Source organism: Phyllostomus hastatus, unplaced genomic scaffold (genome assembly GCF_019186645.2).
Source record: "Phyllostomus hastatus isolate PE091 unplaced genomic scaffold, TTU_PhHast_1.1 phas_contig_80, whole genome shotgun sequence".
Lineage (NCBI taxonomy): Eukaryota > Metazoa > Chordata > Mammalia > Chiroptera > Phyllostomidae > Phyllostomus > Phyllostomus hastatus.
This window is the reverse complement of record NW_025333960.1, coordinates 11,210,776-11,463,479: the sequence shown is the minus strand read 5'-3', so window position 1 is coordinate 11,463,479 and position 252,704 is coordinate 11,210,776. Positions and strand designations below refer to the sequence as shown.

Here is a 252,704-nt window from a genome sequence, read left to right as displayed (position 1 = left end):
CTTACCTGCTATTTGTACAGGTTTAAAATGACTACGAGGCCTAGCTAGGTCCTTGGTCAATTAAAAATTTATTTCTCACACTCCATAGACAGTAAATTGGAAAAATCTGAAACACATAAAAATTTCTCATTAACACCAGCATAAACAGAAATTTCAATTACCTCAGCAGCACCAATCACAGAATACTTTGCTTAATGGAGCGCTGGTCCCTGGTCAATCATGCCATTTTCCCTGAAAGAATGGCCTCACACTGTTCCACATAATTTTATCAGCATGCTTTGAGGTATCAAGTTCAAATGCCTATGAGGAATTTAAGTTGGTTCTGCTATTAACAGCTACAGGACCAAAGAGAGGATTTGGGGAAGTCACATTTCCTAATTAATTTTTAATAACTTTATTGAGGTATATTAACTGTAATTAATTATCAGCTATGTAAAGTAATTGATTTTGAAATATGTATACACCTGTGAAGCCATCACCACAGACAAGATAGTTCTGTCACAACGAGAGTTGCCTAATGCCCTTTGTAATCTATTCCTCTCTCCATCCTGGCCCTTGGCATCTTCTAAAATTTTACGTAAGTGATATCATACAATCTATATTTTTGTGTAAGGCTTTTTTCATTCAAAATATTTCTGAGGTTCATCCATGTTGTAGATGTATCAATAGTTTATTCCTTGTTATTTCTAAGTAATATTATTTTATTTTTATTTTTTAAAGAGAGAGAGAAACATCAGTGTGTGGTTGCCTCTCACATGCTCCCCTGGCCCCGCCCTGAGGACCTGGCCCACAACCCAGGCATGTGCCCTGACTGGGAATCCAACCCATGACCCTTTGGTTAGCAGGCCGGTGCTCAGTCCACTGAGCCACACCGTCCAGGGTCTAAGTAATATTCTATTATATGAATATACTACAGTTTATTCTTTTATTGATGAGTATCTAGGATGTTTCAAGTTTATAGCTACTACAAATGAAGTTCCTAAAAACAACTATACATTTTTGTGTAAATCGACATATGCTTGTATTTCTCTTTGATAAACACCAAGAATAGAATAGTTGGGATGTATGATGGGTGTATATTTAACTTTTTGAAGAAATTACAAAACTGTTTTCCAAAGTGGTTGTACCATTTTACATTCCCACCATCAATGTACAAAGCTCCAGTTGCTCGATGTCCTTGCCAACACCTTTAGCCATTCTCAAGAGTATGTAGTTGGATCTCATTTTAGTTTTAATTTGCATTTCTCTAATGGTTAATGATGCTGAGCATCTTTTCTTTTTTTTAAAGATTTTATTTATTTATTTTTAGAGAAGGAAGGGAGGGAGAGAGAGAGAGAGAGAAACATCAATGTGCAGTTGCTGGGGGTTATGTCCTGCAACCCAGGCATGTACTCTGACTAGGAATCGAACCTGGGGCACTTTGGTTCCCAGCCCGCACTCAATCCACTGAGCTATGCCAGCCAGGGCGCATCTTTTCTTCTGTGTGTTGGCCATCATATTTCTTCTTTTGTGAAAAATCTGTTCAAATCTTTTGCTCATTCTTAATGGGTTGCTTATGTTATGTTGAGCTATGATCTCTTTTTTAAAAATTTCTATTGATTAATTTTAGAGATAGAGAGGAAGGGAGGGAGATAAAGAGAAAAAGAGAAAGAGAGAGAGTAATGTTGATTTGTTGTTCCACTTATTTATGCATTCATTTGTGGTTTCTTGTATGTGCCCTGACCAGAGATTGAACCTGCAAACTTGGCATACTGGGATGCCCTGGCCAACTGAGCTATCTGGCCAGGGCTGAGAGTTCTTCATACCTATATTCTGAACATAACAGCAGGACTATTCTTTTTTTTTAAGATTTTATTTATTTATTTTGAGGGGGAGAGAGAGAGACATCAATGTGCGGTTGCTGGGGGCCATGGCCTGCAACCTAGGCGTGTGCTCTGACTGGGAATCGAACCTGAGTTGCGTGGTTTGCAGCCTGCGCTCAATCCACTGAGCTACACCAGCCAGGGCAGCAGGACTATTCTTGATGAATTATATTTTTCTTTTACCTTAGGATGTCTTTATTTCACTTTTATTACTGAAAGATATTTTCACTGGATGTAGAATGCTGGGTTGATAAGTTCTTTTAGTACTTTAAAGATGTGGTTCTGTTGTCCTGTGGCCTCCATGATTTCTCTTAATAAATTCATGGATATTTGCATCGTTCTCCAGCATGTAATGTGCTTTTTTTTTCTCCAGCTGCTTTTAAGAATCTTTAGTCATTTTTAGACTTTGAAAGTCTGATTATTGAGGGGTTTTTCCCTTGAGTTTATTCTTTATTTAGTTTATTCATCATACTGAATCTGTAAATGTTTGTCTTCCATTAAATGTGAGGCATTTTTGGTCATTTTTGCCAAAAATATTTTTTTCTGTTCCAATCTCTCCTTTCCTTATGGGAATCTAAAAATTATACTATGTTAGATATTTAGATGTTATCCAAAGGTATCTACCACTCAGAGTTTATTTATTTTTTCAGTCTTTTGTCTTTTTACTTGATAGGTTGGATAATTGTCATTGTTCTATCTCCAATTTTACTGACCTTTATTATCTCCATTCTCACAGTGAGTCCATCTAGTGAATTTTTCCCCTTCAGATATTGTACTTTGCAGTTCAGTAACTTTCAGTTGGTTCCTTTTTCTGTTTTCTATCTCTCTCTTAAGAATTTGTATCATTTCATTCATTTCAAATGTTTTCCCTGACCTTATGAAGCATAGATATAAGTGCTTTAAGGTCTTTGTCTGATAGTTCTGTCTTGGGACTGGCATTTGATGAACTGTTTTTTTCCCCTTAAGAATTAGTCCTATTTTCCTGGTCGTGTGTATGTTGAAAGATTTTCAATTATATCCTGGACATGGTGAATGTTACATATTATAGACTCTGGGTCCTTTTGTAAGCCTTTGAAGAATTTAAGTCCCATCCCATTTTCCATTGTTATATCAATTAAACACACACATGCATACATTTCTACTTGACTTTTGGAATTGCAACAAGAGTCAGCAATAATTCACTGATTTGCCTAATCGCTTTATCAGTTTAGAAATCCTCTCCCCTCTCCCCCCTACCCCTCAATTTAGTCAATTCCACTTAATGAAAGGAAGAAAAAGTATTCCTTTTTAGGTTGCCTACTAAGCAGTGCTTTCTTCAGTTCACTTCTGATCTCACCCAGAAGATCAAAAGCTTTCCTCAGAGTCACGTTTGAACATTTCTCTTCCAGGCAGACTTAACCAGGTAGCCTGCTAGATCATTTTCTACTTTTTCTTTTGCCTTTCTCACTCTTATTTCTTTTTAAATTCCATGTTCAATTTAATTAAACTTCAAGTGTACAGAATTACACTTAACCCACACAATATTAATCAGACTCACTGACTTCTTAGCCACACCTAAATCCTGCTTACCTTTCCAGTTTGCTTCAGGAGCCCCTGCTGCAACCTCTGGAGCGTCTGTTGCTCACAAGCTCCCATTAGCGCCCTCCACTGATGTTCTTCCCTAATTATTTTCTTCTGACTGCCTAATAGGGAGAAACTCAGCATTCTTCAATTTTTATCAAAGCTATTACCATTTTTTATTATAACAGAATCATATTTGGGTTTTGAACATGTGCTAAAATTAAATTATTGATGAAATCCTTGATGCTTATAATGGTTCTTGGTAAAAACTGCCGTAAATTTTTTCATAGTTATGCAATTATTTTAATATGTAAACAGAGACCACAGCTCTTTAATATTTACACTACAGTTTGTGTTTTAATACTTTATAATTAAGTATTACACACTAAATATACTCTGAGAAGGAAGTATCATCTCTAAATTGTGTTACTCAGAGAGAAAAAAATGATTTCTATTGGGGTTCTTGCTTCAGACAGCTCCTCTGGGCCCCCGGGCTGGACACTGGAAGAGTCTGAGAGGAATGTGAGCTGTTGTCTTGGTCACCCTGTGAAAAAGTTCTGATAGTTTTGGCATTTCCAAATATATTCAGCTGAAAATTCCACTCCACATTATGAAAACTGGTAAGCCTACAGAACTTCTTTTAGGAATATCTTGCAAAAGAGGCTCGTTCCACAATTTGTTTTATCTTTATTGGATGGCTCAGAGGAGCCATTTCGAAAGAGCTTTTGAAATTCATAGGAAGAACTGTGTTGCTGAGGTATTTTTAGAAAAGAGTGATAAACTAATATTCAATTCAACAATTACTTACTAATAATGTCCCACAGGTCCTAATGATGGTAGCTCTGAAATGCCCATGACATATCTAACACAACACAGCCCTGAAAGGAGCTGAGAGGCAGCTAGAGGACCGCTAAGGAGTGCTCACGGTCTGCGAGGAGAACTGAGGGACTCAGGTGCTCCCTGGGGCTGTGGGTGCTGCCTGCCGACTCAGGTGCTCCCTGGGGCTGTGGGTGCTGCCTGCCGCAGGGGCTGCCCAGGAGACTTACTAAACACAACGGAAATGACAAATGTAACTGCACACAGTGAAACAGACATGAACTACACACACTTGAAATGTATGTGGTATTTTGAAACTTTGAAAATTATATGAAATATATTAGTCTGACAAAGAAATGTTAAGGCTTCAAAATACACTTAAGAGGAAACAGTTATCACAAGCTGCTAGCAAAATGTGCTCATGTTCATTTTGCTTTTCAATACAGTATAAGCTAAGAAAATGACCTAATACTTCTACTCAGGCTATTGCCTTCTCTTAGACCTTCTGGAACATGCAGGAGTGGCTGTGCCATTAGCAACTAGTGAACCTTAGGCTGGAATAGAAATAATAGTTTGTAGGTGTGAGGGGAGTCCTGGGTGGAACATGGGGACAACTGTCTTCAGTCACAGTTCCAAGCAAAAGAGAAAAGCAAATAGTGCTGTGCGGGGGGAGTTTGTTATGGCTAAGGAGGAAACACACAGGCTACCATGAGATTTTAAAGCATACAATCAGCTACTAAACAGTTTCTGCTACTGGTGAAGAAAGGAGTGTCATCGTTACCAAGTACACTGTCAGAAGACATCTAGTGAGACGTCCTTACTGATGCATCAGTAATTTCCTGGTCTTTTTTTAAAAAAAATTATGACCTATAGAAAGTAAAACATATAGTAAGAGAAACCATTTGCAAATCCAAAAGACTGAGAATTCATTGAGACTGAACCCTTGTTTTATGGAAGAATCCTCACCAAAACCTAGCAGTGCTCAGAAAACATACATGTATGTTAATATACAGTGAGAGTTTCTTAAACAGTTCACCTTAATTGTAGTTCTAATGCCTATATTGATGTTTTGTCAACCAGTATTCAGGCCTGATCTTCACAGGCCTCAGAGGCGACAGTGCCTCAGCCCTGCGCCCATTAAATGCCAGCTGTTCTGCTCATCGGGCCCCGTCCTTCTCCAGCCAACCAGCTCAGATATCTCCCATCATGTGGTCTCATCAGGCTCGCCAACTCAATACATTCAAAATTTAGGTTCTTAGTTTTTTCAATTTATCTTCTATTCATGGAATTCTCATTGCTCCAAGGCCCCTGCTGTACTTCATAATCCTTTACTGCCTGCAGCCGACATATTGCTGGAGCCTCTAGCGTTCCTGTACCCTGCCCTTTTCACGGTCACTTCTTACTACGCCTTGCTCAGGTGGCCAACCCACTACACTCTTCAGCCACTTGTTGATCTCAGGTGCACTGTTCTGTCACAGCACTCCACTGGTGGGGACCCTGATGCTTCACAAGGCATCGGGTCCCATCCCCTTACTATCTGCTTGACTTTGGGGCTCTCCATGATCAGGCCCCATCCACTCTGTTCTCTCTACCATCCCCTCCCCCACCCCCTGCCAGCATTACTTCTAACAGTTCCCTTTCTTTTAGCTTGGTGGCTTAGACTCACACCCCCATCTCCAGACCCAAATACTACCATGCATGTGAAAGCACTTCATAAATTGGAGCTCATCTCACAAATGTCGCTGTTGTGCATTCTGCAAAGCCTAGTTACAGCTACCTCTTTAAGCCTTCCCAGACTCATTTATCTCATGGAACCACGATTTAGCCCATTTATAGTGTTCTATGGTAAAAATAAATACACCTCCTGACCCCAGAAATTTTAATGGAGCATTTTACCTATTTTCATCTCAAGATCTGATGTGGACACTAAATTAGCACTTAATTCATGAGCCTGTGCTGATACATATGGTTGTTTCATATTCAGCCATGTTGTGTATTGTCCCTGATTATGATCCATCACTTCAGAGATGGTTGTACAGACAGACATCACAGGAAAATCAACGATGGATTACATAAATTGGACTTTAGAGTTCGGGTCAAAAATAAAAGCAGCCTTTGTTTTCAGAGCCTCTGCTACATAAAAAAAAAATTGTTCTGGATCCTCTGAGATATTTTTTCTGGGCTCAAAAACTTCATTCATGGAGCTGACAGATATTAGTGGAAAGGAAATTGAGTAGAATCTGGCATTGTTCTGCTCCTTTTTACTTTGAAATTTGTGTGACTGTCAGCCTTCCAGCATCCCTTCTTTATCCCGTACAAGTTCTAGGTCCAGTAACTTATTTGAGAATAGCTAGCCTGGCTGCATGTCAGGATAAAGTGAGAATATCAACCTAAGTTACAACTGCAGAGAAAATGGAATTGAAACTGGAAAGATAGACAAAAAGTCAGTTAAAAATTTGCCATATGCTGCACAGCAAAGGAAACAACAGAATGAAAAGGCAACCTATGGAATGGAATACGATTTTGCAAACCATGTATGTATCTCATAAGGGTTAATAATCCAAGTTATATAAGGAGCTCCTGACACTCAATAGCAAACAACTAAAAAACATGGTTTAAAAATGGAAAAAGGACTAGAAAAGACATTTTTCTAAAGAAAACATATAAGCCCTGGCTGGTTTAGCTCAGTGGATTGAGCATGGGCCTGAGAACCAGAGAATTGCTGGTTCAATTCCAAGTCAGGGTACATGCCTAGGTTGCAGACCAGGTCCCCAGTAGGGGGTACATGAGAGGCAGCCACGCATTGATGTTTCTCTCCCTCTCTTTCCCCCTCCCTTCCTCTCTCTCTAAAAATAAATAAAATCTTTTAAAAAACGTACAAATGGCCAACAAGTATATGAAAAGATATCCAACATCATTCATCATCAGGAAAATATAAATCAAAACCACAATGAGGTGTCACTTCAACTTGTTGGGACAGCTGTTAATAAAACAAGATAATTGTTGGTGAGGATGTGGAGAAATCAGAACCCTTGTGGACTGTTGGTAGGAATGTAAAATGGTGCTACCACTATGGAAAATAATATGGAGGTCCTTCAAAAATTCAAAAAAAATCATTGAAATCAAGATCTTAAAGAGTGCCCTGGCTGGCGTAGCTCAGTGGATTGAGCGCGGGCTGCGAACCAAAGCACCGCAGGTTCGATTCCCAGTCAGGTCACATGCCTGGGTTGCAGGCCATGGCTCCCAGCAACCGCACATTGATGTTTATCTCTCTCTTTCTCCCTCTCTTCCCTCTCTAAAAATAAATAAGTAAAATCTTTTAAAAAAAGATCTTAAAGAGTTATTTGTTCTTCTATGTTCATCACAGCATTGTTCTCAGTAGCTAAGATATGAAACAATCTAAACATCTATCAATGGATAAATAGATACATAAAATACACATAATATAATATTATTCAGCCTTAAAAAATAACAAAACCCCGCTCTGGCTGGTGTGGCTCAGTGCATTGAGTGCCAGCCTGTGAACCAAAGTGTTGCTAGTTCAATTCCCAGTCAGGGCACAGGCCTGGGTTGTGGGATAGGTCCCCAGTACAGGGCGCTCAAGAGGCAACCACACATTGATGTTTCTTTCCCTCTCTTTCTCTCTCCCTTCCCCTCTCTAAAAATAAATAATTAAAATCCAAAAAAAAAACCCCAAAAACAAAATCCTGCCATATGCAACAACATGGATGAATCTGCAAGAATATTATATTAGATTAAATAAGCCAGTCACAGAGCAAGATTCCATTTATTTGAAGTATCTAAAATAGTCAAACTCATAGAAGCAGAAAGTAGAATGGTAATTGCCAGGAAGTGGGAGATAGGTAGGGACAGAGTTGCTTTTCAATGGGTATAAAGTTTCAGTTACATAAGATGGATGCATTTTTGAGATTTACTGGGCCCATAGTTAACACTGTGCCTCTAGTTAACAATACTGTATAATGCACTTAAAATTTTGCTAAGAGGATACATCTCATGTTATGTGTTCTTACCACATGTGATTTTTCAATGGACTTTGTTGTATGTCTTTTAAGTTGTGGATTGTTTTTATTTTGAATCATTTGGCAGTGAGGGAAGGGGTGTCATAACCTTTTTATGTCTTTGCGAGCCTCTCAAGTGGGGTTGCCAGATTTAGCAAAAAAATATGTGCTATACATGTGCTATACATGTAATATACATATGTATTAGAACATATGCTGAAAACATGGTGGTTGTTTAGGTGAAATTCAAGTTTAACTGGGTCCTGTATTTTACCTGGCAACCTTACTCTAAGGGTCTGAATCCAGCCTTGCTGAGAGAAGTTAAGGAATACTAAGAGGCCCAGTAGTGAGAGCAAAAGCCAGGCATTTGACCGGGAGCCCAGGCTCTCTACCCTCAAGGGAAGACATCTAAACCCAGGTTGCTCTTTTCTGAAAAAGGTCAAAGACAGGAGAAGTGCATGTTCCCTTGAGGGGATCTTTTAAGAGAGGCCTCATAAATAGGAATAACCATGAAAGGCCTGAACTCTGTTTTAGCTCTATTAATAAATGGGCAGGGACAGTAGGAGAGAAGGAGGGGGGAAGAGGGAGGGAGGAGCACAAAGTCCATGGCATCGCTACAGTTTGCTCTCTGTCCTGGTTTGAATCACTTCCTCTCCCAACATGGTGGACCAAGGTCTGGCATGTCATCTCCTGCTGTACATGGTTCCTGTGGAAAAATGAACAGCAAGGCCACCCACAGTCCAGTGAGGTCCTCTTTGTGCATTTTCACTGCTGAGATACTAATGCTCCTTTCCTAACCCAGCTGCCGAAGTGGCCACCTTTAGACTGCAGGAGTCCGCATTCTTTTTTTTTTTTAAGATTTTATTTATTTATTTATTTTTAGAGAGGGAAGAGAGAGAGAAAGAGAGAGAGAGAGAGAGAGAAACATCAATGTGCAGTTGCTGGGGGCCGTGGCCTGCAACCCAGGCATGTGCCCTGACTGGGAATCGAACCTGCGACACTTTGGCTCGCAGCCCGCGCTCAATCCACTGAGCTATGCCAGCCAGGGCCAGAGTCCGCATTCTTAAACTGCTGGGTGCTATAGAGCTCAGACTCCAACAGCTGGCTGCTCCCTTCCTCGAACATCTTCATGCCGATATTGAACCAGGAAGTAGACGCAGATCACCACAAGAGTTCAGAGACATGAACAAGGCACAGAAGAAGGGCAGGGAATATGACCGCAGTTGCCTTCCTTGTTTATCAAATTAAAATCTCTCACAGAAATAGAAATTGAATTTACTACCTTCCATATCGGAAAAGCAGGTCACTGCTAAGACAGGTAGTGACCTCTCTGCAAGTAAGCAGTTGAAAAATGGAATTATTTTTTCCAAAGATTATGGAATAACAGCCATTTTGACTCTAGCCATGGCCACAGAACAGAGCTAAATATATTTGGAGGGAACCAAATAAGACTTCAGCAATCTGGGTTTAAAACTGCTTAGTTCATTAAAACAATGTACAAGTACCTGTGGCTTTTAAAGTTTCTTTCTTTTGAAATTATATACATTCTCCCAGGACAGGTAGCTGATCAGGTGGAAAAAAAAATTGACTATGAAAGAAGAGCTAGTTGCAAAGTTGCAATGCCTTTTTTTTTTTTTGTCCCGAAAAATGCTGTTATGTCCTGACTCAACAGCGATATATCCAAAGGGGGTTCTGGCTCCTTCCTCTGCTCCCTTTACTCCCCCATGACTCACCGGAGCCTTACGTGGTCTACAGCTGGTGCCCTCGGCCAGAGCATAACCAACAGCATTGCTTTCCTCTCGTAGAAATCAGAACTTAAAGTTTTGGTAAAGAAAGGAAAGAAAAGTATTCATTTACTGCTCTAATCTATTATAGTCTATAGTAATATTTTATTTTCTAAAAGTTTAAAAAGTAAACTGTGAAATACTGTCAAGTAATTAACGGAACATTCAGTGTTTACAAAGATTCATTGAAAGAACAAAGAAAGCCAATGAATTCAATTTACATTTTAAACTATTTAATAGAGGTATTGGTTTGAGTTTAACATAAACACAAAATTTCTCTCTGAAAACACTTAACCTGAGTAGAAACAGAACCCAAACTGAAGAAATTTAATTCAAAAAAATAATTCTCTTCAGAACATTAGCAATGACTGATTCCCAGTTGAGGAAGTTTCCCTGTGAGTCAGGGCTCAGCCCCAGGACAGGAATGAGGGAAAACTCCCTGTAGGTCAAAAGCTCTGCTGAAGTCGCAAGGCTGCACCTGCGGGCCCTTAGTCAGAGTGAGCTTCCTCAGACACCCCCGGAAGGAGGTCTGGCTGCTCAGGCAGTTTTGCTTTACATCCGCTGTTAAGGAAAGAAGAGAAGTTTTGCTTGATGTTGTTAAATGAAATAAACAGAACAGTAAGTACAAAAATAAACTCGACTGGTTTCTATATCAAAATTAGAATAATATTCTTCCACATATGTGGCTTCTGTGATAAGTCAAAACCATTAATATGTAATAATTTTAAGGCATAGTTGTGACTTAAAAAGGCATAAGGGGTGTTTATTTTATCATTTGTAATAGTTACTTGGGACATCTGAAAATGCATAAGTCTAGCCCAAAACCAGTATGAGAGTGCATTTGTCCTCTAACATGATCACCCACCCCAAAGTGACTCCTCATGGTGGGAGTCATCCAGTTTACTCTACATCATCTCCAAAGTCCTCAGAGTCCTACCTAATGATCAATTTACAAGTGTAGATTATTTTAATTTTCTAAAAATTCCCTGGTATTTGAATAGAGCCATTCTAAGTGGTAAAGATTTGTCACCCAAAACGTGTATTTTTCTTCATCCTTATTCTGTAACCTGAGACTGTCCCCAGTGACAATGCCCCTTGAAAGTGAATGGGCAGGGCAGACACCCGAACGTACCAGGGTAGCCACCAACATAGATGGGATTGTTGGTGTCCACCGAGGTGGACTGCACGTGTGGACTTTCCGCACGAACAGCGTCACCGTCGACGATCAGCACCACACGGTGTTTGCTTTTGTTGGCTTGCAGAGAGTGCCACTTCCCGTCACAGAGACTGTTGGTAGCTCTGGGCTCGTACGTGGCTGTTATCCTACCGGCACCGTTGTTAACATGGAACAGGAGCTGAGCAAACAACAGGCACAAGCAAATATCTTAGTGAATGTTCCCGTATTTAAGAAATTCAGTCCGTTTATATAACGTGCCTGAGATGGATAAAATCCCAGCATTTTGCTAAAAAGGAGAGGGAACTATAAAAAACAAACATAAAAAAAAAACCTGTTTTTGAAAATAGCCTCTTAAATGATTCAGATGCTATGTTATCCCCAAAATTTCAGACAGGGCAAGTGGCCACCTCCATGGGAGCGAGACTGAGCCACTATCTCAGCATTGCACCCCCAAATCAATTCCCTCTTTTCAGGACAGCAGGAGCTGATGGGTTTACTGAGGGTGTCAATTCATAGCAGTTGCTAGCACCCATGAGGGAACACTGACTGACTCCCTTCTGCCATGATGCTATAGCACAGTGCATGAGAACACAACAGATCCAAGACGCGCAAGGGATGGCAGGGAAGAACAGTAAGTAGACTGTTGTAAGGTTCTTATATGTGAAGCTACTCAGTACTATTTTAAAATAGACCATGAAAAATTAAAGATGTATATTATAAACCCTGGGCAACCACTAAAAATGGTTTAAAAGAACAATAAATAATAAGCCATAGTAGTGATAAAATACACAGCATGTCAGACACTGCATGTTTTGCAACTATTACACTTCTGATAACATGTTTCAGATTCCACATAAAAATGTGTAAGTGGACACACAATTTTTCAAAATTCTTTGGAAATACATATGAGGAAAAAAGTTGGCTATAAGCCACAGTAAGAGAGGCAGCAATATGATGTAGAGGCAGTTTCGTTTCGACATGGAGATGAAGTAAGCAGGGAGAAGAGCTGAAGGGCGAGAGATCAATGAGTTTCTTATGTTCTCCTCACCCTCATTCTAGGGTCCTCTAAGGACCAAAACACATGGGTGGAGTAAGCAGGAAATAGTAGAAACAAGCTATAAGTTTGGGGAAATCTAGAACTTAGAGGCTTGTTCCTTGCCTTCCATGGGGCAGTAGCTTAAGAAAATCAAGTGTCTTAGTCACATAGCTGCATGAGTTGACCACAGTACAACAGAAATGGTGGCAGAGAGCGGTCAGAGAGAGGGAGAACTCGAGAGACCACTGTCTTGCCACCCCATGTCTTACAAATGTCGTGGTAGAAATTCCCAAGTTCTCACATGACCCTCTGGGATATGGAAGGTGGCTGAAGAAGAGGCAGCAATGCCCATGACAGCTGGGGTGGGAAGCCTGATCTCTCGAGGGCGTTGGCCAAATCTCCAGGAGCAGTCCCAACACTGGCAATGTGGGAACCTCAGACTGCTCTCTACAACCAGCCAGGGGCAGCTGGCCACGTGCACAAAAGACAGTGGCTGAACCAGAGGATCAGGCAAGTTGGGCTATACCTCATCTGCTATCAGGGCACAGCCCACAGAGAAGAAAAAGGGCAATTAAGACTTGTTCCCCCAAATCTTGTGAACAGGGTGCACTCAGATGCACCCAAAGAGCAGAGGAAGAATGAGAACCAACTGAAACTCTGAAGGAAAAAGTTTTAAAGCAGAAGAGACTAAATACTGTTAATCGTTGAGTTCATTTAGTTCCCAGCACAAGGACTGGAGCCTGAAAAGCAACAGTAGAATAGTTATAGAAAAAGTTGTTTTATGCTTTAAAAAAATTAAACTGTGGTACATCCATCCCATGGAATACGCTGTGGTGGAAAGAAATGAACTATTCATACACATAACCACCAGGAAATGATCTCAGAAGGACACATACCGCATGATTTCATTTGTGTAATACTCCCGACATGACTAACAACTAGAGAGGTGGAGAACATATCAGTGATTGCCAGGGGTTGGGCTGCAGATGGAGGAAGTCAGAAGGAGTGGCTCTGGGGAGACTTCTATTAGCGGTAGAATTAAGTGTCTTGACTGTGATGGGGGTTACATGAAGCTACACACAGGGTAAAACTGTGTAGAGCCTATACACGTGTACATGTACAAAAGGCATAACTTAAACTCAGGGGATGGTGCCAATGTCAGTTTCATGGACTTGATGTTGTACTGGAATTATGTAAGATGCTGCCACTGGAGGAGCCTCGGTGAAGTGTGCAAGAGGACCACTCTGTACATTCCATTGAGACTTTCTATGAATCTATAATTATTTCCAAATACATTTAGAAAATATAGTACATCGGTTTAGCAACTTAGTTTCAGACTGTTCAGGAAACGAAGTTCTTTGTATTGTGGTTGCAGTTTTGCTTTCAATTCAATTTCAAAATTATAAAAGAAGTTATTTAAAAGCATTTTAGGATTATCTATTTTTTAATGTTAACTGAATCTTTTCTCCCTTCCATTAAAATTGATAATTGGAAGTGTGGGTCTATGCATTTCTGCTGCTTTCATCTGCTTTGTTCTGACACTGAGGTGAGGGGGAGCCTCATAGAGATAAAACACCTACCTTGCCATTCACAATCTCTAACCCAATGGCATCCACTTTGGCACTGCTGATCCCCAGGAGGACGCCATTCTCTGAGGAGGTACGAAACTCAAGTGTGATGTTTACATCCGATCGGACTTTGTAGCCTTCTTTGACTGAAAAACACAAAGAGCTCGCAGTTATGGGTGAGTTCTGTCTGGCCCAAGAAGGCTCGGGCTTGGAGAGACATGCCCCGCCCCCGCAGTGGGCTGGACTGGCTATACATCTGGACCCCTGACTGAGGTTCAGGAGATGCAGCTCCAGCTGCAGCTCCTTCTCTGGATCCAGCTCCACCATCAGCAGGTCACCTTCAGTCTCTGGGTCTCAGTTTGCACATCTGTAAGATGAAGTGATGCTTCTAAAGAAGACACACAGTCAGAAGGGCTAAGCCAGGCTTGAGCCAAGGCAGGCCCATCCTGTCATCTAGAGCCAGGTAGGGAAAAAGCAAAAGGGATTTGATCCAATAAAATCCCTCATCTTCTATACAAGAATAGTCTGTTTTATTTCCACCTACCAGGCATGTCATCATTTACTGAGTGTATTAGTCAGAATCTACACTAGGGTTTTTAAAAAGTGGAGATTTCATTGAATATTTTTTATTGAGGTGAATAAAAGAGCTGAGATAAATTGAGGACATTAGCAATAGAAGATAGTGTTGCCACACCCAGAGCTGATGGAAAAATGTGAGAAGGTGGTGGTGTTACCAGAGCTTGCAAGAGGAGTGAAGGAGAGTAGTATGCTAGCTTTTCTCCTTCTCCCTCCTGCCCCAGTCTTCCACCAGAACCTCCCTGGAAGCCAGAGGGCAAGCTGGAAAAATTAGTTCCCTGAGACAGCAAGGAGAACAGGGTAGAGAGGAGCATGGCTCCAAGTGTGGACAGGGAGTGAACCAGCACATGAAGTATCTACAGTAAAAGGTGGAGGCAACATCAGATGCATCTGAAGGGCCAGTTCTAAGGTTTGAGGAATTTACGTTCTAAGGCAATTTAGAGATTTAAATTATTTCACTTCTAATTGATTAATATTTTCAACAATCTAAATGGAGTTAATTTCCTCATCAAATCTGACTTGTACTTGGCTGCCTGGTTTAAATACTTTATGCTGCTTATTTTTAATTCAAAGGCCTTTATTAACTTGGACAGTGAGAGCATGCCTTTCATAAATTTGGGGAGGGTACAGATGACACAGGGACCACGTGTTGCCAGGAGATGCACTGCCCCAGGGGCTGGGAGCCTTTGTCTGGCCATCTGGATGGCACAGAGTGAGAAGGCTTGTACCTTAGAAGTTGAGAAATCAAAATAAATTGTAACATTTAACTAAATGTGGTCTTGCTGCAGTCTTGTACAGTGGGTCCTGCTCTGTCACAGAATTCTTGGGTCCATATCATCTTAGAGGGCAGGTGAGTCCCAAAGATTTCTTTTGAGATTGTCGATAATACATACCAAGAGCCGCATATCCACTTCCTTCAAAGAAAGTTCCTTCTTGGGCCTCTGCGTAGCACCTGGCTACTGCAGATGCCGACACCGGGCTGTCCTTGTCCAGCTGCCTGCCATTCAAAGTCACCGCCCCAATGCAAGCAGGGATGGTGTGGGTGATCTAAGCCAAATGACACGAGGGTGGGTGGTGGTGAATACAAGGAGGAGGGCAAGGGCAACTTTTCCCTGTACTTCAACATTACCCTTTGGTTTTTAAAATCGAATTGCCACAATACTTCACATGAATGTCTAACTTAAAACTACTGTGAAGTATCTGCTAATAATGCAGTAAATGTGTGTTCTATTATCTTGATTAAATAATGTAGAAGTCAAGAACGGGGAGTATTCTAATCTGCAAATACAAATTCCCTGGACTTTCCTGAATTTCTCTGGGGCTAAGTAGCTGGGGCAAGAAATCTGCTCATTAACTAACAGGAGGGCTGGCTGGACTCCAAGGGGAAGCCCCAGCACAAAATCCAGGGATGTGGTTTGAAAGGATTGCATCTTGCCACCAAACCCCAGGTTGAAAAATGAGACAATTTAAACATGAAAATGTTCCTTTAAAAACAAGCACAATGGTGGTAAAGGCAAAATGGGCCCCATACAGAAAATGCTGCTTACAACTGCAGTGTTCCTGGACCTGTAATCAGAGGGAAGGCCTCCCAGGTACAACTTCCCTTCCACGTCCAAGGCAGTGCCGTCCCCCACGGTGGTCACCATGAGGGACTCCTGGCCATCGACCGTCACAAAGCCCTTTCTTTTGAAGTACTCTGTCTTGACCTAGAGCAAAATGAAAAAAAAAACACATAATTTTTAAGGAATCTGAGATAGCTTTAACAGGGTGTGCTTGCTGCTCTGTTCATTACAGCTATAATAACCCAAATGGCATCCTGAAGGATGGCTCTGAGTTTCACACAGCTGGTGCTGCAAAGGGACTGAGCCTGCTGGATGGAAGCAGGGACAAGTAGCACATGCTTTAGAAAACAAGTGTCCCAGAGTCCTACTGATGAGGCAGTAGATGGCATGCTCTCAGAGTTGGCCCACTCAGACCACAGGTGGGCTCAGTGCACTTCTCATCACGGTTAGAACATTTCTGGTAGCTTTCATTCATTCCAGCAATGTTTGCTGAGTGCCTGTGAGGTGTCAGGCACTGGGCTAGGAAGCAGAAAAGGTCCCTGCCTGCAAGGTGCTTACATTCTGTTGGAGAGCTAGCAAACCCAAGGCAAGCTAGGGACCCAAGAGAATGCTTCCACTGCAGTGAAATGGAGGGGGCACGAGGAACAAGTGGAATGAGACTTGGAAGGAGTGATCAGAAGCTTCCTGAGAGCATACCGTGTGCCACTGGCCATCACTGAGCAGCGCAGGGTGAGAGACCTTGGTTCTTCCTTTCCCGAGATCAAACATGAAGTGGAGGTGGCCCCCGTGCAGCTGCAGTGCAGCATAATCCACTTGGTTCTGGTGTGCCATGTAGTAGATCAGGCCACTGGAGGCAAATGTTCGGATCCTTAGCTGAACCGAGAGCCTGGAGGAAAACAAGAGCTCAGCCCTCAGAAAGGAATAAGCTTTCACATTTACATTTTAAAATAACTTCAAAGAGATAACCCAGTAATTATTCTAATATTTATATAATCAGCATCTCAGGAGAGTCACTCATCTACCCACCCATTCATTCAACTAGTGGTTACTGCATGCCTGTACCTGCCATGCACTAATTCTGGGAGCTGAGGCTAAGGTGGTGAACAAAGAGAAGTTCCCTTCTCCCATGAAACTAATACCAGAAATGTACCAGAGTTAAGAGTAAGCTGTGGTGGGAACAATGCTGGTTACATTAGGTTGTGAGGTAGGCAACTCTGGAAGATGGTATTTCAGCTGAGATCTGAATGACAGACTGGAGGAAGCCCCACAAAGCTCAGCAGGAACCCTCAACCAGGGCCGCATGGGAGATGGCACCACACAGGGGTAGAGGGAAAGGTTGTGTCCAGGGCCCTCCCACATGAGGAAGCGTGATGCCGCTAAAGCACGCTGGGGTAGGAGAGGGGGCCTGGCTCCATCCTCGTGGGTGAGGGGCTCCAGGAGGCCATATTTAGATTTTAAGCACATTGGGAAGTCACAGGAGGGCTTTAAAAGGGGAGTGAGCATGATCTGATTTATATCTTAAAAGAAAATTCCGATGTGAAGAACGAATCGAATGGGGCCAGGTGACAGCAGGCATGGGATAGGCATCTGTTAGTCCACAGAAGCCTGGAGGTGGCGTACACCAGGGAGGTGGCTGGGGATGCAGGGAGGTGAATGAGTGCATGAGATATTCTGGAAGGAGAAGCAATAGGACTTGCAGACGGACTGAATTTGGAGAGTGAAGAAAATAACGGCTAGGTTTGGGCCTTGGGTAACCGTGTAAAGGGGGATGATGCCTATAGGACATGGCAGAGACCGGAACAGGTTTGGGGGAGACTGTGAATTTCCGTTTGGTGTATGTATTAAGGTTGAGGAACCTGTCCCAGTCCCTGGAGATGTGAAGCAGCCAGTTGCATATACAACTCCTGACTTTTAAGCAAAAGTCAGGGCTAGAGATGTAGATATTAGCAAATAGAAGGTATTCCCAAGCTGCCCGGGGAGAGTTTGTGGAAGGGGCCTTGGCCTTCACTGACGGAAGAAGACCCAGCAAAGCAGACTGAGCAGGGACGGGCAGGGAGAGAGCGGGAAATTAAGAGTATGTGGGCCAAGGGTGTCGAGTGGCCAGGTGTGTAGGACATTGCTGAGGGCCCAGCAGAGGAGGCACAGCAGGATGTGGCCATAGCAGGTCTGGGGACAGCTCTGGCCAGAGCAACAGAGGAGTGAGGGGAGGCTGACTGGGTGGGTAGGGGAGGGATTGAGGGGTGAGAAAAGGCAGACAGACACATAAGACAACTCCTTCAAGAAATCTTACTGTGCAGTAGAGCCAGGATACCACATGTGAGGGAGCAGGGAGAGGTGTGAAGACTTCTGGAGAGTTTCTGTTTTAAAATTTGGAAACTACTAGAGAAAGAATAGTACAGGAATAGCCTCTGGGGCCACAGTGCCCGGGGTTGAATCCTAGCTCTGCTGTGTGACCCTGAGCTGATGACTGACCTTCCCTGTGCCTCATTTTCCTTGCCTATGAAATGAAGATAACAGTAATACCTTCATCACAGGTAACTATGAGGACTAAGTCAGGGTTTGCATGTGAAATACTGAGAAAGGCTCTGCCACAGCGTTGGCTCCTCTTGTTATCACCGATGATAAGGGGGATGACGATTCTGTCTCTGTGTCAATGGGAATCACCAATGAAGGAGGGGGACTTGGATGCTGCTGTTGTCTCCAAGAGAAGAGAGGGGATGTGCTCTGGAGGACAAGCAAGAGGGAGAACAAGTACGGTCCCTCCATGGTGTCAGGGAAAGAACTGGAGGGATGGGGATGAGGGCAGTGGACTGCTTTTTTGGGAGGTAGACAGATGAAGGAGTTCTCTCTTCTCAATGAGGCAAGTCATCAGCTAGGGCATAAAGAGGGATGTATGAATTTTGAGATAAGAGAAGCTATGAAAAAATTTAAAAAATGTATTAGAGAAATGTAATGACTCTCCATATAGCCTGGAGGTTCTCTCTGAAGTTTGTGGCCCTAACTGTAACATCATGGCAGGATGGAGACTTGCATTTCTGTTGCCCTGGCCACCCGCTTGGGTTCTGGCATGAATTAGGCCAAGTGTGCGTTTTATCTGTGGTCCCAGTACAAGAGATGAAAGTGTTAAGGGAGCCTGAAAAGGAACATGAGAAATAATGGGATCCATCCTCTGGGTAGAGGGTAAATTGTGCTGTGGAGCTAGAGACGGAGGTGATGGTTAAGAGAAAACATGAGGGCTCGGTGGTCTTCATACAGGCGAGGAGCTTCTAGGAGTAACAGAGTAGCAATGAGGAAGAGGTTGGTTACATAAGATGCTTAAAGCAAAGGGTTTGGAGGTGGAATAAATACTTATGACGTAGGCAAGGGTATGACCACAGGGAGAGGGTGGCTGAGGGAGAAGGAGGAAAAGACCTCTGACAGACTGGAGCCAGAGGACTCAAAAGCACAGGTGTTGGTTGGGTGGCTGTGAATTCATGGAGAATGATGGCAGGAGTGGTAGGAAAGAGACACTAAGCTACGGTCTGAAGCTGATGGGGGATTAAGGGCAAGAACAAGAGGTACAGGGCATGGCAGAGTCTGGAGATGTGGACTTCAGACTGGCTAGAGATTCAGAGGAAGAGAGAGGAGGGATGTGGGGTCGGAGGGACCTCGGCCAGCCTCAGGTGTTAAGATCTGTGGGATGTGTGCCGGCTTTGCCTAAGAAGTGTCCTTGGGACAGGCAGGTGTGAGGGAGAGACTGAATGTGTAGACCAGTGTGGGTGTGGCCTCAGGAATTTTGGGGGCACAGTGAAAGAGTGTGGGTAGGCAATTTCATCAGATTAGTGCATGCTTTCAGTAGAATGGGGCTGAATCAGGGGTGTCCAACTTGTTGGTGTCTCTGGGCCACACTGGAAGACGAATTGTCTTGGGCCACACATTAAATACATTGTGACACATAATCACAAAACAATCTGATAATATTCAAAGAAAATTTACGATTTTGTGTTGGGCCACATTCACAGCCATCTTGGGCTGCACGTGGCCCATGTGCCGCAGTTTGGACACCCCTTGAGGATAGATCTGGGGGACTTCGGGTTCTAGGAGTGAGGACTGACTCAGAGAGATACTCCCGTGCCTTCCTACAAACACACAAAGGGGCAGCGACCAGCTGTCCTCTAGAAGGAATGGGGACAAACCTCGGAAACCCATTTAACAACCATATAAGTGTCCGAGCGGCATGAAGGCTGCATCCTGACCTCTGCCTTCTCACTGCTGCCTTCCAGTAGCCAGCTGAGCACTCCATGATAAAATTTATAAAGGTGCTTTGGAAAAGACCCATTACTAAAGAATACGTCCACATTCATCAAGCAACAGGATACTTCATAAGGGCTTTAGAACAACGCCTACCTCTTTCTGACAACCAGCTGATTGAAAGGCAGCACCAAATGGCTGCCTTGTGTGAGGCCAAACTGGTGAGCGTCGGGGACATACTTGGGGGCTCCGTCCACAGCACACTGCTGCTGTAAGAGATCCATGAGATGCTTAGCCCAGTGCAGCCAGCACCCCTACTCACATGTGCTCATTCTTCTATGAGGGAAACATCTCAGAAGCAATCGTATCAGAACACCAACAACCACAAATACATGTTTGCACTGATGTACTTCTCTCTGTTTTAAATAATTTACCCGCCAGGCCTTTATCTCTCGGAGAAGGCAATTAGAGCTTCTCAAGTGGTAAGGCTTTGCTGCCACCCTCACTGTCCCCCCGGGTCAGAAGATGCTGGTCCTGCAGGAGCAGCTGCCGCACAGGCACTGGGACACAGGGGACAGGCCCAGCAGAGTGTGACATCTCTAATTCCTCGTGGACAAGAGAAGGTGAAGCCAAGAGCAGCCAGCTGGAAGGGGCTCCCGGACCCCCAGGGCAGAATGTGAGGAGGCAGAGAAGGTGCCCTGCACACACAGACACCGACCCAGGTGAGGCCTCAGGCTCCGTTTCCCAGCTCGGGGCGCACAGATGCTACTGGAGAACGGTCCTGAACTCAAAGACTGCCCTGCTCAGAAGGAACTGCCTTCCATGTGACTGCACTAGCATCTAAATGATTGGAGTGCAAGCTGTCAGCCAAGGAAACAGAGAAATGAAAAAAGGACAGAGAAACTGAAAACTAACAATGACTGCCATATATTTGGTCAAAACTGGCTTTTCCTAGATGAATCAACTTTTTTTTAAGCAACAATATCTACAATGGCTTCCATTAAGCACTTGTTTTCATGTTTCTGACTAAATCCAAAGTGATGGTGAGCCTCACAGAAATCTGTCAGAAACCTTGCTGTATGGCAGCCCAGTGTGTGTGCCTGAGGGTTGGGCCCTGCAGTCCGTGGAGGCCGTGCCCTGTCGCCTGTCATTCTGCTGAGGACCATGCCCTCCCTGCCCCTGCACTGCTTTTGATTGCAGGGCGACGCCTGTACTCCATCCAGGATCCTTTGAAAAGTGGCCTCCAGCTGGTTCGGCCACAGGAAGACTATGCCAGGAAACTGGAGGGCCGGCGGATGGAAGAGGCAAGCATGTCTCTCCAACCCAGGGCTCTGGGCAGCCTCCCTGGTGGGGCCTGTCTTCTCTGTGCTTCCGTGGCCCCAGACAGCTCACTCTGTCAGCAGCCTGGGCTCCCACACTCAGGCGGCACCACCTTCCCCTTCTCTTCATTGCTCCAGCATGCTCATTCAGCTGCCCCAACACTGTGAGAGGGGGCCCCCATTTTAATTTTCTCTGGGCTGTGCTCTTTGCCCTGACTGGACCTGACCGATACAATGTAAGAAACCCCTCTTACTGGACTGGGTAAAAGCCGGGACTCTGGTGGGCGTTCGCCGTCCATTCCATGAAGAGCCAGCTCAGGCCTTTCTGAGAGCAAGCAAGTGTCCAAGTCCACTTGTTCATAGCCAAATGCACGAGAGAAATCCAGAAGTCTACATACAAACACAGTGTTTTCAAAATTAATTAAGATACTACAAGTCAGCACATGAACCAATGTCATCTGATTATTGAACACTTAAAATCCATTAAAAAAACATTGATCTATTACTCTTAGAGTAACTAAATTGACCATCTTTCACACTCACCAGAAGTCCATATATCCTTATATAGTCTCTTGTTAGATGTTCCTGCCTGCCCCCCCCTCCCCCCAGCACTTCCCCATGTTGTCCACCTGGCCATTCCCGAGCGTCCTTCAAGAGCTGGCTCAAGTGAAGTCACTCTCCTGCAGCCCTGGCTGCGCCACCACAGGGGCCGGCTTGGTCTCTGGCCCTCACAGCACTGCAGGGGCTTCAGGTAAACACCGATTGTTTCTCACAGGTTTCCCTTTGCCGGGAAGTCATGAACTATACTTGTCATGAGTCTCTTTACCCTGAAGCCCTTGCAACACGTCCCCAGTCCTCACGCACCCAACTGGCACACTCTGAGGACCTGTCCATGAGCAGCACAGATTGGTTTCTGCCCTACCGAGTTCCCAGCCTCACAGCTTTCAGGAGCATCAAGATACTTAGTCAATTAATTAGTAAGAAGACAATAGGGTAAATAAATATATCAAGTGTAAAAGTACCTAAATCTAGGGTCTGACATAATAATTGTGTTGAAATCCAGTGCAATGTTTTACTTGTGTAAATTTCCAGGACTCCAAAGGGGCTCTTTCACAAAGAAGGACACTGAGCCCATGAAAGATCCAAGTCCTTGCTCACGGTCACAGGGCAAGTCAAGAGGGGAACCCCAGTCTGTTGATGCTCAGTGCACACGTAGCTTCTCCTGTGCAGACTCCGGTCTGCCTGGTCCAAGTGCAGGGCGCTGTCCCACCTGCACGCTGACCGCAGGCACGGGTGAGTGGGAGGGCATCCAGTGCCCGTGGGCACATGTTAATTCCCTCCCACATTCTGAGCTCCACACAGGGAATGGAGACTTCCAGTTCCTAATTAGGCAGCAACTGTTTCAGGAAGAGCCATTAATAAGCGGGAGCCACAAACAGCCCAGTTGTAAAGGCTCCTTTAGATCAGTGAGCTCCAGACAAGAAACTTCCATCACAAAATCTCTACATTCACTTCAATGCAAGCCAAAAATAGATTTGACCTCTGCTGTTTATTGATAGTCCTAAGGAACTAAGATTATGATTTTCTTTTTATGTGTGATGACCAGATCTATCCATCATTTTGATTCAATAAAATACATTTGGGAGATTTTCAAGATAGAACAACGGGGTTCACTTCAGGAACGTGTAGAATGGTAGGCAATCTCAAACAACAAAATTAGATGGCAGATTGGTGTCAGTCCTCAGCAGTGAAAGATCGAGAAGTCAAAACCACGCTGAGAGCACAGTTATTACACTTACTCCATGTCAAAGACGAGGTTTCTGATACAGCCGTGGAATGATCTTCTCGTCCTGGGCATCACTGTCCCCTCACCCTCTGGGACGCCCCCTATGTACAGGTTGGACACGTTTATTGTTGTGCTTTCCATGGATGGGCCCAAGTTCATTTCCACAGGGTTTGTCTCATCCAGTTGGACAGTGATAATTCTAAAAGGTTGAAGGAGAAAATTAAAAAACCACTTTTAAATATAATAAAATATAACTGTCAATTTTAATATATAATTCCACAAGTACTTACTGAATAATGAAAATTCTCTGAAAATAAATTTTAACATGACATTTTGTGTGAATAAAGGTGAAACTTGAAAATTGAAAGCTACAATTGAACATTCTCCAAAAATAAATGGAATGTTATTGAATATTATTAAATTCAATTGTTTTTGGAGGGTATTTTCTTTTGCTTCTTTAACTGTAATAATATGTCCCATGTGCTTTTAAAACATTAGGTCTATAGTTTTGAAGGAAAATGTACAGGAATGTTGATATGTCTTATTTTTCACATTTTACAATTTACTATTTTACCATTTATTATTTAGTATTGATATACTGCTAATGTTTACTGATACTATATGCCACAAAATTAATCTAATGTAAAGATAATTTATAGTGGACATCAAAAAAGGGAAGAGTTTAAGTTGTTTAGTTATGAAAATTCTACAAATAACTTATGAAAAAGCACATAAAATGATACCTAAGGAGGTACTCTAGAAAGGTTATAGAATTATTTTAGAACTATAAAGACTCTGACTGCTAATGACGCCATAGTAATCATCCCAGTCATTCAGACAAGAGCACCATGACAGGGACCCTACCGGGGAACCTCGCGAGGCCCCATGCCCTCATTACACAGATACCTCCCGCTCCTTATCAAGGAGATGGAATGCTCTTGCCCGTCACTGTACGTGCCCATGGGGGCCTGCAGGAGAGCTCTTCTCAGGCTTGCTCCATCCCCAGAATTAACATGCACTTCAACGTTGCCTTCGATGAGCATGATGGAAAAGAAGGGCTGGAAAGATTGCATAAAGATTTCCACAGGAAAAAAAATTACTATATGATTTTTAAAATTATCATCTTATGAAGATAATGTGGGAATATTAGCACTAAGTGAGCAATTTCTCAAAAATATCACCATCTAAAATAAGCATTTTAAATTTTGTATATTACTTTCTCTTTTCTATTCATATATTTTACATTCTCTATTATGTTATCACTAGCAATATCAAAGATTTGCATTTATATAGTCTTCATGCTTATTATTTATTGCCACATTATGTACCAACAAATAGATACATTGTAAGTCATTAATCTATTTCTTTTTCCAGTGTTGTTGAGATGTAATTGACACACAACATTGTATTAGTTTAAGGTGTGCTACATAATGATTTGATAGACATGCCTATTGCACACTGATTACAGTACAGTTAGTTAACATGCATGTCTTGGCTGTTATAAATAATGCTGTGGTGAACATGAGCATGCAGCTATCTTTTTCACATAGCAGTTTCATTTCCTTTAGCTATATATCCAGAAGTGGAATTGCTGGATCATACTGTAGCTCTGCTTTTAATTTTTTGGAGAAATTTCCGTACTGTTTTCTATAGTGGCTGCACCAACTTACATCCCCACCAAGAATGCAGAAGGGTTACCTTTTCTCCACATCCTCACCAACATTTGTTATTTCTTGTCTTTTAGATGATGTCCACTCTAACAGGTGTGAGGTGCTATGTCATTGTGGAATCTGGACCTATTCCTTTATTGTTAAAAATGTAGGTAGTTTATATATAATTTTAAAAAGGTTTTATTTATTTTTACAGAGAGGGGAAGGGATAGAGAAAGAAAGGCAGAGAAACATCAATGTGTCAGAGAAACATTGATTGGTTGCCTCTCGCATGCTCCCAACTGGGGAGAATGGCCAGCAACCCAAGCACGTGCCCTGACCAGGAATTGAAGTGGGGACCTTTAGGTTCTGATGATGCCCAGCCCCCTGAACTACATCAGTCAGGGCTATATATAAGTTTTAATAGCCACACATAATGAACATTTAACTTATTTTGCTTGTGAAATTGTTTTTAATATTTGTAGAAGTGGGATTAAAGAGTTGAAGGGTTTTAAATATTTAAATCTCTTAAAACATTTTGTGTCACACTGAGAAGAGGTCTGCCGGCAGAACTGCTAGCACTGGGTGGCGGCGTTCCTTTCTGCTGACTTAGCAGCAAACTTGGATTTGCAGGCAGTCCTGTGAGCACTGGTGGAGGAAAACAGTCTGATGGTTCCTCAGCAAGCCAAGCATACCATTGTTACATGACCCAGCAGTTCCACTTCTATGTATATACCCAAAAGAAATGAAAAGAAGTACTCAAAACAAGGTTGTATGTGACTATCCAGAACAGCATTATTCATAATAGCCAAAAGGTGGTAACAACCGCAAATGTTCATCAATGAACTGTATAAACAAATTGCATGATGTATACACAGTAGAATGTTAATTAGTTATGTAAAGAAGTACTGATGTGTGCTATAATGTGAATGGACACTGAAGGTCACATGTTGTATGAGTCCCTTCATATGAGACATACAGACTAGATAAATCATTCACAGATACAGAAAGAACATTGGTGGTTCCCTGGGGCAGGGAGGGGGAGTGGAAAGTGGCTGCTTAATATTTTCGGTGATGCAGATATCTTAGAACCAGATAGTGGAGGTGGCCTCACAACACTGAGAGCTCTAAATGCCACAACCATTCACTTTAAGACAGTTTCTTTTATGCTATGTGAGTTTCACCTCAATTGGAAAAAAGGATTGTTGGAGTCCATAAACCAATCTGTCATTGTTAGCCCTTCATCAAGAGGCTTGTGAGGTATTTGAGGTCTTTGGGCTGGTGTTTCAGTCCTCGCTGAGACATGTGTACAGTCAGCAAGGCTCTCTGAACCCATTTCTTCTGCAGCAAAAATATTTGCAGAGGAAGCCGCATTCACTCTGCAGAGTGGTTGCGATCACTGCACAACAATGTCTGTTGAACGTCTTCCACAGCAGAGGACAGTGCCCTGTAAACTGTAGTCACAATGCCTCGACTCATCAAGAAAACACATCAGCATTTTGTGCAGTTTCTTCAGATTACGTGGTATATGCAAGCTTGAGCAGAGGAAAGGGTAAATATCACCTATGCTATTGAAATGAAATATTAATATGGAAAACCATTCATTTTTCTCTCTTCTCCTACTGCTGGTCTATGTGCTTGTCACAGGTTACCTTTCTCTTTCTTCTCCTTTCCATCTGTAGTGATTGGTAAACAAAATCCTGCTTCATGGAGCAGTATACTGCACAACTTTATAGACTTTGAGATCTTGCTGTTTTAGCCTTAGAAGGAAGAGTAACAACCATAATAGGTAGAAGAAAATTCAGGAATATGCTATCTGAGTGAGTTTTAAAAGAATTAGAAGGAAACAGCAAGTATTTTTCTTTTCAGCAGCCAGACAAGGAACATGGATTATGCAACACAAAGAAATTTCTGACTCACACAGGAAAGACACTCAGCCATAGTCACTTGTGCTTACTAAAAATGCATGCCCATAAACAATTAACGTTTACAACGAAGTCATTTTCCATTCAGTTTTTCCCTAAGTTATTTCCTTCTGAACTCAGGGCTCACTAGCATTTGAACTACTCACCCCATGGGCCTGCTGATTCTTCCCATGCCTGCCCAGGGCAGCCAGGATGATGCCACTGTTGTTCGTGGTGGCAAATGTTGCCAACAATTCTGATTCTGGCGACAAAGACCTGGGTGGCAACTCAACATAGCCACCTTTCAAGAAGCTAGCACTCCGGATGGGCTGGTCACAAAGGAAAGGAAAAGCACAGTCAGGCCCATCTGCAGGCTGAGCCTTCCACGGTGGGGGAACCCGCCGACCTCCCCATCAGCTCTTTCCTATTCCCCGCACTGTTTTCGATTTTATTACTCTCCTAGGTTGGTAAATCCATGGGCATTTATATAAACTTATTCTAATATTGATAAAATGCTTTTCACCTCCAGTATACAGCCTTTTCTCACTCCGTAGGAATTTCTGAGTAAATCAAAGGTCGATCTGGATATTTCCAGGTTTTTGATGCAGCCCACGTAGCTTCTGCTGGTGACACCTTTCCTGTAGGGAAGGGCATGAGAACAACAAGGATTATATTTCCGTTTTTGAAAGAAGGAATACAAATGGACCCACAAATAAGAAAGATCTGTTTCCACGTGTCATTCTGCAGAAATGTTTAGGCCTCTCTCTAAGAAGGATAATGATGGTAAGAACTTCAGGTCTCCAAAAAATGCTCTCCTTAGGACTAAACAAAGGGATCGAATTTTGTGCAATTGACTAGATGGCTACCTGTAAAAAATATGTTTAATATTTCAAGGAAAACTATTATAGTCATTACAATTTAAACATACTAAAACACAGGCAAATTAAAAGAAACTGTATTAGCATAAGGAAATTATAGTGCAGAGATTATAATCCAGTCTGCAAGAGACAGAACATTTGCTCCCATGGGGCCAAGGGCGGGAAATGTGATTTCCTAGGATGGCACGGCTAGAGAAGGCAGTGGTTTTTGTCCATACCACATATTCACGAATTTTGTCCTGAATTAAATCGTTGTATTTGGTGACGTCTGGGATTATTCACAAGCGTATTTGTAGACTCAAAGCCAATATCATATTTTTCTTAACAGAAGCTGCCACACTGCTGTAGTGAGTGGGGTGGAGCTGTAATGTGGTCAGGTTCTCCTTTCCAAAATAGGGATAATACTAAGTTATACTCTTAGACGTTAGCTAGGAACATGGTTTTCTGTTAGAGTCAATCTCACTTTTCTTTCTCTCTGTGTGGAGCAATGAGCTGTGAATCATTCAACAACTCTATGATTTAGGACAAATCTCAATGTTTCTGGATGACAGTTTCTTCCCTTGTAGATAAGAGGCTGACCTCATGATACCTGAGGCCCTTCTAGAGCAAGTCTGTGATTTGCAATGTCTTCCTAGAAAAGGGGCTCTGTCCTTTTCTCCACTGTCTACACTCTGTGCTATTTAGGCAAAGCACAGATGAACTTGCTGCTACAGGAGGGTCTGCAGCACACCATGCCAGGTGGTAATATCTGGAATCAAGGATTAGGAGACAGGTGTCCAGTGCTTATTCTATCCTGGTGGAGGGCTAAGACTTGGGGCATATGTGACCAATTCCCAGAAATTTAAATGTAATCATTTTTAAGACTGGGGAAGGGGAGGGGTGACTGTGGTTGTAAACTATGTTTCTTGAAACTTTCATAAACTTCTATCAATAAGAAGGGGAAAGTGGGCCTGGGTTGCTCATCCCATAGCAGCTGGAGTGGCTGAACTTCTGTGTCACATGTGAGAATTCTGTGCAAGGACCCAGCCTGAGGCAGCGTACTGCTGCAAATGTGCATTGGAAGCCACCGGGCTGGGTGACTCGGTGTGGATACTCGATAACCCCACTCCCTGGAAACTATCTTGACTTGACTTTAACCTTTTGTATATGACTTAAAAAAAGTTAGAGCTTAATTTTTCCAATCCAAAGTTACAAAACTGAAGACCATGGACCACAGAAAGTTTGTGTGAATTATTAAAGTCACAAAGTTAAACATGAATCAGTATTATAAAAGGATTTCATTGCCTCTCTTCCCTGCCATCTTTCATCCAACTTCCTGATGCTGCTTTTTCTACTTTTATATATATTATTCATGCTAATCACACAAAAAGAGAATCTAGGTAAGCCTGCAGAAGCGTGATTTTGTATGTGTGTACTTAAAAAACGATTCTCCTACTCTGCCAGGGAGGAGAATGACTTGTGATGGACAGCAGGGTCTCCAAATATTGCACAGTAATGATTTTTAGATGTTCTAAAGGCAATAAATATAAAATCATTAATTTTACTGCAGAAGGCTTTCTTTAGTTCCCAATTAATATGACATAGAGTGGTTTGAATCAAAGTAGATGTTATGATAAATTATGTCCTCCCCCAAAGATGCTGATGTTCTAACCCTAGGTATCTGTGAATATGACCTTATTAGGTAATAGGTTCTTCACAAATGTAATCAAGTTAAGATGCAGTCGTTGGAGTAGGTCCTAATCCAGTAAGACTGGTGTCCTTATGAACAGGGAAATGTTGAACACATACACAGAGACATACGCAGAGGGAAGACAACATGTAGACCCAAAGAGAATGTCATCTACATGCTGCGGAAAGCCTGATGTTGCCAGAAGCTAAGACAGAGGCATGGAAAAGATTCTTCTCACAGCCCCAAGGTGCCGACACCTTGGTTTTGGACTTGTAGCCTTCCGAACGATGAGAGAATGAATTTCTGCTGTTTAAGCCACCCAGTTTGAGTGCCTGGTTATGGCAGCCCTAGGAAACTAGTATAGTATCCTAGTATAGTATAGTTAGTTGGCAATTAGGGAAATTATGCACTGTGGTGTTATACCTGCCAACTCTTGACCTAGGTAATCCACCCACATAAATTGGATCCTTATCAAGACGGTTGAGGTCAGAAGATGCTCCTGGGGTTTCACCTTGCTTGGTTTCCTTGTAACTGGTGTTATAAGCATCAATGACTGCTAGGAGTCCTGAAGGGGATCGAAAGGAATAGACAATAAAATGGAGATCACTTGCTACATAAGGTAAAACACAGACTTCTGCTAACAAGTTTCATTTATAAAGACATGTTCTTCTACATTCTGCCATTTTCACCAGCGAATGTTCTTGACTATTAACTGCAATCCTCTGTACAAAAGTCAGTAAATCCAGAAAGAAAGTAGAATTGATTTGATTCTTGATTCCAATTGAACCCTTAATGTTAAATAATACATTTGTTAAGCAGTCTATGAATTAAATATTTCTCTAGAAAAATATGAATCCTGATGCTTAGTATTCTAAAGAACACAATGGCTTTCAATGAGAATATCATTTAAAAATACCCAGAAAGCTAAAGTAAGTAAAGACCACAAATTTTGGAAAGATTTCTATTCTTGTGAGGGCAACCAACACCCAGCCATCCAGCTTCATTTACCTTGCTTCCGGTTTCGCTGGAAGGCGATTTTGTACCAGGTTCCGTTGTTGTAACGCTGGTCTGTAACAAGGGCTAGAGGCCCTGAGCCCAGGTCAATTGTAACTTTAACTCTGCCATGGACCAGCTCAATGGATAAAAAGTCTTTCTGTAAAGAAGAGGAAGTAGTTACCCATGGCCACATTGTATCACAAGGTTTCCTTTTCCTTCACATCGGGGATGGCAGAAAGCTTCTGAAGTCAAACTAAGAAAGCTGGACCTGGCAACAGCCAGAGGTCGATGGCTATGAAACTAAATGGACTAAGTATCCATTTGTGGGCACTACACAGATATGAGATAAACTCATTATTATCAAAACCTACAAGTCAGTAAAAGGTGTGAAACCTCTCTGTATCTATTTCATTGAGACTGATAAGTGGACTAGTTCCAAAAATAAAACTATATGATTGAGAGAAATCACCAATACACAAGATAGAAAGATGGAAATATGAAATTCTAGTGAATGAATTTCAAATAAGGCCACAGTGGTCAGAGTGAATGTAGAATAAGACATTATTTAACCTCAAAATTTAATAGTAAATGTTTGATTGATACCTATAATGATGGGAAAGCTATCTTCTATTGGGTGCTCTTCTAAGGGTTCTTCAATGACTTTGCATTAATATAATAAATAAATAATTTAAAAGGGGGATATAGTATGGTATGGTATATACTATGTATAATTAGCATATGCTAGTGAAATACTCGTTAAACACAAATATCCTCATAGCAATCTAACTGTGCATGCACGGCAGGGCCAAGCACCCCACAAGGAGTCTTACGGTGCCATTGGAAGTGAGGTACAGAAGAAGCCCATTTGTCGAAAAGGTGCTAAAAAGCATAATTATGTGTGTCACAGTAGCCCGAAGCGGCTTCTCCACGACAGAATACCCACTCCCATCGAAATGGAAGGAAGAGTCTTCATTCTGGGGGCTGCAAAACAGAGCCGGTGAAACACAATCCTTTCTCAGGAGGGCAATTCAAGAGAATAGATGACACAGTTACCGAAGTCTCCCACACAAAATTAGAGCTATTACTTCTGTACAGTGATAACAAGTGTTAATTATAATATCTTAAAATATCTTTGTCATGAGATTATGCGACACGAATGTCCATTTGCTTTATAAGGAAAAAAAAGTTAATGTAGGCAGTATTCACCTTAATAATGAATTGCATCAAAAGATAAATAAGTGCTATAAATACTTCTATTTATCAACTAGATTTATTTGTTTGTTTCAATTTCCTTCACTGTAACTATTCTTTGTTAATTCCAATGCTGTCAGGAGAATTTTTATATTGGCATTTATCACCCACTGTTGATTTTAACTGTTACATTAGTGAAAACTGGAATCACAATGGAAAATAAATATGTATCATTGTACCAGAAGAAGCATTGAAAAAAACAGGCAAAGGAAGCCTCAAAACTCTGCAGGCTGCGCCTATGACAGAGTTACGTGAAATGGACCGCCACATTTCTCACATCAGTGTGTTTCCCGTCTTTCCAGGGCCTCAAAAGGCTGACTTGACACAATGTAAAAATAACCAAAAACCATTAAATTACAAAGTAAGTACATCTGGAACACATCATTATTATGTTTAAAAATACTTTTCTGGAATCTCATAGGGCCTGAGAGTGAAACTTGGATTGGGTGTTCTTGGGGCATGATTTGAATTTTTCCTGGCTGCAGGTGTATAATAACCCAACTCAGCGCCACATCTTCAAGCAGGACAGAATAACTGGACAGTGAAACTGTTTCCACTAACAAACAAACAAGCCAAACCGAAACAAAACGAAAAAGAGCAGTGCTTTGTGAAACTTGAGGTTGTGTTGATTGCTTCCTGCAGTCTAACTTTCTAAAAAATTGTCTTGCTCTTTTAGGAAATATAACTTAAAGGAAATGCACTCCGCATAAACTCTTAAACTATGGCTCAATTCTCAATTCTTTTTTTTTTTTGTTAAAAATTATATACACTTATTTTTTTCTTTCCAGTCTAAGGAACTCTAGATAAAAAAGCAGTTTCAGGACACCTGAAAAATCCAAACCAGACAGCACAAAACATTAAGAAATCGCCTGCTGGAGACCACACCAAAGAGTGAGCACAGAGCTGTTCGCAAAGGGCTGGAGGAAGAGCAGACCCAGGAGTCAGCCATCTCGGCTGAGCAGTATGACCACAGCAGTAATGGAACGCTGTCTACACAAGATGTGAGTTTGTTTTATTTAGGCAAAACGATTTAGTGCCCCCATCCTTCTACCCCCTGAACAAAATCCCAGCAGTTAAAATATTAGATGGAAATGACAGCTCTTCCACAGTTGGGAAAATAGTGGTGGTGGTCCGTATTCTTCCAGCCATCAGCATTGCTGGAAGCACACACGCTGTGTGTAGAGTTCTCATTGGTCCATTTAGACACAAGGTCCTAAATAGGCTCTTTGCTGGTGCCTCTTAAGTGTTCAGTGCATATCCTAAAAGCTTATCAGAATCAGAGCTGCAGCCTTATTAGGCAGTGGGCAAAAAGTAGTACTATATTGGGAATGCAAATGGTCACATTTGAGTGTTAATATAAAATATTTTCTATGTACGTTTTTTGGCTTAATTTTCAATTCTTTAATGCTTTTTTAAAAATTGAGAATACTTTTTATTGTACAGCTTTCAGACACACAACAATAAATGTGTGAACATTTACAGGCCTAGAGTTCGATTCCAAATCTCCACAGCACCCCATGCACTGCACTGCACACTCTTGTTTGGGACCAGCCCCACAGAAATGAGACACCAAGTTATTGCTTTGTGAGCAGAGAGCTTCAATTAAAGAGAATCTTTCACACCAGGAACAGGGAGCCTAGAATCCTAATTCCTAACCCTGTGTGCATATGAATAAAACCTATGGATGTTTTAGATGACCCTATCACCTTTAAAAGTTATTGAAACGAAACTCCATTCTCAAAGTCATTAAGAAGTGCCCTTGTGTTTACAAACCAGATTAAGTTATGCATAAATAAATTCTGTGCACTCCACATACTGTTTCTCAAAGTAACAGCACTTCCTCTGGGACTGGGGATGACAGGTGGCCAAAACGCTTCATGCCTCCCCTTCCCAAGTCTCCTCAAACACCCAGATGTGAAATAAATATGCAAATAAAGCTTCAGTACCTCAAAGGTACACATCATTCCAAAGAATCTCCCATTTGAAGAATTTTCAAAGTTAAGAAAAACATAAAATCATCAGCAGGCTTTGTTTCTACAAGTTTTGTAAAACCCAAAGGCCCCCTTTGAACAAGGGGCTTTTTAAGCATGTCTGATACCACCTATTCATTAGTTGTTAAGCAGATAGAATCTGCCTCCTACTGTGTGTAGGATTCAATATCTGAAAACACCAGATAAATACTTTTTTTGAAGATAAATTCTTGGTGGGCATAAAAGCCAGCAATTACTTTAACAATGTAAGTTATTTGATTTGATTGACATCAAATTAGACATTTCAACAGCTAAGCATGTGGAGTTTCTTTTTTAGCCCAGGGGATGTATTGAAAAGGTTGGAAAACTTGTAGCACCACTTGAGAGACAGGAAGAATGGGGTTCAAAATAATAAAACATAAGCTTAATGGGCCAAGAACCAGTACCTATCACCTTCTGATAATGTGTCTCATGCTTCAGTGCCAGGGAAATACTAAGGACTCTAAGAGGTCATGGTCAAGCCACGATCCGGAGAGCCAGAGGCCTTTCTAATGGGAATGAGGGTAACAAGCTCCACTTGTCTGCCAGGGAAGAGGAGTTCCCCTGTCTGTGCTGGCCCAGAGTGGTTTTGGAAGATGTTTGCCCTTCCAGGCTTTTCAGTCCTGTGTCCCCACCAACTTCATTTCAGGTGCTTCTCCATTTTCTCCAGGGTCTTCCTAGAATCGGCTGGGCTCTGGGCTCCAGGGTTCATGTAGGATTGGTCTAGGATGAGCAAGGCCTCTTTTATGTAGTTCTGCACAGCAGACACAGTGGCACAGATGGCCTGGCTGCCAAACCCGTGGGTAATCGGGCTGAAGTGTGACAAGCAGTTCTGAATGTTGGCCTCCAAGACTAGGGCGGGCGGGTTGCTCCCGTTGGGTGTTTGATCTTGGTTGAGAAGGTCCGTGAATTCTTTACACACTTGCTATGCAGCCAGCACCATGTTCTTCCTCACTGCCATCTCATTCTGTCCTCCGAGGTGAGGTCTGATTAAGTACTCAGACACCAGTTTACTGGGAAACTCTGCTTCACAGACGCACACAAAGTCCTGAGCCAAATGATTGGCTTCCCCTTCTACTAAGGACGTCAGGAGGGACACATGTGTAGTCTTCAGTCTCCAGGTTGGAAGCCTCAGCCCCATTTTGTCCAATACTCCTGCAAGGACCAGCCTCCATTTTTAGATTTGGTTCTTCTAAGAGTACCTCCCAGTAATGAGGCATGTAAGCACTCAGGTGGGGGCAATCGTCTCTGGACTTTAGAAACTATCTCTTTGTATCTAGGTGTGGAGCTCAGGATGGACAATCTTCCAGGGACAGAGCAGAAGACCTCACTGGGGTTCATCCCAGTGGCCACCAGCTCCTTCTGACAGAGGAAACTCAGGGGTTCTTGGTCATGGAGATGGGTCTTTGTGAATAACAGTCTCATCATGCAGAAGCAGATGCTGTTCCTCCATGACCTGCACCTCCTCGATCTGTTGACCCCTGTCTTGAAGGCCCAGGTTCTCCACCAGGCCTTCCAGAGGTCCAGAGTGTGTGCGTGGGGTAGCAGCAGGTCTGAGAGGGGGTAGCCATCCCTGTGGACACTTGTAGCACCACAGTCCAGCCCAGAGATGTGGGGAGCAGGCTGGCAGGGTGCCTGTGGTACAAGGGCAAACCAGCCCCCTCCTGGCTCTGGCAGCTGGGCCAGGCCTGTGCCTGACTATCAGTGGGTACTGGCTGGTGGAGGGGGTTGATGGCAGCAGCATATACTTCTCCCAGATGCAAGCAGAGGTCTGCTGTTTGAGAGTAAGTCAACTGCTGGTAGGGAGGTGGAAAGTAGGGTGGTGGCTGGTATTTGGTGACTCCAGTATGGGAGAGGGGTGGCACAGGGTTGTAGAGATGCAGCCTGGCCGAGGAGAGGTAGGGTAGACGTGGGTTCTCATTGCTGCTCCCCATCTTGGCAATCCAGCAGAGGTGAGCCCGCAAAACCCAATGGGGGAAGTTTGAGCTCTCCAATGCCTGAGGCATTCTCAGGTCCCAAGGGTGAGCTCCAGGCATGGAAGGAAGTCTGCAGGTGGTGCACTCGGTGCAGAGTGCTCTCCCTCACCAGCCCGTACATGTTCTTGCTGCCAAGCAAAAAGAAGCTCAATTCTTTAATTCTTAAACCTGTGGTTTCCTAAAAGCACGTTCCATTGCTCTACTTCTTGGCTGACCATAGCTTCCTGTGGCTAAGGGCAGACTCTAGAACCAGACTGTTGGGGTTCAAATCCCAGTTTCCCAACTTACTATTTGTGTGAACTCAAAAAACTTACCTAACCTCTCTGCTTCACCCTCTTCATTTATAAAACAGGAATAATAATAGAACCTCTCTGGGAGAGCTACACATGATTTAACACATGGTTTAAAGTTCTTAACACAGTGACTGGCACATAGCGAATGTCCACTCCATTTTGTTCTGACGATTCTGCTGTGATCAGAGGTCCTCCATGGGCCCCCATTTTGCCTGTTGAAAGCTGAGCCTCAAACGTTAAGTACCTTGCTCAAGGACACACTCAAGAAAATGGTGAAGTCAGTTTTCAAATAAATCTCCAGAAATCTGTCTTGTCCCGCTGTGTGTGCCATCCCCCTCTACAGAGCATATGAATGGATGGCTCTCAGGAACGTGCAGTCCTTCTCTGGCTTCTCTCCTCCAGCAGGGCCTGATGCAAGGCAGTTGTGAAGTGGGCTGTATTCAAATGAGCTAATGACTGAGCATGACTGACACGTTTCTGGGGCTTGTCCCCCTGTGTGGCTTTCATTCCCTAATGTAGAGGCCCACATGCCTCTCTGGTCAGCCAGGTGCCTGTCTCCCAGCTGCACCCAGCCTGGGTAAGAGGCCAATATAAATAAAAGCAGGGCCCACCACAGCACTTCATGGATTGTTCTGTTGAGGTGCCCAGCCCTGCGGTCAGGAACATTTTTGTTCGTTTACTTGATAATATATATTAAAGATAAAGGTAAATGCTCATGTAGAGTTTTTTTTTAATCTAAAGAATATTAATGGCATGGCAGAGTAAGTAAACATGGCTCTCTTCCTCATACAACCACATCAAAGTTACAACTAAACCATAGAACAACCATCATCCAGAACCATCAGAAACTGAGTCGAATAGAGTCCTACAACTACAGAATTAAATAAGAAATCACATCGAGACTTACAGAAGGGGTGGAGGGGTGGAGGACACCCACGTGTGGCAGATAAATATTAGGAGGGATATCTCAGGACTGAGTGGTCCCAGCTCCAACCAGGACCCCCAGCCTAGGGCTCCAGTGTCAAGAAGATAAGCCTCCATAACTTCTGGCTGTAAAAACCAGCAGGAATTGAGGCTGTGGAAAACAGACACTTTAGGAGTCCCATGCAGTTTCTCTAAAAAGGCTCACACACAGACTTATTGGACTCATTCCTCTGAGCTCTAATACAGGGGAGCAGATTTAAAGGCATCAGAGACTTATGGAGAGGAAGTGAACTGTCCAGTATCAGGGCAAGAGCTGTAGGGCAGCTTACTCCCAGACAGAAAAATTGGTAGAGGCCATTGTTCCTTTTCTGGACCCTCCTCCTACAGAGCCAGCAGGTGTGTGCCATATCTGAAACTCTATCAACCTGGCTCACACTGTTTGCTCCATCCCGGTGATTCCCTGAGGCCCATCCCTACTTAACTTTCAGGCCCACCCAAGCTGTTTCAAGTGGCTTTTCTATATGAATGCCTTGTCTTGGCCCATGCTTCAAATTTTCCTAAACTTTATCAAACAAGCAGCATCTGGCTTCAGTGAGCCCCCTACTTCTCACTAAGTCCCAGGCCCAGAAGTAGCAGCAGCCAGCCCTGGTTCACAGCTTGGCATCCCCTGGACACCTCCAGGCCCGGCACAAGTAGCAGCCATCTGCAGATCACTTTGTAGCTCATGCAGTGTGACTCCAGATAGAACACAGGCAGTGGCTGACCTTGGACCTGCCAACAGCAATCAAGGCTCAACTACAACAGGAGGGTGTACACAGCACACATAGTTGGTGTACCTTGAGTACCCAACTTGGGTAATAGGGGAGGCTGTGTCACTGAATGCTATAGGACACCTGCTATATTAGGCCACTCTTTCAAGCCTGGGAGATGTAGAAGCTCTACCTAATACATAAAAACAAACACAGGGAGGCTGTAAAATAAGGAGAAAAAGCAGCATGACCCAAATGGAAGAACAGAACAAAACTCCAGAAAAGAACTAAACAAAATGGAGAGAAGCAATCTATCAGATGCATAGTTCAAAATACTGGTTATAAGGATGCTCAAGGAACTTAGTGAGGACCTCAGCAGCATAAAAAAGATACAGTCAGAAACACAGAATACAGTAATTGAAATTAAGAACAATTTACAGGAAGTCAACAGTAGAGTGGATGAAACTAAGAATCAAATCAGTGATTTGGAACATAAGGAAGCAAAACACAACCAATCAGAATAGCAAGAAGGAAAAAGAATCCAGACCAATGCAGATATTGTAAGGAGTCCCTGGGACAACTTCATGCATACAAACATTTGTTTCATAGGGTTGCCAAAAGGAGAAAATAAAGAACAAGAAATTGGAAACCTATTTGAAAAAGTAATGAAAGAAAAATTCCCTAATTTGGCGAAAGAAATAGACATGCATGTCCAGCAAGCAGAGAATCTCAAACAAGATGGATCCAAAGAGGCCCACTCCAAAATACATTATAATTAAAATGCTAAAGTTTAAATACAAAGAGAGAATCTTAAAAGCAGCAAGGGAAAAGCAGTTGGTTACCTACAAGGGATCCTCCATAAGACTACTAGCTGATTTATCAAAAGAAACTTTGCAGGCTAGAAGGGATTCATAAGAAATATTCAAAATCTTGGATCAAAATAATGAAAAGCAAGAACCTACAGCCAAGTTTGTTCTATCCAACAAAGCTATCATTTAGAATTGAAAGATAGATAAAGAGCTTCCCAGAAAACACTAAAGGAGTGCATCACCAAATCAATATTACATGAAATGTTAAAGCATCTTCTTGAAGAAGAAGATGAGAAATATGAACAATAAAATGTCAATAAATATATATCTATCAACAACTGAATCTAAAGAAAACAAACTAAGCAAACAAGCAGAACAGAAACAGATTTGTAGATACAGAGAACAGTCTGATGGCTACCAAATGGCAGGGGTGTCAGGAGTAACAAGGGTGAACAAGGTGAAGAGATTGAGAAGTACAAATTGGTAGTTACAGAACGGTCACGGGGTGTGAAGTACAGCATAGGGATGAGAGTAGCCAAATAACACATAGCATGACCCATATGCATGACCCATGGACATGGACAACGGTGAGGGGATTGGTTGACGGAGTTGTGGGGTGCTGGGTAAGGCAGATAAAAGGGAAAATTTGAGACAACTGTAATAGCATAAACAATAAAATATAATTTAAAAAGTAAAATAGAGGACATCAATGGACCACACCAATGATTTAATGATGGTCAATTACACACAAATGCAAAAGACTCAATGAATTTGAATCACTGGTCTGTAAAAATAGGTTCAGTTACTAGAACTAGTTTATTTAGCTCTCTGAGCTGCAGTTTTTAATGGTAGAGGTGGTTACCTAAAATGAGAATAGGTAAATCAATTTATAAACCTAGACATAAAGTACCAGTTTGTGTCTATATCAGCACTTGCCAAAGTAAGGTCTATGAAACATAAGCAACTACAGAATGCTCCCTTTAAAAAAGAATTTGGGGTCAAATGAGTTTGGGAAATGCAGCAACTCTAGCCTCTCCCAGGACAGGGTCACTGCACATGACCTCACGGTAAAACAATACACTTCAGTGTTTCCCAAACATTTATGATCAGGGCACACCCTCTAATGCTGCTTTATTTGAAAAAGGAACACACACTAATAGTACACCAAATTAATATTCTTTAAAAAATATATTTTTTGAAATGTTGGTCAATATGATTCAAGAATATCCAGTTGATTTGCTCAGTGCCCATAGAAATATGTTTAATCTAACCTTAGTTTGATTGTGTTAATGAGTCAATTTGGCCTTCAAGCTCAGCTGGGTAGTCATCCCTCTACCCCCCCACCCAAAAAAAGCCAGTTCCAAGATTAACATCAGGAGGATGGTAGCACCTGTGAATCCTTCCTCCCAATAGAACCTTTATGATTCAGTCAGTGGTCCAGAGTGGATGGAAATCTGGTCAGAGGTCAGTTCTCAAGGAGAACAAAACCCAGGGCCACGCAGAAAAATTGACTTCCTTATTCCAAAGCTGAGAACAACCAGCAATCATTAAATTCACTCATTGCTGCAATGTGAGGTCAGTGGTGTTAAAATCATCCTGAAAATGACTGATGAAAATTGGGAATATAGTAACAGTTAATGTAGAGGGGCATTTTCCACATTAGAAACATTCAACTTCTACAATATATTTCTACAATTACAATTAATGCTCTGGGGTCAATATAGGGGACAGAGTATAGGGGTTGGGGCGTTTTCAAGTTAGAATTATTAAGTTGCCAGGAAGACTTCCTTCCATGGTAAAGAAACAGGAGGAGGGAGAAGTGATGATGAGAGAGCTTCAATGCATGTGCTCATGCTCCTGAAGTTCAAGAGCAGGCATTGTTATGTCATGAGGTAATATCAGTTTGACAATATTTACCAATTACAAAACCTTGGTTTTTCACACATGTATTGACATTTACCTGGAAAGCAATGAGGTATCACTACAGGAAGATCAGAGGTGAACATTGGTGAACATTCAAGTTTATAAAGTATTTTCACATACATCATATTATGTGTTCATCACCATAATTTTGGGAGGTAGGTAAGATAAGTATGGTTACTGCTCTTCTGTTCTGGGAGAAGAAACCAAACCTCCCTCCATGAGGTGTAGTGACCCCAAGTCACTGCAAGATTTGCTAGGAGAGCTGGGCCAGGAGCCTGAGCAATTAAGATGCCAAGCCTAATACATTTTTTTTTTTTAGTTCTCAGGCTTCAACAAATGTGCTATGGTCATAACTTTTGACGCAAGGTAGGGAAGGGGGAAGTAGCAAATAAAAGGCTTAAACTACAAAATCCCAAGCTGGGAGACATATGAGAAAGCAGACCTGACAATGACAAAGGGAAAACTCACCCATGAGTTTCTAAAAGGAAATGTGAGTTGCTTCTAACTGATCTTGTCACAGCTCACTGTCAACAGGTATCTATCTGGACAGGGCAGTCCATTAGATGGAGAATTATATCAGACGTTGAATTTCTCTAATAGCAAAGGAAATCTATGGTCATAATTGCTAAACTGTTAGTTAACAGGTCGTGAATATGTATGGGGTTGTAGTTATTAGAAAATAATAGAGGAGGTATTGAGGTTGGCAACATTAAGTTATTAAATGTCTTCTATTATATCAGTATGTGCAAAAATGTTAGGTAGTTTTCCATTTCCAAGTGCATTTTACATCTAGAATTATATAACTTAGGAATAGGAAAGTACTTATTTATAAAAATTGACAGCACACACAAAAATTCTCATCCTTGGAAGTACTTTCAAAATAAAAACGTATAGTGGTTTACCCAAGGCTCTTTAGGACAGAAGAGTGTTTAAACAGATGTCTGATGCTTCTCGATTTTATGATCCATAATCAAAGCATATAGTACAAGACACAGTAATAGGAGTACTTTTAAGGATCAAAAATGATACCCATGCTTCTACCAGTAAATCTATGATATCCTTTGCAATAAGAAAGCTGACATCACAAACCGTTCATCACTGATGTACATGCAAGTTCTTTAAGCAGTTTTCAGATGTTAATATACTAACTAACATATAATGATACAATGTGTTAAGTTGTGGGGGCCTATTACCTTCCGAAGCAGCCATGGCACTTGCCCTCCCTTTCAATATAGTTCCATAGGCCGATCGACTGTCCATTCAGGAAGGCCTCTCCCATGCAGCCTTTGAAATGAGTAACCTTCACAGCAGGAGACTTCTAATACAGATGAACAAACAAACATAACCCACACATATTTGGTAAAAAGGAATCAATTCTCTAAATGCATGAAAGCTTATATCTAATAGATTCAAATTTTGAGAAAACATCCCAAAAATAGCCAGTTTGTAATCACTGGATTTCCTTCCAATTATGGACTGGAATACTAGAGTGAATGACAAGTGGATGAGATCTTCAAGATCATCTCATGTACTAGGGCTGCTGGAAAGAAACCTCCTTTACAAGGAGGGACCCAAAATAAACTGGAATTATCTTCTGGAAGGCAGGCCCCTTGTAGTACAGGCTTCCCCTGCTAGACCTGTATCAGTGTACTAGCTGGCATTGTGGTGAGAGGCTACATTTGGATGTAGTGAATTTTTTTGAAGACTCTTTCATTATGTTTGCTCATTTCATGATGGGTGATTTACTAGCTTACCTGCCCACATGGCGCTGGGTGTTCAGCAGTTTTTGACCCAAAATGGCACGATCCCCATGCCCCACCTTCCCTGTTCACCTGATTTCACTCCAGGCAACTTTTTTTTGTTTCCCTTGATGAGAAAAGTCCCCAAAGGGAAATGTTTTGCCGATGTAGAAAAGGTGAAATAAAAAATGGCAGAAGCACTAAACGTCATCGAAATTGCTAAGTTCAAAAATTATTTTGAGCAGTGGCAAAAACATCTTGATAGGTGTATTGCATCAAATGGAGAGTACTTTGAAGATGCCTGAATTTTGAACATGTAAGAATAAATACAAGATTTTTATAACTAAATTCTGGGTTTTGGGGGTGCCCCTCATAGAGCTGAGGAACAGAGCCCCAGAGAATGTGGTCAGTGGTGACAGGCTGGCAGGCACAGACTCACATGGGAGCACACACCAAGTCCATGTGACTCGCAGTATTGGGTGAGCGGGTAGCCGGCATGGTAAAATGGATACAATGGGTCCTTTCCCTGCACACTAATTAGTGCAAGTCTACCACTAGAATTACAGTAGAGATAAAGGAACTTCACAGAAATTATTGTGAAATACTTAATTTCTTGTTTCATCATTGGAAGAGAAACCCCAATGACAAAATGAACCATGGACTTCTTTTCCATTTATACTATTTTTTACACATGACTCTTTACCCTGCAAAGCCAACCCAACTCTGCAGATGAACTGTCACCAAGCAAAATAAAAGAAGCAAAAAAAATCTTCATCTGCCTAGGATATATTTAATAATTTAATTATACTATTTTTAAAAATATATTTGACATATAACATTGTTTAAATGTAAATATTAAATTTTACACAGGTAAAATCAGCCAATCAGTTGTGTTCAGACAAACGTTCATAATGTTACCTTGACTTGTCCTCCGAGCCCCCCAACAAACATTAGTGTTGAGTTGTTTATATCCAGGACGTTAGCAGACCCTGAGGATTTACTTGTTTTTGGTGGTGGCTTCTGAGTTGCACTCATTTCCTTCACAGTCACTGAACCAATGTTTCCAAATCTAAGGGTCACAAAGAATGGCCAAAAGAACACTTCCAGAGTTGCAAGTCAGCCACACATGGACACACACATCTCGCACCCAGCCTGCGCCTGCTTCTCCCCGCGTCCACAGCCACAGCCCCGGGCCAGCTCCCTGCTTCATGAGAAGCATCATTCTTTCCAACCCCCACTCTACCTCACTCTCCAAAATCTTGTAAAGCAGTTCTTCTAAAACATAAATTTCATCATGGATAATGAGGTAAACCATATTTGAAACTGTTTACTGCTTTTAGTATGACCTATTTTTATTGATAGCAAAGCAAACGTAAACATTCCTAAAAACAACATACCATCAACAACAAACCATGTTACAGGAAAGTAAAAAAAAAGATGCATGTAAAACTGCTTAAGAGTAGTTATTTTTGGAGAGAGGCTTTGTAAGGGTAAATTTTAAGAAAACACATTCCCACCTGTACCCGGTCTCCTGTCTCTTCTGCCCCCCATCCCCCACCTAGTGCGGCCACAGGGAACTCCCCCCCGCCATCCCCTGCCCTGCGCTGCACCTACTCCCCTGCTCTGAGCTAGCTGCTCTGACTCATACCTGCCATTCTAACAGTAACTTGAGCTTTTAACTTTTTTCTTCTTTCATTGTTGGTTTTGATAACAATGTTAGTTTCTTCTATAAGAAAAAACCCTATGTATAAGTATTCTTTCATTATAATCTAACTTCCTAGGAGTTTCAGACTATTATATGATGTTACAAACATGTAATTACTTATAAGATAAAGTTTTAAAAAGAGAGATACTGGAAGAGAACTTTTTCTACTACCTGGTTACGTAGATACTGTGCCATCTGTTGTCATCAATTGGGAAGTCTGGAAATTCCAACCGTGCCGGCCCGGAGCCCACATCCCAGAGGAAGGCCACCTTCCCTCGCCGCATCTCCACCGCCAGAAAGTCGGGCTGGGGTGCAGGGGCATGAGTTGGCGTGAGTGTGCAGGCCACACTGCTTGCATGGCTACTACAAATACTTCAAATAATGTGTTCCTACAGCGTTTTTTCTATTTGTTAGAAATATCAATAATCGAAAATCTATCTTCTTTTGTCCTTAATCCCCCGCCCCCACGCACCACAGAACTGGAGTATGACAAGGGACTAAAGGCAGCGGCCACCCTTAGCCATTAGTGCCCCACTGCCCTTGCCCTCTGCAATGCCTCCCATAAAAATCCCCGGGAAAACTCATTGCGGGAGGATCCCCGCAGTCTTCAGGGTGCATGAGGGACGGCGCTGCACTTGTGGCGGCCCAGTCTGAGAAGGCAATAAATGAGTGTGAAATATGCAGTAAGACAGAGCCATGAAATCCCTCCTCAGAGATTGCACGTGTTTTGTCCCTTTGCTCCTAGGGACGTTTCCAATAATATCTGTGTTTGCCAGTATTTTCTGCCCTAACACAGACAAGGCTTCAGACGCATTCCCAACAGCACAGCCAACATTGTCAATGGCCTTCCACCAGGGACTTGTCCTCCAGGCACCACTGGAATCTGCTTGGGTAGAAGATCCCGGGTGAAGCTGCACCACTGTGACAGGCCTTAGGGTGTGCACCTCCACTCCTGGTGACAGCCACCAAGGTCAACTTTACAGACCCAAAGCTAAACTCAGTGGCTTCAGAGGTCACCAAAGGCATTACGAAAAGTTGGTTGAAGTCACAGCTTGTGGTTAAGATAGCAGAGGGAGACACGTTTCCTTCCTCAATGCCACTTTCCTGTCACACGTATTGAACTTTGTAAATTGATTATTTTTAAGCTGATGCGACTGGTTTAGTAAAAGGTTAGTGCCCTTAGAAGAATGAATGACTTCACCAAGACCCTATTGTTTTTTTCATCAACAAAGTGTCAATTCAGAAAACATATGCATTGACAAGAGAGACTCGCTGCCCCTCCCTGTGGGTCTGCACTCACGCTGCTGCTGCTGCCGAGGTAGAAGAGAAGGTTATCGGGCTCGCTGGTCTTCACACTTAGTGTTAAGGTGTTATAGTTAGTGGAAGAGATTGGAGGCTGGTAAGCTCGGATACAATCTCTGTCTGCAGACACAGCAACTTTAATCTGTAGAGGGGAAAAAAGCGTCCCAATCATTTGGTGACAGGTTGGCAGTGCGCCAGGAGTTCCAGAGTGCTCTTCCAAGATGGGTGTTCACTGTTAAGCAGCTTTCCTCTCTGACAACATGCAATGCTTCATGAAGTGAGAAATCAGATGGTGATTAAATTCATTTTATTTGGTAAAGTACTTAAATATGAAAAAGTCAGTCTTGAGGTTTTAAAAAGTATTTTATGTAGAAAACTGTCTCTGTCATGTGAGATTTAATTCCTTAAAGACGAGGAGCTTATCCAGATCACCCTGGAATTTTTAGACCTGACCCAGCATGGATATTTGATGATCATCTGTGAAATAAATGGAGGGGTGATCTATTTATTCTTTCAGCAAATATTTATAGGGCAAACATTACACTGCTAAATATTTCCCCAAGTAATTATTTGCATATACAGCTTATACTAATATTAAAGAGTTTAAATTTGTGTCAACCAGAGCATTTGGGGCCATCTGTTGGGCTTATGTTTATTTGGGGACTGTAACCAAAACAGATGGGAGCCAGAGCTCATGGAGACCTTCAGCCCTTTGTAACAGTGAGGTCACTGGTGTGGAGACGGGACATCAAAAAGCTCGGAACTCCTTTATCTTGGCCAGAAAACTTTAGGTGGATAAACATGAGGCTGGATGTCGCATTTATCTTCTGTAAATCCCCAGTAGCGTGACAATTGCATATTTTCTCGAATGTCTTATTTCCCTGACACACCACTCCTTAAGAGCCAATGCCATGTACTGTGGATGGGACGGCTAGAAAACATTTTTTCAAATTTGTGCTTCTCTGGGTGCCGAGAGTTTTATGGATTTAATGACCTGAATATGTACAGCATTTCCATACACATAGATTGTTATGCCAGACTCCTAGAGGATGGGGCCCAAACTGCACAAACATTCAGAAGAATACTTGGATTATTAAAACCAACTTGGTAAAATGATGGAAATGACACCATCTGTCATCAACAAAACACAGAGAGATGTTACCCCTTAGACAACTATTAGCTAGTAGTTACGAATCTATAAAGCTAGGCTACAGCTACAAATCTCCATAAAGACATGGAGATCTCTTTGCTAACAACATTTTGAAACATATGTAAATGCAGAAATCAAAGAAAATGAGACTAAGTAAATATACTTAGGACAGGCGGGGAGGAATGTGGGATTATTGAGAACTGGTCAGCAGATGTTCTCGGGACCCGGTGCGACAGAAGGCCATTTCTACAGGAATCCTCTGGGACGTGGGGTTACCAAAGCCTCAGCCAAGGGGAGCTGGTGCTGCCAACAGCCCCAGGGCCCCACACTCACAGAAGCTGCTTGTTTCCGGGCCTGGCTGATCAGCAGTTTGATTTCTGATAGGTTTCTGCTCAGGTTCTCTTCCAGTATCTTCAAAGGCTTCAACCGATCAAATAAAAGGTGGGCTTGTGTTTCCACATCTTTAACTTTCCTTCCAGCTAACAGACCTGGCAAAAAAGTTGGCGGGGTTTGGGTGAAGGACACAAGAGAAATAAACTTGTCATTACTAATGCACTGGATAAAATAGAATATCTTAATTATGAAATCTTTTTGGTACATATGTAAAAAATGCACTGGCACCATGCATTACCAAAGGCCCCTCCCTTTCTTTAACATGCAAATCCAGATGTTTGTGCACTTTTGTGTTTTTTTGGAATGCTATCTGTGAACAGGGCACCACTGTGGGCTTGGCAAGCTCAAAATCGCACGATGCTGACTTTCCTAATTGGAAGGGTGATTGCGACATACTGGTCATTGAGGAATCCCACAGGAGTTTGTTTGTTTCTCGGAACGTGGCATTGACCCTGGACAGGTCCGTGGATGTGTTCAACAGCTTCTGACTCAGGCCCACAACGTTCTTCAGGGTGCTCGCAGCACTCTGATTGGCAGATAGGGCCACCTCTTTGATTTTGGTTCCTTTGTCTCTGACACCTGAAATAAATTGATATGCAAGCATGCATGCTATAAAATGGGGCTTCTGTCTCATGGCGAGATTAAGGCTGCTGGTCATATGCTCTGCTGCTCCCTTTTAGGGATAATTGAAATAATATTGGTCAAAGTTCACTGTATTGAACTGTGATTTCAAACCACACAAGACAACAAAAGCAGCTGCTAATTGTTATGCCCAGGATCTTATATATTAAAAAGCTAAACTGCTTCATTTGGTCTCTTTTCTATCACTCCTTCCTCATATTCATTAAACACATTTTTTGAATCATCCCATGTCAGAAGAAGGTTTGGGAATTTAAATGTGTAGGTGGGATGGACCCATCCCAGGCTGGAGGAAGTGGTATTTTTTTTCTCTCCACCAACTGCCTGCTTTTAGATGTAACACCAGAAACAAGACTAAATAAATGACCACTTAAGAGAAATTAAAATTCAGTTTTTCCAAAAAATCTGGGTGGTGATTTTTTTAAAAAGGCACTGGTATTCATTTTAAAAGTTTTTAATCACAAATGGGGCAAACATTAATACCAGGAGAAGCTGGGTAAAGAATACACGGGTATTCTTCTTTTTTTTTTACAGCTTTTCTGCAAGTTTGAAATTACTTCCAAATAAAAAGTCATTTTAAGTGTTTAATAAACACACACCAAGTGTCTTCAAAAAAAGAGAGACAGAAAGAAATATCCAGGTCAGAAAATGCCCCACTGATTTAGGGTAAGAAGTCCAAGGTGCTCCAAACCCAGCTCCCCAAGGTAATTGTGTGCTTACAAGGTGAACCAGAAACCAGAAATTTAGAGATATTTGGGCATCTTATATAGTCTTTTAAAAATCTTATTGAGAAAAAAAGAGAAGGTTGAGGGAATGGAAATAACATATCAGAGCACAATTCATTTGTTTTACATTTTTAAAAAGTTACCCTATTTAAAACTTTAATGAATACTATAGTTCCAAACCATCCATATTAAAGTGATCTATTTTAGAATGCTTTATTGCCTCATGAAGGAAGATTACCAAGAAAGAATTTTTAAATTTCCTAATTATAATGCATCTAACACTTTCCCTCAAAGCAAGAACATTCCAGCTTTTTACTTGCTGACTTCTTTGCATGACACTTCTTTTATTTACAGAATGTGACAAGCCCATTTTAAAAATCTTTTTTATTTTTTATTGTATTTTCCCCCATTCACATTTACTCCTCTTATACTCACCTCCCCTTTGCTGCAATCACCACACTGTTGCCCATGTCCGTGTGTCCTGTTTCCTTTTTGCTCCATCCAACCCCACCCTCTCCAGAGCTGTCAGCCTGCTCTCCATCCATGAGTCTGTCTCCATTTTGCTTGTTAGTTCAGTTTGTTCACTGGATTCCACAAGCCCATTTTAAAGTAAGCAATCAATATAGTATTATAAAAACTCAAAGACTTTGTTTTCAGAGTGTAATACTAGTATTTCAGTTCAAGTGTTCTGTATTTATTAAAAAATAGTGATCTTTACTTTCAAATCATATTTTCTTTGCAAGTAAAAACTATCAATCCTGGTCTCATCTCCAGCGAGGGTTCTTAATCAGACCTGAGGCAGGACTTCCTGGTGTTCATGTCTAATGGATTTGCAATGAGAAGACATTAATTAAATCAGCCCCTTCCCACTTACCTTCAGGAATTGTTCTAAGTATTAAGAGTGATTCGTTGGTCTGCCTAGTAATTTTGCCAGCATTTTCTTGAAATGTGTTTGCTGTATTTTTCAGTTCTCTCAGTTCCAATGTGAGACCTATTTAAAGGGGGGGAAAGTGTTCCCTTTTAGCCTGTGCAAGTTTTCTTCATCACTTTGACCCATCTACAGATATACAGTTTTCTACAGAAACCCTCCCCAACGTTGAAAGTTCTTCTGGTGAGACTTAGCACCCTGATTACAAAAATTCTGTTTTTAGCTTGCTTAATCACTTTTTCTACTTTGCTGATTGCCCTTCTCACTAATATTTCTTCTTAAACTGCATGTCCAATTTAATTACAGCTCAGCTCAAAGTGGAGAACTGTGTTTAAACCACTCAGTCTTAATTAGACTTATTAATTTCCTATCTACACTTAAACTGTGGCTACCTTTCTCCTCCGGTTTGTAAAACCCTAAGTGTGGGCTCCTGCCTAGGAGTCTTCTTCCCGCCTGCTTCTCTCTCCACCGAGCCCCTCTGCCTCCTGCTCCCATCCCTCCACCCAGCAGGGGCTCAATTCAACCTCTTTCAGGTCTGATCAAAGCTGTTGGATCAGAGCTTTCACTTTAGAAGTTTCTGTTCATAATACACAATCACATTAGATTCTGAACACATGTTAACAAATAAATTATTGATAAAATCCTTCATGAACATGAGAGGAATTGCTAGGAAGCTCGCCATTTCATGGATTATACAATACCTTTAGTTGCATAAACTGAAACCATAGCCCACCAACATGGATGCTAGAGTTTGTGTTTAATGCTTTATAATGGAAAATTGTGTATTTTCTATATATTCTAAACTGTGTGACTCACAGAGAAGTAAAAAGATATGCACATGTCCACACTCTTGTTTCAGACAGGTGGGGAGGGATCCAGCACTACACACAGAAGTAGTCTAAAAGGGGCGTGAACTGTTTATGGGCCACTATTTATAGGAAAAGACTTGGTATTAGAATATATTAAAGTGAAAATATACTATATCTTATAAAACTTGTATGTTTCTCTCACAGAACAGACTCCTGCTGCCATTTTATTATGTATATGCCATTATGCCAGTGGATAGCTCTTACATATGCCAAATAATTGCTTACTGAAACTCTTAGGAAAAATTAAACTGGACTGGTATTTTTTTTGAAAAATTGATAAATCAATTATAACTTAACCCAATAATTATTTAATGAGAACCTACCACGAATCTAACATTATATTAGTCTTATGAGAAAGACAAAAGAAGTATCATACATAATACAACTCTTCGAGAACTTATAAAACAGTAACACACAAATAGGGGAGCACATGACATCAAAGACGAGCTGGCAAACACTGTGAAGAGCAGTAGAAGCTCAGGAGACGAAGCAGACTGGAGGGCCTGGTTCTTAAGGAAGGCTTCCTGAGTCTATGGAAGATTAGAGGGAATTGCACATTAAAATAAAGAGGTATCACTAAAGTAAAATTTTGAGTTATGTAATTTGATATGATAGCAAGTTGGAATATTCTTGTGACAAAGAAATATCAAGCTTCAGATTGCTCTAGGAAAGGCAGTATGCTCAGAGATGTGTTCTTACCAACAAAGTCCAAGCTAGACACTGACCTTGATGCTTCCTGCTCAGGTTCTTGCCTTCTTTTAGAAACTTGGAACTGTGCTGGAGAGCTGCTTTCCCATTAGACACCAGGGATTCTGAGGACTAGAAAACAAGACAACTTAAATATGGTGACTGGTGGGCGGGGGGGATCCTGCTGGGGATGGGAAGGCAACTCTATCAGAACAGCCTCCCATCTCGTTCCAAACAAGGAAGTCAACTAGACAACAGGTAGGGAGAGTTTAAATTGTCCTAATTTATGCCTAATATATGTCCTAATTTATGAGTGAGGAAGAAGAACACAGGACATTTTAAATATATAAAGACAACAACCAACCACTAAATAAAAACCTTCACCACAGGTAAGAAAAGATGCCTCAGAAATTGGTAGTTACAAAATAGTCACAGAAATGTGAAGTACAGCATAGTGAATATAGTCAATAATATTGTAATAAATGTTTTGTGCCAGGTGAGTACTGGACTTATTGGAGGAATTGAGTTGTTAGTCATATAGTGTCTAACCACTATACTGTGTATCTGAAACTAATATAATATTAAATGTCAACTGTAATTTTAAAAACTTTAAAAAAGTCTCAAGTAGATATTCAGCAGCATTATCATTTTTGGAATAAGAAATGGTGAGATATTTTCCTCATGTTTATATCACTAGTCCCTAGTCCTTTTAAAGAAGTATTTATGACCTTAAGAAATTAAAACATAACTTCTTATGTTTTAATTTCACTCGAAAATCACATGATGACAGAAGCCATAAACAGATCCCACCAGAAAAGAGCGTTGACAAGTATAAATTTAAGCCACTGAGTGTTTGCTCAAGAACCTTATGGAACAGTCTCCCATGGTGCCTTGAAAAGGAAGGTACACACCAGAATCCATGGGGCCTTTCTTACCAGGCTTCCCCCAGTCACAATCCCGAGAGCATCTTTTGCCAGTTTTTCTGATTCTTCAATGAGGCTCTGAATGTTGGAATGGATGTGGGTTGCACTGCTTGCATTCAGGGACACGTGTCGAACATTTCCGAGGTCGCTGTGAAATCAGTATACTTAGAGGTGTCGTGATAAACTAAAATTGGACTTGCCCACTATTCTTAAAAGCCACCTAGTTTCTTTTCCCTCAGAACAGTATCATTAACAAGGAATAACAACATATGGATTCTCCTTCGACTCCAAAAGCAATCTTAAAAAGCCGTAACCACGTTGTCACAATAACATTAAGAATTGCTGTTTAATTTTTACCCAAAGAAGAGAGGATGGCTGTTTCCCATCCTTTTAACCATTCATCAGTTTCTTCCAGCTGCCCTCAACATCTTGTCATCTCTATCCAAAGCCCCTACAAGTGCCTGCAGTGTCTCTGTGCACTTGTATTCCTTGTAATTTTTCCAGCAAGGCAATTACTAATTTTGAAAGAGCCTTCCTGAGCACATATAAGGATGCTGAATCTTATTCCTCAAATGGTATAGAGCAATTTGATGAAATTCACTAGAGATTTTGGAGGAGAATCAGATGGTATTTCAATCATCTGAACTTCACTTGCACAAGTGGGCAAATCACTTATGAACTTGCCAACTGGCAATGGTGCAATTTCATTCAGCCTCTCTATCCTGAAAATACAATCTGACAATTGACATCGACACATCTTTGCTTGCTGTGTAACTCACTTCATTTTCTTCCCAAGATTATTGAATTGGGTGATTCCCATACCAGACATCAACAGTTATTACTGTTACTACTTGACTGGCAAAATTCGGTGATTTATAAATAAAAGATAATAATGTTATTTAACTTTGTGTATCATACCAAATTGCTTTTTAGTACACATACTAAGTAATAAATGTTTGGTTCTAGCTATGTATATGGTCAAAATATTGTTTTCTCTTTTGGGAAATTATGAAAGATGATAAAAGGAGAGACACTGAGTTTCTAATCCCATTTTCTATTGCTCATTCCTGTGGCACTGCAGGCACTAGTGCTCAGTACAACACATAATTTATGCAATATTCTCTCCTATATCATTTTTAATTGCTGTCCTTGTGTGAGCTAATGTTTTATGGCAGCATTCCTCACTGCAATGATATTTATTTCTCCCCTTCCACAAAACATGCCAACACGCAAGAACACACATTCCCAGTGTGTCCAGATCTTTCCATTCATAATTTATAACACATTTTAAGTAAATAAATTTACCAATTCACCCAGAATATTGTGTAAATCACTGATAAGGCCTGAAACATTGGTTCCCTCATTTGCTACACATTAGATTACCTGGGGATCTTTCTAAAAAAAAACAAAGCCCAGACCACAACACAGATGAATTAAGTTGCAGTCTTCGAGCAGGGCTGGGAGGACTAGGGGACAAAGGCATCAGTATTTCTGAAGTTCCCCAGGTTGTTCCAATGTGCAGACAAGTTTGGGGATCACTGACCTAATATTGTGCCTCTCATTTAAAGACACTTTTTACAAGTGAGGACACATTTAAAAATATAAGTTTAAATTATTGCAATACTGTGATAGACCTTCAGGCAGTAGAAAATAATTAGGGGTGATATCTTTCAGGAGGTGAGAGTGTCCCAGCACTTCTACAGGTGCGGCGTGGGCAACCACAGCCTCTAACCATGCAGGAAGCCAGGCAAAGTGTAGCTCCAAAATGGTACGATATACAAAGAAGCTAATATCCTTGTTCTGTGCACATGTAACCTAATAAGGACCTGCACACTTAGATGCTTAACAAGGCCTTGATGGCTTGATATTGTAGCATTATATTTGCTTTAATGCCTATTTGGTTTTCATTTCTCCATCACACCTTTATGCCAATGGTCAACTATGTTATCAGACATGGGAGGAAATCCTCCTTACCATTATAAACAAAACAGGAGTTTGCACTTTTAGACAAAAAAAAAAAAGAGTGCCTCAACATTGTGATCAAAATAGTCTTTATTCTCTCTGATCAATGGATCACAACCTCTGGAATTCCTGTAAAATGTAGCCTCACCTGTCCAGGGCACCTGCTAATCTCTGGAGCTCAGCTGCGTGATCCTCAGCTCCATAGACAAGGGCAAGTGCTCTTCTTTTGGACATCTGCATGACCAGATCATCCACATGGTGCCTGATTTTGGTGGTCCATAGAAGTAGCTCATCCCGGTGATGCTCTAACTGCTGTAAGAGACATCAATACTGTGAATACACATGCATCTTTAACAATGCATGTGTGTGTGCATATATGAGATGTATGAAGGTTATTTGGAAACTAGCATAGCTTGCTGAGTTGGAACTTACTTCCAGAGCATTTTGTGCAGCCTTTGCTTGTGCACTGGCAGCATCTAACAATCTTCTTCCTTTGGTGATTAGCACTGATGTCAAGTTTTCTTCTTCCTGAACAAGCAGCTTTTTATCCTATAGCAAAAATCATCTTTAAGGATGTTTCACAAAGCACATCAGCTTCCAAACACTGGTGCCTGATGCTATGTTCTGAGGTTAGTAATCGGAGCTCGTTTTTCAAGAAGCTAAGAATAGTATTATTTACATCAGAGATTTCAGTTACTACCTTTAGCTGAGGAGAAAACCATTGAGACTCACACTGAACTCTTTCAGGTTGACATTGACAATGAGCAGCAGGCGGTTGCTTTCCTGCGTCTTTGCCTCAGCTTCCCTCATGAGGTCTTCTGCTGCCTGCAGTTCACTGTTGTGTTTTGAAAGGAGACTGCTTGCTGCTTCTTTTATCGCCTTCAACTTATTCTGTGGCTTCTGGTAATTCTTATGAATTTGTGACAATAAATCTTTAGCAGACCTGGTAAATATAGATGGTCCACATAGTAAGTAAATGAGTAACAAAGCTCCTACCATCAAAATGAGAGAAGGAATTCATGCATATCCATACCTAATATTATAGTGTGCAGCAAAGGGTAACATACTGGGCAGGAGAAGGCTGTCTTTTGACAGGCCTGCTTGCAAGGTCTGCAAAGTATTCCCACTGTTCCCTAGCCAATATGAGTGGCTCACTGCCTCCACTGTTTGTGCAATGTGGTTTATGCTAAACGCCTGCTTTCCCCCCTGGGAGTGTGGATTTGGGCATATGCTAGGCAGAAGGTACCTACAAGACTAGCTCCCAGTAAAAACCATGGATGCTAAACCTCTAGTGGGTTTCCCTGGGCAGAAACAGCGCCCACATGTTGCTGCATTTTTGTAGCTGGGAGAAGAATGCATTCTGTGCTCCTCAAGGAAAGGGAGCATCAGGAAGCTGTATGGGTACCTCAGGATTCCACCCTGCCTTCTTCTCTGACTCAGCAGTACATCCGTAATACATGGCCATAAGACATACTGGCCCTGAGTAGAGCTATATGCTGAGTCCTGAGAGTCCTAGTGAAACTGATTGTGACAGTGGTCTTGGGGACCTTGACACAAGCATGATAAACAACTGATTTGTGTGCTGAATATTCCCACCAACAGGATCGTCAAATTTCAGCATAAATTACCAATTTTCTACAGATTATCATTAAACAGCTGATAAACAATTACTAAAACAATCCACAAAATTTGAAATAGCATAAGGACAGGGATTATCTATAGAAAATAAGAAAGTGGAGACCAGAGAACACATTTGAGTTCTGTAAAATGAAAGATCTCTTTAATAATAATTTAACTAGAAAATTAAAGAGAGAATGCAATCTCATTAATCACTTTGTTCTAAATAAATACACAGGACCAACAATGGCAGAGGGCCTGGCAGAAACACTAAGGACAACAGGGTGGTGGAAGTACCCTGCTTTCTCTCCTTCCTCTCAAATGCTATTCAGAAAAATGAACTTTTACTAATTGGATTATGAGATCCTAGTGGGCAAAACAATCTCTATTATTCTCCTTTGTGTCCCCAGCTCCTAGCACAGTATCTGCCACTGGGGGCTCATTTTGGTGAATGAATGAATGAATGAGTGAACTAACTATGGAAGGGTAATGGTGGGAGAGGATAGTCCCCCCAAATGATTCCATGGATCTCCAGCGAACCTCTGTCTTTAATATGTAAATGAGATACATACCTGGGCAGAAAGCCCTGGGTAGAGCTGGAGAGCCCAGGATGAGTGGGAGATGGGTGAGTGGCAGGAATGTGGGGAGTGGAAGGGGCTGGGCTAGAATTAAGTATATGACATTTCTGTTATCTGGCGGGCAGTGGGGAGCTAAGGAAGGGTAGGAAGCAGAGACTAGCACAACTGAGCCTGTGGTAGCCACCTCAAAAATGGATGGGGCCTGGGAAGATGGACATGGAGGTGTCAGCTCCTTTCTCTCCATTGCTCCCTCCAGGTGTATCATGCATTTCAGGTGAGGGACAATGTAGGTAAAAGGTCAGGGTAGGGAAAAATGATTATAATCTAGTGTAAGTGTAGCAGCATAGTCTCTGACCTCATGATCCAAGTTCCAACACCCATCTTTAAGGGACTGGATCTCAAGTGGTGCTTCCTTCTGTTTGGGGCTAGAGAATAACAGTGTTTATGGTCACACTTAGGTTTGTGGTCAGGTTTCAGATTATCCCGGAGGTTAAACACTGGACAAGTCACTTATTGTCTCTGGGCCTCAGTTTCCCCAGTTGCATTCTCCCCTACCTCACAAGGTGGCAGAAACCATTACAGGACAGAATATGAGAAGTGAAGCCCCCATCCTCACAGCACAGGGGTCTCCCTTCCCCAGCTCCTGGGCCCTCACCCTCCTCTGATCTCCTCCAAGCTTTTGGTTCACAGTTCTCTCAGGGCCCTTTCCAGGCCCTAACTAATGCCCCAGTACTTAGATTTCCAGTTCTCCAAATCCCACCCAATAGTAAGTTCCTCCTTTCACCTAACAAATCAACAACAATGTCAAAAATCATATTCAGTAATGAAAAAAGATGTAAGCTTAACTAACTCTCTGGAGCCAGAAGAAGTGCATACTGTTTTAAACAAATCTTTTAGAAAATAATTTGGACATGCTGCTCAGGAATCCTCAAAATGCAAAAATTTTGGCTAAATGATTTTACTACTTAATATTTACCCTAATAAGATAATTATGTGAAATACAGAAAAAGATTTTTGTTTAAGATGTCCATGGCAACATTGTTTAAAATAGCAAAATAGACTAAATATAGTTTAAATATCACATTATAGAGAATGGCGTTTTGTGTATTTAAGCCAGTATTTAGGGTATTTATCACAACCTGGAAAAAAGACTGCTATATTACATCAAGAAATAACTGTGTGAAAATACTAAGAAAAGAGACTTAAAGAAAATTATAAGCTCCTGGTGATCATGTCTAATATTCTTTGTGATCTGTAATTTCACACTCTGGTTTCTAGTTAGAGTTTGCATAGCTAAACTAAATTATTTTGGCATAATGTCGATCTGCCTTAAGAGTTTACAGCACAGGCAGTAGCCACTGACTACATTTTCTTCCATGGGAGTTTATCACATTATACTTGATCTTCATTAAATACAGTATAATGTTATTCCAGAGACACAGAGAAGCAGAACCTATGGCACAGAAGCACAGAGAAATATTGGCATTGATCACAATTTTCTCAGTTTGGAGGGGTTGGCACCATCTCTTTATTCACTTGACAACAGGACCCCTCTCTTCTCTTATGGCATTCCGCGCCTGGTGAGAGCTTTCTCTCCGCTCCTCCACATGCCTTTTCCCCTCAGCACTGAAGTTCTTTCCCCTAATTGGCTGTGTCATGAATGGGATCTAGGGACTTACTTCAGTTCAAGGGTGGCATTTTGGTACAATTGCATGAAATGTCTTTTCCGTATGGTTTCCAGCAAAGATGTAAGGTTCCTTTGCATATTCTGAAGAGTAGAGCTGGATAGCTGGAAATCTTCATCCAAAGTCTGATTTAGAGTTGTTGCCTTTTCAATAATTTCTATGGAGAAAATTCATCAGTCATTTAATAAGTCTCTCAAAAGTGGACAGCACTAAAATGGAAAAACTCAGGCCCTTCCTCAGTGAGGCCTGCCCTGTTCACCAGAAATGGCTGAGCCTCTAAGCCCGCCTGACGGCCTGTACACGCCAATGCACTTGGGACATCCCTTACCAAAACATTCATGGACTTGAAATTACTGGTTTACCTAACACTCTGTAAGGGGCGGGGCTGTGGCTGTTGGGTTTACTTCAGCATTTCCTGCACCTGGCACAGACATTTGCACATAAAAGCTGCTCAACAAATATTTACTCCATAAGGGAAGTACCAATACTTGATACTACTCTTTTTATTAGACATATTATTTGCTCTAATAATTTCCTTAATTTTTTTGCCCTATAAAGTCTGATTTGCCTTGGATTCTGTACTCCTTATGCCCTTACACAATAATACGAAAAGAAGATCAAGAATATATTTCTTGTGACCAGAAAACTAAAAGTAGCAATCTAGAAGCCAGATCAGAGAGGACATCCCAAATTGAGTAGTGACTAAATTACTCTAATATGTGGATGCCCTTTGGAACCACATTGAAGCTCCAAATGGCATCAACTCATACCGTGGGCAAAGGACTGGTGTTGAGTTAGCTCAGCCACTCCCATGGCATAGCTGCCCTAGCAATGTTTTGTTTGGCTATGAGGCCAGCAGTGACCTTAAGCTGAGACTCACCCCCTCAGACAAGCATGCGTCCCAGATAAGAGCCTGCAGAGTCAGAAGCAAACGTAAGATGGACCTTGGCTCATCATCTGGCACCCTGTGCTCCACTTAATAAGTGTTAATTTGACAAATTGATAACATGTAGAGAGGCACCACATCTACTTGATACTTAGTATCTAAGTGTAATGATAGGAGCTTGTGATAAAAAAGGAAACAAGCATTTCTGAAAAGATAAAACTCTCAATGAAAGATTGTAGTCTGGACACATCAGGATCCCCAAACCATGGAATAGCACAGTCCTCTGGCTCTCATGGTCGAGTGGGAGCCACACACATCCTTTCACACATTTTATAGATGGAATGAGACTTATCCTTCCAAATAGCATGAACCTCTCAAACTACCTTGAATGCTCATCTTTAGTTTCTCGGTAAGTGTCATGAGATCTTGACTCTTGTTGAGGATTCTTTCAGTCGCTCTGGCCACATGTTGGCTGCTTGTTAACACTCTAGTGAGCTGATGGAAAATAAAAATCTCATGTTAGTTTGACTTTGAATAATATTCAAGATTTGATGTTCAAGTTGTCTTTTTAAAATAACAAACTATGTTTCAGAATACAGAGTCAAGATGTACAGTACCACAGAAACCAAGGTCAATAATTCAGGATTGGAAATTGACTAACTGGGTGATAAAAGAATTTACTGCTGATTCTATGTGAGAAAAGATGGCATATTTTTTTAAAGCAGCCTAATTGGCCATTAAACCACAGACTTTTCTTCCAGAAAAGAAGACTTTTCTATCTTCTATTGTGAAGGCTTTATATTCATTTTAGAACTCAAGCATACAGAATATAAAAGAAAAATCTTACTAATTTTTATTGACCATGAGAACTTAGACAAGGAGTTAAGAATGTGGAGGCAGGTAACCTGGGTTTTAGGCCCAATTCTGCCCATCTGGAGGCCTAGTCTGTAACATCTTCTAGCCTCATTGTTAACATGGGATAGTGATAGCATGTACCTCATGGGGCTTTATGAGGATTAAATTTGATAATGTCTGTAAAGTTGGCAGCCCAAGGGCTCAGACTTAGCTGCTCTTAGCTGTTGTTTTTATTAGGAATGTTATGATTTGTAAAAGGAAAGGTTGTTTGTAATTTCTAGGAATGTAAAATAACTCAGACTAGGTCTAAAAGTGTTTCATAGTAAAAACCCAAAGAGAATCTTCTTAAATGAAGAGAGAGAATTTATTTAATCAGCTTATCACTTCCTACTGCATGCTTGCTCACTGAGGTACTTACAGCCCACACTTAAACCTTTAAACTCATCCCAAGTTATCATTAATTCTAAATTAACAGGAGCCAAGCTAATACTTTAGTAGGGTGCATCAGTGTGTACATGTGTGGATGTTGAAAGACAAAGAGTAGATACATATATGTAAAGATACACCATTGTATACATAGCTAAGTATATACACATGGGTAGATACACTATCATATATCTATCTAAGTACACACATGTATTTGTATGTGCACATGAAGTTCATAAGTGAAAATTATAAATTTTATAATAGGTCCCCCCCTCACCATCTGTGGAGGAAGAAATTCTTTTTAGGGTCACTAGAAACCACTCATCTGACATGGGATAAACAGACTACATAATTCCCTGCTGACTTCAGAGTAAGCTCACTTGCCATTGAAAGACAGAAAATTAGAAGCACACAGCCTGAAGCCCGGAGGTTGCACAAATACTACAACACAAGCTCTGGGCTGTGCTGGCTCTGCCCGGGGAGCTGCCGTCAGTGGTCGTGGCGCTGGGTGAAGCACCTCTGAGCACCTTGCTCACAAGGCACTCAGTTAGTGCAACAAGTTTAGAAGAAGGAAGTCTTAGGGATCTTTCAATCCACCCTCCCTTGATTCCCAGGAGAAAATGATGGTCAAATGGTAAGGTGAATGCCCAACTGCTCCCCCAGCAGAGGTGACAATAGAAATTAAGTTAGGAGCTTTTCTTACTAAAGCATAAAAACTGGCAAGGCTAAAACCACTTTGATCCTGAGAGGAAGAGGCTGCCCTGACCTACTCAGAACCTTGGGGACAGCCCCAATGCAATTGCTCACAAAGGCTGGGTGGGAAGCAAGCCCTTTAGGTGGAGAATTTACCTCCCTTTGCAGGCCATCTGTTTGTTCTGTAACAGCTTCAAGTTGAGTTTCTCCCAGTTCCTTTTGTGTATTCTCTTTTAATAAAGATTCCTATAAAGAATGAAGACAACAAATCACAATGCTTTAAAATAAATGCTCTGATTCACTTGTTATTAACTATTTTGTTTGCAGAAATTCTTTCCTTGAAATTGCATTAAAATAAAATGAATGATATTTAATTAAGTTTTGATTATAGCAACATGTTCCTGTCTGCCATCTTTTGCATTATATTTCTTTCCAGATAAGAGTTTAGTCTGGCGTGTTGTGCAGAATCCGATACTACTGCTGTTCTTGGGTGAGTCTGGCTTAATTTCAATATCAGAGTCACATCAATTTTAACAATAATTGTTAACACCTTAAAAACTTACTTTAAAAAGCTTACTAGGTTAAAATACAAAAATATTAAGAAAAAAACAGTCTTCATGATTACTAACAACTAAGCGCCTAATTTATGCCAACATTCCTAATTTTTTATTTATATTTATATAAATTTATTTATATTTTTTATTTTTATTTATTCTTATAATTGTATGATTGTATTTAAACCTTATAGCAACCATATAACATGGTTATATTCAGGGCTGGGGTGTGCTAGTTAAGTTACTTGCCCAAGGTTCCTGTGTAGATTAATAAAAACAACAAACAGTTAAGAGTTTACACTCTTAACCTACTCATGCTTTACAAAAGTATAGAAAGTTATTTAAAGGAATTGACAAGTGGTTTAATTAGGAGCAAATTATTCAAAAACAGTTAAGATTTGATAGATTCACAGATAGAGAGCAGGTTCACAGCTATGGAGGGGCTGGAGGGATTGAGCAAAAAAGGGAGAGAAAGAAAAAATTATGGACACGGACAACAGTGTGGTGATTACCAGGGGGAGGAGGGTGATGGGAGACAGAGGAAGGTAAAGGGGGGATAAATGGTGATGGATGAGGACTTGACTTGGAGTGGTGAACACACAATACAGTGTATAGATGATATGTTGTAGAACCGTGCACCTGAAACCTATATAATTGTATTAACCAGTGTCATGTCATCACAATAAATTCAATACAATGGAAAAATTGTTAAAATTTAAATTAACTATTTATCTCACTTGATAAATTTAAAATATAGTTATATGCCTAGGGCCCATAGTGATAAAAAAATAGTATTTCTCTATTGTGTCTACAGTGAGTGGGAAAGACATTTCATTCTTTCCTGTTATTTTAATTAAAAACACACACACATACACTCACACACACAGAAGCACACTGGCCTAAGAAAATGGTTAGTCTAAGAAAAACTTTTAATTAAAAAAGGCACTCAGGAATGTCAGTTCTTGACACAGTAAATTAATTACCTCAAATTCTAGTGTATAGGATTTAAGCAAAATTAAGAATCATATATATTTTTTTAATTAGCATTAAAAACACTAGCAATACTAGAGTGGAATGTTGTCTACCAAGTCAATTCCTTAACTTTTCACCCTTTTTTTTGGACCCAGATCCTGTCTGACTAAACTCAAAACTGTGACATAGCCCCAGAGATTTTCACACAATTTTCCAGGTTGAAGAAATTTTTGTGCCCTAGAACTCTAGTTAAGAATAATACATTTACAGAAAATAGTTATAGTTAGTATATAGTTAGTATATTCCAACATTAAAGAACATACTATCTGGATTTATTTCCTGTGTTTGTATTAGGACAGCTATTTTCAAATATCCAAACTTTTTCAAAAAGAGGAGGGAGTGGACTTTGTCTTATTCCAAAAGGCGAAGAATGACCATGGGGTAGGGTAGAACTTTGTAAAAGGAATTTAATGAATAACTCTTAAACAATTAAAGCTGTCCCACAGTAAAACAAGTTGGCATTTGCCAGTGACGTCCCTGGTCACGGTCAAGGGAAGGCTGGACGTCCCACAGCAGTTACACTGGGAATGAGAGGAGGTGGGAGGACAGGCGAAGTGCTTCCTGCTGTGCAGGCCAGCTCCACACCTCTCAGTGACACACGTTTTCTAACCGTCTTGGCATTACCTGTACCTACCCGGAGGTATTTAGTTGCATCTTCCAGGTTTGACAAAATTCTGTATGGGGCAGGGAAAACGCTGGTGAGGTTCACCGAAAGAACAGCATCAGCATCATTGTCTAAGTCACTCAGCAGCACACCTGTGCACTCATCATCACAAGCTGAAAGAAGAAGAAAGTTAAAATTTATGCAAAATGGTCTGCATAATTTCTCATGGGTGTGCATTAGCCATTGTGTAATAATAACACAAAGTCATAATGAAGGCAAAGTATACTGCAAGACCTCCAGGGACCACGCTCTCACACCAGCTGGTGAGGGAAGGTAAGCAGAGAATACTAAGTTCCTGTTCTGGGATGATGACACTGAGAGTCAGATCAGAGCAGTGACTTCTTCAGGGCACACAGGAAAAAACGACTGATCCCAGAGTGGGTGCCAGGCCTGGTGCATGTTTTGTCACACTGCTCAACCCTGACGGTGAACCTGCTCTTCTTTGACTTGGGCCAATGGCAAGGAATTCCAAATGCATTTCCTTGAAGACCCTGGTATGTCTTTTTCTCATTTTGCAGACACACCTTCAGCACATACAAATGAAGGAAACTGGGGCCAACAATGGGCATGTTTTTGCTTAAAACAAACATAAACAAAACAAAAAAACTCTTGAATGCCATGATCCTAACATTGCTTCCCCCCTATCTACCCCTTGAACCACAGAGAAGACACCTGCAGGTCACTACCCCATGTACTGGCTAATGAAGTAAATCAGAACTGGAAAAAATCTCCACAGCAGCCACGAGCTGAAGCCATCAGTGAAATCTGGGTAATACAGATGGCAACCTACACAGGCGTTCCCTCTCTGCACTGACTGACACTTGGCTCCATTAAAGGACTATTAATGTAGATAAATGATGAAGTTGGAATTACTGTGTTGCTTACGATGCTAGAGAGAGAAGTGCTGTTATCCTAGAACCTTCTGCCTCAGTTCCAAACACACTATGAAAAGTTCAGTTTGGCAGATACAATGGCAATCTATACTTAGTTAAAATGGGATGTTATGCTGCTGATGTCATAGGGCACAGTAATCGGAGAACATTTGAAAGGAAAAGCCACCTTTAAACATGTAGAGAGGGAAGAAAATACCCACAAATACAATTTCTTTCCACCAGAATGTGCTTGGGTTCGCATTCCTCACATCGGAGCCCCGCAGCCCCTGGCCTGCAGACACACTGCCCAGACCCATGGTCACAATCCCGGTGAACAGAGCCATGTGGGCTGCAGTCACACCTCCGGCAGGTGCCACCTGGCCTTTGAGGGTTCCCATGATAGCCTGACGAGCACCTGCAGAAAGAAAAACATGCAGGTAGAGACAACAGTGCCAATACCAGTATGTTCATACACAAGCCAGCTCTGCACAAGGGCAGGCATCATTTCTGCCGAATGAAATGCAAAGAACACAGGCCCACCTCTCTCATTCTACATTTCACTTCCTAAGAGGAAGGCAAGACAGCCACACCCAGTGCATTTGCTTGACACCTAGGAGATTTTGTTTTGAAATGACTCTCAAATTACTTTAGTAAACATGTCCTACAATATAGAAGGAGCAGATATACCTAGCAATCTCCACGTGGTAAGTCCACCACATACCTTTCGCAGTATTGTCCTTCATAGCCCAGAACACAGGCATCACAGCGGAAATCGCGATCACCTTCCAAAACACAAGTGGGACTGAAACTGAAAGAAAACAATTTTTTGAATTTTCAGATATACGATTTCAACTCTTTCTTGTGGTACTTGTTCAGTGCTCTTAGGTACATGGTACTATCCTAAAAGTTAAGTGGCCACAGTACATAGTTAGACAAGATTTGTAGGGCTTAAAGTGTATCAGGCAAAAAGAAGGGAAAGTGAGCATGTAATCAGTACACAAACAAGCACCTCTTTTATCTAGAAGATACTTGTTAGACATCTGCCCAGTGACAGCCCTGTGAGTGCAGAGGGAAAGGAGGCAGATCTTCCCGATTTCACCCAATTAGTCACCAAACAAGACAGCTTCTCGGGTGAAAGGTCTTGTTCTGAGGTTTAGGTGAAGAATTATGTGACTTACTGAAGAAAACTCGATTAGAGTGAGCTGTACATGACTATGAGCAAGCTGAGAACAAGCAGGGAGAAGAGAACTGGACAAGTGCTCGTGAATAGAATGTGCTGTAATGAAAGGCAAGGAGAAGAAGGTGCGGCAAAGAAAAGCGAAGCGTGAAGGTGGGATTTGAAAATGAATGGACTTGAAGGTAGGGAATCATGTGAAAGGTCATCTGAAGCAAAATTATAGAGCCACTCAAAGTTTAATATCCACTCAGATACTGATTTCTTTCACTCAAAAACTTCAGCTTTTGTCTTATTACTGCCTTTCTTTTCAACAACCTCTGCCTCCACGTTTTAAATTACCAATACACCATCTAGAGGCGCAGATGGGTACTGCAAAGCACTGGAAAAAAAAACACAGGGGTAGTCTGGTTTTTTGTTTGTTTGTTTGTTTGTTTGTTTGTTTTGGTGGGGGGACTAGTCAAGAGAAGTGGGTGGGTGAAAAGATGAAGGGATTAAGCAAAAAAAAATTTTAAATCTAATAGACACAACTGTATGGTGATTAATAGAGGGGAGGGAGTGGGGGAGGAAGAAAAGGATAAAGGGGGATTAAATGGTGATGGAAGACTTGACTTGTGATGGTGAACACACAATACAATACACAGATGATGTATTATAGAATTGTACACCTGAAACCTATATAATTTTATTAATGAATGTCACCCCAATAAAGTCAATAAAAAAGGAAAAGAGAGAGACTCCCAGAATAAGTTATGGGGTTCTCTACAGCACCACTTCACTACTTACATTTTTCCTTCCTTAAACACTAAAAGCAAAGACTTCAGTGGAAACATAAAATGTGTAGAAAATGAAAAAATAGATGTATTTTAGGGCCCCTCAGGTGCAGATCACATATAGAGTGTTCATAGTCTCACAGGTTCTTCCTAGTAGTATAAACTTTAATTTATTAGCATGGATTTTGGGTATGGTTAGAACATTTTTTTATTGAAAAAGTAAAATATTCTAATACTACAGAAATATACAAAGTAGAAGGATAATATGTTCTTCCAAACATTTGTCTGGGCGCATATAGCCATGGAGCTATGGATATGAATATACATATGAATATAATTTTTCCCAAATGGTATCACATGATATAGTCACAATTAAGTAATTTAATTGGCTATTTCTCCAATTTTGTCCAATTAAGGTATATAGATATACCTTATTCTTTTCTCAGTTTTTGTACAATATTTCACTCTAGGTATGTACCACCATGTCTATAAATCAATCTCCTGTAGGCATGCATTTCAGTTTCTCTTCAGTTTCTCATGAGTACAAGCAACAATAAAATGTATCCATCTTCACACACATATGGAAGTATTTCTATAGTTTAGATTACAGGAGTGTAATCTATAAGTCAAGTTTTATATACAGATTTAATACAAAGCATTAATTGTAACAATAAATTTTATGATGCTTGATAGTTTATAAGTGAAGTTTACACAGTGCCTCTCATTTTGTATTTCAAGCATTGCTTATTTGGAGACAATAAAAAATAGAAGACTCAAACAAATGTTAAAAAGAAAACTTCATTTTAGTATACTGAATGTTGGTATTTGATCTATATGTGTTCAGTGCTTTGTCAATATTCTAAGCAATAACGAAATAATTATTTATGAATTACAATTTTCATTAAAACCAAAGAGGGCTCACAGACATTCCAACTTCCACTTAAAATCTCTGGTTCTTTTTGGTGTTCAGATAATTCTATACGAGTATCGTGAGTACAAGGTAGAACCCAGCTCCAACCACATCCCTGTGTAGCATTTCCACACTTTATCAGTTATCATCAAACATAAATTCTAACCCTGTTCCCTTACACTAAACAGGAACATAATTTTTATGTCATTATTCATAAAATGAATAACAAGTCACATCTAGGCACCCTGGATACATAGGTTGGAGGCTAAAATTAACCTTTTTTTTGTTTGTTTTTTGTTTTGTTTTAAGATTTTATTTATTTATTTTTAGAGAGGGAAGGGAGGGAGAGAGAGAGAGAGAGAAGCAACAATATGCGGTTGCTGGGGGCCATGGCCTGCAACCTAGGCATGTGCCCTGACTGGGAATCAAACCTGCGATGCTTTGGTTCGCAGCTCATGCTCAATCCACTGAGCTACGCCAGCCAGGTAAAATTAACCTTTAAGAAAAAAAAAAAACACCTGAAAGTCCTTTCTTTAACTGGCTCCATTCTAACACCCAAATACCAGCACAGATTTGAGAAGATTCTCTTCAAGTGTTTGTGAGAATTCAACACTTTTTCTTAAAACTAGCCTTTCTTAATACACAGAGAATATTAATCATAATAGATCACACTGAGACCCAGGAAAATGGGGCTGGAAATGGAATCATCCCAGCTTCGGTGGCGCAGGTGTGCCAGAGCACCTGCACAGCTCACCTCTCAGGGCGGCTGTGAGGACAGGCGCACAGAGAGCAGTCAGCGGCCGAGCCAGTCACCTTCCCGTAGTACCCAGGAGCACACACATCGCAGTGGTCACCGGAGGTGTTATGGCTGCAGTTCTGGTCCCCACATTTCAAAAGAAGAGGGAAACAATGGAAAATTGTTAGAAATCCTCCTTATCTGCTAATAGTTAAGCACTTCCATGTTTCATGTCAGTTTTTTCCTTCCTTCCTTCCTTCCTTCCTTCCTTCCTTCCTTCCTTCCTTCCTAAGGAGAAGAGGTATTTTCCTTCATGTTTGTTAAATCATATAAACACTACCATCTCTGTGGCCTTAATTCATGATAAAACTGCATTTATCCAATAATACAGCCTAGAAAATACTAATACATTCTTCTTACGGAAAATATCCATGCAGCAGCTAGTTTTTGATCTTCAAAATATGAATCTAAACTGTATAGCGACTTAAAAATGATTTGAAGCATGCTGGTTCTACACGTGGCCAGGGTCAATGATCACAGGTGGGGCATTGAAAGAGCAGAAGTAAATGGGTGAAGGATTTTAGGAAATAGTGAGGGAAGAAAACACGGTTTTGGAACACCACCAAGAGATTCCTGCAATAACCAAATCATTTCTAGTTAAAATTTGTGTCATCATTTGAACCTAAAATGATGCTATTTAAAATTTTTTAAGCTAAATGTGCAAAGTAGTTCTTGACATCTGAGTCCAACACGAACTCTGCTTTTGCTCGGCCCTGGGTGTGGACTCAGTGTCTGACGCGGTAACGGGAAGCCACCGAGCTAACCCACCAACTGCCTGGAACTCGATCCTGGGCAGCAAGAGAGGATATAGAAAGAAACCTTTTCACATGTTTAAAAAACTACTTTTAAGCTTTTTTCATTTAAAAGTGATTCCAGTATTTTATATTTTAAAATTGTATTCCTATCTCACCTGATGAAAATAAATTTTAGTGGGATTCACTTGGCCCCTAAAATAGACATATCTTTAGAGGTAAAATTTGCAACCTCTCTCTTAAAAAGAAAATGTGTTAAATAGCTGTTTTAATGGTATATCTATGTGTGTATGTATATATGTATGTATGTGTGTTTATGTGTATATATGCATATATGTGTATGTATATATATCCAATAAAGAATAAATATTAGATGATGAGATGGGATTGAAGTAGATATTTTGGGTTTTGATTACTAACACCAACTCCAACATTAAAAACTTAAAAACTCCTCCTAACATATAAAGGGTTACAAGTCCCCTGGTTTTCAAGATCCCGGAGAATCTAAGACGAGCTGCTCCAAAGAGTGGCAAACCAACAAGAATCTGTTCACTGGACTAACATGTGGGCTGAGTTAGCTGCTATGGGAGGTGCACAGAGAGTGCCTGCCAACCTGTCACTGGAAAAGGGGAAGTCCTGTCTCCGGGAAGACAGTAGCTGGGGAGAGGGACTCCCAGGTTATCTTTCTGCTCCTCGGTCTCCCCACCCCCCTCCAGGTCACATTTCTGATGAGTCACTCCTATGGCTATACTCCTATGGCTAGGCCCAGTGATACAAAGAGGGAGGAACATCCTACATGCTGGACGGCAAAATCAGATCCACGAAGGTCTTGGCTCCACCTATACTATAGCAACTACATAGGGAGTGCTTAAGAGATTTTATCAAATGGAAGAAGTACACCACAAAAGAGATGAAGACTGAGGATGAAGGTAAGGTCCCAAGTTCAAAGAGCAAGGACCCAGGTGCTAAAGTGGCAGAAAGAACGTGTGTCTCAGTGCCTGGTCAGTTTAGGAGAGGCGGCAGCAAGTGGGCGCTGGGCTGTGGGCATGCTTTCAGTCAGATGCTGACACTCACACCTCAGAATGGGGGGCAGACTCAGAACATCACAGGGAACCACTGTGGACATACAAACTGAGGGTATCTGACCAAGAGGGCTGGATATTCAGAGCCTTTGCATATGTGAAAGAGGAATTTTATCAAGTGTTTTTGCAAGTTACTTTTTAACATACAGCCACTTTTCTTGAACAAATTTGAGCTAATGGCTGATCTCAGTGACTCCAAATATTAAAGCTGTACCAACACGTGGATGATCCAGGGACACCAGTCCCAGGAATGATTGGGGCTGCCCAAAGATGAGCTGAGCTGCTGTGGGAGTGAGCGCCCCATTGTCAGAGGTGTGTAAACATACATTAAATATCTGCTTGGCATGGATGCTATGGTTTGGTCTTAAGATGTGAGGGAGTTTGACAAAAGTGGAAGGTCAGTTCCAACCCTGAAAATCCAAGCCGTAAGCCCAGACGCTATTTTCTGTTTAGAGGGAGTTTTGTTCACAGGAATTAGCATCATAGGGACAAACATAGAACACAGATCTTCCATAAAAAATGGCAAGAACATGAGGCAAAATGTGTTCTGCTCAACACCATGAGAGTACAAAATATCTAGATTTAGAGTCTTTGTTCAGCATTCTGACAGAATGTATAGCCATTGCTGTTTTACTATGAAATGTAATGAACAGGCCCAGGAGAGGTCTCTTAGGGGTCCCCTAAGCAGGGAACTGTCTGGAAGCTATTCACCATTGTTTATGCAGGGAAATTTCTGCCACAGTGTTTCATGGACTGGGCAAACAGACCATGCTCTTTGCTAGGTACAGATCAACAAGGCAGCTGAAGATCTTGGAACTTTGTTCTGGTGGATTCAGGCAAGAAAAGGCAAGGTCATGATTTAATGTCCTAAGAGTACCTAATCTTGTTGAAATACTTAGCTGTGGATGTAATCTGAAAGAAATGATCTACCTTTTAAACTATTCATGTGATTTTTGCCCTATGATTAACCAAGGGACCTTCCCAGCTGATTACATCTCACTTTAAGTTGCCTGAAATCCATTCTTTTTAAATCCTTAAATGAGATTTTCTCTTTTTCTCTATTAGCACTTTACTTTTGCCTGGAGCATGAGCTCATTAGAATGAATAAATTTTTCTTAATAGTGTTGCAACTGTTTGTATCTTCATTAAGTCCATTTACCTTGGATGATGGAATAATTCTTTAATTCCACATATCTAATGGGGTCAGCAAAGGTTAACACATATCTTTTAATTGAGGAAAACCATGAAGTATTTCAGTTTCTAAATTCGCCTGGGCACTGCTGTGATTTAGCAATTTTCTCAGTAGAAATTACTTTTAAATTCCACAAATGAAAGATGCTTCCGAGTAAAAGAAGAGAAAGAGGCACCTAGTGTGACTAGAGGCCAGCTCGCATTAGTTCCTCTGCCCCATTCCTTGTGACTGCGCCACTCCCAGGACCCCTACTGCTGCAGGTGTGTCCTTGGTTGGCAGTGCATTTTTCTTCACTGCCTTATTTTATCTGAGGCAAGTTAGTCTTGGCACAATTTCTACAAGTTACCAATGTTTCCACATAAGTGACTGTTAGGGATGGCATTTCTGCAGTAGGGAAAGAGTGTCTGATTGTTCTGTGTTATCAATGAGGTCATGACAGCTTAAGCGAAATCATGAACACAAGATTTTGTCCTCAGTCAGGGCCACAAGACTTCTGTGTGGGTCACGTGGTCCTTTGCAGTGATCAGCTGCTCCTCGTGTGCCTGAGACCAAACCTGGTGGAGGGCAAGGTGGCTGAGAAGCAAATGCAGACCAAGACAGCCACAAGAAAAATTTCTTCTTTTTTACAAATGCACAGAGAGAGCAATACTTTACACTGAGAAATAAAATTTCAACATTGGCACTAACTTATTTGAAAACTTCCAGGTGATTTTTCAAATTCTATGATGTAAAGTTCTCATCTACTTTGACTATAGTCACCAGCACCATAAGTGAAAACAAGGTACACTTAATCAATCCCCCAGTCAATGCCCACAAGTTCAAGGGAGCAAAATTTATAAAGGAATTTCCACAAGCAATCTCAGACTACTTAGCTAGACCTTTCTGAAAGAATATATATGTGTATCTTATATTTAGTTAAATATAAGCTCTCCCTAAACAAAGGAACTGATGTGCCTTTGTATCAGAAATTTAAAGGCTCACTGCCTACCCTCATTCTCTCCTTCGAGAAAGCTCCCACCCGAACAAGCATACCAGACATGTCCCTGTTTCCGGGTCACAGATGTCACTGTGGTTGTTACAACTACAGGGCACACAAGGAGCAAGCAGAAGGCGAGGTCCCCTGTCAGCACCCTGTGGAAGCTTCCCTCTGTAGTAACCGGGTGCACAGTTCTGAAGGGATGCAAAAGGAAAAGAAATGAACGAACAACCTGATTTAAAAATGGGCAAATGACTGAACAGACATTTCGCCAAAGAAGATACACAAATGTTCAGTAAGCACATGAGAAGATGCTCCACATAACCAATCACTAGGGAAATGCAAATCAAAACCACCTCACACACATGAGGATGGCTATTATTAAAAAAAAAATAACCCAGAAAAGAAATACAAGTGTTGGCTGTTGGCAAGGATGGAGAAACCAGAGCTCTTGTGCTTTGCCGGAGGGAATGTAAGATGGTGCAGCGCCGTGAAGGGCAGTATGGCAGCACCTCAGAAATGAAAAACAGAATTACCACATGATCCAGCACCTCGACCTCTGGGAGTGAACCCTAAGGAACTGAAAGCAGGGTCTTGGAGAAATATGTGTACACCCATCCTCATAGCAGTACTATTTTAAAAAGCTAAAAGGTGAAACAACCTAAGTGTCCGTTGATGGGTGAATGGATAAACAAAACAGGGTCCATACAAACAGTAGAGTATTATTCATCTGTAAAAAAGAAGCACATCACATCCAGACACGTAGTACAACATGGATTAACCTTGAAGACACTACGCTAAGTGAAATAAGCCAGTCATAAAAAGACAAATACTGTCTTTTGATTCCACTTGCACAAGGGACCTAGAGTAGTTACATTCATAGATACAGAAAACAGAGGGGTGGTTACCAGAGACTGGGGTGTAACAGGGTGCAGCCAAGAGGGGGGCCCCAAATAGGGATTTGGAATGGGGTCCAGAACTCAAGGTGTCCAGGAAACATTAGAAAAATATATATAGGATGTTCTCACCCCCGCAAGTCTGAGCAGGGGGATGGGACACAGAGCTGTTTTGTATAGCACCGGCTTTGTAGCTAACCTCTGGCATGGTCATGTAACATGTATTTAACCTTTAACTGGTTTCATAGATATGTTAAATAGCTGTGGCCATGCTTTGAGCCAGGGGGATGTGACTTCCACCCAAATGTAACTGGGAGGCAACTCCCCCTGGTTACAGGGGGAGTATGAGAGCTTGGAGATGATTGGCTCCATGCCATGGGGCCACACCTGCCCAGACTCACTATGGCAGCCCAGTAAAGCTAGAAGAATATGGGAATGCTGGCAGGTGTAAATGATTGTAGGAGGAGTCAGAAATGGGGCTGCAGAGGAAGATTGGTGGGGGGAATTAAACCCAGGCACGGCAGCCATGCAGGGGGAGAACCACATGGCTTTGGCAGAGGGCGGACCTTACAGCTTTGGCAAGAGTCAGGACCACGTGGCTTTGGGGTGCTCCCTTTTGCCATGTGGCTTAGGAAGCAGGAAAGACTTTTCCTGGAAGAAAAGGGATGGAAGGACTCTTGCTGATGGGCCATGAGAAGGTGCAACATAGCTTTGGATTAACTGGAGATTGTGGCGGTGACATAGTTGATGGTGCTGCAAGCCCAAATCACGGACTTCTACTTCTTTTCATGAGATACAGTACCCCAGACTAGGGCAGAGGGAGAAGAAAGGACTGTGTGAGTCTGTGGGTATTCTAAAGGACTTTAGTATTTTAATGAAGACAGTGAGTCACTACTCTAAGTCTGTATAGTTTTTAAACAAATAATTCCTTTCCTTTTCACAAATCTCTGGCTTTGAGAGACACCTTTCCTCTGGTGGTGGGATAGTGAACCTAGTCAGGGGGACCCCGGAGAAAAAAAGGGGGATCTTCTTGGTAGTAGTATATTGTACACTCCTCCTTGGGTCTATTCTGTAACAGGGGAAGGGGGAATGAGGAGTTAGTGTTTCATGAGTACAGAGTTTTTGTTTCGCCAGATGAATAACTCTAAAGATTGTTCAATTATAGTTCTAACACTATAGAACTGTACACTTAAAATGGTTAAGAAGGTGAAGTTTGCGTTTATGCATATTTTACCACATTAAAAAATTTAAGGGAAAAATAATATTATAGATAGGCATAAGTTCTGTTCATCACTTAGAACCGCAATAACAAGCACATTTCAACTCAAAACCAGAACCACTTAAAACCAGGGATTTTAATCACAGTCTCCCACCTGACACGAGAGTCCAGCTGTGCCGAGTGGACAGAGGCACTTCTCCAACAGGGAGGCCCCCTCCCTGCCCGGGGGATGCTTGTCAGGCTTTCTGCCAACCTCCATTGAAATGTTTGAGATCCTGTGAAACCAGTGTGTTGAGGAGAATGAGAAAAAAACACTAATTTTCAGAAAGACACTTTCTAGAAATAGCACGTTATATAATAATATTTGCACATATATTAAACCCAAGCTTTGCTACCACTCAGGATTATAAAAGAAATGTGAGAAATCACGTTAATACTGTCATTACACAGTGACGGCTCTCAGTCGACGCCTTAGAACTCGAAAACAGTGTTACAGAAAGTATACCCGAAAGACCACTTGAAGTACCACTTCAGCAGCTTCCTTTATGGGTTAAGTACTAAACAAGCAGGTGACATAATTCTCAATACATTATTTATAAAGAAATGAGCATTGCAGTTTAAGAGCAGAAAATAGCAGAACTTAATATTGTTTTCTACATTTGATCCTCACCTAAGATATCACCGTTATGTACTTGTATTTTATATGCACTTTAGTATGGAAGATGGATAATCTATGTAATTTTTCATACACTTCATACTAATATTAAAATTTAATAAGGTTTTGGTGGAGAACAGAAATGCATATATTAACAAAGATAGAAGGTAATGGGGGTGAAGTAAATCAAATCCTTCAGTTTGATCTCACATAAGAAAAATATTTTTAAAATTCTAGAAGTTTCCGAGTACCTGCTTTGCTGTAACCCTTGACCATAAGATGCTTTGATGAGGATGTACTCGATGTTGCTAAGAACAGACATAAAATCTGAGCGTGTGACAGGTTTTTCAGAAACAGAATTAAAATATTTCCAATAATTCTGTGGATGAAAACACATTTCAATGAAATTCAGAGTATGAATTCTCAGAAGCATGTGAACTTACAATGAAAGTGATTCTTTTATATAGTTCTCCAGAAATGAGCCCAGTTCTGTGCATGACACTAAGTTTAACTGAGGAAGACCTCCTGCCACCTCCCAGGGGCAGCAGCAGTGCCAGTGTCGTTTATCCACAGACACACGTCATCTATGGCAGCCACACGGGGGACAGCTGATCAGCATCTGCCCGGTGAATGCACACACACTGCCGGATTCGGGCAAGCCCAAAACAAAGACTTCCTACCATTGTGTCCATACGGGTGGAGGCTTGTGTACCAAGATAAAGGGTTCAAATGCAATTCCCACTAAAGTAACACAAGCCTTACAGCTATACCTTAAGAATAGGAATTCGAGTCATTTTTAGAAACCCTTCCAAACCCACTGACATTTTGATCTCAGGGTCTCTGAGATCATTCTCTTACTAGCAGCTAAATGACTTCATTACAGACTTCACTGCATCCATAGCAAAGTTCACACCTTCTTGGGGCTTATATGAAAAGCATGCATGGTCACCTCTTTCATTTCTACTGCTTGCTCTTGTCTCACTCCATTCTCTGGTGCGGGCGCATCCATGTAAATGACTTGCTTTCGGGTCCGGCCTCCTCTGATGAGCACTTGAGGCTCAAGGTTGAAGGTGCCCACGCCATTGGCAGAATAGAAGGCCACACTGTACTTCAGTTTGCCACCATAAGCCATGAGCTATCAAATAGCATATTGTTGTTTACTTCTCTGACACAGTACTCGTTTAAAAATGTTTCATTACAAGCCTGCTGCCATTTGAAAGAAATCTCGTATTTTAAAGAAAACATCATATGGTTGGAATATGTTGTCTAGAATTTGCTTCCTTCTAATTCTACTTAGTTCTGGATAGTTAAGTTGACTCAAGCTAGAGTCTTTTTTATTGGTTAAGTAGATAATTTTTACAAAGTTTTAAAAAACTAAATGTATTGCGGTAACATTGGTTAATAGCATTATATGATGTTCAGCTGTCACCATTATGATTCAGCATCTGTGTGCTCCATTGTGTGCTGCCGGCTGAAGTCCAGTTTCCTTCCTTTCCTATTCAATGTACAGTGCTAGGCCCCTTCACCCACTGTGCCCTCCCTCATCCCCTTCCCACTAATGTGTGGGCTATCATACAAAGTTTTTAACCACTTTACTGAGGTATGACTGTCTGTAAAAAGCCACATACATTTAATGTATACACCTGTGACACCATCACCCCCATCAAAGCCACGGACACATCCACCACCTGGCACTGTCTCCTCTCCATGACACTAATAAGGGTAAGCTCCAGAATAACAGATCAATGTAGTAATGATTCCAATTATTCTCAAGCTCCTTTGAATGATAAATTATCTATGTCTGTAGGCTCACTAGATGTATATTTGCAAGTGTTAATGATCAGGGTGAATCCGCACCCAGATTCTGATGTTTACATGAACAAAAATGCAAGGGATGGCTTCAACATTCTTTCTCTCAGACTGAGTGGCAATTTCCTGTGAAAGAACTCAAGGTATAGCACCCAGGCTTGTACCAAGCTTAAATCAGCAAAAACAATAACTATTTATTGAACAACTTCTTTAAGAACAAGAAAAAGAACATGACTTGCACTTTAAGACTTCAAAATTAATCCTTACATATAAAGAGATTTTTGTAAGTGTTAAACTTCTCTATCCCCACTCAGAAGGGGGAATTTATAACCTCTTCTGTTAACGACAGGCCAGCACAGTGTGTCGTGACTCAATGGTACCCACTCCCCTGGGAACGGGTATGGCTCTAGGATAGGGGTGGCCTCACCTGGTCGCCCTGGAACTGCCCTGGCAGCCGCCAGTAAAACGGCTCTGCGTGGACATGCTGTCTGACGGTCACGGCGTCCAGGAGGACATCAGGGGCCTGGTGATACACCCCTCGGGTTGTGCCCCTGAGGTTACTCTGAGAAACCACACGCAGAAGGGGCTGATCTAAGCCCAGTGTTATCTAGTCAGAGAAGGGAGGAGAAACGCACTTTAGAACATGAACTAACTCCATACCTTTGATTTGCCAGATTCTACCACTGATTCACAGACAAGATAGTTTCAATATTAAAACAGGAATAATAATAACTTTTCCTTTAAACTTGAACATCTGGGTTAAAATGAACTAAACATGTTTTAAGCTATGGCATTTCAGGTCGAACGGTTGCCACACGGCGACGACGATGTTCAGTTATATGGAGGAGGCTGCTGAGATGTGTTTATCATCTCTCCAATGAACACTCTGACAGATTAGCTAAAGAGCAACACAAGTGCTTTTAGTTCCAGCTCCATGTATTTCTTTGGACAGCAGAGGTAGAGTTTGATTCATAACGAACCCAAATTAGTTTCTCAGTATTTCTGATGCTAAAAAGTAGAATTTAATGTAAGTGTTTGACTGTTTCCCCTTAGCCCAATCTGACTCCCAACACAGAACATGGTAACTGCAAGCCTAACTTACCGGCGTCCTCACATAACCCTCCACCTCGGAGCAGAGCTGAGACAGCCCGAAGCAGAAGCACGGGGTGCACCCCTGAGGGTTGTCAGCATGGAGGGCATAGGTGCCGGCTCGACACTCACTGCACTGAAGGCCAAGGACATTTTCCTAAAGGGGGAAAAAATAGCAGACTCATTTTTACCTGAAAGAAAGAGAGATAATTTCTGAGGAAACAGAAATGAAATAAACCAAACCATAAACCTAATTTTGGATCAACAAACATCCTTGAACTATCTGTTGCTTAGGCAAGTTCCTTAACCTCTGTGAGGATCAGTTCTCTCAAAAACTCAGTGGGTGATTCCCAAACACAGCTAATGATCAGAATCATCTTGGAAGCTCTAGGAAAATACAAATTCCCTGATGAGAATCTCCTGGAGGGGGCGCCAGAGGGGACCTCCGGGAGGTCAACAGGTGACTGCTGATCAGTTCTGGAGAATGGGGAAAAGAACAGGAAGGGTCGTCAAGGAACATGTATAAAGGACACATGGACAAATCCAAAGGTGGGTAGGACTGAGGGTGGGAGATGGGAGTGGGTGGGGTGGGGGGAAAATGAAGACAACTGTACTTGAACAATAAAGAAAAATATTGTAAGAGAGAGGGAGTGAGAGAGAGAATGAACGAACCACAGACCAGGTCCCCCTTGCTCAAACCATCTGTAATGAGAACTGCTATCATAAATGTGGGGAGCCAAAACTATTCCCTGATGTTTCCATTACTCCCAGGCATAGCGTGTGCACCAGTGTTCCCTTCCTCATCCCCAGTCCCTAGTCAGCCCCTGCGGTCTGGCTTCCACCTCACCAGACCCAGGAAAGGGCCAGAGAAGGTAGACAGTGATCTCCTTACAACAAACTACAGTGGAAAAACTAGCAGAAACATGTGGAATGCAACATGATGTTGAAATCTTCCCTTCTGGGAAAATAAGAAATATGATTTTCCTTTGGTCTGGCCAGCACGTACAAAAGAATAATTACTTAACAGCTCTAAAATCACAAATCTTCTTTAGCCCTGGGTTATCTGTTTTACCTGTACACCCAAGACAAACCGGCTGCCCAGCCAACTGGATCATATGATAGAAAACTCAGAGTGTTTCTCAATCAGTGCCACTGTCTGACACCTGTAATAATCAGTAAAAATTCCACTTAAAGGACCATCCATAGTTCTAGGACAGCATACACAGACTTATACTCAGACCTAGAAGGCAGTGTGAACACATTGTGAGACATGCCTGAAACCTAGCTGCTTGACTAAATAGTTAAATGCCTGAAAGTCAGAATGACGAGTGAGAGAGGAAGAAAGTGGAGCTCCGAGGACTGGTACCTTGCAAGAGCAGGCGCCAGTTTCCTGTGCACAGCTGCACAGACCCTGTTCCTCCTCACAGGTGTCCACCAGCGTGCCTCTCAGGTCACAGTCACAGGCCACACAGTCTGGAAAGTCCCGGAAACCCAGGGAGCACTGGCTGCAGCTCTGACCACCAAATGCAGGCTTACACTGGCAATGGCCAGTGAGCACATCGCACCGGTGATTGGCTGACCCTTCACCACTGCAATTGCAGGCCTGAGAGAAGATAAAAAACTTAAATAAAAAAGCAGCTTTTACATTTCATAATGTACACACATTGGGATGACAGGAAAACACTAAGGGTGCAGCTTTTTCCACTTTGATTCCTACAATCTATATTGGGTTTTAATACAGCTTATTCAACAGGTGGAAATCAAGCAAATAGGTAAGAGAAAAGGAACAAAACTCACTACGGCAAAGGAATTCCCCATCAGGAACACGCAGAGGTGGTGGTACACACCTGGCATCCAAGCTCCAGGTCGTAGCCCCAGTATCCATCCTCACATTCCTCACACCTTACGCCGAGAGTGTGAGGAGGGCAGATGCAGGCCCCCGAGTGTGGGTCACACGAGTTCTGAGTGTGAGCGCAGTCACAGGCTACAGCAAAGACAGAGGGTGGTGTCACACGTCAGGACCACTGGTGCAACAGAAGGGGTAAGAGCTGATGCTACCAGTGATTTCCTTTTATTAATAATCTAAACTGTTCTCGTCCCTAAAAAAAGACCATATAACCCCCAGGACCCCTCTGTGTCTCATGGAAAGTGGTTGCTCCTTCTAGCCAAGAGATGCTGCTGGGAGAGGGGTCATCCAGACGCCATGGGAGAAACAGAGAAGAGACCAGGAAAAACTGAGAGGGGTGGGAAGAACGGTAAGAGCTGGTAGTTACCCAGCATTTTTTGTATGCCAAATGCTGTGTTAAAGACTACATACAGCCTTAAAAATAACTCCTGGTTGGAGATTATAATTAGCTTCTCCATTTTACAAATGAGGAAAGTGAAGCCAAGTAATTAATCTAAGCTCACACAATTAGGAGAACCTGACCAAAGCTTATGGATGTACCGAGAACAGGGAAACAGAGAAAAGGCATAAAATCCTTTAAGAGAAACAGGATTTCAGGCTAACAGGAGAAAAAGTAAAGGAACTTACTAGAGTTAGAGGTGAAGGCAGGGCTCAAGGAAATGTCTGTGGATTATGATAAAGTCTCAATAATTTATTTAAAAGCTTACCTGTACAGCCACCATCCTGGAATGCATAGAAGCCACGTGCACACCTGTCGCACCTTTTCCCAGATACACCTGGAATGCAGTGACACTGGCCTTCTTCGGTGCAGTCACCCGACATGGAGCCCGATAGGCTGCAGTTACAGGGCAGGCAGCCACGCCCTGTGTCCAGCCCATAATAGCCATGCTGTTGCACAGAGGGACAGAATCATGGAAGCCAAAATATGGTATAACAAGTGACTGATGATATTAGAATGTTTTCCCAATCAAACATGGGATGTTTTGTAGAATCATACAGTGTTCGTGACATCATTCTACTCCTTTGTAAATGGAAAACATCCTCTAGATAGGGAGGCACAGCCCACACGAGCCGTGTCTTGGGTGTTAGCACTTTCTAGCATTTCCTTTGAACCAACGTTAAGATGTCAGTTACAAACATTGCTGACAAATACTTTAATCATGTGCAAGGACCGGTAGGCCTCTTACCGAACACTGGTCACACCGCTGTCCGGTCACGTGTGGTTTGCAGGCGCACTGTCCGGTCTCACGATGGCAGACGTCAGAGAGAGAGCCCCTCCCGTGGCATCCACAGGCTAACACACACACAAAGACACTCTGTGTTCACTTCTGGGGGTGGTCATAGTGACACCCCTGGTCCCCAAAGGAAAACTTGTAAACATTCATGTTGCAAGTCACAAAACAAAAAGAAATACTCATATATTGCTTTGCAGTAACTGTAAATATTTAGTATTTTCCTGAAGAGTAAGCTGAAATAGGGTTGGTAGAAGAAACCATTACAGAGAAAATAAAACTACTGAAGCTATTAAAATAATAATTAGCAAACTAATTTCACCAGTTTCATAAATTCCTTGAAATTTTTTCAATAACCCACCAATGTATATCCATAATCTTCATCAAAAACATGCAGTGGAGATTTCAAAATCACTTTAGCCATTTGCTCTCACTCTAATTATGTCTATGTTTATTACTATTTTAAAGCTCAGTTATATCAATCTAGATAAATACTGTATTTCGTAATTTAATGAAACATATTTTCTTGCTCTAATGAGTCATTTGTAGTTCCAATAGACTTACCTTCAGGCCAGACTTTTTGGTTTTATCTACAGTTATAATGTTGATGATGAAAGCCACATAATCCACCACCTTTTCAAAGTGATGCAGTTTAATGGGTCTGAGAAATGTTTAATTGATATCCATCCCATAGCTATCAGTATGCACTTAATTAAAAATATATAATATTCTCACTGACACAATATCACCAACACTTGGACTCAGAAAATACTCCATTTCGGTCTTGTGGTGCAATGGTGTAAAAGGAAAAAAAGTGCAAATTATCTGCAGCTCGAGCACACGGTGCGGCAGCGCACTGTGGTGGGGGGCAGAGCACTGGAAGGTGCTGGGAATGGGAGGCCAGAAGGAGTTCTGTCTCCTTGACTGATGAAGCCCAAGCACTGCACCCCTCTGTCACTGGAGGTGTTCTCTGGTGTAAGCAGACTGATGCTATCAGCTCCTGCAGAGGCCGGTGGAGTGCTGTGGGCCCCACTCACTGCTGCCCGTTCCTGCTCTGTCCATTCCTGCAGCCAAACATTGAACTCTCTACTAACTCTTTGTATCAGACATGCCTTTATGCTTCTTGTATTTCTGATGCTTTGACTTCTGGGGCCTTGCAGACTCTGGAGAGACTACCCTTCCCAGGACTTTTCAATTACTACAGAAAGTGAACAGCTACAACATCCTTCGTAATGCAAACCGACCAATCCAGAGCCTTCTTTACGGGGATCTGATGTCCCACTATCCACTTACCCCAATCACCCAGGGTCATGCTTGAGACAAGTAGGGGCAGCCCCTGTGCCCCAAAGCCTGCCGAAATTATTCAGACCAACTGATTCTAAACCAGTTTACCTTGCCTTGCCCTTCCCTTCCTGCAGAAACTTCTAGCCCACATTTTCCTTTCTGACCAACTGGGAACTCCCCTGGATGGCACCCCCCATGCTGGCATCTGTGAGAAACAAACTGTCTTCTCTATGGTAGTCATCTCCTAATCTCTTAGCCCTGCCATACCTAAACAATAATAAAACCTATGTTTTCAAACAATCCTCAGCCCTGCCTAGTGTAGCTTAGCAGACTGAGTGTGGGTTGTGAACCAAAGGGTCACCGGTTTGATTCCCAGTCAGAGCACATGCCTGGGTTGCAGGCCAGGTCCCCAGTGGGGGCCATATGAGAGGCAATCACACACTGATGTTTCTCTCCTTCTCTTTCTCCCTCCCTTCCCCTCTTTCAAAAAATAAATCAATAACATCTTTTAAAAAATTTCTCATTAAAATAATCATCAGCATCCAATCATTCTCCACTGCTTCCCACTGAAAACATCACACATACATATTCACACACACACGCCCTTAGCTTTCTCTCCAAGGTTCCATCTCCCTGACACTCCTGTCCTCTCACTTTCTCCCTCCCTTCCCCTTCGCAGGCACTGTCCAGTGCCCTCTTGGCCCCTTGTCTGCTAAACAATGCCTCTTAAAGTCTCCAGGGACCTCCCAGGTGCAAATTCAGTGAGCAGATTTTCAGTCTTCAACTTGCCATGTCGTTCTATGGGACGGGACCCTGTATCACTCTCTCCCTCTTACCAAGCCTTGCAGGTGCCCACCCTTTTGTTTCTCCCTCTCATTGTTTCCCTCTGTGCCTCACTCACAGCTTCCCCTTCCTCTGGGGAAAATTGAAATTCATTGTAAGCGTGATCATCACAAAGCCTGTATCATCCTATGTGCTGGTCAGTTGGTGCCTGTCACATTGGAGGCAACATTTCATTTAACCTTTGCAACAAACTTAGGAGGAAAGTACTCCAGTTTTCTCTGTTTTTTTGGTATGGAATCTCAACCTTAAAAAGATATGTAACTTGCCATAGGTTACACAGCTTCTATATCCTTCTATAACAACAATTATAATAGCAATTAATAAAAATTGTTCACATTATAAATAATACTAATTTAAAATAGTAGCTCTCCACTATTTTCTCCAGGTATTTTACATATATTTTAATTATCCTAAGAACCCCACTTGACTCATTTAATATAATATTAGAGCCTGGCAGGGTTCCCACATCTTCTTCTCCCTCAGTGCCATTCTGCCCTGGATGATGGACCCACGCCATCGCTTCGGCTGCCATGCGAGACCTGGCACTTCTCCGGTTTCCATTTCCTCCGAGTCCCGCACCCCTGACTATTCAAACTTCTTCCCAGAAACCCCATAAGACATCCATATCAGTAACACTGGGATTTTTACCTGGCTTCACCTAATAAAATATAGCATTACGTTAGTGTGTAGAAACGATCTCTGGGAAGCCCAGAAGAGGGACCCTGTTATAGATCTGGAAGGATTTCTAGTGAAATACCCAAAAACAGTTGAACACATTCATCTCATCAAAGCTTGGGATGGAGAAGGAGGAGATGAAAAAAGAATACACACTATAAATGCTCAGAAACTAGAGAGCCGGGACAGCATCAGTCCATAACCGACCCCACTGCCGGGCTGAGAATTTGCACCCGGACCCCGATCCTGTCTGTCCTCGCCGTGCTCCCCACCTTCCATTTTACATCTTCCCTTTTGTCCTCAGTTCTGTCACTGTGGATGCACATGTTAAAGGCAAATGACTTTTTGCTACACAACAGAGAACTTTGCAACCCAGGCATATGAATCCACTTCTTCAACATTGCCTCTATGTGATCTAAAATACAGATCAAGTATTTCTGAAAATTCAGCATCCTAATTGAGATGGGTTATAAAACATACACCGAATTTTAAAGACCCAGTATTAAAAAAGACAACAAATGTCATTAACACTTTAAAACTTGATTACATGATAAAACGATACTTTTTTATATATTTAGTTAAATAAAATACATTATTAAAATGTATTTCACCTGTTTCTTTTTACTTTTTAAAATGTGGTTATTGAACAATTTAAAGTTACTTTTGTCTGACATTTCTGTTGGGCAACATTGATATAGAAAAATAAAAAATAACAATAATGTGGATCACTAGCAATTATAATAACTACTATGTATTTAATTTCTAGACCTTTAAATTTGTTATCCCTTTGACTTCTCAGAAAGTCCTTAATATAGACATATGATTATGCCCATTTTATGTGTAAGGAAGTAATGGCTCAAAGAGATTAATACATTTGCCCAAAGCCACACGGTGATCAGTAACCAGCGTTGGACTCCACCCTACAATAGTTAGGCTCCAAAGCCTGGGAACTGCCCATGGTGCTTCTCCTCCACTCCACTGTGCAGAGTTCCCCAATGCACCTGAACCACACATTTCCAAGTCCTATTACAGTACTTCCTACAGTGTGTGGGAAGTAACAGATATTTAATAGACAAGAAACAAACTATGAAATAGTTCCTCAAGGTTTGCAGTAAAGATGAAAAGAAATGACACGAGAGTTGTAAAAGTATTCCATGAGCTTTGAAGCTTCATAAAAACACAAGGTATCATAGGTATGATGTGATAACCTGGCGAGGCGGCCACCCTGCTGAAGATCCCGCGGACTGGCCCAGGGCTGTGAAACCTGGTGGATCTCTCAGTGTGAGCCAGTAAAAATATCTTTCCTGTGACGCTAGCACCCTCTTGTGTCTCCACGTTACAATGGCATTGCAGGCCTTCTGCATTTACAGGAAATTATCCAAAAAATGTATAACTCACATTTTAAATCTTTCACTCTTTCAAAAACTGTACAAAAAGTACCTACATTGGCCCTCAGGCCTTAATTCTTTCAACTAAAGCATAGGAAAATTTACTTTTCAGAGTGATTCTACCTGATCCATAATTTCAAGGACCTATGCAGACCCCTGCAGACTAGGTTGGGCCAGGCACAGACCACCGAAGACCTGCCATTTCCAGGGCTCGAGTGCCCTGATTTCCCACACCACATCTCGCCATTCCGGCTCCTTCACGAAACCCCATAACAAACCTGACAGGCCTTGAGCACAACTTGCCTTCAACGCAGTCCCTGGGAGCAGTACCCTGTACTTTGTAAAATCCTGCTTTTACCTCAAATGAAGGGTGCACCTTTTTTAGGTGAGTAACTATAAGGTAGATAAGGACGGCTCAGGTCTTGGCTCTGTACCCAGCGTTAACACAAGAACCACTCAGGTAAAGGTACTGCAGCACTTTTTAACAGTTGTAAGTAAATGGACAGAGACTTCACATCCCATATACTCACTTTGGCAGTTCTTAGCAGTCACAGCATCCCCGTAGAACCCGTCAGCACACCTCTCACAGTGGGCGCCATCCGTGTTCCCAATGCACCTCAGACACTCTCCAGTGACAGAGTCACAGTGGCCGGCCTCCAAGGGGTCAACATTCCCGCTGCAGTTACAGGGAACACAGGATTCCCCAGGCACTGTCGGGTTTCCATAGTAACCATCAGCACATCTGCATAAAAGATGGAAAGAAGGATCCAGATAAATGCATTTCTCTAGACAGTACTCTACCACCCAGGGGTTCTCTGAATAGTCAATCAATCAGACTGACTCTTGTTATGTAAGATTTACTGTGGAAGGAGTGTAACTCCAAGTTCACGCACTCACAGAGTTCCTTCATTCACTGAGAACAATGAGGAGTGGTCCAAAATGAGCCATCAATCCAAGGGGATGTGCTGCTGGCCCCAGGCCAGCTGGACGCGCATCCCAGCATTCAGGGATGTCACCCTGTCCTATGGACTGTAGCCAGAAGCGGCACGGAGACTTACATGTGATGCAGGAACAGACAACACAGGCTTGCAGGATCCAGAAGACAGCTATTAATGAAGCCATCCCCCCCTATGGAATTGCTCAGTGTAATGAGATATTTAAGTGTGTGAACAGTAAATACTGACTCCTTGCTGATTCCTATTGTTATTGATGAGAACACAGATTAGTTCAAGGAGCTCAAATGCTATTCTCAAAAACTTCTCAGGCAGTTTCAACATTAATTTTTAAATTGATATACTGGCTTTTCTCTATAATCATATGAAATAATAATTACATATCAAAACTCTGAAACCACACTTAACTACCTATTTAAAAATAAACACATAGAAATTATATTAAAGTAAGTTTTTAGATGCAACTTTTGGAAAACAGCTGAGCAATGCAGTATACCTCTCACACCAAGTCCCGGAGTATCCCAGGGCACACTGGTCACAGACCACTTCATCTGCGTCATCCAGGTGGCAGCTGGGGCTGAAGCTGTCAAAACATTAGAAGTGAACATAATTTTCCAGTGGAAGGTGTAGAATTTCTAAGTAGTTTAAGTGCTTAATTTCTACCACTCTTGTCCTTACAAACTTTCACTGGATCCTCAATCCTTAGCCCAGAATCCAAGGCCCCTGGCCTCACAGCCCACCCCACAAAGGCACTGGACACTCTCTCTGCTCCCTGCTCCTGCTCACCTTTCAACCCAGAGTGCACTTGTCCCCCTCTCAGCCTGGGTTCACCCAGCTGATCCCCAATGCCCAGCTCAGCTGTCACCTCCTCCAGGAGGCCTGCTCTGAGTTCCTCTCCTTTGGGTTCCTTGGCACTGGTCTACCCACCTCAGAGCCCAGGACACCTTTGCCAAGAGTGAGCTTGCTTACACACTTCAGCAATCACATTTCCCAAAAGACCCCCTCTGCTCATCAGGATCCCTTCATACTATTCCTGAGCCTTGGGGAGGCCTATGGAGGGAGGTGTGGGGGTGGATGAGAGTCCCTCACATCATTCACAGTTTCAGCACAGTAGTCCTGATCATGTTTGTTTCATACACTGAAGTCCCCATGGGGGAATTCTTTGGGTGAAGGTGGAGGAGGTGCTAAAGGGCAAACCAGAGAGAGAGAGAGAGAAAGTAGCTTGCAGGAAGCACAGGCCCAGCATGACACAGGAGGCCTTGCATGTGATCGTCCCCAGCACCTCCCTTCCCCCCTGTGCTCCCAGACCATCCACCTCCCTCAAACGGGACGTGCTTGAGCTGTCACAACGCCTCCACACACTCAGTCCTCCTGCCTGGGATGCCCTGCTCTGCTGCCTCCAAATTCCTTCTCACCCTTCAAGTCTCAGACCAAGAGCTTCCACAGAGTCACTCTGGCAGCCCGGCAGGTCCCCACCACGCAGTGGCCATTCCTCCACTGTGGCCCTGACCACACTATGGATTCCAGGGCGGGCAGCCCTGGATGAACAGTTTGATACTCAGCGTACCTACCACGATACCCAGTATAAGTAGACATACAATAAATATTTGTGGAATCAATGAAATGAATTCAGCCCTTTCAATGAGCTGAATACTTTGGTCATCATATAAAAAACTTTTAAGCCCAGGAATATGCTTTATTCATCCCTGTATCCCCCTAAAGCTCCTATCCTAGTGGTAGGCACACAATATATACTTGTGAAAGAACTAATGACCAACCTTAGACCAAAAGAAAAAAAGTATGCAAGTGTCCTTGCCATCACACAACTTTCCTTACACAATTTGATGCACCAAACTTTCTTCTTTTTGTTTAAGAGAATCCAGTCCTCCATTTAAAATCCTTATTAGTTACCACTGGGCAAAATCCACACTCTTACTGCACACAGAGTTGTCCCAAGGGCATCAGTTCACTTCTGCATGGAAATTCTGGACACATCAGGCAAAGGCCAGGCTTACTTGTTGGAGGCTGAGGAGAGGGGGCAGGCACACAGCTGGCAGTCCCCAGGCGTCCCTCGGACAGGCAGCCCGTAGAAGCCAGGCAGGCACTGCTCACAGTGGTCCCCGGTGGTGTTGTGTTCACACGCCTAGGACACATGCATGAAAAGAAGACTCAGCTCTGGGTTCTGTCCAGGATTCTCAGATTCATCTAAAAACAGCTTGAGGTACAAGTGAAAAAAAAAAAAGACAAAACACTAAGTCATAGAACTCTTATGTACGGAGGGGTTGCCTGTTGCCAGATTAACCAGTAAAATTTTTAATTTGTGTAAATGGAAGCATAAGAGCTTTCATGTTTGACCACCTCAGAGTAGCCAGCACCATTCTTGCCCTTTTGTAGGAAACAATGAGAGAACAGGGACAAAATCTATCAAGTAACAGCTTTCAGGCCCTGATCAACAGCAGGTGCCAGCCTGCGACCGGGAGAACCGGGTCGGAGGAGGAGGCCTCCGGCCACAGGGCCTTCTGCCTGGGGACACTTCCCGGCACAGTGGGGGTTCTTGCTGAGTTGAAGAGACAGAGGTCAGAATTTGGGGAGGCGGAACCTACTGGAATTTGGGCAGAGGGCTGGAACTTCTGAGAACAAGAATTCCAGAAATCTACACAGGCGATGCCTTCAAATAGCTACTGAATACTAAGCTGCTTATGTGTGGAATACAATTCTTGAGGCCAAAGAAAGACAGGTGGCCTATAAGCTGAAAAACTCAGAACTTACACAGAGCTCTGAGACATGAGAATTCTAAGCAGTGAGTGTGGGGAGACCCTGGCCAAACACCCAGCCTGTTCACTAGAGACCCCAGAAGGAAAAATATTTCCTAGCAGTGCTATACCGTCCATAGAGTAAAGGCTATAAAAGAACCACCCCAACAAAATTTTTAAGTGAAACCTTGAAACAATCATGCTAAACTACAATAACTGCCAACCAGAACAAATCTCCAAGTCCTTTAAGGAAGTGGGGGTGGGTCGGGCGGGGGGAGTGGTTGTGGAAAAATGGAGACAATGTATTCGAACATTAATTTAAAAAATGACTAAAAAACTCCAAAAAAGAAAGCAACAAAATCTAAAAACTCAGCAATATAATAATATTCACTGGACAATATTCATCACAGAATCAAAAACTACTGGATATGTTCAGAGTGGCCAAATCTGGGAAAATTTGAAGTTCATGAGCCTAGACAGAAAACAAGCAGGTAGATAAATAGACACGGGGAGGAGAGAGGGTTCTTGCTCACAGAAGAATGCTGTGTGCCAACTGATAAGAATTGGGGGGATGAGAGATGGAGAACCCTCCCTTTACAAGCATCAGCATAAGTATCGTTTGGGTGAGAATCATCAATGACCACAAAATCCAAGGGGGAATTTTGATGAAGAATAATAGTATACTTGCATGGTTTTAAGGTCTCCCTTAGACTGTGTATTAATTACTAAAGAAAAGAATAGTGAGTACGTACTGGGGAAGTTGACCAACACCTGGCCTGTGTGATCAGAACTAACATCACCACCAGGGAGGACTGGTGGACATTGGGGGTCTCCATGTGCCATGCTCTGCGACAGACACACTAATGACGTGTTCTGGCTGGAAAGGTATAACCTGCATCTACTCATGGGAAATTAAGAGAAGGACCCCAAAGGTGGGGCCTAATTTTTTGCAAAATGATTATGTCTTTCAAGACATCAGTGTCATGTAAGACAAAGAAATGTTGAGGAAATACTTTGAATTAAAGGAGACTAAAGAGACATGGCAAGAAAATGCAATACCTGATCCTAGGTGGAGGCCTGTAATTGAGGGGAGAAATGCTATAAAGGATGTAATTGAGTCAGTTAAACATTTAAACATAGATGGTAGATTAGAAAAAGGAGAGTATTAATGTTAAATCTACTGCACTTGATAATTATACTATGATTACATAAGAGAATGTCCTTATTCTTGAGACACACACACTGAAATGTTCAGAGATAAATGGACATAATGTATGCAACTTATTCTCAAATAGTTTAGGAAAAATTATGATTAGATAGGTAAATAATAAAAATAATAAAGTAATGGTATAATGTTAACAACGGGTGAATCTGGGTAAATGGTGGGTGTTCTAAGTACTATTCTTACTCCTGTAACCTTTGCACAAGTTATTTCCAAATAAAGTATTTTTTTAATTAGAGACAATAACTACTTGACGTGAGAAGAAGAAAAAATAATGTGATCCATAACCAGGAGAAAAATCTAAAATGCAGGCAGAGAAAACAGACATAACATGCAAAGAATTATATAAATCACAGTTATACTGACTTCTCATTTGAAACACTGCAAGCCATAAGCAAACAGAATAACTTTCAAGCACTGAAAAAAATATCTGTAAAAACATATTTTATCAGTGAAGGTAAAGAAAGCCTTTTTCAGGGACTTCTGGTCAAGATGGAGGTATAGGTAAACATGCTTCACCTCCTTACACAACTATAGCAAAGATTACAACTAGACTACAAAATAAATATAACCCAGACTCATCAGAAATATGAATTGTATGGAAGTCCAAGAACCAAGGATTTAAAGAAGCCACATTCATCCAGATCGGTAGGAGGGGTGGAGATGGGTAGGAGGAGACACAGAGATGCGTGGAGAGGCGCAGAGATGTGGAGTGGTGTAGAAAGGCAGGAAAATGTGGAATGGGCAGTCCCACATCCATGTGTGGTAAATAGAAATCAGGAGGGATTCCTTGGGAGCAAGGGATCACAGCTCCAGAACAGACCACTCAGCCCAGGGTTCTAGTGCCAGGAAGGTAAGTCCCCCATAACTTCTGGCTATAAAAACCAGTAGGGCTTAAGGAGGTGGGAGAAACTGCAGGATTCTCAGGAGACTCCTCTTAAACAGCCAGCAATGGACATGGACTTAGGACTTAAGCAGACTCACCCGCTCTTGGATTCAGCACCAGGGCAATAGCTGGAAGGGCACCAGTGGTATACAGGAAGAAATTGAAGTGGCTGGCAACAAGGTGAGTGCCAGGAGACAGCTTCCCTCTGGGAAAAACTCCAGAGGCCAGGCAGTGGCATTGTCTCCTCTCTGAGCCCTTTCCCCCCAACTCATAGAGCCACAGAGTGGCGACATGGGTTGCCACACCCTGGTGATTACCCAAGGCTTTGCAACATACAACTTAGAGGTGTGCTTTTCTACAACAGGCCACAGTACTAAGTCAGGGAGTCAAAGCAGTTCTATGTAATACACAGAAACAAATACAGATATGCTGCCAAATTGAGGAGACAAAGAAATATGGGCCAAATGAAGAACAGAACAAAACTCCAGAAAAAGAACTAAACAAAGTGGAGATAAGCAACCTATGAGACACAGAGTTCAAAGCACTGGTTATCAGGATGCTCAAGGAATACTATAAAAAGACTCAGGCAGAAATGAAGGTTACATTAAGTGAAATAAAGAAAACTCTACAGGGAACCAACAGTGGAAGGGATGAAGCCAAGAATCAAATCAACAATTTAGAACATAAGGAAAAAAGCATTCAATCAGAACAACAAGAAAAAGAAAGAATTCAGAAAAACAAGGACAGATTAAGGAGCCTCTAGGATATCTCCAAACATACCAATATCTGAATCATAGAGGTGCCAGAAGAAGAGGAAGAGCAAAAAATCAAAAACTTATTTGAGAAAATAATGAAAGCAACCTTCACTAATTTGGTGAAGGATATAGACATACAAGTCCAGGAAGCACAGAGACTACCAAACAAATTACACCCAAAGAGGACCACAGCAAGACACGTCATAATTAAAATACCAAAGGTTAAAGATAAAGGAAGAATCTAAAAAGCACCAAGAGAAAAGCAGAGAGTTACCTACGAAGGAGTTCCCATAAGACTGTTAGTTAATTTCTCAAAAGGAACTTTATAGGCTCAAAGGGACTGGGAAGAAGTATTCAAAGTGATGAAAAGCAATGACCTTCAACCTAGATGACTCTATCCAACAAAGCTCTCATTTAGAATTGAAGAGCAGATAAAGTGCTTCCTAGACATGCTAAAACTAAAGCAGTTCATCATCACCAAGCCCTTATTATATGAAATGTTAAAGGGACTTATTTAAGAAAAGGAAGATCAAAATGATGAACATTCGCATGGCAACAAATTCACGTCTACAATTGAATCTAAAATAAGAAAACCTAAGTAAACAACCAAAGCTGGAACAGAATCATAGATATGGAGATCATTTGGAGGGTTATCACCTGGGAGGGAGAAGCGGGAGGCTGAGGGGAATTGTGGAGGGATTAAGAAGTATAAATTGGTAGGTACAAAATAGGGGGAGTTTAAGAATAGAATAGGAAATGGAGAAGCCAAAGAACTTACATGCATGACCCATGGACAGGAACTAAGGGGAAGATTGCTGAAGGGAATGAGGGTTTGGGGTAGAGGGAGGCAAAGGGGTAAAAACTGGGACAACTATATAATAGCAAAATTAATAAAATATATTTTTTAAAAAAAGAAAGCATTTTTTAGATTAACAAAAGATAAGTTGTTGTCCATCAGACTTGCACTGGACAAATGCTGAAACTCTTCTTCAGGTAGTAGATGCATGATCCAGATAAAATTTGGATTTATGTCAAGGAGTGAAGAGCAACAGAAATGGGAAATACGTAGATAAAAAGAAAAAACTTATTTTCCTCATTTAAAACATCTCTTTAGGTAGTGAGACCACCCTGAGTTAGGGGGACAGGAGGTGTACAGGAGAAAGAAGATGGCCACACCAGCTGAGGAGGCTGCTGAGTACCTGGGCAGTTTCATGGCTTGGGGAACCCTGCATTATTCTGCACATCCTTGCCTCCCCAGGCCTCCCCATTGGCCCCACCCTGTGCTGGTGCCATCCAGCGCTTCCTCCTACCACCTCTACCCATGCTTGCCTGTACACACCCACCCCAGTCGCACCTGTGGGTCCTCTCCTCTCACTGCCTCTCCCCTGATGTTCACTCTGTTCCATTTCCCTTTATCCCTCTTCTCTTGGAACTGCTCATTTTACAAGCATCTATTGGATGTTCTCCATCCAACCATTTAAATGTGTCCAATTTCTGAACTATAGTCTTTTCAATGATTCCTGAGGTTGATAAACATTTTCCCACATACTAAAACTGGGGACTATACATACTTGTACTACATCCTTTTGTATCAGGGTTTCACAAGTTTCATTTAGGGTTATCCTAGACCAGAGCTTCCAAACTGGAATGTGCACACAAATCACCTATGTTAAATGTTGATTCTGATTTGGAGGTCTGAGAGGGGCCTGAAAATCTGCATTCCTAAAAAAAGTTCCCAGATGACACCCATGCTACTGGTCCTCATATGATATTTTGGTAGCAATGTCTTAGACTCTTTTTGTCTCCCCATCCCCCTATAATCCTGGTTTTGATAATTAATGCAAACAATTAAAAATGCTACTGGCCTTGGTATGCAGCTACATGATTGCCCTGAAAGTATTACACAAAATAACTAGTTTCATTAAAATATATTTAATTATGTACCATTGCAAAGTGTTTGTGATACATTCTTCTTACTCAAAGGGCCATATGGGGTCTTCTTTCTCTTTGGGAAAAGTATTATATAGTTTTTCAAAAGAACCTACAGAGGGTTTGTTCCAGTGTTTTCTCAGTGTGGGCCACCATCTCTCTAAGTGACTGTCTCTGTTGGTGGATCTGCTGTGTGTAGGATGGAAGCCTTGACAACTTGGTGATGGGAGACATTGTCTCTTTTTAAAATATTTTCTTTATTTATTTTTAGGGAGGGAGAAAGAGAGGGGGAGAAATATCAGTGTGTAGTTACCTCCTGAGCTCCCCACACTCAGACCTGGCCCACAACCAGGCCACACATGTGCCCTGTCTGGGAATTGAAGCAGCAACCCTTTGGTTCACAGGCTGGTGCTCAATCCACTGAGCCACACCAGCCAGGGTGAAAACACCGTCTTTTGAGTGGAAAGGAAAAACATGAGGGCCCAAGACATGTACAACTGCATTTTATGCTCCTTTCTTCACAAAGCAAAGAAATTGGCTTCTCTTTTGCATAAGAACAGAGAGACCTCAGGGAAAAGACTAAGTGCTAAATAAACTGTGGACCTCAGGTGATCGTGAGGTATCAGTGTGGGCTCGTCTACTGTGCACAGTACCACTGGGTGGGGATGCTGGCTGTGGGGGAGATGGTGGGGGCAGGGTGTACATGGACAATCTCTGTTCCTTCTTATGTTGCTGTGAACCTCAAACTGCTCTTACAAATAAAATCTTATGAAAAACAATAGGAGCAATAAGAAAAAATGGAAACTTCTCTCTAATAAACTACAAATTAAAAGTTAAATTCTGGAAGCTAGGTAGCTAACTACAAGGCCAAGGTTATCTACAGCTGTACAAAAGGCAGAACTAAGGTTTCTTTAAAAAAAATAGAAAAAAACTAAGTTAGATTAAACAGACAAATGATGCTACCAAGTTTCAATATTCCTTAAATGTTGATCCAAATTTTTATTATTTCTGCTTCTTCAAACATTAATTATTTAAAAAGGAAAATTACAGTGGAAAATCCTGGCAGACACCACCCTATTCGAGTGACCCCAGCTAACATGTCCAGGAGAAGGCAGTGACACATGAACCCTAACGAGGGCCCTCATGATACATCCCCTCCATATGTACCTGCCCAAAATGTGTAACCTCAACCTAATTATGAGAAAACAGACCAGCCCCGGCTGAGGAATGCTCCACAGATGGCCCAGCACTCTTCAAAAGTGCCATAGTCAGAAAAGACAAGGGAAGACCAGAAACTGCCACGGACTGAAGGAGGCAAGAAGAGCGAACGCCACGTGGGATCCTGCGTTTGAAAGAAAGGGGACATGAGAGGAACAACTGATAACATCTGGACGAAGTCACTAGTTTAGTTGGTGGGGCTGTGCCAGTGTTAATTCCTTCGTTTTGATGACTACTATGGTTATGCAGGTTGTATTAGGAGAAGCAGGGTGAAAGTTACATAGGGACTCTATTTTTGTAGCTTGTAAATTTAAAATTGTTTCAAAAATTTTTAAAACTATAAAAATGATCACTTATTGTCATTAAAACTTTAGAGCAGTTGCTATTTATCATTTCCACTTGAATGTGAGTTTACATTGTTGTAAATATATATTAATAGAAGCATGTGCAAATTCTCTTTTAGCCTACCTGTAGCTAGAGACATAGGTGGCACAACCACCACCTGCTGATGACCCCAAACACTGACAAAGGCCTCCACGAGGCTTGCCTTGCGAACCCAGATGGCAATGGGAGAGATGTTCCCAAAGCAGCAACCCCATCAAGTTGCGGGAAGCTGTGCGCCTGAGGAAACTGACCCTACAAAACCGAGTCTGTGCAAACCATCACTTCACTCTACTCTATAGCTGCTTTATTTATAGAATGAAGAACCGAACAAAAAACCAAAATGAATGCTTTACTTTCAGAATAAAGAAAAATTAGGCTCTGGAGAGAAAAAGCCATCCCTGGCGCCTTGCCAAGATCCCCTCCGTGGTTCAGATAATTAATGTTCCCTTGCTCTGGGACCCAATCAATCTCTTTTGGAAAGAGCAAGAATACATCCCTGTAGGATGAATGGGGTTCAGGATGAGTGGGGTTCAGCTAATTAACATATGCACTTACTCCCTCTAAAAGGAGTGAATCCACTAAAACTCAACAATGTGGCCTGGCTTCCAGGCACAAGAGCCTAAAAGAATTCCTGATTGAGGTTAAAAAACAGGTCTAGCCCTGTATCTGCCCAAAGTTCATTCTCAAGATTAATTACGTATTTGTTAAGCCTTGTTTCAGCTCATACTGCATGAAAGAAGTACTTGTTTGAAGAGTTGATCTGCGCTAACAACTATAAAGCATTAAATATTCTACAAATGAATTGTATTAGTTTTATTATCCCATTCCTTATATACTATGTAATATAATGTTTAAAATTCCTTGTACTTGCATTTAAAATATCTGATCCTTTTTATTTAATCAATGGGCAACATTTTCTAACTTTATATGGCTTTTTATGGCTTTATAATCTTGCAAAGTAAAGTATTACTTTTCATTGTTTTAATAAAAACCCACAATAAAGTTATATATTCCTTTTTCACTATCACCAATGTATGTATTTACCTCCCCAAAAGGGGAAAATAAGGAAATATTTTATGACATGAACTTATATTTGTAGATTTCCTTTGGGGTCTTCAAGGGCAGAGAAATTCTCCTGTGAAGGAATCTTGGGGAAAAAAAACTGCATAGCAGTTGACTTTGAGATGGGAGGTACATCGCTTAAGGTCTGGGAAAGACTCACAAAGCAAACGCCGTGAATATCACACTCAGCTGCGTGGCCGTGGCATTCACAGGGCTGACAAATTCCTCCAAAGAGTATTCCATCCACACGGTAATAGCTAGAGAGGCAGGACTGCAAAAGAAGGCCAGGTGACCCATGCTGCCGAAGGCACCTTCGTCCATGACACACACATCTTCCCAATATGTTAAAGACACACACTGCTCAGTTTTCCATGAAAGAGAAACTAATGCTTTTTTCTTTTTTCTTACTTTCCTCAAACATCTTTATCAAGGCATCATTCATGTGCCTTTACAAACGCATCCAATTTAAGAGTACCATTCAAAGACATTTTTAGTAAATTTACCAAGTTATGCTACCATCACTATATTCCAGTTCCTTATGTCTTTCTCAAGGTAGAAGCATGTACACAAAAACTTAATGAGTCAGGATACACCTTCACAATATTCCACTGCAATAATCTTAGAAATCATTTCACAACACACAGCCGTTTAACAGTGTTTCAAATGGAGGTTTTTTTCTCTCAACTTTATTACTTTTTTCTTTTGCTTAAAATTAATTACATGTTGCTACCAAAGTGTTCAAATGTGTGCCTGAGTCAAACTATATCACTTTAACTGAGCAAACATTATAGGTGTGCTTGGGGGGTCTGAGTGTCAGACAGGCAATGTGGGCATCCAAGGACGCCACTCCCTGCCTCTGCGGCACGAAGAACCATTTCAGGCACAGAATTTCATTTAGTCCTTGCCTCACCCTTGAGAAATATTACCTCTATTTTATAGATATGGCATCTGGCACACAGGGCAGTTAGACAATGTGCCCACTGTGCCAGCGGAGTGGTTCAAAGCCAGGTGCACGCACCTCCAGGGCCCACGTCCACAGCCTGCCCAGGGCCACAGCAGACAGGAAACATGTGGGGAGTGTGGACCAGGGACGATTGACCTAGAGGCCAGTGCATGCCCACAAGGGGCATGGTAGGAGGGGGTGTGGATTTGTTTTTATTGTTATAAGAATTCTTAAGGAGTGTTTTCATTCTACAGGTAATACATAAATGCATTCATTCACAGTGACCTTGGGAAAGTTCCCTAACACTTCTACACAGACACACTGCCCTTGTCTGCAGATGGGCATGGGGCAGATAGCTGCCTGGAGCTCTGTGTTGGCTCGAGTGCTACCAAAACTCCCATTCCTGATTCTTTAAGTCAGCTTCTGAGTTAAGAGTCTGAGTAAATAATTTCTTCTGCCTAACAAAGACACTAGAGAACGTGTATTAAGCTTCTTGTTCTTACTTGAGTTATTATCCCATGCACATTGCAAATTTCCCTCCAAAGCCCAGGACTTGATGTCCAGCAGCAGCTGTTCACTGCTGCCCCCTCCTGGTGGAGCTGGCCTCAGTTTCTACTTCCATGATTCTACCTGCCTGCAGGCTGTAGGCTCACCTTTCACATATGCCACATACCATGAGGTGGCATTACAGTTGTTTAGTGGCAATCCATTAAGCATTATGCACTCAACGATTAGGACCTACAAACATTTGCTGGGCCTAAAAATACATGTTTGAGATCTAAATAAAAGTTCATTGCTTTAAAAAAACATTAAAAATATTTAAAATAGAAATATTTAGTTAAATAGTCATACCATGAAGCATTATGCCAACTTATTAACAGCAAAGTTTATAATTAATATTCATAAAAAACAATTAAAGGTTAAATGTTGTCACTTTATAAAAATTGCCAAGAAACCACAACCAATGACAGATGTTCATAGTTATAGTCAGTCATAAACAATGAGAGGCAGGATCAGGTGGTACTTAACAGATGGATTAAGTTCAGATTCTGACTTGAACACTTTCTAGCCATGTGACCTTGGTCAAGTTACTTAATCTCTTTGTGCCTCAGTTTCTCAATCTGAAGAACAGAAAGCATATGAACCACCCACTTGCTATGGCTTTGTCAGGATCAAAGGAGCTCACATAGAGAAAGAGCTCAGAGTGGTCCTCTGGCAGAGGAATCATAGTTCTTCCAACAACGTGGCTTCCAATACTCCTACCGTCCCCAGAAGTCTAAAGTTTAGAAACACTGGGTTTCTAAATTTAAAATTCAACTATATATTACTATGTCACCTTCAGTGCATTTTTCCTCCCTTAAAAAAGAAAAAAAGGAAGAACACGGGACAGGAGGGGTGTTACCTCACAGGAGATCCCTGCGTAGCCTGGGGGACATTCGCAGTGCTCCACCTCAGTGGCTAGTGCCAGGTCTATGACGTTAGGGCTGGCTGTGTCCAGAGAGACAGAATCCAACCTACATATTGAGACAGGGGTCATTGCATGAGTTACTCACAAATGACATCTCACATGAAGACAAATTCTTAAAACAAGGCAAATTCAAACAAAGCAATGATGTGATGTTTTTTGTTATTAAGTAATTGAAGATTTTCATATACACTTTCTGGAACTGTCAGTATTCCCTGGAAACACCCCCAACATTTGGTGCAAAGACCCAGTGCCACCTAAAGACGGCTGTGGGAAAGGTCAATGTGACCCATTCCAAGTTGAAGCACTTCAGAAAAATTAATCCATTCAACTGTCTCAGCTCTAATACAGGGAAATTGCCATTAAATGTACAATTCTACATTTGTTTTAGATGTATCCAATGTTTATGCTTAGCCTAGCAGTGCCAGAAATTGACATTCTCAAAGTAATAAAATTATTAAGGACAGACACATTAGCTTAGGTGGAATGTGTAAAATTTAAGACCACTAACATCAGGAGTGTAGAAACCAGATGCACTGTGGTCCAGACAACCGTGAACTCAAGCATTTCTCAGAAAACCATCCTGACAATTTCTGATCCTGACATCAGGTCACTCTCTTTCTAGATGCATTTGTATCTAGTACACAGACAACTATTCTTATGTCTTCAATAAAATTAGAGTAATAACAATGATGTTAAGGCAGCCAGCTCTACTAGCCGTGTCCTTAAAATAATTGAGTAAAATATATTAAGCTTAAAATATATAATAATAAACAATGACAAGAATGAAGTATGCTCACTTTAAGTTTTCTCTCCCTTTCAATACATACCTGTAAAGGGCCATTTTCGCAGAATTGTAGTTGGCTCTGATCAAGAGATGCGTCACATTGGCAAGGACCGTCATCAGCTGATCTCGATCTATCTCCCTTTTGTTATTAAAATCTCGGAAGTTCTCAGGCACAAGTCTCACCACATTAAAGTACTCTTCGTAGGGTTGCAATGTCAGGCCCTCAGCCTGGGTGCTTAAAGTGAGTCCATTTCCCTAACATTTCAAAACAAGAGGACATGTGTTTGTAATTCAATTTTATGATCAAATAATGAAAGTAAATTTTGTATTCAGCAACACAGCTTTTCATTTGTGTGCAGGTTCTTGTGTAATGGGGTTTATAACCCTTGGTCCAGAACAATCAGAGATGTTTCATTGAATTCCTCTCAGAGGGATGTGAATAATAAATCTAAAAGCCACATCTTTTGCTGGGATGTCAGAAAAGAACCAAGATCATGCATTTGCCCACAGTTTTCCTCAAAGCAACCAATCTTTAGCTGAAGAATAAAAGTAGAAAAAGTAAATAAATATACCTCTAGCTTTTCTTACAATTGCTGTGAAATTTTTTGTTAAAAATTAAAAATGGCTGTTAAAAAAATATGCATCTAGCTCGTAGTTTCCAGTGTCTGTGGGTTGGAGACGGAAGGACAGGGCATGGGAGGAGACAGGAGTGGAGTGCAGACACTGCAGACAAGAACCTGGAACGGTTTCTTACCGCTCCAGGAATCCTCCCAGGTGAGGCCAACCCGGGTCTTTTTGTGACAGAGGAGAGGAGGGGTGAGGATAAAGGGACTAGGGACACGAGGGGTGAAGACTGAGGGCAAAAGTGGCAACACATCTCTTGTCTCCACATGAGCACCGCTGCCTAGTAATTCGTGTGGGGAGGCAATGTGGCAGGAAGGGTAGGGGGACTTAAAGGGCTGGAAAGGTCAGTGTCAGAACAAAAACTCATCTCTCTTTACAGTGTGACAAGATGGGTCAGCTGTGGGGATCAGGGGAAGACTGACAGGTGCTGCCCTGCAGTGATTCCAGAAATGGGCCCAAAGACAGAATTCTCACACTCGGGCTCTTGATATCCAGAGGAGGTGAATCACTGCTAAATGGCCACTTGGCAGTGAGCTCCTTGCTGCTATGGCCTCACTTATTAGCCATTTTGTGCTAGAAAATTGTCGCCCCTCTCAGCTCTTCAGCTCCATAGCAAAGCAACGTAAAAGCGATTACCTTAATGATAACGTCAGCATGAGACATGAGGTCACCGTCCACTGTCTCCACTGGAATATCATAAGACACTGTGTACTTCAGGAAACCGCCAAACGCCGTCAGCTGGAAAGTTGAAGAGGGAGTGAGCACTGAGGCAGGAGGGCAGAATCAGAGCCCCTTGGCGAGGGGGTGTGGCTGTGAGAGCTCTGTAAATGGCAGGGCTCTGAGGTGCGTGAGCGGCCCCAATGTGTAGGGACCCTAATGCCATGTTAAAGGCAGTAAAATTAAAGCATATTATATGAATATTTAGTACTCCTTAGAGGCCCCAAGGTAAATTACTATAAATGTCTGATAATCACATAAAAATAGACATTTATTTCACTGAAATACTCTAGGGGGTGAGGAGTATGATCCACAGTTAAAATTTCAAAATTTTGATTGCATTGCCCTGTTTGTTGGAGAATAATCAAAGACACGTTTGATCAGCTAAAAAAAGAACTAAAGGTTTTTCTTCCTGATCAGGTATCCTTTGATGTAATATAGATATTTTATTTTTTCAGGTACATTACAACGATGAAATATTCACAATCCAATCTTTATACCATAAAATTAGAGAGGTGATTTCAAGAGATAAAAAAACAAACAAACAAAAACACTCCCAAAAAACACACAAAACTATCAACCTTTGGTGATATGATCATATTATGAATAAAAAATATCTTTTACAATTATAACTTGATGGGAAAAATAACCATTTTCAAAAGTAAACACTATTTAAACATACATAAAATTATCTATAAAATTAAAATATAATCATCAAACTATGTTTCTATTCCTCTCTTTGTCTCTCCCTTCCTCTCTCTCATAAATAAAATCCTTTAAAAAATGGAAAGGATTCTCTGTTCCTAGATGGGAATTTTATGTGAGTCATAGTCACCAGGACAATGAACTCGGGGGCAGTGCCGCAGGCCCTGCGCACGGCCGTTCCAAGTGTCTGCTGCAAGCCAGGCCAGGATAAGCACACAGCTAACTAAATGAACAGGATTGTGCCTGACACTTCATTAGGGCCCAAGTGACCCAGAGGAAAGTAGGAGGTCTATTTTGGGAGGAAGAACAAGACGTCACACAACAGACTGCTTGTGATGGGGCCAGGAACAAAGTTCCTATTTTCATGATGTGTGTAACAAAGGGTCAAACAAGGATAAAACAATTATGTGAATCAGGTGTAGGTGGATGCTGTACGATTTTCTGTCAAACACTCAAGTGACCAATAACACTACCTAAAATGCCATCAGAAGTTCTTTTGTAAAGTGCTCTGAGATCTCTGTCAAAGACGCTGTCACTGGAAGTACCTTATTCCCGAGATAGGCCTCCGGGGCCAACCAGTAATACTTGGAAGTCAGCCGCTGCATGACCGCCGTGTTGTTGATGCTGATTTGGTGACGTCCACCCAGTGCGTCTTGCTGAGATGGGATCTTATTTGTACTGATCAAGTCTGTGACCAGCCACCCAGACATATTCTTCACCTTAAAAAAAAAGGATCCAAGAATTTTAGAATTTGAAGTAGAAGTCACCTTAGGTTTCACTGAGGTTAGAGTTAATATGTTCACAATGAAGAGAGACCCAGAAACTTAGCTAGGGATGCAGTTAACACACAGTGCCCATAGAACTTCGGGACCTGTGACCCTTTCACTTGTCAAAGAGCCAGAAAACCTGAGAACGAGCCACACATCCCCCAAATCCAAACCAAGTATAAACAAATAGGGGAGCAGAGTTGTGAAGATCACAAACATACTTTTTAGATGAAAACATAGCATAGAACTTAATAAATATATTACATAAAATGTCTTTGGCTAAGTTGGACTTCTCCTTCATTGTTGCCCCCTGCTTTTTAGCCAAATGCTGAAAAGTGTATAATAATAGACTCTAGAGTCCATCCTCCCAATTTTTCATCTACATAGAGATGACAAGTGATCACAGACAGGAACTCACATCCATTCTCAAATATTACTCTGAGTTTCCCCTCCCTTCCCCAGGCTGCTCCACTCCTCACCATTCTGAGGGCAGGTAAGGAGGGAGGGAAAGGAGATTAAGTGCATAGGACCCCCATCCCCAGGCAATGCTGATATAGGTCTCCTGAGATGGGTCGTGGAGAGAAGTGGTTACCACGGGCAAGTCCTCCACCCTGAAGCTCCTCCTTCACCTCCAGCCATCACATTTTGTCCCTGCTAGTCACCGTTTGGCACCCCCCTCCTGTAGTCATTCCCCCAGAACTCCTCATTCCCGAAACAACTGGGGATCCCTTGCTTGCCTTCATAATCCCTGTGCCACCTGCTGTTGTTCCCACCATCTCCAGCTTCCTTGAGCTGGAAAATTCTGCATTGTCTCCCTGTCCTGGTATGCTTCCTGGCCTGAGACCAGTGTGGAGATCTGATCTCACAGCTGGATGCATTTCCCCACAGAACACATCTAACATGTTACATTCTACAATACTGCAATCTCTGTTGATAGGGAAATGTATTTGGGGCAAACACATGACCTAGAAAGAAATGGGCAACACTTTAGCAGAGGCTGCCTTTGATTCATGCCCACAGTCATTCCAAATGAATGAGAATGGCATCACAGGGAAAAATTAGCCTTGTAACTTCATAACACAACTTCTAGAAAGCTCATTTAAGGGGCGCTCATTAAGGCCTGGCTCCCGGAAGGTTCCCGCACCTGACTGATGGGCCAGGAAAGGCTGTCGCAGACGTCCGAAACGCCAAAGCAGAAACACTCAGAGCAGCCCTCGGGGTTTCTTTCCTTCAAGTTATAAAATCCTGGCTTGCAGTGATCACAATTTTTCCCCTCAACATTTTCCTGCAAGTTAGAGTAAAAGGTTAGCTTTTGAAACCAGTAGGTAGACGTAATGAAAATCATGTTAACATGATATTTTCAAGAAAGGTGTTTGGCAATTTGGAAAAACATGTAAACACAAAGACACTCAGAATGAATGTGAAGCCACATGTCAATATTTCTAGAACAGATAGTTTGAAATACTTGTCACATGATTTTGTCTTCAAGAATGAGGCTAAGGATCTTAGAGCTAGGTGAGTATATTTAGGTGGACTTTTTGTATTGTTTTGTTATAAATCTTCCATCTCTGCTGATCTTTCAAACAGTTTAAAATCTGAAGAGGGATGTGCTATTGTTTGCCTTGTTTATAAATGCTCAAGATTATCTTCAGATTTATGCCACATGTGCCTAAGACTGCTTACACGGGAATAGCACATAAATGTAACTGGAGGTCCTTATACTTGCAGGGGAAATGGTTATTAATATCAGATAGCCAAACAAAACACCTCCCTGGCCACCTGCCTTTAGTATTCTTAGAAATTTAGTGTTTTCCTGGTTCTCCTGCAATCATAAAGCTGAAAAATAATGTCACAAAGAGGTAATAGTCAAGGCCTGAGAAATGCAGTACTTGATTTCACCCAGGAAGTAACAGAAACACTTCTGGAATACATGGCCATTGCTCAGAAGGCACCAAAAGGAAAACCAGGTGCCCATCTAAGTCCAAGAACAGGTACTGGGGCCACCTCGCGGTGGCAAGATGTCATGCTTCTCAGGAAGTTGTGTAGAAAGTGGGAGCTGTGCTTAAGCCTTGCTGCTGTGCTCAGGAGCTGATCATCTGAGCTGACTGGATGCTCTCCCTTCCCAGGAAACCCCGGGGGAAAGGCAGCGCCAGCTTCAACCCCCACACGTACCTTACAGAGACAAGGTTCTGCACATGGGTCCTCATTCACTCTGCCGGCTGGACCACAGTCACAGCGGACACAGGCTGGGTGACCCCTGTAGCCAAACTGGCAGCGATCACATTTTTCTCCTGTGTAACCTTCTTTGCATGGACACTGACCTGGCCTTTTCCCTGGGAAGAAAAGAATGGCAATGACCCAACAAGAAGGGAAAGATGTTTAAAGCAGAGCTCAACAAACTATATCTGTGAAGGGCCAGAGAGTAAATATTTCAGGCTTTTTGACCAGTCTTGCTGTGCTCAGCTCTGCCACTGTTGCTTAAAAACAGCCACAGATAATACACAAACTGATGGGCATAGCTCTCTTCCCATCGAAGTTTATTTACAAAAACAGGTGGTGTCAGATATGCTCCACAGACCATAGTGTGTCAACCCCTGGGTTAAAGAAAGAAAACAGAGACGAAAACACGGAGGCTGGTGGGAATGTAAAATGGTGCAGCAGCTTTGGAAAATTAGTGGGCACTTTTTAAAATGTTAAGCATATAATTACCATATGACCCAGCAGTTCCACCCCTAAGTATTTATCCAAGAAAAATGGAAACATACGTCCACCAAACCACTGTATGTAAATGTTTGAAGCAGCAGTATTCATGAAAGCCAAAAACTCTAAACAACACAAATGTTCATCGACGGATGAGTGTATAAATACGTACAGTGGCATGTCTATCATTCGGCAACAAATAAGACTGAAGGACTGATTCATGCTGCAACATGGATGCACCCTGAAAACATGCTAAGTGAAAGAAGCCAGTCACAAAGGACCACATATTGTATGATTCTATTTATATGAAATTTTTGGAATAAGCAAACCCATAGAGAGCAAGTAGATTAGTAGTTGCCTAGGGCGGAGGGAAATTGAGGGGGGTGGCCCATGGGTAAAGCTTTCTTTGCGACGTGATGACAATGCACCAATGTTAGATTGTGGTGATAGCTGCACCCATGAATACGCCAAAAAACATCATACACATTAAATGGGTGTACTCTTCTGTATGACAGTGAATTATATCACGATATGAAGTTTCGGGGTGTGGGGGGCATTGTATGTTTTTAAGCACTGTGGAAGAAAAGGGGCCACATGCAAAACCTGCCACACTCAGGGGTGACCTGTGTGACAGTCTCACAGACTGAGACACCTAAAATAACCACACAGGATGGTCTGAAATTAAAACTTTCTGACTAAAAGCAGTTCATGGCAGGTAGTCATGTAGTAGGCTGGTATTTTCCCCTGACAAACATCAGACTTTACCTTAACTGAGTCTGTCTGTTGTCCTTTGTTGGGAACCGCCCTGACTGGTATCAGAAGCTGAAACCCCCACCTAGGCTAAGGCTAAGGGAACGCCCTTGGAACTGTAAGCCAGCAAGAAGACAAAAGCTTATCTTCCTGGCAGGAATGCTGCTTCTGCTGCTTTATTCATGACTGAACCCCAAAAAGCTTGGTCAGTTAGCCAAAGATGGGTAAGATTCCCCACGGGGGGAACGACCTAAGACAGGCACGATCACTTTGGGAGGTCCCCCAAAAGAAGGACTTGGGGGGCTGCAGCAAAAGGGGGTGATGGACCCTCGCTCCTCGGCTTTGACATAGCCTGAGTTCTCCTCGTCTGCGAAAAAAACCTCCTTGTCTCCCAGTTGCCTTAGTTCCCTTGCTCCACCTAAGCCTGAAACAATGACAGGGTGGTGCAGCTCTGTGCTGAGAAGTGCAGATTCCCTGGGGTGATCAGGCCTAAGAAAGAGCATGTAAATTACTGTGAAACCTTCTTTGTTTAGAATGCTCTCAGTTGAATGAGAAGGGTCTTAGGAGGAAGTTATTTTGTTCCTCAGTCTTACAGCTCTTTGACCCCGACTCAAAAGACCGGCAGAGTTCTTTGTTTTCTATAGTTCCTTACTTCCCCCTAATGAGTACTGTACTTTACCTGAATTATTATGCAAAATGAGCCCAATAAAAGCAGGTATGGACAGTAAATCAGCGCGCTCCCTACTGGGGGGTTGGCCATTTCGTCCCTACTTCCCCACAGAAACTAGTCTGTCTCTGTGCATGTGTTTTTTTTTTCTCGAGTGTTTATCGTCAAGCCATCCACAGCGTTCCATGGTCACTGCTGGCCGGGGACCCACGCATCAGTCCTTGGGCATCTAAGATAACATACCTTCGGAATGTCAAATTTCCCCACCCTGCTGGCTCTTCAAAGCACAGGCACCACACTGGGGGAGACCACAAATCCCCTCATTGTTACTGTTATCATGTTCATTGTTGGCTGTTACTACCCTGTACCCACCTACATAAAAATGTGTCTACCATTTTACTTTTTATCCAGTCCCAGAGGTTTCTGTGCTTTGCTTCCTCCCACCTCCCTAATCTCTCACCAATGGATTTGAAGGTAACCCACTCACGCCTCACCCCATCGTGTGATCGTGAGGTATGAAGTAAAGTGCGAGACACTGCCGTTCCCCAGAGCATTATTTTAACTTGTTGAGGTTTTGCTTCCTGGCAATTGTTGTCAGTTTGGCTCAAATAAACTCACAAAAATTCTCCACAGGTTTGAATGTTTTTTATGTTGACAGCACAGAGACAAACAGTAAAGGGTAACAAGCACTATTTCTGCTTTAATGTCGGTGCTGAAGCTCTCTGGTTGTGTTACAGGGTGCAGCCAAGAGGGGGGCACCCAAATGGGCATTTGAAATGGGGTCCAGAACTTAAGGTGTCCAGGAGATTTTAAGATGTCTCCATCCCCCTCACCCAGGGTGTGGGTTGGGGGAAGGGACAAATGGAGCAGGGCCATTGAGAGCTGTTTTGCATAGCAACAGCCTTGCAGCTACCCTCTGGTGTGGTCATTTAACATATCTATAGCCTTTGGCTGGTTGCATGGATATGTTAAATAGCTGTGATCATCTCTGAGCCAGGGGAATGGAAGTAACTTCCCCACCCGAGACGAGACGTGACTGGGGGCAGATCCCCCAAGCTACAGCGCCTGTGTGGGAGCTCAGAGAAGATTGGCTCCAGGACATGGGGCCACACCTGCCCAGACTCATGATGGCAGCCCAGTAAAGCTGGAAGGATATGAATTCTGGCATGTGAAGCCGAGTGTGGGAGGAGTCGGAAATGAGGCTGCAGAGGAAGATTGGCCGCGGGGATTTAAAACCCAGACTTGGTGGCCATTAGGAAGGAGAACCATGCTGCTTTGAGAAGGAGAGCCATGCGCAGCCCTGAGAGAAGAGAGAACCATGCGGCTTTAGCAGAATGGGGAGGACCTCGGCCATTGAGAGGAGGAGAACCATGCTGCTTTAGGAAGGAGAGCCATGCGCAGCCCTGAGAAGGAGAGCCATGCACAGCTTTAGAAGGGGGAACCACCACCTGGTTTTAGCAGAGATCCCGGTGACTCAGCTGAGGGTGCTGGGAACCCAGGGAGGTCTTCCAGTCGAGATGGAGTACTAACTGGGAAGAACCAGAGGACTGCCTGAGCCATGGACTTCTATTTCCTTTCCTGAGATACAGTACTCTGGACTGGGCAAAGGGGGGAAGGAAGGAAGGACTGTGTCTGTTTGTGGGTGTTTTAAGGGACTTTAGGATTTTTGATAAAGACATTAGGTCACTACTTGAAGTCTGTATAGCATTAAATAAACATTTCCTTTCCTTTTCACGAATCTCTGGCATTGAGAGACGTCTTTCCTCTGGTGGCGGACATGACGGACCTGGGGGCCTTTTAAATAATAGTATATCGTCCCAGGCCCCCCTTGTCTGTTCTGTAACAGTTGTGTAACGTCAGCCGAGTTTCTTAACTGCTCTGACATAGTTTCCCTGACTATAAAATGGGCTCAGTGATTTCTAGCTGCTATGGTTGAAAGTTAAAATGATACATATATTTTTAATGAACCCAGTCAAGGGTCATTGTCATTGTCATCATCATCAACTCTTGCTAACAAGGGCAGTTAAGAATCAATTCCAATGTGTAATTCACCCTCCATATTTCCAGGGGGCCCCACGGTTGGCACTTCCTTTCCTGCTGGTCAATATCCATTTTAACTGCTAGGGACTGAGGGTTTGAGGGGCCACAGAAGTCTTGGAACAGATGAAACCTACTCAGGATACTTATGTATTTGCAAGTTTATTGGCCAGTTTTTGAAACAAAAAGAACACTGACATTTACAAAGTTACCTGGAGGATTTGCCTGCTTTGCCAGGTAAGAAGTTCACAAAAGGCCTGTGTCTTGTGAGAACTAAGTAGAGTGATTGCTAGTTACTGTGTTCCACACGTGATTTTACATAAGCCTTATTGCATCCTTCATCAAATGCTCAATTAACCTCTCAAATGCCATTCCGTCACCCCAGCATTGCCATCTCCGCACTCTGTCTCACGTCAACCGTGATTCCTAATTTTGCTCTATGCCTGTGGCCCTCCTGCCTGCCTGGCATGATGTCATACACTCCCGTGTTTGGTTCAGTTTGCTTGTGAGCAGGAACCGTGACCATCATGTTCCTAGGCCCTAGAAAACGGCCTGGGGCATAGTCGTTACTTGATAAATGTTTGCTGAACAAAAGAATCAATAGCAAACCATAGACCTGAATTGTTATACAATGGTAGTAGTTCCACTAGGTACAAATCTTCCACAAAAAAGAAAGAAAAAGAAAAGAAATAAATTACAAGCACAACTTACCTTTGTGTAAGTCAGAATGGAGATCATCCTTTACACAGACAGAACTGAGGGACCCGAAAGGGTCACATCCACAGGGATGGCAAGGGTTGTCCTCATAAGGAGACACCTGAAAGGAAGGGGTTGTCCTGGATAATCTTACTAGAAATAGTAACAACAATACCAATGACGAAGTATTGAATTTTTGTCCAGGATGTGACTATTACAATGATTTGTGTACCCAGGAGATGTAGGTCTCAGGAAGATAAGGTGAACTTGAGCTAGAAAGTCCCAAACATCTTTTTGATGGTGATAGCAGCTAGTTTCATTACCAAAGTGTCATCCACATTATCACTGCCACCCCCTGCAACTCTTCTATCTCTCAGAGCCGTTTATGAGCATCACTTGTAAGAGCATGTGTATCAGGTTACCCAGCACCAGACGACCACAGGGATTTGTGTGACAACTGCACATCAAGCCAACTGATGACTGGTTGAGCATTTCCTGTGGTCAAGATATAGCTGTTTTAGTCACTGGCTGACTCTTAGCACTGACCTTACTACAAAATTCAGAGATTACACAGAAAGGGGCCCTCAGACTCACGTTAAATAACAATGAGTGACCACCCTAATCTGAGCAAAAATACAGGACAAATAGAGCAGGAAATCAATATATGCAAAATACTACTAGTATAATAAGAATATAAGTAAGATATTACAAAAGGAAATGAGTCTCCAACACAGAAGCTGACATTTGGGGAAGTCTCTTTTCCACTTTGGGAAGGCAAAGCTCAGTCATGGCAAAGAAGCATTCTTACTTTGTGTGGTCTGAAATACCCATCGACACAGGTTTCACAGTTGATTCCCATGGTGTTCTGCAGGCAGTTTATGCAAACCCCTCCTCCTCGGTACTGTCCAGCCATATTCAAACTTTTCTTCTCATTTGCAACACTTTCATCGTAGTAGCAGTCATTTGCTTTATTATGGCAATTACATTCTAGAAGAATATTTTAACATCTGAATTAATATATATATTTTGTCCTATGTAAAAAAAACCTTTTCCTTCAAAGGTAAGTTTCTATGATTATACATTAACTTAAAATTATAGAACAAAAAATTTTAATAGGACATGGGCAATCTTATGGAGGGCAATCGGAAATAGCTATCAAAGTCATGAATGTGCATTGTCACTTGACCCATCAATCTATCTCTTGCAGAAGTCCTTGCACACTTCTCAGTGACATATACAGGGTTAATCATTGCATCATTGTTTATGTTAACGAAAGGCTGGTAACAACCAAAATACCCACATATTGGTAGCTGTTTTAATTATGTTATATTCATATATGGAATTCCATGCTACTGTTTTTAAAATCAGCATTTCATATTGCTAATATAAAAAGATTTTCTTTCAGGATGTATTGTTAAGTATAAAAACAACACATGTAGAATGGCACCCACAGTATGTCAGGTTCTGCGTATGAACTGTGAGGTTTAGGAGTATGTCAATATGTGCTTTATTTGCATAAAAGTTTTAGGAAAAACATACTAGGAAATAATAAAAAGTGCAAAAGATGGATATGGAGAGGAAGTAATGCTTTTATTATGTACTTGTATATATTGTTAGATTTTAGAATCTTGTGACTGTATTGCCTATTTAAAAATTAAATCCAAATTAGTAAAGGATACATTAATCTCTGAGAAAGGAAATCTCAGATAAAATATCAAATCCATTAACACACTTTTAGGTCTCAATTGTTTGAATTTTATTAAAGTAATTTGTATTTTTGGGAACTCCTTAAACACCTAAGAAAAAGATATCTATTAATTACAACAACTATTAAGTCACCATAAACCTAAGCATGCTAAGAGGGGGGAAATCTCCACATCCTTTCAGTTCCCAGAGGACTTACCTTCACACATGTTACCAGAAGAAATGGTCCCTGGCCTCCAGGGCTGCTGATGGTATCCAGGGCAGCACCTACTGCAGCTCTCGCCACAGGTGTTATGTTCACATCGACACTGTAGTTTCTAGACAACAGGGATACAAAATTGACTCTGAAAACTAACATATTTTTCTTCATTTTATTTTAAAAGGAATCTCTCCCAGTAAAATACATTTTTACTGTATTACAGGAAATACAGGAGTCTTACAGGAGAGGGGTTTCGGAATGCATATGGTCACTGGATTGTACACTTTAAAATGATTAACAGGGTAAATTTTATATTTTGTATATTTTACAAAAAAATCATAAGAAATATTTAAATAGAAATACATTCCACAAAGAAAAGGCATAATGAAATTGTTGAAAAAATGGAAAGTTTATAGTAACCTAACCAAAAAAGAAAAAATAAACCAATTATCAGAAAATCTTTTTTGCAGCATGATTTTATACATTTCAACATTTGCCTTGAATTAAAAAAGCACAATGCAAACATTATAGCTACAACTTCTGTTTTGATATTTAAGCAAAATGTGAGACACAAGAACTCACCTTTGCAGTTTCATCCCACGGGCAGCTGCTGGCGTGGCCGTGACAGATGCACATTCCTCCGACAGAAATGTCTTTTATTGAGTAGTAGTACTAAGGGAAAAGGAAGTTACAAACAAAATTAAAACCTCTTTAATTTCAGTGAAAAGAAAATGTTGGCACTCCAATGAATATCCCAATTGTTACTGGTAATCTTAAAAATAATTAGATATGCATTTTAAAATATATCATGCACAAAAATTTTTATGTTCATTAAAATAAATAATGTTTGATTAGATCATCAGTAGAAACCAAAGAAGTTTAAAAGAATTTTTCAACTTGGCTGCATCTTAAACCAAGGCAGTCATATTCAAAACCAATGCTACTGAAAACCCTAAAAAATATTGCTAAATAGAATATGACGCTATATAAAAAGTATAATAACTCATGCCCAAGTAGGACTTATCCCAGAAATGTAGTTAATTTAATACACAAAAGTCAATAAGTTTAAATTATCACATTAACAGAATACAGGAGAGAAATCCTATGATCATTTTATTAGACTTATAAAAAATATTTTAAAGAATTCAACACCATTCATTAAAAACACTCAGCAAACCAGGAATAGAAGAGAAATTCTTCACTCTAATACAGGGGATCTATAGAAAACCTTGAACTAATAATAAAAGTTTAAATGCTTTCTTCTTGAATTCTCTTCTCGCCATTTCTATTCAACGTTCTGTGGGAGATGCTGGCCAGTTCAATAGCACAAGACAAAAAAATCCAAAGGCATACAGAGTGCACAATAACACTAGACTGTCATTATTTGTAGATGACACTACTGTATACATTGAAAATCTACCCCAAAACTGCTAGAAATAGTATGTGAATTTGGTGATGCCTCAATGTACAAAATCAATAAACAAAAATGAACTGCATTTCTATATGCTGGAAATGAATAGATGGAAAATGAACTTAGAAAGTACACTATTAACACTAACATTTAAAAACATAAAATACTTAAGAGTAAATTTACTTAAGATGTGCAAATAAACAAATAATAAAACAGTGCCAAGAGGAACTGAAGAACACCCAGGTAATAAAGAGATAATAGCACATTCATGAACTGGATGATCCAATAATGTGGAGATGGCTTCCAAAATTCTTCCTAAATTGATCTATAGAATCAGTGGGAATCCCAAGTGAAAATTTTAGCAGGCTCTTTTATTTTTTGGCAGAAATTAACAAACTGATTCTGAAATTTATAAGAAACACAATGAATTTAGAATAGCCAAAACAATCTTGAAAAATAATTGAGTTCAAGACTTATTATAAAGCTACAGTAATTGCAGAAGTCTGTTATTGGCATAAGGATAGAAAAATATATCAATGAAATAGTACAGAGTCTAGAAATAGACCCACAATAATAAGATCAATAATTTTCAACAGGGTATCAAAACATTTTAATGGGGGAAAGGAAAGCCTTTTTCACAAATGGTGCTAGAACAATGGTACATGCATAAAAGAACTTTGACTCTTACTTCACATCAAATACAAAACTTAATTTGAAAGGATAATAGATATAAAAGCTAAAACTATAAAGTTTCTGGAAGAAAGCATAAGATAATGTCTTTGTAAACTTGGGGTAGGCAAATAGTTTTTCAGAGAGGACACAGAAAGCACTAATTATGAAAGAAAAAATGATAAATTGAACATCATCAAAATTAAACCTCTACTCATCAAAAGTCATAGTCAAGAAAGTGAATAGGCAAGCTCCAGACAGAGAGAAGATAGTTCCAACATAGACATATCTGACAAAGGACTTGGAAACAGATAACCAATTTGAAAATAAACAAAAATTTGATCAGACACCAATAGATATATGGTCAACACTAGTTATCAGGGAAATGCAAATTACCATAAGGAGATGCCACTATATGCACTTTAGAATGGCTGACATGAGTAACTGACAACCCAAATACGTGGAAGTGTGTGGTGCAACCAGAACTCTTGTATATGCTGCAAAAACAGTGCAACTACTTTTGATAACACCTAGTAAATTCTTAAAAATTAAACATTCAAATGCCCTATAACCCATTAATTCTACTCCTAGTTTTTCAAATCCAAAGTATTTGAAAATATCCACACAAACCTTGTACACTTGACTATACATTTAAATCTGTAAATTTTCTTGAATATAAATCATATGGCAAACTTTACATTTTTCTTTGAAGTAAGAAAACAAACAAACAAAAGCACCCCCCCACCCCCGCCTTGCTGGAGAGCAGATGTGGAGCCAGACTAGACTGTGAAGAATGATGACCACTACATTCGCTACATTGTGGCATTATGGGATGTGGTGGAGCTGAAGGGACCTGAGGACAAGGTGTCAGAACACTCACCTATCTTAAAGGGGGTACTTTTAACAAAGCACATATAATGACCTTTAATAAAACAAGAAGGCCACCTGGGAGGAAAAAGCTAAGCAAAAAGAAAAGTGTATTTCCTGTAAACAAGATAAACTTTTCACAATGGTAGGAGCTCTGCTATAGACTTACTCGTCTTGTAACAATAGGATCAAGGTCTTTTGGGTCACGGTGGCTTAGGGTCATAAGATCTGCGTTGAGGGTTCTAATGCGTTGTAAGCGAAGGCGGATGTATCGTGCAGAAGTAAATTCCAACAACTTGGGGGAAAGATCATCAGCACTTGGTCTGCCGTTGATTAGTGATGTATGAATCTGAAGTTATCAGAATAAATAAATGTCAGTTTTAAGCATGCAAAAATATAGCCCTAGTTTAATTTCAGGACAAAGTCTTTATGGAAACTATATAAAATCAAGCCAAACACCTAGGCATTTGCAGAAATACAGCATTTGTAAACTACTTGTGAATATCATGAGCACAATATGTCTTCCAATTAATTTGAAGTTACCCATTCTAGTGTCTCAGAGATTGCTGGAAATCTTTTAACAGGAACACTTAGCCCCATGTGGTGAGGGTAATTTAACATGTATCAGTAGGCTATGGACTCTCTGAAACAAATTCTCGATGCCAGGCATAGACCTGGGACAGTAGGACAAATGCCAGAAAGCCTTGTCATACCCACTCCCTTACTTAAGAATCTCTGCTCTTGAAATAATGCAAGGCTTACTCAGGGTTCCTGCTGTGCAGAGCACTTAAGAGAGATTTTGTAGTTTTATCTCATCAAGGCAGGTGCTAGGAAAGGCCAGTTTGTTTTGGATTACACTCTGACTTGAATGAAGTGTATATAGTCTGGGAATGTTGCACACTGAGTTAGAATACCTCACAAGCCATCACAATCCTCTCAACACCACCAAAGAGAAGTAGAGCTTCACGGAGAAAATCAGGAACTATATCTTCTAGAGGCACTTGAGCTCTCTCTTTAGTATTTTAACAAATGTCCTTGCCCCAATGACAAGGGAAAGAGATTCTGAGAAGCACTTGATAGAGTCATTAAATCACAGCAAAGAATGAGAAATCTCCTTGAAGGGAAGAAATCAGTGAGGGGATATGTATCGGTTATGAGATTAATCATCATCAGTCAACACCAATCAATGATCCACTAATCTGTATTTTGTAATCTGTACTATGGGAGATGTATTCTGAGTGTTTTATGTTAACTCTTGTGATGGCAATCTTAACATTTGACTGAGGGCAGGGGGCCCTCATATAAAACAGACATCACTTCAATGGGCACAGTACCTCTCCATGCTCAAGGGGCACCAGCCTAGAATAATAGGAGGTGCAGATCACTTCATCGTCAGTCCTGTAAGTGGGTGGCCCCCGCCTTGGAGTTATGTTGTAACGAGTCAAACACTCCGTATCACTAACTGCATAATACTGCCAGGGACTGAACTTGGTGCCATCCACGGAACGCTCCAAAACCCAGTTCCCAGGTCGAGGGGCATTAGCAGCTTTGATGATTACATAGGCAACCTGAAAGACCTGAAACAAAGACACTAAAAAATCTCAATCAAGAATCTGGCAACTGTTCAAAAACCCAAGTTTCTCTGGAGAGAATTCCAATGTCACCAACACTTTTGAGGACAGCTGCTTATAAGTTAAGTGTTAATCAGAAATGTGACTTGTGAGTGTTCTCCTGGTGGTGTATCAGAAATAAACATGTATTATTTTTAATAATATCAATACATAAATGCTTGCTTTCTTGTTCCTAATATCTTTCTCAACCTGGATTTTGAATGATAATAGTTGTATTATATTATATTAATAGTAGTGTTAAATATATTTTTCATAGTTATTTAGAAATAAAACATCTGAATATGAGAAAAAAGTCCTTCCACTACACATGTGTCTACCCCACTTCTCTGCATCTTACTGTCTCCAGGCTCTTTGCTTTTTGTTTTTAGTTTTCCCCCATCTTAGCCTTCATCAATTTCAGAAACACAAGATCTCTTTGAAATGTACCCACCACAAACCAGATAACTTTACATCCATCTCCTGAATCATTCTCTGGGAAGGACAATTTTATCTTAATATAATTATTCTGCTGAGGTACAAGAAATGCCCCCCAACTGAGCTTCACCTGTGAGCGACGTTAAGAGTGGTGCTTTGACCATCCACATTCATGCGCTGTTTTCTTCTAGAACACAACCACTGTCTCTAAAGCCCATTAAAAGCAAAAGAAAGTTCTCAGATTTAAACAAGGAGGAAAATCAGAAACTCTGTATTTGCTGTTAATACTTGAATCTGGAATTGAATGTCCAATGTTTAAGACTCTAGAACCATCTTTATCAATTAAAATCACCTTTAAATATTAAAATAATGCAAATGCTACTTTGTCCTAACATAAACAACTCCAGAAAATTCTCCCATGAACATAATTACCTGGTTTTTCTTTTAAGGAGTTTATTTTTTAAAAAAGTATTCCCCCAATGCTATAATTCACATATTCCATAATTTACATGTTTCCCTGATTTACTATATTTTAACATTACTGAAATCCCCAAACTTCTCTGAAACACTAAGCAATTAACTGTACTGTGTCCTCTGGAACTAGCCCTGAAGAACACGCAGAGTTCGCTCTACAGCTTGATGGCGTGTCTTTCACTTTGGCAAAGATCCAGTGTCTTCCCGGAACACCGAAGTGGAATCTGTCCTTGATAGCTTCCCACCTGGTTTTCATACCAATGCCCAAACTAACTGAAGGGAGAATACCCTCATCTTTATCCATCATTGTCCAAATGCTCTGTCAATATTTTCATCGTGAAAGTAGAATGTGATGAGCACGTGACCCACCATTGTTCACCATTATAGAATACGTTAAACCAGACTTCGCACAATGGTGGTGCCAAGCAAGACAGTGTGACCGGGCAGCCCACTTGAGAGGGACAAATGGCAAGTTCATTTACAAATGGAGTAAAATGTCTTTGCCTTCTGTTTTCCAGTTTCACATTTGAAAGTAGGAATAACTAAGAGATTTACCTCATGTGTGTTAAAAGCTTTACGTGTATCATCTCATTTAATCCCAAACGACCCTGTGAATTTTGAGTTATTGTTCCCACTTCATCTATTTGGAAGCTCAGAGGTTAAAAGACAGAGTTGTAGGTCCCAGTAAGAAACAGGTAGTCTCACCCCAGGGTCCTCAGCTACCATGTAATTTCCAGAGAACTGTCCCCAAATGTCCATACACACCATACCTAAGGCTACTGAAGTTTCTTTCTGTGATACCAGGAAAAAAAAAGGCCCCTCCATTCACTCAGGCACTTGGCAGTGGCAGTTGTTCTAGTTAACTCTGCAGTTTCTGTCACCATAGCTGTGGGAACGCAGTGGAGAGTGGACAGAACATATGCAAGAATCAAAAATGAGTCATGGCTAATGTTTATGTAGCCTTCTGTGCCCAGGGACAATGTTAAGTGCTTTATGAGAATTAATAGCTCTTGTCATTACAACTACATTCTTCTTATAAAGTATCTGTTATTATTTCCCCCCACTTTACAGATGAGGAAACTGAGGCATAGAAAGGTTAAGTGATCTTCCCAGAACCTCACAGATATGAAAATGTATACCACAGATACTGGACACAGGCAGGCTGTTTTCTTAGCCACTGTGCCACACTTCTATAGATTGCAAGAAAAAGGAGAATGAAATCCCATGTTGAGGCAACTGGTGAGAAGTAACCTAGCATTTCAAACTTCTTACCTCAGCCAGTGGCAATTATTTCAATACTGTGATCTTGTACTTTCACCCAAACCTTGTCAGCTTTATGTGAACTACTTAGTCATATGTAACAAAATGATACCAAATAGAAGAATAAACGTGGTGGGAGAACTTTAGGACAATCTCTCAAGAAGAAATTGTTTAACTTTGATCAGCTATGATTGTTGAACCTGTTTAAGAATCTCTCAGTGGTTCTCTAAGTCCCAAATTGGAGGCCAGGAGGCAAACCAAGCAAGGGACCATTAAGCTGTAAATCTTCAAAAGAGGAAAAGGATGCTATGAAGCATCTAAATACAATTTGTCTTCATTTAAGCCACAGTACTGGCTGAACTGTTTCCCCAAAATTTGTACACTAAAGTCCTAATTCCTGGTACTTAAGATCATGCCTATATCTGAAAATAGAATCTTTAAATGGTTAATTAAGATAAAATGAGGTAATATGGGAGGGCCCTAATACAATATGACTGGTGTCCTTATAAGAAGAGAAGAATAGGGCACAGACACACACAGACCAAGGCGACCCTGTGAGGACACAGCAAGGAGGTGGCCATCTCCAAGGCAACAACAGGCCCCAGGAGAAATCAACCCTGCTGACACCTTGATCTTGGACTTCCAGCTTTCAAAATTATGAGTACATAAAGTTCTGTTCTTTAGACAGCCCTAGCAAATTAATATAAGTTCTAATTCATCAATTGTGTGTTGACAAACAGGTCTCACACATAATATTTAAAAAGTGAGGGATATTCTGATAATATATAGAGCTTTAAACCTTTGCCCAAATGAAATCCATGACATTTCTGTTGCTCCCCTTTTCCCCCTTGGTTGACTAAATTGCCTTTTCTCTCTGTATAAGGCTGGCTGAACACAAATTGATGACACAAGGTTTTCACTAAATCCAGAGTCATTGTAGTCTTGCCAAACCCGCAGTTGATATAGACATTTAAAATCCACTTTCATCATGGTTTTTCACCACCAGGCCTCTGTGAATGATCACTGGAATGCACACAAACGTGTCACGTCACAGAAATAAGGTAGACACACATCAAATACAAGTTTCTACAGAGGACTCCAGACAGGAATTTTTATGTGGGCCTCAATCTTAAACATATTAAATCCACCTCAGGCACAGAAATGTGAAAAACACAGATAGCCCAGTTCTCCAGTATCAGAGGTGAACTTCAGATGTGCATGGGGAAACACAGCCTCTCCCAGCCGGAGAGAGCCCAGCCGCTCTCTGCAGGGCCTGCCTGTGATCTGCAGGGGCCCGGATGCAGAACGCCCCTTAGAAATTCTCCACAAACACTGACCTGCCTTCAGGGCACTGGCTGAACAGTGAATGCAAGAATGTTTTCTCTCTCACATAATGAAAATGAACTTTTCACAGACAAAAGAGATTTAGGTTAAGAGTCAAATTACACACACACAAAAAGAATTAAATGTATTTAATAAGAAACATTGTTCAGCCCTGGATGCCGTAGCTCAGTGGATTGAGTGCGGGCTGCGAACCAAAGTGTCGCAGGTTCGATTCCCAGTCAGGGTACATGCCTGGGTTGCAGGCCATGATCCCCAGCAACCGCACATTGATGTTTCTCTCTCTCTCTTTCTCCATCCCTTCCCTCTCTAAAAATAAATAAATAAAATCCTTAAAAAAAATCTTAAAAAAAAAGAAACATTGTTCAATTATCCCTATGGAAGTGGTGAATTTGTGCTTTGTAAGCTTTGTATTTTACAACATTATTAAAAAATAAAATTCAAAATAATCATTTGATTTAATATTTATTACTCAAGAATGAGGTAATTATTTACTAGAAGGCTAATTACTAATGGCAATATGAATCACTTTTGACTCTACAAAGTATGGATCATTAAAGTATTATCAGTTGATAATAATGTGAAATAGCAATAACAACTAGGCACAAAGAGAAATCTAGGGCTTAGAAGTTTATTTGGCATGTGGTATACATGCAAAACACACTTGAGGTAATTTTGTATAGATTACCTTTAAACGTCATTTCTGTTATATTTTATTTGGCTGTTTCACTGTTATCTCCTCATTTTAGGATCAGCATACAAAATTAACAGACAAAAGAAAATACCTTCAGGAATGAGAATTTTGGAATAATATAGACTTGTTTTTCTTTAAACTTGGTGTTTTCATCAAAGTACATAATGAACATGTCAAAGTACATTCTCTTTTTTCTTCCCCCTTCTTGCTTTTTCTTCTTGCATTCATGGGGTAGTGGAGATGAGGAGGGACTGGCTGCAGCAGTAACAAATTTCTCCTTAAAATTCTTAAGACTCATGTCCCAGAATATCAAGGAATTCTCCCTTCAGAACTATGCTGAGACTTCAAATAGACATTGAGGAAAAGCCAGAGTCAGAAAGATGACCAGCCACAAACAGAGGGCAGAGATACGAAGCCATCTGAAAGTAAACAGCAACCTGTAACCAGTAATCTAAAGATGGAGGAGATTTTTTAAACACCTGCCAGAGCCACTCTGGTTTTCATTACCTGGAAAAGCTATTTCTGAAAGAGCCCGCCAATAAGCTGTCTCCGGGCCACGTGCCATTGTTTCCATTTAAGGATGACTGCTAGTAGTATTTCAAAGGACAAATGTCCACCACTTTAAGTCAAAACTGACAAGTAAGAGGTTGGTTTCCATGGCTTGTCTCAATGTATTTCTCTATATAAAACCCAATGGTCAGTTTCACCAGGTGTTCTGAAATGATTTTGCTAAGTCGAGTGGAAGATTAGTGGGAACTACTTTAAAAGCACAACCAAGCACATCACCAGATGCCCTTTGTGGGGCTCCTTACCTTTCCCCCACCCTGTGAGTGCCATCTGAGAGCCCAGCCCCGCCCCTAAATGAGACAAACCAGCTTGAGAAATGTAGTTATAGGCCATTCCAGCACCTGAGAAATGTGAAAGGAGCCCTTCCCCTCCGTCCTGACTCAAAACCACCATGTCAGCCAGAGCTAACCAGTTTTTCTCTGTGAATGTTTTAGCCTTTGAAATTGCGTTAGACTTTCCCCCAAAATGCAGCATCCCATTTATTCATGTTAGAGCAGAGGTGCCAATAATGAGCATCCTTTCCCTGTCTTTGGCTGTGAAGTAGACTCAGACATCCTTCATGAAAATTGAAGAAAAAAGTCAGCAATATTCCATCAAAACTGAAGGTTGTGCTTACAACGGTGGCTGCAGAGGTTTCCTGACATCCTACCTCTGTGTCACAGGCTGAGCAGACGTGTACAAACCCGCTTGGTGGCCTTGCCCTGAGGGTCAGGAACCTATGTGTCTGGAGAACAACCCTCCCAGTTAATGAAGAGCAGAGACCTGGCCCTAGAAAACAGGGTCAGCTTTTCTACCAGTTAGAAGAATGACCACTCCCCTCCTGGGGAGGAGAGGAGGCATGGGCAGAGAAGCAGAGGTGTCACATTCAGAGAAGGCTGGGAGCAAGGGATGCTCTGAACAATTTTTCACTTAAGCTTCATTCAATAGACGTTGACTGAGCATCTACTTTGCAATGAAGACTATAGCAGGCGTTACAAATGCAGCAGAGAGGTGGAGGGCATCATCAGTATAGGATGAATGACCTAGTGGGAAAGACAGGGGCTGCCCAAGTCCTCATGGAAAAGGACAGAGGTGTTGAAGATGTGTGAGTGTGGCTTCTCTGAGGCATCTGTTAAAGGAAGGGAAGACTGAGCAGGGGAAGTTTAGGGAAAGAGAGTAAACTTGCAGAGGGACAGGGAGCAAGACCCCTTGGGACCACAACATGCTACCAGATAGAAACTGCAGGAGGCCTGGTTGGCTTGAGTGTAGCAAGAGGGAGGGAGGCTGGTTAGGGACCAGACCTTCTTTCCATCTCAGGAAGATGGGACAGGTCTCTCCCATGGGGCCCAGAGCCCACACTTCCCCTTTTTTTCCTAAGTCCCAGAGAATTTCTGGCTGAAAACTTCTGAAAAATCAACTTCTTTTCACTTTATCTCCTCATCTTCAGTTTGACCTATCATGCCCCAGTAGACCTAGCAATGGTGAGGAGCTTATAGTCTCATCTTACTTCTTCTCAGCCTTTATCATAAGAAAACACAGTGTCATTGCATTCTATGAAAGTGCAGGGGGCCCTTAATCACCAGGCCTTGAAAATCCAACTGGAGATACAATCTTGAAAAGCTGTGCAAATCTGTGCTTGACTAACTCCATCAAACAGTAACCTATGAGTTATTAATTTACAACACCTAGAAACAATGTGCTTCTTTCCTTTGGTCATTAAATCCAGCTGAATCATTATACTTCTAGCATTACAGAGATTAGAAAGCATTCTTTTGTTTTTGTAAGATTTCATTCTTTATGTAGAACCCTGGTCTGTATCTTATTTGAAATTCTCATTTTTCTTTAGATATATCTAACTTCAATGAGCATTTCTGACTTGCCAGGCGTGAAACTGACAAATCCTCACATTTAAAAAATCAGTGTGCTATTTATTTATATTTTGTATTTTTCTCTTTGTTGAATTTATTGAGGTGACATTAGTTAATAAAATTATATAGGTTTCAGGTGTGCAATTCTATAATACATTATCTGTATATTGTATCGTGTGTTCACCACCCCAAGTCAAGTCTCCTTCCATCACCATTTATTACCGTCACCACCTACTCTCTTCTCCCTCTCCCCAGCCCACTTTGACTCTGATAATCACCATACTGTTGCATCTATGAATTTTTTAAAACCCTTCACCCAGCCTTACAGATCACCCCACACACAGCTGTCAGTCTGCTCTTCATCTATGAATCTGTCTCTACTTTGCATATTAGTTCATTTTGTTCATTAGATTCCACACATGAGTGAAATCAAATGGTACTTGTCTTTCTCCAATTGGCTTATTTTACTTAGCATAATGCTCTCCAGGTCCATCCATGCTGTTGCAAAGGGTAAGATGTCCTTCTTTTTATGGCCGAGTAGCATTCTATTGTGTAACTGTACCACAGTTTTTTTATCCACTCATCTGCTGATGAGCACTTGGGCTCCTATCAAATGTTGGCCATTATAAATAATGATGCAATGAACATAGGAATGCATATATTCTTTCAACTTAGTGTTTCAGATTTCTTCAGATATATTCCCAGGAAAGGAAACATTGGGTCATAAGTCAGTTTCATTTCAAATTTTTGAGGTAACTCCATACTGCTTTCCACAGTGGCTGCACCAGTCTGCATTCCTACCAACAGTGCACTATGGTTCCCCTTTCTCCACATCCTCACCAGTACTTGTTGTTTGTTGATTTATTGATGATAGCCATTCTCACAGGGGTGAGGTGATACCTCATCGTGATTTTAATTTGCATTTCTCTGATGATTAGTGATGTTGAGCATCTTTTCATGTCTGTTGGCCATGTGTATGTTTCCTTTGGAGAAGTGTCTACTCAGTCCTTTGCACATTTTTTAATCGGATTTTGTTTGTTGTGTGTGTTGAGTTTTACAAGTTTTTAAATAGATTTTTGGATATTAATCCCTTCTCAGATGTATCAGTGAATATGTTCTCCCATTCAGTGGGTTGTCTTTTCATTGTGTTGATGGTTTCCTTTGCTGTGCAAAAACTTTTTTGTTTGAGGTAGTCCCATTTGTTTATTTTTGCTTTTCTTTCACTTGCCTGAGGAGATATATAAAAATATTGCTATGAAAAATGTCCAAGATTTTACTGCCTATGTTTTCTTCCAGGATTTTTATGGTTCTGAGCCTAACTTTTGTCTTTAATCCATTTTGAGTTGTTTATTGTGTGTGATATAAGAAGGTGGTCTAGTTTCATTTTTTGCATATTCTGTCCAATTTTCCCAAACCATTTATTGAATAGACTATCTTTACCCCATTGTATGTTTTTTCCTCCTTTATCAAAGTTTTAAATGACCATAAAGTCATGGGTTTATTTCTGGGCTCTCTATTCTGTAAATCATCACATTTAAGGCTTATTAAAAAGGGAATATATAAATAGTGGTCTTATGTAGAAAGACCTTTGTTTATTTAAAAAGATATGGTGGGAATGTAAAATGGAGCAGCAACTGTGGAAAAACAGTATGGAAGTTCCTCAAAAAATTAAGTACAGTATTACCATATGAGTCAGCTATTCCACTTCTGGGTAAAGACCCACCAGAATTCAAAGCAGGGACTCAAACAGATATTTGTATACCAATATCTATAGCAGCATTCTTAACAATAGCCCAAAGATGGAAAAAGCCCAAATATCTGTCAACAGATAAATGGCTAAAGAAACTGTGATGTATCCATACATCAGAATATTTTTTTAGCCTTAAAAAGAATGAAATTCTAATATATCCTATAATACAGATAAACTTGGAGTACACTATGCTAACTGAAATAAGCCAGTCACAAAAGGACAAATACTGCATGATTTCTCATATATGAGGTACTTAGAATAGTCAAATTCATAGAGATGGAAAGTTGAATGGTGGTCACCAGGGGCTGTGGGGAGGGGAGGCTGGGGAGTTAATGTGTTTGGGAGGATGACAAAGTTCAGCAGATAGATGGTGGTGATGATTGGACAACAATGTGAGTATACTTAATGCTACTGAACTGTACATTTAAAATATGGTTAAAATAATAAATTTTATGCTATGCATATTGTGTCACAGGAAAAAATGTGAAAATAGAGAGAGAAAATTGAATGGTACAAAGATTTGACTTTTATAGAAGGTGGAGATTTCTCATAGAATGCAAATAGGAATGTTCTTCTCTCAGTCAGGGACTAACTCTTAAGAAACCAATTAAACCACTTACAGGGCAAGCAAACAGCCCAGAGGGGAGGTTTGAAATCTTAGTTTTCCCATGATCCTATGTTTGTCAACTCTAAGCTCTGGTAAGGCATGATGATGCTTCCAAAAGGCAAAACCAAAGCCCCAGCCCCTTAGGGTTTGAAAACGAAAGGAGGCTCTGCGATGACCTGACTGAAGAGCCACTGTGGGGACAGAAAGCTTTCCTCCTTGGTGCCACTGCCTACACAGTTTGTGAGCTGACCTCTGGGAGTCCCACCTCTTCCCCAGCCCCCGGAGGTCATTCTGGTATAAAGTCATGAAGGATTCCACATGGCCGTCTCAATGGAGGCCTCCTAACTGCTTACTTCACTGGCTGCCTGAGCTTCTATCTGATGAAGAACAGCAGTAAAATGTCCTCTGATTAAATGCCATAAAATAGTAGAGAAAACTGAAAATTTTAAATTGTAAGACTGACAATTCTCACAGTCACCTTCAAAATATGAAGGGAAAAGTATGTAAAATTATTGAACCTGCCTTAGATCAGGCAATTTATGATTTACCTTGTAAAAGATGATGAAGAATAGCCCAAATTTGATTTAAAAACTATTATAGAGGGCATATATGGGAATGCTCTGTACTTTCCATTCAACTTTTCTACAAATCCAAAACTTCTATACAAAATAAGGTCTATTATTTTTTTTAAATCTATTTCCACATACTCTAGTCATTGTCCATTAATCTAATAAAGCTTAAACCAGCCCAGTTGGCTACTGAGGGGTTTCAAGGCTTCAACAAATTTCTCAGGATATGTTGGTTTGGACAGCTGTGGCTCCCAGCTAATTATCTGCAGGTTTTAATTTGATCTCACAGCTTGTCCAGGCTTCGTTTCTGTACCTTATGGTGCATGAAGGGCAGGATAGGGCGAGTCAGAGCTCTCCAAGTACCGTGCACAATTTCAAAGGGATCGCAGGTCTGGGGAAAGGCACTGGCATGAGCAGGCAGCTGCCCCAGTCACTAAAGAGTGTCCACTTTTATCACAACCTTGGAGCCTAAGGCTCACAGAATTAGACTTCAGAATCACTCTCCTGCTTTATCCCCCCAAACAGGAAGTGATAGCCAATTAATACATTTTTAGTTTCTTACAATCTAGAAAATTATAAAACTAAATTGAATGTTTTCCATGATTCAGGCTTAACACGAGAAATTAAAAGGGTGTTTTCTCTACATTATTTTCACTGCATTATTCACAATGAATAATGTGGAGATTATATATATGTGTGTGTGTGTGTATATATATATATATATATATATATATTCTTCAGATTTCTCATATCATTAGTATGAAATAATGATTAGGAAACATTTATAAATACCACAATACAGATATAAGGTATTACTACCAGATTTCCTCAAGTACAATAGTTAGTCTTTTGATATTTGGTACCTCTCAAAATGATATTCAGAGTAATTCAATTTTTGTCTCTTTTATTTAAATATTGCTTGAAAATTCTGTCCTGTTATTCAAATATCTAAAACCAAGTTACAAAGCAGTATGACTGCCTCAGTAGAGATGAATAATCATGACCTAACTTATGCATGTGATGATAAGAAACAAGACCAAACATTGTTTAAGCATCTGATTCCAACCCAGTGACCCCAAATATATGAACAACATATTGACATAATATAAATTAATAATATATATTATATCTGAATAAATGACTTACTGAATAAATGAATTAATAAATTCTCTGCTGTTCAATTGGCAGAGAACTAAAAACAAAAGGTAATTTTAATCTCCATGCTACTGAGAAGTTTGGTTGTTAGACACATATTTTCACTTATTGTTAGTAAAAATATAAATTGAACAATACAGGCATGGGCAAAAGTAGGTTAATAATAATAAATAATACAATAATAAATAAATAATAATAACAGAATAAACTCTGTTTTATATACTCACAACTGTAAACTTCCTTCTGTCTACACCTGCATTTTTTTTAAAAACTAAGACAGTAAAGGTCATATTTGAAAAATGTTTAAGCTCTTTGACCCAACAGTCCCAAGTCTTGGACTCTACACCTAAATAATAGTCAGCATTGCAGCCACAAAAACAGCATGATTTCACAAAATTAGAAATGCATTAAATGTCCAACAATGGAAGCAAATTAAATAAATTATCATGTGCCCAGATGATAACATATTATTATGCCATTAAAATTCATTATAAGGATTTAGATGCTGGCCATGAAGAAGAAATTGGTACCGCCTGACCCTCCTACAGTAACCAACCAGAAAACTTGACAAAGTGTATAATGAGTGGCTCTAAAGTACTAGACAGCAGGCGGACAGGACAGTGATCCCTGGGAGAAGAGCTTTCTGCCTGGAGGCACTTCCTGGGTAGTGGATTGTCAATGTCTTATAGAGTTAAATATACACATATCCTTTGACCAGGCAATTCCATTCCTAGAGAAATAAAAATATGTGATGAGGAAAAGATCTTATAAGAATTTTCATGGCACCTTCAGTTAGAAAAGAAAAGAAATAGAGAAAGAGAGAGAGAGAGGGAGGGAGGGAGGAAAGAAACTGTAGCAACTACTGTATTAGTAAGTTCTGGAGATCTAATGCACAATACACTCAACAATACTGTATGAGAAATTTCAAAGATGCTAAGAGACTAGACCTTAATTATTCTCAACACAATAAAGAAATAATTATGTGCCGTGATTTAGAGGTGTTACCTAGCATTACTGTAGTAATCATATTGCAGTATATAAATGCATCAAACCAACAAGATTTATACCTAAAACTTACATAATGTTACATGGCAATTATATCTCAATAAAAATAAATAAATAAAATAGACACTGAAAAAAATTGGAATAACCCAAACAGCCTAACAAGGGCATGGATAAATAAATTTTGATATATTCATGATATGAAACATTACTCAGAAATCAAAGAACAAACCACTAACAAAAATGACAATGGATGGATCTCACAGACATAATGCTAAAGAAGCCTGACACAAAAAAGGATACATCATTTGATCCCATTTATATGATTTAAATAACAGACAAACCTAATCAAAAGTAAAAAAAAAGTTCAGAACAGGAGTTCATCTTGTGGTGGAAGGCGAGGAGAGTGGCAGGTAGAGCACTGATTGTGGAAGGGCAAAGAGGAACATTCTGGAGTGATGGAAATGTCCTGTATCTTGACACGGGTATAGTTTACACGTGTCTGTGTTTGTCAAAACTCATCCAACTATACCCTTAAGATACATGCATTTCACAGTATGTAAATGCATCTCAGTCAAAAGGAAAAACGAAAGAAACATTTATTACAGGACTGAATGTACTATCTTTGCTCCACAAACATGTCTTTTCCCTGCTGTTCTCTCCTGTGCATCCTTCCTCATTCTCTGCTTCCTTCTTTCACTGAGTCCTTCCTTTGGGTTGTCTCCCCCTCCCCTAAGCTGTCCTTCCTGTGTGTTCTCCACCCATGCAGCCTCGACCCCTACACATCCCACAGCACTGAGAAAAAGCAGCCTGCTTACTTGCCTGTTCCCCCCACAAAACCAGAAGCCCCTGAGGTCAGCCTTAAATAAAAATTGAAGTGACAGTGATAAAAAGTAGCATATATAAGGAACATATGTGTTCTTTCTCTGTGCTAAGGGCTTCCCCTGGATGTCATCACTATCTTGTTCATCAGCAAATCCTGAGCCCCCAGAACCCCATGATCAGAGATCGTGAATTATTGATATACGCAGTGTTTTCAGGTTGATGGAATGTGTCCAAAGGTAATTCTTGGACATTAGAACTGCAACTAATTTTTAAACACATTTTTTCTTATATTGTTTATATTTTTAAAAATTTCTACTTTTATGCCAGAACAAAGGAAGTTTCTGTATAAAAAAAGGTCAACTAAAAACATTAAAAACAAAGAGCTTTTGAGGTATAGCTGAGGTATTCATGAGTTGCTTTAAAAAAATTTGTTAGTGTTCTTCTTAAAGATGAAGATGTTACAATTTGAGTAGATTACTAAGCAAAAAGAAAAAACCCACAAATGTTGCAATGAATTCCAACTGTAATTATCAAAAAAATATTTCTTCAGAAATTAAAACTTATGTTTTTTTAGCTTCAATATAATGGGAAGAAATAATGATTTTAGAACAGATCTCCCTTTCTTTCCATAAATACACAAGAAGCTTTATTTTGAAGCCAAAACAGTTGGGAATCTGAAAAGTATATTTTGACAGAGTCTTGAAAACTATCTTTCCTAATTTCCCAGAATCCTTTCCAAGGCCCTGTCTAAGAAGACCTTTTGAGTACGATACTAAACTGTGTTAAATGGAAGAATGGTTTGGCAAACTACCATTGATAACACACAAATGATAAAGTTTAAAAATAAATCTTGCCAAGAAATGAAACTCTGTATAGTTCTCAAATCCAGCCTCAGTTATTTTTGTTTATTTGGCTCACTTGATATTATCACTGAACAATTGAAGTTACGATATTTGCATCCCCATCCATGGTCCCCATTTGATCTTACAGGTCTTTTGTTTGTTTGCTTGTTTTCTCTTCTTTTATTGTTGTTTAAGTACAGTTGTCTCCATTTTCCCCACACCACTCCCCACCACTCCAGCCATCCTCACCTCCCACCCTTGATCCTACCCTCTTTGGCTCTGTCCATAAAGATCCTATAGGTCTTTATGCCACCTAAAGGTGTGGCACTTACAAGATTAGCTAAGAAGGCTGATGGAAGAATTCTCTCAGAGAAAGACCTTTTCAGAAGTATGAGGCGGGGGAGCTGTAGAAAAGGTCTCAGATTCTTTGCCCCTCCTTCCGTTGACAGGCTGGGGTTGCTTCATGTTTCCTCCACTTGAATCTCTGCTGACCTCGATGACTGAGTGGCCCAGAGAACACAAGAGAAGTGATGCTGTGTGACTCTGCAGGTCCACTCTGCAGGGGAACACACAACTTCTGCCTCTTTCTCTGCAACATTGCCACTTTCTCTGCCACATTGCCGCTTCATGCTGGAGCCCTGAACTGTCATAAAGCAATTTACGTTCTGTGAGGAGCCAGTAGCCCACTAGAGGGACCACACAGAGATAGCCTGGGCAGCCCCCATGGCCCCAGCACCCCATCCCCAGCAGTTCCACTGTCAGACCCCGAGGACTGCAGCCTCAGTGGGGACACACCCACTCAGTCAAGCCTTTCCTCAAAGTCTGACTCACAGAAACCTGGAGAGATATGACATGAATGTTGTTTTAAGCCACAGAGGTTTGCAGTGATTTCTTACACAGAGATAAACAATTGGAAGACAAGCTGTGTATTAGAAACTAAAATGAGATAACAAATATGTGCAAACAAAAGAAATACATTACTATGAGAATAGTAGCTTCACAGAGAATAGGACAAAACAGATAAAAACTATCTGAAGGGCAAGATATTAGTGATACTTACTTCTAAATCATAATAAAGAGCTTAAAATTTCTTCTGATCTACTAATTTTGCCAAACAAATTCAAGAAAAATGTAATATTTTAACCTGGTTGAGACCAGTATAAAGTAATAGAAAATTAAAAGAGAATCATTTTGAATAAATACAAGTACACGGGGAAAGCAGCTTCCACCACAGTTTCCAGGAAGGGTCTCAGCCTGACCTCTTTTAGGAAACAGCCAAGACTCATTTGTAATGAGAAGCTCCAATTTACATGCAATCCTTGTCCTAAAAAGCTTTCAAGATTTTCAGCCTTAAGAATGTGAAATTTGCCTGTTCTTTTCATTTACCCTGTCAGTGTGCTTAGCAAACACTGTCTATTTGGACAGTACAGTAATAAACTTGAATCTAGCTCTGATCGATTTTTCAGAAATTTTGGGGGAAAAACAACAGATTCAAATTAATGAGGTTTTATAAAACCCAGCAAACAAGCAGCTCTTGTTTAAAGGTTTGCATAAAACAAAGGCCCTTCTGTGATAATGTTCCCACAACAAAGTGCTACTTCCTAATTAAACCTACACAGAAAACAAAGCAGCTCTTCAAAAGGCAGCTTTATTTTCAATGCCATAGAAAACGTTTCCTTTTTTACATAATACATTTAGTCTTCTAAAGGAACACTGCAAATTTTTACTCATATATCTGACAACGCCCAGTAAAATTTTCACACAAGTTTAAACATTTTTTAGAGGGGAATACAAAAACACTGACTTATTTTTCTGTATGTTGGCCAAAAACACAGGTTGGGTAGCACCCAGACCTACCAGTCACAGCAAACTCGTGGACAAGGGCTAACGGTCTGCCTCAGTCACAGGGAAAGGACTCTTTGAGCCACAATGTGATGTGGGCAAAGAGAATATGCGGAGGGGCATAGGAAGAATCTGAGCACTCCCAATTTCTAGGAGGAAACTGTGACGGCTCCTGCCAGTCTTCCTGTAAAATCAGAATGTAAGGGAAACAATGATAGGCGACCAGGAGTAAATGAGGTGCAACAGTATTACATAGTGTAGAAAGAACCAGTGCTGCAGTCTTCTCACCTCCACAGAGGAAACCATCCGTACTCCAGAACTGTTGAGGAAAGCAGATGAAGTAACATGGACATGGGAAAAAACACTATGGATCATCTACAACCTATACTTCTGCAAGTATATGTACAGATTCCTATGCAGATGTTCCCCAACTTATAATGAGATTTTGTCATGATAAACCATTGTAAGTTGCAAAAATCATTAAGTGGAAAATGCGTTTAATGCACCCAACCTACAAAACATCATAGCTTAGCCCAGCCTACCTGAAACAACCTCAGAACAATTACAACAGCCCACAGTTAGGCAAATTCATGAAACACAAAGCCTATTTTTTTTAATCCTCACCCTAGGACATGCTTTTGATTTTAGAGAGGGGGGAGGGAGGGAGTGAGAGAGGGTAAAAAACATTGATGTAAGAAGCATTGATTGATTGCCTCCCTTAACCCAGGCATGTGCCCTGACCAGGAATCAAACCCACGACCTCTTTGTTTACAGGATGATACTCCAACCAACTGAGCCACACCAGCCAGGGCATGTAAAGCCTATTTTATAATAAAGTATTGAATATCTCATGTGATTTATTATGAATATCTTTCACACCATGGTAAAGTTGAAATATTATAAGTCATAAGTATGAGACCATTTGTATATATGAATTGTGTATGAATATATAATATATAGATTGTATATTCATATACATATGTAGGTTCTATATGCCATATATTATATGTAATTCTATAATACTATATTACTAAATTCTATATTATTCTAAATTCTATATACTATATACAGATTTCTAGATATATACATTATATTTACATATTTGTATACAATGTGTATGTGTAGATTCCTATACAATACAGGCAATAAACATTCTTTTTTAAAGGGATACTCAAAACAAAACTAACCACAAACTTGCAATATGAACCTTAAAATTGATATGTATTCATTGCAATACTTAATTGACATACTTATGAGATAAATTTGTTTTCACTGTTATTACATATAGAAAACAAAAACAAAAAACAACCCCAAAATGTCCTGTATGGGAATTCTTACGCAAATGGTGGGTAAGCCATGTAGAAGAATATTGATACAACTTTAAAAATTATTGATAATGTATTTTAATTATATTTGGAAATGCACGTGCTATGACATTAAATAAAGCATCAGGACACAAACACATAGGTCATGTATGTCAGCTGAAGGGGGGACACCACCCAATGACACATAGAGCCCAGGCCCTCGGATCTCAGTAAGTCATTACACCTGAGCAAGTTGCCTAAACTCTCTGTTTCAGTTTTGTCATTTGTCAAAAGGAGATATTCATGGGACCACATTTACAGAGTGAGTATGACTATTCAATTATGTAGTTCCAATCGAGTGCTGAGCACAGGTCTGGCCCAGAGTAAATGATACTGCAACATTACTGAACACAGAAATGCATGCAAGAGTCTAAAAGTAAGATGTCAGAATTATTAGTGGTTGTTTCAGAATGAAGAAACAGTAAGTTTTTCTGCCTCTTTACACTTACATGTACCCTCTACATATATTTCTACCATGAACCCATTTCACTTTTCTAACTAGAAAAAATAGAATTGACTTATGAATTTATTTTCTCAAATATGTTTAATTGTACTTCTTAGCTAAATTCAATTAGGCTACATCAACGTCTTATTTAAAGATTCCCTTGATGGTATCAGAAGACCTTCAGGACTTCAAAATCATGTGTGGATTACAAACATGGCAGAAGGAAAGGAAACATTTATTCGGCCTGAGGAATTTGTCAGGTGCTGGACTAGGAGCCACCCTTCTCTCTTAATGCTACAGCATTCTACTTGTAGATTAGAAAAGCATATCACCCTACCACACTTTATACATCTCTGCCACATCGCACAACCCAAAGGAATAATACATACATATACACATAAGTAGAACTGCTATCACTTATTCTCCATCACCATCCTTCTTAAAGTCACACACCAAGGTGTCAGCCTATGGCAGTCTCTTGGCTGAGATCCAAGGACACCTAGTCGATGCATCAGAAAGCAGTGCGTGATTTCACCATAAGAATTCTAAATTTTGCATTTTCATTCCAAAGTTTTTCTAAAAACTTAATATAAACCTATTCAGTGTGTAGGTATATTCACACACACACTTTGTGTGAATATAACACACGTGAACTGAAATTCCTTTATTACAAAATTCTGCTCCAGGATTTTATAGCTGTGCCTCCGTGTTCATGTCACTGCACTGGTGGAAGTGTCACCTACTAAGAAGATGGTATTTGTGTGGGTTGCAAACGACTGCAAGTCTACCCTTGTTTTGTGGGGCTCTGAGGGGAGGTGCTAGCAGGGAGTTGAAAGGCTGGAGGAGGGATTACTCTTTCCTGGGTACCTGCTGTTCTTGTGGATGCCCTTCACTCCCGCTACAGCATTTGACTGCAGTCTCCAGCCTCCCCACCCTCCCCAAATGAGCCTCCTCTTCACAGCTCAGAGGTGGGACTCCAAGCCTCTAGGGGCAAATAACCCCAATCATCTCCCTAAGTTCCGCCTCAGAACTTTCTATCTCTGAGTCCCCTTGGTACTCCTTTCCTCTTCTCCAACACTGTTGAAGCATTTCCTCATACTAGAAATGCCCCTTTAAATACCTGGAGTGGTTTCTGTTTTCCTCATTGGATCCTGGCTGATAAATAACAGCAAGCATTTAATAGTATATTAACTTTTAAAAGTTGTGGTAAACTATACATAACACAAAAATCACTACTTTAGCCGTTTTTAAGTGCACAGTTCAGTGGCATTGAGTAATTCACATTGTCATGCAACCATCACCATCACTGACCACCACAGGTTTTTCATCTTCCCAAACTGAAACTCTGAACCCATGAAAAATAACCCCCATTCCTCCTCCCCTCAGTCCCTGGCAACCACCATTCCTCTGTCTGTCTCTATGGATAAGACTATTCCAGTACTTCATATAAGTGGAGTTAATACAGAATTCGTCATCATGTCTGGCTTATTTCCCCTAGCATACTTTCAAGATTCATCTATGTGTTGCATGTATTAGAATTTGCTTCCTTTTTATGGCAAAATAATATTCCATCCTGTGCATATCCCCTTGTTTCATGTATCCATTCACTGTTGGATACCTGGATTGTTTCCACCTTTTGGCTACTGTGAATCGTGCTGTTATAAACTTGCGTGTGCACATATCTCTTTGAATACCTGTTTTCCATTTCTTTGAGAATACATCTAGAACTTGATATTCTATGTTTTCGTTTTTAAGGAATCACCACAGTACTGCATCGTTCCCACCAGCAATGCACAAGAGCTGCAACTTCTCCATATCCTCACCATCCCTTATTTTCTGTTTTTTTTTTATAATAGGCATTTAATCAGTGCAAAGTGGTATCTCATTGTGGTTTTGACTGTCATTTCCCTAATGATCAAATATGTTGAGCATCTTGTCATCTGCCCAGTATATTAACTTTTAAAGTAGTGTGTTTCAAATTGGAAAACCTCAGGGTCTTATATTGAGAAACTTTACCTTAGGTATACATAGTAATGTAATTATCAGGGCCTAAAAAAATGCTGACAATCATACAATTCAAGATCCATCAGATGTGCATGCTCTCTCTATCAGAAAAATGTCTTTAAAATCTTAAGTTGTCACAGAAGTTCCCTGCCTCACTTTAGTGGTGTTACTGTTATGCTAAAGAAAATGCTCTTAAGTCATCTGACATGAGGAGTAGTTTATTATAGCCTACCTGCTGCCGAAGTGAGCACAATAGTTTATTATTGGAGACTACCCACGTGTGTGTTAGTTTTATGATTGTTAAAGAGACTCCTCAGCTTCGTTTTTCTTAAAACAAAAATAACACACTCTTTCAATGCTCATACATTTCTATAAATGTAAGTATCACTAAATATCTAGCAGTGTTAATTCTAAAATCTTGTGAATCAATGTAAGAAATGAATAGCAGGCACTATTTTGAAAAAGTAAGGAAATCTAATCATTCCTCTTGTAATATGTTACTAAAGCAAACACTCTGCAGTTAAACCTTATTACAAACTACACAATTTGTATTGACTTTCTGATAACACCACTTTTTGTATTTTCTTCAATTTATCTGTCAGGTAGCTAAACATTACACACAGAGGCTAAAAAATGCCATAATTTGAGCAGCATGATCAGTTGAACTATAGAATCAATGGCTTCAGCATTTGCCAACACAGAATGAAAGTGACTAATTTGGTCATAAAACCTCAGGATCATACATACACACTTATTAAGGTATATGAACACATTTACAACATGAAGTTGTTACATCTGCAATTATAGTCAGGTCGGTCTAATTTTACTTTAGAAATCTATGCTTAATTTCACATTTTTATAGGAGTGAAACAAAGAAGTTGAAAAGTTTGTTGATTGTCAGCTTTTAATCAGGCGGTAAACAAAAAAGAGGGGGGAACGTGAAGAAAAAGCATTGACTGACACTGCAGCTCTTTACTCAGTGCCTCTCCTCTGCCAATTCTCCCCGTTCCCCTCCCCACTGATAACCCTCCATGTGATCTCCATTTCTGAGATTCTGTTCCTCTTCTAGCTGTTTAACAAAGTAACATCCAGCTGTATAATATACATTAATATACATTATATATATTACATGTATATTATATTATCATTGTATTATCATATAATATTACATTTCCAATGCTGAAAATGGTTATACCTGTTCCCTTAAAAAAAGAAAATAAATTGAAAAGGTAACCCTGGCTGGCGTAGCTCAGTGGATTGAGATCGGGCTGTGAACCAAAGCATCGCAGGTTCAATTCCCAGTCAGGGCACAAGCCTGAGTTGCAGGCCATGGCCCCAGCAACCGCACATTGATGTTTCTCTCTCTCTCTTTCTCCCTCCCTTCCCCCTCTAAAAATAAATAAATAAAATCTTAAAAAAAAAAAGAAAGAAAAGGTGATAGGAAAATCAAAATCTCCTGTAGAAGCATCCTTCCCACTGAAATAAGAACAAAGTTCAGGAGAAAAGGGAAGTTCTTCTCCATTTTTCTTAGGTGGGTTTGAAAATATTAAGGTACAACATGTTAATTCAGGACATATGGCTGAAAATCATCAGGAGTGATATTTTACTTACATAATACTATGAACCTAAACTTGGAAAAATGTCTCCTGAGCCATACACATTGGTTGTTCAACCTTGTGTACTGTTATTATAAGAGATCAGAAGTTCCTTGCACATGAATATACACAGTATTGTCTTCTCCTTAAAATCTTGCACATTATAAAACTATCATTTATTCAAAGAATTATAATAATTTGTCATTAAATCTCCAAAATTCCTATTTCAATGCTACAGTGCACGTTTCAACTATTAGTCTCAACTGATATTTCACATGATGTTGAAGAGTTCTAACACAAAAAAATTGAATAAAAATAAGTAGGGACATTATACAATAGTATTTCTTGAGAACTCAAATCAGAAATTGTGACAATAGCTGCTGTCTTTCTTTTTCATCCCTTCCGTTCAGACTTTTTTCTCAATCCCAGGAATTTGGGGGCAAACAAGGCCCATACCATATTTTTCTCCATTCTACTATGTAGTCTTGAAGCAAATCAAGAGGATGCAGTTGTGGCCTGAGCTAATTATGCCTTGCCTTTCCCAGCTCAAGCTGAAGACTTGGTCACAGCGGTACTGGACAACTCCACTTTACTCGCAACCCTCACAGACAGCAGGACAAGGGTGAGGCATGCTCTATCCCCTTTGTTTCTAAGCCTTATTTGCTGAAATAACTTTGCGCAGTGACAGTAGCAAGATAATAAGTCTGAAAGGCAGAAAATGCATAAATTTTGTACATCCACACCACTCCCAATGTGTCTGTTGACATCAGCGCGCAGCCTGACACAGGATCCTGAACAAATGATGGTGCCTGCTGTCGCAGCTTCTAAGAACATCAAACCCCATGGGAACAATTTCACTCATTTTCTCAAAGAATTCTGAGAATCAGAATTGTGTCAAACAATGTTACCATGCACTAGTTCTGTATATTGCTTAAATTCACCTGGTGGAAACACAATGAGAACAGAATTTAAACATAGTAAGAAGCAAGGCAGACTTTCCCAAATTCATCAGACTATAACTCAGCGACCCACAAAAATTCTTCAGTGCTTCTTGCCTTACCTACCTGTCTTAAGTCCAGAGTGATTGTGACCCAGTGATATTCTCTCCCATTTTGAATACTGGGACTTTGCCACCAGTTATTGGTACCATCTATTGCATTTGATATTGGATGGCGTTCTGTAAAAAGAAGATAGAAACATAATACTCTCTAGGTCCATCCACGTTGTCATAAATAGCGAGACATCATTCTTTTTTATGGCTAAGCAATATTCTGTTGTATGTATGTACCACATCTTCTTTATTCATTTGTCTATTGATGGGCACTTAGGTTGCTTCCATATCATAACTACTGCAAATAATGCTGCAATGAACATAGGCAAATGCCTCTTCAAATTAGTGTTTTGAATGTCTTCCAACTAACAATGAGAAGTGGAATTTCTGGGTCATATGATAGGTATATTTTTAAATTTTTGAGAAACCTCCATACTGTTTTCCACAGTGGCTGAAACTAATATAATATGGCATATCAACTGTAATTTAAAAATTATTAAAGAAGAAACAAAGGAAAGAAGGAAGGAAGGAAATAAATTAAAAACGTGTACTTTTCAGCTTTTGGTCTAAATTGTTTTAACTTCTAAACTGTACGCTAGTGGAAGTGAATAGCAGTGAAGGTGAACACATTGCATTGTTCATGATTTCCTAATAAAAGTCTTCATCATCATCTCAAAAAGTATAAATTCCCACAGGTACTTCCAAAGAGAAGAAGCAACACTTGCCTTTGGGGTTGGCACTGTTGCCGTCGCAGACCCGGCACTGGGGGTTCCGCACAGGTCGACCAGGCACGTGCTCCACGAGTTTGCAGAACATCTCAGGCCCCTGCTCACCACAGGTGGCATTGGTGATGATGTGAGCATTGCTGGCAAGATTGAGAATGGCAGGAAACAGGCCTAAAAGTCAAAATTCACCAAATCAGCTCAGTCACTTGAAGTGCAAAGGAAATTACTGCACATCCCTTTGCAGGGGAATCAAGAAGAGATTGTAAGTCTATGTGCTAAGTGCAGGAAGTCTTACACAAGAGCAGTTATACAGTGATTTCATTTATATGAAATTCTAGGAGAAGAAAAACTCATCTAAGAGAACAAAACTGCTGCACAGTAATGGCAGAGGGTGGGACTGACTGTGAAGGGACGCAAGGGAACTTTCTGGGGTAACATTATGTTCTATATCTTGATAAAGGTTTGGACTGCACAGGCGGATGAGGTTGTGAAAAATCATAGAATGGGTGAGATTTGGGTAGATTAGTGTGTTCCGCTATGTGTGAATTTTACCTCAAACAATTAAAAAGAGTTATAACAAATGTTGATGTAAATGCTGAAGAGTTTAGGAGAGAAGTGTACTTTATCTTTCAACCCACTTTGAAATGCATCAGAAAGTAAGCCGGATTGATGCATCGACAGAGATAGGTGCAGAGTCAGGTAATAAAAAGCAAAAAACATCCATTGTAGAATCTCAGTAAGAAGGTAGATGTTCACTGTACAATTCTTTCCACTTTTCTGATTGAAATGCTTCATTATAGAATATTGGAAAAACAGGTTTTAAAAAAAGTGTCAAATGATCCAATACACATATATGCCAGTGAAATTCAAATGCCTTTCATTCAAAAGAAGGGTGTCCATTTTCTACCCACTCTGTTTCCGTTGCCTCTGCTAGTATTTACAAGGTCTTTTCTATCATTATCTAGGATATTTTCATCTCTCTCCTCTTTCTTTCCTGCCTTTTTTCTTTGGTGAATAAAACTTGAGAACACAAAGATCCAATTTTCAAAATTCTCATCAATTCAGTGTTAATCTTTGCCTTTGTACAGTTCTTTGCTCTCCAGTGAATTTTATCTTTGAGAAGCTGGTCCAAATTATTCAGAAAACAATTCTTGGGTGACTGTAAGGAAAATAACTCTAATAGGTTCCTTAGAGACTTGACTTTATCTTGGTAAAAGAGGGTAGTAGCAGAGATTCTACAAAGATCCAAAAAGTACAGTGTACCTGATTCTGAAGAGGCGTTTTACACAGAAGGACACTGTGAAATGAGGCAGAGTGTTGAGAGGCTGGGTCTCAGCTAAGTGGGGTTTCTCTAATTTACAAGAACTTGATCTTCAAAGATCACAGAAGATAAGCTTTTCTTTATAAAGAATAGAGAGTCAATATTATTTCTGAAATATTTCTTTTCCAGTAAAAATTTTAAAAACACAATATAATTTTAGTAATATAGAAGGAATTCATGTCTTCAATTTTGATTTTTTTAACTAACCAGGCATCTATCTATCTAAAAAATAACTTAAGTAGTCTTTCAAAGGCTTTCCATATAAAACAGAGCTACCTATTAGTAGTTTTCTTATAGTAGAATGACCCCATTCAAGTCAATAGGCCCTTAGTCTCTCAATAGAAAATAGTAATTGAATATTTGTATATGAGAGCATTATTAATTTTGAAGCATAACAGACATATCATATACTATGTTTAATATGTCAAATACATTTTCATTTTTAACTCAGTTTTTCATTTTTATTACATTCCTTTAAAAGTTTTTTTTCCTCTCACGCACCCGCTACTGGGGACCTGGCCTACAACCCAGGCATGTGCCCTGACTGGAAATCAAACCAGCAACCCTTTGATTCGCAGGCCTATGCTCAGTCTGCTGAGCTACACCAGCCAGGACAAAAGGATTTCCTTTTTAATCAAAGAAGTTTTATGAGGAAACAGGAATCTTTATGTTTAATTAGTCAGTTCTTCAAATTATTATTTTTATCAACCAGTAAATAGACACTTACACTTTATGGAATGATCTACCTGTTAAAGTAACATGTAATTCTTGGGAGTGATACTTAAATGGCAGGAGCTGATATTTATTCTGTTTAATGCTGAGGTAAATACTATTTTTCTCCATTCTTTATGATCATAGTATTCTAGTTATCTGGTTTAAATGTATCCTATGAGTTAACAATTGAAAATGTGATACAATTTTAAACTGTGGTGTTTTATCCAAATAGCTAAATGATATTTTCAGGCTCCATGTCACACGTGTGCATTTAGATTTGCAGTGTGGTCTGCTCTCTCCATTCCCTTCCCACAGGCCAGCAGAGCAAGGAAGCCAAGGTCACAGGAACTGATTTAACAATGCGTTTCTCTATCAACAAACACTTTCCCAGTTAACAAGTGTTGCCACTTTCCTTTATTCTCCCCCTCCAGTTGCTCCACATCAAGAGAACTCCCCACTTCCTGCCTCCCACCCTGGAGACCTTGAGTTACTGGGGGGGGGGGGGGGGGGCAGGGCATCCTGAGGGCACTGTGCTCTCTGTACTCTGGAGTCTATGCTCTGAGTCACGGAGAAAAGGAGGTCAGATCCTAGGAATGTAAACTTAACATAATTTTGGTGAATTATATCTTAATTGTACTAATCAGTATCAAGTCGTTCTTGCACTAGAAAGGTTTTAAAGAATTTCCATATTTCCTTATCTTGCTGGAATTCTAAATATACTTTTAATTTAAAAAAATTACTTTGTTAGCATGGCTGTGAAGAAAAAAAACCTTTAATTAATTTCAAAAATATATCCCAGTTATCTTTCACTAAACCTAAATGCATCTTTCTTCTCAGACATACTAGTATTTGAATAAAAACTAAATTATTCCTTATCTATTACATTTTCTCTTCATGGTTATAGAATAATTATTGTTCCCTGTTGCACATGACCACATCTGCTTAGGGATCAAAGAAAGTTAGAAATATCTACTGAAGAAGACATGTTTTAAAAAGAATTTTTTTAAAAAGCCCCTCAGGTTGTAGAATCATTTCAAAGACAACCAAATATTTCAATTAAAAGAAAACTATATGAGCTTCAAGTAGGAGGGAAGATGGGGAACCAAAGGGTGAGAAAGGGCACTGAGGGCAAGAACCTACCGAGAACAAACGTTCGATTTTCCACGTAAAATCAAAGGCAGAATGGAGGCTGTAAGCAGGATCCACATGGCAGAGTTTTACCGTTACATAGCTGTGCGCTTAGTGAATCAGACTATGCATTTTTGTTGAGAGACATTATTTGCTTTAGTTAATGTTACTATAATACTAATTTGTACATTTTCCCAATTCAGGTCACACAATGGAATCATTTTTCTATGCCTGTATTTAATTGGTAGCTAAAGACTTTATAACGCCAAACTCCACCGAGCATGAAATAAATTCCTTCTCATTCACCAGTAGCTTTTTTTAATCCTCTCTTCACAGCCTGAATACATTTGGTTTTCTTAAATGCATTTCAGGACCACATCAATCTGCTGGAAATTCCTTTATTACTATCGGGTGAAAAATTGCCATCATGCTGACAAAAGCACTACTACACACAATTACCAAAGTTTTCAGCTGAGAGACTTCCAGATAGCTGAGTCATTCATGTTTAGAGGTTTCTGGGTTTTCCCAGCAGAACATATTTTCACCACCTGATAAAGAGAGAGTCTGCAGTGTTGACCAGCCTGGAGGCACACAGCAGCAACTTCTGCATCAACATTTCTCAGACAACTCGGGGCCATGGCTCAGGGCCTCTGTGCATCTGTGTGTAAGAGACTTGAGAGTTTTTCTAATGAGGTTTTTTCTATTTTGGAAGAAAACCGTTTCAACAAAATGTTATTCGCCTAATCCATAATCATTGTGATATTCTGGGGAAAAATGATTTGCAATTCTTAAAGGATATGTATGTGCCAATATTACAGGTTATTTTTTCTCAGCATGAAATTAAGGATTATGAATATTTTCTATGACTGAATAATAAAATTAGCTTTTGATGTCAGGAATTTTTATTCTTAAAAAAAGCAAACCTACTTTTTCAATCCATAGGGAAATTTGAAAAGAAGAAACAAGAATTTAAAGTTTCTGAACTGAGAACTTTGTGATTGTTTAAAAACATTAAAATTCTTTATTTTTCTCCATGTACACAACTTCCACTCTCCCAGACTCACCCACCATCTGTGAAGTGATTAGAGAAGACTGGAATCAGAAATAAACTATCCTGTCTCCTGCGCCCTTTGAAACAGGGTAGTCACCTGATTGAACAGTAAAAACAGCACCTCAAACAGCTACAGGTGGCATTATTTATTTATTTATTTATTTAGTAAATAGAAGTATTTATTTATTTATTGCAGATGCCCGTTATTGATTTATTTTTAAAGAGAGGGGAAGGGAGAGAGAGAGAAAGAGAGGGAGAGAAACATCGATGTTAGAGAGAAACATCAATTGGCTGCTTCTTGTACACCCTCAACTGTGGACTGGCCTGCAACCCAGGCATGTGCCTGATCTAGAATGGAACCAGCGACACTTTGGTTTGCTGGACAATGCCCAACCCACTAAACCACATTGGCCAGGGCTCCTAGAAGCATTTAATAATATTCCAGGATATACTATTCAAATATTCTAATAACATAATTTTAAAGTATTCTAATAATATGCAAGGTATTCTAATGACATGAATTTTAGGAAGATGTATGAATTCATATTTACTAACATAGCCATATGAGTCATAAAAAGCAGGTAAGAAAGTTTGACTAAGTTCAATACATTTGTAATGAGAACCTCTTATTTGCAAAGCACTATGCCAGGCACCTCCCCAGGACACCAAGATGAAGAAACTGGGCTATTCTGCCCTGAAGGCTCTCACAATCAGGAGGGAAAGAGAGACATCTACTCACAGATTCTGATAAGTATAATATTTAAAATGTAGCAATATTTAAAAATAGGTTAGAGGAGAGAATCTAGAATAAGAAACTTAGACATAACTCAAGCAGAAATATGAGGGCATGTGCTCAGGCAAGAGCAGGTCTAAAATCCTTAAATGGCTCCTCATTGCTTTTCAAATCAATTTCAATTTCCTTCCCTTTGTACCTTTCATATAGACATTCATTGCCTGACCATCCTTCAAGCTAAGTCCAGGTCTTTCCTGAACTCCAGGCTAATATAAACGTTCTCCTTCTGTCCCGCTTTAAATCAGCATGTCCTCTCACTGCACTCACCATTTATACAGAGATCATTAATTTGGGGACCAGCCTCCCACCAATTCTCCTCTCACTAGCCTTCTTCAAAAAATAAAAACAACTCCTGATTAACAGGTGAGTTCCTTCAGGGCAGAATCATGTCCTGTTTGTTCTAGGTCAGCATCTGGCCCACGTGAATGCCCCATGTTGGGGCCTGAATGAAGAAAATGGGTAAATGAATGGAGAAATGTTCTCTCACAGTCCTGGATTACCAGCAAGTGGACAGAACCAGGGGCCTAAATCTAGACTGTCATCCTGGTCCCACCACTGACCAACAGTGTATCTAGACAAGTCCATCTCTCAGAGCCTCTAGTTCCTCCATAATTAAATGAGCACCTCTATGAGTCCAGTTTTCCTCAGATACTATGATTCTAGAATTTTACTTTAATATATTATCAGATAAATTTGCTCATCATTCTCACTCTCAACTATTTGAGAAATAAGGATAGCTTTTCTCCATTTAATGAATGTACAGAATGGCAAAAAGAGTTAATTTGGTAACTCTTTCATCTTCTTGGATAAAATAACTAAGTAGAAATATAAAGTGGCATTATTTTCTTTGCTTACGTGGAAGTCATTCTTTAGAACAGCCACCTGAAGAGGAACAGAAGAGAAACAACTGATGTTTCATACGACCTTAATCCTAAACCAGAGAACTCTCAGGGTCTGCTTTGCTTCCCCTCTATGCTGACAGCAATGGCCCTTTCTTGACTCTTGCTTACTTCTCAGTGTTAAAAACAAGACAACAATGCTTGAAATGGAGTTGCTCATGCAAAACCCCACATCACCAAACCAAAACAATATAGTTTCTGGCTCCTCCAGAAGTGGAATCTTAAGCCAGTCACTCAGGAATGGCCTGATCAGCACGAGTTAGGTCATCTGCAGGGACCCTTGCCATCCTCTGTAAGCAAAGAAACCTGGCAATAACCAACCTTTTTGCCCAGTATAACTTCGTGGTTTCTGCTCCCTTTGCCTATAAAAATCTTTCATTTTGCCCAGCTCCTCTGAGCACCTTTCCATTGGACTGGATGCTGCCTGATTCATGAATCACTGAATAAAAGCAGTAAGATCTTAAGAATTTGAATCTTGTTTCCCAACACCAGTGTGTGTGTCATGGCATTATTTTAAAACATTAACAGTTCTATTTAATATGGCATGTTTAATATCTAACTTATATGTATCCATGCTTAAAGTAGAAATATCCATTTGAAACAGGTATTTTATATGAATTCTGTTAGAATCACTAGTGCCTTTGAAAGGTGGTATTGGGTAAGAGGTAAGAACAATGGCTTTTTGAGTCAGGCTGCCCCCAGTTTGAATCCTAGGTCTACCACTTTCCAGCTAGGAGGCTTTACCTGTCAGTCTCCTTACTTATGTAGTGGGAAGCATAGTGCCTAGGGGGGATTTTTTTTGTGATCATTAAATGAAATTATGTAAGTAAAAGACCTAGTACAATATCTTAAGGGCTCAATAAATAATTGCTATTATCATTTTCATATTACCAGTGGAGATTACTAACACAAATTTCCTCAAATATAATTCAACTCTTATGGTTACATTTCATATATTTGAGTCTCTGTTTCTCCAATTAAATTTTGGATGAAGTAGTTGGTTTGCATTTAAGAGTCACCGAGTAAGACAAGTGCCTGCCTTTAATCAGAGGAAATGCACTCAGGTAACTGACGTGCATCATGAGAGAGGCATCGAGGAAACACAGACCCGAGGCTCATCTCATGCCCACTCCATGGCACAGAAGGCTGGACGGCCGGCTCTGCTCTGCTCACACTTGCCACGCTGCCCAACCTCCCTCCCTCCCTCTTCGTTTTTTCTCTCGTATTACTCTTTCTGTAGATGTCTTTGCAACACTGTGCATGTAGTTGAACCCTGTAAGTTAAATGCACACTTGTAAATCACAATCTTTTCTTCCCTTACCTGAGGACATTTTTTCATTGATTTTAAAGAGAGAAAGGGAGAAAGAGGAATGTTGATTGGTTGCATCTCATATGTGCCCAGACCATGGATCATACACACCTGGGCCAGGGATCAAACTGGCAACCTTTCAGGCATGTGCCGACCAGGATTCAAACCCACAACCTTTCAGTTACAGGATGATGCTGAAAGCCCCACCAGCCAGGGCTCACAGTCTCCTTTCATTGTTCTGCAAGCTGACAGGGGAAGGCATCTCTGAGGAGGTAACTTTTGAAGAGGTAACCTCAAAAATGACAAGGAGCTAGCCTGCAGAGGTAGCACTCCATTTTAAAATATTTGGATTTCTTTGTAATATATTTTTCTGCATCTAAAATCATGCTGAGAATAAGTTTGTGAGCTTGGTCAAAAGGCACCAAAAGATCAAGAACGCTGGCAGGGAAGGTTAAGGTGTAATGAGTGAGGAGCTAACGGTACAGGTGACTTTTAGTTTCCTTTCCCCACCTCTTCTTCCAGGAACCTAGTTCCAGGAGGCTCCTGGCCTTTGGGTGCAGGTAGATTGTGAAGGTGATTGAGAGGAGCTCAGGCCAAGCCAAGAATCAATATCTTGCTCAGGTGTGGTCTGAGGTGACCTGACAGGGTGGGCCTGGAGCAGCAGCTGCCCCCAGCTCAGCAGAACTAAATGAAAAATGAGTCCTCAATATCACCCAGGTTGCCTGAATATCTCCTATAAATGCTGAGGGTGGTGAGCACATATAAAAAGAGAAAGGGGTAAAGGCAAAGGAAGGTTTAGACTGAAATTACTTATAGTAGCACATCCCTAACCCCTAAAATATATTTGGGAGTCCATTAGCAAGCTGTAGCAAAATTTGTCTCAAACTTTTCTTTCCCAGAAAACAACACAAATATACCTGTATATTATGAAGTAAGTGTATTTAAAATATAAGCATAGATGAAACTGTTTTCCTACTTTTGAGATAGGGTATGTGGTGAGATGGTTGTAGCCAATAATGGCTACAGGGACTGAAAAGGAGACAGTAAGGTGAGCCCCAGCAGATTTATGGCTTGGAGCCAGCAGAAGACCAGCTGGTTCCGCATGGAGACTAACTTCACCAGGGTGCCCCTTGCCTCCGCACAGGCACACTAATGCGTTAGCACACTAAACGGCACCTTCACGGGAACGGGAAGCCCGTGCACGGACACAAAGTGGCCGACAGCGCTCTTCTGGGAAATCTTCGCCCCTCTCCCAGAGAGATCCTGAGTATTCCTTCCCCTTATTGATTGCCTTCCTCTTCCATTGACTGGCTTCAATAAAAACGTAAATCCCACAGGAGAGGCTGCACTGTCTGTGGAGGAGCCCGCTCTCTGTCTCACTGCTTCACTAATGAACTCTTTCGCTTTAAACTCTATGCTGGCTCGGCTTGGAATTGTTTCTTGCACAAAGCCAAGAACCCACAATGTCGGGCCGACCTCTGGGTTCCCGGACCCCGAAACGCCTGCGGTTCACTTTGACTTCTGACTGACCAGCCATTGACAGCGACTCCTTGCGAACAGCATCTCCTTCTTCCTCCGCTCCTTTCCGCGACAAACCTGAGCCAAATTCTTTGTCACAACGGGAGAACACCATTTAAAGAGACCCTTTCACGTTGCTCATATTAAATTAAAAATCATTTAAATCCCTACTAAATGAACTTGTTTTGTGTATCGAATACCTGTATTCTTAGAGTGTTTAAATAATAACACATCAAAGGTAGTTTCGAAATACAGAGAAGTCTTGCTTGTTTACTATGAAACAAACAGGGCTCACATCTCCAGTGAGAATTCTCCCAATGGTACCAGGTAGTTATTTTATTTCTCAAATAAAGAAAAATCTAGCACTTGGGAGGGTTTTAAACAAGGGCAACTTGAGTCTCCCATAGATGTGGAGCCCTCCCAGTGTGGCAGAAGCACTAACTGGGGAATGGCTGCCCTCTCACACCCCCTCCCATCCCCTCTTAAAAGCAAATACCCAGTTTTTGGACTAAACCAATTCAATCATGGATGTTTGTTAGTAAAAGAAAAGCTTTCTAGAGATTCCAAGGCCCTCTCCAACACAGTGAGGGAAAAGTGTGGGGGGAGAGGGAGAGAAAGGAAGGCCCCCACACAGTGAGGAAAAAGTCAAATCCAAATTCCTGAGCATTTGGCCTTTAACACAGTTGAATTTTTTTCTCACTGGGAAAACGAAGAGAAGATTAATCTCAGAGAAACCAAAGGGGGTGGTGAGTGAAAGGCCTTAGCAGGATTTTGCTCGAGTTCCATTTCCATAGCAGTGAGCTCAAGGTGTCCTTGATGAAAACAGGTTTTCACTGTTAAGATAAATCAATGAGCAAGCAAGGTGCAGATATTGTTTGTAGAAAGTAGAGCTTTATCAGGGTTCACCCATTCCTCCCACAAAGACTTGTTTAATACTTGTATTCCATGCTACCACAGTTTTTATTTCAGCATAGAAAAATACAATTTGTTCATCAAGAAGTGTTTTCTCTTTAGTTTCCAAAAAAATTTAAATTGTTATTAAAGGGCAACAATGACTGATCAAAATCATAACTGCACACAGACAAACCACAAAAGCACCTTCAAATTCACATCTGTGTTTAAATTTTATATCCTTCCCATCACCTTGGAAAGGCAGTGCCCCTCCTCACTCCTTCCAAACCCTCACAGGAGTGAACTCCACTGCTCCACTTAAAGGAAAGTTGAAAAGCAAGGACAGTCTTTAAACTGAAAATTACCAGTCCTATTGAACTAGAATAAACGTTCATGATATTTTATTACTTATAATGTTTGTACTGTTTATACAATGTTTTAAATCTTCAACCTAGGATATTTTTATTATTGATTTTTGGAGAGAGAGAAAGAGGGAAAGGGGGGGGTAGAGAGAGAGAGAGAGACATCTATCCGTTGCCTCCCATACTCGCCCTGACTGGGGATCGAATATGCATCCTAGGTATGTCCCCTGACCTGCACTGAATACATCACTTTTGGTGTATGAGACGACACTCCAACTAACCGAACAACCAGGCCAGGGCTGTGCTGTTTACATCATTTTTAAATACCCAAACACGTCAATTAATTCAACATTTTCTTATCAGCCCAAACACTTCTGAAAATGATCAACTTTTCTACAATCCCATCAGATCTCAGTTATTTCTTCCCCTTTCCTCTGCACCTCTGTACTCTGTTGTATAGATTCCACTTGCTTTTTTTTTTTAAACTCTGGCCTCCCCATTCAGGAATGTCCCCAGGGCTGCTTCACGGGTGTGTAACCAGTAAAGTCACCCTTGGTTTAATGCTCTGGCGAAACTGTCTCAAAATGTTTTAAATTTAAACAAGGGGCCCCACATTTTCGTTTTGCACTAGCTCTTCAGATTATGTTACTGGCCCTGGAAGTGGCCAGTGGTAGAGTCAAGCGAGGACTGTCCTCACAAGGGTCCACGCAGCTCTGATGAGATCATTTGACAACTGAGATGGCATCACCCCTCTAACTGAACACCAGCACTGTGACCCCAAGGGGGCTGGATCCACCCATAACAGCTCCTTTCATTCCATTCCACAGCTAGAGACATTTTCCAAACAAAGAAATCATTTATGGTATCTTTCACATTAGAGACCACCAACTAAACACTCCAATCAAAAGTACATACTTAAATTATATTGATATCATTCTCATTGAAATAAACAAATAACAGTGTTTTGTCAGTTCCAGTACCCTTGATTTTTTTCTGAAATTCGGTTGCCTCTTAATAGATACACACATTTAACGTAGTAGTTTTCCTATTTCTTTAAAGATGTTATATCAAGGACATGGGTAAGTATTGTATTCATTGTCTCCAGTTTCTTGACTCACATTTGCTCTTTACTCAACATCGGCTGGAATTCTGTTCCTTTAAATCATAAAAAAATGCCCTTTCCAAAGTCTCCATTAATTTCCATTTGGTCAAACCCAACATGCAGTTTACCTTCAGTTTACTTGACCTCACAGTAGCTTTTGTCAAAAATAACCTTTCTCTCTTTCTTAAACACTACCTTCCTCTGGCCTCCATCACGCTATTGACTCCCAGGTTTTCCCTGTCACACAACTTGTTGGTCTCTGCTAGCTGTCCTGGAGGTCTCCACCTGAACTGATTTCCTTAGAAAGCAGAAGGTGGCTCATTCACCAAGCAGATGCATTCTCATGGGGAAAGTGGAAAGAAGCATACTTCCCAAAAAAGGCATCTCCAAAAACGAGAGAAGCAACATAACATGTATTGGGTTCAGGGCTGATGCTGAGTTTCTCGTCCCATGTGCCCAGCTCTACCTTCTTTAATATTTATTAATCCTAATTTAGATAATGATATAAAAAGACATCAAATGTAGGAACTAAATAAACACACGGAGTTGTGGAGTTAGTGGAATCTCAACAGTGGCCAAAATAAAACTAGCACAAGCTTAATAAGGATAAACACAGGACTTTCTACTTCCCCTGCAAAATCCCCACTAGCACAGAGTACTCTTGGCAAAGGTGCAAAAGATGTTGCAGTTCCTGGTGACAGACATACACAATATGAGAACAGTGTTCGTGAAAAATGTTAACGTGATCTCAGGTTGAGTCAATAATGTTATGCTATTTAGAAGGAAGATGACCCTTAGCCATCACAAATTTAATAACTGTGACTTAACTATGCACACAATATTCGACTGTCATTCTGTGCTCAAGCTTGCAGAGAGGAAGTTGAGAATTAGAGCATTGCTCCTCAAACTTAATATATACAAATCACCTGGAGAGCTCATTAAAATGCAGATTCTGGTTCTGCAGATCTGGGGGCGGCTGAGATGCTTCGTGGCCAAGCATCTTCCTGGGGTGGCTGCTTTGAGCTCGAAAGATGAAATGATCCCTTGGGTTTTTTCCAGTTCAAACACTGTGGAGCTGGCCAGTTCAGCCAAACCTTGGCACAAAGATCATCAGACTGATTAGTGAGATCATGCTTCCTCCAGCAGTTTTCTGTCACTATTTAACCAGAACTCCAGACCTTCCATCCTGCATTCGATTCCTGCAGACCTTTGACAGCTATTTTTAGAGGGAGTGCGGTGCTTCAGTTAAGATGAAGATTTCTGACTTACTGTAAAGAGGAAAAAACCTTCCCGGGTTCCAACACTAAAGATACCATGTATGATCAAGGTCGACTGGGCATCCAAGAGGGAAATCTATTAAAACAAACCAGTGAGTTGATTTTTCAGCCCTGTTCCATTCAAGTGATGCTGCCATTCATATTGAAAATATGCTTTTGAACATATGAAGTGGTATTAATATAATGTCAAAGGAGTGCATTTACATAGCACTAATTTCTGACAAAAGGCTACCCCTTTAAGCCCAAGTCCTGCTGGTTACTGGTATTCTGACCAGTCTGATGTGTCAGCAAAGTAGGTGGCCTCCAGGTGTCTATTCACAGAGGGCCTGCAGGGAGGGCTTTGTACAGGTTGGGAGAGGTGGGTCAGAGAGGAGAGCAGGACATCTGTTTCCTGGCTGCCTCAGGACCTTGCATACGAGTTTCCAGAAAAAGGTGACAGATGGAGAGGAAATACTTTTAAAGAGGACCTCTGAGGACAAAAGCAGGGCCATTCATAAAAGGTGGGCTGTCTCCCCACTCTGATGAAAAAAAAAACCCAGCTTGAGAGGGGTGAGGAAGGTCAAGGACACACAGCTTACCACAACAGCGGTGCCCTTCAGGCACTCTCTCGGTCTCTCATTAAAAAAATTTATTTAGTGTTATATTCCTTTTATTCTTAAGTTCTTAGCTATAATATGTTTTTATTATGATAATATAGACAGAGAGAATGTACTTTATTTCCACACATTAGTGAAGAAGAAGTTGGAACCCAGGCCGGACCACGATGATATATTACTCTCAAATAAACCACACTTATATACATCTTCTATAACACATCTGCTTTGACAACAAACCACTACAAACAAAATGGCCAGCCTTTACTACACACTCCACTACAGTTCACATGCAGGTTTCCCTTTTTAAGCCAACTGCAAATCTTTACCTGACATGCTATCGAACAGAGGTTTTTCAGTTTTGGTTCTGAGTCACACCTTCCATACTTTCATGACCCTTGGTTCTTCCTTCCCAGTTAGCCCCTCAGCACGGACCTCTCCCTGCTGTCTCCTCCAGACTCAGGCTTTTACCCTGCAGGAGTCAGCAACTTTAAGGGCCTAATCTGCATACAGGAGGATGTCAGTCCCTTCAACTTCAGGGTCTACATTCCCAAACTGCCAACACAGCACTTTTTTAGAAGCAGGGACTGCAAATCCCAGAGTTCTTCACTGCAATGTGCTGACTAGTACTCAGACTGCAGATATAAGCTGAGGTTTGATTCAAGGTGAACATCCATTTAAACATAAACGGTAACTAGTAGAGTATATGGAATTAAGATACTTCAACATAAAGACTGTTGCATCATCACGTGTATGTGCACACCCGTGTATGTGTGTGTTTGTGTTACCTATGTGAAACTACCCAAAAGCAGCTGGCATTGAAATCGGTGACATCCCTTCCAGGGGTTGTCGGGTGGTGTTCTGATCAAGAAGGCTGCCTGTGTTACGGGGGCGCCCACAATAGTGTCTCTGTCAATACCAGCACTTATTAATTAGCCCAGGGAATACCAGAAATGGGTTATTAGTAAAACTGGTGGGTTGTTAATGGTATGAGAAATAAGAGAAGTCGACTCTCATTAGAGAAATTCATGGTAGTCAAGATATTTATATAAATGAAAATATTTCAGAGGGACTTCTTGGCAATAGCAGAGTAAAGAGGTCAAAAACCCTTCCCCCAAATAACAATTACATAACTGGACAAAGTTCTCAAAAACAACTATTTCAAGACTCTGAAATTAAGTGAAGACTAAGAACAATTGGGAAACTTTTCTGTATGGAAAGCTGCCAGGGTTTCAGTCTAGACCAGTAAAAGAGATCAGTCTTCCTCCTGGGGCTGGCCCATGCTCAACTGAGGCAGGAGATAGTCAGGAAGGAAGCTCCAGAGGCCCCGCAGGGCTGAGGTAGAAAACATCTACACATGACAAAGACCCCCTAAGACGTGCTGTTCCTGTTTTCTGGGATAACTCTGAATCATAGAATGTGCCTTCGTGCTACCCCTGATTCATTATAATTTCATTATAATATCATTATAATGAAATAACATTGTGGGACTCCCTTCTCCAGTAGCCAGTCAAGAAAATCATGGGAAACCACACATGCGCAGTAGCTTTGAAATCCATCTCCTTGTACCTGCGCAGGAAAAGCCCACCAAAGACTAGCGAAGGAGCTTCTGCCCCTATAAGAATAGAATCCCCCAGCCCACGGGCCCTTCTCTGCTCAGAGTTGGCCCACTCCCATGTCCTGTGGAGTGTACTATCACTTAATAAATCTTCCCTCTTTCTTTATGCTAAAAACTTTGTGTGTTCGGTTCAATTCTTTGTCCTCGATCACTAAGAACCTGGTTACCTGTGCACACCTGTGACACAAGCAGCTCGCCAGCAGGGATTACCAGGGCAGGGAGAGCACGAAGCCAGCAATTTCTCAACCAGAGACCCCAAAATTGACTTTTTTATTTATTAATTTTAGAGAGGGGGGTAGGGAGAGGGAGAGAGACATGGATTTCTTGTTCTACTTATTTACATGTTCATCATTGGTTGATTCTTGTATGTGCCCTGATTGGGGATCAAACCTGCAACCTTGATGTATCGGGATGATGCTCTAAGCAACTGAGCTGCATGGCTAGACCTCAAAAGCTGACTTGATTTGGAGCAGAGAGTGAAACATGTGCCCAGCGATGTTGACATAAAAGTCACAAACTCAGCAGAAAATGAATGAGTAAAACTCTTGATGTTGAGAGCTCAGCAAGAGCAAGCCACTGACCGCTGGCCCACAGCCTTCACAGGGAGACCGTGGAAACAGGGCTGCCAGAGAAGGGCTAGATCCGCTCGTCATACTTCCCTGGCTTTTTTACCCAGAAAGAATAAAATACTCAAGAGAAAATTTAACAGAAGAAATTCAAGACCAATATGCTGAAAACTCCAAAACATTTCTGAAAGAAAGTAGACAATATGAATGAAGAGATGTTTCTCATTCATAGACAGGAATATTCAACATTGTTAGACAGCAATTCTCCCCAAACTAACCTATAGTTTCAACCTAATGCCTATCAAAATCCCAGTTGGCTTTTTTGTAGAAATTGACAAGCTAATAGTAATGGAAATGCAAAGGATCTAGAACTGTCAAATCAATTTAGAAAAAGTAAAAGTAATTGAGTGGCTTATACTACTTATTTCAAAACTTATTTTAAAAGCCAAGGAATCCAGACAGTGGGATATTAGCTTAAGAACAGCCATATGGATTAATGGAGCAAAATAGAAAATCCAGAAATACAGTTACATTTATGGCCAATTGATTTTTGGCAAAATGTCAAGGCAATTTTTAGTCTTTTCCATAAATGCACTTACCATGCATGAAGTACTAGTAAACTCAAAATGGATCACAGACATAAATGCAAAAGCTAAATGATAAAACTTCTAGAATAAAATATAGGAGAAAATCTTTATGGTCTTAGATTAGGCAAAGAATTCTTAAATATGACACAAAAAATTTCATAAAATAAAAATTTCATAAAATGGACAATCAAAAAAGTGTTTGGCACTCCAAACACACCATTAAGAATATAAAAAGACAAGCCATAGACTGAGAAAAAAATATTTTCAGGTCACATTTGTGATAAAGGATTTGTATCCAGAACTTAAAATTTTTTTATTTATTGATTTGAGAGAGATAAATGTATTTGTTGTTCCATTTATGTATGCATTCCTTCATTGCTTCTTGTATGTGCCCTGACCAGAAGTCGAATCTGCAACCTTGGTGTAGCAGGATGATGCTATAGCCCACAGAACCACCCAGCCAGGGCACATAAAAAAACTCTTAAACTCAATAATCAAAGTAAAAAAAAAGTAAACATTGAATAAAATACTTAGATTTTTTCACTAAAGAGGATATAGGAATAACTAATAAGCATATGAAATATGCTCAACATCATTAACTATTAAGGGAATGTAAAATTAAAGTATAAGATACTACTTCACAGTCACTAAAATGTCTATAATCAGAAAAAGACGATGTGTAGTGTTGGTATGGATTTGGAGAAACTAGAATCCTCAGTCACTGCTACATTTTACATTGTAAAGTGGTGCACTCACTGGAAAAGAGTTTCACAGTTTTTTTTAAATAAAATAAATTTACAATACCATTCATATTCTGCTCCTAGGAATTTCACTTAAAAGAAATGAAAACATGTCTACACAAAAACTTGTGTGTGAACACTTGTAGCATTACTTTAATAGCCCTAAATGATAACAATCATGGTGTCCACCCTCAGGTGATGAGATAAGCAAAATGCCGTGTATCTTCACAATGGGACAATATTCAGCAACAAAGTGGAATGGACCACAGATACATGCTACAGTACAGGTAGTCCTAGAAGATACCATGTTAAATGAAAGAAGATAGACACAGAAGGCTACATACTGTATAAGCCCATATGTATAAAATTTCCAGAAAAGATAAATCTGAAAGAACAGAAACAGGTGATTGCTTGGGGCTGGGGTCAGCGTGGAAGTGGGGACTGAGGGCGCACTTGAAATGTGGAAATCTTTCACGCCAGGTTGGGTGATGACTGTATAACACTCTAAATTTACCAAATAATCATTGAACTATTCATTTTCAATTGATGGGACTTTATGGTATGTAAATTTTACCTAATAAAAGTGTTAAAACCTGTTGGAGATTCTCCTCACACTTATGTGCACAAGATATGAAACCACACAGCCTGTAGCCTGCGTTTTGGAGGAAGGCGAGGCCGCCTGGTCCCTGAAGGGTCCTATGTCCAGACGGTGGTTTAGGAGGGCTGCTGACTGCCTGATGCTGAGGCAAGGGAGAAGTCTGCACACCCAAAAGGACAGAAAAGCTTCAACTCTACCAAATGTATAGCGAAAAAACTTACAGGGTATGGTTTTGGACTGGATTGCTGATTAAGGTACATTAATAATGTGTAATATGTAAGTTGGTGTTTGGTCCAAGCTATGCTTAGATCAAACTTGATAACAGAAACCAAAGGGACCTTTAATTTCTTTACTAACTGATTCCTTCATTTTGGAATTATTTTAATATTGAATTTGAAATTATTTCATTTACATAAAACTGTTTGATGCACAAATTTTCAGGGAATCTTTGACCACTTTGTGCCATAAAATGAGGCACATCTTAATTTAGTCAACTATAATAGTTAAAACTAAACCAACAAAGTTGGAAACCACTAAAGACACAGAAGATGTTATGCTCATATTTCTGACAAGAATAAGCTCATTCAGTAGTGATTTTATCAAAGAAAACTCCATCTGTGACATAAACTCTGTATGCCTTTGTTCTGTCCCTGAGAAGACAAGGATGGCTTAGCCCAGAGTGTCTGAGGAGAACAGCTGTTCCCTCTCTTAAAGTCCTCCAAGGCAAGCAGGTAGAGTTCCTTAAAAAACAAACAGACAAATAAAGAAAAACTCTCTATGAAAATATAAGAGCTAGTAAACAAATGCCCACATGTCTGAAATCATACCCAATGGAGTAGTGTGAAGTCACACCTTTTAAAATAAAAGAAAATCCCATGCAGTAGACATGTAGTGTTGAATCAGATTTTTCTTTCTGTTTACGATGATATATGCTACAACTGCAAGGAGAGTTATACTGGTATAGCAGACATTCAGAAACAAAAATATCTCCCAGAGCTACACTGATATACATACTTAGGAAGATTCTTTAAACATTTCTCAAGCTTATTTGACTACAAGCACTGGGGCACAAGGACCACTGGCCACCAGTGTGTAGAATATTCTAGAAACTTAACAAATACTTGTTGAATGTGAGTTAATGAATTGCTGGCTTGAGATGCCTAGAAGTCAGTGGCTCCAAATCAAGAAATAAGATTTTTCTTAAATATAATCTGAATGTCAATTGTGTATTAAATATTCAGCATCAGTCAATATTTTAATTACAAAATATAATCCATTTTTCCTTTGTGCAATCTGGTAGATGGAAAAAAACTAATATTCTCCTCACATTATTAAGCCCCTCCTGATGACCAGATTCCATGGCTCTTCCCTCTCTGTACTTGGACCCTGTCTGAGAGTACAGGTCCTTCCCCTGCAAGGTTGTCTGTGACCACTGTGCTGCAGTTTAGAATGTGAGCTAAGGACCTGGTCTGCAAAATATTTGTCCACCTCTGCCCTAGTTTGATTATCTGTATTCTTCCTTGTTCCCTGTCCTCAATTACTACCTGGGTGTCCTGCTAAGGTCTCCTAGCCTTCTGGAGCTGATGTTCTGTCCCGTTCTTGTCCACTGTCCCCAGATTATCACTCTGCTTAGTGACTTCCTAATACCAACTTCCAGTCTCTCTAGATCTTGAAATAATGGCAGTTGGATACCCTTCTAGCCCCTGCCACTTGTCTGCATTGGGACTTTTATTCATTCACCCAACTAATATTTACAGAATGAACACTAAATATCAGCACCATGTTAGGTATTAGAAATAAGAGCAAAACTCTCTGCCCTCAAGGAGACACAGGCAAGTTAACAAACAGTTACCAGATGATGTGCTTAATAAGATGTATAGACAAACTGCTCTGGCCACAAGCAGGAGGAAAGCCTGTGACTGGGTGGACTTGAATACATCATGGGGCCACTGGTGAATAAAGGGCTTTCCATGTACTAGGACAATGTGTTCAAGGCTCACAGATATGAGTCCCGTGTCACACTATGGGAAGCACCAATATTTCAGAATGGCCAAAATAGGGTTAGCAGTGGGTGGCAAAGCTGTGGAGAGGCCTGAGCAGGGTTAGATCCTAGAGCACCTTGTAAGTCCTGCTCTGAAGAGAGTGAGAAACCACTGAAACAATTCACAGGGATGAGATGGCAACTTCACCATCCATTAGCTCATGAGGAGCTTCAGATGCCAGTGGCTATCTAGGCTCTTAGGAAACTGCATCATTGTCCACATCAGACTTCATCCCAAAGCCTGCAGCTGGGCTGGCACTTTCAGCAGTCACTGCTCCACCCCAGCAGGTGGGGTCTAGAGTCTGACTCGGTCAGTCCGGGGTTAGTCAGTATGATACCTCTTCAAGTACCATGGGGCTGAGCAACAAAGTCCGCATAGGTGATATGTATGTGTGAGTATGTGTGTGGAGGGGATGCTGGGCTGTAGAAGGAAGAACAGTTCTTACTTTGTTGTGTGGAACTAGAAGGGAAATAATACGCCAAACATTGGGGGGAAAACTTCTGAAGGAAGTCAGGAAAAGTAAGTGCAATTAGAAGCAAGATCAGAGGAGGTCAGGAGCCGTAGGTGACTGAGGACAGCAGGCTTTGGACTCTCCAGACCCGATTAAGTCAGGATAGAAGGAGGCGGCCCAGAAAATCACAGAAGAAAGGTGCCTATGGTTTGCCTATGCAGACAGCTTGGGAAGGAGGGGCACGGCACAAGTAATGCCTGCATTTGGAGCACAGTTAATAAATTTTGGATGAGTTAAAGAATGAAAAAATAATTCAATCAATCAACCACTCAAACCTGCAAGACCAGATCTTATCCCAAACCATGAGGAACAATAAGCGCTGTATTTGATCCGGGGTATTTTAAAGAAAGAAGGGCCTTCATAAGTGACCAGGTCCGCAAAGCAAGACTAACACTGCTCATTTACACGGGAGCTCAACAATTAATAAGCGACTACTGAGCACTTACCAGTGACAAACACTGATGAGGGGCTGCTGGGGTAAAAGAAGGGACTGACTTTCTCTGAGCAACTTCAATGACACAGGCTCTCAGTGCAGGGACCCCCCACAACTTTGGGTGTGTATTATCATCCCCATTTCACACAGCAGTTGGAATAGCATGACCTAGACAACAGAGCAGTCAGAACAAAATGAAACAGTAAAGGAGGAGGGTGGGGCACCTGTACGTACAAAGCATTAGACTGCAGCCAGTGGCAGGCACGATGGGATCAATGCCCCAACCTGCACCCCATGGACAAGCTGGGGTCACTACTACCAGGTACTGCATTCCCTTCCCACTGTGGTACAAGTGCATTCTCTGGCACAGCAAAGCTTCCGGTGTTAACTTAGTGGCTTTCAACCCAGGCTGCAGAGTGGAATCACCTAGGGAGAATTCTAAAATGCAAATGACCAGGCCCCACCCCAGAACACATAAATTATAATTCCTGGGGTAGGACCTAGGCATTGATGCTATTAAATACTACTGTGCAGCCTAGAGGGAGAACTTCTATATTTACTGCACCTGCTCTCCTAGAGCACACAGAAAAGCTAGCTCTGCAGGTGCGCTCTGAGTTCCCCATGAAAGAAAGGGAGCCCAACGAAACAGATATCACCTAACAGGGTGTTTGATGAACCAGTTGTTTCTACAATTTCAGCTAATGCTGCACACCCCTCTGCACCCCCTTCCACCTTTCCCTGCCCCATAACTTGGCCTACTCATTTCAACGTGAACCTGCATGACTACAAGCAAACAAAATATAGATAGTAACTTCCACCATTGTGACTTAAATCCCTCTACTCCTTCTTTGATTATTATGTCTTATAGAGAACTTTTTTTTTGCAATGTAGGCACTTTCAGTTCTGTGAACTTCAAAAGCAAGTCCACCAAGAATGTCAACTGTCTTGGAATCATAGGGAGGACAGCAGCTGAGAAGGGAGTCCTCAAAACACACCAGCCCTTGTAGCCGTTGAACATCCCTGACTCAGGGTCCCAGTATTTGCTCAGTGCATGCATGAATGAGTGAAAAACACAGGGAAAAAATAGAAAAGCTGAATAGAAATGACAATCCCACAAGAAAAGCTTTCCTACCCCAAGAAGGTATAAACTATTTAAGATGCCAACTCTCTTAAAGAAAAGTAATGGGAGCTTCCAAAGGCATTTTACATGTTAGTGAATAGCTTAAACTTCCCGATCCCAAACTGCTAGAATGAACAAAAGCATGCTGGCAAAGCCAGAAGGAAGTCGAAAAAGAGTTGGGAAAACTAGATTTTGAACATAAACATAGTGTTCGGGTGAAGGGGGTCAAAAGATACAAACTTCCAATTAAAAAATAAATAAGTCTGGCATGGAGACTATAGTTAATAACACTGAATTGCATATAGAAAAGTTGCTAAGAAAGTCCTCATCACAAGAAAAAAATTGTTACTATGTGCTGATGAAAGTTAATTAGACTTATTTTGGTGATCATTAAATGAATGTTGGAATTTGAGATTCAGAACAAAGGGCTGAAAGGACAGACAGTGGAACTTCCGGTGGGTGGGGAAGGAATGCAGCCCACCGCAGGGTACAGTCATGAAACAGAAAGTAAGCCAAATGCAGAAAGAGTTCTGAAAACAACTATTTAAACTAGAACCCAAAGGGTCTGCTTGAAGCCGAATTGGGGAGATCTTCGTGCCTCCAGATACCAAAATTTGAATAGGGCTTTTTGAAACAGGGTCCAGATCCCACCTGCCAAGTGGTAATCCTTGGGTAGAATGAAACCTGGGCGGCTGGAGGGCCCCATCCATGCCCAAAGGGGCCAGGATGGGTCTGCAATCCAGAGACCAGATGAGGGTTTCATGGTTGTTACGGCAGCTCTGCCTCCTTGGGAGCATGAATGGGTATCACTGCCCTCCCACTGCCAATGACTCAGGTCCTAGTACCAGAACCCTGTGCCCTCAAGTTCTTTGTGTATTGAAAGAAATACGCTGGAAGCTAAGGTTTTGATATTTGAAGGGAAAATGATGTCCTTTTTTTTTAGCTTTGACTGACAGCATTCAGGGCAAGCCATCTAAAAGAGGAGCAGATGGCAACTCTGGCTGGGTGGGAACACTCACTTACAAACTACAGTGCAAATTCAGAAATGGGACCATTGACAAATGCCACAACACCAAGGCTGTCCCAGGGCACTAAATTGCCGGCAGTGCAGGGGTGGTCATGGGGACACCATCAAGGAGAGGGAGTGATGGGAGCACCTAATGCAGCTGAAAGTCAGTGCAACCCCCTGCAGTGAGGGAGGAAGAGGTTCAGGACAGAAAGTTAGAATGAGGGCTAGCGGCCTGTGGCTCACTTTGGAGGGGCTACAGATGCCAGTGGGCTGTGGGCTGTGGGCAGGAGTAGGAACCCTATGAAGCAGAGAGCAGGGGGGGCATTCTGAAGGCAGTGCTTCAGCAGAATAAGCCTAGCTGCAGTGCAAGATTAGGTTAAGGGAAAGAATGGCAGCAGTATTCAAAGTGGCTGGCGATAGTAATTTAAACAGCTGGTGATTATTTGCATTGGTAATGGGGAAAACCAAAAACAAATCAGGGAGTTCTTTAAAGGAAGAAAGAAAAATTCAGAGGGAAAATTTGGACAAGGAGGTACAGAAAAAGAAAAAAAAAAGAAAGAAAGAAAAGGAAGATGAAGCCACTGGAGGTGCAAGAATGTCACAAACTGGGAGAAACAGGGAGGGTCACAGGGCAGGAAGGCACTCCTGGGCTGGGACAACACCAGGTCATCTCTTTTTTTCTTAAGTACTTTTTATTGATTATGCTATTACAGTTTTCCCAATTTTCCCCCCTTTTTCCCCCCTTTGCCCTGCCTCCCACAACCCTCCAGCATTCCCCTCCCTTAGCTCATGTCCATGGGTTGTACTTATAAGTTCTTTGAGTCCTCTGTTTCCTATACCATTTTTTATCTCTCCCCATCTATTTCATGCCTACTAATTATGCCTCTTCTTCCCCGTACCTTTCCACCCCTATTCCTCCCTTCCCCTTCCCCACTGAACTCCTCTGTGTGATGTCCATTCTCTGATTCTGTTCCTGTTCTGGTTGTTTGCTTAGTTTTCATTTTCTTTGTTTTTCTTTTCTTTTCTTTTAGGTGCATTTGTTAATAGTTGTGAGTTTGTTGTCATTTTATTGTTCATTTTTGTGTTTTTCTGAGTAAGATTCTGTTGTTACCACGGGGTTGGAAGACATTTAAACGTGCGGTGCATAATCATCAGCGTTGTGGCGGGAGGTTTTTTTCCTTTCTAAATATTCTCTCGCCGAAAAATGATCTACTGAACTTAAGCATCTTCCTTATTGTTGTGGAGAGTTCCCCAGGGTTCTGGAAGGAAATTGTGGAACAATGGAACCAAATGCAAGAAACTCGTTAGAGAATGAGAAAAGATGGCACTATCCATAAATACTGATTTACCTAAATTTGACATTCTCTCCAGCAATACAGGAGGTTGTCCAGCAAAAGAATTTGAGTCATACTGCCTGCTGGTCCAAAAGATCCTACTTAAAGATAACTTCAGGAATGAAAAGATTCAAACTTCAAATGGTAGATTCAGAAAAGAAAACCCAATGCACACAGACACTGAAATCAGAATCTTATGTATTTCTACATTGGAGTTTCTGGATTAACACTCCGAGAAAAATGCTTACCTAGGCAAGAATGTCACACACCGAGCTGATTTGGAATCTCACTATCTCCATTGTCTGTCTCCTGCCCCGAAGCAAGACAAAAAAATCACTGGGAACAAGTTAACTCAAAGAAAACTCTCCTGGTCTAGGCCTGAGAAAACAAAGACTGTTAAATGGTTACCCTGGCCATGGATTGTCGTCGCCCTAAATATAAAGGACATGGAAATGCAACGACTCCAGCTGCAGTGCAGTGTTTCATGCTGAAATAGCTCCCTGGCAGGCATGTTCCAACAGAATCCAAGTTCATGACCTTAACTAAATTACTTCTATAAAAGATCGTTTTCTCCTCATTAATTTTGAAATGGATTTATTTACTCAATTGTATGTGGGTACATATTAGTATTTTAGAAATAAAACTAATACAAGAATTATTTGCACACATGTAAATAAACTACATACATCTTTCATAGGAAAGTAGTTTTCTTGTTCATCCAAACATATTAAGGAATGTAACTAAAAACTTCACCTAAGGCCTACCACCAAGAGTTCTCTCTGGTTGTCCCCAATTAATTTTTGTATTCAAAGTACAGGCTTAACTTTATTCAGTGGGAATTTTTTAAAAAAAATCAAATTTCTCTCTCTTCCATACATGTTCTAATCATAAGTCATACTTGTTGATGAAATAAATAACACACTATCCTAAACTTCTAATAGAATTATTCACAAACTTGACTTCTCTGTATCATAAATCTCCTAGAACACAGATTTAAAACTTATTTACTGTTGAAGGAATAGTTTGTTACTGCTAGAAGGAGTATAGCCCTGGCCAAGCGGCTCAGTTGATTGGAACATTGTATTGATCACCAAAAGGCTGTGGGTTTGATTCCCTGTCAGGGCATATACCTAGGTTGTAGGTTCAGTTCCCAGTCAAGGCACATGCTGGAAGCAATTGATCCATGTTTCTCTCTCACATTGATGTTTCTCTGTCCCTCCCCCCGCATCTAAAATCAACATATCCTTGAGTGAGGATTAAAAAAATAAGTGCAATGTCATGAAATCCATCAATGACCTAGTTTTTAAATTCCAAAAGGTCTAGGAAACATGGGTTTAATACCTTTCTGTGAAAGACCGTCTTGAAGTGGACAAGTTGGAAGGAATTTTACAGGTACATACATTCAATGAGTGACGCATTACCATCCCACAATAGGTACATTGAGGGCATAGTATAGGGGAGGGCAGTGGAGAGAGAAATATTGTTCAGTATTTTATCAGAAAATAACCAGTGCCTCCCTTATACTATTAGGGAAGAAGCACATTTCATGAAGAAGCTCGCTTTAAGGCTTATATGAAGAAACAGCTACAGAAGGATTCTCAAGGAAACAAAAGCAGTGGTTGCCTCAAAAACAGATGACAAAGTCAAGACAACGTTTTTCTCTATAGCCTTCGGTACCCTTTGAATTTTGTACCATGGCCATGGAATACCTGTTCAAAAACACTTTTTTAAGTTACTTGATTCATAAGTACAGATACTAATTTCAATTTGGCTCAATAAAGACAGTTACTTTGGGGAACATTGTTACTTTCAGGAACACTGAAAGCAATGAATACATAGATGTGAATAAAACAGTCCCTGCCCTTGAGAAGCCCAAGTCAGTGAGTGAGACAGAGCAGCAGGCCCATTGTCACCACATCGTGGGGACAACAGTGTAAGAGCAGCACTGTGTAGAGTTCACTGGGAGAGCATCCAGGGATCTCGAGGGTTTTCCAGGGTGTGAGAACCCAAAAGGGAGACTTGTCCTGCACTTACAGCCCCTGTGCCAGGAAACACCGCTGAGCTATGGATGAGTGCAGGTGTACCCGAGATTATGCCCCTCAGCTCTGGGGCAAAAGGTGAGCTGGGGTTCCAGTCCTTGGTTTACCCCCAATGTGACCTGCGCCACTGTCATTTAGTGTGTGCATGTTATGAAGTAAAGGGTTTGGGAGGTGTTAGTCCAACATTGGTATGTTTCTAGAAAAATCATAGTGGCGGCAATTCTGAGGAAGGACAGAGGGGTGGAGGGAGGCCCATGAGAGAACGATCACAACATTTCTTGGGAGAATCAAACAACTAGTCAGCAGGGGAGACAGAAAATGGGAGACAGATCACAAAGATTTTCAGCTGGTAAAATCAACAAGTCTTAATGATCTAATGAATGTGAGCAGTGACAAAGGGAGGGGTGGCGAGGAGCGAGCACACAGGACAGGCACAATAAGAAAGTTACCAGCAGGGACTGCACGTCCATGGCACCAGGACATGCCCAACACTGTGATGACGTTTTTCACGCATTATCTAATCACAGTAATCCCACCCATTTTACAAACAGGAGATTGAGATGTTAAGAATTCATATATATAAAGAAACTTAACCAATGTCATCGCTCATCAATGTGATAGGTCTGGTATGTGAGATCAAGACGATCCGATTACAAACCCAGACTCCAAGTTTCTAAGCAATTATATGTCCCAGAGAATATTGCTTGGAAGAGGACCTCCCCAACAGATCTGCGTAAAACTGACACTGCAGAGCTTACAGCTAATGTTTATTGAGCCCTGAACGAGGCGTTGTTCTAAGCTCTCTCCTCATATTGTTTCATTTCATCATTAATAGCCTCTTCCAGGGAGGCACCATTATTACTCCCATTTTAGAGATGGCAAAACTAAAGCACAGAGAAGCTAGGTAATTTGCTTCCCAATTTCCCACAGTCAGTAAATCCAGAGAATAAAAGACCTAAAGCACCAAGATTTATCTTGTTATTTTCCAATAGAAACTTTCTGTCGATGATAATGAATATTAATAGGACTTTATGAATAAATTATAAAATAGTAGTGTATCTCAAGGATGATTACCTTGAAATAAGTGGTCAGGTAAACATTTTACAATAGCAGCTTACAAAGTCATGCAGTTCTAGGAGGGGCACAAGACACTACATCACAGTTATATGTTTATATCATATCCCTGTCACATGTGAATTCTCGATCACACTAGATTAACTATAGATGTAGGCTTTATATTTAATGTCTGAAAAAGAGGAAGGAAAAAGGAGTGGGCTGAAGTCCAGGAGATGTAGGAGGTGGGCACTAATGTTTTTATTACACATCTTTATTTCTAACTGCTAAAATCAGTATTTTTTATTGGCCCTTGCTTAGGGAATTCAGCTATAGAAAAGAAAAATGCACCTTTGAAATCCATTCAGGCACACACCCGTTACTAGTAAGTACATGCATGCTAAATATGAATACTATGTTACTTATGAGAATGAAGTAAATTTTCTTGCCTTCATGGAATGGATTTTTTCTGTATACTTGGAAACGTCTATTTGTTACCTGGGGGGTGGGGAAGCACATTTAATACAGAAGAGTTGATGGGCCAACCTATGAAGTGACTATAATTCTATGTAATTGTGAGCTGTGGGATTTAACAAAACATTATTTTTAGAAACACACCACCTCTTATAATATACTTATATATAGCTTACTTTAAGCTGGTTACATGTCAAAGGAACTCAGCCATTGAATCATATTCTGTAAATCATAAGATAAACCAGAAAGACTGCAGAAATGGTACAGGACTGTCTATAATCTAAATACTATTAGATAATGATTATTTTCAAAATATATATATATACCTACATATATATATAGCTACCTTAGAGATGATACAGCTCAGGATTATTATTTTATTATTTTATTATGACCATGTTATACCATTGTACTAATCCATGCTTTCTACATGGAGCACAGATAATTTTTTTTTTAATCAAGTCTCTCAAAGACGCTTATTGGGAAGGCTGGTTGATGGGGTGGGGACTGGAAGGCAGCATGAAAGATTCAAAGGCTCCAGCTGTGGGCGGTTTTCCACAGAGTCTTAAAACAGGAAAGCCCCATGTGGTCCACTTTCTCCAAACACCATTCATAACCGCCCAGGCCAAGTGCCGAGCCCCTGGAGGGGCACAGAAAACCTTCAGGGCCTCTCCTCTGTCTAGGACTTTCAATTTCTTATAACAATAAAACTTAGCGAAGCTGCTCTCTCTCCACCCTGTGGGAAACCGGGACGTGTTCACTTTCTGCAACCTGAGAGAAATGAGCTCCCCTTCCAGCCTCAAAGCCTTCTCTCCCCCAGGCTTGCTCCTTTCTTTCACGGATAACTATGCAAATTCCCCTCTCCCGGCCCTAGCTCAGCGCAGAGCAGACGCCCAGCTATTCAAAGCTGTGTTGCCAGCTCCGGTCCAGTGCTTTCATCATGAATGCTTGAATGAATGAGACGGTCTCGTTTCTGCAGAGTTACAACTCAGCACAACGCTAAAACACACATTTTTCCCACGACGGTATTTCGCATTCCGCCTACCTATTTTTGAAGTGTGTTTTGAAGTGTGTGATTATGTAATCAAATGTGTATTTGTGGACTTATGCCCGTGGTCAGGTGTTGCGTACTTTAAGATGTTTTCAACAAATATTTGTGACAGCTTAGCCAACAAGCAAAAGCGCTGTGAAGGCTGAACCCTATGGGCAGAGTGGGCAATGGGGTTGTTCGCAGACGAAAACCGGTTTTCTATTTCTCGGCATTGACAACAGCTATGGAAATTAGCTTCTGCTCTTCCAAAACCTTGCCACGAGAGCCATTTAACCCAGGCGACGACGAGCAGGCCAAGTCCTCCCTCCCTTCTCCGTAGGCTCACCCGGAGTGACCACGGTCTGACCCAGCGAGTTTGGCCACCTCGGGGACTGCAGGCACAAAGAGGGCCGTTTCGGAGGACGCCTCTGTGTCCTGGACGCCGTCTGAGGCGGCTGCACTGGCGGTCCCCCTGCCCGGGACAGCTGGCTAGGGGCGTGCTTCTCACCGTGGTCTCTCCCCACCTGGGCCGCGGGTGGCCCCAAGGAGCCCGTCCCTTCCTAGCCGCGGAAGATCGGGCTTTCCATCACAGGCAAGGAACGAGACCCGGCAGAAAGGCTTTGCCATTCATTCCCCGCGCGCAGCGCGCAGCCCTGCACCTCGCCCGCTGCCGGACCAGCCCGCCAGAGCCCGAGAGCGCGGCGGGTTCTGCGCAGCCGCCCCCCGCGTCCCACTCCCGCCGCTCCCACACCGCTCTCTTCAACGGCGCTCCGGAACTGCAAAAGTCACGGCGTGGAACTCCCTGGGTCCCAGGAGTTTAAAGCCGAAGGTTCGGATGAGGGGGCTGCGTCCGTCAGGGATGTCGATCCTAGCCCTCTCCCGCCCCGCCGGAGAGACGCTTCCAGGGGCCGCGCGGGAAACCCACGTGTCCGATCCTCCGGTCAGAGGCGAAGGGGGATGCGCGCACCCACCTAAAAAGAGACAAAGCGTAGGGCTTTGTCCCGCAGCCACCCGCCGCACGGAGAGGTTCTGGGGACGGGGCTCACCTTTCTGCTGGCACTGCGCGGCGACCCAGAGCGCCGAGGCGAAGAGTGCGACCCCGGAGCCGCCCCTGAGCATCTCGCAGCCGCCGCCGCCGCAGCCCGGTGGCTCGGGAAAGGAAGCCGCAGCCACACGCGGGGACTCTCCACAGAGCGCGAGTCTGCTGCTTCCCGGCGGGACACTAGCCTTTCGCCAGCCCGCCCCTGGTCCACACCCCCGCCGACCTCCACCGCCACCCGCCCCTCCCTGTCCAGGCCGGGCCGCGGCAGACCCCTCCCCCAGGGAGGCCCGGTGCTCAGCCCGCTGGGACCCGCGGGGACTCGCCGCTCCCAGGCCACGCTCGACCTGTCCGCCGGCCGTGCGCCTCGCGCAGAGCGTCCCCCAACTCAGGACCGGGTGGGGGCTGGCCAGCTGCATCCGCGGGTCCCAGTTGGGGGGGGGGGGGGGGGGCGTGGAGAAGGTGGGCTGGGAAGGAGGAGAAACTGCTGACGTTGGCCCAGACGGGTGCATTCCGAGAAAGTATTTGCCCCGTTGACCCTGCCCGCCCTACGGTGGCTCCGCAGCCCGCCCCGGCCCCCGGTGCCGGGACGAAGCGCCACTGCATAACACCGCCGTTCCCGCCAGGCCGCGTCTTCCACGTCCTCCATCCAGAGGGTGCTCCGGGGTCGGGCCGCCAGCCTCCTCCCTCCAAATAGCACCCAGGGCTTAGCTATCCTGCTTCCTTTGTCCCCCAGAAGGTGGCCTGAGCTCTGACCTCAAGTTTTCCCTCTTCAGAGGAGAATCTAGCCTTAACTGACCAACCTCCCCTGCTCGGCGGTTGTCAGAGGATTCTAGAAAGATTTTCCTTAAAATGTATTGTAACTTGTTTCCCACTTTTCTAGGGAAGGCAAGAAAGGTCGCTTGGACTTTATTATTAATTATGAGCTTCCTCTTACTGCTGCAGAAAGCAGTTTCATTCTCTTTGGACGTTTAGTCTCAACACGAGATTTCAACTGCTTTGTTTTTTTCTTTTTAAACGACATCTGGTCCCCGTTAAAATGTTTTAAATTTCCTCTCTTTTTTTCTATTAAAAGTGTATTCATTGCACTTTGCAGATTTCACTTTCTCACAATACAAACATACAGGATAATAAAAGTCCCTTTTGCCCTCTCACGCTCTCATTTTGTCTTTTTTGGGGGGGGGGGGATGCTGATAGGGAGATAATATTATCTCAGTTGTGTTAACAATGTGATAACTCTACCAATTCCAGTTTTTCTAAAAACACTTTCTTAAACTCTTAATGAATAATTTATTATTGTAATATCAGCAATTATTTTTCTTTAAAAGATCATAGAAGTACACAACAAGAGGTAGAATTTGATGCTTTAAAAAGAATGCAACATAGTTGGGTGAGAAGGTACTCGTCATGGTACCAAATTTAAAATGCAGATGCTTTTAGCTACTGAAATATTAAAACATTAAGTATTCAATTATCAAATAAATGATTAAGTAAATTCAGTATTTAATAAGTTATCAATAAGTGTATAAATATTCAAATACAGAATTATAAGTATTTCTGCATGTAGCTTTGTATGCATACATATATATGTATCCTTTAGAGTGTCTTAAGTGCATTCACATAGTGACCTTCCCAGTTCTCTAAGACAGGCAGATAGTTGGTTATTCTTGCGTGAGACTTGAAATAAATTCAGGGGGTTAAGTTCCCATCTAGAGCTAGACCCCTGATTTCCTTTCCGGTTGATAGTTCTCTAAGTTACTGCCCTGAGGTCATGAGTATGAGATCAAAGGCAGTAGGAGGAATTTCGAAGGGTTATCTGTGTGTCTTGGGTTCCTACAGATTCAGTCCGAACTTCAGTTAGGCCTTATCTTTCAACTGCAGACTGTGAACTCACACTTGTGATTTCAAGGGATGCCAAGGGTCAGCACATTTGGAGAGTGAATAGGAAGGGGAGTTGTCAAAAGTTGCAAGTTGGCACAATTTGTCACTGGTCAAGATTGAGCAGAGAGATTTCAGTGCAAGAAGAATTTCAAAAGGCATTTTAATGAACAGGCTTGGATAAGGTGGAAAAGTAAAAATGTCACACTTCTATGTGTCTTATAAAACCTGGCAGTATAAATTTTCATGAAAGTTCAGGGGTGTCCTACTTAAAGTGCACATGATATAAGAATGTTCATGTTTTGTGAGAAAGTAGAATTTCAGGTCAACTAGGCTCACAAAGACATTTACTTCAAAGTCACCTATAAATAATGAACAATGAAAATGCCTAAACGCCAACCAATAGTTAAATGATTAAGTAACTTATAGTAACTCAATATGATATGCTATTATGTAGCCACTTTTAAATACAAGAGTCTCAATCTGCAAAAAATACTGATATGGAAGGTGAGAAACGCTGGAAAGCAGAGCAGGCTTTGAGCCTTAAACCACTGGTTCCCTTGTCCTCCGTCTTGCCAGTATGTTGGAATCGACGGAGGAGCTTTAAAAAACAACAATGCTGATGCATTACAGAGTCCGACCCAGAGACTCTGATTCATTTGGGATGGGGTGAAGCCTGGACATCCAGGTAATCCTACTGTGCTACGAAATTTGAGAAAAACTGGGCAAAACTGACCAGTGCCTGCCTGAAAAGCAGTCCAGGTCTGGTCACTGGTGCCTGAGCAGGTTGGAGGAGCTCACCTCAGAGGACGGTCACCGGCAAGCAGAGGAAGTGCAGCCCAGCCAGTGTCTTTCTTTCCTGCGCAGCCTACGTGGCAGGGACCTGGACGTGATGACCAGAGTATGGAGCAGGAGTGCTATCTGGAGGCTTGGTGCAAGTAAAGCTATCTTTTAGTTCTGAAGGAACGGAAATTCCAGGCAGACACGGGGGTGCAGGAGCACCAAGTCCAGAATCCTGGTTCTAGGCCTGGAGTATAAAGCTACGGGTTTAGTTATGAGGAAAGCTGAGAGTTACTAACCCATTAGGTAACTCAGTTACGAAAATTGGGTTATGGTGTCAGAGTCTGATCCAGAACAAAGCTAAGGAGGCCGTTGTGTAGGCTAAGCTCCTTATGGTCCCCTGGCAAGAAATGAGATGACTAGGGGACTAAGGCTAAGGCAGGGGTAAGGGCAGCAGGAGGAGGAGACAAAGTAGGCAAATCAGGGCGGTAGGCTGTAAATGGTACCCCAAGGATGTGCACATCCTAATAGCTAAAACCTGGGAATGTGTTATATTACATGCCAAAATGGACTTTGCAGATGTGATTAAATAAAGAATTTTTTCATAAATTTATATGTCGTTCATTTATAGTCCCAAACTGGAAGCAAGCCCTGTGTCCTTCAGCAGGAAAATAGATTTAAAATTTTTGGTCTATTTCACAATGGAATATTATTTGGCAAAGGAACAGAATTAAACACTGACTCACATGAAAACACGAACAAATTTTTAAAACATTATGTTAAGTGGAAGAAGCCAGACACAAGAGAGTAGTATACAATTCCATTTACATGAAGTTTAGCAATGCGTGAAACTAATCAGGAGGAAACAGTGGCTTCCTATGGAGAGACTGGAGACTGAGTGGAAGGGGACAGAAGGGGCCTGGGGTAATGGAATGCTCTGTATCCCAAATGGGGTGTTGGTTGGATGGGCAGAAGCATTTACAAAACTTATTAAATTACATATGTTTAGGATTTGTTGTACTTTTCTGTGTAAATAAGGACCTTGAGGTGATTTTCCTGAATTATCTGGGTGGGCCCAGAGTAATCCCATAGCCCCATTAGATAAAAGAGGGAGGCAGGAGAGTCAGAGGAATTTGGTGTGAGAAGAACTCAACCTGCTATTGCTGGCTTATGGACAGGGAAAGGGGACCATGAAACAGGAAATGTGGCAGCTTCTGAATGCTGGACAGGCAAAGAAACAGAGCCTCCAGGAAGAGCCTGCTCTGAGGACACCTCAATTTCAGTCAAGTGAAAGTCCATTTGAACTTCTGATTTCTGATAAAGAATGGTAAGATAATAAATCTGTGTCATCTGAAGCCACTAAATGTATATTAATTTATTATAGTAGCAACTGGGGACTAATGCATAAGGTAAATACTCTCTCCCAGAAGTCAAGTGAAGATGATGTTATGGAGAAAATAATGAGTAGCTATGTTAAAATCTGGCCAGGTACTGAAGATACCATTTCAGTCTGTGATAAAGAAAGGCCTGATAAAGAAATAATTTAAAGGAATTATGTGAGTTCAGAAGAAGAGGAAAAAGAATAAAAAGTCACAAGGCTCAGTGGTAGAGGAGAACCTGGGGCCTGGGAGTGGACAGGATTACTACCTGAGGGACTGTGAGGTTTATAATCTTTGGTCTTATACAAAGATCAGTGTACTATAAACTCTAAACAACTGGGCAAAGCAGCTATAAAGTGACAGGCAGGACTCAGTTTATAGCCCAGATGACAGATGGCTAGTTGTCTCCAGAAATCCTTTCTTCTGAGCACTTGGTCACTCAGGTAGAAACTGCATTTCCAGCTTCCTTTGCAAGTAGGAGTGAATCTGTATTAGTCTTCCCCAACTGCTATAACAAAACACCACAGAATGGGTAGTTTAAACAATAGTTTGGGAGGCTGGAAGTCCACAATTAAGATTCTGGCCTATTTGGTTCCTGGTAAGAACTCTCTTCCTGACTTGCAGACAGCCTCCTGCTCACTGTGTCCTCATATGTCCATTTCTCTGTGTGTTGGCAGAGTGGGGGCAGGGGCGGTGGAGAGAAAGGGAGAGAGTATGAGAGAGTGAGGGCTCTGGTATCTGTTCTTACAACACTAATCCTGTTGGATCAGGGCCCCACCCTTATGACCTCATTTAACGTTAATCCTTCCTTAGAGGCCCAATCTGCACCTATAGCTTCCTTTGAGGTTTAAGGCTTCAACATCAGGCTTTCGAGGGGACACAAACATTCAGTCCACAACAGACTCTGACTAGCTTCAGGTCAACTGGATGTGAGCAGAGGTGAAGTGTGCAGCTGCAGGCCTCCTCCAGCTGAGGAGGACCTTCTTGCCACCCATGCTGGGTGTTCCCTCTTTTCAGCAGCTTAAACTCACATTGCTCCACCATGCAGCTGTGACCCCACAGGTGCGGACCACTCCTGGAAAATGTAGAAGCAAAAAGACAGAAGAAAAGTGAATTACTTCATGAAACAAAGCCACCTTACTGCCTGCCTGCATTGCGGAAGAAAGAAATAAAAGTGTTCCCTAAGTTAAAACATTGTATTTTGGAGTCCTTTAGAAAAGCAACCTAGCCTTCCCCTAATATATCCCAGAACCTAAAACCCAAGGTCTACTGCACAATTAACAAAAGTAAACTGTCATGACCTTCCACCAGATTACTTTAAAATTGAAAACAGAAACTCATTAAGAAGGTTGAGCTTAACTAGTGAAACAGCTACTCTGCAAGTCAGTTTCAAAATAAAATAGAATAAGTACTGCCTCAGATGTGAATCTTACCCCGAGTGTTCTTCATTCAGACCTCAGTAGAACTCTTCCTTCCAACTCTTTCTGAATTTCTTAACTTTGAATTAACTTTGATTGACATATTCTGCCCTTGTTTCATTATTTCTTACAAGATTTTTTTTTTGGCTACCTATGGCTTTTCTTGCCTTGAACATTCTGTCTTCTATCTGCTTAAATGTCAGAGAAATTCTTGCTTTTCAAACCCCTATTGCCGCTACTTGGTTGCAAGCTCACAGAACAACATGAGTCGAGTTGTGACGTAGGCCAGGAACCCAGGCCTTGCCTGGCCCAGAGCTGCTTTTTCTGAATGAGAACGTTTTTCACTATTCAGTTTAGGTCTTTATCTTTGACAACATTTCTTAGATAATATTTCTTAAGAAAATGTATTAGCTTCTCCATTGAATAGGAGGACACCTGTAGAACAGTCTAACCACACCCCCGTATGCTTTCTGAGAATGACCTTCCCAGGGGTCTGTGGTTGCCCAAGAAAATCCAATTTGTGCAAGACCACCTCACCCCACCCCACCCCACCCAGGCCGCCACCTCCTGCGGTTGGCCAGTCACAGTCGTTACTGCAGCCCCTGCCGAGGCTGGCTGCCTGAGCCTCGGCGCCACCATGGTTTTCAGCCTCCCTTACACCCCCGTGCAATAAACTTTCCTTTTTCTTTAACAATTTTGAATTGGGTTTTTATCTCTTGAAACTGAGTCCAAATGCATAACTTTTATATTGCTATACCTTCCATTACTGATCATAGAGAATTCCAAATAGAACCTACTTTCTGAGGCTTAATGGTTACTTGTAGGGCTTATAGTATCTTACTTAAAAGTCTGAGTTTCCAGAGCATAACTTAAAAAATATACTTAAATACAATTTAACAAGGATTTCATGCAAGAAAACCAATGGTAAATAATGCTAAAATCAGAGTGTCTGGAACCAGATACCAACTCCCACATTTACTGAACTGAGTGATCTTTGGAAAATTATTTATCTTTTACAATTATTCATCTTTTTATCTTCAGTTTCTTTATCTGGAAAATGGGAATAAATATAAGACCTACATAAACAGGTGAGAATCCACATTCTTTGCGTAGTACCTGGCATCAAGTAAGTATCCAATAAGCATTTTCTTTGATTACTATCCTCCCCTCCTCCCCTTCTCATCATCGTCATCATCAACATGCATGGATCAGGGAGCAATGTTGTACAGCCACCATCAGACTAGAATGTAAGACTTTATGAAGATGGTAAAACTTTGTCAGTGCATGCTTAGAAAAGGCAGTTGGACACATGGGAAGAGACAAACTATCACTTGTCTTCTCATTTATAAGAAAGAAGCACAGAAGACCCCAGGGGGAAAGACAAACTAGGAAAAAGCCTCTTCCTGAAAGCCAAGCATTAAAGATGAAAATGAAATAGTGGCCAGCTATAACAAAAATCTAAAGAAAAATTTAATTTGACAAGAAATTGGTCATTGGGGAACTTGACTAGTGTGTGGGTTTTTTTTTTTTAATTGAGGAAGAGGAAATCGAATTGGGTGGGTGGGGTGGGGCATCTGGAAGACAGCTGTTCACAAGGACACATAAACAGCATTTGTCATCTGGACCCTGCAGGATGTCCCCACCTGCTGGGTATCTGTACAGTGAAAACCTTCAACAAGAAAGTTAGACTTTGAAATCAAAGTTTGCAAGAGTAGCAACACACTAGAAATTATAGCTGGACACCATTACTTGAAAAGTAAGAAACACATTTATAATATGTTAACAATATCTCAACTTAAAAAAATATGCAGACATCTATAAAGATATTTGTCATTGTGTCATTTCCATTGTTTTGTTTTGGAGAAGATGCTACAAAGCACCACTGTTATTGATGCCTCTTTCTGTTTGTTTTTTTATGAAGTTCTCCTTCTATCCACTCCTGATAGAGGCAAATATTCTGTGGTACTCTGTACTTTCAGTTCTCTGAGCACTTCTTTTCTCATCTTTGTTATTTTATGACACCTTCTCCACACTTTTCATCAAGAAGTTTACTTACAGCCAAATAACTTACAAAGCTGGCAATCTTCTAATGGCAGAGGCAATATTCAAATTTTATGAAGAAGACATTACTAAGAAATAGGATTTGTTTTAGGAATGGACACCATTCTGCGATTCTTTCATCAAAAGATCCTTTACAACATACAGGAAGTAATTAATACTGGAAGGCAACACCTGATATTGGAAAGTCAGGATACCTAAGATTACAATTATGTTTCCAGAAAATACCAACTTTTTGGTTTTTGAACCAACCAAATATCTTCTCTGAGTCTCAACGTTCGCCCTCTGTAAAATCTGATTAACAATATCTCTTAAGACAGTAATCATAACAACAGCTACCATGTATTGAATCTTGAAGGTGCACTTTATACCTGTTGTCTCATTTGTTCTGCTTACATCTCCAACTTGACCTGCCCCATGGCAGCTGAATGAGGTCAGGGTTCCAGGCTGACCAGCCTCTCTTCGACTCACGTGCATGGTCATTAAAGCTGTCCTTCAGAATTGCCTGGCAATCACATGGCCTGCTCTAACCACTTCACTTTCCCCTGAGCAACCCCATCCTTTCAGAGCTGAGCCATGTCTTCCCCTGGCTACGATGTCCATCCCCTCCTTTTTCTACCCAGTGAATTCCTGGTGATCCTTCAACACCCAACTCAAACATCTCCTCCCCAGGCAGTAGCCTTCACTCACGTTCCAGCACTCACGCACCACTTGCCCTTTTGTGCTGCCAATGCACTTTGTAATATAGCCTCTATTGTACCAAATCTGTTGATTTTATTAACGTATTTTTTACATTAACCAAGTAAGTCATGCTTTTTCATTTTATTTTGCCTGAACATTTCCCACAGTGTCTGAAACTTCACAAATATTTCTTGAATATGACAATAATGTTGTTGCATTCAACAATATGTAACAATGTTCTGACAGTTCTTGTGTGTGTGCCATGTTCCAAGCTTTGTGCTCGACATCTTACATAGACTACCTCCGAGTATTATAAATGTCCCAAAGTGGTAGAAGGTAACAGAAGCTACTAAATATAAACAGAGTTCTCAGTGACAAGCAACACTAACTAACTGGCCACCTTAAACAAAGACAAATTAATTGAGGTGATATCAGGGGGCAGTGAGAGTGGGGTTCACAGAATCCACAGGAGCCTGGAGGATGAGGCTTGGAGAACACTTAGAAACCAGGAGAATTAAAATGCTAGGCAACAAGATCAAGGCCAAGATCACCCACCAAAACAGTACAGCTAAGCAGACTACAGACTACATTCAATACAGTGAGTCGTCCGATATTCAGATGTTACTTTGCCTTTGTTTTACTAGTACAGGGTTTAAAACCTAGGGAACCAATAACTGATCAGCTGAGCTTAAGATGTGTATGCAAGGTAAGGGTAGAAGAAGCATTGAACTTTCTCTCCCACAGTAAGAATTGGACAAGTAAGAGGGAAAAGGACTTTACACAGTAGGAATGCTCCCCACCACACACTCCCAAGGAGAGAACAGTATGCTAACAGGAAGAGACAACCACAACAGCAAATGTCTTCTGCTGGTAGTCAGGAAGAGCTTTATGCAAAGAGTGAAACTTGAACAGTCACAAAAGAATCAATATGACTTGGAATAGCAGAAAAAAAAGTTTGTGGGGAATAGCCCATGCCAAGAAACAAAGACAGAAAAGAAGATACAGTTGGAGGGGCAGAGTCACAGGCAGACTGTATTGTATGAGACCCAGCTCAGGGGCTTCCTTAGGGCCTCTCAGCGCTGAGCCGATCTGGCACCTGCCTGGGCTGGTTGGGCCCTCTGCTTTGGCCTCTTCTGACAGCTGCTGGAGTTTCTCCTCCTTATGCTTTTGGCCTTGGCTGAAACACCCCATGCCATACTGTGTAAGGTCTGCCACCTGAAGCATCTTCCAAACAGGACATGATGAAACCCAGGAGTGGGGGCCAGTTTATTCCCTGTGGCGGGAGTGTTCATCAATGAGAACAGAGGACAAAGGGAGCCAGACTGAGCTGGTGCTCCTGCGTTCTCTCTGCCATGCACTGCTGGAAGGCCCACATCTCCCTGCAGCCTGCCCAGAGAAGCGCAATGTGCAGACACCTTTATCAAGCCCGCTCTCCCCTCCCCCGCCTGCCACCATGAGGAGTTCCTGCTGGCTCATCCCATAGTAGAGCAGCACCTAATGCCTCTCTGTGCAGTTTCCCATTGCTCCTTCCTTTTCCACGCTCTCCCCTCCTCTTTGCCTCAGCATCTTCTTATGGAGATGCTTAGCTAAGAACACACCCTCAGAAAGGGAGCAATTCATTGAGAAGTAGGAAACAAGTTTAGGTACTGCGATGAGGCCACCATAGGTAGGAAGAAATCAGGGTGAGGAATTGGAGCTTGAAGGGGAGGTGAAGGGGAATTATTGTAGAGTCTTGAGCAGAGAAACAATAAGACCAAAATCTTTCTAAGAGAACTCTATTGCTAGCATTAAATAGAAATAGTGGAATCAAGAGAAATGGAAGGTCAGTGGCTAGGATAGCAATGGGGTGGAGGTGGGGAAGGCCTAGAAGGGAATGGCAGTGGGAATGGGGAATGGGGAATGGAGAATGGAGAGAATACAGTGGGATTTCAAAAGAAGAAACATGACTTAGAAACTAATTGGACACAGATGATAAAGGAAATTGGAAATTTAAAGTTTCCTTTGTGAGAATGACAAAAAAAAATAAGTTAGAGGGGAAGGTGAGCCAGTGGGAGAGGAAATAATGTGTACAGTTGATTGTTGTGGTTCAGATGTTACCAGATAATCGAATGAAGATGTTAGAAAAAACACTGGGAATTCAAGACAGATGGAGAGTTCATTCTTCGCTGCGTGATCAGAAAGCTGCGGACACGTGCAAGCTCACAAACAGTGGGACTCTTCAGAGAGAGCGCGTGAGGAACTCAATTGAAAGCAAGGCCAGGAAAGAGAACTCCTGGAAGATAGCAGAAAACTTTTGTGAAAAGGGGGTTCAGATTGAACCAGCGAAGGTAAAAGTTATAATAGGAAATTTGGAGAAGGAGAAAGGAGAAAGTAATGGCTATCGTGAATGCACCACAATGTCACAGAGAAGATAAGAAGCATTCACTTTACTGAGCATTCACTATGTCAGCTGCTTAATCTTCACATACAAGATAAACATTATTTTCACTCTGTGGGTGAAACAATAGAGGTTCAGACAGGATAACCAGTTTGCTCGAAGTCACACAGCCATACAGTGCATCAGTTAGTTTTTGCTATGTCACAACTCACCCCCGAACTTCATGGATTAGAGCAGAATTACTTATTTTTCTCAAGATAATTCTATGAGGTGATGGTTTGGGCTGGCTTGGCTGGATGTTCTTTCTGCCAGTCTTCCCTGGGCTCCTTTATGTGTCTGCAGTCAACTCCAAGGAAAGGAACTAGGTGATTAGGGGGAGCCACAGCTGGGATGCATGGAACAAAAACTCATTGTCAAAGAAAGCTAATAGATTTAGTGCAAATAAATAGAAATTAGGACAAAATATCCCAAATAACAGGAGTGGAGAGCAAATCTAACAATAGCACCTGCTGCAGCACATCATAATGACAGTTATTAGATCTAACAACTATTGAGTATTTGCCGTGGGCCAGGGACTGCTCTGAGGGCTTTTGTGGATTGTCTCAGTTAAATCCCCACAATAGCTGGATGAGATGGGTGTGGTTTTTGCTGTTTAATTTTCCCGTGAGGAGATAGGTACAAAGTGCCCTTAACCAAGATGAATCCAAGGAAGAGTGGTCAGGAATTTGGAATCTGGAAGAAAAGTTTAACTTAGGGATTTCAGTCTTGGTGTAGATGCCTTATAATCAGTTTTAAGATATGATCTGAATGGATGCTGATAAATATAAAGAAAAAAGTTGCAAAGGTAAGGAGGGTAGAAACTATGAGTCTCAGATACTGAAGATCAAAAACATGGATGTGAAGTCAATAAGAATAATGATGGATAATAAGGCATAGAATAAAAAGCAATGCAAACAAAGTCCTGAGAGCTCCAATGAAATTTGGGGTTGGTAAGGCCATATATAATACGGGGAAGCAGAAACATAAAAGACAAACACAGGAGAGGACATCTTGTCAGGATATGACAGATTATACTGCAGTAATGAACAACTCCCAAAACTCAGAAGCTTAAAATAGCAAAGGCATCTTTCTCGATCATTGTGAATTAGCAGTGTATTCTGATAACTCTGTAACTCAGAGATCCAAGCTGATGGAGGCTTCATTTCAACACACTTGTCTATTATCACTGAGGCAGCAAAAGACGTAAATTACATGCTGGATCTTAAAGTTTCCATTTACATTTTATTTGGTCAAGGCAGGGCACCTAGCCATATCTAATCTCGGTGGAATCTCTCCTGTGCTTGTAAGTAAAGAGAAACCAGAAACAATTGGAGAAATCGTGCTAATAACAGCCATCGAGAATCCTTGTGGACTATGCTGAGACATGGTGGGCAGACAGATTAGAACAAGAACACAGATTCAGGGACCTTAGCCAAGCATGTAAAGAAGAGATGGAGAGCAAGAGAGAAAGATGAGTGGTGAGGCCAGGTTAGGGGTGGGCAAGATCAAACCAAGCTAGCATGAAAACACAGTAAAGATTGCTCTCCAAAGGTAGTTGTGCAGATGGAGGATGTGGCAAACAGGGAAGTTTATTATTAGAGTAGCTTGAGGGTTCTTCTGAGACCCCCACCCCCACTGAGGAAACTATTCTGTGTTAGGATTGGGAGTTCCTTTTCCTTCTGGTTCAGATATTCTTTAAGCCTGTCCCGAGACAACTCATTATCAATTCAAGGTGTGGAATGAGAACTCCATTAGGGACAAGAGAGGCCTTAATTAGCAGAAGTGACCAGTCACATTATCTCCAGGGCCTGTGCCCAGGTCTCTGTAGCTAGACATGTGCCAGGGGCTCTGACTAAGACCATTTGAAAAACCAAATATTTCAGCTGTTAATCAGTATCTAAGTTAGGCTCCTCATTACAGTTTTCAGAAGGTTTAGCTTTTAGGTTTCCTAACAACTAAGACAAAAGTGAAAGTGCCGATGGCTACATAGTTTTCATTTTTTAATAAAAGAAATCAGCAGGATGAACATAAATCCAAGAATAAATTCATTATTGTGAATTATCAACATAATGGACAATACTTTCAGTTACAGGTTTCCAAGAGACAGTACTATTCAAACAGATTCTTCTGTAAACCTTCTCCAGGGCCCAGGGCACAGGGCACAGCTTAACAAGTATAACTCAGGGAGGGCTTTCAGGGAGAATGGGGACTATTGAGATAATGGGGCCAGGTTTGTTTGTTTTTTGATTACCTACATTCCTAAGGTATTTAGGGCCTAGATAATCTAGAAGCATGCACCAAGTAGATTGTCTTACTTAAATATTGGATGTTTCAAGTCAGCCTGTACCAGATCTTAGTCATCTGATGCCTAAATTCTCTTACAACTACAGTTATTCATCAGGAAGAGAAAACATAAGTTATGCATAGCTCTACAAATCGAACATTGAAATCTATGGTCCTGAAATCTAGGTAGAAGCAGGGACCAGCCTGAGCCTATTTTAATGAAAACCATCAGTGCAAAGCACACTTCTTAAATTTCAGCACAGACATCAGAGGAGGAGGCAAAACATATGTAGTGGGGAAAAATAAACAGATTTCAAGAGCAAAGCAGCATATGTCTTTCCTCTCTGAGAGTTAGGCCAAAAATGTCCTCCCTTCAAAGACAGAAGGACAAGCTAAGGAGCCAAGGACTGAAAACAAAATAACCCATATGTAGGAAAGGAAAATAGAGAGTTTAAAGAAGGTCACATACCACATGTGCTGGTCACAATGTCACAACTGTTAAAGGGGGAGCTTAATCTACTCTTCTCTAAGTTGCCTGCTGATCAAGCTGGGAGATTTGCTTGATATGTGTCTTAATTGAATTGCTATTTTTCATTAACATTCTGCACAGAATGTTATCAGAAGTGGTCCCACAGACAATTGCTACACATGAAAGGCTGGACTTTAATTACAAGATGAAGATTATATATGATTAATTTTAATAAGGACATTAGTGTTCACCAAAGCCTATATATATAACCCTGGGTAGTAGACACTGCTGATTACAAGCCCACCTTCCTCCTTGCTAATGAACCCTCAGTTTAGCCAGGTTTAAAGCTGTCTGTCCTGGAGGGAAAGCTGGCTCTTTCTCACCCCAGCAAATTCAGATTGAGCAGGGCAATTCTGTTCTGTTTGCTAGGGTTGCCTTAGATACAGGCTGGTGACTCAGCTGTATCTAAGCTCCTCTTCTCAGCTCCTCTTCTAAAAAAATTAGTACTTTTGATATATATATATGTCATTATATGTTATTATATATAATAATATATATGTTACTATATATAATAAATCCATCTACTTTAATTGTACAATTTGGTAACATTGACAAATGTAAATAGTCTTGTAACCACTGCCACATTCATGATACAAAACATTTTCCTCACCCCCCAAAAGCTTCCTACTGTCTTTTTGTAGTCAGTTCCTTCCCCCACCTTCTAGAAACAACTGTCCTGATTTAAGTCACTATAGGTTAGCCTTATCTAAATTGTCACACAAATAGAACTATGCATTTTGTAGTCTTTGTGTGTTTATCTTCTTCCACTTAATAATGTGTTTGCGATTCATGCATGTGGTGTGATTCAGCAGTCTGTTCCTTTCATAGCTGAATAGCTGTCCATTGCATAGCTATACCAAAATTTATCCATCAATTTGGATGACTTAGATTTTAGCTCATATTGAAAAAGCTGTTGTGATCGTTCAGGTACAAATCCTTGTGTGGGTAAGTGTTATCATTTTTCTTAGGTAAATACACAGGATGGGATGGATGAGTTATAGGGTAAGTATATATGAACTTCTTAAGAAGCCACAGAAATGCTTTCCAAAGTGGGATTCCCATCAAGAATATACATGATTTCCAAGATTTCCATTTGTCCCCCATCCTCACCTGCATTTGGTGTTGCCACTCTTTTTCATATCAGTGATTCCAGTAGTGGTGTCTCAATGCAGTTTAATTTGCATTTACCAGTGACAACAAATAAAATGTCATGATACTGAACATCTTTTCACGTGTTTATTTTCCATTTGTGTATCTTTTTTGGTGAAGTATCTGTTCGACTTTTTGCCTTTTTTGTTTTTTGCCCTGGCAGATGTGGCTCAGTAGGTTGGAGCATTGTCTCATAACCAAAAGGTCACCAGTTTGATTCCCAGTTAGGACACATGCCTAGGTTGTAGGCTCAATCTCTGCTTGGGTCTTGTGCAGGAGTCAGTGTTTCTCTCTCACATGGATGTTTCCTTCTCTTTCTCTCCCTTCCCCTCTCTCTCAAATGAGAATAAAATAAACCTTTAAAAAAAGCATTAGGTAACATAAGGTGACTCTACTTTTTTTCTTTGTATTCCTCACCTGAGGATACGTTTTTTTAAGGTTGATTTTAGAGAGAGAGGAAGATAGATAGATAGATGATAGATAGATAGATGGAAAGAGACATTTATTAGTTGCCTCCGTACACACCCTAACTTGGGATTGAACCCAAAACCAAGGTATGTGTCCTGACTGGGACTGAACCAGCAACCTTTTTGGTGTACGGGACAACGTTCCAATCAACTGAGCCACTCCACTAGGGCAAGTGACCTTACACTTAACAAGCCCCTACTGAGTTATGTTTATTAAGTTTGCATCACATTAAGTATTATGTATATTTAAGTTAAGTGAAAGAACAAAATGAAACTAAAGGACAAAACCTTCTGAAATAATAAATTTAGCAGTAATAATAATATATTTTCACTTTAAAAATTGGCTTAAAAGTAGATTGAAATATTTATACAAATAAAAGAAGTTATTATATAGTTGGCTTAAATTTACTTTCTTCTGTTGCTGCTATTTTTTTAATTGATGGAAAAACCCTAAAGAGATCCTTCACTTTTTGAAAACAAATACAAAAATTTATTTTAGAAGTGATTACAGTTCTGTTGTCTTCCAAATTAGGTATGGTCAAGAGTATAATTAAATTCTTCTTGGAAAAAAATCTGCTTGACCAAACATGAAGTTGGACTTGGCTTCTCCTAATAGCCTAATCCTAACAATGCTGCCTCTTTCCCCATTATGTGTTGAAACATGCCTGCAAATGTGCTTTAGACTATGTAGAAAATGAGACTGAAAAATCACCAGCATCATGAATTAAGCATGCTTATCTTTCAACATCCAAGAGAAAGGAGAAAGAGTAACCAACAGCCCCGAAATTCAGGGAGACTGGGTAGAGATATAAGAATCCTTGATGATGGCAGAAAGAGGATATTTTGGCAATAATGCCAACAGGACATAAGAGAGTAAGTGTCAGTGAAAGATAATTTCTGACACACAATTAAATCACAGTGGACAGAACAATCTCCCTGCTACATTTTTTGGGGGAGGGAAGACAATTAAATATTTGAAAGTTGTGTACTTTTTAAAGATGCTCTAGCCCTCTGATGTGGTTTGCGTTCCAAATACCTGGAACTGTTTGCGTTTGGACACAAGAAAGAGATAAAAAACAGGAGTGTTAGCCTTGTCTGCTGATAGTATATTCTGATGCAATCTCAGGTAGAGATTATGAAGACATCTCACCTGGTCAAAGTCCTCCTCCTTGTCCCCCTGCCTCAGCTACAACCTCCACACTGCCACACACTTAATTGGAACAATTGCTAACACTAGGTTACTGGATCCAATGTAAGTATATGCTCAGTAATGTCAACAAAAATATTTCACATTTTTCTTTAGCACTTGGCAATCTACAAAGGTTTTCCCATATTCACTATCTAAGTTAAGCCACACAACAAACACGTCAGGCATTATCATCCTCATTATACAGATGAGAAAACAGGCTCAGTGGAATCCCACTGGCTAATGCTTTTTAGATGCTTAGGTCATTATATTAGTTTTCTATTATTGTATAACTAAATATCGCAGATATTCAAAGCTTAAAACAACACTCATTTCTTAGGTCACAGTTCTGTAAGGCAGAAGCCTGGATGGTCTTAATTGGGATCTCTGCTTAAGGTCTTAAATGCTGAAATCAAGAGCTCAGGTTGGGTTCTTATTCAGAAGATCTCAGGAATATCTGCTCACAGGTTATTCAGCTCATTGGAAGAGTTCAGATCTCCATGGCTGTAGGGCTACAGTCTCCATTTCCATGCTAGATGCTGCCCTGGGGTAGCTCTCAGATCCGGAAGCCGCTCCCTGGTCCTCATACATGGTTTCTTCTATCTTCAAGGCAACAAGAGTACATTGTTTTCATGCTTCAAATCTCTCCTCCTTTCTATGATCAGCCTAGAAAACTCTTTATTTTAAGGCGCTCGTGTGATTAGATCAGGCCCACCTAGATAATTGGTCTTTGGACATATTACACATCATAATCACAGGAGTAATATTTCATCATATTCTCTATTTCCACCAGTAAAAACAAGGATTCTTGAGGGTTTTTATTAGAACTCTGCCCACCACAACGATAAGCATGCTTGGACTGGGGAGAGAAAGTGAAAGAGAGAACAGAAATGATTCATCCTCCAGAACTTCTAGGCTTGGTTTGGCTCTCTGATGGAGTAAGCAGAGAGCTCATGGAAGAGAATTAGCATTAAAAAAAAGGGTGGGGGGATAATTCAAAAAGTTAGCCAGACCTTCCCTAAGACAGTTCCAGTAGCTCAATCACTTATGAATATAGGACTGTTCAGTGACCCTGCCAATCAAAAAGTGTGACCTAATCAATGGCTTGGCTTACAGGATTAGGATTTCCTGTTCTGGAAGAAAAGGGGTAAATAAGAGGGTGGAAGGAGAGGAAAAGGTATTCTTCCCCCAGTTTTTTTTTTTATCAACAGAGGACCAAGACTCTCTGAACCATTTTTGTTCTATTTGTTCACATTTTTTTCTCCTAGAAATATATACCTTTATGTGCAGGACCTTCTAGAGATAAGCTCTATATGGGTATATACTCCCTATATGCATTTATTCAAAAGCCATATAGACTAATGAGTGAACATATAGACTAATTCTAAAAGTTAGACTTTAGAAGAATCTGTGATGAATAGTATTAAATACATATACTTATATACTTCATGGCAATCTTTACCTGAAATTTAAATGTTTGTATGAAAATGTTAACCAGGAAAAAATTTCTCATTCTTCTAATATGTCTCTTTTGTATATTAATACCAAATGCCTAACTGCTTATTGAAAACATAACTAGAAGTTGGCAAAAAGGACTGTTAGATAACAAAGTACAATGGCACCCAGAATGTGACTGAACTTCGGCAGTTAGGGGAGCCATTCTCCCTAAGACTGCCCTCACTTCACATGCCAGCCGCAAGCTCAGAGTTCCCCCAGGTCACCCTCACTTCTGACCAGCTGGCTACAAATTCAGGGGTTTCCATATACTCTCAGGTTTGGTAATTCACTAAATGTCTCACAGAAAAGGTCTACATTTACAATTATAGTTGCATTATGAGGAAGGATACAAACCAGAACCAGCCAGAGAGAAAGACACATAGGGAGAGACTTGGGAGAGCTCCAAACGGGACCTTGTGAATTTGGGGTGTGTTGTGCTCCCAGAACATCAATGTGTGACAATAAGGAGAGGGTACCATTAACCAGGAAGTCACCTGCATTTCCATGTCTATAGTTTTTACTGGGCTTTCATTATGTAGGCACAATTGTATGTATTATTTCCCACGTGACTCAGTCACCAGTCCTAGTCTCTCCCCAGAGCATGGACTCAAGGCCCCAACCCTCTAATCTCATGGTTGCTCTTTTGACGTGACTCAGAAATGGGGCGCTCCTGAGTCACCTTGTTAGCATCAACTGTCAGGTGTGGTTCCATGGGCCTACCACAAATGACAAAGAAATTCAATCATTCTGGGAATTCCAGAAGTTTGAAGGTCACCTCCCAGGAACACAACACAAAGGCCAGCCAAATTCTTTATTACACATTTGGCCAGATGTGAAATGCTTAAAATATCAGGTTCTGATGATGAATCAAGAATACGATCATCTTGTGTTTTTCTCTGATGCCTTATTTAGCCCTGACATTTGAGGTATAAATCTCCTTTGCTGATACCAAGCTTGCCTTTCAAAATGTCTTTACAAGATGCTGTTGTTCGCTGGCCAGTATGGCTCAGTTGGTTGAAGGGTTGTCCCGTCACTGAAAGATTGCAGGTTCAAGACTGGTCAGAGCACATACTAGGTTGCAGGTTAGATCTTCAGTTGGAGAGACTACAAGAGGCAACTGATCAGTATTTCTCGCTCCCTTTCCCTTTCTCTTTCTTTAAAAGCAATGAAAAAATGTCCTCAGGTGAGGATAAAAAAAATAAAAGATGCTGCTCTGGCTAGTGTAGCTCAGTGGATTGAGTGCCAATCAGAGAACCAAAGGGTCACTGATTTGATTCCCAGTCAAGGCACATGCCTGGGTTGTGGGCCAGGTCCCCAGTAGGGGGTGCACAAGAGGCAACCTACACATTGGTGTTTCTGTCCTCTTTCTGCCTCCCTTTCCCCCTCTTTCTAAAAATAAATAAATAAAATCTTTTTTAAAAAAAGATGGTAGTGCTCTGCCAATTGTATTTGGAATATTACTCAAGGCTTTTACTACATATTATTTTGTTTAAAATATATAGAGTTTTTATGTGTATGAGGTCTGTCTGGAAAAAGTCTAACCATTGCTAATGTAATGACAACAGTGTGCACAATGACATCACTGTAACCTGGCAGCCAAGGAGAGTGTACTTGAATGCAATGTGCATGTGTGAACAATTAATTACGACTTCACTGTACTATCCAGGACAGGGTAGATGCTGTTGAGTAAGCATGTGTACTGTGTGGTTGTCTCATTTAAAATGACTGAGAAAGTAGAGCAATGAATTTGCATTAGATTTTGTGTTAAGCTTGAACATTCCTCTGCAGAAACTATTTGGATGATTCAGAAGATCATAGCTATAGACAACTGGTGATTGGCAGCTTCATCATAACAACATACCCACTCATACATCACATCTCATACAGAGATTTTTGGCAAAACATCAAATCACTCAGGCAACTCTGCCCCCATACAGCCCAGATTTGGCACCCTGTGACTTTTGGATTTTTCTAAAACTAAAATCACCTTTGAAAAGGAAGAGATTTCAGAACATTGATAAGATTCAGGATAATACCACAGGGCAGCTGATGGCAATTGGGAAAATTGTGTGAGATCCCAAGGTGCCTACTTTAAAGGGGACTGAGACCTCATTGTTCTGTTTCTTGTATCTTGTATCCTCTTCAATGAATGCCTCTATTTTTCATAGTACATGGCTGGATACCTTCCAGACAGACCTCGTCATACACACAGAAATATATTATGCATATATATTGTATATATACTTATAGGTTGTGTATTATGTATATATTTGTTGGGCTCAATTTTCAAATTTGGGAAATTGTATGATTGCTAGGAGAGATTAAGCTACTTTGGTTTCCCTAGACTACATTCAATGAGGCTTTCAGAAAAGAGATATCAAGTTTCTGCATGAAATCTGAGTGGGCAGATCTTAAGACGTTGATTACAACTTCATATTTTACTATGAATATAATCCATACACGTTTATACAGCCCACAGGGCTCTAGTAAGCTAGACCATGCCTTCCTTGCCAAGAGTTTTCTCGTGTAATTCTGGCCCCTCATGCTATGCTTTGGCCATACTGGACTTTTTATATTTCTTCAGCACCCAAGCATTTTTATATCTATATCCTTAAATTTCAGGTCTCAACTAACACATCATGCTTCTTTGTGAATTCTGTCTACAGCAGCTAGTCCCCTCCCCTCAGTTCTTCTTATCATGTTATGCTTCTATTTTTTCATAACATTATTAGTAATGATCTAGTTTATTCCTCCCTCCAGTCATCTCTGTCAAATATAAGCTGCTAGAAGATATGGATTTAGTCTATGTAGTTTATTAATCTACCTCAGGACCTAGAAGTCTGTCATGTCAATGTAAGAAACGTCCAAACCTGTAAGAATTTTTTAATGAGTTTATTTGAGCCAAACTGATGACAATTGCCAGGAAGCAAAACCTCAATGGATTGAGAAAAAATGCTCCAGAGAATGGCAGTTCTGTACCCTGCTTTATACATCACAATGAAAATAGAAGATGGCCTTGGCTAGTGTGGCTCTATTGGTTGGAGCATCATACCATGGCCAAAGGGTTGCGGGTTCGATTCTAAGCCAGGACACATACTTCAAGTTTGATCCCTGGTGTGGGTGTGTCGGATCCACAGTCTGGGAGCATACTGGAGGCAACCAATTCATGTTTCTTTCTCTTCCTTTCCCTCTCTCTAGAAGCAATAAGGAAATGTCCTCAGGTATGTGGGGGTGGGGTCCAAAAAAAAAAAAAAAGAAATGTCCTCAAGTGAGGATAAAAAGAGAGAGAGAGAGAGAGAAGAGAGAGAGAGAGTTTGGTCACATGAAATCCATTGATGACAGATTAGGGGGGTGGGAGAAACCAAAGCAGGGAAACCTCTGGGACTGGATAAAAAGTAAAGTGATAGACACATCTTTTACATAGGTGGGTACAGGATAGTAACAGTCAACAATTAATTCAATAACAATAAGGGGATTTGTGGTCTCCACTTGGTGCTCTGGTGTGGTATCTGTGCTTGAGGTATCTGGGAAAAGGAAATTACTTTGACGTTCCAAGGGTATGTTATCTTAGATGCAAAAAGACAATAGACAGGCTTAATTAAGGTAAAGATTGACTTTTATTGGGAAGATTATAGCCTAGGACATGACCACCTGCCATAAACTGACAACTTTTTTTTAAAAGAAACAATTTTTTTAAAGATTTAAAAAAATATTTTATTTATTTATTTTTAGAGAGGGAAGGGAAGGAAAAAGAGAGGGAGAGAGAGAAACATCAATGTGTGGTTGCTGGGGGCCGTGGTCTGCAACCCAGGCATGTGCCCTGACTGGGAATCGAACCTGCAATGCTTTGGTTTGCAGCCCGGGCTCAATCCACTGAGCTATGCCAGCCAGGCATAAACTGACAACTTTTAATTGATAAGTTTTAATTTCACACCATCCTTTTTGGTGACTGTAGGTCTCTGAGTTAGTAAGGCCAATTCACGGGCTTCTCCTGAGCTTGTCAGGTTTAGTATGGACCCCTTTCATCTGCAGTCACAGAAGAATTGCTCAATAGATTCAGGTTGAGTACCTCCCTACATCAAATTGCTGATTCGCCTGAACTGAAGGCCTAGTTACTCATCCTTCTTTTCTAACATTTTTCAAAGTGTGGCCTTCACATCATTTGTATCAAAGTCCTGGGGTGTTGATTAAAAGTGCAGATTGCTTAGTTTTGTTCCAGACTGACAAAGGGAGATTCTAGAGTTGGGCCATTTTGCTAAAGCACTTAAACCAGAACACAATAATTCTTAGAGAATCTAAAGTTTGTAACTATGATTACTTAAAGTCTATTTTTGAATACTCGAACAATTACATGGTATTATATCACTTCCTTATGAAGGATAAAAAGAGTAGAAGGAATATACCCTATATCAAGTAACTTACAGTTGAAGCCAGTACCAAATGGCAAAAAGAAAAAAGAAAAAGAAAAGTCACATCACAGGCAAAAGCAGCCATGGGGTTGCAGAGAAGGACCTTCTGTACTAGCAGAGACAATTAAATACAAAGTAGGAACCTCAGCTGAACCCTGTTTCAAAAACAAACAAATAAAAATTCTACAAACTAATTTTTGAGGCAATTGAAAATATGTAAAATGACTTTAGATGATGTCATCAAATTAATTTACATTTTCTTAAGTGTGATAATGATATTGAGGTTAATTAGGAAAATGTCCTTATTTTTAGGACATGCATGTTGTAGTATTTAGGAATAAATTGTTCAGATAAAGCTAGTATGCCAAATTGTTAATAATTGTTGAATTAAGGTGGAGGGTAAATGTGTATACCATTCTTTCAACTTCTTGGTATGTTTAAAATGTTTCAAAATGAAAAGCTGGAGAAAATTTAAATAAGGTCTTTAACAATACTTTGTGAGTTCCTGGAGTAACCCATGAATCTTTCAAAGCTGAGCTGGCACAAACTGTCATAGCATGTTTTAAGCAAATAAATGGCAACAATATAAAAAAAAACAAAATATTCAAAACCAAAACAAACCTAGCCTATAAGGTATAAATGGGCACAAATAATATTAAGTAATGGAAATTTGAGGTATTGTTACAGAACAGAACAAGGGGGGCCTGGGACAATATACTATTATTGAAAGAAGGCCTCGGGTCCGTTATGTCCGCCACCCTAGGAAAGACGTCTATCAATGCCAGAGATTTGTGAAAAGGAAAGGAAATGTTTATTTAATGCTATACAGACTTTAAGTAGTAACCTAATGTCTTCATCAAAAATCCCAAAGTCCCTTAAAACACCCACAAACACAGTCACAGTCCTTCCTTCCTTCCCCCTTTGCCCAGTCCAGAGTACCGTATCTCAGGAAAGGAAAACGAAGTCCATGGCTCAGGCAGTCCTCTGATTCTTAGTTAGTCCTCCATCTCGACTGGGAGACCTCCCTGGGTTCCCGGCACCCTCGGCTGAGTCGCCGGGATCTCTGCTAAAACCAGGTGGTGATTCCCCTTCTAAAGCTGTGGGGGTCCCCACTCTGTCCAGGCCTCGTGGTTCTCCCTCTCAGGGCTGCGGGAAGGGGAGAGTCCCCACTCTGTCCAGGCCGCGTGGTTCTCTCTCTCTGGGCTGCGCATGGCTCTCCCTCCTAAAGCAGCATGGTTCTCTTTCAATGGCCGCCAAGTCTGGGTTTTAAATCCCCGAGGCCAATCTTTCTCTGCAGCCTCATTTCCAACTCCTCCCACACGGCTTCACATGCCAGAACTCATATCCTTCCAGCTTTACTGGGCTGCCATCTTGAGTCTGGGCAGGTATGGCCCCATGTCCTGGAGGCAATCTTCTCCGAGCTCCCACACAGGCGCTGTACCTTGGGGGATCTGCCCCCAGTCACGTCTTGGTGGGGAAGTTGCTTCCATTCCCCTGGCTCAGAGATGATCACAGCTATTTAACATATCTAAGCGACCAGCCAAAGGCTATAGATATGTTAAATGACCATGCCAGAGGGTAGCTGCAAGGCTGTTGCTATGCAAAACAGCTCTCAATGGCCTTGCTCCATTTGTCCCTTCCCCCAACCCACACCGTGGGGGGGGGGGAGGGTGGAGACATCTTAAAATCTCCTGGACACCTTAAGTTCTGGACCCCATTTCAAATGCCTATTTGGGGTCCCCCCTCTTGGCTGCACCCTGTAACAGTATCATGTATATAACATTCAGAGTAAGCTTCAGGTTTTAAAATTCTAGAATTTACAGCAAAATTTTGAAACAATCATAAAATGAAATATGGACTCATCTTGGTGATGATTTTTTAATTGTATCAGCACTTAAGAACTATTACTACACCTTTGCTATTTAGAAAACCTATTGAAGAAGCTTGCATATATTACACAAAGCACTTAGCATCATCGTTTTTAATTGCACTATTTATCATCCAAGCAGCATAAATTAAATGGAACATAATAAAATGTTAGCCTAAAGGGGAAAATTAAACCCTCAGTTATTAGAAATTGTATCTTCATATAGACAGTGCTTTTACAAATAAAGAGCAAAATAGAAACACACATTTAGCACATTTAACCAAACCTCTTAAATACTCTACCTTTACATACATTTTAAAAAATATTTACTTATTTATTTTTGAAGAGACAGGAAAGAAGGGAGAGAGGGAAACATCAAGGTGTGGTTGCCTCTCATGTACCCCCCACTGGGACCTGGCCCACAACCCAGGCATGTGCTCTGACTGGGAATTGAAGCAGTGACCCTTTGGTTCACAGGCTGGTGCTCAATGCATTGAACCACACTAGCCAGGGCTCTTTAAGTACATCTTTAAAAGTGGATTTTCAGATGATTATTCCAAAATACTATAAAAACCTTAGTTATTCTTTTAAATCTGCAGTAAGTTCCACATTAAAAAAGGACAAAACTGTATATTTCAGATAAATTCTTCATTTCTAAAAGAATACCATGCTATTTGTTTCAAATAAATTATTTTAATACATTAGAAACCTCAAATGAATAAATGTAAATAAATGCATAAATTTAAAAAACCTGATTAGATCTAATGGAAAGCAAATATTTAACCCTAGAAAATGATGACAAAATGTGAATCAAGCATAACAGGGAAACTCTACAGGGAGCCAAAGGAACAATTGGTATCAGCTATTTTCTATTAACTCTTTCTTATAATATTGATGGTTAATGGTAAGTTGAAATTAGTTCAAAATTGTATATTAATATATGGTACATATGGTACAGATAAAAATGTAAATTGTGTATTAACATGTGACACAGATTAACTTATAAACTAAGTTGAAAATTTAATGTTCTTTAAAATATTCCACCATTTAATAGAGTTGTCATCACACATTAGAACTGAAAACTAAATGAATGCTGTATCTGATTATAAACATGATTTTCTAATGTCGAGTCATATGTTCATAATCATTTGACAAAATTTATGATATTAAAAATGACAGTGTATACCCTGGCTGGGTGGCTCAGCTTGTTGGAGTGTCATCCTGTACACCAAAAGGTTGTGGGTTCGATTCCTGATCACAGCATATACCCAGGCTGTGGGTTCAATCCCTAGCCTGGGCTCGTACAGGAAGCAATTGATCAGTGTTTCTTGCTCTCTCTCTTTTTCTCTCTGTCCTCTCTCAAATCAATAAACATCCTTGGGTGTGGATTAAACATAAAAAATTAAAAAATAAAAATGACAGAATATAAATTAAATGTCTCTATTAACAATTGTCATTTCTTCTGTCATCCTCATTATTTCAAAAGAACTGTAAAGACTTTAACCCTAAGAAACTTCTGGCCTGATATTTTTAGCAAGTCCCACTGACAGCAGTGTCTTTGTTATCCATGGTGAGCTCCCCGGGCCATGCTGGGTGCTTTATGATAACAGATTGTGGAGGGGCCCTGCCTGCAGGGTCTCCCCGGCCACCACAGATGAGAATAAGTCTACCAAGACATGGTCTGCTTGGGGAGGAAAGGTGGTCGATCTCTCAAAGGAGAAGGGCCAGGAGCCTGTTCCTTAATGGGTTTTTATTGCGTTCATTTGCACAGAAATACAGGTAAAGCTCATTAATCATTGTCAGGCAGTAAAGATCAAACAATAGATAACAAAGAACTATGAGGGCCTATTCTGAGTCAGGGTCAGATAGCTAAAGAGCAACAAAAACTTTGAGAAACAAACTCACTTCTTGCTTGGACCCTTATCATTTAATTGAAAGCATTCTAAACAAAGCAGGTTTCACAGGATTTTACATATTCTTTCTTAGGCCTGATTGCCCAGGGAACCTGCCCTTTCCAGCACAGGGCTGCACCACCCTCTGTCATTGTTTCAGGCTTAAGTCAGGCAGGGGAAGTAAGGCAGCCAAGAGATTAGAGACTTCTCACAGACAGAATGAACACTCAGACTTTGTCAAAGCTGAGGGGTGAGGGCCCATTACCCCCTTTTGCTGTAGCCCCCCAAGTCCTTCCTTGGGGGCCACCCATGTGATTGTGCCTGTCTGAGGTTGTTCCCCTCTTGGGGAATCTTACCCATCATTGGCTAACCGACAAAACATTGGGGGCCAGTTATGGATGAAGTAAAAGGGGCAGAAGTGGCACTCCTGCCAGGGAGGTAAGGTTTGTCTCCTCAGTGGCTTATGGTCCCAAGGTCACTCACCCAGCCTTAGTCATGGCGGGGTGGGCAGGGGTACAGCTTCTGAAACCAGGCAGGGCAGTTCCCAAAAACAGATGGCTCATGGTGAGCCTGTGGAGCCTGCCTGATGTCAGCCAGGTCTCTTGGAAAGGGTGGGGCTGGCCAGTGAGTTCAGCCATGTGGGCAAACAGCCAATCAGTCATGGCAAGAAATAAAGCTTCAGTGAAAATCTAGACACCACAGTGTCAGTGAGCTTCCCTTGTTGGCATCGCTCTACGTGCACTGTCACGTGTTGTGGCCAGTAGACAGAACTGTCTGTGACGTGTTTCATCTGACAACTATGAAAGAGGCCTGGAGGTGGGACCCCTCCTAGACTCTGTCCTATGTGTCTCTTTCTTTGGCTGGTTCTAATTTGTATCCTATGTCTGTAATAAATGTGATTGTGAGTATAATAAAAACCATTGAGCTTTTTGTATGCAATATATATAGAAATATACAATATATATCAACCAAGAAATACAATGAAAATTGAATATTAAAGTATTAACTAGGCAGAAGCATCACAGATACACATTTTATTTCCTTAAGAACATTTTCTAGAATGAGATTCTTGTGTCAAAAATATATATACAATTTTATGGTGAGTCTCAGTGGAATGTTAGTTCCTCAAAAAATTAAACACAGTATCATCATATGACCCAATAATTCCACTTCCAGCCATATAAGGTCTGTCCAGAAGGTATCCAGTCATGTAATATGAAAAACAGAGACATATATTGAAGAAGATACAGAATACAAGAAACATTGTGCATAGGACAATGACACCTCAGTCCCCTTCAAAGTAGGTAGCTTGGGACCTCACACAGTTCTCCCAGTCACCATCAGCTGCCCTGTTGTATTTTCCTGAATCTCATCAATAGTCTAAAATCTCTTACCTCTCAAGGTGACATTAGTTTTGGGAAAAGCCAGAAGTCACAGGGCACCAAAATTGGGCTGTATGGGGGCTGAGTCACCTGGATGATTGGATGTTTTGCCAAAAAAAATCTCTGCAAGAGAGATGATGCAATGGCAGGCATGTTGTCATGATGAAGCTGCCAATCACCAGTTGCCCATAGTTGTGACTTTCTGAATCATCCAAATAGTTTCTGCAGAGGAATATTTAAGCTTAAAGCAAATTTGATGCAGATTCATCGCACTACTTGCTCAGTCATTTTGAATGTGACAGCCACACAGTATATCTGCTCACTCAATGGCATCTATTATTCCCCTGACAAGTACAGAGAAGTTCACGCATGTGCTATCCAGTTCACTCTCCTTGGCTGTCAGGTTACATTGATGTCTCGCAAACCATTCTTGTTATATTAACAATGGCTGGACTTTTTCCAGACAGACCTTGCAAAAGAATTAAAAGCAGAGACCCAAACAGATATTTGCACACCTATGCTTGTGGCAGCATTATTTACAATAGCCAAAAAGTGGAAACAACCCAGTTGTCTATGGATGGATGAGCAGCTAGACAAAATATGGTCTATATACACCATGGAATCTTATTCGGCCTTAAAAAGATGAAAGAATTAAGAAAAAAAGACAACAAACAATACGGCTATTGCCAGAGGGAAACATGGGGTGGGGGGAAGTAGAAGAGTATAAAGTAGGGATAAATGGTGACTTTGGTTTTTTTTTAAAATGCAAAATGCAATATACAGACAATGTATTATGAAGGGGTATACAATTGAAATCTGTATACTTTTAGTAACCTTTGTCACCCCAATAAATTCAGTAAATAATTTTTTAAAATAGTGACTCTATTAACAATAAAGGAACACTTACACTTGAAAAAAAAAGGAACGAAATTCTGACACGTGCTACAATAGGGGTGGGCCTAGAAGACATTATATTAAAGGAAATAAGCCAGACACAGAAGGACAAATGTTGTGTGATTCCACTTATATGAGGTCCCTAGCATGTTCATACTCACAGAGACAGAAAGTAGAATTGTGGTAGCCCGGGCTGGGGGAGGGGGTACATAGGGAGTTATTGCTTAATGAGCAGAGTTCCACTTGAGATGATGAAAAAGTTCTGCAGATGGATGGTGGTGACAATTACACGGCACTGTGAATGTACTCAATGGCAAGGAACTGGACACTTAAAAATGGTTAAAATGGTGGATTTTGTTATGTACATAACAATATGTTATTTTGCCACAATATGTTATAACATATTTACCAAATATGTTATATTTACCACAATAAAAATGTACATACATTTTTAACAATTTGATGTATATTGCCAAACTGTCCTCCCAAAAGCTTATATTATGTTACCACCTTTCTAGGTTTCCTAGGAAACTGAGATTAAGACGAAACTTAAATGCTGCTTATTGGGGGTGGGGCTGCTGTCTCAGGGAAGAACGAGAAAGGGAGGACAGCAAATAAAAGAGCTGTACTCCCCCCCCCCACCCCCGCTGATCACAGCTTGGTGCCAGTCATTGCTTTGTCAGGAGGAAAACTCTGGACAAACCATATGGAACCTCAGTGCCATGGAATAGTTTGTTGGTAGTTACGGGGGAGAGAAATTGCCAGTAACTGTCTCTCATTGTTCAAAGTGTACCCTATGGGGTGCTGACTTCCCTGTCTTTATAGGTGGGGAACAGCTGCTAGGGAAGCTAGATCCCATGTCCAATGTCCAATGAGCATCATCTGATTCAGGGAATGGAGGGAGAGCCAGAAGCCTCCTTCAGTCCAGTTGGGTTCAGCCTGGATTCCAGGGCTGTGACTGAGCAATGAGGGCCATATCAGAGTCTGACGCTCACCGCAGGGGAGGTCAAGGCCTCTTTCCGTGTTAAGAGAGGAGAATACTGTTGTGGCATCTGGAGCTTTCAATTGAGCAAGCAGTTGAGGGCCTGGGAGGTAAGTAGGAATAAGCAAAAACAAGAAAGTACACTACACAGCAGACACACAGCAGTACATATGCAGATCCATTTTTCCTTCATCTCTACCAATGATAAATATTGCTAATCTTTTCTATCTTTGTCAACATAATAACATAAAGTATGTACAGTTGTCAGTTATTTTTGCATTTCTGATGACATAATGATAAAAATATTAAATACTAAATGTATCATCTATATAAACTTCCTTTTGAATTATTTGGCTACTTATGTATTAGGATATTCATTATTTATTAATGTGCAGGGGTTGTTGTATTAGAGATATTAATGCTTTGTCATTTGTGTAGTAGGAAGAGAAATAGGAATCATGAGTCCTGGACCCTTCCCTGGCCATTGAAACCACACAATGTTCTACTACTGACCCTTTCCATTCAGAGGAAAGAAGAGTTTATACAGGTATTTGATCTGGCCCAAGTAAAAAGAAAATTTGAATTTCAAAGCTTTTGCCAGTTCTTAAGGCTGCTAAGATGGAGAAGTCCCTTTTGTTTTGTAAAACACCCGTGGGCCTTTTGGCTGCAGAGGTAGTCTAGATGGATGAGAGTCGCAACAATGGAAACTAAATTTTCCTGATTAGAAGAACCATTTTAAAAATAATAATGCAAAATTTAAATCATCCCCTAATTGAAAGGTTGGGTAGACGAGGTTTGAGAGGCCTAGGACTGGACAGAAGAGTTGAGAGACAGAAGCTGAGGGTCTTGGTGGGGAGAAGGGTCCAAGGAAAATGGCAGTAGGGAGGGCCAAGAGATGATGAGTAGTTGAATGAGAGTCTCCCATAATTAAATGTGGAGAAATTAAACAGTGATGTGTTCTACTAAATTTGAAAATAGTATTCTGCTGAAATGGCCTTTTCATTAGAAAAAAACTGCTCATGCCAGCCTTGTGTTGGAGTAACTTTACAGAATGAAGAAAAGAGGTGGTGGCCAGGTGAGGGGGATGAAGACAGAGGGAGCCGTCTGACACAGAGGACTCCTGAGAATTCCCAAGAACAGTGATTCTGGACAGGAAGTGACCAGCTGACCATGAGGGGGCCCTTCAGGAGAAGCTCCAGAAATGGTGTCAGGGCCCCAACTTCCTAACGTACACACAGGAGGCGAAGACTGATTCATTCTGATTTGACTTTAAAGGGACAAAAAGGAGGATTTGAGGACATCAGTGTGACAGACATTTGGTGGAATGTATGCCAAAAATATTTCCATCTTTATTATTTATCTTTTAACCTGGATCATGCTTTCACTGCTTTGCTCTTTTGCTCTTATCCTTCGCCTTCCCTTTTTTGTCTGTCATCTACCCTGTTCAACCTTATACCAGTTCACATCACAACTGCATATAACAGGAAAAGCAAAATAATCTTGGCTTAAACACATAGCATTTATTTTTCCACAGAAAATCTGGGGAGCCAGTTCAGAACTGGTTTGGAGATTCAAAAACATCTTCAGGAATCCAGGATGTTTCTGCTCCTTCACTCTCACCTTGGGGCTCCTTCCTTGAAGGTCATCTCATGGCCCAGTTACAACTGCTGGAGCTTCGTCCAGCATGACTGTATTCCTGGCTGCAGCAACCAGCAGAAGAGCAAAACAGACCCAGCTCCCAGGTTCAGCTCCTGGCAAGTTAGCTTTCCTGGAAGTCACCCACATTTTCACTTATATTTCATTACTCAGATATGGCCACACCTACAAGCCAGGGAAGTTGGGAATTACAGTCTTTTAGGTGGGGGATGTTTTCACCCCCAAGTAAAATCTAAGTTCCTTAATTAACTAATAACTTCAGGATGAATAATTGCAAGGCAGCAGAGAGCAGTGTCTGCCATGCTCTATTACATCATCCCATCCCTAAATATAGGGTTTGTCCAGGGATCTTTCTCCAACTTTTCTCTCTTCCTTTTCTTAACACCTTGCTCTTCAATATTTTTGTCCGAGATAGATATCAGCAATTACCTCTTTGACAGACTGTCTCTGATACCACTTTTGATCTCTCCTGTAAAGTACTGCCAAGTTCATCTCTCCAAAGTCCTGACTGAATGCTCTCCATTGCCTACCAAGCAAGTTCAAGCTTCCCAGTAAGGCTCTGCCCTCTACAACAAGCTTGATCTACTTGCAATGCCCTTTCCCAGTGCCCTCTGTGCATACAGTACTTTTAAAGTCAACTTCTGCTTTTCTCCAAATACAATTAGCCTTTCCAGCCTATTTTTCTTTGGGTGGAAAGCCCCTATTAGTAAATCCATCTGGTGAAACCCTACTTATCTTTTTAAAGGAGGTACAGTCCCAGGAAGACCCAGCTAATGCCAGAGACATGGCACTAAGAAGGGAGGGAGCAGGGAAGAAATGCCATGACTTCTCTCCCCTCACCCTTTAATCTCTGGCTGGTGTCTCTGAATGGCTGAATCCACCAGAGGCAAGCTAGACAGGGTGGTGAGTGTGGTCCCTGGGATCAGCCTCCTGGGGCAAGGAGTGGGGCAGAGAAAGGCAGGGAATGGAGCTGGGAGCAAGAGGAAAATAACCAACCTAACATGTAATGATGATGTATAAATTTGAATATTTAATGATTGTTAATTTTTCTTGTAACATTAAATTCAGAAAGAATGTAATTTGAGTGATCCACTGGAGTGTCAATTTTATGGTGTCTGGGATAGATAGGTAGAAAGCTGCAGTTCACTTTTTATTATTGACTCTTCAGTGTTGTGTGTCAGACAGAAAGAACAACATATTGATGAATGTATGGTTGACACTTCCTGTTCCCATGGCTTAGTTTTGATTGAAGTGTAAGGCTCTTGGTTAGAAAGAAGGTGTCACATGGATTATTAACCTGATTACTTGGTTATCTGATATGAAATGTTAACCTACTTGGGAAATTTGGACAGTTTTATTTATTAATGCCCAAGAGTGACCCTTAGGTAGGAAGAGAGTTAGAATGGCCGAGGGCACTAACGTGGTGCTCTCTGGGAGTCTCTCCAACAGCACAGAAACACACCAGGTGATGTTTGGTTGTCAGACAGAGCTCCTTCTGAGCCCAAGCCTCAGAGGCTTGCTCGTCTTCTAAGAGTGTTATTGTAGAGCTTTCTCAGTTCTGAAAGCGAGGGATGAAGAGAGGGAGAGGAAAAAGAAAATTTTTAATGAATATGTCAATAAATCTGTAAATCCACATGCGCTTCTGATCTCCAGTTGAAGGAGGAGCAATGTGGGGAGAAGAATGCCTGTCCTAAGCCTGGAAATGTTGGCAATGATAATTTAATGATCATCATCATTATTTCTTCAACCTCTAATGAAGTTGGCTTGCCCTCCGTTTTGATAAAAGGCTTAGCAAACCAAATCAGGCTACCTCCTTCTAGAAAACATTACTGGCTTTCTCAAGACTCCGACGAGAGGCTTAGCTTGCCTCTGACTTCTGTGTGGAGGAGAGGCCCAGTGGGGGAGCAGAGGGAGGCCAGAGCAGGGCTCTGGGGTGCTCTGGTCTCCTTTGATCATCTCCTTTAAAAGCCTCCAGCTCTTGCTTTCACACTGCTACCTCCAAGCACTCTTCATCATTAAAAAAAAATCATGGCTGGTAGATAGTACCTGCAACTCTTTGAAAGGATAATGTTTTGTAGAACTTGCTTTGGCAGCTCCCTGGTATGGCAACCTTGTCACAATTCTACAAACCTGCGTAGATTTGGGCGATTTTAGAGAAGCAGTGGTGGGGGAAGGTTTCATTTGAAGGTTCCAGTTGGAATGGATGATAGGTGTGGAATGTGAGTGAGATGAGGATCAAGATCAGGAAGAGGTGCAGGCAAATGATGACCAAGCAGGAGGCCAAGCTGCAGGGTGGTGGTGGGGAGTTGGGGAGGTTAGGGGTAGGGTGTGGGAGTATCCACAGTCCTCATTGCTGGAGACTCTTCTTAGAGTGGGTATTTTGTCTTCTGACTCACAGCATGGCATTGCTTACAGTCTAAATTTCTTCTTTTTCCTCTCTTCAGATACCAGCTATAATTTCATGGCATGCATCCTGTTACCTCCTGGAGATCAAACATGCAACCTAGGTGTGTGCCCTGACCAGGAATCAAACCTGCAGACTTTTGACGTATGGGATGATGCTCCAATCAACTGAGCCACCTGGTCAGGACAGGACTAAATTATTTTATATAAATTTAAAAAAAAATAACCCTCACTGGTGTGGCTCAGTGGGTTGGGTGCTGTCCTAGAAACCAAAAGGTCCCTGGTTTGATTCCCAGTCAGGGCATATGTCTGGGCTGTGGACCAGGTCCTCGATCAGGGCCAGGTGAGAAGCAATTGATTGATGTTTTTCTTGCACATCAATATTTCTCTAATTCTCTTTCTACCTCCCTTCCTCTTCTCTAAAAATAAATAAAAAATGAAATTTTCAGTCTTAAAATTTTTAAAAATTTTTCTAATACAATTGATATACAATATTATGTCAGTTTCAGGTGTACAACCCAGTGATTAGAGATTTATGTAACTTATGAAATGATCACCCTGATAAATCTAGTACCCATCTGACACCATACATAGTTATTACAGTATTATCAATGATAGTCCCTATACTGTACTTTATATCCCTGTGACTTCTCTGTAACTGCCAATTTGTGCTCCTAATCCCATCACCTTTTCCACCCAGCACCCCCCACCCCAACCTCCCACCCCTCTGGCAACTACCAAAAAAATTCTGTATCTTGAGTCTGTTTCTGTTATGTTCGTTTGTTTATTTTGTTCTTTAGATTACATATATAAGGGAAATCATGTGATACTTGTCTTTGTCTGATTTATTTCACTCAGCATAATACCCTCTAGGTCCATATATGTTGTGGTAAATGGCAAGATTACATTTTCTTTATCCATTTGTCTACTGATAAGAACTTAGGTTGCTTCCATGTTTGGTTATTGTAAATAATGCCACAATGAACATATGGATGCATATGGCTTTTTGAATTAGTGTAAAAATTTCAGGATTCTTTGGATAAATACCCAGAAATGGAATGTCTGGATTCTTCATTGTCTCTTGTTCTAACCTTTGTTTTAAAGTCTATTTTGTCTGGTATAATTATTGCTACTCAACTTTTTAAAAAATTTTTCATAAAATATCTTTTCCCATCCCTTTACTTTCAGTCTGTGTGTGTTTTCTGATCTGAAATTAATCTCTTGTAGACAGCATATGTATGGATCTTTTTTTCTCATTCATTCTGCTACCCTGTGTCTTTTTATTGGAGCATTTCATTTATTTGCATTTAACCCAATTGTTGATAAATTTGTATTTATTGCCTGATGCGGACTCTGTTCTGTGGAGTCCGTATGTTGTGGATGAGATGAACAAATTCACCCAGACTATTGAAGTCCTGTGGAGAAAAAGCAACAACACAGGCACTCTCTGAGGGAGAGAACGCCTTGACCCTTGCCTGGACAGGCTTTTATTGGCTTTGTAATAGCATACATCAAAGAAGATTCTCATTCATTATGCTCAGGTTTGATTTAGGTGATTTCTTTTACAGATAACAAAGGAAAGGATGTTACTGATTACTTCTTACAGATTAACAAGGAAAAAATATTGCAAATGCAAAGGAACAATAAGAGTGACTGGTCTGATTACACTCCGACCTTGGGGGAATTAACACAGACTTCAGGAAGTTACTTTAAAGATATGCAGCAAGCATCTGCTGCTTCAACTCAGGGTGAGGGAGTTTTAGCAAGAGCAAGCCTCAAAGCAGCCTAGGTATAGTGCAGGCCTGGTTTCCCACAGGAAAGCCGATCCATGGGTTTTGCTCCTGTGTGCAGACTCATGCCTATCAGTTTTCTGATAGGTTTGGGCTACATATGCCATTCCACACAGATAGGTTCCCTATAATTACCAATTTATTATTTATATTATTTATCTTTTTTTTAAAGAAGACCCTTTAACATTTTGTGTAATACTAGTTTGGTGGTGATAAACTCTTTTAGCTTTTTCTTGTCTAGGAAGCTCCTTATCTCTCCTCCAATTGTAAATGATAGCTTTGCTCGGTATAGAGAGTAACGCTGGTTGTAGGTCCTTGTTTTCATCACTTTGAATATTTATTGCCAATCCAAAACAAAGGTTCTGTTGAGAAATATCAGCTGAGAGTTGTATGGGAACTCCCTTAAAGGTAACTGACTGCTTTTTTCTTGCTGTTTTTAAGATTCTCTCTTTAGAATTTTAATTATGATATGTCTTGGTATGGGCTTCCTTGGATTCAACTTCTTTGGTAGTCTCTATGCTTACTGGATTTGTATGTCTATTTCCTTTACCAAGTTAAGAAAGTTTTCTGTCATTGGTTTTTTTAAATATATTTTATTGATTATGCTATTACAGTTGTCCCACTTCCCCCCTTCATTCCCCTCCACCCTGCACACCCTCTCCCACCCACATTCCCCCCCTTTTAGTTCATGTCCATGTGTCATAAGTTCTTTAGCTTCTACATTTCCCATACTATTCTTGCCCTCCCCATGTTTATTTTCTAACTACCATTTATGCTACTTACTCTCTGTACCTTTTCCTCTCTCTCCTCCTCCCACTCCCCTGTTGCTAACCCTCCATGTGATCTCCATTTCTGTGGTTCTGTTCCTGTTCTAGTTGTTTGCTTAGTTTGTTTTTGTTTTTGTTTTAGGTGTGGTTGTTAATAATTGTGAGCTTGCTGTCCTTTTACTATACATGTTTTTTCTTTATCTTCTTTTCTTAGATGAGTCCCTTTAACATTTCATAAAATAAGGGCTTGGTGATGATGAACTCCTTTAACTTGATCTTATCTGAGAAGCACTTTATCTGCCCTTCCATTCTAAATGATAGCTTTGCTGGATAGAACAATCTTAGATGTAGGTCCTTGCCTTTCATGACTTGGAATACTTTCCAGCCCCTTCTTGTCTGTAAGGTCTCTTTGGAGAAATCAGCTGACAGTCTGATGGGAACTTCTTTGTAGGTTACTGTCTCCTTATCTCTTGCTGCTTCTTGGATTCTTTCCTTTGTTTTTACCTTGGCTAATGTAATTATGATGTGCCTTGGTGTGCTCCTCCTTGGGTCCAAGTTCTTTAGGACTCTCTGAGCTTCCTGGACTTCCTGGAAGTCTATTTCCTTTGCCAGATTGGGGAAGTTCTCCTTTATTATTTGTTCAAATAACTTTTCCACTTGTTGCTCTTCCTCTTCTTGTTCTGGTACCCCTATAGTTTGGATGTTGGAACATTTAAAGATGTCCTGGAGGTTCCTAAGCCTCTCCTCATTTTTTTTTGAATTCTTATTCTTCATTCTTTTCTGATTGTATGTTGTTTTCTTCCTCTGGCCCACACCATTGATGTGAGACCCAGCTTTCTTTCCATCACTATTGGTTCCCTGTGCATTTTTCTTCATTTCACTTATTGTAGCCTTCATTTTTCATCTAATTTGTGACCAAATTCAATCAATTCTTTGAGCATCCTGATCACCAGTGTTTTGAACTGTGCATCTGATAGGTTAGCTATCTCTCGGTTACTTAAAAGTATTGGTTCTGGGGCTTTCATTTTTTCTTCTGTTTGAACCATCTTTTTTTTTTTCTCTCTTGTTGTGCCTGTTACGTGTGAGGGGCGGAGCCTTAGGTGTTCACCAGGGCAGAGCAACCCATGTCACTGGGTTGTGACGCTGTATGTGGAGGTAGGGTCCGAGAGGGAACAATGTCACTTTCTGCACTCTCCATCGGACCTCAGTCCTTTCTGCAGCTTCCCCCAAGCAAACTGGGCCTTTCTGGTGCTAATTCCCATGTGCGTGGGCTTGTGCACCCTGTGGGTCTTTCCAGTGACGTCTCCTGTGAGTCTGGGAGTGTCTCCCTGTGCCTCAACACCCACAGGTGTTTTCAATCAGTGCCCTGAGACTCTATTTCCTGGCACTCAGACCCTGGACTGCTCAGTCAGCCAGCCGCCTTGCGTGCAGTGCCTTGCTTCATAATCGCCGCCTCGCTGGGTCTGCCCGTTGCCACCTCTCAGCCGGGGTCTGCCAACTGCTGCTTGCGTGCCCAGGGTCCACCCACTGCGGTTTTGTGCACCCAGGATGCCTTATGCTGGTCCCAAAGCTCTTTATTCCGTGACCCTCTCTGCCTGGCTGCCCACCTCCACCCCTCCTACCAGTCTGGATGAAAATGTCTATTTTAACTCCTTGATAGTCTAACCTCCATACAGTTCAATTTTCTGTCAGTTCTGGTTGTTATTCTGTTTCTAAATTGTTGTTGTCCCTGTCTTGGTTGTGCAAGGAGGCACAGTGAGTCTACTTACACCGCCATCTTGGCTGGAACCTGTCATTGGTTTTTAAAATTAGTTTTTAATTCTTCCTCTCTCTCTTCTCCTTCTGGCACCCCCATTATGCAAGTGTTGATATGCTTGAAGTTGTTCCAGAGGTTCCTTAAACTGTCCTGTTTTTGGATTCTTTTTTATTTTTGCTGTTCTGATAGGATATTTTCTGCTATCTTATCTTCCAAATTGTTGATTCATTCTCTACTTCATCTAATCTAATGTTGACTCCTTCTAGCATATTCTTCATTTCGGTTATTGTATTTTTCATTTCTGACTAGTTCTTTTTTTGTTTTCTATCTCCATTTTTATGTTTTCTATCTCTTTGTTAAAGTTCTCATTGAGTTGATGTATTCTTCCCCTAAGTTTGTTGAGCGCCCTTATAACTAGTGTTTTAAATTCTGCACCTAGTAGATTACTTGTGTCCATTTCATTTAGTTCTTTTCCTGAAGTTTTGTCCTGTTCTTTCATTTGAGACATGTTTCTTTCTCTCCTCATTTTGGCAGTCTCCCTGTGTTGTTTCTGTGTTTAGGTAGGGCTTTTAGATCTTTTAGTCTTGGTAGCATGGCCTTATGTAGTAGGTGTCCTATGCTGCCCAGTGGTGCATCCTTCCCAGTCACCCAAGCAGGGTACTCCAAGTGCACCCCTTGTGGGCTGTGTACACCCTTGTGTTGTAGATTGTTGTTGGCAGATCGATGGGACAGGTTGGCCCTCAGGCTGATCAGCTGTGAGGACTGACTGCATCTACATGAAGGAACTGCTGTGCAAGTGTTTATGCCATGGAGCAGGAATCACTTTAGCAGGGCTCTGGTGCCTCATGAGTTTGCCTCTTGGGTAGGTCACACATGGAAATGGTTGGGTGGTGCTTTGGCATGATCTGAAGCTGTCCACTGGGTGCAGGCCAAGGTCATCCCCAACTTGTGTGCTGCTCAGAGCCACCTGCATGAATGATCTGCAGATGGCTGCTAATTATTCTGGACTTAGAGGTTCCCAGGAGAGGCCAAGCTGTGAACCAAGGCCAACTGCCTCTAGTTCCAGGCTTGGGGTTGCTTAGTGAGAAATATGGAGCATGCTGAGGCCAGATACTGCTTGTTTGAGAGATTTCAGGAAAGTCAGAAACATGAGCCAAGACAGGCTGTTCATGTTGGAAAGCCACTAAAAATAGCTTGGGCCTGCAAGTTAGGTCGGGTGAGGTCTCAAGGAATCATCAGGATGGGGTGGACAAATTTAGCCAGGCTGATGGAGTCTCAGATACGGTGCCCACTTGTGGGATCCCTGGTGGTTAGGGTTCAGAAAAAGAATGATGGCACTTCTGTCTGAGAGAAGCTGCCCCCCCAGTCCTCATCCAAAAGCCAGACAATTCAGTTCCTCCTCGTATATCCCTGGCACTTTTGAGCTGTTCCCCCAGCTCTGGAGCTTATTGCAAATAAGTCCATCAGTAAGTAACCCTATGTGTGGGCCCTTTAAGAGGAACATCTGGGACTCCAGGAGCTCTCTGTCTCACTCAGCTGTGATCTCCACTGGTTTTTACAGCCAGAAGTTATAGGGACTTCTATTTTTTGGCACAGGAATCTTGGGCTGGGGGTTCTGGTGTGGGTCTGAGATGTGTGCTCCTCAGAGGGGACCTCCACAGCTAAGATATCCCTCTGGACTTTTAACTGCCACAGGTGGGTGTTGCACCATCCTCTTCAGAGTCTCTGTCTCTCCTACCAATCTCTACGTGGCTTCTTCTGTAATCCTTGGTTATAGGACTTCTGTTCAGCTAAACTTCAGTGTTTCTCAACAATGATTCTGTAGTTTAGCTGTGATTTTGATGTGGTTGTGGGAGGATTCCAGTACTGCATTTACCTTCTCTACCATCTTGATCAGAAGATCCTACATAAAGTTTAACTTAATTTAATACATGAAATTCCCCAAGTCCAAATAACCCTCCTAAGCGAAGATATAAAATAGCTGAGGTTAGCTTTTACCAAAAACTCTTGAATTTTATTTTTATTTTACTTCCCCCCCCCCAATTTTGTCATAATATGTAGATCCTCCCAGGAGAGAAGTTTTCTGTGAGATACAGATAGACGATCAAAACTGGGGTTGTGTCACCCTCCATCTGTCACACTTGAAACAGTGCTTATTCCCATGGTGAGTTTGTCTCCCAGAAAATTTGTTTAAGGAAAGATGGAACAGTGATGTGACTCTTGCTGTAACTGCTAAACTAGAAACCAAAAATCTTTAAGCTGAAAATGTGATTTGAATTTAATATAAAACCAGTTTCTTTTAAGGTAGTTTTAAGAAATGTAGTTATCTCTTCTGTGTCTTGTAATTCAAACTGTCAAGTGAGGATCATTTATTGAATGAGTTCAAGTAAAATTTAGTTAATTCAGCAGTCAACTTAAATGGCCTGTGGAAGTAAAATTAGCTTTCTTTATAGCCCAATTTTTAAAAAAAGCTTAAATATAATCTTTAAAATAAATAAATAAATAAATTTATTTTTTAAGGATTTTATTTATTTATTTTTAGAGAGAAGGGGAAGGAAGGAGAAAGAGAGGGAACCAAACATCAATATGTGGTTGCCTCCCACACCCCCCTAGTGGGGACCTGGCTTTCAACCCAGGCATGTGCCCAGACTGGGAATTGAACTGGTGATGCTTAGGTTCGCAGGCCCACACTCAATCCACTGAGCTACACCAGCCAGGGCTAATCTTTTAAATTTTATATTATTAACTCAAAATAATTATGAAAAAATTAACATGTATTTTATTCTTGACTAACACTTTTAAATTCATGAAATATTATTTTAGAATTTTGTATGAAAAAATTAAAATGCTTATTTTAATTAACTTAGTAAAAAAAATTAAACGAAAAAATGTTCTTTTGTTTTAATGAACTTAGTAAAAAAAATTAAAAGAAAAAAATGTACACCATGAAAAATTTCCTTCTGGTTTCCTTCAGTTAACATTGGATGCCTGTAAAGGGAACTGGTTTGGAATACTTAGGAGAAGAGATTTTTAAAAATCAAAAACATATGCTGATTTTTATCAGATTCCTTTTATCTTCCAGAACTGTGCTGTTCAATGAAGTAACCACAACTTCACGTGGCCAGCTAGTGAGCACTTAAAATGTGGCTAGTGTGATTGAGGAACTGAAATTTTAATTTAAATTAAATTGAAATTTATTTCAATTAAATATCAGTCCATAAAACTGTATAAACTGAAGGTTCTCTCCCTATATTTTCTTAGAATGAGTAGTGTGTGAAGCAGAATCTCCAAAATATGGAAGTGTGCACAGATGACTATGAACTTCCATAGTGTTTCCTGGGAGGGAAAAGTTATGTGGCTGTTGAACCTACTACCTGACCAGGTCCTAGTGAAACATAGCACTCGATATCTGTAAAATGATAAAGTGTTGCTTGGGCTAAAGATCACAGATTCTTCCCTTCACTCCCACACCCCACCTAGTTTTAAATGAAAGTCATTATAGCCATCAAAAGTCTTTTCTCATTAAATTTTTATTGCAACCTGGAATAAATAAATAAGTATATATATATAATATGTGGTTTTAATTGTTGTTCAAGTACAGTAGTCTCCATTTCCCCTCCACCACTCCCTCCACCCCACCCATCCCCACGCCCCATCCTCGATCCTACCCACCTTTGGCTTTGTCCCTGTGTCCTTTATGCATATTCCTTCATGACCCTTTCCCTTTTTCTCCCTTTTCTCCCTGCTTCCTCCCCTCTGGTTACTGTCAGTTTGTTCTTTATTTCAATGTCTCTTGTTTTATTTTGCTTTCTTATTTGTTTTGTTGATTAGGTTCCACTTATATGTGAGATCATATGGTATTTGTCTTTCACTGCCTGGCTTATTTCACTTAGCATAATGCTCTCCAGTTCCATCAATGTTGTCACAAAAGATGGGAACTCCTTCTTTCTTTCTGCTGCATAGTATTTATATCGTGTAAATGTACCATAGTTTTGTTTTATTTTAAAGATTTTATTTATTTTTAGACAGAGATGAAGAGATGGAGAAAGAAAGAGAGAGAAACATCAATGTGTGGTTGCCTCTCATGCCCCCTACTGGGGACGTGGCCCACAACCCAGGCTTGTGCCCTGACTGGGAATCAAACTAGTGACCCTTTGGTTCTCAGGCTGTTGCTCAGTCCACTGAGCCACACCAGCCAGGGCTACCATAGTTTTTTTTTATCCACTCATTTACTGGTAGGCACTTAGGTTGTTTCGAACACTTGCTTATTGTACATTGTGCTGCTATGAACATTGGGGTACATAGTTTCTTTTGAATTGGTGTTTCTGGATTCTTAGCGTATAATTCCAACAGTGAAATTGCCAGGTCAAGAGGCAGTTCCATTTTTAGTTTTCTGAGGAAATTCCATACTGTTTCCACAGTGGCTGCACCACTCTGCATTCCCACCAACAGTGAACTAGGGTTCCCTTTTCTCCACAACCTCTCCAACACTTGTTTGTTGATTTGTTAATGATGGTCATTCTGACCAGTGTGAATCTCATTGTGGTTTTAATTGCATCTCTCTGATGGCTAGTGATGCTGAGCATCCTTTTATATGTCTCTGGGCCCTCTGTATGTCTTCCTTGAAGAAGTGTCTCAGGTCCTTTTCCCAATTTTTAATTGGATTATTTGTCTTGGTGGGGTGATGTGTGAGTTCTTATATATTTTGGAGATCAAACCTTTGTCCAATGTATCCCTGGCAAATATATTTTCCCATATGGTTGGTTCCCTTTTCATTTTGCTGATGTTTTCTTTAGCCAAGCAGAAGATTTTTATTTTGATGAAGTTCCATTTGTTTATTCTTCCTTTTACATTCCTTGCTCAAGGGGACATATCAGTGAAAATGCGGATGAATGGAATATCTGAAATTTTCCTGCCTATGTTCTCCTCTAGGACTTTTATGGTGTTGTGATTTATATTTAGGTCTTTTATCCATCTTGAGTTTATTTTGTGTATGGTGTAAGTTGGTGGTTGAGTTTCACTTTTTTGCACATAGCTGTCCGGATCGCCCAACACCATTTGTTGAAGAGACTGTTTTTATTCCATTTTATGCTTCTTCCCCCTTTGTGACATATTAATTAACCATAGGGACTTGGATTTATTTCTGGGCTCTCTATTCTGTTCCATTGATCTATGTGTCTGTTCTTATGCCAGTACCAGGCTGTTTTGATTACAGTGGCCTTGTAATACAGTTTGATATCAGGTATTGTGATCCCTCCTACTTTATTCTTCTTTCTCAAAATTGCTGCAGCTATTTGAGGTCATTTATGGTTCCATATAAAGTTTGAAATATTTGTGCTTTATCTGTGAAGTATGCCATTAGTACCTTAATAAGGATTGCATTGAATCTATAAATTGCTTTGGGTAGTGTGGAAATTTTGATGATGTTAATTCTTCCAATCCATGAACACAGTATATGTTTCCATTTATTTGTGTCTTCCTTAAATTCCTTAATTTTTCTTCAGTGTTGTATAGTTTTCTGAGTACAAGTTTTTACCACCTTGGTTAGGTTTATGCCTAGGTATTTTATTTTTCTGGTTGATGTAACAAATTGGATTTTTTCCTGGTTTCTGTTTCTGATATTTTGTTGGTGGTGTACAAAAATGCCTTTGATTTCTGAATATTGACTTTGTACCTCGCTGTTTTGCCAAATTTACTTATTAGGTAAAGTAGTCTTTTGGTGAAGTCTATAGGGTTTTCCATGTACACTAAAACCAATTACAGTTTTGCTTCCTGCTTTCCAATTTGGATGCCTTTTATTTTTTATAAATTATATTGAACACATGCAAAAGGATGATAAAAAAAGGACGTGGGTCTTCAGCCTTTCAAACCACCAACAGTTTGTTCAGTGCGCCACTAGATGGCGCTGATTATCCATGCTACAGGATAAACCTGTATTTTGCGGCGCTAGTTTCCAAACATTGTATTTAAATATGACTAATGTGAATTCCTGTATGAAATCAGAGTGAGTTCATTTCGTTGGTAATAGTCTATCGCTAACCCAAATACTATCTCCTGAAAATGTTTAGCACTCTTAGAACCTGCTCAACTATCAAACCCCATCCCTACCTCTGGTCCTTCTGCTAAGGTTTTCACCAGAAAAAAGCCAAAAGAATGCCACTTCGCCTCCAATAGTAGACACCCAGAATTTCCTTCTCCTTATTTCAGTTCTACCTACCTCTTCCTCACAACCTTATTTTTGTCCTAAAATATCAAGAGCCCTTAATCTCCAGGGCTTCTTTTCCCAGGGCTGTAGGCCTTTCCTGGCCTCCTGCCAGGCCCACCTCTAACAAGTACGTTGGCTGGAAGCCTCCTTCAGAGACTGGAGCCAGAATTCAGCTCCTACCCTCTACCAGGTGGTGGGAGGTATTCCTGGCATCTCCAGTCTTCCTGGGAACAGACATTGTTTGGCCAGTTAAATGTAGCATTTTGCTTCCACTAGACTGGGAGTTAAATAGGTCTTAGGAAGCTGGTGGAGAACATAGCCACCAACCCTAACAATCCTGTCATTTAGGGAGGGCAAAACTCAAAGAGGGCAATTGACAGGGTTGAAAAGGGATCAAACTTGTTAGCAGGAGTGTTTATTCATTATTCCACATTGAGGGCTGTACCAGGGCTCTGAAGAAAATGCAGTGGGGCAGGGTGCGAAGCCTTCTTCCTGGGGATGGAAAGTAGGTGCTGCAGAGCAAGTGACACGGAGCTGCACTCTGCAGGGTTTGCTCAGCAGAGGGGCTGGGATGCGTGGGGAAAGCCCACAGAGACCACTGCATGCTGTTGGACTGAGAAGTTCACGAAGCTTGAGTGTAGGCTGAGTAGGAGATTGGCCAAACACAAGAATGGAAGGAACCTGAGGACAGACAGTGAGGGACTGTGAATACCCTTCGGATATTTATATGTACCTGAAGCTCCAAGGTATGAGGAGCCAGCAAAGGTTGTCCAGGTCTGCCATAGGTTGAACTGTGTCTCCACACAAAAAGATAAGGAGTCTTGACCTTAGTACCTGTGGATGTGACCTTCTTTGGAAAGGTCATTGCAGATGTAATCGGTTAGGATTAGAAGAGGTCTTGCCGGGGCAGGTGGTCACTAATGTAACATGGCTGGTGTTCACACAAGAGAAGAGACACAGGCACACAGGCACATGTGGTGAGAACACCATGTGATGAGAGGCAGAGACTGGAGTTACTCATCTGCAGGCCAACGATTGCGGACACCACCAGAAGCTGAATGAGGCAAGGAAAGGCCCCCTAACATATTTTAGAGGAGCAAGGCATTACTGACACCTTGATTTAGACTTCTGGCCCACAGATCTTTGAGACAATACATATCTGTTGTTTTAAGCCCCCCGTCTGTGGTGCCTTGTTACAGCAGCCCCAGGAGAGCAATACATTGATTTTCCCTGGCTCCCTGCTTGCCTCCTGCTAGATACCAGGGCCTGGCCTTGAGGGTGCACCTTCTTCATGCCCTCCTATCCTTGCCTCAAGGGCTGACTCAAAGCTTATCACTGCTTCCTCTGAGGGTGGGGGGAAAGTGTCAGACAATCCCAGCTATATCTGTGTGTCTGTGTGCACCTGAAGATCTCATAAGTGGGGTCGTCATGGGATGACTGCCTCTGGGACCAGATAATGACATCACACAAAATCACTCTGCTCACCTGTCCCTCTCCACCTTACCTCTCCCAGCTGCCTGGGTTCCTACCAAGCCCACATCAGGCCTGAGCTATGGGAAGCTGTGATTTGAAGGAGAGACTTACATTTTGAGTCATAAAGGGTCTAAAAATGATATTATTCTAATCCTTGAAAGTGACAGTGAAATCTTAGGGACATCTTTCAGGCTTTGGAAGTAAAGATCAGACTGTGCAAGTGTGAGGACAGCAGGGGGAGAAAAAGGTTCTTTTTTTTTTTCTTGGTTTCCAACAAGGTGAGCTCATCCAAAAGTAAGTTAAAGATATGTAGAACATTTTTTTCCCTACTGTCTTTATTATCTTCAGTTTTTGAAAAGTTGGCATTTTAAATAATCCTAATGACATAAAATCTATCTTAATTACAACCTTTCCTTTCAGGGCACAGAGTTGTCTATGGAAGAATTTTCTAAATTTCTTAATTAACCTGCTGTGATTTCATTTTACCAAAGATTGTGCTCTGAAACCATTATGAGATATTCTCTACATGCTATCCCAGAGTAGTTAAAAAACAACTATAACATAAAGCAAAAATCCTATAGCAACAAACTGCTCAGCAGCAGTGAAAGGTGATAAAGGCCAAAAGAAACAGGCAACCTCTAGATTGACAGTTTGAGTTTCCATGGTTGCTGAGGTCAGGGCTCCTGTTCTGCACCCATCACTTCCAAGGGAACATCTGAGGATAAATTCTATTGTTCTCGCCTGCCTCAAATCTAATTTTTGATAATGAGGGTTTTATAAGCAAGTGTAAATTAATTAACAGATGACTTTTTACTACGTACTTCCTCTTTCAAAGAAAGGAGTTAACCCTTCCTCTAGGCAGAAGCCATATCTTGAGTTTAATAGGATAGAGCAGAGGTGTGACTGGGAAGAAAACGCACCATCTTCCTCGTTTCTCTTTATGCATTTGTCCCCCAGCAGCGGGAGACTTACCTGGAGACCAATGAAACTTCAAGGTTCTCACTCAGGTCTGCTCTAGGGCCCAAGAGGGACCCAGCGCTATCTTCACAGGGCCGTTATGGTGTATCCAAGTGACTAAATTAAGATGATTTAACAGCAAAATGTCAAGAGCATCCTAACTTTCTACTCCAGCTTGCCCTTTCCTGAACTTTCTTTGAGTTGGCTAGCACTGGGGTGGCCGTGAGCATTTTGGGACTTGACCAAGGCAAAGTTGAGCTAATCTGGGTTCAGGAGACACAGACATGGGGTGTTGGTGGGGAATCCCTGGCCTCAGGCTGGTTCTTCATGAGTGCTGCCCTTCAGGAGCTATTCCTGGGCAGGGTCCTTGGGTTGCTGAGGACACAGGCCCTGGGGATTTCTGAAACCCACATAACTTGTCTCACTGAGCTTGGGAGATGCCTCAGCATCCTGGTGTCTTCAGTCTCCTCCCACTACAGTTGTGGGCCTCTCTCTACCTGCAGGGCCTATAGGCTCCTCCTCCAGACCCTCAGGAGGCATCCTTGCTTTGCTACCAGATCCTTGGCAGGCCACTCAGCACTCCCTGCCGGGGCCTCTGGGCTGGCCACCTGGATCCCTGCCTGCAATTGCTGCCACAGCCATGCCTATCTGCAGATTACCACTATTGATGCTTTCCTATGCATGCTTTTCTGAAACTATCCTCCAGAAGGCGGGCATGGGTGGTGGGTGGAAGGCAGTGATTCCTTTCTTTGTTTTCTAAGATTCCCATAAAGAGGAAATTAGGAGACTTACTTTTTTTGGCTACTTTCTACATGTCTCTCTTACTTTCTCCCCTGTGGATGAAGTGTAGCCCTCCCCTACTTCACATAATGAGGGCTGACGTTTATCAAGTGCTTGGAGTGGGAAGGCAGTATTCTAAGCACTGGACATATTAACTCATTTAACCTTCACAAATATCTTAAGAGCTGACCTAACATCATCGCTTTTCTATGAATGAAGATACCAAGGCACCGTAGCCCAAGTGATGGGGGTGAGCCCTGCCTCCCACTGTCCAGCCTCATAAAGCCAAGATTTGCTCTAGGCAGTGAGGGCTCCCTTGCTGATTCTATGCTGAGATGGGACTGGAGGAATCTGGAAATTCCTCTGTGAAGACGGAAGTACCTGTTTTTTCAAGCCTCTAGAGTTGCCTGAAGAGAACAAACCATTCCCTCTGGAGAAGCCTCTTGTGGGTGAGGAGGGAAGAGGCATGTAAGCTCTCAGGAGGAAATTAAAGCATCAGCTGAGTATTTCTCAGGCTCAGAATGCTTTGGGGAACAGAGCAATTCAAGTTGCATTTTGGAATATTGCACTGTTTTAAACAGTGATATCTTTTGGAACCTGGGTAGGTTCTGTGCAAAGTGTCTGATTCAGCGGATGGCATCATCATGTTCCTAATCAGGGGTTGACTTTCTGACACTCTGGTTAGGAGGGAAGGAGCTCTTAGAACTCATTTCAGCTCACATGAGATATGCCTCTCACCATTCACCTCAAACTGGAGGGTGGCTTAGGTATGCGGGGCCCCAGGGATTCCAGAGAGCTCCCTGGCAGTTTCCTTCTCAGGGCCACTGACATGGATTGTGTGTGTATGTGGGTATGTGGGTGTGTGTATGCGCGCGTGCGCCATGTTTTTACCACTAGAGATTTACCCTGGGAGTCAAAAATAAAATAAAATGGTGACACAATAGGGACCCTCAGGGTACTCATCAGACAACTTGCAACCTGACACCTGGAGGAGGGCAGCCCTGTAGGAGGCCACAGGAGGTAGTTCTGGATTTGGGGATGTGGACAGCAGCCTGCATGAGTTGCTGCAATATGGGTAGGAAGGGAGGCTGGGTCCCCGAGGTTGGCATCAATGCAAGGGGTGGGTGCAGAGGCAGTACAGTCTCCCTCTTTTTCTTAAGGGAAATTATTTCATTTTTCTCTTAAAATAGGATAACTTTTAAAAATATATATTTTATTGATTATTACAGTTGTCCCAATTTTCCCCCTTTGCCTCCCTCCACCCAGTACCCCCATTCCCTCCAGTAATCCTCACTTTAGCTCATGTCCACTGGTCATGCATATAAGGTCTTTGGCTTCTCCATTTCCCATACTGTTTTAAACATTCCCCTGTAAGATAACTTATTATTGTTACAAAAACACATATACAGGGGTGGGCAAAGGTAGGTCAACAGTTGTTTGCATGGAAAAGGCATGCAGGTTATGATTATGACAGTAGCTATATAAACTCTGTTTCATGTACTCACAACTATAAACCTACCTTTGCCCACCATTGCATAAATATTAGAAACATATCAATATTTCTAATGTATATAAGAAAATAGATAAGCAGAGATAAAATAAAACACCAAGTTCATACTTATGTAACAGTAGATTTCTGCTGTCAACACTTTAGTGCATATCCTTTCCACAGACAGATATTTTACCCAAATCAGGTGGTTCTGTCCATACCAGTCTGTGACCTGCTTTTTTTAGTGAACGGATTTTCATCCCATCCATTGCCCGTTCTATATTCAAATTCCCTGAGTAGTCCCCAAATGCCCTTCCTAGCTGGTTTATCCTGACCCGGGGCCAATCTGAGTATGCTCGCTTTGCTGGTTCTCATGTTTCCAAGGCCTCCTTTAATCTGGAGTAGAGGCAGGCCCTGCAGGAGTTCCGCAGAACATCACTCCTGGGTGTGTTTGCTCTGAGGAGATCCTTTGCCCCTTACACCCAGTGTTTCTAGTAACTGAGAGCTGTGGGTAAAGCTTTGGTGAGCTAGTTGCGCAAGAACACATAGTGCTTCCCGCACGCGGGGCTGTGACAAGAAACCTCTGCTCGGCCCTCTGCTGATGAGGACCGGCTCTGGACTCCGGTGCTCTATCTTTGAAAATTTCCGGCCTCTGTATATGCATGTATGCACGCTTGTATGTGTGTATTATTACTGCAGATGGGAGGAATGAGAAGTATGAAAATCTATTCAGGCCACACACAGGGAGTTTACAGCCTGGATCTGAATTTCTGATCTGGTACTGTCTCCTGTGATATGTTTCAAATCCCTCCACATTTTAGAGATGTTTTTACTAGTAGTTCAGTGACAACAGCATACTGATCTCCTATGTGATAGGGAAGTTTTGAAATCCAAACAGGGTAGAAGTTGTATGGAAGTGATTTGTGAAGTTAAAGTTTGTGTACAGACAAAAGCTCTCAGTGGTGGGTGGGATGTGAGAAAATAGGGAAAATAAATGAAATCACTTTGTGATTATTGTGCATTTTTGGTACAAAAAATCCCAATTCAACTAATTCATTTGGCAATGTTATTCATATTTACGATGGCAGTTTTTGTTGTGTGTTTTCTAATAATAGAGGAGGAGACTTAGGGCTGTTAGGCTGAAATTTATTTGGGGTCCACCCTCCCCACCTCACCACACACCACCAGATAAACAGGAGGAGGAAAAGGAAAGCAAACCCCATAGCAAAGTTTCATAATGTTGACTGCAAGGGGAGAGGAGGAAGAAAATGTATTTTGTTTTAAAATCTGTTGCTATATTTCAGCCTCCTTTAGCCTTTCTGGTGGTCTGTGCTCAGGCACAGAAAGGTCCCCAATTAAGGTCATCCTGCTCGGTAAAGTGAAAACTACTTGCCTGTGGCAAATGATTTTAAGTTCATCACCAGGTAGCTGTCACTGAGACCAAGAAACAGAAGGGCTCACCAGCTACGTGAAGATGTTTAAACACGCCAGTTCAAACCCCAGGACAAAGACCAGGGAGAAAGAGGTGAGGCAGAGAGTCAGTTACCTAAGTCCTGCCCCCTCCTTCACTCCTACCACCCACCAAGGCCTTTCTAAAGATTCTGTTGTTCTGGGGGGCTGAGCCAAGTAGGGCAGCCAACAGGCACTCATTACAGAGAGACGCATGGACTGTACACAGTACACATGGCATGGCCCTGATGCTTGCTAGAGGGCTTGCGGAGGTGGAGTTTATTACGTCTGTGTGTCATGCTTCCTGAGTACTGAGTGTACTCCTTCTGAGTATATGCAGCCTCCACACGTGAAGGTCACTTGGTCCTTCTGCCCTCCCCTCTCTGCTCAGCATACAGGCTGCATGCTTTATCTACGCCTATGCTTCCTAAGCAACGTGCTTCCATGTTCCATTCCATATTCATTTGTATTTCCTATAGCTAAACTGAACATCTTTAAATCACACAACAAACATGCCCTGCAAGCCTACCTCAGATCCATGTGCACCCTCTCCTGAGCCAGCCTCCAGCGCAGACCCCATGCGCCCCCCCCAACACTGTGCCTCCCAGGGCTTCCAGCTGGGAGTTCTCTTTCCATCCCCCTTCCGCAGACGGTGCTCCCCAGCACCTTCCATGGTTTGTAACTTCTGCCTTAAGGAAGGCCAGGAGATGGGGTGGTGAGCACACAATACAACCTACAGATGATGTGTTAGAGAACTGTACACCTGCATCCTATATAATTTTATTAACCAATGTTGCCCCAGTAAAAAAGAAGGCCAGGCAATGAGAAGAAAGACACAGATTCTCTCAACTTGCCCCCGTGTCTGTGCTGCCACCTCACCCTTAAAGACAGTGTCTCAGGAAAGGGGCCACCAACCCTGTGCCAGGTCTGAGCCAGTTCTGCAACCCTGTAACTTGGGGAGTGGGGGCTCGGCTGCAGTTCTGGCAAAGGATCGCAGTGGTAAGTAGGAAAGTGGAAGGGCTGGGTGGGAAAGGCTACCTGGGCAGCAATGCTTTTCCTGATTCTTAAATCAGGAGACTCAGAGGGGAAGGTAATCTACCCCACCCCCGGTGCATACATGTAATACACATACATGTACACACAAAACAGAAAACACACAAGCACATGCATATATCTACACAACCACACAATATGTGCCTCCTCGGTCACAATACACATAACACACATGTGCACAGGCCACACACACAGCCCACACATACTCACATGCTACTTGTGCCACACAGACCACAAACAACACATAAGAGCACACCACAATACACATCATACAGATTACACATACACACATCACACAACATACACACATACATACATTCACCCCTTCCCACCTCCGTCCTGCTTTCAAATGCTGTCTGCCACAGCTGCATTTGGAGGACTCGCTGCTGCACTGCAGCTCAGAAGATCCGGCCAAGGGCTGTGTGCAGACACGGCACCCAGCCCGGTGCTACTGGCCTGCTGGGTTAGACAGTTCTGCATCTGCCTGCCTTGACACTTTCTGTTCTATAAGGAAATACAGCTATGCTTCCTAAGTAATATTTTAGTCATACGTTCTATTGACAGCTTAAATCTGCCTGACAGAGCAGTAAACTGGATTCTGAATTTGTAAGACTATGTTGTATACAGTTTTTAATCCTTTACTGCACCCAGTAGTTTGCCTTTTACAGATTAGATGCAAATGGCATGTTAGCTGAGTAGGTAAGTGAAAGAGAGAGTACGTGAGAGATGATGGAAGGAGTGGGAAAAGACCACTCTGTACATGATGCCTCAGGAGAAATTCATAATGGCAACAACTGCTGTTATATAGTCCCTCACATAAATCTTTTCCACTCACCAACTCGTCTGAGTTTTACAGTAACCCTATGAGGCAGGTGCTGTTATTACCTCTGCACTTGACACACGAGGAAGCAGACTCTGGCGCACAGTGAGGGGAAAATCAGAACACTTAATAATCAAGAAAAATGTCTCCATGCAATATTTTAAAAATCAAAATTAACATAAAGCTTTGTGACGAACACAAATTAATCTTGTAGATAAAAACAGGATCTTCCCATGTACTTCACAACTTGGCCTCACTCACCTCATCTAATCTCAGCTCCGAAATAAAACATTATTTACACAAAGAGTAGGTCTGCCATTGTTTGCAGATAAAAATTAAAAAAAATACTGCAGTAATATTATCTATTGATTACTGAGTTATTTAGTGCCTTCTTAAATTTTGTGCCCAAGTGGAGTGCCTCACTCACCGCACCCTAGTCCCTGCCCCAGAGGTAGAGCCAGGATCTGAACACAGACAGGCTGACCCTAACCCTGTGCTCTCAGGCTGTGGACTCTCCTTTCTTTAAAGGGAGCAGAAGGAATCAGCACTGGGCCGTCGTCGAGGTGGTTCCCATTGTCCCAGAAGACCTCTGGAGGTGAAGAAAGCATTTATTTACCTGTACTGGATAATTTGAAAAATATGTATCTACATGACTTACATTATGTTCACTTAAAGAAAACAATTCTTTTTACTATGCTCATTTTGAAGATTTGGAAACAAATCCAGTGACATTAAATGATTTGCCTCAGTTCACTCAGCTAGCAAGCAGATGGGCCAGGGTTTGGCCCTAAGACGCTGCTGTAGAGCCAAGATCTTTCTGTGACCCCCTGGAGTTTCTGTAGCGTATGGTAAGTGCGGTTGATTGAAACTAGGTACGTGCAGGTCTGAAATAAAGATTTTACCCTAAACAGAAGTAAGAGATACACAGATGGGGCAAACAGAAACACAAGCAGGAGTGGGTACGTGTGGGAGGGGAAGAAGGGACCAGCAAAGGAAAGGAGAAGAGGTAAAGGGATGCAGCAATGAGGGGAACAGATTAGACAATGCAGGTGGAGCCCCCAAAGGGTGCTCTCATTAGCAGGGAACTTAGGACTGACTGTGCAATTGCATCCCTCAATCTCAGTAACCACCCCATGAAGTACGGAGAATAGACAGCACAAGTGAGAAATGTGAGGCTGGTTGTTAAGTGACTCACTTGCCCAAGGTCACACATTCTCAGTTGTGTTGCCAAGACCTGCTGGGAGGTGAGCCAGGTGCTCTTGGCTCCACATCTGCAGGAGCAGGGGTTGGACATATGTGTCCATCAGAAGCAGCATGCAGTCTGAAGGGGCAGGCCATTGCTGAAGACAGGAAGGGCGGAGGCGGCAGTGAGGAAACACAAGTCACCTCATATGAAAAGACATCCCCATGGCCCACCATGCCCACTTTCCTTAAAGCTCAGCTCACTGGGCTATTGCTTCCCAGAACTTCTAGAAACCCCTACCTACTCCCAGCTTCGGCTTTTCCTATTTGACTTCCTCTTACACCTCTTAGTGGGTGTATCTGATTTCTCTATGAATGTTGAAGGTCTTTGAGTGCTGAGGAGAGATTCTGATAATATCAACAGCAAGAACTTGCTATCTCCCATGGCTTGAGGTTAGGTAACTTGCCCTAAATCCCTTCTAGGATCAGAGCAGAGCCAATGCACATGCTGAGACTGACACTGCCTTGTTGGTGCCCGGGGTTCTCTCCACACCAGGCTCTTCCAGATGGGGAGCCTGAACATCTGTCTCCCTCCACAGGTTCCTGGCTACACTAATGTGACTTCACTACTCCACTGGTTTCCTCCAGGTGAGTTTGCCCATCAAGTTGCAAATTACTTTCTCTTTCTAAAATGTTCCTGAAAGACCCATCAGCCTTCCAATAGAAGGTATCAAAGATCTTTTACACCCCAAGACTTTTTCAACCCTGCCTCAAAACCGTTGCTGTGCTGCGCCCAACACCCCTGCACAATCACACTGTTGCGCTTACACTGCCCTAACCAAAGCCCCTCACACCAGACTCCAAAGCCTCAATGAAGAGCCTGGGATTGGTCTCCTCCCTTAGCACTGCAGGAATAAACACAGTTTTGTCTGCTTATCAGCAGATGCTTTGGGTGATATTTGGGGGGAGCTGGAATTTGATAACAGAAAGAAAAGAAAAAGAGACGAAAGAAAAGTGAAAATAAGGACATTTCACTAAGGACAGGTGATCACATCATGCAGTAGTAGTGATGTTCTAGTGCTCAGTGGCAACACGGCACATGGGACTTCCTTGTACATACAGCAGGAAACATGGTGGTCAGCTACGTGTAATTCCCAGGTTCGATGAGCTGCCCTCATGTGATCCGTGTAGGAAGGTTGCAAACTTGATTCCCCATAACCCAGGTAGAAGGCAGAGTTACATTTGCTAAAAAATGTTTTTTTTAGTTGCTCTCTGTCTCCTTTCAGGAGATGGGATCCATTTCTTTGGATCCCACAGCCCACATCTCATTTCCTTTCCCACGATGGCATCTGGACAAAGGGTGTTTACTCAGCTCTCAGGGCTGCATGGGGGTCCTCGACAGCCTCTCAGGTACCACTCTGGGGCCTCGCCCTACCGAGTCCAGGCTTGCCTCCCAGAAGCCCACCCCAGGGTGTCCTCTGTTATGTGAGTTGCCACCTATGCCCTCCACAAGGCCCACATAAGTGTGTGACCATCTAGTCACTTGTCCTTTCATGCACAGCTTTAGTACTCACTGCACACAAATGGGACACCCATGTGGGATCAAGGATACCCAGGAATTCCCTGCCCAGAACCCCGAGTGGGAAGGACAAAGGACCTACTCTCAGTGCCCCTTCAATCTACTCACACATCAACCCTCCTCCCAACTGTCAGCCAGAGAGGGAGGTCAGGGCCTGTGTTGCTGTCTCAGGGCTGCCCCAACAGAACAACACAGCCTGGCAGCTCAGGGCATGGTAATATATTTTCTCATAACTCCAGAGACTGGAAGTTAAAGATCAAGGTGTCAGCACGATTGGTTTCTTTTGAGGCCTCTCTCCTCGGCTTGCAGAGGGCCATCTGCCCCTGTGTTCTCACATGGTCTTCTGTGCAGGGTCTCCACCTGCAGGGCCCCCCCCAGCCACCACAGATGAGAATAAGTCTACCAAGACATGATCTGCTTGGGGAGGAAAGGTGGCCAGTCTCTCAAAGGAGCAGGACCAAGAGCCTTTTCCTCAATGGGCTTTTATTGGTTTCATTTGCACAGGAATACAGATAAAGCTCATTAATCATTGTCAGGCAGTAAGGATCAAACAATAGATAACAAAGGACTCTGAGGGCCTATTTTGAGTCAGGGTCAGATAGCTAAAGAGCTGTAAAACTTTGAGGAACAAACTTGCTTCTTGCTTGGGACCTTATCATTTAATTGAGAGCATTCTAAACAAAGCAGGTTTCACAGGATTTTACATATTCTTCCTTAGGCCTGATTGCCCAGGGAACCTGCCCTTTCCAGCACAGGGCTTCACTGCCCTCTGTCATTGTTTCAGGCTTAAGTCAGGCAGTGGAAGTAAGGCAGCCAAGAGATTAGTACACTTCTTGCAGTCAGAGTGAGGACTCAGGCTTTTTCTTTTTTCTTTTTTTAAGATTTTTTATTTATTCACTTTTAGAGAGGGAAGGAAGGGAGGCAGAGAGAGAGAGAGAGAGAAACATCCATGTGCGGTTGCTGGGGGTTATGGCCTGCAACCCAAACACGTACCCTGGCTGGGAATCGAACCTGCGATACTTTGGTTTGCAGCCCGCGCTCAATCCACTGAGCTACACCAGCCAGGGCTGATTCAGGCTTTTTCAAAGCCAAGGGGCAAGGGCCCATCACCCCCTGAGAGCAGTTATGATTCAAGACACAGAAGGTGTGCGTGACGAGCTCACCAGGGCCTCTGGGAGACCTCAGGACTGCTTGCTGTAGCCCCCCAAGTCCTTCCTTGGGGGCCACCCATGTGATCATGCCTGTCTTAGGTTGTTCCCCCCTTGGGGAATCTTACCCATCATTAGCTAACCGACCAAGCACTGGGGACCAGTTATGGATGAAGTAAAAGGAGCAGAAGTGGCACCCCTGCCAGGGAGATAAGCTTTTGTCTCCTTAGTGGCTTATGGTCTAAGGTAGCTCCCTCAGCCTTAGCTTTGGCGGGGGTTACAGCTTCTAAAACCAGGCAGGGCAGTTCCCAACAGCCTTCCCTCTGTGCCAGTCTGTGTCTGAAACACTTCTCATACGGACACTAGTCAGACAGGGTTAGAGCCCACCCGTATGATCTTGTTGTATCTTAATTAACTCTTTAAGGGCCCTTCTCCAAAAATAGTTGCATTCGGAGATATAGGTCTCAGAACTCCAACACAGGAAATGTGGGTGTGTGGAGAGAACACAATTCAACTCATCATAGTGTTACAGAACAGAACAAGGGGGGCCTGAGACAATATACTATTATTGAAAGAAGGCCCCGGGTCTGTTATGTCCGCCGCCAGAGGAAAGACGTCTCTCAATGCCAGAGATTCGTGAAAAGGAAAGGAAATGTTTATTTAATGCTATGCTAACTTAAAGTAGTGACATAATGTCTTTATCAAAAATCCCAAAGTCTCTAAAAACACCCACAAACAGACACAGTCTTTCCTTCCTTCCCCCTTTGCCCAGTCCAGAGTACCGTATCTCAGGAAAGGAAAATGAAGTCCATGGCTCAGACAGTCCTCTGGTTCTTAGTTAGTCCTCCATCTCGACTGGGAGACCTCCCTGGGTTCCCGGCACCCTCGGCTGAGTCGCCGGGATCTCTGCTAAAACCAGGTGGTGGTTCCCCCTTCTAAAGCTGCGGGGGTCCCCACTCTGTCCAGGCCTCGTGGTTCTCCCTCTCAGGGCTGCGGGAAGGGGAGAGTCCCCACTCTGCCAAAGCCGCGTGGTTCTCCCTCCTAAAGCAGCACAGTTCTCCCTCAATGGCTGAGGTCCTCCCTATTCTGCTAAAGCCACATGGTTCTCTCTCTCAGGGCTGCGGGAAGGGGAGAGTCCCCACTCTGCCAAAGCCGCGTGGTTCTCTTTCCTAATGGCTGTGGGAAGGGAGAGTCCTCACTCTGCCAAAGCCGCGTGGTTCTCCCCTCTCAGGGCTGCACATGGTTCTCCTTCTCAGGGCTGCGCATGGTTCCCCCTCTTAAAGCACCACGGTTCTCTCTCTAATGGCCGCCAAGTCTGGGTTTTAAATCCCCACGGCCAATCTTCCTCTGCAGCCTCATTTCTGACTCCTCCCACACTCGGCTTCACATGCCAGAATTCATATCCTTCCAGCTTTACTGGCCTGCCATCTTGAGTCTGGGCAGGTATGGCCCCATGTCCTGGAGGCAATCTTCTCCGAGCTCCCACACAGGCGCTGTACCTTGGGGGATCTGCCCCCAGTCACGTCTTGGTGGGGAAGTTACTTCCATTCCCCTGGCTTCAGTTCACAAGCAAAATGGCAAAATTGCATATAGGAAAAAGAAATAAGAAATCCATTAGCTTAATATTTTTCAAAGTATTATTTTCCTTACCTCTTTGTAGAGTTTTAGGATACTTACGGATAAGCCTGGCAAAGTTTTTGAGGAAAGGAGGCTGATAAAAATGGACTTGCCGGAGGAACGCCAGGGCCCCTGAGAGCAGATATGATTCAAGACACAGAAGGTGTGCGTGACGAGCTCACCAGGGCCTCTGGGAGACCTCAGGACTGCTTGCTCAGCCTGACCTATCTAGGCCTCTGCCACAGGTTTACCTGTTGGGAAGGAAGGGCCCATTGCCATCTGAGAGAATTTGCTCTCTGATTCTGGAACCACGCGGACCCCTCTAAAAGACAAAGCAGTGAGAAAGGGAGGCTTTTCCCCAACTGGAGATGCTCCCTGGGGCTCTTAGAGAATCCAGAACTGGGGAGGACTTCTACATGGTGCCAAGGCTCTGCAGTGACAAAATGGGTTTAGCAAACTAATTAAAATCTCAGGGATACTATGACCTTTTTTTGGTACCCTCAGGCTGTGAGGTCTAGGAATATTCAGTTTCTTTAAATTGGATTGAAAGAGAAAAAAGTTAAAAAAACGGTCAATTTACAATATTTTCATTGCCATTTGTTCTTTAATAAGCAGGTTTAAGACCATTTACCATATAACTTTTGACCTACTATTCCTTTCAACTTTAATGAAATGTGATTCTAATATGCAATTTGTATAATTTCACATTCTGTGGTAGAGACACACTGGACCATGAGACATACCTAGGTTTTAGAGAATAGGAAAAAAATTTTGAAGCAAATATGTGGTAAAATACTTAATAATCTGTACTCCTGCTCCACTGCCGACCCCTGCCCCCCATAGCAAGCCAGGTAAGCTACGCCCAGACTATAAGACACACCCTCACTTTCCTCCCAAATTTCGAGGGTGGGGGGTGAGTGCATTTTATAGTCCAAAAAATACAGTAGTTGTTAGCATCTGATGATGAGCATGAAACCAGCTGAACTTTAGATTTACAAGGTATCTGATTTTCTCTCATAGCTTCTTTTCTGCCTCCCGGAATGATTAGGGACTACTTTCATAACTGTGGCCAGGATGAAGTGATAATGAAATACTCCTAATCAGAAAGTGGCTGAACAGACAGACACACAGAAACAATTGTGGGTTCACTGAGTAATGAAGGACTAACAGCTCCCCCTAGAGCAATTATGGGGTATAAATGTTTATGCTGGCTAAATTAGAAACCTCATTAAATCAGCACAAATTCAGGTTTAAACACTTTACTCCAGATTTTCACAAGTAGAATAAAAAACTGTAAGTGAAAATTCTAATTGTCAGTTATAAATAAGTTAAACATTACATCAGTTATTTTTGTAACTGAAAGACTTTATAAAATCATGCATTTACTTCAATTATCTAAAATCTAAAAAGACATAGATAAAAATGAATTTAATTATCTCAGAACAACAATTCATATTAACTTCTTAAAACATAATCATAAGGATTTATTAATAGAACAGCAAATATTGATATACTACTGGTAAGACCAAAATATTTTGATTAGATTTTCATGAAAAATATTTGTATAAGCAACTGCCACTAATAAATTGGGGAAAATTATAAAACACCAAAAAAAAAGCATATTCAATTTTTCTTTTCAAAATTTTTTTCAAGTATGAACAAAGCTTAGTGCAGATTGGTGACATTGTTCCTTAATTGCTTCATTCATCCAAATGGAAAATTATTCTGCATAATTCTAAGTTAATGTGCAACAAAAGAAGAAGATTCCCAGACTTTGAAAATTAAACTGAAAAGACCCAAAGGCTAAAATTATATGAAGCCACAAATTGCACAGAGAAGTAAAATCAATAAAATGTGATAATCTAATACAAAAGGCTTAACAGAGAAGAAATCATTTCTACTAGTCATTGAATATGAGCATACAAATGTAATAACTAATCTATGGTTAGCTACAGACTTTGGGATATAAACACTCAGAAAAATGAGTTTCAAAGCAGTTAGTTTTCATGAGCAGAACCTTGTGGGGCAAAAAGAAATGCATCTTAATGTGTGTAATTTATGGAATGGGATCTAAATTTAGAGTACTGGTCATGGCCAGCGTGGTTGTCTGGGCCTACGTGTTCCACCCAGGCCTGTTCAGATGCACCTGTTCTGAGCACAGAAATGCTCGGGTATGAAAGGAGCTCACTGCTTCCGGCTCAGGAGTTAATATAGCCTATCACACATTTGCCTGCTTTCAAAGCCCTCTGTGCCACCTTGATGACCTTGTTGGTTGATTCTGTTTTCTTTTTTCCCTTCTCTACCTACATTCATGCTCTCAAAAACATAGATATGAGGATGAGAAAAGGAAGCATGTTTTCCAAAAGTAACATCTTTTCAATCATTATAAATGAGACTATGGCTCAGTTGGTGGGAACATAGTACCGTAACCAAAAGGCTGTTGGTTCGATTCCCAGGCAGGGTGCATACAATCCCTGATCTGGGCATGTATGGGAGGCAACCAATTGATGTTTGTCTCTCACGTCGATGCCTCTCTCTCTATCCCTTCCTCTCTTCCTTACCCTCTCTCTAAAATCAATGGAAAAAAAAGTCCTTGGATGAGGATAAAAAAATTAAAATAAATAAGTAAATAAATGAGATAATGTTGCCATAATATGACAACTGTTAAGATTAAGATGAAAAAGCAATGGAGAGCGTGTGACTCAAACTGTCTGGGCATAGACACCCTGACCAATTCTTCTGCTTACATGAATTAAATAGGCTAGGCCACAAAGTAATTGTAACATATTGATAAATCAAGAAGAAATTAATGCATGCATACAGGCTGAAAGCTAAGTGACAGTAGAACCTGAAATAGAAAGTATGTAGATAGGAGGCCGGTTTTAGCGCTGAGTATTTTGCCAAACCTGGGGCCTTGATCTTTGGTTTTCATGGCTGGTCCAGGAAGGAGAATCAAATAGGAGACCCGCTTGCATTAAGCTGAAACCTCAAATCATTTCCCACTTGGTGCTGGGGTGGACTAAAGATACTGCTCCCCCACCCCAAGAGAACTGCAAGGCCATCTGCCTAGCTTAAGTCCTTGGACTAGAAAGAGAATAAATGTTCTTGAAAAACTTATTGCCACCAGGTGGCCTTAAGCAGGTTGCCCTTTGAATTCATACAGATTTGGTAGTTCAGACCTTCCTTGAAACATGACTTAGTTTACAAGATTTTGTTTACAATAGTCCAGGTTGTTTGGTGTCCTGATGTAACTGGCAAAAGCAAGCAAAAGTTATCTTTGGAAGCATGTACCTTCAATGGAGCCCTCAAATAGTTCCTTCATATAAAATTCAAGAAATATGAACTCAGTGTTAAAAATCACACAGCTCACAAGGAATAAGGTGCCATGATTGAGAGCCAGCAAAAACTAAGCCAGTAGAATCATACTCACAAAAACTGAAGGTATTGGAATTATCAGAAACAGAATATAAAAGAAGCATGTTTAATATGCTTTAAAGAAATAAAAGCAAGAGCTAAAGATAATAAAATAAAAAGCAGGTTTGAAAGAAATGAAATGATTTCTAGACACAAGATGTATAGTAATTGGCATTAAAACAGTTGAAAGGGTTAGTGTTGGGAACTGCCCTGACTGGTATCAGAGGCTGAAACCCCCGCCTAGCTAAGGCTAATGGAACGCCCTTGGAACCGTGAGCCAGCAAGGAGACAAAAGCTTATCTCCCTGGCAGGAATGCTGCTTCTGCTGCTTTATTCATGACTGAACCCCAAAAGCTTGGTCGGTTAGCCAAAGACGGGTAAGATTCCCCACGGGGGAACGACCTAAGACAGGCACGATCACTTTGGGAGGCCCCCCCAAAAGAAGGACTTGGGGGGCTGCAGCAAGAGGGGGTGATGGACCCTCGCTCCTCGGCTTTGACATAGCCTGAGTTCTCAGCGTCTGGGAGAAAATCTCCTTATCTCTTGGTTACCTAGTTCCCTTGCTCCACCTAAGCCTAAAACAATGACAGGGTGGTGCAGCTCGGTACTGAGAAGTGCGGATTCCCTGGGTGATCAGGCCTAAGAAAGAATATGTAAATTACTGTGAAAACTTCTTTGTTTAGAATGCTCTCAGTTGAATGAGAAGGGTCTTAGGAGGAAGTTAGTTTGTTCCTCAGTCTTACAGCTCTTTGACCCCCAACTCAATAGGCCGGCAGAGTTCTTTGTTTTCTATAGTTCCTTACTTCCCCTAATGAGTACTGTACTTTACCTGAATTATTATGCAAAATGAGCCCAATAAAAGCAGGTATGGATGGTAAATCAGCGCGCTCCCCACTGGGGGGGTGGCCATTCCGTCCCTACTTCCCCACAGAAACTAGTCTGTCTCTGTGCATGTGTTGTTTTTTCTTGCGTGTTTATCGTCGAGCCATCCACAGCGTTCTGTGGTCACTGCTGGCCGGTCACCCACGCGCAACAGGTTAGCAGCAGTTTATAAATACAGAATTATGTACAAATGAAAGCTAATTCTGAAGAAATTATCTAGAGTGAGCACCCGAGAACAACTGATAGAATGTATAACAGAGAGATGGAGGCCAGAGGGAACAGGTTACACATGAATGGCTCAAAGGCAATATCTGAGGAGAAAGTAGCTGGGGAATCTTCATAACTTATAAAAATTTCAATTCACAGATTAAACCCAGTTTACAACTACAGTTTACAACTACAGTTTACAACTACAGTTTACAACTACAGTTCAAAGAACATAAGAAACCCACATTATGTTATATTATAGTGAGACAAAGAGATGTTTTTTTTTTTAAACTAGAAAGAAAGCAGAGACATTGACAATAAGAACAAACTGACCGTAATCAGAGGGGAGGTGGGAAAGGGTAATGGGGAGAAAAGAGGGAAGGATCATCAAGGAACACATATAAAGGACACATGCACAAAGTCAAGGGGGAATAGGATTGAGGGTTGAAGGTGGAGATGGTTGAGGTGTGGTGGTGGTGGGGGGGGAATGGAGATAACTGTACTTGAACAACAATAAAAAAGTAAAGTAAAATCAGTTAAATATTTGTTAAAAAGAAAGCAGATTAACTGTAATTGAGTGACATTTAGTTTGAGATCTGATTTCTCCCTGGCAACAGCTGGGAGACCCAAGACAGTGAAATGGGATTTTTAGTGTGCTTGGACAAAATAGATGTCAACTTAGAATTGTGTTCTTAGCAAAGAACTATCTATCAAAACTCAAAGTAAAATAAAACCATTTTCAAAGCAGTAAAAACATTTATAGCAATCAACCTCTGCTAAGGAAATCCTGAAGGATGTGTTTCATGAAGAAGAAAGTGATTCTAAATATAGATCTGAAGTATGAGAAGAAATGCTGAGAAGGGATAAATCTATGCAAACACCATGTAAAATAATATGAATAAATCCTATAGGATTAAAAAAACAAGAAATAAAAATGTAGTACAAAATGCGAAATATCCCACCAACAGTGCCTGAGTTCCTTTTTCTCCACATCCTCCTCAATTTATTTGTTAACCTTTTGATAATAAAAATTCTCATAGGTGTGAGTTGATAGTTCACTGTGGTTTTGATTTGCATTTCCCTGAAGATTAGTGATGTTGAGCATCTTTTAATCTTTTCATTTGCTTGTTGGCCATCGGTGTGTCTTTGGAGAAATGTCTTCTTTCATGTGCATCCACTACAGAAAACAATATGAAGATTCTTCAAAAAAAGCTAAACATAGATTTACCCTGTGACCCAGAAATTCCACTTCTGGATATTTATATGAAGAAAACAAAAACATTAGTTCAAAAAACCATATGCACCCCTGTATTCATCACAGCATTATTAACAATTGCCAAGATATAGAAGCAAACCAGGTATCCACTAATAGACAAGTGGATAATGAAGACAGGATACATATATACAATGGAATATTGTACAGCATTAAAAAAGAATGAAATTTTGCCTTTTGTGACAACATGGATGGACCTACAAGACATCATGCTAAGTGAATAAGATAGAGAAAGACAAATACTGAATAATTTCACTATGTGTGAGAGCTTAAAAAAGAAATGAACAAATAATACAAAAAGAGAGTCATAGAAATAGAGACCAAAGGGAAGATTGCTAGAGGAGAGCGGGGTGGGTGAAAAAGGTGAATGGGGATATAGTCAGTAATATTGTGATATGTTTGCAGGGTGACAGTGATTACTAGAATTTGTTGGGTGATCACATTTTAAGGTATCAAACTGTTGAATAGTATATTGTATGCCTAAAATTAATGTACTAATATTATATACCAAGTATACTTAAGTATAAAAAAAAGAAAACCTTTTTGTAAAAGGAGGAGTAATCAAAGTTTTGTAGTGTGTCAGATTCCTTATATGATTTAAAAACATTGTAAATATATTAATTCTAAATCTGGTTAAGTTAAATAATACATCAAAATTTGGGAGGTGACTACTCTGTGCCACCTAAATGCCAAAGGCTCCAAAATTTATTTCTTCAGTCCAGACCTCTGCTCTGAACTCTAGACTCGTATATCAAACTGTTTTCTTGAAATCTCCACGTCCCAAATGTATTTCCTTACCTGCCCTCCTCCCACTAACAAAACAAAACAAAACCCCTGTCCTAATTACCCTTTCCAGGCTCATTTCATTGAAATTCTCTTTCCAGTTGCTCAGTACAAAAAAAAAAAAAGTCTCTCAATCCATCAGGAAGTGTGGGTGGCCCTATCTCAAAGCTATTTCCAGCCCTGTCCCACCACTTCCCACTGCTAACATCCTGCTCTGAGCCACTCTGACTTCCACCTGGATTACTACAGTAGGCTTTTAGCCGCCTCCCTACCTCTACCATTGACCCTCTAGAGTCTATTTTCTCACAGCATCCAGGGTGATCCTTTCAAAATATTCAGTTGGATCATACTACTCCTTTGCTCAAAACCTGAACTGACCTTCCATTTCACCCAGAGTAAAAGCCAAATTCTTAACAGCAGTCCTTACAAGATCCCCACATGACCTCCGCTCCGCTGGCTGCGCCTATTCCCCTGTCTGTCACTGCTCTAACTTTATCTCCTTTACCCTCCACTGGGCTCCTGGCTGTTTCTGGAAGACCAGGCACACCTCTGCCATCTGCACGGAACTGGCAGTTTTATCTGTCATAAAGGCTCTTCTCTCAGATATCTATGTGGTTAAATCCCTCCATGACTTCAATATTCACTCATATGTCACTTCCTATCTGAGATTCTCCCTATTTAATATTGCAGATCGCTCCCCACTCCTGTCGTCTGCACTCCCAAACTCCTTACCCTGCTCCATTGTTCTCTTTTCTCTCATAATTATCACTTTTTAACATTCACATTTATTTTAATTATTTATTGTATTCATTGTTTACTATCTCTCTTCCCCTCCCCCTTCTCTCTCTCTCCCTCTGTCTGGCACACACACACCCCCAAAATATTCAGAAGAATAGGAATCTTTTCTGGTTTGTGTATGTGTTTTCCCAGGCACCTATAAATAACAGTGCTTGTCATGGACTTGGTTCTCAATGTTATATTTTGAATAAACAAATAAATCAAGAAAAAGAAACATAATGAATAGTTTCCAAAATAGTCAAAAAATAAATATAATGAAAAAAGGTTTCAATCAATACCAAGAAGGCAATAAATGAGAGACAAACAAGCAAACAAAAAACGGGGTGAACAAAGAGGAAGCAGAAATAAGGCAGTAGAAATAAACCCAAGTAAAACATCAATTACAATTCATATTAATTGGCCAAATGTTCCAGTAAATGGACAGTGAATTTAGAGAAAAAATATAAAAATAAAAATAATTATAAGCTATTTCTTTAAAAATGCATCTAAAATATGTAAGGTATGGAAAGATACAGAAAGGCTGAAAGTATAAAGATGGGGGAAAATACAAATCCTGAAAATACTAATCAGAAGAAATCTGGTGACTCATAAATAGCAGGCAAAATAGAGTTTATGGCAAAAGCCTAACTAATGCAAAGGAAGAATATTTTATATTGATTAAAGTTGCAGTTAACTAAGAAGATATAACAATTTAAAACTTCTATGTACTTAGTAATATAACTATAAATACGTTCTAAAAAGTTAATGTAAGAATACATATTTCTCTTGGGAGATGACAAAATAAGCAGAAAAAAATTGATAACAACACAGAAGACTTGAACAGGATACAATTCATAAACTTAACCAAATATACAATACATATGTAACACTGAATCCAGCAATACATGATTTTCAAGTATACAAGGACATTTAAAAAAATCAACCCTATGCTGGGCCATAATGCAAGTCTCCATATTTTCAAGAATTGAGACGGTACAAAACATGTTATATGGTAATAATATGATTTTGTTAAAAATCATTTACAAAAACTAAAGAAACAACTAGAACAGGAACAAAACCAGAGAAATAAAAATCACATGGAGGGTTTTCAGTGGGGAGGAGGAGGAGAAGAATGGGGGGAAAAGGTACAGGGAATAAGAAGGATAATTGGTCACTTCTGGCCAAGATGGAGGCTTAGAGAGATATACTTTGCCTCCTTGAATAACCAGAAGAAGGACAACAATAAATCTAAAAACAAAAAATAACCAGAACTGCCAGAAAATCAAACTGTATGGAAGTCCAACAACAAAGGAGTTAAAGAAGAAATATTCATCCAGACCAGTAGGAGGGGCAGAGATGGGAAGACAGGGCTGAGAGGACTTGCAGCAAATTGGCATCTGGGAGAGTGGGCAGTCCCACATTTGTGTGCAGATAAATCAGGAGAAACAACTGGAAAGTGAGACAGACTATACAACCCAGGGTTCCAGCACAGGGAAATAGCCATAAAACCTCAGACTGAAAAAAGCTATGGGGGTTGTGGTGGTGACAGAAACTCCCAGCCTTATGGAAGAGTTCATTGGAGAGACCCTCAGGGTCCTAGAATGTATACAAACCTACCCACCCAGGAATTAGCACCAGAAAGGCCCAATTCACTTGTGGGTAGCAAAGGAAGGAATGGAAAGCCAACCAAGAGCTGAGCAAGCCGCATTGTTCCCTCTCAGACATCTCCCCCACATACACTGCCACAATGCAGTATATGCAGTGATGTGGATTGCCCCACCCTGGCAAATACCTAAGGCTCCACTCCTCACTATGTAACAGGTGCACCAAGACAAAAAATATGGCCCAAACGAAAGAAGAGATCAAAGCTCCAGAAAAAATACAACTAAGTGATAAAGATATACCCATCCTATTAGATGCACAGTTCAAAACACTGCTCATCAGGATGCTCACAGAAAATGCTTGAGTATGGCTGAAAAATAGATGAAAAGCTGAAGGCTATGAAAAGTGACATAAAGGAAAATGTACAGGGAACCAACACTGATGGGAAGAAAACCAGAACTCAAATCAACAGTTTGGAGCAGAAGGAAGAAATAAACATTCAACCAGAGCAAAATGAAGAACCAGCACAGAATGAAGAAATAAGAAACAATTCAGAAAAATGAGGAGAGGCTTAGGAACCTCCAGGAAAACTTTAAACATTCCAACATCCAAATCATAGAGGTGCCGGAAGGAGAAGAGGAAGACCAAGTGTAGAGTAAGTGGAGGCAGTCTGGCTTCCTCACCCAGGTGTCTGGGTATCTAAGGGGAACAGTGTTCCCATAGCCTTGGAGGGGCCTGGTAACCAGTGTTCTCATAGCCTTGAGACTGGGTCCGATAAACTGTTCCCATAACATAAAGTGAGCTTGCATGCACAGAACTATGTTATGTTATGTAAGGTTCGGGCAGTTTTCTGGCTTTGTTCCCCTCTAGTACTTAAACAGGTAGGGACTCCCTGCTGGGGGGCGATGATGATGAGAGACACACAAGGGGACAGGTGCCATGATGGGTGCCATGCTGGGGAGCAAGGGCTATGACATGAGACATGCAGATAGACATGCAGCTTACAGTGTGCATGGTTCACCCTCCCATGAATAAAGGCATGCCAGACATCCCAATGGCTCCATGAATATTTTTCCATCTGCATGAATACCATGAACCTGCCTGGCCTGGAATGGTGACAACACACCAAGAAATTGAAACCTTATTTGAACAAATAATGAGGGAGAACTTCCATAAGCTGGCAAAAGAAAGAGACTTCTAGGAAGTCCAGAAAACCCAGAGAGTCCCAAAGAAGTTGGACCCAAGGAAGCACACACCAAGGCACATCATAAGTACATTACCCAAGATTCAAGGTGAGGAGAGAATCTTAAAAGCAGCAGGAGAAAGGGAGACAGTTACCTACAAAGGAGTTCCCATAAGACTCTCACCTGATTTCTCAAAAGAAACCTTGCAGGCAAGAATGGGCTGGAAAGAAGTATTTGAAGTCATGAAAGGGAAGGACCTACATCCAAGATTACTCTATCCAACAAAGCTATCATTTAGAATGGAAGAGCAGATAAAGTGCTTTCCAGATAAGGTCAAATGAAAGGAGTTCATCATCAGCAAACCCTTATTATATTAATTGTTAAAGGAATTTATCTATGAAAAAGAAGAAGACCAAAAATATGAACTGTAAAATAACAACAAATTCACAACTATCAACAACCAAACTGAAAAAACAAAAATAAAGACTAAGCAAACAACTACAACAGGAACAGAATCACAGAAATGGAGATCACATGGAAGGTTATCAGTGGGGGAGTGGAAGGAGGAAAATGGGGGGAAAGGTACAGGGAATAAGAAGCATAAATGGTAGGTACAAAATAGACAGGAGGAGGGTAAGAATAGTATGGGAAACGGAGAAGCCAAAGAACTTACATGTATGAGCCATGCACATGAACTATGGTGGGGGAATCATGCTGGGAGTGGGGGTACAGGGCAGAGGGGAATAAAGGGGAGAAAAATGGGATAAATGTAATAGCATAATCAATAAAATATATTTTAAAAAATTAAAAAAAGAGTAAGACAGGCCAATGCATTTTAATGTAATAGGGTATCAAAAGTTCACAGATGTGATTTTAGATACTACACAACAACTAACCTTTAACAAACTATCACTTTTCAGATTTTGGTGTAGTATCAGAAAATAAAAACTAGCAAACACAAAATGGAAAATAAATAAAAACTATAAGTATTTGAAAAAGAATCTTTCCTTTTTCTATTATATATCTGTGTGAGCCCAGGGTTTCTTCGTATACCAAATCAACATACCATAACAGATTGACTACAGAAGCAGACATGAGAATGCAGCTGTTTTCTATTAAGCCAGACATTAAAGAGATTTAAAGCTCTTCCTTAATTTTTTGGGAAACTATATTTATTTATGTTGTTATTTTAAAATAAATACATATAAAAAAAGAAACATAATTGGTATTCTTAACTAAGAATAGCACAGGAAACAGAGAAGCCAAATATCTTATGTTTGACCTATGGGCATGAACTAAGAGGGGGAATGCTGGAGGGCAGGGGGTGCAGGGTGAAGGGGGATCAAAGGGGAGAAAAATATTGGGACAATTGTAATAGCATAATCAATAAAATATACTTAAAATCAATTGCAAAATGATAACTGAAAAATCTTTCATCATTCCTAAATAACACAGGCATGGAAGAAATCACAATAAAAATTAAAAAATATTTTGAACTACACAAAAAGAAAATTACAAATTAATATTTGTGGGACACAGTTAAAGCAACTCATAAAGGGTCATTTGTAGCTTAAAACATATTAGGAAGGAAGGATAAAATTTAATGAACTAGACACCCGTTTCAGGAGATAGAAAGATAACAGCAATATCAACCCCAAAATGTAAAAGAAAGGAACTAAAAACATAAGAGCAAAAATAATGAGATAGAACCAATCCATAACTGAAAGGATTAACAAAACCAAATATTAATTCTTTGAAAGACTAATACATTTAATGTAGCTGAAGGAGTAAACATACAAAAAAACCCACAAAATCAAGAATGTAAAAAAGATGTACATTTGCCTGGGTCCTCTGAGAATCAGATGCCAGGGTGGGATTAGATGTACAAGAACACTCTCACTCTGCAAAGATGGGAAGGATTCTGGGAGAGGTTGGGGGAGCTGCCAGTACAGGGTTCGAGTCTGACTGCAACTGATCAAGCCAGAGAAGGAAGGAATTTGAGGCAGGAAACTACAGGTCAGTTTTAATGAAAGCTGAAGACTACAAAAGAGTTTCTGAGCCAAAGTCACCCATTGTAGGCATCCCCTGTATTCGTCAGGTTTAATTCTCCAAAGAAACAGAATGAATGGAATGGAATGGTAGAATAAAATATAGATGGTAGGTAGGTAGGTAGATAGATAGATAGATAGATAGGTAGGTAGGTAGATAGATAGATAGATAGATAGATAGATAGATAGATAGATAGATAGATAAATGATACAGAGAGAGACAGGGAGATTGATTTGATTTATTTTAGGGACTTGGCTCTGGCACATATAGGGCTGGCAAGTCTGAAATCTGCAGGGCAAGCCATCTGGCTGGAGACTGAGGGAAGAGTTGTTGAATTCTTGAGTTCAATAGCAATCTAGAGGCAGAATTTCTTTTTTCTTGGGGAACCTCAGCCTTTCATCCTAAGGGCTTAAGTGATTAGATGATACCTTATGGAGGGTAATCTTCTTTCCTCGAAGTCCACTAATTTGAATGTTAATCTTATCTAAAATATTTCTTCACAGCAACATCCAGACATGTTGACCAAGTTTCTGAGCACCATGGCCTGGCAACATGGTCTAAGTTGACAGGTGAAATTAACTGTCACATCCATTTTCTCCGGGGAGTGTACCTGCTTCAGTATCCCTGCCAAGCTGTCATTGACAGAAAGCAGCCCTCGGGAAGCATGGTCTAGGTGTGAACACAGCAATGGAATTCTGAGTGTAGCTGCTGGGTTGCTGGCTTGTTCAGTCCCTGTGCCTGGACATCAGAGGGGTGTCTTCTCATGGGCTCTTTGGCCCACTCCTTATGCAGCCAGATGCACTCATCCACACAAGTGCAGCAACGACTCCCCTATGGTTCCTCCAGGCCCCTCTTCCCAAAGGAAAACTTAGACCAGGGGAGCTTCCTGGTGGGCAGCTCAGCCAGAAGGCCACAACTGGTACTCATCTTCTCCTGCCTTTATTATCCATCCTACATTCCTCCCACCCTTAGCTGTCACCTCACTTTACCTGGTGGTTTATCTGGAGATGTCAACCCAACTCCACTCCCAAGGAGAATGCACTCTTAGCAGTCACCCCTTGTCTGTTCGGGATCCCTGCACTCTCCATTCATAATCCTAAAGGCAAGACAGATCATGGAGATGCCTGGGAAGTTGGGTAGATCACCCAATTCCACACAGTTTCCTTCCTGCCCCATTAGCTCACCAAACGATCAGGTGATTCCTCTTGCTGCCAACTTGTTTCTGGGCACAAGAGCCCAAAGGGTCAATGAGACTCCTGCTTGTCTCTGTGACAAAAGCAACAACATGCATTGTTCTAAAGGATGCAATTTGAACACAAAAGGGAGTCATAACCAAATACATGCAGTGTGATTCCATTTTCACATGAAGTTTAAAAACTTTTTATATAACATAGGTACAGGATATATATGAAAAGTTTATTTCTCCAGATATTTATATAAATGACACCCAGGAATGTGAATGTATATAGCAAAACTATGTAGAAAAGTATGAAACTTACCAGCTAAAATGTAAAATAATAGTTGTCTCTAAGTGAAGAAGGAAGGCAGTAGGACTGGTGAGAGACACCTGTGGGCCTTCCAAGGTCATGGTAATGTGTCATTTCTTAATCTCAGCTGTGGGCACACAGTTGTGAGTTGTGTCCATATTTTTTCCCCTACACATCTTTGTATCTGTTCAGTATTGTTGAATTATCCAGGTAGTAGGTTTTCTGTGATATAGAAAGATGAGTTAAATACAATATGTCTTCAAGGTGCTTATTGTCTAGTGAATGAAATAGATATGTCCTTACATGATTGTAGTACAAAGTAGAGATTGAAGGGCAAATAGAAATCTTGCATATCAAGTAATGTAAGACGAGAGGACAGAGAGCTAAATGGAGCTCATTAAGTGGTAGGAGAAAATTTGCAAAAGTGAAGATTTGCACTGGAAATGGTGCTCAGAAGAAAGGCTTACACCATGGGATCTGATGATTCTGAGTCTTGGTGAGGAGAGTGCTGGATGGATCAGGGGCTGAGACTAGAAGTCGTCACTAGAGAAGAGAGAACAGAGTAGTCATTGCAGACAGGGTTCCAGCTGAAAACACAAAAAAAGGATGAACATTTTTGTCTAGTTCACAATTGAATGTGACAATTTAGTGTAGGAAACATAAAATACAAACACTAATTGGGAGTGATAATTTACTCACATTTCTTCATTTATAGAAAGGCTTTGATTGGAAGGCCAACACTGTTCTATTTTTTTATTATTTAATCCCCACCCAAAAATATATCCATTGATTCCAGAGAGAAAGGAAGGGAGATAGAGAGAGTGAGAGACATCGATGTGAGAGAAACATCGATCATTTATACCCCAACAGGGGACTGAACTGGTGACCTAGGCATGTTCCTGATGGGGAATTATCAGGGATTAACATGTGACTTATTGATTCATGGGGCAACACTCCAACCAACTGAACCACATTGGCCAGGGTACTGTTCTGTTCTTAAACATCCCCAGATAGGAAGAAATCCATTCTTAGATAAAATTTGAAAGCTGGTGCTCAAGCGAAGTTCCTGTGCCAATTACCTGGCTAGTGAGGAATAAAGTTGGACATATGTATTCAAAACTTGCATTGTAGAGCTTTGAACTACAAGACCAACCCTTGTCTTATGGAGAAGAAAATACCCCTAGCAACAAGATCATCTCTATATCAGCAAAAATATTGCTACATGGAATATCTGAAATTTTACTGCCTATGTTTTCCTCTATGTACAGATAGCCTGTAGACATATGAAAAGATGTTCAACATTACTAGCCATCAGAGAAATGAAAATTAAAACCAAAATGAGATAACACCTCACAACAGCCAGAAGGGCCATCATTAGTAAATCAACAAACAATGGCTTTCAGTCAAGATGGAGATGAACATAAACACACTTTGCCACCGTGCACAACTACAGCAAAATTTACAGAAAATCGAGCTGTATGGAGGTCCAACAACCAAGGATTTAAAGAAGCTATATTCATCTAAATGAGTAGGAGGGATGGAGATGCAGAGACATGAGAAGAGGTGCATAGAGAAGTGCAGGGAGGGTAGAGAGGTATGGATATGTGGAATGGGCAATCCTACATTCACATGTGGTAGGTAAAAATCAGGAGGGATATGTCGGGAGCAAGTGATCCCAGCCCCAGACCAGACTACCAAACCCAGGGTTTCAGTGCCAGGAAGATAAGACCTCATAACTTCTGGCTGTAAAACCAGTGGGGGTTGGGACTGTGGAAGAAACTGCAGGATTCTCAGAAGACTCCTCTTAAAGGGCTTGTAAAGCTCTTAGGACTTAAGCAGACCTGCCCTCTCTGTGATTTGGAACCAGGGAAACAGCTGGAAAGGCACCAGAGGCACATGGGGAGAAAGTGAAGTGACAGGCAACAGGGCGAATGCTGGGAGAAAGCTTCCTCCAGGGCAAATCTCCAGCAGCTAGGCCATTGTCCCCTCACCAAGTCCTCCCAAACACAGAGCCACAAAGCAGTGAAATGGGTTGCCTTGCCCTGGCAATTACTTAAGGCTCAGCCCCATAGAACTTACAGGTGTGCTTTTCTATAATAGGCTCCACTACTAAGATAGGGAGTCAAAGTAGCTCTACCTAATGCAAAGAAACAAACACAGGGAGGCTGCCAAATTGAGGAGACAAAGCAATATGGCCCAAATAAAAGAGCAGAACAAAACTCCAGGAAAAGAACTAAGCTAAATGGAGATAAGCAACCTATCAGATGTAGAGTTCAAAACACTGGTTATCAGGATGCTCAAAGAACTCATGGGATTCTGCAACAATATAAAAAAAGACCTAGGCAGAAATGAAGGTTACATTAAGTGAAATAAAGAAAAATCTACAGGGAAGCAACAGTGGAGGGGATGAAGCCAAGAATCATATCAGTGATTTGGAACATAAGGAAGATAAAAGCATTCAATCAGAATAGCAAGAACAAAAAAGAATTCAAAAAATGAGGATAGGCTAAGGAGCCTTTGGGACATACCAAACATACCAATATCCAAACATACCAACATCCAAATCATAGGGGTACCAGAAGGAGAAGAGGAAGAACAAGAAATCAAAAACTTATTTGAAAAAATAATGAAAGAAAACTTATTTAATTTGGTGTAGGAAATAGAAATAGAAGTCCAGGACGCACAGGGAGTCTCAAACAAGTCAGACTCAAAGAGGACCACACCAAGACACATCATAATTAAAATGATAAAGGTTAAAGATAAGGAGAGAATCTTAAGAGCTGCAAAAGAAAGGCTGGTAGTTTCCTACAAAGGGGCTCCCATAAGACTGTCAGCTAATTTCTCAAAAAGAGCTTTGCAGGCTAGAAGAGACTGGCAAGAAGTATTCAAAGTTTTGAAAAGCAAAGACCTACAACCTTAATTACTCTATCCAACAAAGCTATCACTTAGAACCGAAGGACAGGTAAAGTACTTCCAATACAAGGTACAACTAAAGGAGTTCACCATCAGCAAGTCGTTATTACATGAAATGTTAAAGGGAACTCTATAAGAAAGAGAAGAAGATCCAAACTATGAACATTACAATGGCAACAAATTCACAACTATCAAGAATGGAATCTGAAAAAACAAACTAAGCAAACAAGTAGAGCAGGAACAGAATCATAGATTTGGAGATCATTTGGAGGGTTATTAGCTGGGAGAGGGGAGGGGAAGAATGGGGGGAAACTTCAGGGATTAAGAAGTATAAATTGGTGGGTACAAAATAGATAGGGGTATGTTAAGAACAGTATAGGAAATGGAGTAGCCAAAGAACTTATAGGCATGACCCATGGACAGGAATTAAAGTGGGATTGCTGGAGGGAATGGGGATACCAGGCAAGGGGGCAAAAGGGATAAAATTGAAACAACTGTAATAGCATAATCAATAAAATAGAGAGTTATTAAAAAGTAAATCAGCAAACAAGTGCTGGCAAGGATGTGGAGTAAAGGGAACCCTAGTGAATTTTTGGTGGGAAAGCAAACTGGTGCAGCCACTGTGGAAAACAGTATGGAATTTCCTCAAGAAATTAAAAATGGAACTGCCTTTTGACCCAGCAATTCTTCTGCTGGGAATATACCCTAAAAGTTTCAAATCATCAGTTCAAGAACTTACACACCCCAGTGTTCACAGAAGCACAATTTACAATAGCTAAGTGCTGGAAACAACTCAAGTGCCCATCAGTAAATGAGTGGATCAAAACTGTGGTACATTTACATAATGGAATACTATGCAGTAGAAAGAAAGAAGAAACTCCTACCTTTTGCAGCAGTGAGGATGGATATGGAGAATATTATGCTAAGTAAAATAAGCTAGTTGGTGATAGACAGATACCATATGATCTCACCTATAAGAGGAATCTAATGAACAAAATAAACTTACAAACAAAACACAACCAGAGGCATGGAAACATGGAACAGACTGACAGTGACCAGAAAGGACAGGGGAAGGGGTAATGGTGGAAAGAAGGGGAAGGGACTAGTCAAATAACATATGAATAACTCATGGCCATAGACAACAGTATGGGGATTGACTGTGGGGGAGGGGGTTGGGCTGGGCGAAGGATCGCAAAAGAGGGAAAACCTGGGACAACTGTTATAGAATAACAATAAAAAAATTAAAAAAATAAGATTATCACTAGATATGTGAGAGTCATAAGGAAAATGTGTTGTTCACAAAGAAAATTTTTTTATGGACTCCTTTTACTGGGAATTACTTGTGCTTCATTACACAGTTCTTGAGCTTCCAGGGATTGGCAGTGATTACCTAAGGTGATCAATAAATTGACCAATAATTCATCCCAGGTGGCTGGAGTGCATTGTACTTTGCATTTTGTGATTGAATACCCTCTCGAACTGTCACTTGTAACTTTAGTTTTATTACAAAGCCAATTAACATGTTAAAATACAATGGCTTTGGAGATTTCTGGGTTGAATTAGGGCTGTTACCAACATAATCTCCAACAGGCCAATTGTGATGTTTGCCATGGACTTTTGAACTAAATGCTAGGTATTGTGACAGTTCTAGTATCTGGAAAGCCTGAATTATAATTTTGGTTCTGTCATCACCTGGCCACGGGAATTTAGACAAAACACTTCACCTCTCTGAGATTAGAATCTTTATTTAAATAAGGGAAACATCACAGGTCCACCTCTGGACTCCATAGGATTCTTGTGAAAATCTGAAATGAAAGTAGTATTTGTTTGAAAGCTAAAAGGTTCCACAAAATAATTTAAGTATTATTTTTCCTAACTAAATAACTTAGGAAATTAATTTACTTTTTCAGTTTTATAAAGGTAAATGGATATAAAATAAACAGTACATGTATAAAATATAATCTGAGAAATTTGGCATATAGCTCTGGACAGTTAGTTCAATTAGTTGGAGTATTGCCCTATACACCAAAGGGTTGTGGGTTTGACCCCTGGTTTGGGTGCATATGGAAGACACTGATTGATGTCTCTCTCTCTCTCTCTTTTTCTCAAATCAGTAAGCATAAGCGGAACCTAATGAACAAAACAAAAAAATGACCAAATAGAAACAGAGGCATGGAAACAAGGAACAGACTGACAGGGACCAGAGGGGAGGGAGGAGGTGGATAAGGGAGGAAAGAAATAGAAGGGCCTAGTTAAAGAACAAATATACATGACCCATAGACATGGACAACGGGGTGGGGACTGACTTTGGGGTTGGGGAGAGCAATGGAAGAAAATTAGGACAACTGTAATAGAACAATGAAAAATAAAATAAGCCCTGGCTGGCGTAGCTCAGTGGATTGAGTGCAGGCTGTGAACCAAAGTGTCGCAGGTTCGATTCCCAGTCAGGGTACATGCCTGGATTGCAGGCCATGACCCCCAGCAACCGCACATTGGTGTTTCTCTCTCTTTCTCCCTCCCTTTCCTCTCTAAAAATAAATAAATAAATAAATAAATCTTTAAAAAAATAAAATAAAATCAATACACATGTCTTTCAGTGAGGATTAACAAATGTTGGCATACACACACACACACACACACAACACACACTCACATACACAGATACAAATACACATATATGTATACATCCCTCAAAGTTTCTTTATAGCCCTTGGTAGTCTCCCTAGTTCCTTCCTCTCACCACATAATCAGATAATCAATGATGTGCCTATAGACATGCCTTTTGTCACTATAGATTGTTCGCACATTCAGGAATATTATAGAAATGGGATCATAAAGTATATGCTCTTTTGTGTGCATGGATTCTTTCACTCAGCATATTATTTGAATATTTATTCCTGTTGTTTTGGGTATCAATAGTTTACTTCTTTTTATTACTATTATTTTTATTGCTGATTATTATTCCATTATATGGATATGCTCCAATTTGTTTATCTTTTCACTGGTTGATAAACATTTGGGTTATTTCCAGTTTTTGGCTATTGTGAGTAAATCTTCTATAAATAATCATGTATAAGTTTCTATAAACATATGCACTCATTTATCTTAAGAAAATACTTAGGAGTGAAATGATTGGATTACATAGTAAGTGTATGTTTAAGTTTTTAAGAAGCTGTAAAACTGTTTTCCAAAATAGTTGTACCATTTTATAGTTTCACAAGCTGTGTACAAGAGTTATGGCCAATATTTGGCATGGGTAGACTTCTGAAATGTAGCTTTTCCACTGGTTATATAGTGGTATCTCATAGTGGTTTTAATTTGTATTTCCCTAATAGCTAATTATACTTAACATATTTTCACATGCTAATATACTCTGCACATATCTTTGAGTTAAATGTTCAAATATTTTGCCCATCTTTAATTGGGTTGTTGATTTTCTTATTACTGTATTCTGAGCATTTTTGTATCACCTGGATATAAGTCCTTCATCATATGTGTGATGTGTAATTATTTTCTCCCAGTTTCTAGCTTGTCTTTCATTCTTTCAACAGTGTCTTTTGAAGAATAGAACTTCTTAAATTTTATGAAGTTCATTTTATCAATTTTTTCTTGTATGAATTGTGTTGCATTTAAGATGTCTTTGTTTAAATCAGGATTACAAAGATTTTCTCCTAGCTTTTTTCTGTTAGTTTTATAGTTTTATATATTACATTTGGTTCTACGGTGAATTTTTATAAATGGTGTGAAGTATAGAGGTTTGGGTTTTTTCCTCTCTTTTGTTTCTCTATCTTCTTTTCCTTCCTCCCTCCCTCCCTTCTTCCCTTCCTTCCTTTCTTTTTCCCTTTCTTCCTTCCTTCCTTCCTTCTTTCCTTCCTTGCCCTTTTCTCTGTCTCTTTCTTTCTTTCTTTCTTTTTCTTTCTCTCTTTCTTTCTTTCTTTCTTTCTTTCTTTCTTTCTTTCTTTCTTTCTTTCTTTCTTTCTTTCTTTCTTTCATTTCTGCCTATAGATACTCAGTTGTTTCAGCATCATTTGTTGAAAACACTATCCTTTCACCATTAAATTGCACCTTTATTAAAAATCAATAAATATATGTGTGTATATATTCAGACTAATTCTGGACTCTCTATTTTTATATCAAAACTATACTCTTTTGATTACTGTAGCTCTATAATGTCTTGAAATCAGTTAATATAAGTCCTTCAACTTTGTTCCTTTTCTTCAAAATTGTTTTTGTCCTTTGCATTTTCATACAAATTTTAGAATTAGCTGGTCAATTTCAATAAGAAAACTTGCTGGGATGTTTGTTGAAATTTATCAAGTTACAGATCATTTGGGGGGAAACTGAAATTTTAATAAGGCCAAATCTTTCAATTCATGAACATAATTTTCTCTTAGCAATATTTTGTGATTTTTATTTATTTATTTATTTTGGTTCTTTAATCCTCACCTGAGAACATGGTTTATTGATTTGGGAGAGAGAGAGGAAGGAAGGAAAAGAGAGAGAGAGAGAAACATCAATTAACCAATTGCCTCCTATACCTAGGATGCTGGATCAAACTCTCAACCTAGGTATGTGCCCTGGTGGGGGGATCAAACCCACAACCTTTTTGTGTACGGGGCAATGCTCCAACCAACTGAGACACCCAACCAAGTCTTTGTGTTGTTTAATGCACAATTCTTATACATATTTTGTCAAATTTATCCTTAAGTATTTCATATTCTGGAAGCTTTGTAAATAATGTCCTTTGTTTAACCTAAATGTATAAGTGTTGCTAGGATATAAAAATAAACCAATTTTTAAACAATTTAACATTCTTTCTTTCTTTTTTTTAAAGATTTTATTTATTTATTTTAGAGAGGGAAGGGAGGGAGATAGAGAGAAACATCCATGTGTGGTTGCTGGGGGTTATGGCCTGCAACCCAGGCATGTACCCTGGCTGGGAATCGAACCTGCGACACTTTGGTTCACAGCCCATGCTCAATCCACTGAGCTACGCCAGCCAGGGCTCATTTCTATAATCTTTTTAGATGGTTCTTTTCCTGGCCTTGGGTGGTTTCATCACACGCACACATTGATATCTGTCAGCTGCAGACTGGAGAGAGACCCGTTGCAGATCTCCAGAGCTTTCTCCTTATGAAACTCTTACCCCTGTAGTTCTCCATCCCATAAAGTCCAAACTCTTCGGCCTCCCCATACTCCCAGCATTGTTGCCTGAACTCAGGGAGACTGCCCAGCCATTCCTGGTTGTCCTTCTCTTCAGGCAGTAAGCAGGCAATGGTAGGGCTACCTTGTTTGTTTCTCCTGTCTTTGGAATCATTGCACTGATGTTGAATGCCTGAAACTCATCACTTCCTGTATTTTGTCATGTCTTTCAGAGATCCCATCTTGACTACAAGTGAAAATCTAAAAATCACTACCTATACCAGTTTTGATTTCCTTGATTCCATCTTTTCTGCTTACCTTTTCACTTCTAATCAGATGTTAGGATTTCATTAAATCCAAGACATATTAAATGGGAATCTAGGGTTTGGAGGAAAGAACAAACAGGAAATTAATAAAGTTAAAGAAAAACTTTTTTACTGAGTTCCATCTACCTGTATGGCATGTTACAAAAATCAGACAAACAGCTTTTCTGAGACTTCAGAATTTCTCTGTGACAGAGAGGGCACCCAATTTCTTCTTTTCTTTGCTTCTTCCTTCATTTATTTCCCAAGTTTCTTAAAAAAGTATTTCCCCAACAAGACAGCTAAGTCTATTGCTTGGAAGATCCGTGTATCTGTTATTCTTCCCTTATGGCTACAGGCTTCCTGAGGCTGCCTACTCAATATTTCAGCCTTGATTTGCTAAAAAATGATAAAGCTATTAGCTGTATCCACATAAGGATGATCTTATAAACCTGACTGTTAGCCTCATCTAAGTTCAATTATGTGTTCTGTTTTCCTCAATTGGCTGATGCCTTATTTATGTCGTGCACATGGGCTGCTGTGCTGGCCAGTTAGGGTATAATGTTCTGCTACATTTGTGTCACACATTTGTGGCACAATGTGAGGCTGAACTTTAGAGGTTCAAGGAAATGTCAATTTACAATTGATGTGTAACTCAGCTATGCTCCTCTGTCTTCCAAAAAAAATCATCACTTTAAATTTATCTGTCATTTGCAAAACCACAGTCCTAATACATATTTCATTAGAGAGTGCTACTAGCTTTTACCTGGACATATTGATCTCTGAAGACTCCAAATCTGATCCAAATCTTATATTTTGTACTATTTCTTTACCTTCCAATTAAATCAAATGGTACCTTACCCTTAATATAAGCCTATCCAAGGAAAGGGCTCTATATTCCCTTTAGAGGTAGGCATGATGCCCCACCATGCCCTTCCATGTGAAAAGGAAACCTAAGAAGTTGTTTAGAAGGAATAGAGACAGCCACTCGTCAGTCTGTACTTAGTGGGAACCTATAAAGTGCATGGGCCAAGGACATAAAGAAGAAAACTCTTCTCCATTTGTTCACACTGGGCTACAGTGATCTTTAATTGTGTTCTTCGTGTTTATGTACCTTATCTGTCTCCTCTTTGAGGATGAGACTAGAATATGTGACTTTATGTAACTGGTGTGATCTCAAGGTAGTGCTCCAAGACATAGCTTTGTTCAAGAATAACCCAGGTGCCTGTCTGCACATGCTGTCTCCCTCTCCTGAACCAGCCCAGACAGATACCCATTTCAGTTCTTGTTTGAGTTCAGGTAAAAGCACTGCCAAGCAATGTCAACTTTAGTGGACACTGGGCAGCAGAAAGGTAAAAGGTGGGTTAGGCCATGAGCTCCTCAGCAAACAACCCAAAGTTCTACTTAGACACGGTAGTCTCCAAAGTGATGTCTGAGCTGCAGAGTGGCTCTACTATCACTTCTCATCCTCCCATTAACCTGCACCAGGTTCCCTGGCTTCTCTCCCCTCACTCTGAGACTCCTTCTCAGAGGGATCTTCAAATGCCATTTCTTTCTATAATAGAAAGAAATGCAGCATTGAACCAACAACTGATCCCCCCTCCAATTTATTTTATCACTGTTGCTCAGCCAAACTATGATCTCTCAAGGTAACATGCTCAAATTTCTTTAGAAGGCATATTGGTGGCCACCTTCTGTTACTTATTCATTTCCTTTGAATCTCACTTTTAATCCAAGAACATTTTCAAAATATTACATTTAAACACAGTCAGTGATTTTCCCAAAGAGAATTCTGATGGAATAAATCTTCTGCATCATTTTACATCAGAGTTCAAAGTACAAGGACAAATCCCTGTGAGGTGGAATGACCAGAGAAAGCTAAAGGTGAAGGTAGGGGTAAGGTTAGACCTTGACACAGGAATAAGTTGAAGGGGTGAGAAAGAAAAGGGAAATGATTTTGAGCTATTTTCTGAACTTCCAAGCTATTCATATGTTGTCTTCCTAAGTAGAAGCAGGACAGAAGGAGCTGACAGAAAGAGTTGGATATTCTTAGCACATTTTCCATAGTGAATTGGCTCTGATGATTTCTAAGTCATTTAGGATCGTGTCAAATCTGCATCCAGAGGGGACCTAGAGTAGAATATGTGGGAGAGAATGCATGGACATGGGGATGTGCATCACGTCACGATGACCATTGCAGTAAAAAACTTGCTGAGCAGATCTGTTATTGCTGCTGCTGTATTACAGAATCACATTATATATGGGGATCAAATTATAAAGTTAGCCTGAAAGACAAAATGACATAGGTAAAACTATATGCACAAACTCACACTCATTCATGCACTGACACACATTCACATTCAACACACTTGCACTCATTCACACTCAGTTACTTATGCACACAGAGACACACATACATTTTATAAAAGTGCCACAAATATGCCCAACATGGCTAATTTTTCCTGCATCATTGGAGTAGAAAAGCAGGAATGCCAAAAAAATGATCACATGGTGAATTCAAAGCATGGTGCAGGGGTGGCATCTAGTTACCAACTATCTCCCACTTCATTTCAATGTTAAACATCAACCAGACATATACAGCCAGTTGATCTGAAATTTTTAAGTCACTTTTTATTGTTCAGTTATAGCTGACATACAATACTACGCTAGTTTCAGGTGTGCACCCCAGTGACCAGCTCTGATACAACATACTAAGTGATCATCCTGATAAATCCTGTACCCATCCCACACCATGCATAGTCACCAGAATACCATATTCCCTATGCTGCATTCTACATCCCCATGACCACTCTGCAACCACCAATCTGCACCCTCTAATCCCTTCATCTCTTTCACCCAACCCTCAAAACCCCACTGTCTGGCAACCATCAAAATGCTCTCTGCACTCATGAGTCTGTTTCTGTTTTGTTTGTTTGTTTCTTTTTTTTTAGACTCAGTTGTTGATAGATATGTATTTAATGCTATTTTATTGTTCATATTTTTTTATCTTTTTTCTTTTCCTCTTCTTTTTAAAGAAGACCCTTAACATTTCACGTAATACTAGTTTGGTTGTAATGAACTGCTTTACCTTTTTCCTGTCTGGGAAGGTCCTCACATGTCCTTCAGTTCTAAATGATAGCTCTGTTGGGTAGAGAATCTTGGTTGTAAGTTGTTGCTTTTCTTCACTTTGAAAATTTCTTTCTGATCCCTTCTGGTCTGCATAGTTTCTGTTGAGAAATCAGCTGACAGTTTTATGGGAGCTTCCTTGTAGGAAACTAGCTACTTTTCTTTTGCTGCTTTTGTGTTTCTCGCTTTGTCTTTCACCTTTGGCACTTTAATTATGATGTGTCTTGGTGTGGGCCTCTTTGGGTTCATCTCATTTATGACTCTCTGGACTTCCTGGACTTTTATGTCTATTTCTTTCACCAGGTTAGGGAAGTCTTCTGTCATTATTTTTTAATAGGTTTTTAATTTCTTTCTCTTTCTCTTCTCCTTCTGGCAACTCCATGGTGCAAATGTTGGTATACTTGATATTGTCCCAGAGGCCCCTTGAAGAACTATCATCATATTCTTGGATTCTTTTTTTCTTTTTGTTGTTCTGATTGGGTACTTACTGCTTTCTTATATTCCAAAATGCTGTTTTGATTCTTGGCTTCAACTACTCTACTGTTGTATCCCTGTAATGTATTCTTCATTTCAGTTAATGTATTACTCATTTCTGACTGGTTCTTTCTATGTCTTCTATCTCTTTGGTAAAGTTATCACTAAGTTTGTCTACTCTTTCCCTAAATTCATTGAGCATCCTTATAACCAGTGTTTTGAATTCTGCATCTGGCAGATTGTCTCTATTTTGTATAGTCCTTTGTCTGGAGTTTTGTTTTGTTCTTTCATTTGGGACCTGTTGCTTTGTCTTCTCATTTTTGCTTCTTCCTTGTGTTTGTTTCTATGCATTCAATAAAGCTGCTATGTCTCCCAGGCTTGGTAGAGTGGCCTAAAGTAATATGTGTCCTGTAGGGTCCAGTGCTGCAATCTCCTTGTTCATCATTCACCTGAGCTGGGCACTCCAGGTGTGCCCCTCCACCATGAGGGTTGTGTACACCCTCCTCTAGTAGTTGAGCCTTGATTGCTGTTGGAACATCAATGGGAGGGATTTATCCCTAGCCTAATTGGCTGCAAGGACTGGCTGCAACCACCATGGAGGATCAGCTATGCAGGGGCCCACCCCAAGAACTTACTTCACAGGTCTCTGGTGCCTGCTGAGTCTTCCCCTTGAGTGTGTCACTTGTGGAGGTGGTTGGGTGGTACTTTGATGTGATCTGAAGCTGTCTCCTAGGTGTGCTGGCTCTGGAGCCTCCCAGGAGGTGCAGACCATGGTCAGCCACTACCTTTGTTCTGCCTAGGGCCACCCAGCATGGGCTACAAAGCAATATACAGATGGCTGTTATTTGTGCTGGGCTTCGAGGTGCCCAGGAGAGGCCAAGCTGAGAACCAAGGCTGGCTGTAGCTAGTGCCAGGTTGGGGCCACTTATCAAGAGGTATGGGATATGCTAAGGCCAGATGCTGCTTGTTTGAGAGATTTTAGGAAAGTCTGAAGCATGAACCAAGACATGTCATTTATCTGGAAAAGCCACTGGAAACAGCTTGAGTGGGCCCACAAGTTGGTGGGGTGGGGTCTCAGGGAATCACCAGGATGAGGCCAATAGTGATAGCTGGGTTGATAGAGACTCACATGTAGTGCCTGCCTGCTGGTTCCATGGGGGAAGCACTCAGAGAAGAAACAATGGCCTCTGCCAGCACCTCTGTCCCAGAGCAAGCCACCCCACCCTTCTAGCGCTCACCCTGTTGCCAGACACCTTAGTTTCTCCCCTCATGTACTTTGCACCCCTTGAGCTACCAACCCAGCACCAGAACCCAGAGGGAATGAGTCCACATAAGTATATTCGTGGACCCCTTAAGAGGAAATGCCTGGGACTCCAGAAGCCTCTGTCTCACTCAGCCACAATCCTTGATGGTTTTATAGCCAGGAGTTATGCGGACTTCTGTTTCCAACACTGGAGCCCTGGGCAGGGGCTGGGGATATACCTCTTTCCCCAAGGGGAACCTCTGCAGCTGAGATATCCTTCCCAATTTTTATCCACCACACATGGGTGTGGGATCAGCCTGTTCTACTGCCTCTCCTGACAGTCTCCATGTGGCTTCTTCTTTATATCCCTACTTGTAGGACTTAGATTTAGCAAGATTTCAGGCAGTTCTGAACGATGGTTGTTCTGTAGTATTAAAAGGATTGTGGGAGGATTCAAGTGCTGCTGTCACCTTGATTGGAAAGATCTTTCAGTTCTCCAAAAATTCCATTTCTATCCTTGAACAAAACATTCAGATTATAAGCAAAAAGTGAACACTCCACATCTGCATCTTCATTTACCCTTTAGTGTTGCACACATTTATAGAAAATCATTAAATAATGCTTTATTATAAAATACTAAAACAATAATTTAAAAGAGGAGGTCTTTCCATTTAAATTAAAATCACTAGTTAATAAATATCCAATATAATGAATATATTCAATTATGAGGGGGGAGCAACCCAAAACCCAGAATTTATTGATAAAAAAACAGTGTATTTATTCTTACGTGTTTAAACTTCAGTCACCTTCAAAGTACTCTCCATTTGATGCAATACACCTATTGAGACATTTTCCATTGATTAAAACAGTTTTTAAACTCATTGATTCTGATAGTGCTTCTGCTGTTTTGTTTCACCTCTTCCATGTCTGCACAATGTTTCTTTCCCTTTGAGGACTTTTTTTCATCTGGGGAAACAAACAAACAAAAAGTCACTCGAAGTAAGATCAGGTGAATAAGAAGGGTGAGACACAGGGATCATGCCATTTGTGGTAAAAAACTGCTGAATGCTTACCACAGTGTGGGCGGATGTGCTTGTAAATCACCCATCACGAAATGGGCAAATGAGTTGAAAGAGTCTTCAAAAGAAAAATCATTGAAGCCAAATGCAGCCTCTCACAACAACGTCAGCTGGCACTCTAATACAAATGGGTTCCTAGAACACTCACCTAGCAGGGGAAGCCTCTTCTAAAAGGGGCTCACCTTCCAGAAGATAATTCCAGTTCATTTCCCCACTCCTTATAAGTGATATGAATACAGCTTAATTTACATTCTTAACTTCATTTTATGAATTCCCCAATTATAGTGCACAGGGAACCACAAAACCATGAGTGAAAGTGAGTGTGGAGATTCTAGACTGTGGAAATTTGGGTCTCCAATCTTGCAACTTTCACATGTGCCACAGCAGCACCCTGTGCTAGATGCCTTGGAAGTAGCCCATTGCATGACATGCAAGCTTCTACAGACTCATATCTGCTTGATCTTCAAACCAGCTCAGAAAGCAACCCTAAGCAGTCCTTTAATCTTACTTCAGATATAGACTTCAGAACCAAATTCTGTCTGGTAGTTCCACAGGGAAATTTTTAAAAAATTTCTTGTACTAACAAACTTAGTTAACATGTGTAGGGCAGTTAGGCACGTGTCAGGTCATAAGCACTGTGCATGTACTAACTCAACCTGAGGGAAAGACAGGTGGTTTTGCCAGTTTTGTTTCAGACATGACAAGTCAAGGTTGAGAAAGCATAAATAAATTGCCCAATGTACTATAAGAAAAACATGTAGAACTGGTATTAAAACTCAGATTTGTCAAATGCTAAAATCTTTTCTCTTAACTATTACTTTATACTTGCCCAAGCTGAGTAGCTCTAAGTATATGCTTAATATGAGGCAAGAACCAGAGTGACCAATTTTTGAAAAAGTACAATAACTATAATAACTTACATCTGTTAAGTGTGGTTTATAATGAGTGATCACATCTGTTATCCTACTGAATTACTTCCAAGACCTGTTGTTGATGGCATCTTGTTTCTATTTTATTAACAAAGACACTGAAATTCAGAGGCCCAGTGAGAAAGCAAGTTGCCCAGGCAATCAGTGGAAGAGCTGAGTCTCAGAGCCAAGTCTCCCTGATGCAAACTGAGTCCTCCATCCAGCACCCAACATCATGATGACACATTTTCTCCAGTGTCTCCTTTATATTCCTGTGAGGAAAGGAAGGTTTAGAGGCTCCATATTGACACCCAGTGTTCTACACACCACCCAAATTCTCCCTTTCCCCACAAAGTTCATGTTAATTGTAGGGAGGGCAGGCAAACATTCTCTTCACGGGGCATCTTGGAGATGCAGGCAGGCCACACTGGTGAACAGAACATTTCTTCCTGTTAAAGCCTGGAAAGTCAACCAATCACAGCCTCATTCCTTTTACTTAGAAGATTTAATTCTGCTTAGAATACAATGTCACTGGAAAGGGTAGTAGGATAAAGTGTTTTCAGGAAAGCACCAGGTAGTAGTGAAGTGGTGCTGAGCCAGGTGTTGGGATTCAGGTCCAGCCCTGGCTCTGCCATCAGCTGCATAGGTCTGTGGGTAGCATCAGATCTCAGCTCAATTATCTATAAATTCAGAGGCAGTAAAC

At 41.1% G+C, this 252,704-nt stretch overlaps 1 protein-coding gene and 1 pseudogene across 1 annotated transcript; both read right to left on the bottom strand.

Moving 5' to 3' along the window:
* Positions 1 to 10,325: 10,325 nt before the first annotated feature.
* LAMA1 (laminin subunit alpha 1) lies at positions 10,326 to 166,304 on the bottom strand. The gene is made up of 63 exons (XM_045850290.1): positions 165,893 to 166,304; positions 136,735 to 136,905; positions 136,023 to 136,135; positions 114,065 to 114,307; positions 112,900 to 113,079; positions 110,366 to 110,455; positions 109,784 to 109,901; positions 108,689 to 108,867; positions 107,896 to 108,001; positions 103,203 to 103,363; positions 102,175 to 102,315; positions 100,809 to 100,982; positions 99,478 to 99,579; positions 98,261 to 98,472; positions 97,368 to 97,479; positions 95,183 to 95,293; positions 86,829 to 86,956; positions 85,310 to 85,396; positions 84,391 to 84,602; positions 79,626 to 79,732; positions 79,146 to 79,326; positions 78,380 to 78,516; positions 77,899 to 78,135; positions 76,546 to 76,689; positions 75,871 to 76,050; positions 74,584 to 74,769; positions 73,886 to 74,013; positions 73,134 to 73,254; positions 70,921 to 71,058; positions 66,821 to 66,942; positions 63,931 to 64,017; positions 63,431 to 63,624; positions 62,308 to 62,450; positions 60,244 to 60,333; positions 58,497 to 58,608; positions 57,222 to 57,384; positions 54,080 to 54,290; positions 53,780 to 53,896; positions 53,496 to 53,659; positions 51,398 to 51,533; positions 50,501 to 50,594; positions 48,853 to 48,969; positions 47,011 to 47,193; positions 46,555 to 46,709; positions 45,070 to 45,213; positions 43,941 to 44,074; positions 42,983 to 43,133; positions 41,519 to 41,643; positions 31,222 to 31,372; positions 30,404 to 30,548; positions 29,819 to 29,960; positions 27,372 to 27,486; positions 27,016 to 27,177; positions 24,202 to 24,353; positions 23,309 to 23,494; positions 21,764 to 21,899; positions 20,347 to 20,459; positions 16,657 to 16,846; positions 15,946 to 16,104; positions 15,292 to 15,445; positions 13,835 to 13,968; positions 11,174 to 11,396; positions 10,326 to 10,602 (listed from the first exon to the last, which is right to left on the bottom strand). Exons 1-63 carry the CDS (start codon positions 166,302 to 166,304, stop codon positions 10,442 to 10,444), a joined length of 9,576 nt encoding a protein of 3,191 aa, XP_045706246.1. The 3' UTR covers positions 10,326 to 10,441.
* LOC123826296 lies at positions 34,292 to 35,585 on the bottom strand (annotated as a pseudogene).
* Positions 166,305 to 252,704: the final 86,400 nt, after the last annotated feature.

Coding starts and splice junctions, on each gene's coding strand:
- LAMA1 (XM_045850290.1), bottom strand. CDS start 166,304: ATGCAGCTGGCCAGCCCCCACCCGGTCCTGAGTTGGGGGACGCTCTGC. Junction 76,690..77,898: donor CTGGCGCCTGCTCTTGCAAG/GTACCAGTCCTC, acceptor TTCCCCCTTTAG/GAAAATGTCCTTGGCCTTCA. Junction 47,194..48,852: donor ACTTAGAACAATTCCTGAAG/GTAAGTGGGAAG, acceptor AATTTATTTCAG/GTGTCAGAGACAAAGGAACC.